The 288,358-nt window shown below is 43.1% G+C and overlaps 4 protein-coding genes, 1 long non-coding RNA gene and 1 other non-coding gene across 11 annotated transcripts; 3 read left to right on the forward strand and 3 right to left on the reverse strand.

Moving 5' to 3' along the window:
- Positions 1–30,561: 30,561 nt before the first annotated feature.
- On the reverse strand, positions 30,562–120,352 carry XRCC5 (X-ray repair cross complementing 5). 3 transcript variants are annotated; one of them, XM_060623497.3, is made up of 21 exons: positions 120,230–120,352; positions 116,299–116,412; positions 112,658–112,841; positions 111,695–111,743; positions 110,176–110,298; positions 106,989–107,180; positions 104,791–104,905; positions 103,172–103,310; positions 100,077–100,189; positions 95,445–95,507; positions 89,700–89,837; positions 88,568–88,658; positions 86,074–86,207; positions 79,958–80,154; positions 71,339–71,432; positions 69,588–69,657; positions 45,311–45,420; positions 43,282–43,378; positions 41,193–41,260; positions 31,553–31,627; positions 30,562–30,788 (listed from the first exon to the last, which is right to left on the reverse strand). In XM_060623497.3, the coding sequence occupies exons 1-21, from the start codon at positions 120,248–120,250 to the stop codon at positions 30,774–30,776; spliced, it is 2,202 nt and encodes a 733-aa protein (XP_060479480.3). In that variant the 5' UTR covers positions 120,251–120,352; the 3' UTR covers positions 30,562–30,773. The 3 variants fall into 3 exon arrangements, 2 of the variants coding, with proteins under 2 accessions (XP_060479480.3, XP_078307023.2); XR_013557187.2 differs by lacking the exons at positions 30,562–30,788; positions 43,282–43,378; XM_078450897.2 differs by lacking the exons at positions 30,562–30,788; positions 31,553–31,627; positions 41,193–41,260; positions 43,282–43,378; positions 45,311–45,420 and adding an exon at positions 53,037–53,132.
- On the reverse strand, positions 84,914–85,076 carry LOC132674131 (U1 spliceosomal RNA). The gene has a single exon (XR_009608439.1). It is a non-coding gene; the product is annotated as a U1 spliceosomal RNA (small nuclear RNA).
- LOC132671970 (uncharacterized) lies at positions 120,316–145,661 on the forward strand. Its single transcript, XR_009607323.3, has 3 exons — positions 120,316–120,479; positions 121,133–121,306; positions 145,301–145,661. It is a non-coding gene; the product is annotated as an uncharacterized LOC132671970 (long non-coding RNA).
- TMEM169 (transmembrane protein 169) lies at positions 125,336–145,660 on the reverse strand. Of its 3 annotated transcripts, XM_060623500.3 has the most exons (5): positions 145,566–145,640; positions 144,904–145,095; positions 142,764–142,820; positions 128,515–128,879; positions 125,336–126,153 (listed from the first exon to the last, which is right to left on the reverse strand). In XM_060623500.3, exons 4-5 carry the CDS (start codon positions 128,783–128,785, stop codon positions 125,531–125,533), a joined length of 894 nt encoding a protein of 297 aa, XP_060479483.2. In that variant the 5' UTR covers positions 128,786–128,879; positions 142,764–142,820; positions 144,904–145,095; positions 145,566–145,640; the 3' UTR covers positions 125,336–125,530. The 3 variants fall into 3 exon arrangements, with proteins under 3 accessions (XP_060479483.2, XP_060479484.2, XP_060479485.2); XM_060623501.3 differs by lacking the exons at positions 142,764–142,820; positions 144,904–145,095 and having other exon boundaries at positions 145,566–145,660; XM_060623502.3 differs by lacking the exons at positions 142,764–142,820; positions 144,904–145,095; positions 145,566–145,640 and adding an exon at positions 132,477–133,929.
- Positions 145,662–145,738: 77 nt separating the features above from the next.
- PECR (peroxisomal trans-2-enoyl-CoA reductase) lies at positions 145,739–174,440 on the forward strand. Its single transcript, XM_078450898.1, has 8 exons — positions 145,739–145,934; positions 149,832–149,965; positions 150,677–150,842; positions 156,206–156,287; positions 160,586–160,682; positions 162,979–163,089; positions 170,496–170,607; positions 173,807–174,440. The coding sequence occupies exons 1-8, from the start codon at positions 145,805–145,807 to the stop codon at positions 173,890–173,892; spliced, it is 918 nt and encodes a 305-aa protein (XP_078307024.1). The 5' UTR covers positions 145,739–145,804; the 3' UTR covers positions 173,893–174,440.
- Positions 174,441–188,451: 14,011 nt separating this feature from the next.
- On the forward strand, positions 188,452–250,032 carry MREG (melanoregulin). 2 transcript variants are annotated; one of them, XM_060623496.3, is made up of 5 exons: positions 188,452–188,648; positions 209,286–209,445; positions 245,239–245,329; positions 246,911–247,074; positions 248,398–250,031. In XM_060623496.3, exons 2-5 carry the CDS (start codon positions 209,353–209,355, stop codon positions 248,530–248,532), a joined length of 483 nt encoding a protein of 160 aa, XP_060479479.1. In that variant the 5' UTR covers positions 188,452–188,648; positions 209,286–209,352; the 3' UTR covers positions 248,533–250,031. The 2 variants fall into 2 exon arrangements, with proteins under 2 accessions (XP_060479479.1, XP_060479478.1); XM_060623495.3 differs by lacking the exon at positions 188,452–188,648 and adding an exon at positions 192,328–192,801 and having other exon boundaries at positions 248,398–250,032.
- The last annotated feature ends 38,326 nt before the right edge of the window (positions 250,033–288,358 follow it).

Genomic DNA, 288,358 nt, shown 5'->3' on the forward strand with positions numbered 1-288,358 from the left:
TCGTGAGTTCGAGCCCCATGTTGGGCTGTGGGCTGACAGCTCGGAGCCTGGAGCCTGCTTCCGATTCTGTGTCTTCTTCTCTCTCTGCCCCTCCCCCACTCACACTCTGTCTCACTCTCTCTCAAAAATTAAAAAAAAAAAATTACAAAATTTAAAAGAAAACAAGTGAAAACTGACAAAATGGTACAAGTAAAGGTGTCTATTTTTCTACGGGTTCTAGGAATGGGCCATTCAGTTTAATTCAGTATTTATGGAAAATGTAGATGTGTTAGATTATTTCCCAAAAATACTAGAATGCAACAAAATAGGCATATCATCAACACTATAGTGGCTGTCATATCATCCTTTTTGGGTGATTCACAGGACGCTTCAGAATCTTATGGTCATTCGGGGTCATTCAGAATCTGCTGTACTGAATAAGAGGTGATTACTGAAGTTCTAATAGCATTCTGGAGTTTGTTGGGTCTTGACAATGCAAGCCTCAAAAGAGCAAAGACCTTGTCTGTCTTGTTTACTGCCTCACATCCAGGACCTACAGTAGTACCTGGCACACAGTAGGTGTCTAATAAATATTCCGAATGAGTAAAACACTCTTGAAGGAGTATGGGAGTGTCTTCGGCATGCAGGAGACCAGCCTCCTACTCCGTCAGCTTACATGGTAGCTCTCAAGGTCGGTCACAGAGCAGAAAAGAAATCTCAACTTCTGACTTCTCTACCCAATGGGGTGGTAAATTCCCTGTGCCTTGGAATTCCCTGTGCCTGTACTTATGGGTACAAAAATGAACGAATTGGGTTTTTATTTTTCATATGCATCCTTGGGGAGTGAGGAGAAGTGCACCCTGATAACCAGTGACCATTGTCCCCTTTCCAATGTGCAAACCATCCTTCATACCACCAGACAAATGTCTAGATTTCAGAGAATTCACTTGCATATCATCGGCTAGTATGGCCCCATGCATGGGACAAGATACTAGCTAATGCCTAATGTTCTCAGTATGTGACAGGCACCAAATTAACTGCTGTGTGTGTATCAACGTACTTAGCACTCCAGCAACTGACAAAGTAGATGCCATTATTATCTTCATTTTACAGATGTGGACACTGAGGCAATGAGGTTAAGTAACTAGGCCATGATTAGACAGAATCCAGTCCCAGGCAATCCACTTTATGCTACTCCTGCAGGACAGCTGCCACCAATTTAAGGGAAATCTGGTTCAGCCCATTGCAGGGAGGTCATCATGGTGGAGATATATAAAAAATTTGGAGGTTGGGGAAACTGGGCATAAATAAATATAAACTATTTCTGTTCCCTACCAAAAGCCAACCAACCAAACAAAACCTGATAAACCTGAGTGTAAGTAACAATCGATATTTCATGTTGTCCAGATAATATCCTGGCTGCATGGAAGCCTGTGTAATAGAAAGTTGGCCATATCTGGATGCTGGGGAATTCTGAAAGGACAATGGACATAATTCAACCACAATTTTATGGACAAAGAGCCAAAAAAAGATCACAGAGTACTCTCTTTCTAGGAAAGAAAAAAAAAAAAGTAAAAAATTATCCTATCTGGGGACTAGGCTTTTGGTTCTGGTTCCAAATGGGTGGTGCAAAGTGACAGATTGGAGGCTCTAATCATACCCACAAAATTTAGAAGGACCCCACAGTTATGAGGCCTTGTCCCTGCCTGTCAAAAATCAAATCTGTCACTTTCTTAGAGCACAGAAAATCACAGAATTTTTTAGCCTCTAGGAGAGATAATTTGTTGCTATTTTGATGTTTTGCCCACTGGATCCAAGGACTCCTAGCAGAGGGTAGGGGCATGGCTTGCCTACAACAATAACCAATTCCTAAGAGTAATGATGTGCTTTATAAGCAGAATTCATTATATTGTGGATGTGAGAAGCCTAGGAGGGAGGGGAGAAACACATTTTGCATTATTCCTTGTCACCTTTTCTCAATTACCCTATTCCCTAGTAAGAAGCAATCAAGGGTGATTTTTACCTCTAAGGGTCTGATGCTATTATAGCAGTGATGCAATGGTCCTAAAACCTCCCCTCACCCCATCTCCATCTACCCTTATTGGCATAATGGCACGTGGGAACTGGGAAGTGCTTGGGGAGCCGTGGAAATTGGATGACACTCCAAGATGACTCTAAGTAATGTGGGTCCAGAGTGTGGGCTGCACTGGATTGGTGGCCAGCTGGTTAGCTAAGCACTGGTGGCACCACAGTGAATCACAGGTCCTTCTTCATGTGGCCTCTTCTTCCTCAGTATCTCCTATCTACTCCTCACCCAGCCCACCATGGGAATAAGAGTCCCCGGGGTGAAGGCTTTCTTCTTGTCCAAGCCCCAACCCAATGAGAACTGCAGCCCTCAGTACTCTCCCTGCCCCTGGCCACTGGTCACTGGGACAGGCCCTTCTCTTGAAATAGGTGACCTGTAATTAAGTACCAAAACACCTCCCCGTCACACTCAATTTTGTCCCAAAGTATCAGTAGATAATCAGGGAAGAGGAGGAGCCATGGTCAGGGAATTTCTGGAAGGAAAGAAAAGCACGTCTACCCTGTGCTCATGACGTCTTCATTTGAGAGGGGAAAGTCCTGAAAATACAGCACCATCAATGTGCTGGTCCAAGTCTGGTGCTGTGTCCACATGAGGCCCTGCTGGCAAGGAAAGGCATGGGACCTGGGACAGTTAGCAGCATGGCACCCCCAGGGTGTTCATGCTCCTTGGGGGGGGGGGGGTCCTCTCTGATGCAGAGGGAATCATCTGCTTCTGGATCTGTTAAATAAGGGAGCAGATACTTGGGTTCTGCTTATGATAATACTGTCCTTTTCCCCCAGTCACTTTGGGGAATTAGGAAAAGGAGCTAAACATGTAGTACTTTCCATATGTCAAGACTCATCTTCAACTTTTTATGTATATTAACTAATTTAATTCCTCAAAACCACCCTACACATTGAGAACTGCTATTACACCCATTTTTCAGGTGAGAAAACTGAGGCACAGAGAAGTTCAGTGCATTGCCCAAGGTCATGTAGCCATACACAGCCACACTAGAATTTATACCTCAGCAGTCTGGTGCCGTGCTTTGGGCTGCTAATCACCACATTATACTGCCTCTCAGGGATGCATTTAAAATGTTTATCTGGGGGCGCCTGGGTGGCTCAGTCGGTTAAGCATCTGACTTCAGCTCACGTCATGATCTAGCGGTTCGTGAGTTCGAGCCCCTCATCAGGCTCTGTGCTGACAGCTCAGACCTTGGAGCCTGCTTTAGATTCGGTGTCTACCCCTCCCCTGCTCACACTCTGTCTCTGTCTTTCTCTCTCTTTCAAAAATAAATAAACTTTAAAAAATTTAAAAGGTCGGGGTGCCTGGGTGGCTCAGTCGGGTGAGCGTCTGACTTTGGCTCAGGTCATGATCTCACGGTTTGTGAGTTCGAGCCCTGCATTGGGCCCTGTGCTGACAGATCAGAGCCTGGAGCCTGCTTTGGAGTCTATGTCTCCCTCTCTCTCTGCTTCTCCCCTGCTCACTCTCTGTCTGTCAAAAATAAATAAACATTAAAAAAATTAAAAGGTTTATCCTGATTTGAGTGGCATTGAAGGAAAATTAATGAGCTCTATGCCAGCTGGGTGTAGCCCAGATGCCGTCCGTGTCACGTGCCCCCCAAAGTCAGCTAATGCCAGCTCAAAGGACTCCATGCCCCAACCTATTGGAAGGTTGATGCCCTCATCAGGATTTTTAGTAACTTGGATCATAAAATTTGTTCCCGTGGCCTCCTATTCCAATTTCCAGAATCTCCTGAATTCGGAGTTTCTATTCCATCCTAGACTTCTTCACTGAAACCCTAGGTTAAGCCCAGCCCAAATATCGGACATGATTACCCCTCCTTGGTTCTTCCTCCCACCCAAGATATTACCACGTTTAGTTGTGTATATTATTCCCAGCTTTACTGGGAATTTGAAGGTAACTTGAAGATTAGTCATAGAAAAAACCTGTAGCGAGAACTTGCTATATGGAAGGTTTGTACTAGGTGGACATCTCAAATATCAATCAGATACAACTATATTTAAGGATCTCACTATCTAGTTACTAGACTCTAACTCGGCATTTCTCATCAAAAGCTTTCCTCATGAAAGAGCCTAACAAGCTTACTCTTACTAACTGTAAATAAGTAAATTAACAACATTCCATTTCCTAGGGAATTAGCATTTTTAAGAGGAGATAATTTTTTAAAGTTTACTTATTTATTCCTGAAAGAGACAGAGAGAGAGAGAGAGAGAGAGAGGGGGGGGGGGTGCCTGTCAGTATTGAGCCCGACTTCATGAACTGTGAGATCATGACCTGAGCCAAGATCAAGAGTCGAATTCTTAACCGACTGAGCCACCCAGGTGCCCTTGAGAGGAGATTGTTTTTAAGCAAGAGGAATAATTCTGTAAGTGGTGGAATTTCAGTTCTCACTGAGCAGGTAAAGGGTTGTGTTGCGTTCTTTTAGCTAAGTGGATCATAGCCATGTCTGTGCATTTGACACAAAGACACATATGCAGAAAGACAGAAATACAGAGTGTATGACAAACGCATTCTCTAAAAAGTAACACAGAGTCAAGGCCTGTTGACTGAGCCACCCTTTGGATTTCCTCAGGAGGACTGACACCCAGGTAACAGGTGGAGATGAACAGAAGAGGAAGGTCTCTATCAGGCCCTCTGAGCTCTGGTACGTCACTTGGTTTGAGCAACCTTTGTGTGTAGAGGCTGGATTTGGTATATCACCTCCCTGTTCCAGCCAGTGGCCATTCCAAGGGGTGATTTGTTGAAAATGGGACCCTCTGCACCCTCCAACACAGGCTACTGTACCTTTCCGAAAAAGGGATGTAGAAATTCTGGAGTTGCCACTTCGCTGGGCATGCTGAGAGCCTACACCAGCCTAGTGAATCATGGTGGCATTATTGGAAGGCCTAGTCCCTCCCTCAAAAGTCTCAAGGCTGAGGCATTAACCCATGTCGTCGATCACTCCTCAAATCATTTTGGTGGACACCTGTTTCTTTTGTCCATCCTGTACCCAGAAACCTCCTTTCCACATTACCATGTTGTTTTAGTAGGGCTGAACCCCTAATACCTCTCCAGCCATAGCAGTGAGACTGTGACTCAGGCTTGCATGACCAAAGTATCTTATTTCTCTAGCCATGGGGATTGGTTCAGAAATGGGCATGTGCTCAAAGCCAATCCAAGTCTTTGGGATTTTTCTATCAGAGCTAGTGGGAGATATCATTTCCCTCCACCATGGTTGTTAGGAACCTGGGAGCCTGGAAAAATGAAAAGACCCCACTTTCTGTCACAGGGAAAGCACTTAATCTTCAGAGAAAGGTCAGGCAGAGACACACAATACAAAGAGAAGGACAGAAAACATCCTGACCCCTGGATCCATGACTGCGCCTGCTCTTTGACTAGATTTCCTAGGACATTTGCTGATAAACTTGATTTTTGTTTATATTAGTCTAAGCTACATTTATGTCACTTGCAAGCAAAAAAAATCCACCACGAATACAAAGATTTCCACATATCCCATGACAAAGTTTGGGTTAAATCCATGGCACATTGATTGAGGGGCCAAAGGAACAAGAATGGGTTGCCTCCCTTTCCTGTTGATTAGCGATCCAGGTTTGCATTATGACAGCATTTGCTCCTATTATTCTCCCCTAATTACCTTTACGAGTCTGTTCAAGGTTATGCGATGATTAAATAAGAAGATAATATGCACAGACATGCTTGCAGAAAGTGTTCTCTTAAACAGTATCTTTTAAAAATTTTGTTAAGATTGTTTTGGGGGAGACAGTGAAAGGACCTAAAGAGAAAAGCAAGCAGTCCTTAATCAGAACTCTGACATAAGGGCTTAGGAATGGAAAGGGCCCAGTATGAAGCTGCAGGACAGAGCCAGGGTACCAGGATTTATTGCGGAAGGTAGGAGGCAAAGCTGGCAACAAGATCTTGACCCACTGGCCAAAGCCAAGGGGTATCCCATTATCCTTGGCATTGACCATGTAGATGCCATGGCCCTCCCGTATGTGCCTCCTTACTGCTACTGCTCTTACCGGATTAAGAACACCCTGTTTCTGGACTTTATGAATGGGGACCCACAGAAGCAACCAGAACCAGGTCAGAATCCCTTGCCTCATGGGCAAGTAACTTAGCTTTTCTGGTCTCTTGTTTCTTCGTTTTAAAAATAGAGATAATTTGTTTCTCAGGGTCTTTGTAATATCAGGGATAATGCATATAAAATTGGCAGTGAATAAATTATTGCTATCATCATTTTATTGTTCAACAGAGTAATAGGAAAGTCGTACCATTACTATAATGTATAAGAAGCAAGGTTAAATCAAAGCAAAAATGAGTACTGTCACCAACACTGCGTCTCATTTCAGTTTTCATTCAACTATAAATAACAGATACCCAATAGCAGGAGCTTAGAACAATTAGAGGTTTATTTCTCTCCTGTAATGAGATGTCCAGAGTAGGTGGCTGCTGGCATCAGCCCAGCTGCTCAGTGATGCCACAAGTGACCCAGGCTCTTTCTGCTCTGGCATCATTAGCATGTTTATTTGTCACCCATGGCTGTAACCTCACAGTCTCAAGTGGGTGACTATAGCTCAAAGCAATAAAGAAAGGAGAAGGGGTGGCCCTGGTCACATCCTTTCTTCACATCAGGAAAGCAAAAGCTTTCACAGAACCATGTTTCTACGTGTGCGTGTGTGTGTGTGTGTGTGTGTGTGTGTGTGTGTGTGTGTACTGGACAGAAATGTATCATATAGTTACTCTTAGCTGCAGGAGAAGCTGGGAAAGTGATCTGTCCCACCCTGTGGATAAGCAGATAAATTAGTGTGCTGCCTTGGGGGGCCATTTGGTAGCATTCTATTGAATTTTAAATGCACATACCCTTCAACCCAGGGATTCTATTTCTTTGGAATTCTCCTAGAGAGTAGCAGATGTTGCCTTCTCAAGGAGCTTGGGAAATGAGGATCAGAGTTATATCATTGTAATAATGAAACAAATCAGAAAAAAAACTAAGTGTCTATCAATATGGGAGTGATGGAGTGTGAGATACTCCAGCTGCATCAGAGAGAATGTCATAGACCTTGAAGGACTGACAGGGACAGAGTCCAAAGCCATGTTGTTAACCAGAAAATATAATCTGCAAGGCGACAGATACAACAATCACATATGTGTAGATGAACCAAAAAAAGAACATCACCCTTATTTCAATTTAAAAATGCCATATTCCAAAAGAGTATGGAAGGGATGCCACCAAACTGATTAGAGTCATTTGTTTGTGGGAGAGGATGAGGTTGGGGAACGTGAAGAGCAAACTTTCCCTCCATTTGTGTTGTTCCCGTCTTTATAATAGGGATGAGTTCATGTAATACTTGTGTAATTTTTTAACTTATGGTACACATTGTGAAATTTCAAGTAACCACTGAAAACAAAGATTGGAAGCTTCTAGAAAACAGGTGCCTTGTCATTGGAGGAAATTCTTGCTTGTCTTTCCTGAGAACTTTGTTTTGGAGGAGGGGCTGCCCCTGCAGGGGTGTGGGGTAGAGGAGTCCCTGGGGCTTCCAAGTTTCTGTGTTTCTATGGTTCTATGATAAGGAAAGTCTGAGAGCAAGGAAATTTGCAATTGAGAGTTTATTTATTGATCCAATGGAGGCCAAGGGAAGGAAGGAGGATCTCAAGCTGAGTTCAGGAGTGGCCTCCCCCAACCTCACTTTGGCCATGGGCCTCCAGACCAGAGGTTTTCTGGAGAGGCAGGCCTCTGCAGCTCCCAGAGGTCTTGAGCCCTTACTGCCAGCACACACGAGTGAGAAGAGCCTGCCTGGCTGAGAGGCACTGAGTGCATCTAGCCAGGCGACTTGGAGAGTGGCCTCCTGCCGGCCTAGCCAAACGAAGCTGCAGACAAAGCTGGCCAGCAGAACCAGAATCATCCAGGCTGTTGGTGGTTGGCTCTTTCCCTTTCTCTCTCCTACTTCTCTATTCCCACCTTCCAAATCCTCCCCAGCCAAGAGTTTTCAAGAAGCAGCCAAACTATGCCCTCTAATAGCACATGATGGTGGACAGAATGTATGATGCCAGAGCCCCTTCCCCATGCCCACTCCAGGTTCCAGCCCTTGGGAGCCACTGGGCTCTGTTAACAGGAGCCAGCCAGTCCTCTGCCCTGGAGACATGTCAGCTGGGGATCGTCACAGAAGGCTCCCACCTGTCCAGCCAAATGCCTAAAGCCTCCCGGGTGCCAGTCCTGGCCTCAGAGCCTGCCAGATGTGACTTGGGAAAGTCAGTCAAGGAGACTGGCAATGTGGAGAAACTGGAAACAAACCAGGTAAGGGCTGCTTCCTGGGGTCTGAGGCAGATGGAGACCCCAGGGAATCAGGCAGAAAAAACCAACAAACATCAAATAAACAAAGAGTTCTCCAGCAGCAACACCACCAAGAAGGGGAGACACAACAAATGAGGCATGTTCATTTTGTATGTAGTTGAACATTTTCATAATAAAATTATAAAATTTTCATAATTAACAAAATAGCCCTCATCATAGCACCCTTCTGTGCCCTTGATTTATACAGTCTCTCTGGCCTGGAAGGCCCTTCCTCTCATACTCTTTGGGCATGATTCCTACAGATCGCACATGGCCCAGGCCGAATGCTGCTTTCTGTAGGAAGCCTCTCCTGCTGCCTCCGCTTTCCTTTCCCATCCATGAGAATCGACCATGGCATCCTCTGGGTTCTTATTTCATTTTGTGTGTACCATTCTGATAGCAGCTACTCCATTCTTGCTTAGAAAACAGTGATCTGAATGCTAATCCTATCAGCCACCCTGAGAGTGCCTTAAAGGCAGGGATTCTGATGCATTAATCTCTCTACCCTCAGCACCTTCTGCATGCTGTAGGACAATGGGAACTGATCATTGAATAGATAGATCAATCATTTATTCATTTCATAGACCTTTATGGTGCCTCTGAACATAACAGGCATTGTACTAGGCAGTGATGTTAATAAGACAAATAAGACAGTGAACCCATTGGCCTCCTGGAGTCCCGGTCTGGGAGGAGAAGACAGCCACGTAAGAGATAATTATAGGGAAGAGTTATCGGTGCAACCACAAAAAGTGTGTACAAAATGGAGAGGAGGGTGTGAGGGAGAGAAGGCTCAATACTACCTGAGTGAGGTTAGGAAAGTCTTCAAGAAGAGAGGTGATACTAACTTGGTATGTTAGTTCAGGTCCATGCAAAAAGAGGGTTAGAGAGTCACAGGATTCATTGGTGCAGGGAGCAGAGGAAGGTCTGAGGAAGAGCCCTCAGACCACGGTGCAGGCTTAGCACCCGTGGAAAAAGGAGGAAAGGGTAGGAAGAGTCTCCTTCTGCGTAGTTCCAAGAAAGGTTTGGCCAGACCACTGGAGGAATCTCATATCTCGTTGGATGGGGCTGCTTTGGTGACCCACCGTGCCCAGCCATTGGCTGGGAGCAGCCCATAGGAATCATGGCCTTGGCATGAATGTGGTAGCAGACCCAGGAGGGCGGCTGCAGGGGGCATTTCAGTCATGCTCCCTGCCACAGGACACATGACTGACACATTTTCTTTATATTTAAGTGTCAGCAGGCATAGAGTGAGGAAATGTGGGAGAAGACAAAAGGGAAAATGCTCCAGGATGATGGATCTGCACAAGCAAAGACACCAAAGGATGAAACAGTGCGGCTCATCAGTGGTCTGTGCCAGTTGGGCATGAATGCGGCGTCAGCTGGGGTGTGGGGAGGGAGGGCTAGCAGGAGGTGAGGTCGGCTGGGTGGCAGCAGTTCCCTCATGGGGGTGCCTCATGTGAGCAATGGGGAGTCACGGAAGATCAGGGGGTATCAGAGCAGACCGGGGCTTGCGAAGAGGCTCTGGCCGCCACTTGCAGGAGAGCGCAGCAGAGGCAGGCCGGAGAGGAGGCCCTGGCGGTCGGGCGTGACGTACTAAGTGATGATGTACCAAGGACGGGTGGAAAAGGAGAGGAAAAGAGGGATGAATGAATGGAAGGGTGGATGAATGTAGGAACCAATGAGTGAACATAAGCAGTCAGGTGCAAGCCAGCTGTCCCTTTCTCACGGACAGCTCCGCTGTTTTCAAATCCCTGAATTCTGCTCTGTGTGGAGATGGAAATGGAGCGGCTACTCCAATTCCTTCCCGCTGAACGGTCTCTATTAGGTGAAAATATGCCCTGATATATTATCATGCAGAAAAAGTCTCTCCCCAGCGTCCTGCTCTGTGGAAACGCGTGAACACTTGCCCCCCACCCCAGGCTAGTCTAGGCAGGTGGGCATGCGACTCCCCTCTCGGCTGAAGCACGAATCCCCCAGGAGGCGAGTCCATCCTTCTTCGCTCCATTCATTTTCAGGGCCAGATGGCGTGCGCCTCATTGACTTTCACTGCTGATGTAGTCTTGTTTGCTGGCTTCTCACAGGTTGCTTCAGTGCATTTATTTCCATCCATTCTTCCACTTGCCCCACTTTTGCTGTCTGTGTCACGTTCATCATGATGGCAGGGAGACAACTGGAGCTCTCAGCAGGTAGACGTTTTCAGGGAGCAGGCCAAATCCAGCTTCCACAGCTGATCACCCCGCCCCCCACCTCCTGGCTCCGGGAAAACATGGTGATGGGGGTCCTGAGAACAGTAGATTCAGTTTGTTTGTTTGTTTGTTTTTTAATTTTTTTTTAACGTTTATTTATTTTTGAGACAGAGAGAGACAGAGCATGAATGGGGGGAGGGTCAGAGAGAGAGAGAGAGAGAGAGAGAGAGAGAGACACACACACACAGAATCTGAAACAGGCTCCAGGCTCTGCGCTGTCAGCACAGAGTCCGACACGGGGCTCGAACTCATGGACCGTGAGATCACGACCTGAGCCGAAGTTGGACGCTCAACTGACTGAGCCACCCAGGCGCCCCATGTTTGTTTGTTTTTAAAAACATCGCTGAGTAAGCAAGATGACAAGGCCCTCAATAACAGCCATGAGCAAAAGGATGATTTCTACTCCAATCTACCTCCATCTTTCCAACCTCTGTTACCATTTTGCATAAAACTAAGTCTAAAAAGCAACTTCAAAGACATTCCCCATCCAGGTGCTCTGTTTGGTCCCGGCAAGGACAATCAGCTGGGACGTGGGGTCTCTAGGCCTCAAGTGCCTCCCCCCAAATGAAAAGGCTCCATCTTCTTTCTAGTCAGTCAAAAAAACATCCTCTCCCACCTTGAAAACCCAGGTATACTTCCTGCTAGAAGCCACGTTTCCAGCTGTCCCTGTTACTTTCCGCCTTCTGTCCAGTTGTGATTAGTTGTTGACTTGCTTTGGTCTGAGTTCCCTTGCATATGAGGTGTTTCTGTTCTATCATTTTCACCAACTCTCACATCCTCAAGAGTGAGAAAGAAGCGCCTACCCTCCTTTCGCATCTCCAAGAGTCTGGAGAAGAGCAGGCATAGAGACCTGTGGTTCAGTTGGTGTCTGTGACTTCACAAGGCCTGGTTTCTAGTTCTCCTCTAGCTGTGCTCTGAGTTCTCAGGCCAGCATTGACCCTGTCTACTCAATGGAAAGACCAGCTTCTGGTCACCCACATGCCCTTCCAGGGCTTGAGTACATGCATGTGACTGGTGAAGAGCTCTGAGATCTTAAGAAGAAATAGGACAGAGAGACTCATGGTCATTTCAGAAACTGAGTTACACTGAAAAAAAAAAAAATCCTGCCTTACATTTTTCATTAATTTCCATCATTCTTGTATACCCTGGTCCTAATTTGGCTCTGCCACTTGCCTTTCTCGGCCTTTCTCTCTGCAAGTATTTATGACATCATAGAACCACTTCACATTTGAATTTAATTGACTCTCAGTGTATTGTTAAAAATCTTTTACTGACTAGCACATGGCTCCCTGGGCCCTGACTCTGCACTTTGGTGGTGATGGTGGTGGTGGTGGCAGTGGTGGTGCATTATGTGTGGCGTGTATGTGTGTGTGTGTATTACAAAGAAACAATCCAGCAAATGCCAACTGGCAGCCTCTCTGGATCAATAATATTAACGATTTCAGAGACTTCCAAGGAGCTATTGCCAACTTTTTTTTGGCTTTTTTCAATTCCATTATCACTATTACAAGGACACCCTAAGGCCTTTTTACTTAAAGACATGACAAAATGCCCCAAGGGAGAGTACTGTTGATTTCTGTCTTCAAGGCCTGTAAGCTCAATGCTTCTTAGAGGGGTGAATGGCTGGGGTAGGCCTGACCTTAATTTGTGGTCACGGATTCAGAGGAAGGGATGGCATGGTCTTCTGAGAGCTCATTTTTTTGATAGTATCCATGTAACCACTTATTCTGCCTCATCCTGAGAATTTCCACTTGCCTTTATGAAGACATGCTTAAAAAGACCCAGGGGTTCACTGGCCAAAAAGGTAGTGTTTAAATGCCCATTCTGGTTCCACACTGCTCTGCCATTTACTGGGTGTGTGTTCTTCTCAAGGCCTTGTTGCCTGTTGCATGGGGTGTGGGAGTGGGAGGGCCTAATGATGAATGACAGCTGAGAAATCTGCAGAAATCTTTTGTTCATTCATCCATTTGACACACATTTCTTGAGGGCCTACTCTGAGTCAGACATTTTTCTAGGCTCCAGACTGATGCTATGCAGCAGAAATTTAATGTGAGCCATATATGTAATTTTATTCTATTTTTTAAAATCTATTTATTTAAATTCAGGTTAGTTAACATACCATGTAGCATTGGTTTCAGGAGTAGAACCCAGTGATTCATCACTTCCATATAACACCTAGTGCTCATCCCAGCAAGTGCCCTCTTTAATGCCCATCGCCCATTTAGTCCATTCTCCCACCCACTCCCTCTCAGCAACCCTCAGTTTGTTCTCTGTATTTAAGAGTCTCTTGTGGTCTGCTTCCCTTTCTGTTTTCATCTTATTTTTTCCTTTCCTTCCCATTATGTTCATCTGTTTTGTTTCTTAAATTCTACAGATGAGTGAGATCATATATTTGTCTTTCTCTAACTTATTTCACCTAGCATAATACACTCTAGTTCCATCTACATTGATGCAAACGGCAAGATTTCATTCTCTTTGATTGCCGAGTAATACTCCTTTGTATATACATACCACATCTTCTTTATCTATTCATCAGTTGATGGACATTTGAGTTCTTTGCATAATTTGGCTATTGTTGATAGTGCTGCTATTAACATTGGGGTGCATGTGCCCCTTCAAATCAGCATTTTTGTATCCTTTGGATAAATATCTAGTGCAATTGTTGGGTCGTGGGGTAGTTCTACTTTTAATTTTTTGAGGAATCTCCACACTGTTTTCTAGAGTGGCTGCACCAGTTTGCATTCCCACCAACAGTGCACAAGTGTTCCCCTTCCTCCACACCCTCACCAACATCTGTTTTTTCCTGAGTTGTTAATTTTAGCCATTCTGACATGTGTGACGTGCTATCTCATTGCAGTTTTGATGTGTATTTCCCTGATGATGAGTGAGGTTGAGCATCTTTTCATGGGTCTGTTAGCCATCTGGATGTCTTCTTTGGAAAAGTCTCTATTCATGTCTTCTGCCGATTTCTTCACTGGATAATTTGTTTTTTGGGCATTGAGTTTGATAAATTCTTCATAGATTTTTGATACTAACCCTTTATCTGATATGGCATTTGCAAATATCTTTTCCCATTCCGTCAGTTGCCTTTTAGTTCTGTTGATTGTTTCCTTTGCTGTGCAAAGCTTTTCATCTTGATGAGATCCCGATCTTTCATTTTTTTGCTTTTGTTTCCCTTGGCACATAAGTAATTTTAAACTTTCTAGTAGCCATATGAAAAGAGTTAGAGGAAACAGGTAAAATTAATTTTAATGATATGTTTTAGTCAACTCACTAGAGCCAAGGTATTATCCTTTCAACATGTAATCAATATACAAAGTACTAATGAGACATTTTATGTTCTCATTTTCATCCTGACACTTGAAATCCAGTAGGCGTCTTACTCTTGTGGCACACCTCAGATGATGGCCACATAGGCTTTGACACTGAAGACCTGCACTTGGAAAGAGTTGTGGCTAACATTCATTGGGTTCTTGTTAGGAGACAGACATGGGACTAAGTACCTCCCACGCACTAAATAATTCCATCCTACAACACAGCTCATAGGTACTGCGTCACAGAGACGATGAAATGGAGGCCCAGAGACTATAAGTTGCTCCAAACCATATGGCTCCTGAGTGCTGAGCCAAGGAACCTGGTCCCTCTGACTCCATGTACTTGGGCATGTATTTACTATTTCATTTACTGTGTCCCTTGGGGACAGTTAGCCCATCTGAATCTGTTAACAGCATGTGGTTGCCTTTAGCTCTCAGGGCCATTGTGAGGGATAAAAGAAAACTATTGAAGGTGGTATGAATCGCTTGCTCTCTCTCACTCAGGATACCAAGAACAGTCAATGCCCTTTGATTCCTCCAGTTTAGATTAAAGCCACCATAAGCTAATAGGCTGCAATTCAGTGTCAGCCTTTTGGGGTCCTCTTGGTCCCTGTGACTTGCAGAGTTCTAAAAGAACATGTTCCTGGCTCCACAGCCACCCCTGTGTGCCATGCAGGGCCTGGTGGAGCACTGGGCCTCCCCCAGTGGTTGGTTCACACTGAAGCTGACCCGAGCGAACACCACAGGACACCATCCTCCACTGTGGATTTTTCAAGCCACAGCTCAGGGGCAGCATGTGAACTTAAAAATTTCAAACTTTTGAGGCCACATTTAAAAAATCACATTAAAAACTTTTCACACAAAACACAAAAAGATTTCTAGTTTGTCTCAGAAAAAAATATGACAGTCCATATTCCCACATGACGATCGCTGAGTAGCAGCTGTCCCTTTCAGAAGGGGCATGTGCCATCATTGGCCACCGTCCTCACCACTCCCTCCCACCACCAATCCCTGGCCCTGAAGAAGATTAGAGTTTTCATTTATCATCACACGTTTGCCATCGCTCTGACTGTGGAGATCTCTCCTTCTGTATCCATGTCCCTGCAAGCCAGACCACACACGGGCAGGTTGTGTGTTTCCTAAGACTCACAGCTTTACCCTTTTACCCCCCACCCCCACCCCACCCCCAGCACCTTGCAACACCTGCCTGGTCCCAGGGTCTAGCCCTTCAGCCACACACACAGCCACTCTCCTCTCCAAAGGCGATGTGCCACGGTCGATTCAAGCATCCATCCCTGCAGAACCTGCGAAACCCAAGCTTCTTGCCAGTCTTCGAAATACTGAGCATTTGCTCTGTTCTCCAGCGATGCAATTTGAGTATGTGAACACACTGCTGAGGAGGCTGACCTTAAAAACCACAGTGGCCCGTTTCTCCTTTGCTGGGAGCTGGGGAAACAGCCGCACTGCCTCATTGAGTTGTCTTCCTAAGAAGACCATGCAGTGAAGGGGCTGAGAGCACATGGTTGGGAGCCAGGCTACCCGAACCAAACCTGGCTTCCACCCCTCACTACCTGTGTGAACGTGGTGTCCCTGCGCCTCATCCTCCCATGTGGGAATACTGAAGCGTACAGGTGCTTCCATCAGTACCTGGTGCAGCTGGGGTTGGTGGGTGCCAGCATTGACAATGCAGACCAGCTTCCCAGCAGGTCACACCGCTGTACCATTTCATCTGACTGCCACACAGGAGGCATAGCAAAATCCTTATTGTCTTCTCCGTTAGCACCACCGCCACAGACGCCAACTCCGGGAAAGGCTTCTTTTATTTTTATTTATTTATTTCTCTATCTAGCTATTTATTTTTGAGTTTATTGATTTATTTTGAGAGAGAGAGAGAGAGAGAGAGAGAGAGAGAGAGAGAGAGAGATAGCATGCAAGCAGGGGAGGGGCAGAGACAGGGAGAATCCCAAACAGGCTCGGTCAGCACGAGAGCCCGATGTGGGACTTGATCCTGCCAAACTGTGAGATCATGACCTGAGCCAAAACCATGAGTCAGATGCTTAGCCAACTTAGCCACCCAGGTGCCCCAAAGACTTATTTTAGAGAGTTTGATTTCATAGCAGGGACTAAGGCACTTCATTGCCTTTCCACACCACTAAATATTCATGATAATCAGCAAGGAAACAGACCCAACAAAACAGTCCCTGTTTCCTCCCCGTAGTGCTTAACAAAGAGTGAGATGTGTACCCCAGAGTACAGAGACACCCAGACCCTTTGCACAAATGACAAGGCCCGAGCCTGTTCCCACGTGCGGACATGCGCAAGGCAGTGGCCTGGCTCCCTGCTTAACTGCACCCTCACAGTTCAGGGACATCAGGGAAAGAGGGGCTGGGCAAGGGTGTTCTCCCACACACAAACTCTGGAAGGAGAAAAGAGGGATTCTGCTCTGCAGACAAAACACAAATGCCAACACAAAGGGCAGGATAAGTGTAGTAAGTGACCAAGGTCAACTGGGCCCCAGTGAGTAGGTTGCAGAGAGTGTTCAGGAAGCCCGGGGACCTGGGTCCAGGCACACCAGTGCCACCAACTACCTGAGTGACCTCAGTCAGGCAAACCCTCCACCCTTCTCAGGCTCCTCAGCCAGGGAGGGGACAGACCAGGTGTCCTCTACTGTTCTTTCTGGCTGTGACACTCTGTGCCCATTCCTTGGCCTCGTGGCCACACTTGTGTGTTCTGTCCACCTCAGTCCTGTCAGAGGTACGCTGTTATCTCCCAAACTCGCCATGGGCTGGATCTATAAGATCCAGGCTCTGAATGAGGCACTTCTTCAAATCCCAGACCTGAATTGGGCTCAAGAGAAGCTTTTCTTCCATAGCGGTAGCTTCCATGCTGGGCTCTCCATACTTGTGTATTCATTAATCCATCCTTCCGTTAATTCAATACCATTAAACACTTGCCCCACATAACACAGCATGGGCACGAGGGAGAATGAGTAAGACAACCCAGAATGTAAAATCCAGCAAGTCGTCTACAGGACATGACCCTGGATCTCTGAGAACTGCTTTGTCAAAGCATCTTGTCATGCCCCTGCTTAAACAGACATGCCAAGGCTATCCCACGGCAAGCTAACTTCATGAGTCAGGTGGGTGGAGGGGGTACCTGAGGACCAGGCTCACCTCTCGGGCCACCTAAAGCACCATGCTCCCCAGGCCTTTTGCTCCAGCCAGAGACACAATCCCCGTCCATGCTACCCTTTTCCTTCCTTCTTAAGGGCCAGCGGATGGTCTGCAACCAAAGCATTTCCAGACATTTCCCCCCAACTGTGTCGTGGGCTCCGACGTCAAGGGCTTCTCTTCTTTTCCCAGAAGCCTGGATGGCCTCCTGCTGACGGAGCCCGATAATAAATGAGTTCATTACCCTGGCTGCTGGGGCCCATGACAGCCCATCTGGTGGCATGATTAATGAAAACTTTGACTGGGGAGGGAGGTGTCATCTCAGGGCCGGAGAGCAATGAGCTGGAGTGTCTTCCAGCCCTTCGTTTCCGACCGATGCCTGAAAGAGAGCAGGGTCTTCATGGGTCAGTCCCATCACCTTCCTCTGCTTTATGTTCCCTGCGGAGCCTCCGCCCCCAGAAGCCCACTCTAATTAAGCAGAGGCATCTGATCCTCAAATTCCCCAGGTGGGGCAGGGGGACCGTTTCCTGAGAAGTGGATTTTTCTTCTCCTCCCAGGAGCAGAGCGTGTTAGGAGTTTGAAAGAGGGTTTCACCTTCTCCTTTCTTGACCCCTGTGCTCAGGGACAGTGAACTCCCCATTTTCCATCTGCATCCAGGGATGATCTTATCACTCTCGGTTCTGCCAGCTACTGTGAAGTAAGGCCTCAAGACCAAGCACAGCTCTTCAGCCCATGGCACCAGAAGCCCTGCATTTGTGTGTGTGTGTTGGGGGGGGGCGGGTGTTGGTGCTTTCCTGGTCATAAGTGACACTGCTACTCTGGTCCCCGACTACCTGTGATAATGGTTTGCTTATCTCTATGTCAGAATCCAGACAAGGTAAGTCTCAGACTCCAAGAAGGAACCCCACTGTTTCTGGGGCAGAGACACGAAACTTCTGTCTTTTTTGTGTCCTAGAATATCAGAATGAGATCCAATTTGGGCTTCTCACTTGAAAGAAGCCATAGTAGGTACCAATTTGCATCCTCACAACATAGAGCAACCTGTTGCCTTTGGTCTGCAAAAATTCTGTGTCTGTTTCTGTATCAGTCCTTCCCCCACATCTGAGCTCCCAGTGTTCTAGAATCCCTGAAACAAAATATACTTTGGATCTTTCATTCACACCAAGGTATAAATAGCTGATAACAGTTTAAACTATTACCTTTATTAGGAGCATCTCCATTTTAACAAGGACCAAAGCCTTGAGCTAGAAGGAGATAGGTGTACTTTCAGAAAAGGCGCCAATGAATGGAGGGAGGAACGCTTGGAGTCTTTTAAACCTCCCAGGAGTGAACATTCATTCTAGAAAACACATTAGGCCCCTCTGTTTCTCTGTGCCCTCACCACTACCCTAATGGGAGTTAGCATCATTTCGCCATGATATTGTAAGGAAGAAGGGGGGTTGCAGGGTTCCTCCTCTGGATGGCCTGTCGTGTGAGACTTCTCAGGAACAAAGATGGAGATGTCCTAGAAATGCCCTTGAACTCTCTACTCAGTTGCTTCCTGTAGGTGTTTGTGCTTTTTGGTACCATGGCATGAAAAGGACATGGCTGAGAGACAAGGAGTGAGTATAGTTAAGAGGAGGGCAGGAAGATGGGGTTATCCTTGTCAGACACTTTGACTTACACCAGGAGATGGCTTCAGAGTTTCAGCTTTGCCTGCCTTACAGATTCACTGTGAGATTATAAGGAAAAGTCCCTAGCTCTCTGCATCTGTATCTTTTACATGGCCCTGTGACTTCTTATTGTATGGAAATGGGGTGACAATCAGGAAAATTTCATGTGGCAAAAATGTTGAATTTTAACAGGGGAGAATTCTGTTACTTTGTTTCAAAGCCCCAGTGGCTCTCTGAGAATGGTGGGTGTGCTTCATCTTTGATATTTGTCAGTTTTATTTCCCAATGTGCCTAGAACAGTGCCTGGCACTTGGTAAGGAATTCCCCCTAAGTATTTGTGGAAGAAAGGAATGAAATCAACCAGGAAGTATCCTTCAAGCCTTCAGGTAGTCCAGTGTTTATGAACTTTTTAAAGTCATGGAGCTCTATGATCAGACAATATCTTACATGTATCCGCAGTAAAGAAAACAGAGAGGGAGCTCCTCTGGTTCGTGTGTGTGTGTGTGTGTGTGTGTGTGTGTGTATGGAGGGCGAGTTCCCTCACCCACCTTCCATTCTGAGTTTACAGATAAGAAACGTGGGGCCAACAGGGACTGTGTGACTTGTGGAGCTACCCCCAGGCCCAGGTGCCCCTCTCCTCATCCAATGATCTCCCCACTACATGGAGGCTACCAGACTGCCCAGTGGATGGGCCTGGGGTACCCTGCCTGACCACCCATCCCCCCTCCCCCAACTCTTCTCATCCAGAACAGCCCCACCGCTACCTGTCACATGTGTGAAGCTTCTGCCTAGGCTTTCATTTGAGGGAAGGGTTATAATGCTTAAGAAAGAAAACCATTGCTGGGGGACTGGAAGAGGAAGAGAATATTGAAGTAGAGGTTGGCTTGGTGGGGGGAACCTCAACCTCCCTTTATTATATGACTCTGAATAAGTCAGAACAGACATACCCAAGGCAGGGACTTGACGTGTACTCTCCCCTCTGCTTTCTTTAGGGGCTTGTTTCATTCTCTGCGGTGGGGAGACTGCTCTTGCCTCACTGACCAGGATTTAATTCGGTGGGAGAAAGGGAAGAGAAAGGGACACGTGAGGAGGGGAAGAGCCAAAGAGTCCCTATCTCATGCCCTCCAGCTCTGAGATGCACAAGGCCAAAGACCTCCAAGCTACATAGGAAGGAGTAGCGAGACAACCTTCCTGCCAGTGTCCTTCAGGCAGGTGTTTAGAGGCAAATACCGCCAAGAGTAGGAGGGAAACACCAGGAGATGGTGCCCAAACTTGGCCACATGTGCAATCAGCTGGAGATCTTTATACACTATGATGCCTGGTTCCTGAATTTGGATTCACCCCATGGGAGTTCTTAAAGCTTGTTGGGTGTTTCTAATGTAGAGCAAAGTTTGGAAACCACTGCAGGGAGGGCAGGGATGCGTAGCCCTGCCTGAAGCCTCCCCACTGAGCAGCTGTGTGGTTCCTACCCTACTTCTCACCAAGTGTGGGCCCCAGGGGACAGGACCCCAGACAGGACAGAGTGCACAAAGGCGGGGCCAGCCCTGTGCTTATTCTGCTCCACAGACCACAGGTAAAGGTGGCTAAAGGTGACACAGACCAGAGCTTTGCAGGAGGCCGCAGAAAACAGGAGGTGGCAGGTTGTGAGCACTTTCCTGAAAGGCGGGGAAAGGTCAGAGAGGGTTGTGGCTGAGGCAGGAGGGAGAGGGACGGGTGTGTCAAGGTGGAACAGTGAGCAGCCAGGTGGCCTGCTGAGAGGAGGAGAGGGAACAGGCTGGGGGGCAAGCTAACTCAGCCTGGCAAGTGCACAGAAGGGGGCGGTTGGGTACGTGCCCTTGACACCAGGCCTCGGTTTCCCAGGAATCTCAGGAACCTAGAGGGAGGGGAGAGACGGACTTCCACCACCTAATGGCTGCTGGTGGGGTCACCTCTCGACCACTGTCCTCCCTGCTTCCTTGGGGGCTGGCTGGTTCGGACCCTCACTCTCTCCCCAGTCTTTCAGTGACTTTCCAACAGCTCTCCCTGCACCCTCTCCATCCCTGCTGCACGTGCCTGCCAGCATAACCTTGCTGAAGGGCCCATCTGGCTGCATTTCTTTTCAAAAACAGGGTTTGCCCACAGCTGCCCATCATTTTCCATCATGTGTCTCACGCTCCAGCCAGACCAAACCTCCCTGAACTTGGCCTGAATGCTGCCCCGCTCCTCCCTGTTTACTAGATTCTGTTCTATTCATGGTCTGTCTGAAATGCCACCAACTCCAGAAACTGTCCTTGCTTACCAAGACTGAAATTCATATTGACTTCAGTCCCTTCAAGCTCTTCTTGGGTCCCTTTTGGAGTCTTTCCCACCTTGCGGATTTGGGCTCTTTGTGAACTTGGAGGACTAGCAGTATGCTCTCCCACTCTGACCTTCTGGAGTGCCCAGTGGTGTTTTGGATACAGCAGGTGCCCAATGCATGTTCACTAAATGGAATTTTATGGACTAGGAACCTGGGACACAGGTCGCGAATAAGTGTGCATGTGCACCTACTTGTAGGGTAGCTGGAATATCGAGACAAGAGACCCTTCTTGCCAGACATGGTCCTGGATAAAAGATCCCATTGTCCCACATAAAGCCCATTAGAGCAAACATAAAAGGACAGGGCTGGGACTAGATGCTGAGCATGTGGTCTCTCTTGTGTAAGAATTCATGGATACAAGGACACAAAGACACAGACGTAGCAATAACAGCCAACATTTGTAGAATATTTTGCACTTTGTTTCGCATTCACATTCTCAATAAATACTTCATGATCGCAGACACTTCACAATTCCGCAGTCTGACCCTTTCCACTCACCCAAGATACATACCTGTTACCTCTCCATTGAGCGAGAACATCTAAAACGTGTGTGTGTGTGTGTGTGTGTGTACATGTGCATGCATGCACACCTTTAAAGAACTTTGTTAAGTTTATCTATTTAGAGTGCACGAGTGAGGGGAGGGTGCAGAGAGAAAGGGGGAGAGAGAGAGATAATCCTAAGCAGGTCTGCACTGTCTGCGCAGAGCCCGATGCGGGGCTCAAACGTACAAACTGCAAGATCACGACCTGAGCCAGAACCAAGAGTCAGACATTCAACTGACTGAGCCACCCAGGTGTCCCCCCCCCCCCCCATTTTGTAATATACAGAAAGGAGAGACTGAAACGATTCAGCCCCTTCCATATTTCAGGTGTCGTTCTAGGTATCTGATAAACACACAAACATACTCCCCAAAGGCCTGTTCACAGGTATGTGTCCAACTCAATCCACCTCCTCCCTGTACCACACCGCTCTTTCTTGTGACTGTACCTGTTTGCTCCCTGCAAACATGATACCCAATCTTAGTGGCTGTTATGGGTTGGTTTGGGTCTCCCACAAAAGCGAGGTTAAAGTCCAACTCTTAGTACCTCAGAAAGTGACCTTATTTGGAAATAGAGTTGCTGCTGGTGTGGTTAAGATGAGGTTCCACTGAAGTATGGTGGTCTCCTAATCCAGTGACTGGCTCCTTATAAAAAGATGTTCTCAGGAACGAATATAGTGGCCCAGCAAGGGAATGTGTGCAAGTATGTGGATACACTAGGTACAGGAATGTACCTGCATGTGCAGTGAGTGTATGTGTGTGAGTATGTATGTGTGAGTCTGTGTGCACACATATATTGTGCCTGTGAAGTCAAGGAGCTATTTTTGCCCCTCTCCCTTCATGCATGTGTGCTTGCACATGCACGCATGCACACACACACACACACACACACACACACACACAATACCTTTCAGCCCTGAAACTCTGAGTATCTTCTTGGCCTAGACTATTAATAAATGTCAGGCACTCCCCTGCCTGCCTTTGCCAGTGGGCGCATGGCAGTTTAAGAGTGTGATTAAATCCTTATTAGGACACTAATCAAAGTAGCCCATAAAAGGCATCTAACCCTGAAGCTGTTGGGAGTATGCAGGGCCCATAGAGCTAGAAGTTGGGGAGGGGAATCTTTAAGCAAAGGAGACAAGTGACACATTGCAATGTGACCAACCTGCTGAGGATCTAAGACTTGAAATGCACAACACACACACACATGCACACACACGCGCACACATGCGCACACATGCGCACACACGTCTCTGCCCATCTAGAACTCAAGCTGCCTTTTCTATTAGAGAGCTTCCTATTCCTCGTTTCCTGCTTCAACACTCAAAAGGCAGCTCTCCGTTTTGTAGGAGAAAACAGTTGCTGTGCTGGGTTATACACCCTGGATCACAGAGCAAGGTAAGGACAGAGATGGAATTGTTCCTCCGAATGTTGAGCTAATCCATGTAAGACTGGGATGTCCACTCGTAGAGGAAGAGCAGGGCATTTTAAAGCCAGACAGATGCTGGTATAGAGGAGGAATGGAAACTGGAGAAGCTGATAATGGGGAATATTTACTGTGCACTTATTATGTGCAAAGCATTTTTGTGGGTCATCCTCCTCCGTACTAGCAATGTGTGCTAGTAACACAAACCCTGTCTGACAGTTGCAGAAACCAGAGCTAGGAAGGGGCGAGTAACCTGGCCAAGGTAAGACCAGGAAATGGTAGTGGCAAATTTTGAAATGTAGGCTGTCTGATTCAGGGCTCAGGTCTGAATTATTCATGACATTCAGTGGAAATTCAATTCTAGGAAAGAGGGGTAGAAAAGGTGTGAACTCACCAAATGCCCAGACTCTGCAGGTGCATGAAGCCCTGGCTACAAAATTCAAATTCCGTGCCCAGACTCCTTCCTGGGTACCCCTCCAGCTCCCACGTGCCCTCCTGGGAACAGTGGTCGGGGCGGGCAGGACAGCTGCGCACGCTCACAGCGCTCACCCAAGTTCTGGCATAATGAGGGCCAAGGGCTGCGAGAGGCGTGACATGCCTCGTAAGCAGGCCCTGAGGATGGAGGTCCACGAGAGGCCCGGGCGTCATGGCAGACAGCAGAACCCGCTGCAGCTCTATCCAGAGGCTTCTGCAAGAATCTCTGGCGATCACATAGGATGTAGGGGGATGGGTGGGAGGCTGAAAGGGACCAGCCGGCACTGGCTTCCTCAGTAGACAGTGTTACTTCAACGAATGGATTTTAAATCTCAAAGCCACTGATTACCATACATCCCGCAGAATGGAAGTCTAGGTTTGAAGACTTAGTCTGCATTTACAGAGTTAGTAAGTGAAGGAACTGCGTGGAAGAGACTTCCGGGTGGCAAACCGGATATGCGTTCTCTGCCCCGCCTACCTGAATGGTCTCCTCCGGGTTGGCTGTAATAACATGCCCTCTGGTTCCGCCAGCCTTCCCTGCCCTGAGGGTTAGACACGTGACAGATTTCAAAATTTCTGCCCAAAGACCGTGGTCTACATCACTCCCGTTTTTCCTGATAAAGAGGCACAGCTGGTGCTGCCCTTGCCGCCTTTCAGTCTTTGTATGGGAACAGGAGGAAAAGGCGTCAAGAACTGCAGCCTCCCCCTGACGTTACTGAGCCACCAAATCCCAGACAGCTGTCGGAGCCAGACTTCTCGGTACACCGAGAAAACAAAGCCTGATTTTGTTGAAGCCAGTGTTAGCTGGTATTCCCATCATTTACAGCCCGAAGCTCTCTGGACTGTCCTGACTGAGGTTCACATCTGTACTGCGACATCAGCGAGGGCAGCGAGGGCCAGGTACTTGAGTTCATCACTTCCGGGGAAAAGACTCTGTGATATTTTAATATTGTAAAAATCGGGATACAGACTAAAAAGGCTACCGTGTTTGTTTCCCCCTTTCTTAACGTAATTACTGGTATTTTGGATTGGAAGAAATACTGTATTTGAAAAGATCCCAGGAAACGGACTGCGAGAAAGACCCATCAGGTTTCTGGGCTCTCCAAAGATCTCCTTGTTCCCATTGCCTCTTGTTTGTCCAAAGTGGAGAGTCTGGCAACCCTCCTGCTGCTTTGACAACAAGGTACATTTGAAATGAAAACTCAAGCCGCTTATGCTAAAATATTTATGCTGCTAGTGACAAAACTTTTTCTCAAATTGTCTTTGAGCCTCTGATACATCCTTTTGGATACCTGCAGTGGCCTCCAACTTTTAAGAATATATTTGATGTCTGAAAACAGTGGGAGGTCACCTCTGGCCAAACCTTGTGAATAATGATCAAAACAATGCAGATGGTTTGCTCCAAGGAGATGACTAAACCAAACGTGTCGGCTCCCAAAACTACTTTGAAGAACACCAGAACTCTAGCCCTTTTTGTCTTGTTTCTAAGTCCCATGCCCACCACCAGTGGGTTTGGACAACCAGCAAGCAGCGTTCCAAATGGCCTGAGGCCTCCTTTCACCCACCACACATGCCCCACAGCCCTGTCTACTTGTGAGATCTTGGTTTGGAATTATTTTTCCTCTTGCAGTAAAAAAAAAAAAAAAAGAAAAGAAAAGAAAAAAAAAAAGGAAAAAAAAAAGCCAGAAGTATAGAAAAAGTAAGTATAGCAAAGAAAAAGAAAAAAAAGCCAGAATTTCTGTATTATTGCTCATGCCTCAGCCTTTTGCTCCAAATAGACTCTCCTCTCCTGAGAGGTGAGTACATTCTGTTCTCCTCATCTCATCTGGCAAACATTGGGACACAGGGTTGACAAAGATGTTCTTGGGTGTTGCCAAATCTGCAGAAATGACAGGTCCCTCTCAGGGCAACTTCTGCTGGTTTTTTCCAACCCCTATCAGACATTCCCAGGCAAGGCTGGGGCTTTATACCACCTGGCATCAGAAATGCCCTACGACTCCCTTTTACCCCCGCCCTCTGCCAAATGCTGTGGATGCAAACTGGTAAGAGATGGGACATACTTTCCAGCCTTTTATTCTTGCTAGGACTAAGATAGAGCAAAGTCATGTATATAATCCCTAAGATTGTCTAGATTTTCCAGGAATTTACCGTGCCCTTCCCTCTGCCTCTGAGCAAGACTGTTTCTAATCCAAGCAGGCAGACCAGCAGAGAGGGGAAAGGAATCTCTTTCCTGTTTTCAAAATCCCTGGAGATCTTTCCATAGAGTGTAAAAAGTCTTAACACCAGAACAGACACAGCATCCTGTGAGATGAACAAAAGCCATGCGACCACAGGGAATGTGTGTATGCATCTTTGATGAGGTGTATGATCTTGCCCCTATTTCCCCCCATTTAAATCAAGTCAAACCCAACAGCTTGGAATGCGACTTTAGAATTGTGAGCAATGACAGATGTGCCACACATGCTACCCTTTCGTGTTTTCCTTGCCAAGCTGTTATCTACAGTTATTTTGAAGAACAGAGTTCATCTTTGTTCTTGCTTCTGAAAGGGGAGCTACAGATGTTTGATTTGGGCCATAAAATCAAGGCACGGGGGCCATGTTGTTACCTAAGCAGCAGCTGAGTTCACGGTCACCTACATTTGACTGATTTCAGGTTTACACTTTAAGGAATCAATGTAATCCAGAGATGACTACACTCCCCATGGTCATCGTTTCACCCTTACCATCCCTGAAGCACACAGTTCACAGCACATGTGAAACCTCTAAAATAACCAACTCCAAACACATCAGTGAGAAGTATTTCACTGAGTGTTTGGAGGGGAGACCCACACAGGATGGAACTAAGAATAAAATGCTCTGTACACACCTGTGTTTTCCTAATCCCTGAAGTTCCCCTTCCCTGCTAGATGGGCAATCTTTCTCTTCACCCACCTCTGCCTCTAAAACTCTCCCCTCACTTATAACATAACGTTCATCAAAAGAAAGGGTGGCAATTAGCAAGAACAGTACCACTATCACATCTCTTGTTCCTCAAGCTTCCTCAGTGGTGTCATCTTCCTCCTACAGGCCTCTCCCCATCCTGCCGTCCCACTATCTGCTCCTGGGTGCTCACCCTGGCCCTGTGAGGGCTACTATAATTCCCAGCATGAAATGGTTAAGAAGGCGTAGAGAAAACCAGAGACTCACCCAAGCTAAGACATGATACAAGACACATCCTCCAGGGCCTGTCAGAGCCCTTACCCATCTATGATGCTGCAGAGGTGGATGGGCCTGGGAAATGTACCATGTAAGGCTGGGAATGGGGCTTGCACCTGGGTTGCCTCGTCTCTACCCCAGGCAGCATGTGTTCCTAATATTCAAGCCATCCCTGCAAGGCCATAGATATAAATCCCCCCTATGAATGAGAGGATCTCAGTCAGGTCCTGATCTGGCTTCTCCCGGGCCACCCTTCCCACAGATGAAATACAAGTGACTTCGCTATTCTGTTGTTTACAGAGGTTAAGGGACTTGCTAAGGCCACAGAGCTGTCAAGTGTTACTGACATGAGGATTAATAAGCACTTGAGTATCGAACATCCAGGGACACTCTGAAGCACAATGCCATTATGTCTTTCTAAAGAATAGAAGGAAATCTAGTCCAGAGGTAGGTTCATATGGAGAAAAGGGGTGTTTCCTTCCTCTCCAAGGTGACCACAGAAAGCCAACAATACCTAGGTAGGGATTGTAACTGCTGATTAGGTGGACTGACCTATATGGAGGTCAAAGTATAGACTGGAAGAAGCCCCCCCTCCCTATCCCCCTCCTGATTCTCTCCTGCCTGCTAGAGGGAGGGAGGGAGGGAGGACTCACAAACGTGACTGGTGACTGAGTCATGTCTACTCAGGGTCATTTAAACCCTTAATAGCTTATATACATATACTAACCTCCACAGGTATTTCTACTTCTGCTCTATGATGCCAGACAGACAAGAAAACCAAAGCCTATTCTGAGTAGTCCCCACAAGATGCTCTTACTCTGTCCTAGGCTTGACAGCCAGTTGGTGACAAGATCTAGATGTAGGAAGCAGGCTATAAACTGAAGCCCCAAGCTGCTCTCCTTATGATGGTTTCCATTTTGCTGTTTGCTCTTTGTGTGCTTAGCTCCAGCAGGGCATTAACAGGAAAGAGGTGTTTGGCAAGGCAGGATATGGTCATTCCTTGGAATGACTTGGGTTTGATACTAACTTAGTATGGTCAAAATCTAGGGGGACAATATAATCTATAATTCCTATCAGGAAGCCATTATGCCAGGACAATAACTCCCAAGTAAACTGGGATGCGTGGTCACCTTATCAAAACCATCAACACTTCCCTGGCTCCTAACCCCCTACCTTGATCACATAGAGACCTTAATTTTCATGTAATAACTAGAAAGAAAGCCTAAGTCCAATAGCAGTAGGTAATTATGAAAGTTAGCACTGGTATACTCAGGGTTCTAAAAGAAAAAGACAAAGACAGGAAAGCAGACCTATTCAAAGGTCCTGCCCATGGCCTCTATTTTGGGTTTTCCTAATACCACGGTGCTTTATTTCTTTAAAGCATTTTGTAGTTTACAGAGTACATTCACAGGCACGTTGTTCTTAATAAGCCTGGAAGGCAGGTAATAGGTTCGCACACTGACAAAGGCCACACGGCAAGCAGCAGAGGCAGAACCTGATTTCAGGATCTGTAATGGTCTAGCGTCCTTCCCCTACCCACGCTGAGACCATGGACCAAAAAGATTATCTGTTGCTTGAATCAAATCAGCTACAAAGACAGTCATTACCACTGTACATATTCAAAACAGAAATACGTATGTGTGCATTTATTTTTAAAACCACCAGGAACTAGATTAAAAAGCTGCCTATTCCCAACATGGTTTTCTAAATAATTTCCGAAGAGTCTAACTTTATATGTAAATTAATTGGCAAAGAATCCAACTCTAACATTTAAAGGTGGTTCTTAACAGGCGGGCAGTATATACTCTTGAGGGGGCATTTGGGTTGTGACTGAGGGGTGAAGGGGAGCCCCCCCACCTTTACCTCTACTTCCTCTGCAAGTCAACAAGGCTGTCTCCCTCCACCTGTGGAGATCCTTCCACCACTCTGCAGCTTGATTTCCTGGGTGTTCCAAGGGATCTGACCTTGATACAGCTGTGTTTGAGGGACAAGGGAAATCCTGGTCCCCCTACTTTCCGGCCACCTTAACTCCTCCCTCTAGAAGTCAACAAATGTTAGTGATACTGAAGATCAAAGGTGACAAGAATGATAGTCCCTGACCGCCGATTCGCATACAAGCCTATCATTCGCGGGACCGTTAGGCATCTGAGGCTTATAGCCCCGGCTGGCAGACCATGATGCGCTGCTTGCTGCTCTTCCAGGCCACAGCTGGTGGAAAACCTGGGGGTTCTACAGACCTGCAAAACTCATTTCAGGGAAATGGGATCTTGGTGTGTTCATCCAAAACATCATGCGTGCCCTCACTCAAAAGAGTATGTTCTGACCAAGGCTACACAGCATGTATTCTGTGCCCACAGGAGGTGGATTTAGTAACCGCATGACTAATTTAGTCCTTTCCCTCCCTAGCCTGTTACATTAATTTCTTTCTTTCTTCACATATTCAGACAATTTAGGTAAAAGTGAGGTTAAGCACAAATAATCCCACCATGTACAACACAGATCAGAAAGTACCAGCAGATCTAAAGGACTAACTTGATCCGAACTTCTCCTGGTTTGACAGAAGGACTATCTCCAAGAGGAACTCCCCAAACTGCCAAAGATGAGGGATTCTTATCAGGCCCGACACCTGAACTGATTCATACCGCCAGGAGGGTCTGATGAGAATAAGGTAGAATTGAGAGTACAAAGCTTCCCCTCTGGATATGACACGTCTCAGTTATGTCCAAGTCACAGACGTGCCCCGGGCTGCAACCATCCAACTAGACAGGAAGGTACAGACGGCATCCTTCACTGGGCTTGCTTCAAATGGGTTCCTGGATGTCAAGATTAACTAAGGTGTGCAGAGTACTGAGGGGATGGCCCAGAGGCCTAGAGGAAACCACTACTCTCTCACCTCAGCTGGCTGGGAGATCCGTCTTCAAGCAATGCACAGAGGGTCTCTAATTCCCCGCTTGGCACTGAAAAATTCTTTTGCAGATAATTCACAGTGAGTGGCAAGCCACGGGAGGGGCGAGTCATTTATGCCTTCAATACCACCTTTGCAGAATGAAATGAAAACACTGACCGTTTACGGAGTGCTGAGGGTATGGGGAGACTGGGCGTCACAAGGTTTGTGACACCAAGGGAGGAGGAGTTAGAACTCAGGAAAGGAATGAGGTCTGGAAAAGTAAGGGTTTTGCTCTTTTCTCGTTTAGGGAAAGGAAACGTCACCCAGAGAGAGAGGAAAGGAGACTCTGGAAAAGAATGGGAAATTAAGGAAGTGTTTGAACACTTTGTCTCTGTGAGACCTGTAGGTGGGCAGTAATAAAACGATAAAATCCTAATTACAGGGGGTGAATTTCCCCGTTGTTTTGTTTCAGGGTTGGCGGATCTGTCAGAGGCTGGACCAGAAGAGCATTTCTTCATGAGATCACCACCGTAGCTTCGTGAGCAGGGAAGCTGTGCCCCCCTCCCACCCTACTCAAGGAAAACCACCTACACATACAGCTGACGTAATGTGGGGATGAAAGGCTTAAATAAAAACACAAAGAGTCAGCTCTTAGCCACGAGTTCCCAAACCCACCTTTTTTGGCGGTAAGGAACTACCGCCACTCTATGACCAGCATAAGCTGTTGGGGGGTCGGACAGTGGGCTGTACCTCCAGGACAGGACTCAGAAGGTCACCAATGACACGAGGTGAAGCTCCACGAGGCCTGTGATTCTTACCAGTATACCAGGTCAGGAAGAAATCGGTTTTCCAAAAACTTCAAAGCACATGCATAAATATACCGAGATCATAAAGACCACAAAAGAAATAATACACTGATCAGAAAGCAACGATTCTTTATAAACATGTATAGGCTCTAAATGACCCCTTATAGTTGTATCTACTCATTCCAGAGAATTAGGAGATTCTCTTCCGCAGAACCTACAGAGACCATCCCCAGAGCTTCCAGTTCCCTTGAATGGCCTCCTCTGGACAGAACTCCCAGCGTGAGAGCGGTGACAATTCTCGCAGATTCCCCACACGGCCACGACCTATATCAAGTCCAGCTGTGAATGAGAAGAACACTTTTAGAAAGGAGCCAGGCCAACCACGGACCGCTGCTTCCCTGGTGAGAAGGAGTTTAACGACAATGGCTCTCTTCACTGGTGGCATACATGTACTAACTCAGTGCTGTTTCAGGAGTTAAAAACCCAGTAAGTGGTCACAACACTGAAGACTTCTCCACAAACAGACTGAAAGTTTGTACTGGAATTAGCTGTCGTGTGAGGCTAAAAGGTGGGAAGTTTCCCCACATGAAGGATGGATACAAAGGCAAGACTTACACAGCCTCCCAGGCAACCAGACAAGGTGTGAGGAGGTCCAGAAATCCCCCAAATGCCTCTCAGCTGATTTTGTTTACATTAAGTTAATTGACAATATTCAAGAATTAGGCTTTTAAAAGGCTGTTTTTATTTGTCAACCCACACAAATTGCATGATGTATTGCTTATTTTGGTTGAGAGCAATTTCAGTAAATTATGACATTTTGCTACTAAAGGAATGGCCTCACCAGCTCTTTTTCAGTCCTTCACGAGAAAGGATTAAACTGAATGAACAATATAAGTGAAACCAGAGAGCACAGGAATTTCCTTATGAAATTACCTGTCTGATTAAATTTATAACGGCAATAAATAATAGTGTAGGGAGCTTCTGGTGTGTCAGCAATTAAAACTCAAATTAAGAAACAGGCCTATGATAGGTAGCACTGTGGCTGTATTTACATTCAGACCAGTCCATCTGGAGAACACCTGGAAGAGATGAAAAGCACTTACTAAATCATCCACGTCACCACCTTCTGCAAATATGGCTGCTGCGTCTTCATTTGGATTTTCTCTAGGGGCCAGAAACTGTGAATACAAAGCCAGGCATGACACCAAAATGACATTTTTGCCTCTTTGGATGGAGGGGACAGTCTGCTGGCGGTGTCACAGGCAGACCTAAGAAGGCTTGCTTAGCAAAGTCTCACTGCAGTGGCCTCAAAGCAGCATCATCTTGATGCATACTCCTTCATTTGGCCCTGGACAAGAGCACCAATTTTTAAGTTGAATAGCTCATGTTAATTAGTCACCAAGAGAAAGTTCTTGTGAAGAGGGAGAAAACGACATGGTTTGCCAAGGCAGTGACCCCACCGGAGGGCCCCGTGTCAGGCATTGCGGACATTTCCATTTCTGCTTCCCCAGGGGACTTTTGTGCTCATTAGAGGTAAGAAAAGAACCAAACCTGGGGCTCCTCGGGCCAGTTGGTTAAGTGTCCAACTCTTGATTTCAGCTCAGGTCATGATCCCAGGGTCATGGGATCAAGCTATGAGCTGAGCTTGGAGCCTGCTTAAGATTCTCTCTGTCCCTCTCTCTCTCTCTCTCACTCTCTCTCTCTGCCCCTCTCCCCTGTTCGTGCTGTCCCTCTGTCTCTCTCTAAAATAAGGAAAAGAACTAAACTCCTGGAACGATTACGTTTTGGTCTCTTTTGAAAGGAGCATAAGAATCCAGTGTGTGAACTCAACAGTTAGAATCTCATTCCTCAACTCTATGGAGGACAAAAGGAAGGACTTCCTGTAAATGATGTGAAACACAAAAATGGGTGAGCTTGAGAGGCTGTGCAATTCCTTTCCTGGAAATCCTTCAATTGGTTAGAAAACGTCTGAAAAACAAAGGTGGAGGAGAAAACTTCTAATGCATGCTTCTGTTCAGCATTAGTATTCTAGACCTGGAGCTTCTGAAAGGCAGATGCACAGAAAAGCAAGTGCCCTGAATCGAAGTCTGCAAGGATCTAGGGATGAAATTCAGATTTTAAAAAAGTGCTGGGTGCCCTTGAAAATCATCTGAACACTCCTGCTCTCTCCCCATCCCTCTAGGAGAGAGCAGTGGGGTCTCCTCTCTTCCAGGCAGGCAGTAACTGGGTCTGAGAGCTGGGGTTTGTCATCCACTTATCTAACCCCAGAGGGTGCTCCATCTCCTGGTACCCTAAGTCCCTGAAATGGCCGCAGAGCCAAACCCAGAGGAGCGTTTTTAAAGGTGGGGCCTCCCTCTCCCGCCTGCACTCCTCAGGGCCAGTGTGCATGGAGCACAAGGCCAAAGTCACCCTGAATTATTAGGCTATGTGCGGCAAGTGTCAGGAAGCCAGTGCTGCACGTCCTGCCATCCCTCGAGTGCAGAAACTCACACACACGGGTCATAACACAGCATCGGTGGACACTGTATCTGCAGAACTGGCGCCATGGCCATGACAGTTTGCTTTTGACTCAGCCTCTGTCCTGGACTTTTTTTCCTCAGTCAAAACCACTCACCACTCATTAACTTCAGTTTTGACTGAGAGACTCAGGAATTTATTCCTTCTCAGGATACTCGTGGATCCTTCCATGGCCCTTTGTTGACCTGAAACTGGACCATGTTCAGTGCTGGGCATCAATGGTATAAGAGATGGGAAATGCTAGCAAAGGGGGATACAGTCTGAAGTAGAACTATAATGCAGCTTCTGTACCATTAATTCTTTTTTATTTATTCTAGTTGATTATTAAGATACCTGAGGGCCAAGTACAGATAAATGACCACCACACGTGTATCTGCATATGGTGTATGTCTAAAGATTAAACTCTGCTCTATCCTAGATTCTAAGAGGTCTAGGATATCCTAGATACCTTAGATTATGATTCTAATTACCATCATTAAAAATGGTTTTTACTTTGTTCCTTGCCTCTCCTATGCATTACCACTTAGCTGCATGATAGTTCTTACATTAGGAATGCATGGCTAAAAGACTTGCCCAGTTTGGGTGAAGAGGGTTAAGAGCAGAGCTGTGTTTTTCCAGAAACCTCTGGGGGGGCCACACATCAGCAGCACCTGCCAGACACAGACACGCTCCCAGGGCCCAGCAGTTCCACAGTCCACCATACCCTTCATCACCCTGAGGGACCGGATATGCGGTAGGTATTTGCCAGTCTAGAAAACCCCTAACATTTTCTGGCACATAGCCTCTAAGAGCTCCAAACTCCATCCCTCCTCACCTGCACACCCCCTTTTCACGGTGCAATTACCAGATAGATGAAGGCAGGGCTGTCTGCACAGTACGACTGCAGTACATACAATTAAACACAAACGGCCCATCGCTGAGACCAGGCCGACCTCCTAGGAAGAGAGGAGAACCAGCAAGCAAACTCTCATTTCCATCACGTGCTAAGCACCTGCAAGTGATTCTCCTGACAGATCTGCTTCATACTTCTGCGCAAGCGAATGATGGCTAAAAGCCGGGCTGCCATCCATTATCTCCCCAGAGCCCCAGGCAAGGCTGATCCCTTACACATATCACTCCTCTTCATCAGAGTTTTTAACTGCAAGTAATTTGCAGGCTGTGCAGTGTGACGGGAAGCTGGAGATATAGCAGAGAACTCGATGACTGGCCTGCTTTCTCAATAAAAGCAACAGATTCTCTGAACGCAGCAGGAAGGGGCAGGAGCCAACTCTCATCTTCTCGCGTGTTCTTTCCCTCTGCAATGCTGCCAGGTTGAGAATAAATAGAAAGGATACTTGTGTGACACACTCCTCCTTCCTCAAACCACCAGGATTCACTTGGGGTTACCAAGAAAGAGTGTCCTTACTTGAAGAGCTTTGTGAAATGGACAAACTGTTGCTTTGCAAGCACACCGAAATACAATCCTGGCCACAGCAGGGAAATGGAGTCAGTAACGTCTGTATGGAAACAACCAGTCTAACCCCTCCATAAGACTAACAACTAATCATCAGCTTGTGCTCAGACCCTGACCAGTCCTGAATTAAACTCACAGGGCTTCCAGCGGGCTGACTCCAATACTATCCAGTCCACCCATAATCCAGATGTATAAAAGCATCAGGAAGAACAAGTCTGTTTGCATGTATTTTGCCTAAAAGGACATACATGTGAGTTTATACCCTGTGTATCTTACATCGTGCTACAAAGGCCATATTGCACAGCAGAGAAATCTGGCAACCCTCTGTGGGAGAACATAACCGTAACCCTAGCTAACCTCAGCCTCATGGGCAAGCCGCTTGACCTTTCTATAATTCATTTCCCCCCAAAACCAAAAGGGAATACTAGTGCTCGCTCTATCTCATGGGTTGTGGTGGGCCTCAGATGGAAAAAAGTATGCAAACCTACCTCGTCATATGTCGCTTTTATGTTCAACTCCTAGGAGTGTACCTGATATATGTCCACCAAATGACGTGTATGTACAAGAGCCATAGCATTTTTATTCATAAGTGCCAAAGTCTGGAAACAATCAAATGCCCACCATGAGGGGAATGGATAAATAAATGATGGTATAACCGTAAAAGGGAGCATAGCTATAACAAAGGATGAATCACTCTAACATCATGGATGAATCATAAAGGTTAAGGACAGGCAAAGCTATGCTCAAGGGACAGGTGTCAGAATAGTGGTTACCCCGGGGACCAGGGGTTTCTGAATGCGAAGGGTACAAAGAGGCTTCGGGGGTAATGTAAATGTTCTATATTTTGATCTGAGTGGTGGGTACCCATATATGTGAATATGTAAGAATTCATCAGGTTGCATATTTAAGCTTTGTGCACTTACTATATGTATGTTCCACTTCAATAAAAATTTTAAAACTTTATACTAAAAGTATCAAGCTCTAAACAAATATAAGATAAAACTGTAGTATTTTCCTTACTGCTTTTCTTTGAATTAGCATACGAAACAACTACACCAGAGACTTAAGGCAGAAAAGAAAAGTGGAAAAGAGCAAAGGAAAAATTGTCATGGGGCCAACAGGGGACAGCAGTTAAAGAAAACTGTTCTCAAGAAATGATTCACATATTTTATCTTATAATCCTTCACAAGTTTGGAGATCTCTCACAAACTCACACAGAAAACTGGGTGTACTCTTGCAAGGGGGGACACGAGCATCTTTCCTGTACGTAGATGTGGCTGGAGGCATGGAGCGGTGGCGCCATGGTGTGGTGGGAAGATGACCATAATGGTTTCCGGGCCTCTAGATTCTACTCAGTTCTGCTAGCCATGAACTTGCTAGGAGACACTAAGCAAGTCAATGTCACCTCTCTAGATGGAGTTTGTAAAATGACCAGATTGCTAAACTCCTATCATCTATGATGCTAAAGTGGAAAATCAGTAAATGTCAACAACAAAAGAGAAGGCTAGATTAGGCGGCTACAAGGAAAACAAGTACTAAAAAGATGATTATCCCCCCACAGAGTTCCCATCAAATGATTATTTAGACATAGCTCTCAGCCCCCTGGTATCCGTGAAAAATAATACAGCAAAGCCATGGGGAGAAATCCTCTTTCCCATCCGTGCTCCTAGTATGGAGTAAAAAGAATGAAGGACTGGGGGCCAGTCCTAGAACTAGACTCTTGGCCAGGGACCTACGAAGAGATCTCAGCCATGTTATTTTACTTCTTGGGGCCCTATGTTTCTTCATCTATGAAATAAGGAGGTTAGACTGGATCAGTATTTTTCAGGTTCTGTTCCTTGAGGTCCTGCGTGTTCTTCTGAGTCCCCCGTGCATGGGTAATCCCAAACTGCCACACTCATTGTCCACCAACTGAGAGGCACCACCCTTCTCTGTTTTATGTATCAGGTTTCCCTGTAAGTGTTACGTTTCAAAAATAAAAACTCCATTAGAAGATCATTAGAATTCTTTCCAGCTGAATGAAATTATACACAACGTAAGCCAACTTCCTCTGCCTTAGTTAAGGATCTGGCTTGTTTTAATTCTTCTAACCCAGGGCTTCCCGACATCATTATTCAACATTTTGGGCCAGAGAATTCTTTTTTTTTTTAAATTTTTTATTTGAGAGAGAGAGAGAGAGAGAGAGAGAGAGAGCGAGAGCGAGCACAGGGGAGAAGGGCAGAGGGAGAGAAGGAGAATCCTAAGCGGCCTCCACACTCAGTATGGAGCCTGATGCAGGCAGGGCTTAATCCCATGACCTTGGGATCACGACTTGAACTGAAATCAAGACTCGGCTGCTCAACCGACTGAGCCACCCAGGAGCCCTCAGATAATTATTTTATGTTAGAGGGCTGTCCTGTGAACCACAGGATGTTTCCCAGCATCCCTGGCCTCTGCTCACTAGGAGTCAGTAGCACCCATACCCACCATTGTAACCACCAAAATGACTCTAGACAATACCAAATGTCTCCTGGGGAGCAAAATCATTCCTGGTTGAGAACCACTGTTCTAACTCTAACATAGGTTAGCAAGAAGAAACTTATTTAAAAAAAAAAAAAAAAAAAAAAAAAAAAAGGAAGTCTTTGATAAAGAAGACAAACTTCAAATGAAGAGTCAGCCTATCCTAACCTTCCACAAGTCCAAGTGTGTTACTACTGGTGGTCCCAGGGCAAACAACCTCCCAATGCTCCTGGAACGTGCCGGGCGTAAGCTGCACGCCACTCCCCACAGAGCCACGCCTTGAGGGGTGGACATGAGAGCTATCTGAAGGCTCTACCAAACATCAAATGAGACTGTATGTCTGACAGTAACAAAAGGAAACAGAAAAAGTTAAGTGAAAGAACTGGCAAATTATAGTGACAATAAAAGCAAATGTTGGGGGGAAAGAGGCATCATGTTTATAGTCTAGGCTTCAAAATGAAATGAGAGCTATGAGTGAATTTAAAAGAGAGTGACTATCTAAACTTACATGGAAGAACTTTCTATTTCTGGAGCAGGACTGACTTACCTAGATTGCTCAAAGAGTCTTAAAATCTACACTTTTCGAGAATATACCAGAGGGAAATGGCTCTCCTTAAGACATGCAAGTGTAAAGTTAGGATTTAATTTTCATTTCAAACAGACATCCCATGCAAATCATCAACATTTAATAATAATTTGACAGCTTTCTAACTTTAAGTGACTTATGGAAGTAACTTGGCAGACTTGAAATGGACTGTGAGGACTGCCCTTCAACCTCTTACAGTCCAGTTTCCTTAACTGATTATTTGGGAAGTGTCCCAACTTAATACTCCCTCTGTAGGCAACATAAATCCTGCAGTGCATAGTCAGAAGAGGCTCCCCCTCCCTGCCCTGCTGCAGTAGGTCTTGGAAACCACAAAAAGCCAGTTTCCCTGAGCCAGGCCCTTCCTCAGTGATTCTCCCCAGTGTCCTCTGTATGTGCATTCTCTCTCCCACATGTCTCTCCCACAGTCAACAAGTGCCATTTAACAACATCTTTAACACAGGAGCACCTGGGGGGCTCGGTCAGTTAGACGGCTGGCTCTTGGTTTCTGCTCAGGTCATGATCTCACCGGTTCGTGAGTTCGAGCCCTACATCCGGCTCCGCACTGGCTGTGCAGAGCCTGCTTGGGATTCTCTCTCTCTTCTCAAAAAATAAATAAAAAAACGTAAAAAAAATTTTTTTTTAATACAAGGATTAAGTTTTCCCCCTGATAAACAAAATGAATGTTTTGGGAACAAAAAGATGGGAAGTTTTCAGAGTTGTCTTAACTCACAACCAACTGTAATCAGCTCTGCTGACACTGGAACCATGTTAAGGATAGACAGAGCCCCACACCTAGTCATTAACTGAAATTCCTCTCTGCACCTTAATGATCAGACATTGAGATTCCCCAAGGTTAGGCTCTGTGCCTTTAAGTTCCAAAGAAGATACTGCATTTGCAGCACAGAACAAGCCTCAGACAACTTGCAAGAAGCACACCATTCCTTCTTAGACTTCTTTCCTCCCTACTATTCTGGACTCACTTAGCCATGACACCTTTGCTTAAGATGCACTGCGGGGAGGGAAACACTCCCTTTTCAGATCTGTGCTTCTCTGCTTTCTTCACTAACAGTAATACGTACTCAACTCTCACCTGGATGACAGATTTTTTTTTTTTTTTAATGCAATGATTTGTCTTGATTTAATTTACTTGTTTAGCAAAAGCTGATTGATAAGCCTTCATGCTAAGTGATGGCTAACTTTTTGTGTCAACTGGCTAGGCCACGGTGCCCAGCTACGGTGTGCAAAACACTAGTCTAGATGTTGCTGTGAAGGTGATTAACATTTACAATCAGCTGCCTTGAAATAAAGATTACCCTTGGTAATACTGGGAGGCCTCATCCAATCAATTGAAGGAATTCTGCCTCAAGAGTGTAACACAGAAATCCTGCCTGAATTTCTAGCCTGCTGGCCTGCCTGACAAATTTCAGATTGGCCAGTCCCCACAATTTCATGAGCCAATTCTTCAAAATAAATCTTTCCCCAATCCCCCCCACTCCCCCCCCCCCACACCCATATATCCCATATATATATTCTATTGGTTTGGTCTCTCTGGAGAGCACTGAATGATACACTCTAGTTCAAGGGGGAAATATCATGCCAGTGTATAAAGTAACAAACAGAAATAAAACCAAGCAGTTAGATGACATACTCTTGAGTACGGACATAGTCACAGTATTGACTGTGGTGGAAGAGGGTACAGACCCTGTGGAGCCCCTTTAGAGACAAAAATCAGCATCTTAGGGTATGCTTCTAAAATTTCAGGATCTTACTTCCTGAAAGCAGGGACCGGATATGTTCTTTAACAAAATGTTTTTGCCAGGCAAAGTGCTTAATACAGTTTCTAACAGATTCTAACTTCTTTCCCCCCCAAAAATACTATGGTTTCTGCCAAATGCCTTTACTGAGTTGAAAATTTAAGGCATTTTTAAAATTTGGCCTGAATTTAGCCATAAGATGAAAACTTCCAGCCTTGTTCCTGCCTTTCTCTTAACAGATTCCTGTCTGCTAGCCCAGATCAAGCTCTCCCTTAGCGTGTGTTGTTAGTTTTTTGAATCTCTACTATCTTCCTCTGCAACCCTGTAACTGATGGTTTAAGGGCAGGGTGCTGTCTTATCTAGCACAGTGCCCAGCAGATGGCAGGGGCCAGGCACAGTAACTGACAGCTGCTGGGTGTTGTGCCAGCAGGGCTGGATCAGTCAGGTACTGCAACTGAAGTTAATGTTATGAAACACATACTTGTGAGAAACCCTATTTAATTTTATTAAAATATATTAAAATTTCATGGGGCACCTGGGTGGCTCAGTCAGTTAAGTATCTGACTTTTGATTTTGGCTCAGGTCATGATCCCAGGGCCGTGGGATCCACGCTCAGCATGGAGCCTGCTTAAAATTCATTCTCTCTCTCTCTCTCTCTCTCTCTCCCTCTCTCTCTCTCTCTCTCTCTCTCCCTCTCTCTCTCTCTCTCTCTCCCCCTTCCTCCCTCCTTCCCTCCCTCTGTCCCTCTCCCCGACTCGTGCTCTCTCCCACACTCAAATAAAAAAATTAAAAAAGAAAAAAAACCTTAAAAAAAAATTTCACCACAGATCTGAGGTATAATGAAAGATTACCAAACTCAACAGTCAATATATCTGATTCATGGCTGAATCAGATACAAACAGGGAGACCCTGGTCTATTTGTGTCAATACATGGGGTCTTTTATTAAAAAACACCTTTGGAATACTTTGTCTTACTCTGGAATACTAGGGTTTCTCTACTGTCTATGTACTACAATCACCTGAGGGGCTTTAAGACCTCAAACCCTGCCCAGGACCTCAATTTCAGACTAACAGAATCTTTGGGGGTGGGGCGTGGTCATTAGTTTTTGGGTTTTTTTTAAATATTTTTAAGTTTTTAATTTTTTTTGAGAGAGTGTGTGTGAGCAGTAGAGGGGGAGAGAAAGAATCTTTTTTTTTTAGTATTTATATTTGAAAGAAAGAGACAGAGACAGAGACAGAGAGAGAGAGAGAGAGAGAGAGAACACATGTGGGGGAGGGGCAGAGAGAGGACAGAGGATCCGAAGCAGGCTCTGTGCTGACAGCAGCAAGCCCAATATGGGGCTCAAACTCACGAACCATGAGATCATGACCTGAGCCAAAGTCAGATGCTCAACTGACTGAGCGACCCGGGTGCCCCAAGAGAGAGAATCTTAAGCAGCCTCCAAGCTTAGCACAGAGCCCCACAAGGGGCTCAATTTCATGACCCTGAGGTTATAACCTGAGCCAAAATCAAGAGTCAGACATTCAACCAACTACGCCACCCAGGTGCCCCCTTCAAATTTCTTAAGTAACGGTCCCCTTGGTGACTAATGTGTGGCCATGGTGGGAATCACTGGATGGCCTGGATTTCAGAGCCTTTACCAACGCCCAGAATAAGCTTGGTATGCACTAGGGACTTTAGGAGCTCTAGAGTCAATAAAGCGGCAGTTCCAAGTGAATTCTAGAAGCATCACTGCAGTCTATGGAAAACTGAACGAGTTTACAGTATCAGCCACAAAGATGGGGCAGTTGGAGGAATCTGCCGATTGGTTGTATAAAGAATGGGGACCCTAATTTAGTTACCCTTAAAATTTAAAATCTTCAAGGAAGAATGCACATCCAGAAAATATGCATTACAATAATTCATCTACAGACAGGGTATTATTCCTCAATACCTTTTTGGCTTCTTCAGCTGTGATGGAACTTCCGGGGGCTTCATCTTTGGTGATCAGAGTAATTCCATCTAAAAAGTAATTCACAGAGTGAAATCCAAGTGCAAAGAATCAATCCCAATCATACCTTCCTTTCTACCGTGCCGCTCCCATCTTTGCATGGGAGATTTTTAAAACTATACAGGGTGCACTTCTCTGTAGGAAATGCAAAACTGTTGTTCCTTGCATCCTATCCTTTCTCCTACTTTGCTTGTGGATGCCGCCTGCCTTATGATGCCTTCCTTGATTAAATCTCTCCTTGAGAATTTTCACATCGCTTTGTTTACACCTTTGAAATGGCTCCCATCACATCTTACCTTGTGTAACTATTTGTACATATTTTCTCTCTCCTAACGGACCACACTTTTCTCCAGGACAGGGACAGGGTTTTATTCACCTTTATATTCCCCTCAATGTTGTGCATGGTGTAAGTTCAGTAAATAAATAACCTAATAACTATACTTTGGCCCAAATCCATTAGGTATCCAATATGAGAATCTGCAGACATTTTGACTTCTAGTAATGTTACTGGCTACTGACGGAACGGCAAGAGGCCCAAGGTCGGGAGGAAACATGTTCTCACAATGGTCATGTCTGCCACTTAGCACGTACGTCAATTTTAGCTCAGTGAGAGCAAATCAAGAATAGAAAATCTACCCTTCGGTTCTCTCTTCTTCGTAAGATTTTATCCTGCCTCAAAGAGTTGATGCTTGACACACCTTCAGAAAAGCACATACATGGGGCGCCTGGGTGGCTCAGTCAGTTAAGTGTCTGACTTCAGCTCAGGTCCTGATCTCATGGCTCGTGAGTTCAAGCCCCACATTGGGCTCTGTGCAGACAGCTCAGAGCCTAGAGCCTGGAGCCTGGAGCCTGGAGCCAGACTTGGATTCTGTGTCTCCCTCTCTCTGTCCCTCCCCACTCGTGCTCTGACTCAATCTCTCTCTCTCTCAAAAATAAATAAACATTAAAAAATTGTTTTTAAATAAAAAAGAAAGAAAAGCCCATTTAACATCCATTTGTACCTAGGAATGGCACAGGTCATGTGTATTCTCTCAACAGGAGATAAGCTCTCAGTAAATATGTACCCTGTGTATGTCCTGTAAGTTTCTGTTCAGTAAACAATATGCTGGAGGCAATCAATAAATACCAAAAACAATCTCTTTCATCTAGCAGGTCAGCAGCAGAGACACCAAAGTGATCTGAGTAAGCCCCATTCACCACCTATTCTAATGGTTTCTGCTCCCCAGTCTAGAAGCTAAAGGGCTGAAAAATGAACTGTCAGGAAGATAGTTCCTGACTGATGAGAAGCTGCCATTTGAAGCTGGATAGATAGATCTGCAACTCCTTTTCACAGAATCTGCACAGAAACACAGGTTGAAACTCATCCAAGGGCCCTACTTCAAGTGGAAAGTTTCATAATTTTCAACACGATTGTTTTCATAACAGATATTTTTAACAGGTAATATCTTATACTACCTGAAAAGAAAATCAAGTTCTGAAAGAAAATCAAGTCAGGTTAAAAAAAAAAAAAAGGGCAAAGTGCATGAAGGAAATCAGACATCAGGCCTAACACTGGAAGAGTGTGTGCTGTCTTCTTTCTGAGATTAGTCTGCACCAGTCCAATGTGAGGGAGCGGCTGTGGTGCATGACGATGCTGGTCTGCTGGAGTAGAAAGCCCAAGAACATGTTAATGGAAGGCCACAGGAGAGCAAACTGTGGGTGAGGTCAATGAGAGTGCTGTGGATCCGGCAGGATGGACAGGACGAAAGGGTCTAAGCATCTGAGAAAGGGGGCAGTGTTTGCCCACATGGTTTCTTCCAACAAACAGCAAGGTACCATCTGAGAAATGGGCCATGCTGCACACAGCTGAAGACAGGACTTGCGTGTTGACTTATTATTTATCACTTTTTATTTATGCTTATTAACTGAGCATTTCCCAAATCCACATGGAAAGTCATCAGGTTGCCACATAACACATCAGACAATGTAATTTACACTTATATTTAGAAAAAACAGCATAAATGTTTGGAGCAAATGACAAAAGACACCTTACCCTGAACGACAATGTCCCAGAAATGCTTTAATTGTTTAATTTCCACTTTCTCTCGAAGGGCTTTCAGGAAATTGTTAAAGCACTGCTCTTCCGAAACCTGGAGGCATGGGGGGGTAGAGGGGCATCAGGTTGGAGCCAACACGGAGACAAGTCCTTCCCAGGACAAAGTGCTATATATACTGAGACCACCATTATTTATAAGAAAAATATGTCATGTTCTTCTTTGGTGAAATGGGAAATGGGGTATGGCATTTCAAATTTCAGCTTTGTTCACTGGGAACCAGGAATCTTTCCATCTGTGGACGGTAGAGAACTCCGTAGGGCCACACAGGTTTTTTGGTGGCCTGGTACTTTGCTTTTTGACCTTTCATATAGACAAATTCAAACAAAAATAGGATGATGTCATCAATGCTCATATACCCATCACCCAGCCTCAACACCTGTCGACTTAGCCAATCTTGTCCCATCTGTACTCCTACCTTCTCCTTCAACCCAGGGGTTGTTTGGAAGCAAACGTCAAGCATATTACATCATCTATAAATATTTCTGTATGCAGTATCTAAAATATAGAGAGGGACTCTTTTTTAAAAAAATACCGAAAAATTAGGAGTAAATAACCAGTCAGTAGTCACATCTTCCCATTTATAAAAACCTTTTTTCTTTTTTTTTTTTTAATTTTTTTTTTATTAACGTTTGTTCATTTTTGAGACAGAGAGAGACAAAGCATGAATGGGGGAAGGTCAGAGAGAGAGAGAGAGGCACAGAATCTGAAACAGGCTCCAGGCTCTGAGCTGTCAGCACAGAGCCCGACGCGGGGCTCGAACTCACGGACCGCGAGATCATGACCTGAGCCGAAGTCGGACGCTTAACCGACTGAGCCACCCAGGTGCCCTAAAACCTTTTTTCTTTTAGTGTGTCTGTGTGTTTTGCAGTTTTGCAGCTAAAAAAGGTCTTTACATTAAGAGTGGCTGATAGGTCTCTGAGTCTCTTTGGATGCTCCTTCATCTCTCCCTGACTTTAAAAAAACAATCTTTTATTTCTTAAGAAAGAAAGCCAGTGGCCTGGTACTTTCAAGGGTGCATAGTGACAACGGTGCTCAGAAGTGTTACTGGGTGCTCCGCATGCCTGGGGGCAGTGCCAGGAAAGCAATGTTTTCATCACCTTTTCCCACGTTACCAGACCCTCCTCCACCTGGGGCATCCTTAATCTCATATGGACTCCACTTTGCCCTAATTTTGTCTTTTATCTGTAGGGCACTGGATCACCTACTCCTGAATCTTCTAATTTTAACAATTTTCTCATTTTCGTATCATTCTTTGTTAAGTACCTAAACAATTCAGGAATTAATCTGTTCACTCACTCAGCAAATATTTAATAAGCATCCATATAAGCACTAATATACACTGCAACTACATCTATTTTAAAAATACACTTTCTAATTTGAACTTGCTCACTCTTGCCTAGAGTTTCTGTATAAAAGCCTAGAAACAATTTGGAAAACTTTTACAATGGTTTTTCAAAATTCCTAATAAAACAAACAAAAAAAAAAACCCACACAAAAAGTGGGGTGTGCTGCTAAGTGAATTAACTTTCAGTGTTTTTCATTTTTCCTGGCATTCCAGATCCCTACTCCTGTCTTCATAAAATCCTTCTCAATAATCCTACCAATATATATTTTCCATCAGTTTCTTTAAAACAGTTAACTGGTCCTTTAATGAGTGGGCCACGAGAGGTTACAGTGGAAATTTCCCTGGTTCCCTAAATAGGAATCATGCAGCATGGACTTCACCGTAATAAAAAGCTAATTCTCAGGGACTAAGCATCGCATTCACCACACCCATCTTTGTGCCCCCTCAGAAATGACGGCCAGAGTAAAATGACTCAGTCATTTCTGCATCTCTTGGCAAACACTGCTATTCTTAGTGAGGACAGTTATTTCCAAAAGCCCGTGCTTGCTTGTGGGGCGCTGTGTCCCCTGTGATGGTGGCCAACTGTTTAGGAAGAGGAAGACAGGTGAGGACAGCATTACCTGAATGGCTTCTTCCCGGAACACTGTGATGCAGTCCATGCTCTTCATAAAATACGGTGTTTCATTAGTATCCAAAAACTGCTCGATCTGATTTATTAGCTGGCGACTTGCTAAAACATAAGACAATAAATTCATTTTCCTCATTTTGAGCAATGCTTGTTAGAGAGAGTGCCTGTAAGTACGTATTATGGCTCCAGGGCCTCATGGCCAGTATGCACAAAAGCTATTCTTCGAGAGAGGGTGGATGGGATGAGGGAGAGGGGATGCAGAATGCTGATTCTGAAAGTCTGTATTTCAAAGTCTGGGTAATACTTAATGATATCTGTCAAGAAATAAAATTTAATTACTAAAATGTTTAGAATTACAGCCAAATGTTCTTATGGTACAAACACTAAATTTTTTTTAATTGTTGTTGCTTTTTATCACCCCCCACCCCCGAATTTAGGGGCCATTTGGGCAGTTCCAAGCGGTCTTTCCTGGTATGTTCACAGAACCTAGACCTTCCAGTCCCTCCCCCAATTCCACCCACGATAAATGTCAAACAGTGCCAGACAGTGAAGAGTAATGAGCCAGGGATGCCTCGTCTTCTACCAACTGCAGGTCAAATTAGAAAAGATCAGCCCTCGTCTTAATTTAATAATATCCCTTTAGAATGAGAAATCCCTACTATGTTATCTTCTGCCCTTAGCCGAACTTGAATATTCTCTCTGTTGCTCAGCACCCTACAAGCCATGAATACTTAATAAACAGTAACTGCAAGCAAACAAGTCATAAATTTTACAGAAAGAGGAAATACGTTAACAATGTTACCGTTTGTCAGATAGGCTGCAACTTGAGGCTTTCTCACAAACATTTTTTAATATGAAAAAAAACCAGAGGAAAACAGAAACAAAGTCATCAGGGGATATAAGTCGCTGAGCAGACTCAAATGGCCTCTTATGACTGGTGGCTGGCGTAGAACAAACCAAGAGGTACACAGTGATGGCACAAAGGCTCACTCTCACTCGTGCCCTGAAACCACTCACCGGCGGGCTGGGCTGGCAATTTATGCTGAACGGTCAAGGTGCTCTGAGACTGCACGCTGCCACAATCACAGCCTCACAACTGTGAGCACTCTAAGAGTTGTGAACGGCTATGTACACAAACACTAATGAGAGCGTGCTTTCAAGGCTTGCCTATGAAGGCTTGCCTATGAAGTCTTGAGGTCACTAACTGAATTACAGTGACCAGAGCACTGCTCAATGTCCTATGAAAGACATGAAACTCAGTGCCATCAACGTATTTCCTAAGGGACCTACAGCATATGGAAAGGATTAAAAAAATGGACAAAGTGTTTCCTAATACAATAATTATGCAACAAGTGACAAATATTCCCAGTAACCATTTCACCTCTTCCACCAACTAGGAGATTATGATCTCTCTTATAATAAAGTACTTAACAAACTTGAGGGATTAGAGAAACACTTCTCTGCAATTTCTGAAATCTTTACCAATGTATCCCACAGCAGTGGATTAATACCCAACAATTCAAAGGAGCAAAAGGATGTTTGGATGGGTCTTTTTGAACAAGGTAAATAATACAGCCCTGATTAATAGAGCAGAAAACCAACAAGCAGCTCAAAACAACACAAGTTATCTCCTTTTTCAGCCTGGAAAGGCAAAGTAACAGAAGTGTTTGATAGTCCCTATACCATTTACAGCAGTCTGCTTGCTCTGATAAAAATGACATAAAGTTCACTCAGAGTTACGTATCTAGGCACAAGTAAGAGCCTTCATAGGCCAGAGGTAGTAATCCTCAGAGACTCAATGTCTCTCATTTCTTCTGAAATGAGGAACAGGGGCCTTAGCGAGCTATGATGTAAATGGTTCTCTGCCTGATGTAGGAATTATTTTAATTTAACCTAATGTATATTTACTGTATAAGTGTTATAGGTAAGACTCTAGAGTGTGTTCTGTGGAAGACACAATCAAATTGAAGATAAAGTCCTTGCCTTTGAGGACTCTACAGTCTAATGGGGACACAACACTTATATAAAAATAATAATAGGAGGTAAATGTGAAGAGGACTATGACTGGTATGGAAATATATCAGCTGATGTGAATTTTTTAAAATCTTTGGTGACTGATTAAAAGAAACTTTCCTGAAGTGAGACGGCTTTTTTGCTGGGCAATGAAAAGCAGAATTTGGCCATGATACAGCAGAAAACAGAATGAGCCCAAGTATGAAGAGAGGTGGGAAAGCATAGGGTATGTCTGAAGAGAAGGAAATGGTCCAACACATGGAGTCCAGACAGGAAGAGGGGAAGAAAAAGGAGGAAGAATCAGCTAGGGGAAGGTTGGAGGGTAGGTGGTCCAAGACAAAAGTACATGTGAGGGTCCTGAGGCAGGACAGTGCTTGGCTCTGTAACAAGTGTAGGGGAGAAGAGTTCAAGACCAAGCCTTTAAGGCGCTGCAACATTTAGAGCTCGGAGAGAGGAAAGGGAGCTGACAGAGGAGGCTAAGGAGTGGTGAGGGAGACAGTGAAAACCAGGAGGGTACAGTGTCACAGATGCTAAGAGATTAAAGAGGAGAGCTGTCTGCCATGTCCAAACTTATTCTATAAAGACTGCAAGAAAAAGAGTATAAAAAGCACAAGGGATTAGGTACTGAAGCTTAGGGAGTCCTTAAACCCGGGAGTCCATGTATCAACTAAATATGGACTGAACTGCTTTGCAAAAAACACAGCTTCTTGACCCATTTTATCTTGACATAAGATGGAACACGCATACACAGAGTTGCCATCTTATAGAAAAAAGTATTCAAGAGACTGAAATAAAGCAAAAGCAAAAGCCAACAATCCATTTGCAGTAACGATACAGGAAAGAAGGGATATAAAGAAAAGGAAGTAGGAGTCTCAATACCTAGTTTCTATTTAAGAATGAAGTTCTTAATGTATTTGTGGGCCTATTTGGACTGAGTTTTCTTATTTACATGTTAGACTGTTCTGCCTTTTCCTCCAGGAACTTCAGGAACACAGGGAGATAAACATATCCAAACTTGCAATAAATCCAGTGAATACAAAGAATCAGATTTTGCCCTTCGAGGCATCATCAGTTCCATGGCCTGTGCATCTGGCCCATGATTACGAGTTCTTTCCTTCTATGCAGACCATTTTGTGGTTCACTGACTATAATGAACCATTTAACACCAGCAAATAGCTGTGCTGGATGATGCTTTAACATACTGAGTATGAGAACAGGATGGGGACATCATTGGACAAGAGATTCACTCCCCTTCCAAAGTTTGGTGGCACTTCACATTTTCCTACCATTTTTAATAGAATGCAGAAATGGCTGACAAAAATAATTCTATTTTGGCTAGATGACGCTTTTGAAGTTCCTGTGCTCCCCACACCACATAAGGAAAATGTGGATCATCAGGGTGCTCCTCTCTGCTTTTACATCAATTACAGGGTATGGAATGGCCTGTCAGTCTTCATACTCAGGAAATCAGAGCCCCAATTTAATTCACCAAAATGCTTTCCAGAATTAGTCAGAGGCTCAATAATACTCATTAGTAGCCAATATAAAGGATGGCCATTGAAAGGGCCATCCATCTTAGGCAAAGGTCGTCATTTATTTCAAGGAGTACTCAAAATCAAAATGTTCTAGATTCTGAGGTTTAAACATGGGCGTTATATATTAAGCCAGCATCTTACATAAGTACAGACTGATGATCCACAAAATTAGTCTCAATAATACTTCACTGTTATATTAAAAATGCAATCCAGATACAAAAGTGTTACATATGGGGGAAAAAAACCAGTTTTGTTTTTGTTTGTTTTTTTAAATCTGAAACGTATGTTCTCCTTCTCCAGAGAAAATATTCAACACGACCCCAAATCCCCGAAATTGAATCACCTCCCTTCTTAATGTACAGTCACATGGGCCCAAATACTCAGGGCCATGTGCTTGTCAGCCCCTGACTTGACATCTGCTTACTACCTCTGTTCTCTATAAAGATGTTTCCCACAGAGTGAAAGAAAGTCATTTATTGTGGGTTTTTTCCCCTTCACCGGACAGAGCTAAAAAAGCAGTAGAATCACTCATCTGTCACACATTATATATAAAGGACTGTAAAACCATCTCAAATGATTTTGCTCAACCTAGGCATCATTCAGGATGTTTCTCAATTCAATCCTTACTATCTCACTGCCTCATGTGAATTTTACTTATTGAAGGGGTGCACATTTTACAGAAGTCGGCAGTTAATTTATTTTTAAATGCTGAGAACAGATTTACAGTCAATGACAGTGGCATCTTTATAAAACAAATTTAAAAAGTAATACAAATTAAGCACTTAAATAAGTATATGATCAGGTCAGTAATTAAGAGAATAAAAGAATGATATCTATCAGCAAATAAAACTCCAAGCAAGTAGTCCAGTCTGTTGCCAATTAAACCCACACATAAATACGATCACCATTTTAAGCCAGAAACTTGCAAGAAACATTTGCCTGATAAGAAAGAGTCTGTGTTTTAATATAGGCAACTGAAACTGAAACAGACCACCAACAGGCTTCCTTTTGTCTCTTTACTATAGGATACAAATTGGTCATTGTGGGTAGAGTCTATGTGTCTGTCAGGATCCAACCAGAAGAAGAGACATCACTGGATACTTCACAAAGGAAATTTAAGGCCGGCAACTGTTACACAGGTGACCAGAAGCTGTAAAGCCAGCTGCGAATGGTGCTGTAACCCAGAAATCAGTAACAGCAAGGAGCCCTTAGCACCCGTGGTAGTGCTGGGTGGCAGGAAGAAAAGAGAAGACAGGGGTGTAACAAGTAAATCTCAGGAGCCTGTCCTATGGGAGGTGAAGCCAAGGACTGGCCATGCTGCCCAACACAGGGCAGGTTTCTCCCTCCCGCCTTGCTTCCCACCAATTTCCCACCAGGGTCTCCTATTGGCTGAACCCTGTAGGAAGTCAGTAGACATGGAAGCTGGGAAAGGCAACCTGTGAGGGGCTGGCTCTGTCCCCCCAACTCCCAGATCTTGTGCGCACAGGGGAAGGATGAGGAGCGGGTCTAGGGGCCATCCGACACACGGTTACTATGAACCCATAGAGGAGGATGCCCCAATTATGCACTGGCTGTTTCCTGGAGACACAAAATTAATACAGTATTCTTTAAATAATAAAGGAAGGTAAAACGTACAGGCTTTTTTTCTTTCCTTCTTTCTAGTGAGAGAGGATACAATGAAATTCAATTGAAAGTTATTGAAAAAGTTCCTAAGTATATTTAAAGCTTTTCCCAATCCATACATATATATATATGTGTGTGTGTGTGTGTGTGTGTGTGTATATGTATATGTATATGTATATGTGTATATATACATATAAAGCATATTTCTACAAAAAATTATACACACACACACAAAAACAGATTTTCACTTCTACTTGAAACATCTTTAGAGCTACATACATTTCCTTGTACTTCAGGTTTAACACGGTGGAACACAGCAAAAAGCTCCACAGAGCTGTGTGGCCCGTGACGACAAACCAGAGGAACTGATAGTGACAAACCCTCCCTTGTCCTGTCCTTTCACAGAAGTCAAAGGCACTTCTGAAAAGTACAAAAAAAGGAATCCTAAAAATTTTTCCTCTAAATGACAAAAGATACGCTGATTTATTTCTTAAATGTCCTTTCTGCCTTTATTTCTAAAAGAGATTGGATCTAAGACCCCAGGCAGAATTTGCTCGGAATGTTTATGCTCCTTGGCTTGTTAGGTCTGGCATTCCTGTTTTTAGTTTTGTGGTCTTTCTTTTTTTTCTGAGAGAGAAAGAGAGAGAGAGGTATAGAGACAAAGAGGGAGAGAATCTCAAACAGGTTCCCTGCTCAGCATAGAGCCCAACACGGGGCTCGATCCCACAACACTGGGATCATGACCATCGTTGATCTCACAATCCCAGGATCGTGACTGGAGTTGAAATCAAGAGTTGGACACTCAACTGACTGAGCCACGCCGGTGTTCTAATGAAGTATTTTTGGTGGGGAGAATGAAATCACTGAGTGGCAACAAAAGAAACTGAAAACTAGGAAAAAAGTATAAGCTTTATGAACCTGAAAATGACTTTCAAATGTCTTATTTTTTTTTTAATGTTCATTTATTTTTGAGGGGGGGAGGGGCAGAGAGAGAGAGAGAGAGAGAGAGAGAGAGAGAGAATCTCAAGCAGGCTCTGTGCTGAACAGCACCGGTTGGACTCAGGGCTCAGTCCCATGAACCGTGAGATCATAACCTGAGCCGAAATGAAGAGTCAGATGCTTAACTGACTGAGCCACCCAGGCGCCTCTCAAAGGTCTTCTTTTTAAGCAGCTAGGCTGTGGAGGAGACACAGCTCTGTACTGCTCTTTGCCTCCTCCCTGTCCTTCCCCATGTTAGAAACTGTTCTACCAGACTGTTGGCCCCAGCATTCCTCACGGAGCAGGCAGAAGAAGTTGCCTGCCTCCCTTTTAAGAGCAGAAACAGTCGGTGGACCCGACACAGAGACCACGACAGCCACAGCATTACGCATGACCAGTGGCACAAGAAATTGAATGAAGGTATATAAAATGCTGACCACCTCCACTGTATAGATACAGCCTTGGCGGATTTTTTTATTATTACTATTTTCTTACCAATAACTAAAAAACTCAATTAAAACCTCACCATTTAAGCTCTGCAAGTTCAGTCACAGCCCATTTTTTCATGCTTAACGATTTTCTCATTAAATGCAGTAATTTCTTACAAATTGCACTAATAAAAGTAATTCCTGCTGGGTTCCCTCCCCCTTTTAAATGCTGGCTTTTCATTGATGTGTTAAATTAAAACCCCAGGCACAAGGAGCAGAGTAAATGCAAAGTCTGTATTGTCAAGAATCCATTCCTGTAGACTAGGAGATCTCTCTCATTTTATTTTTGTTTTTATTTGAGCTAACTCTGAGTCCTACTTTATAGCCACAGGAAGACTAACACTGAAGGCCTCTTGGTCTTACTTAGTTCCCTCTAGAAAAAAGGTGCTGGTGTGAGCTAATGAGAAACTAGAAAGTGGTTCCAGCAAGCCCACTGGTGGTAAGCTCCCTTTATGTAAGAGAACATTATGACACATCTTTTTCATTCTGGATGAAAAATATTTCTCATCTTAAATAACTTGGGTGTAAGAGCAGGTCTATGTCCAAGTCAGCTGCAAAATTTTTAAGTTTCCTGGTCAAAAGGGAGGGGTTCCATAGCATTCTATGGTCTTTTTATTTTTTATTAACAACATTCAACTTAACCATTAAAGACTCACTGAACATATCCCACGAAACCTGAAGATTGTCAATTAATATTCACAAGTTTACAGGGCATAGAGAAGTTTGATGAAGACCAAAGAATGCCCACTTTTTAGCGTAACTCATTTCACCAACTCCAGAATGGAGCGCACTTAGAGTCCAAAACTGGGACATGATGCTAACATAGGAAAAAAGCTCATGGAAGACCTTTGCATCGACCTTTGCAGGAAGTGATGTCTTTGGCTCCCTTATGAAACATATAGGCCATATGCTTGGAAGTGCGTGTTAGGGTGGGGCTAGGAAGTGGAGAAGGCAGAGAAAGAGGGTCTCCACAACTTTCCAAAGTTCTAGAACTCTAAAACTTGGTGATGCTGACTAAAATAAAAGGGATACAGAAGAACTGATAACCTTACCATGTAGACTTGATCCCACTCCAGATGGGCAGTAGGAGGGAGGCAGAATGCAAGATGATGGTGTTTGGTACCATAGCAATTTCACAGTATCTGTCTAGCTTCATACCAGAGTGGATGTCATGACCCTAATGCAGGAAATAAGTGGAAGGAACCAAGTAGCCATAGTAACAGTGCAGCCGAGAGGAAACACTCTGGAACAGGAGACCAATCTGGCAATGGGATCCAATTAAAAGTTGGTAATTGAATGGAACTGAAATTCATGTATCAGTTGAAGAGATACAGTGAGTGGTGAGTCAGACTCCTCAGAAAGGAGAGAAGCAGGCAGTCTGCTTGAATGTGCTTTTGTGGACAATGGAGGGGGATGGCCCACAACGTTTTACGATGCCTCAAGAATTTGAGTCACTCTTAAAAGGACACACCGAGGACCAGAAATTTTAAAACAATGGTATTTCATGTGATATATCCTCCTAAAAACTGATAAATGATGATGCCCTGTGTTTATATGCTATCTTTTCTTAAGGGCCACTTAGATCCTTTTTTTTTTTTTTCATTTTTCCCCCCTCTCTTTCTGATTTTGTGAAGAAAGCTGTATAATGTTCCACACCTGAAAATACACAGATACTATTTTTCTCTACTTCTTTGATGGGGCTAAGATTTATGAATTGGTCCAAAGAACTTTGAGAATTACTTATGCTGTAATTCAAAAACTCCAAATTGTTATTATTCCCAAGCACTGCTTCATTAAAGTCAACAACGGAAACAAAAATATTACTTAGTCGGCAGCACTTAGAGAACATAAAAACAGAGGGAGGTTATCTGTTCCACTGACAGTAGACCAACAGCGGCACCTTTGATGATGTGTCATACTGTAATGAAACTATTCCTGGGTGCAGGTATCCCGGGATATATTGGCTCTTAAATCAGGAGCATCTCTTAAGAGTGGGATTTGGGGGTGACAAAAAAGAATGGACATTCTTTGTGGAAGGGGTATCATGAGCAAATATACAGAGGCAGGAAAACCAGTATCACAAGCATATTAACAGGAATACTGTTTGGTTTGAGAACAGAGTTTGCAGAGGGGACCTACAGAAGACTGGTCTGGGATGGCAGAGTGGAACCAGGTTGTGGGCAGCCTTGAGATGGGGGACTACTTTTAACGACATGAGGAATGATTAAAAAGGGCTGACACTTAATCAAATCTTGTGCTTTCATAAGAAGCTAAATCTGGGGCTGCCTGGCTGGCTCAGTCAGTGGAGCGCGTGACTCTTGATCTCAGGGTTGAAGTTTGAACTCCACGTTGGATGTAGAGATTACTTAAAAATAAATTAATATAGGATGCTATAACTGTCCAATGGTGAAGTAATGAAAGCCTGAATTATGACAGTGGTAGTTAGGATGGAAAGGAGAGACAGATCCAGAAAATAATTAGAAATTAGAAGAGAATTAGAAATGGGTACAAAGTGGTCAGAAATGCTCATCCACAGTAAACTCAAGAGGCAAAATAACAGCATCAGAAAACCCTCATTTCTGGGGAAGTCCTATTAGCACCCACAGCACCAGGATGCACTTAGGTCGCTGCATCACCTGAGATGCCTTGCTTTGGGCTCTCTCCTGTCCGGCCTTTTCTGGCTCAGGTTACGCCAAACTAGTCTATGAATTCTTCCTCAAATCGGTCACCCACCTGCATCTGTACCCACACCGTGCCTTGTGTCCTATTGCCTTGGATGAACTATTTGTGCATCAAAGTGACCCCTTCCACCTGTGCCACACCCCTCCCCCACTCAGGGAACTCATCCAGTCTCATGACTTCAGAGAACATCTCTAGTGACTTCTGCAGATTCAGGTTTACAACCCAGGCCTCTTTTCCGAAGTCCACACTCCACACCTGCATAAGCAACTTAGCATGTATTTCCCCTCTCAATAAACTGCAATTTCTTCCAGGTGCTCGGGCCAAAAGCCTGGGAGTCATCCTCGACTTGCTTCCTTCTCTCACATCCTATACTTAAACGGTCAGTAAAACCCACCAATTCTACTTTTAGAGCCTATCAGGAATTGAACTTCTTACTCCTTCTCAGTCTCAGCACTACGGCAACCTTCCACCTCCTCTGCCTACCTCCACCTTGCCGGTCTCAGCATGGCCCGGGCACTTTTAAAACAAGTCAATCAGATCCACCTCTACCTAGAACTCCTCAGTGGTTTCCTACCTCACTCAGAGTAAAAACAAAAGGTCTAGGAGGCCCTATGTGACATGTACCCCAGCGACCCCCTGATCTCATCTCCTATTTCTTCCAGCCACGCTGGCCTCCCTGGTGCTCCTAGATGAAGCCAAACAGGCTCCTACTCCCGGGGAAAGTACTGCTGCCTTGGTCTACAAAGTTCTCCTGAGAGATACCCAGCAGGCTCTGTCCTCACCTTTCTCAATTCTCTGTTCAAATGACACCCCAAAAGTGACCCGTCCTTGTTTTCTACATAAAGTCACAAGCCCATCTCACCGCAGCACTCACTATCCCACGATTCCATTTTGATTTTTTTCTATAGTGCTGTCATGAGTTGAATACCATTCTCTGAAAATCCATGTCCTTTCTGAAAGCTCAGAATATGACCTTATTTGGAAACAGGGTCCTTGTAGATGTAATCAAATTAGGATGAGGTCATAAGGATGGGTCCTAATCCAGTATGACTGATGCCCTTATAAGAAGAGGGAAATGTGGACACACATAGTGAGAGAGCTCCGTGTGAAGAGGAGGAGGCAGAGACCGGAGTGGCCCATCTACAAGCCCAGGACCACGAAGAACTGCCAGCTGTCCCATGAGGTAGGAGAGGGGCATGGAACAGATTCCCCTCAGAGCCCTCAGATGGAACCAACCTTCCCTTCCCGGCACCTCCACTTTGGATATCCAGCCTCCAGAATTATGAGAAAATAAACTTCTGTAGTTTTAAGCCAGCCAGTATGCGGTGCTTTGTCACAGAGCCCTTGGAAAGTAACACAAGTGCTTATCACCACTTGACGTGTATTTGTTTCCAGTCTGTGTTACGCCACAATGATTAGTGCACAGTGGGCCACCGGCCATTTGCTACATGGATGAACAAATGGCCTCAGCCTCACTGGTTTACTCCTCTAAATCCTCTAAAGAATAAAGATGTCTTCTTGTGTTCCTTTTTTTATTTAATTTTTTTTTTTAATGTTTATTTACTTATTTTTGAGAGACAGATCGGGAGGGGCAGACAGAGAGGGAGACAGAGAATCCCAAGCAGGCTTCACACTGTCAGCGCAGAGCCCGATGCAGAGCTCCACAAACCATGAGATTGTGACCTGAGTGGAAATCAAGAGTCGAGTGCTTAACCGACTGAGCCACCCAGGTGCCCCTTCTTGCATTCCTTCAATTTAAACCCACACACCGCATTTTTTGAACCAGTTATCACTAAGAGGAATGGACAGGCTAGAACTTTTTTTATCACCACCCTTCACTTTAATTTTAGAGACAAAAATGACTAAAATAAAGCTCTATGGAGAGGAGAAATACACAAAGAGCAACAGGCTAAGAGATGCGTGCAGGTGCGGGTGGAGAAGAGACCATTTCCCACACTGCCCTGACCATATGCATGCAGGCATCTCTGTTGTCGTCACTTACTATGACTTAACACCATCCCATTTTGCTGTGAGCTCTTTTTTTCTCCTCTTAGATCATGCTGCTTGATCTCACTAGGAATGGGCGGGGGAGGGGGGGGTGGTGTTCTCCAAAATGTACTATCTATGACTATAACCCCAATTTACCATACCCTAAAATATTAACCATCTTGACTACAACATTAACAGGGATTTGCACGGTTACTCCTTTGAGGAGAGAGTGACAAAGTAAGACAGACGTGGGTTTGGAGAGAGATTGGAAGAGAGAGGGGAAGATGGAGGAGACTTTCTTAACTTTATGTACTACTACATTACGATTTAATTTTTTCCAATTGAGCATGTACTTATTTTTTAATGAGGAGACAACTAGGGAGCAATAAACAATTGGTCCTGTTTCTAGTGGGTCCTAAATGCATAGACATTTAATCTCTTTCTTTTTTATTTTTTACAGCATCTTCTTTCTGTTTATATTCATGTACTTAGAAGGTTGTATAATAAAGAGCCTTCAAATTATTTAATTTTACCTACTGTACTCAGGAAAGACTAACCAGATTTGCTGGAGGCAATTCTTCTTTTTAATTTATTTTATTTTATTTTATTTTATTTTATTTTATTTTATTTTATTTTATTTTATTTGAGAGAGAGAGAGAGAGAGCGAGAGAGCGCGTGCACACACGAGCAGGGAAGAGGGGCAGAGGGAGAAAGGAGGGAATCTCAAGCAGGCTCTATGCTCAGTGTGGCACCCAACGTGGGGCTCAATCCCATGACCCTGGGATCATAATCTGAGCCAAAATCAAGAGTCAGACACTCAGCTCAGCTGACTGAGCCACCTAAGCCCCCATGCTGCAGGCAAATCTTACCTTTGGTGTGTATATTCAACCCTCCCTATCATCCCATACATTTAAAATTTCAATGTATAAGTCTTGTTGACTTCATTATAGTCCATCTACGAGTTATTAGAAATGGAGATAATGAGGAGATAATCCAACCTCAGTTATTCCATATATTTTATTCTCAATGTATGAAATGAATAAAGAATCAAACAAAATAAACCCATGTTTGAGAAAATGGCACCAAAAAGAAACAAATGACAGGAGGAAATAATGAACCTATAAACCTTCCAAATCTATAAATGCTGACCTAATACTTACATACTATATATACTTATATACTATAGTACCTCTTGTCACTAAAATGTAAATTGGCTTTCATTACTTAGAACTAATCGTTCCTGTGTTCTAACAAGTTCTTCAATCTACAAAATTCTTCCTGTACTGAGTAAGTCGGTCATTACTAAAGTAAATGAATTCCTTTCATGAAGCAGAGGGTTATGAAACACAAACATAATCTTGTGGTACCTGTATCTAAGCTTATTTTTAAAAAAAACTCCAATACCTGAAGACCTTTATTTAAAATAGTATTACTTGAATTGACAAGTTTTCTTCACTGGTACTCTGCAGAGATTCGCTTGGGCCTCCAGATTTTTGTTTAGCTAGGTGAGGCAAAAATTATGAAGGTCTCACTAGTCCACAAAATCTCAAGGGAAATAACTTCCAATACTCAGAACATCATGGAGAACAACTAGACAGAAAATCAACAAGGATATAGATTTGAACAAACTATCATCCAAACTAACCTACCTGACATTTACAGAACCCTTGACCTAACAACAACAGAATGTACATTAAAGGGCATACGGAACACGTGTCAGAACAGACTATAGTGTAAGCCACGAAACAAGTCTCAATAAATTTAAAGGGGTTGAAACCATTCAAAATACGTTCTACAATGGAATTAAGATAAAGATCAACAACAGAAGAAATTTGGGAGTCTCCAATGTCTGCAAATTAGACACTCTTCTAAATAATCCAAGGGTCTAAGAGGTAATCACAAAAGAAATTAGAAAGCATGTGAACTGAATGAAAATAAAAACAATACATTACAATTTAAGGTGTGCAGCTAAACAACCTGCTGAAGGAAATGCACAGCTTTCAATACCTATGTTAGAGAAGGAATGAGCTTTCAAATCAAAATTCTAAGCTTTTAAGAAACCAGAAAAAGGAGACCAAATTAAATCCAAAGTGAGCAAAAGGAAGGTAATAATAAAGACCATGAAAGAGCAAAAAAAAAAAAAAAAAAAGAAAAAAAATCAATGAAATAAAAAAATAATGGAAAAAAATCAATAAAAGCACAAGTTACGGTCTTCTATAAAAGATAAGTGAAACTCATAAATCTTTACTTAGACTGACCAAGAAAAAGAGAAGATACAAGATACCAAAATCAAGAATTAAGGAGCAGACATCACTATCAACCCACAGAACTTAAGAGAAAAATAATATGAATAATGTTAGACCAATAAATTAAACAATTTAGATGAAATTGACAAATTCTTATAAGGACACAAATTACTACATCAAACTCAAGCAGAAATGGAAAATCTGATTGAGCCTATAATATGTAAAATAATGCAGTGTTAGAAAGCTTGCCACAAAGAACCCTGGCCTAGGAGGTTTCACTGGCAAATTCTATCAAATGCTTAAAAAAGAAATAAGTACTAATCTTGACAGGGAAGAAAGAATACTTCTCAACTCATTCTATCAGGCCTGTACTTCCCTGATATCAAAGCCAAAGACATCACAAGAAAGGAAAACTATAGAAAAGTATCCCTTATGGGCATATAAATAAAAATCCTAACAAAGTATCAGCGAAATGACTTCAGAAACACACAGAAGAATTATATACCATGACTGATTGGAATTTATCCCTGCAGGCGAGCCTGGTTTAACAACGGAAAATCAATGGGGCACCTGGGTGGCTCAGTTAGTTACACGTCTGACTTTGGCTCAGGTCATGATCTTACAGTTCGTGGGTTCGAGCCCCACATCAGGCTCTGTGCAGACAGCTCGGAAGCTGAGCCTGAAGCCTGTTTCGGATTCTGTGTCTCCCTCTCTCTTTCTGTCCCTCCCTCATTTGCACTCTGTCTCTCTCTCTCTCCCTGTCTCTTAAAAATAAATAAACATTAAAAAAATTATTAAAAAAACACTGAAAATCAACTAATACTAATATAGCATATTAAGTAAAGAATCAAACCCATAGAATCATTTCTACATAGAAAATGCATGTGTCAAAAGTCAACATCCATTCATCATAAAAACTCTCAACCAACTAGGAATGAGAAAAGACTTCTTCAAGTTGATAAAAGGAATCAGAAAAATCATAACATCATACTAAGAAGACTTAAAGCTTTCCTCTTGACTTTAAGAACAAGGCTATTCACTTGCATCATTCTATTTTAACATTGTACTGCATGTTCTAGCCAGTAAAATCAAGAAAAAGAAACTTAAGGCCTACAAATCAGAAAAGAAGAAATAAAACTGCCTGTATTTGCAGACAACATCATCCTGCATGCAGAAAATCCAGAGTATATAAAAACAACTATTAGAAATTTAATAAGGTTGCAGGATATAAGATCAATATACAAAATCATTATCTCTTTATACTGGCAACAAACAAGCCAAAAAATAACTAAAAAAAAAAAAATCCATTCACAATTAGCGTTGACAAGAATTAAATACTTGCAAAAATTTAACAAAAGAAGTACAGGACTTGAACACTAAAACTATAAAACACTATGGAGAGAAAGTAAGACCTAAATAAATGGAAAAATATCCTATGTTCATGGATTTAAAAAAAATCAATATTGTTAGGATGGAAATCCTCCCTTAATTATTCTATATACTCAATGCAATCCCTGTCAACATCCCAGCAGGCTTTTTCCAGAAAATTGAAAAGCTGATTCTAAAATTTATATGGAAATGCAAAGGACCTAGATTAGTCAAAACTATTTTACAAAAAAACAAAATTAAAAGACATAGTATTTCAAAACTTACTATAAGAGTAACAATGTATCGATGAAGGACAGACAAGAATTGAGGAGTATAGAAATAAATTCTCACATGTATGGTCAGTTGCTTTTCAACAAGGTGCCAAGGCACCTGGATGGGGAAAGAATAGTCTTCCAAATAAATGGTGCTGGGATAATTGGTTACCCTATGAAAAACAATCAATCTAGATACTCATCTCATAACCATTTACAAAAATCAACTCAAAACAGATTATAGACCTAAAGCTTTCAGAAGAAAAATTTTGTGACTTGGCTAGGCAAAGATTTCTTATGTAAGACTGCGAAAGGATAGTTCCTAAAAGAAAAAAAAATGATATATTAGAAAATCGAAATTAAAAATTTTACACTTCGAACAACACCATTAAAAAGATAAACCAGACTGTAGAAAATATTTGCAAATCACTATCTGATAAACATATACAGAATTCTTTACATCTTGATAAGCTAACTGAATTAAAAAATGGGAAGAGATTTGATAGACATTTCACCAAAGAAAATGAGGTATATGAATGGCCAATGCCCATTGGAAAAAAGGACAGCATCATTAGTGTAGGAACTGCAAACTGAAACCACAGAGATGTCAACACATTGCCACTAGAATAGCGATAACTGAAAAGACAACACAAGTGTCACCAAAGATGTGGAGAACGTGGAACCCTCCTTCACTGCTGGTGAAGGGTTCAATGGTAAGCTGCTCTGAAAGGAGTTTGGCTATTTCTAAAAAGTTAAACACAAACTTCCCAGCAATTCTACTCTTGCTCAAGAAAAATGAAAAACACAAAGACTTGTCTTTCTTTTAAAGTTTACTTATTTATTTTGAGAGAGAAAGTGCGCATGTGCACGTGGGGGTAGGGCAGAGAGAGATGAGACTCCCAAGCAGGCTCCACACCAGAGCCCGACATGGGGTTCAACCTCACCAACCGTGAGATCATGACCTGAGCCAAGATCAACAGTGGGACGCTTAACCGACTGAGCCACCCAGGCACCCTGAAAAGATACAAAGACTTGTATACAAATGTCCATCGCGTTATTTATAATAGCTAAAAACTGGAAACTATCCGAATATATCCATCCATTGATGAATGGATAAACATGTGGCATATCCATAAAATGGAATATTATTCAGCAATAAGAAATCAATTGCTGATATATGCTAGTACATGAAAAACTTCAAAAACGTTATGCTGGGGTGCCTGGGTGGCTCAGCTGGTTAAGTGTCCGACTTGGGCTCAGGTCATGATCTCATGGTTTGTGGGTTTGAGCCCCACCTCCGGCTCTGCTGACAGCTCAGAGCCGAGAGCCTGCTTTGGATTCCGTGTCTCCCTCTCTCTCTGCCCCTCTCCCACTTGTACGTGCTCACTCTCACTCTCTCTCAAAAATAAACATTAAAAAAAAAAAAAGACAAAAAAAACACCCTGTTATGCTAACTAAAAGCAGCCACATGCAGAAGACTGCATATTGAGTGATTCTATTTATGTGAAATTTCCAGAAAAGGTAAATCTTTAGAAACAGAGAGTGGTTACTTGGGGTGGTGGTAGGAGAAAAGAATTGACTACAAATAGTCAAGGGGACCTTTCTGGGAGGAGGGAAAACTTTCTAACTGGTTTGTGGTGATGATCATACAACTCGAAATTTACAAAAAGATCACTGAGTTGCACTCAGAATTAGTACATCTTATGGTAGAAAATTACACTTCAATACACTATTAAAACAGCGACCAAAAGTAAGTACAATTTAGCTAGGAGATCTGTGGAGATCTACCACAGACAGAGGGGATGCTGACACTAAGTTTCCACAATAGAGTAACTGCTAAAGCTCAGAGAGATTTTATCCTCAGTGCCCCCAAGGAAACACTGCTAGATTCCAAACGCAAGGGAGCTATCGAAAAAATGGTTCTCTTGTGAGAAACGGCTCCTGACTCTAATGGCCCACAGGGGCTATCCTGTTTCAGTGCTTCTCATTACCACCGAAAGACACAAAGAGATGAAGTACCAGATTTCAGCAGTTTTATCTGACAAAGGAAATGAAAATGGGCCTGTATTAGTCAGTGCAGGCTGCCATAACAAAATACCAAGGGCTAGGCGGCTTTAACATCAGAAATTTATTTTCTCACGGTTCTTGGGGCTGATGCTAACATGGTCAGGTTCTGGTGAGGGCTCTCTTCCTGGCTTGCAGACATTCACCTTCTCACTGTATTCTCAGATGGCAGAGAGAAAAGACAGGAAGAGAAGAGAGAAGAAAAAGCACAAACTGGTGTCTCTTCTTCTAAGGGCACCAATCCCATGATGAGGGCTCCACCCGCATGACTTCATCTGAAACTAGTGGCCTCCCAAAGGCCCTGTACCCAAATCCCAGCACGTTAAAGGTTAGGGCTTTAGCATATAAATTTGGGGAGGCACAGTTCAGGCTACAAACGGGACTTTAATCAGAACTATTAACTAAAGATTTTTCTCTGTCATGTCATAAGAAACTGCAAAAAAAAAAAAAAGGAAGTTCACTTTTCTCCTTTGTCCAAAGGCATCTATGCTGATGATATTCTTAAGCCCCACTGAAACTGTGCTCCACATCTGAACCAAATTCCCCCCCTTCTCTAGCCTAAAAAACAACAAGCACGCCATTTTTAAAAGTTTTATGTAGACGCGCATAACAGACAGGACTAACTGTATCAAATTATACTTGCCACTTCTTTCTGCATCAGCATATTTTTTGCCTCGGGCTTGCAATTTGAAAGGGGAGGGCCAAAACACTTTTATTGCGTTTAAGTGGGACTCCAAGCTGTTTCTAGGCTCCTCTTAACACATTTCAGCTGATTAGTGACTATTTTAACAAAAGCCTAACATCCTTCCCTAAACATCATAATTGGTTAAGAGCTTCTGTTGTTTGCCACGAGCAGTCACTTTAAGTCATTGATTAAAGCAGTTTGCACATCAGCACAATCTGAAATCAGTTTTCTTCTTCAACCAGCTGGGCTTAGGAAGCAATCTTGAGGACGGCCCAATTCAAGGAGAAGCAAGTGCAATGCCCCGCGTGACGATCATCCACCATGCAAACGAGAAGCACGGGATTTATAGGAGGTTGAGAGAAAGAACTGAGGTGCCTTGAGTAAGTACTTCAACTGCTCTCTGCCTCACAAATCATTCCCATTAGCATTCACTGCAAGGGTGGACTCCGACGGCAAGCTTTCTCCGAAGCACCGTCACTAATTCCTCACTAATTCTGCGTCCTTCCAGCAGAGCCTGGCTACCGTGAGGACAGCCCCCGGGGTCAAATGCAGCTTCCTGCGTTAAATGCAGGCCTCAGACCAGACTCTGCTCGTCTGCTTGTTCTGACGAGGGCAAAGCGTCTATGTGGGTTCCACATTTCCAGCCAGAGGGAAAAATACCCTTTCCTTGTTTGACATAAAAAGGAGAAAAAATGCTCAGCAGGCTTAAGGCATGCACCTTCTGCCTCACAGGACAGAACAAAATGCTGAGAGTAGGGACGCTGTCGTATAGCACACGGAGACCCCCTTTAACGCCCTCAGGAAGAAGTCCCAGTGCTCACCGAGAACACACCCTCAGCAAACAGCCTGTTGTTTTTATGCTACCCACTGGCTCTCTTTCTTAATGGAGAGCCAGGCTATATTTTACAAGAACCATACCCTGTCATTAGACATCTTCTGATCCACAGATGGACAAGAACTTGGAAGAATTTAGAAAGCTGAGGAAGAATGGATAGAAGCCTTTTAGGGAGAGTCCATGAAAAGCCAAAACACTTTCCAAGTGGTTATGTGTCCACGGCAGTCTTTGCTTTGTGTGCCATGTATTTTTTTCTTTTTTCTTTTAGTCTTCAAGATTTTCGTTTTAATTATTTCGCTGATGAATTTTATATTAAATGTAAACTCCGGGGCAGAGCTTTGCCGTCTAATGAAATGTATGCAGCCAATGAAGAAGTTTAAGCCACAAGATCCAGTGTCTTCCACACACATTTGCAATCATCTGTGGAAAGTCAACTACTCTGGGCCTCAGTTGGCCCACAGGAAGATACAGGAGACACTCCCAGGTCACTGATATTATATAATTACCGTGTCAAATACCAACATACCCTTATGGCGAATCCCCTTTCCACTTCCAAATAAATGGATATTTGTTTTCAAGTAAGACTTCTTGTTATCGATAAATGGGACATAAAATAACCCCAGACAGTCTGGTTCTGGGGTTTAACAGTTTAAAACTAAACAAGTCACAAGGGAACCCAGTGAAGAACAAGTGTCCTATTGAATAAAAAATACACAGTATGGACCCCTGTAGAACCCACAATCACGTGTTTTCTCTCCTGAGTAGATGCGTCACTGTTGTTCTGGGAAAGGACTAAGAAAGTATGTCGCATTGTTAAAAAAAAAAAAAGAAAGAAAAATTTTATAGGGTTGAAGATGTTTACAATTTTAGTTACTGTTTGTATTTAGTATCCTTCTTTCGAGACATTCAGAGTATCCAACAGAAGTTATTTCCCTTAAATTTACCAGCTCTGTGTAAAACAACAAAAAAAGGCTATATTTTTATCTTCCTATGTTTATCTGGAAAGAGCTATAAGTTACATAATCCATACCCAAGATTACATAAATCAGACCCATTACAACACACACACACACACACACACACACATACACTCACACACACACCCAGGAAACTTCTAGATCTCAAGTCTTGGGAATCCAGAATTCAGGGCTTGCTTCATGATAGCTAACACACGTAAGTAACCTGCTGTGCACACAGGTGGTGCTATCCCATACAAAACTGGAATTGAAAACAACTGTCTCTTTGGCTTTTATGAATGCCGTAATTTTGCCACCAATTGTTACCACATTCTAACCAGTGTTGATAAATTTTAAGAAACACCCTTTCAAACTGAAAGGATACTATTTGCTAAAGGAGAATGAAGTAAGAACAAAGGCAAGAAAGCTTGAGGATGAAAAGTGGTTCAAACAAAGTGAGAGGAAACAGGAGAAAAACGAAAGGCCTCCACCGCCAGAGAATACAGTGATTCTAATCAATCACCTAATCAAATGGGTATGTGCACATCTACTGTACATAGATGCAATGTTAAATGTCCACCATTTCTGCTCAGAATGGCTCCTCTTGACAGGTTCGTTTTTCACAACAACCATGGCCTGTGAACTCCACCGGGTGGATCAGAGCTACACCACCCTGTCACTCCTCAGAAGCCTAATACAAAACCTATAATCGAAGGGGCAAAAACAGGGTCCACGGAACACAGTGACATTCCATCCTTTTATCTGTCTCCACAGATCCATCTTTTCTGACTCATAAGGTCCTCAGAGAACCTGTTTTTGATACACCAGGTACATTCAAGCTACTTGACATAGTAGCTCATATTCAGTAGGAACCTCTAAATTTAGACATATCTCAAGCACGAAGAAATTATTTGGAGGCCTAAGTAATGTGGTTTTTCCTCCTCTAACCTGTGGTCTATCTTTTGGCCACTTTAGCACTCTTCCTAAGTAAAAGCAGGGAAGGGACAGGGAGTTCGAAATCCATGGTGTTCCTCCAAGAGTTGGTGGAGGTGGGTGTTCACCTAAGTGGATAACCCGGATTCGAGGAGTCTCTGGGGACTCTGTGCCCTCAGGTTCTTCCACTAACCCACAATTAACAGATAAAAGACACCACGGATGAGAGCACTGATGCACCTAGGAACTGTGTGAGGGAAACTACTTTCACCTTTGAGAAACGATTATCATGTATACAATGGTGGTCAAGAAATTTTCTATTGTAAAACTGTAGTGACAGAATGGTGGGGTGGGGTGGGGTGGGGTGGGGTGGGGTGGAGAAGGAAAGGAACCAGAAAAAGAAGGGCACTTGAGAATCAGAGACAGCTTACAGAAGTATCAGCAGCCGGAAAGAACACATTCCTGGGGTTCAGTGTCATCTCTATGCCAATAAGCTTAGAACAAGAAATATCCCTCACATGGAAAGCCAGAAGATATGAAAATGTGTAGATGCCTACTGCAGACTGTTGGTGTCAAAGCGACAGGGTCACAATACTCACGCTGACCACACTATTAGGCCAGATGGAAAGAAATACCCACGTTTTAGTTTAATAGATGAACAGGTCAAGTTCTAAGGGTGAAACAACCTTACCATTTATTACTGATCAGGCTTTTGGCAACTGAATTTAAAAAGCAAATCTACTGGAGGAAAGAGAAGAGCTTCTCTCTCCCTGACCCTTGGCACAGATCCTTGGGAGGGACGGAGGAGGTCAATACCAGAAAGGTAGCTTCAAGTCTGGAGGATGACTTTCGGCTTCAAGGGAAGTGAGTCTTCACTCACAAAGGGGCTTAGTAGAGATGTGGAACAAAGGTAGACCATGTAGAACAAAGGTAGGAAAAGTAATGAACAAACAAAATGTCTGGAGAGTGAAGCAAGGACAGAAGGACAAAAGGGAAGCCAGGTTAGGACCACAAAACAGAACCGGTGCTGACAAGTGTGCAGTCCCATTTTCCCAGAGCCCTGCAGAAAGTCTGCCTTTGTGAGGTCACTGCAGAGCTCTCACTGACCAAGTCCTAGCCGGAGGAACAGAGGGATCCCACCATCACACCAGCAGCTCACCAGGACTCAGTCACATTCAACATAAAAGGAGCAAAGGTTTAAAGTACATGACCTTATTATGTCTGAACAACAACAAAAATGCATAGGAAAGGAGGGCATTAGCAATCAGGACAAAGTCAGCTAAGTAGACAAATCCACTATTTGAAAACGATAGGGATCCGAATCCCTGACTGCTCTGGAGGGAAGTTCATCTCTTCTAGTTTTATAGTTTTCAATCTGTAAAGTGGGGAGAATGATACCTATTGTAACTTGTATGTCATCTAGAGGTCACTTGCCCTTGTTATTTTCACAAGACTCCTTCGAATCCCCAATCCCATGGCCTGGGAAACATGGTTTTCCCGATATGCGAGCAAATTCTTAGGGATTTACTCTCTCCTGACCTCTTCAGGCTCTGGTCTCTAATGCCCTGAGGTCCTTTCTCTGCTCTACCTGAAGTAATTCCAGACCAAACTCCTGTCTCTTCACCAGCTTCCCCAAATAGAACAGTCAAACCACGGATTCCTGAGTTTTACTGACACTGAATATGTGGAGTCGTGAGCTGGGAACACAACGTAGAATGCTGTGTCCTTATATAAATACCCATTCCACTTCCTCTCTTACACTTTCGGATCATCCCCTCCTGTCCTGAACTAGCTCCAGTGTTTCTACTTCTATGATGTTAGTAGCTTCCCTCTCCTCTGAAGCCTGACTGGCCAACCACCAAAGCCTGGGGACAGAGACTCAGCCTCTCCCCTAAGCAGTTATCAAGATATTTTTCCCAATTAAAAAAATTATTTTTCTTAGAAAATTCTGGCACCAGCCGTTAAAGCTCTACCATCTTCTCCGTTTGCTCACATGACTGCAAGATTGCTATGGGGGTAAATGAGACAAATAATAGCTCAGCATATGCTATTATATATAGAATATGCTAGCACAATGACTTGAACACAGCAGACACTAGTGGCTGCCTTTACGATTGTGATGATGCCAGATTTAGTCCCTGAAGAGACCATGCCTATACCAGCCAGCAAGACCAGTCACTTCTAAAGGGAGGTCCTTTGACTTTGGCCAAGGTAACTGACAACCTATAATCAAAAGCTAAGAAGGCCTCCATCTTTCTGCAAAAACATAATCATGATAGACGATGGCTGACTTGTCACTGCATTCTTCCAAACACAGTCACAACATGCAGCCAAGCAGAACACAGCACTGGTAAGACGTTGTGAATGCTTCCTTTGATCGTCCCCTGTATGAAGGAGAGAAATCCCAAAAGTAGAAGTTTCCACCAAGCCTTCCACAAAGCTGCCACTTTAACTTTAATTTCCTTCTTCTATTTAGATGTAGTTCTGCTTTGTATTAAACTCAAAAGTGAATTTTCTCCTATATGGCGGTTCTTAACAGGGCAAAAAGCTCTTTCCCCATCTCAAAACACAAGACATACATAGATTATCATGATCACGAAGCTCCTCTTCCTCCGGAAATTCTCTTGAGCTGGCCTTCTGACGTTCCTGCCAACAAGACGTGGTCTAGTAGGCTGTATGCGCTGGGGCTCAGCTGGTTACGAATGCTTTTGGGCAGGAGCACAGCACATCCAGGCAGCTTGCTAGGATCCTCAGACCCTTAAGAAGTAACCTACACCTATGCTAGGCACTGCAGATGATTAAACTAGACTGTATAAAGTTTTCTAACATTTAGGAGTCATTTTGCCCCTAAAAGGCCAAGAAGTAGGAAAAGAGGTTCTGTGCACACATTAGCGTAAACACGCAGAAACGCAGCTCACAGACAGGTCTGCCTCTGAAAGGCAACAATGAATACAATGCTGTTGTAGACACAAACCAGCAGGGTTACAACTGCCAGCTGCTATTCCTTAAAGAGTTAATGAACAAGAACCTGAACACCACCAAGTGAATGAATGTTGGTCCCGGACCCTCTGTCCATCCCAGGAAACTTTTAATATTAGTCCCAGCCTAAATGGAATTCTAGGTTACAATTCATCAAAAGAAGACTGTGAGGATGTAGGCGATTTCAGAAAGATCAAATCTAGGGGTAGTAGCAAGGTGACCTGGGACTTCTATAAAGAAGCTCAAACCCTTAGGCTTCGAACAAGAACTATGGGTCACTGAAAATAGGAAGATATGACAAAACTGTTTTATTCCAAGCTCACTCACAAGACCCCAAAGAACTTCAATGAAGTGGAAACATAAGCTCTAAGGCTCTGGCCAACAGTTTTCTTAACAGAAAGACCTACAAGTTAGTTCTTTTCCTGCTGGGGCAGATGTTGCTTCAGTGTTCAGAATGTTGCTTCGGTGAGCTCCCCAGTAACGGAGAGTCACAAAGGTCCACCAGGAAAGAAAGTTGCTACATAGAAAGGATACCAACAAAGGACTACACTTCCCAATCCAGAGTATAAAGCCATTACCCTGATTATCTGTCTTAAATGCATAACCAGTGGCATATCACTCACCTTCCTCAAAGCTGGCTTTCTTCTGCCTCACTAGAACACGGAAGTTCTCAGCAGGATTCACACTTCCGACCTAGAATACAGGCACAGACAATAAACCTGAAGATCGCTTCTGTTTCTGGCAGCACCCCAGGCAACACAAGATGGCTTAATGTGGTAAGTGTGCTTTTATAAAATAAACCCAAAGACAAAGACAAGGCCCTTTCTATTCATTTCTAGTTCCAGGCTTCTGTGAAAAGCAAGCAGATTCCTGTGGCCAAAGAGCTGCTGTCTGTACTTGTACTCACCTCTCTTGAAGCAAGAGGACTTCTTTCCAGAGAGGTCGGCAGTATTACAACCCAAATCACCAGCCAACTCAGCTAGAACCTTTATGTGACACAGTGCTGGTACGTCCAGACACCCAGCCAATTAGGAAGGGGAGGATTCTGCAGTGTGGGGTCAGTTCAGAATAGATTTGCCCCGCTGCAGATGACATGAGAAACAGCAGCCGGTTGATCGGTTTGCTGACTCCTTGGCACTGAAGTTTTGGTAGAACATACAAACATGCCCAAGCTGAACGTGTCCCCCCCAAAGTAAAAGCAGATGTTGTGCAAAGATTTACTACAGTGCTATGTGGGGACGTCTCAAAGATGAAACGCTCTGCCACACTCACTTCCTGATCACATGTGGGTCTTTAACCTTCCACTGCCAACCTTAATAGGCCCGATGTTTCACTCAGTTCACAGGGGAGAAGACAACAGGGTTCTATTATGGTTGGTAAACTTTGGTACAAAATGTACTGAAGTTTCCAGTTTGCTCTGGGCTAGCAGTCAGAAAAGCTCTCAGAACAAATAAGGTCATGATTTTTTCCCTTTACTATAAAACACTGAAATAAAATCCAAGTAATTTTCAGATGTTTAGTTTTCCTGAGAGCATTTCTTTTTGAGGTTGGAAAAAGGCATGCCCTAATGCTATCTATCCTGCCTAGTATATTTGACTAGTGAGGGACAACTTTTAAGAATCACTGATTATAGGAGTGCCTGGGTGGCTCAGTCAGTTAAGCATCCGACTTCGGCTCAGGTCATGATCTTGTGGTTCGTGGGTTCCAGCCCTGCATCGGGCCCTGTGCTGACAACTCACAGCCTGGAGACTGCTTCGGGTTCTGTGTCTCCCTCTCTCTCTGCCCCTCCCCCACTCATGCTCTGTCTCTCTCCCCTCTCTCAAAAATAAACATTAAAAAAATTAAAAAAAAAAAAGAATCACTGATGAAAAATAATGCCACTTAACATAATGTATCCAAGTTCCAAAATCTTCCATTAAAAAAAGGTCTCAGTGTCAAAGGATACTTGGTTCGGGAAGTCTTAAGCTTATAAGACCTGTTCTGAAGTTGTACATTAGAAAAGAAATAGAGGAGTTACGCTCTTAAATTTTACGTATTTGGAGCCTAAGACCCATACCATCAACCTCCACTTATCCTGTCATTTTAACTAAACAGAAAACTGCAAAATAAAGCCAACCAAAATAGCTCCACAAAAAGGGCTACCACTTAAGCTGTTCCATGTGCTACATATTATACGGTGCTCTAAGTACTACATGTCATATAGAGAATTCTACAGGAAACTCCCTGACAATAAAGGAAGCAGTGTGGGAAGGGCGTGTATGGTTCACATACTGAAAGGACCAGAGAAAGTGATTTATTAAAGGACTAACAACAACTGATGCGATCTGCCCCAAGTCCCAACCTTCCCAAAAGGCCCTGGAAAAGTTCTGCTTACTCTGGTGACACTGCCTTCAGCCAGGCTGGAGACGCTAAAGCATGCTTCCCCTTCCTGAGTCTTCAGTTTTTTAGAGGCGGGTCCCTCTTCGTGGCTGGAAAAGAAATAAATGGGTTTTGTCCACCCCCCCCCCCCAAAAAAAAAAACAGAATAAACAACAGGAAACCCAGACTTGGCTGACGTGTAAAGTATACATTTATTTTTCACGTGTCAAAAATGAACAGCTGCACTTACTCCCTCTTTAAAGAAGAGCCTGCCTCCTTCTCGCGGCCCCAGGACTCCTGCCGGCCTGGCGGAAGCAGAGCAACCCTGGCTGTGCCTCACAGCGCCAGAGAAGTCATAATCCGCAGCCGCGTCACTCGGCCCCCGCCAAGGATGAACCGCAAGCACAGGGAGAGGCAATGCAGCGTTTCACGAAGAGACCCGTTTGCCCTTCAGAAAGTATTTGCTAGTTTCTGTCCCAGAATCGATAGCTATTAGCTTTCCACGGACACAGACGCCCTTTGGGTCTACTATCCCATCTTCTCCATCATGGATGTGAGAGCTTTGTAAGCTTCTACTCACAGGTGTCAAAACTTACTAGACAATCCCTAATTAAATATGTAAGACCTTATTCTTAGAGAAGTCTTAAACTATAAAAAAACACTTTCAAAAAAAGCCTTTTAATTTGTTCTTTTATAAACCTAATTCTGTTTTGGGCAATATGCTAACAGTCTACCAGCATCTGTGTGGTAAGGGAAAGAGGATTCCAAGGATTTATATCAAACATCTTGTCTCAAGTAACTGGCTGGCTTCAACAGCCTGCCTTAAAGTCAAGAGGAGGACAAATTAATTGCAAAGGAGAAGAAATCAAATTCAAAGACTCTGCCCATAATCTCCCATAAGCTGATGAACATATAGAGATATGAAGACTTTTCTCCCAGACAAATAATCAATCTGGGCCAAAAGTAGCTGTCAAGAAATGGCTGAAGGAGGAGGGACGTTAGTAACTAAGATCTAGTATTTCTAAGCGTGAGGTGTTTTCGTTCAAAAGCCCTAACTTCAGAGAATGAGTCTTGAAGAAGAGGTTATTCTAAAAACAAAGAAAAATGAGGTATGAGCTGGCTTATTCAATGATATTTCAAAAATGAGTCGTCTCTTCCAGTGGGATAAAAGGACCGAAGCAATCGTTACAGCCTCACAAACATGAACTGAAACTTTTTATTACTTGACATCTTTCCCATTGGCCACTTGCCTTTTTCCCTTTGAGAAGTAAAGAAAAGAAGACAAAAGGATGGGGACGAGGAAACATTAAAAGGGGTGAGTCATCCAGAGTTCTTTCCACCACGTAGAATAAGAAATAAACACAAAACCTTGATGGCAAAAATGGAGGAAAAATGCACAAGCCCAAGGGAGCATGAAATTCCATCAGAATTTGAGTCTGTTAAAGAAAAAGTCACAGCCATTCAGTTCACCTTTGCCAGTTCTTCCCAAGGGACAGAAAACATGGTGCTCCTGGATCCCAGTCTTACTTTTCCCACTGACTAACCCTGGACTCTTACACCTTCTTGAAGGAATTGATTTTGAAGGTATATTAATTTTTTTATACCTAGAGTTTAAAGTCTAGTAAGTGACTCCTGTCTCTGGTCTTCTGTTTGCTCCTTAGAAAAACACTATGATGAAAAGTACCATGAGCATATCAACTACTCATCTACTGTCTTCCAAAAACACAAATTAACTTAGACCATGGTGAAAAGAAGTATGAGATATCCAAAGTGCTATGCTAAGTTCTGTGAGAATGCAAGGTTGAATTGCATGAAGAATTTCTTAAACCCTCCAAAATAAGGTTCTAGGGAAGGAAGGACAAAGAGACATATATATCAATCCTCCAGGACTGGGCAGGTAAAGGCAATAAGCGGAAAGTAGTAAAAATTTGAATACGGTTAATATTCTCAAGATTGAACCATTTAATAGCATTATTAGGAATTTTACAAATATTAAACTAATCATGTCTCTCGGTGGTGGGAAAGGGCAAAGACTCTCATCCCAAAATTACCTATGAAGAAGCTGAGCTCTGGAGGACAGAAATTATCTACACAAGACTCCAGCAGACATACAAATGTCAACAGCTACTGCATGTGGATGTCGGAACCATGGATAATTTATTGTACTTTCTCATTTTCTTACTGTCTTTTGTAAATCTGTATACATTTTTTAACTCATTTTTTTGGTCATTTACCTAATACCATGTGCTGGCCGCTAAGCTCTATCGTAAATGTACAAAAATTAATATGTAATCAACACTTTAGGAAATTCAGCCAAATAAAAAAGATAAATATGTAAACAGGCAATTAACAAACTACTGTGGCGAGCAGCATATCCTCTGAGAGAATAGCCAGTTGCTGTCCTGGGCTGAGGCAGGAGGGGCAGGCTGGGAAGTAGTGAGATAGGAGGCCGGGAAATACAGTAGTCCCCCCTTATCCATGGTTTTGCTTTACAGTTTCAGTTACCCGCCATCAACTGTGGTCTGAAAGCAGATGACTTATGGTGTGAAGGTCAACAGTAGCCTAATACTATGTCGCTATAGCTACATCCTTCACCTCACTTCATCTCATCACATAGGCATTTTATCACCTCACATCATCACTAGAAAGGTGAGCGCGGTGTAACAAGACATTTTGAGAAAGAGAAGGAGAGAGACCACATTCACAGAACTTTTATTACAGTATACGGCTATAATTGTTCTAGCCGATTATTAGTTATTGTTGTTAATCTCTTACAGATATATGTGTGCACAGGAAAAGAAACATAGTATGTATAGCGTTCAGGACGACCCATGGTTTCAGGCACCTGCTGGGGGTCTTGAAACGTCCCCCCGTGGGTAAAGTGGGACCACTGTACCTAAATCATAGACACAGACACTGTGAGGAAAGAAAGGGGTTCTCTAGGGAGCTGGATTATGAATAGTTGCTTCTTTTCTGTCTGCTTACCTAGCTTTTCTCACTTGTGTAACAGAGTTTGATCTTAAGCTGATGCTAATGGAAAGCCACTAAAGCAAGTTTTTACCCAGAGGTCCAAGGATAGTGACAAGAATTTGTGAACTACCTGAAATTACATGCAAAATTTAGTTTGTTAGGGCATTTTCCTGAAGAGAGGGTTCATAGTTTTTACCAGATTACCAAGTGGGTCCATCACACACACACACACACACACACACACACACACACACAAAGATTAAGGAACATTGCATTAAAGAATTTTAAGCAAGGAAGGAATGTGATCAGATTTGTTTTTTTGAAAATCACTCAGCAAATGCAGAATGGACTGGAAACAGGTAAGACTTGAATGAGGGAGATCAGTCAAGGGGTCATCTCAGAAAGCAGGCTAAACTGAGGCCTACAGAAGAGCAGTGGCAATTTGAGATGCTAATAAGAGCTAACTTTTTTTTGTTTTAACTTTTGCCACTTGCCAGTCACTATGCTAAGCATATTTAAAATACCTCAGGGGCGCCTGGGTGGCACAGTCGGTTAATTGTCTGACTCTTGATCTCAGTTCAGGTCACGATCTCACAGTTTACGATTTTGAGCCCCATATTAGGCTCTGTGCTGATGGCGTGGAGCCTGCTTGGAATTTGGTCTCTCCTTCTCTCTGCCCCTCCCCAACTTGTGCGTGTGCATGCATGCTCTCTCCCTCTCTCTCTCAAAATAAACTTAAAAAAAATTTTTTTTAATTAAAAAAAAAGCCTCAGTTAAATGTCACAATGACACTATGAATTAGCTATTATTATTGACCTTTTACGAATGAACAAACCAAGGTTCAAAAGGGCCTGACCTTGTCTAGAAGCACACATTAGTTAAGGGGGTCCACAATTAATTCTGTACTCCCAGCCCTTCTCCTGTACAGCCTCCTGAAAGGTGGGTATTTGTTACTGCCACTCAACACTGAGCAGCTTGCCAATTTTAACCACCACTGAAAGGAAACACTTCGATTTTGATCCATCTCTACCTGACTGCAAAATCAATGCTATCAGCCACTATACTAACTTGAGGCAAAAGGAGGAGATTTGAGGTAAATCTAACATAACTTGGTAAACCAATCAGACATGGAAAGTAAAGGAAAGGTTTGACTCCCTGGAAATTAGTTGTCAGTCACCGAAACAGAGAAGAACAGCATGAACAGGGCTTTGAAGGCAGCACGGGAGGAGATGGAAGATGATGAAGTCATTTCTGGACACACTGAACTTGAGGGATCTATAGACACCTCAGAGGTCCAGAAAACAGGATGGAAACATATTAGAGTGGGCAGATATTTCGTAGTTCTTGAAGACATGTACATAAAATAATAAAAGGTCTTAGGACACGCACTGCTAAGGCGATAAGGCATAATGATTGAGAAGGCAAGCTCTGGAGTCAGGCTGTGCGCATGGAAATCCTTTCTCCAACACCTAACCCGCTGTGGTCTTGGGCAAGTGTCTTATCTTCTCTAAGCCTCGGTGTCCTCGGCTTTAAGAGGAGGTTAACAGAAGAATCTACTCCACAGGACGGTCAAGACAGCCCACACGGGTAACACATGTGGAGCACTCAGCACGTACCCGTGTCCAATACATGTCAGCTCTTTCTGAGGAGTCCTTCAGAACAGAACATTTAAGGTTGGTGGGGGGAAGAAAGCAGACCCCAGAGGAATCTGAGATGAAGCTGCAAAGGCTTAGAAAGGAAAATCTGGAGACGTGGAAGTTAAACCTTCCTGAAGGTTTCAGGGAAGTGGCGGTAGCTGGGAAAAGCAGCAGTGTGGACTATGGTTCCAATAAGCCTAGCTCACGGAAGGAAAGAAGATGGAAACAGGTAGCAGTCTGAGGGAGAAAGTTGAGGGGATGCCTGTATTTCGTTTTAGAGAAAAGAAATACGATGTTAACACGTGAGGACAAAGGAGCTGGTATGGAGGGAGAAGATAAAAATACAGAAAGAGGGAAGAAATTATTAGTGGATGAAGGTACCAGATGAGACAGAAGATGGCATCTCAGGACACAGGCAAAAGTCTGACTTTGGACAGGATGATGTACCCCATTCCACTGAGACAGGAAAGAGGAAGTGAAGGCAGATGCAAAACAGGTATATGGGAGACGGGCCAGAAAACTGAGGCATCCCCACCTGCCGGGCCTCGATCTTCCCCACGACACCATTATCACCATCTTCATCACTGCCGTAGTTGCCACAGATGTGCCCAGGACGTGATGAGCAGTTTGTAAATCGGTTCCGCACAAACACTGTACGCTTACTATGTGTTAGGCACTGTGTTGGGTTCTAGACACACAACTGCCAACGGCACGTCTTACTCAATGAACCCGCGTGACAACTCCATGAGAGCTATTCCTAGTATCCCTGGTCACCCACCGGGAAACTGGAGCTGAGGGTGGATAAGCAAGTTGGGCCTAAGGTCACACTGCAGAGTGAGGGGACCAACTCACATGTCTGACTCTAGAGTCTAAACCAGTAACCAGGTGCGGCTGGTCGAGGAGGTAAGTGGGGAGGAGTCTTAGCAGACTTGAATAGAAAAGTTTAGACTATTGAGCATAGAGACAAAAAGGCATCAGGGGCACATACGAGTTTAGTTGCACAAACAGGATTAGACCTCCAATGTCCTAACTCTCACGTTTAAGTTCCCTGTCCAAGAGATGACATTTTCATTTCAGGGGTATGCAGCAACATTAAGGGAAACAATGCTGTAGACGATAAGGGCACGAATACATTTTTGGACTGCAATGTCACAAGGTGCTCTTATCTTCTTCAAATGAAGAAATCACTCCTGATATTCGGGATTCAACAGGTCCAGCGTGAATACTAGATCTTCTCAAACAGTCCATATTTTACTGGATAATGATACTGTTATTGCTTTGGGTTCTGACTACTGCCTTCAAACTGCTTCAATATCCGTGATTTCACTGTTATAATATCTCTTGAGATGAGGCTGTTTTTAGATGGAGAAATTCTCCTAAAGGTGAGATTATTTAACCAAAATCACACCAAGAGTGACATAGCTGGAATAAAAACTGATGATTTCCAGTTCAAGACTCTTGTTTTGGCCTCTGACACTTCCTGAACAGATATTTGCCCCTCACCTCTATGACAGAAATATGTACCTGGGACATGGAGATGCTGAAAATACACAAAAACATAGCCAGTTGTTAGCAATTTTTCCCCCTTTGGGAGACCGCCTCTAAAGCTGATTGGAGCCTTGTCATTAAAATTGAGGGGTTTTAAGATCCCTGCAGAAGGGAGTCATTCCTCTTGAATACAAGAGTTCCCACCTACGGGCCTCAATAAATATTTGTTCAATGCGTCATTTCTGCAGCTCTTAAAAACCCGTAAGACTTCCGAGAAGAAAGGGTAGAGAATAGGAGTGTGAGTAGGTGTGTGTGACCGAGATAATTCCCGGGCTGGTTACTTGGCTATGTCGCAAACCACTGTGGGAGCAAAGAACAAGAAGCCCGTACACTGGGGCTTCCTGAAAGAGTGAGCATGAGGAGCAGGGATGAAGGTGTAATCACCGCAGGGATCAAAATCACAGAACAACAGTCTTTTGGGCCTATGTGGTGTGTTTTTTAACCAGCTAATTTACATTTTAATCAACGGGAGGAGGGGAAAACGGCCCATTTCTTTCCCACAACACCAGAAGGTAATCAAGATCATGAACTGGAGCTTTAATACAGAGAGAGAACAGCCACATTACTGCAGCGAGGCTACGGCAAGGCTGTCAAGGGAAGAAAAGGACTCAGAATTGTATTGAGCTGTTCTGAAATCCTAACCCAGAGGGATACAGGTGGATGAGGACAGCAGAGGGAAAGTGGATTTTTAGTGAGTCTTTCTTTGCAGAAGAAGGCATGACAGACTACAAAAACCATAAAACTCTCCAGCATGTGTTAGGAATGCATATGGTACACTATACCAATCCCATGATTCTTTTTTTTTTTTTTTTTTTTTCCAATTCTGGCAAAGCTCGGGGTATTAACCTCTAAAAGGTCACAGTACACGCAAAGCTTTCCATTCAACTTGGAAGATAATTCACTAAATTAACAATTTATAGAACCCTGTGAAGGTTTCTGAAAATTATTCCATACTTCTCCAATGGGGTATTTACAAACAATATGCTTTACTTTGTCAATATACGGCTGTGGGAAGGAAATTAAAGGAAAAAAGAATTAAGGTCTAAAACTGAACCTTAGAAGGCACTGTAAAGAAATGAATAGATCATTTTGATTTGGGGAGAAAAGTCACCAATAACCAAAGCCACACCTGGTAAAATCAATGTTATCCACCCAAATGATTCCGGATAATCAAGAACAACTTCTTACAGTTTTTGTTTTGCTTTGAATGGAAACTGATACAGATTCTGAACAGAATCTGATGAGGGAGAAAACGTACTAGCTACCTGAAAGCTTGATCATAGGAAAAGCATTCTGCAGTCCTTAAACTATAAATCCCTTCCTACTGGTGTAACCAAGTACATCCCTGATAGAGAAGCTAAAGAAGAGCCAGGTTTTCATCCTCCCTCCCACTTTTCCTCCAAAAATCTCACTGCTATTCTCTGATACCAACCTCTGACTGAAAAACTTATGACCTTCACCCTGCCCTCTCATCCCCAGCACTCTACGTGAAAAACAGTAGAAGTACCACTCTGGAAAATAGTGTGGAGGTCCCTCAAGAATTTTAAAACAGATCTACCCTATGACCCAGCAATAGCACTGCTAGGAATCTACCCAAGGAATACAGGAGTGCTGATGCAGAGGGGCACTTGTACCCCAATGTTTATAGCAGCACTTTCAACAATAGCCAAATGATGGAAAGAGCCTAAATGTCCATCAACTGATGAATGGATAGAGAAGTTGTGGTTTACATACACAATGGAATACTACTTGGCAATGAGAAAGAATGAAATCTGGCCTTTTGTAGCAATGCGGATGGAACTGGAGAGTGTTATGCTAAGTGAAATAAGTCATACAGAGAAAGACAGATACCATATGTTTTCACTCTTATGTGGATTCTGAGAAACTTAACAGAAGACCATGGGGGAGGGGAAGGGGGAAAAAAAAAAGAGAGGGAGGGAGCCAAACCATAAGAGACTCTTAAAAACTGAGAATAAACTGAGGGTTGATGGGGGGTGGGAGGGCGGGGAGGGTGGGTGATGGGCATTGAGGAGGGCACCTCTTGGGATGAGCACTGGGTGTTATATGGAAACCAATTTGACAATAAATTTCATTAAAAAAAATAATGTTAGATCCCTAAAAAAAAAAAAAAAAAAAAAAGAAAGAAACAAAGAAAAACAGTAAAAGTTAGTCTTGGATGTTCAAAAACTGTTTAGCCTTCCCATTAAACATAAACTACCAAGAATGTGAGGCCAATCAAAACATCAACAACCCAGGAGGTAGCTCTAAATTCCAGGTGAACAGTAGGGATAAAATCTATCTACAATGGAGACAAAGGAGAAACCAGTATTTTCAATGCAAGGGTCAAACATCAAAAGGTTTCTTCCTTCCACCTGTGTGGTTCCACAAACCCATATGCAAGCCTCAATTCCAGAGCTCCTCTAAGACTACCACCAGTTTTAAGTACTCCAAAGTCCAGTGCAACTGCATCGAGTACTTACTTGTCTGGGAAAATGTTCTGAGCAGGCACTTGATCCTTTTTCTTGGTGGCTTCAGTCAGAGGGAAAACGGTCTTTATTTTAGAGAGAGGAATCTGACATTTAGCTGTCACCTCAGCAGGGGGATCCAGCATATTCCAAATATGCTGCTGAATTGGGGGCAGAGGCTCTTGGGGATGTAAAGCTCTGTGCGCCAGACACTGTGGAAAAGGTAGAAGGGTTTTAAAACACAGATGCAGACACCATATACAATTTCTTTATACTTTTCTGGTCAGAGATCCTCGATCTTTGGTTTGGGAGGGCTACAGGATTCCTACCACATGTAAAAGAGAACAAAGAGGGTGGCCTCGGAACCACCTTGGTTTGCAGGACACCAGCAGTGTCTACAACCGGATCTCAGCCGAGCGGCACCATCAGCGGGAGGCCTCCTAGAACAGAGGCTCATCTTATAAACAGAGGCTGCTGCTTCCACCACCTGGACAATATGTGGGGTTCTCTAAAACACATTAATTCCAAGGGCCTCGAATCCTTTTACCTCCCTTCAGAAGACTGCTTTCCCCCTTGCATAATCTTAGAAAACGACGTGTGGTAGATGAAACGGGGCTAAAACAGAGCCACTATGCTCGGTGAGTCCCAGGAAGAAATCTGCGAGAGAGATGAGAATGCTGGTCTGTCCCAAACCTCCCCAGAGTGCTCAGTTTGGGCTCCTCTCCACCGGTCTACCCACTTCTGTCCATCTCCTCTCCCAGCACTCTCGTCTGGGGACCATCCCCCCCTTGCGTGGGCCACCAGTCACCTTCTAACTGGTCTCCCCAAATCTACTTTCAGTATTCTGTACAGCCAATGCCCTTACTGTGACCCTAAGAAGTCACGCACACCACGGCTCCTGCACGCCTCCCTCATCTGCCACCTTCCTCCTTGCTCGTCACAACCCAGCTACACTGGGCCCTGCCTGTTTCCCTCAGGTGCCAGGCTCATGCTAGCCTTTGGGTCCTGAGTTTATCGCTCTCTCTGCCTCACCGGCCTTCCCCTAGATCTCAACAGAGTTGAGCCTTTTTTTAATCCTTCTGTTCTTTGCCCAACTATGATCTCCTCAGAGAGGCCGACCTGGACACTGTGAAGGAACCCCTCCACGCCCAGCCTGCCACCCAGCGATTTTCTATCATTACCCCTGTTTTACAGTTTTCATAGCATTTGTCAGTATCTAACATGATCAGTTTTGTAGTTTACTTACTATTTAACCTTCCCTCTTAAAAGAAGAGATCTTGTTTGTCTTGTTTAGTGCTGAATTCCAGGTACTAAAAGCCGTGCCTGGCACACAATAAGCACCTAATAGGTATTGGCCGAAGGACTAAAGTACTCCTTCCCGGGACTCCACCTGTTAACACAAGTGTCGGGAAGCAGCACCAAGAGCGGGGCCAGGGTCCAGGCCAGGTTCTGCGCGGCGCACATGAGTGGAAATCCGGACAGCAAGCCTCCTCCGTTCGGTCACTCGTACCGCTTTCAGTCTGCTCAGCCCGCCTGTAGCGGTGCTGGTGTCTGCCCAGAAAAGTGAATACTCCGAAAAGGAGTACAGGAAGGTGAGCAAAATGCAACTATCACGGACCTCTCCTTTCCTTTTGCTAGAGAATCATCCCAAAGTTAGGCTGGAGAACACGAGTCCTACTATTCCCACCTTTAAACGACTTGCACACTGGTAATTTTAAAGAAAAAAATCCAGGGAGCTGAAAAGTTCTTACAGTTCAAAACACTGTTTCATATCACAAGGTATAGGATTTATAGCACCTCATGAACTGCTTTCCTACCCTGTAGGAAACGTTAGGCTGGAAGTCTCCATTCTAAAAAGACCAAACAAACAAAAACAAAAAGCTGAAACTTAGATAGTAAATATCACCTGAGTTGACGGCTTCTAGAACTCTGATGTGCTGCTCTGTCATCTCATCTCAACACAGTGACCACACTCGTCCTTCTCCACAGTATATTAATCCGTCTCAGAGTCTGTTTTCCTCTTTCCTAATCACTCCACTTTCCCCTGAGCACCAGCAACATTAGCTCATTTAATGTGAAGCAAAAGGGGAAACTGAAGTGACTCCAAACCCTGTGAATCTACCCCCAACCTTCTTGTGCACAGTTCTTAATTCACAGTGCTCTCCCTCAGGTCATTACATTATCTGCAAAGCTTAGAAAGCCCTCAGGACGTAAGCTGTAACCCAACACAGCAGACGACCTTTTACATAACTCTGGAAGACTCGCTGATACTCACTCAACATCTCCGAGACAACAACTACAACAAATGGACAAATATCCTACACAACCTCCCTGCAGAAAAACACTCCAGTAGGAACTCTAGACAGTTCTTTCAGTGTCATCACTCGCAAGTCGGTAATAATCTACAGGAGATGTGCTAAAGCATCAACCACTCCTACTTTTTCAAAGGTCGTACTTTAGATAAAACTAAGTGGGATACTTATCAAATTCATTCACTCAAAAAAATCTCAATTCATTAAAAAAACTGAGGTAATGAGAAAGTAATGCAATACTTTTTAATAGCAGAGAAGCTGACATTACACTCTTAAACCTATTAATTTGTCTTTTAAGCAACTGTTATTCCTTGATGTGATTTTTGTAATTTGAAAAAGACTAGAAAAAAACCCTGCAGGCCACATGATTAGCTCATAAGTTACGAGCATGTTGATGTTACGAGCATGTTGATTTTAACAACCCTGCATCAATGGTTTAAAAGCCAGTTGTAACTCTACACAAAAAGTGTATCTCTCAGCATTTCTTTTTTTAAAAAATGCTTATTTATTTATTTTGAGAGAAAGAGACAGAGAGAGCATGTACAAGCAGGAGAGGGGCAGAAAGAGAGGGAGAGAGACTGAAAATGCCAAGCAGGCTCCATGCTGTCAGCGCAGAAGTAGAACCTGACGCGGGGCTCGAGCTCACAAACTGTGATATCATGACCGGAGCTAAAATCAAGGTCAGATGCTCAACTGACTGAGCTACCTAGGCACCCCTTCAGCATTTCTTTGTAAAATTAGAATTAAATTAACCTCATCAACAAACTGATGGGTAACCTCTCCTTCCTTCTGCCCCCTACTCCCAGCTGAGTCACTCTCAGCTATGAATGTTTCATTTATAAAGGAGGTTAAGGAAGTCTTCCTAGGTCCCCCATCCTACTTAGCTTCCTGTATCCTCTCTCCTTCCCTCCATCAGTAGAGCTTTCTCCTGCTCCCACCCCACTATTCCACCGCCGCTGGGCCCTCAATGTAAGCAGAGACTTCATGCAGACACTAACGGCCCTTTGTCCTGCTCGCTCACCATCACTCACCAGTGAGCAGCATCAAACTTGCTTTTTCTTTCCGGACATGGATCACTCCCTGTGCCTTCCAAGGCACCAGCTTCTCCTAGTTCTTTCTACCTTTTTTTTTTTTTTTTTTTTTTTGGAGAAGGGGAGAATAAGAACGGTTCATTTGTCTTTTAACAACCCTTCTTCTTCTGGCTGTTCCTAATTATTCACTCACACGCTGGTGTGCAGGACTTTGTTTTCTTTTCTTCTCACGCAACGCTTTCCCTAGGTGATCTTGTTCACTTCTATTACCCAAGTGGGGAGGACTCCCAAATCCATGTACTTAGTCCTGACTTCTCTCCTGGGGCTCCGCATCCCTATTTCCAACTTCCTACTGGCTGTGTGTACCGGGATAGCCAACCGACGGCTCAAATTTAACACCTGCAAAAACACATGAACTACCTTTTCAGTGTGTTCATTCTATATTCCCCATCACAATTAACAGTGATGCCGTCCCTCAGGCACCCAAGCTAGGATCCTGTTATCTTTAATTCCTATTCCTCAACTACACCCAGCCCCTCCAGTCCTGTCTCCTCTGCCTTTACATTTTCCCTCTCCGCTTTCCCTGTCACTGCCTGAACTCAGGCCTTCATGGGGGCCACTGCAGGTTTCCCAACTGGTCTCTGCTGCATCTCCATGTCACTACCAGAGAGCTATTTTCTAAAAATCTGTCACCCACCTGCAGACAAAATCCTGTGATTTCCCACTGCCTACAGGCAACGTGCAAGCGACTGGCTCTTCACGACCGGCCTGCTATTGAGCTGCCCTGCCCTCTTTTCCATCGTGTCCCCATACAGCCTCTTCTCCAGCCAAATGGAACGATCTGGAGACTCCCAAATCCAGCACCCTTCTTCCTGTTTCCGTGCTTCTGCACATGCTACTTCTTTTGCCTGGTGTGTCCTCGTCACATTTCCTCAGTGAAGCCTTCCTCAAGTCACCCACGTGCAAGAATCTCTCTTTTCCCCATATGGTTTTGTGCCCACCACTGTTGTACCTATTGGTTTTACGTCTCTACTCCTCTGGGCGGGCGCGGGCGGGGGGGGGGGCGGCTTTAAGCAGTGAGCTTATTGTATCTTTAGCTCACGGCACAATGTTAGTACTTAATAAATACGTGTTAAAAAAAAGTAAATTCAATTTATAAACGCCATAGCAATAGTATTTCTTTATACAGACAAACCATATTAGAAACTCTCCCCCACAAAAGCAAGCAAGGCTGGTAAACTGTGAAAATCAAAGCTGCCAGTGTTTGCAGCTATTGTTACTTTGAAAGGTAACCATACCTGTGCTTATGGCTTGTTATCTGTTCATCAACCCAATAAACATTTACTGAAGGCAGATGGAATACACCCTAGATAAATCTGCCAAGTATTAGAAGTTTCTATTTTCCACCATGGTGATCAAATGTTTTTGCAAGCTTTCCACACCAACTGGTCTCCTCCTCCCTTCCCTGCAAATGACAGAGGGCTTCAGGTCTTGAAGTCCACTTGTCAAAAACACGAAAGAAGTTTACACAAGTAGCATGTACTTGACTGCACTTAGAATACTAGAGCATTCACTGAGTCAGCGCTTTACATGTTAAGCTTTATATTTTTTTTTTTTTTTTTTTAAACCAGGGGAAAGTGCTAACACAGTCCCCCACTACCACAAGTTACGCAGTTGAGTTTCCCACATTTGGGGAAATCACAGGGGTCAGCACATCCAAAGTGCAATAGATAAACCTCACCCTGGGAAAACCACCTTCGCGATCAGGTATCTCTCCTGCCAGGTAAGTTTTTAAGCTTTATATTCTAATTTTGAGGAAAAGATTTGTTTTCACTACTTAAGGAATTACAAGCATCAAAAAAACAGGCAGTTCCTTTTGAGTAGAAGATCCCTCAAAATTACATAAGGCCCCGATATGCACTTGAGTCAGTCACTTTGAGAAAGGAGTCAAAAGGGACAAGGAGTTGTCTCTCCCTCACCTCCCCACATGTCTACCTGCCCCTGCCCCTGCAAGAGCAGGTCCTCCACTCCTCAGTGAGGAAGACCTCGCCTGAAAAAGCTGCTTGTGATGTTTGTCAGCTCTGTGGGGTTCAGAGAGGGCTCTGTCCTACTGCCAGCAACTTCATCGGGACTGGAACATTCCTTCAGTCCATCCACTCCCTATCTCAGCACAAGTCAGCCCCACCTATCAGCCTTCCCAGCTGCCCTTAATCCAGTCGCCACCTTCCAATTCCTTTGGTCCAAGATGCAGAAATACCTATTTTACGTTTTTTTTGTGTTTCAGTCACTCTTTAATAATTTAACACTAACCCTCTTTATCCGACCTCTATGCTACCTTTAATTATGAAATTTTTGATAAATCTGGTACTGGAACACTTCTCTAATGTTATTATAAGGTCACAAAAAACTCTCCTATTTGCATATAAAAAACAAAGAAAAGTCTCTTCACATAAAATAGAGGAGAAAAGCCTAGAAAAGGCATGAAGAAGAATCTGCTCTTTATGAAAAAACTAGCCTTAAAAAAACCCAACAAACTGGCCTTCCTAAAAAAAAAAAGAATTTTTCAAGTATCTTAACTTTACTTCTTTCTCTCCAACAGCTCAAAGTATTTTTATGTTTTTCAGTAGAAGAGGAAGGTGTTACTCTTTTATTAAATAAAGCAACTGAAGCCCTCAGAGGACAAAAATGCTTGTGGCCAATTACACTCTTTTCACCCACTCATTTAAAAAATTTTTCACTCATTAAAAAAAAAAAAAAAAAAAAGACTGGTTCATCTTCCCTCTCTTACCTGATACAACCTCTGATGTTGAGGGTTTGGGATTTTGGTGGTTGGAAACAAGTCTTCAATGGTGTCTTCCTTTTCATCTTTCTTTACCAAGCTCATGGAGTCAATCAAAGCATCAACAGCACTCAACTGAGCCTCTAAAACAAGGATAAACAGAGCAGTGCCAAGGAAAAATGATTACGTCCACTGTTCTACACTAAAACAAATGCTTTCCATTCACAGATACAGAAATACTGGCAAGTTACACAGTCCAGGCCTGGCCAAAATAGTCTCTAGTCCTGCAAGTCATTTAACTAAACTGAGTCTTGGTTTTCTCTTTTGTAAAAAGAGCTATTTAGAGTAGCTGGTCTCTTAGGTCCTATCTAGCTATACCATTTGGTCAACTTTCACAGTATAATACCATATTGAAAGCAAAAGTTTGTTCCAAAGGAAGCACCACAGCCATACAAAACCCATCTTCCATACGGTGACTCAAAATATTCAGTATTCAATGAGTTAGTATGTTCAAAAAATTAGTAATTATCTGGAGAAAAACATGGAAAAGAAAATAACTTTGGTGAGAAGGCATAAGCTTTACCAGGATTTCCTAAAACTTGTATCAGACTGACTTGATAGGAAGACAGAAAAACCCAAAGGGAAGACACTGGAAGACCAGAGGGAGTAGACTCCTTCTCAATCTCCAAAAGTCAGAATGAGCTCTCTCCTCTCCCAAACCATATGGCCTGTATGCACACCTGTGCACACGTCTTACCTCACTCTATCCAAACTGTAAGACCCTTGAGAGCAGAAACATGACAACTTCTTCATTACCTCCCTCCCAATACCTAACAGAAAGCAACTGCTCTTAAATAAAAATCTACCGACTCAACAAAAATGGCAGTCCAAAGCAACGTGGATGAAAGGCAACTCTCCAAAACGCTTCTACCTAAACTACCATGTGTAACTTCCATTCTGCTGATTCACACAGCAGCTCAGCTGTTAAAAGCTGAAGTGCTATTTTTGGACCATTCACAGCCAGTCGGCAAAAGGTGGAAGAGAATAAGCAGCTCCTAAAAAGCCTACTAGGCTTCTATTCTTCACCTTCTCAAGTATCCCTTTTACTACAAAAAGAAAGAGCTTATAGATATTTATCACGATACGTTTCTATCCCAGTTTCAGACTTTCCAGGGGGAGCTTTCAGACCTTACCACCTGGCACCACCTCAAGCTGACACAGCCATCACCACCTTAAGCTGACTACTGCAGGGTCCACTGGCAATAGGGAGGAGGTTGCACCTGTGTGTGGGAACGTTCAGTGGCTGTTACTTGCTACTCCAAGCTACTATCAAGACCTCTACATAATTGGAATTGCATACCTCTACATAAACATCTACTTGGGACACGTGCCAAACAGGGTTAATGATCCATTTTGCAATGGAGAAAATGCAAATAATAATACACAAACACAAAGGAAATAAAGCAAGGCAGAAAGATACTGAATATTTTAGATCCTGAGTAAATGGTTTATATGTCTATATGATAATTTTTCAATAAAGCTCTCTTTTTTAAATGTCTATGCATTTAACATTTGAAATTATCAAAATGTAGAGAAATGATACTGTAAACACAGTGCAGGCTTCTATACATTCAAGTCCATGCCTGGCTCCGCCATGATGCACAGGGACTCATTTCTAGAAGGTAAAGACACAGTGCTAGGCCCCCTTTGGTTCGTGGCTTTTCTACTGCACACAGATCCTAACAGATCTAACCAAAAAAAACCAGAAAGAACCCACTTCTGAGACTCATCTCACAACCCCCTAATCCTACAATGTCACACAGATTTAAACTTTCAAACTAAAACATCTACTCATTTTTTTGTGTGTTCTTTTTGGTATATTCATCACATTTGGCCCACTATGATATCTTACGCAACTGCCTTAAACTGTGAGCTCTCTCAAAGACAGTATCTGTGAGCATCATTCTGTGTGGCACCCTGACATTTGTAGCCAGGTGCTTAATAAAGTCCTTTTCTGATCAAGCCCATCGTTAACTCCTAGAAACAAGGAACAAGGAGACTGGAACTGTTACTGTAAACTACAAAGAAAAGGCAAAGAGAAAAGTTAATCTCCAGCACTGTTACTTTTCAGTTCAAAGACAGTTACATCGTATTTTATGTGGGACACTGAAGTCACAGCTTTGACACTATACATCAGTTCACTTCAGCAGAGGGCAAACTGGTTCACAACCAGAGAATGTACATCCATTTCCCACAAGTTGCTCCCTAGATACAAACTCTAAGTCAGAAATGGGAAACCAGATAGTGTTTGGAGAGTCCAGGGCAAACCTATACCTACTTTCATCATGCCCCACTTTCATCATCACTGTGTACAAGCGTGACTGGAATCCAAGCAATTCCACTCTGGGAAATCCCCTGGTCCCAACCATGACTGCACACAGGGGATTTCCCAAGAACAGTGTGTGTTTAGAGGCGATTAATGAGCAAATGGAAATAAACTCACCTGTGGGAGTACATTTCTTACTATTTTTCAAGGATGAAAACATATATTGTCGCAAGTCTTCCATAAAAGGCAGCTGCACGTACATTAAACACTAATGAGAAAGAAAGGAAGTAAAAGCAGAAACAACCAAATTAATGGAAAAAATATAAAACTGGTCTCAAACACCATGAAGGTGGCACAACTGAAGTATTACAAAAGTCAGACAACTCAAGTCTGGTACATGGTAAGTAAAGTGTTTTGATTTGTTATCAGTTGTACACAACTGTAAATTAACAGTACAAAGAATATCGAACATAAGAGAAATACTTAAAAGAAAGACTATCAAAGAATATCTGCAAAATGCATGACTAATACAACAAATCAGAAGGGTGTGGTGTCTAGAAGGTTGAGCATGAACTCAGGACTTTTGCCTTCTCTTTTCCAGTTTCTCTTTTCTACCACAGAAAAGTTCTCTGAGAAACAGTATGTGGTAAAGAATCTGGGCCTATATTCTGAACAGGAGAACCCTAAATAAACGGAATTTTTCTCTTCCAATTTTTATTTAAATTCTAGTTGGTTAACATACAGGGCAATACTGGTTTTGGGAGAATTCAGCAATCCATCACTTACCATACAACAACCACATCACAACAAGTGCCCTCCTTAGTACAGACCCTCCCTTCCCCACCTCCCTCTGTCAAGCCTGTTTGTTCTCTAAGAGTCTGAACTGAGTTTTTCAAGGATCACAACAAAATCATAGCCTCGACCTTTATTCATAGTCTTCATTTGTAAAAATGAGGGTACTCTCTCTCCCCATTTGGTTCTGAAAAATCAAGAAGGGTAAGAACCGAGAGGTCACTGGACTGAGCAAACAGAAGGTTTATTGTTAACTTTCATCGATTTGATTTAATCATAAGTTCCTTACCTACTTTTACAATTTATGTTTTTTCACTGCAACTGAAGGTGTGGTTCACACACCAACAGCATCAGCATTACTTGGGAATTTGTGAGAAACGCACAGTCTCAAGCACCTCCCCAGACCTACACTATCAGATCACCAAGTAATTCCCATGCACAGTAATAGCTGAGAAGCACTGTTTGGGATAAAGGAACTGAGGGAAAATAATTAACTTGAAAGACCTGTGGGTTGTACCTCATAGGCATCCTTGATATAAGGAAAAGCCATGCCAACTTGAGGATTAGTTCTTCCGGCATAAGCATATCGAACCACGGCCACCATGTCTAATTCATCCAAAGCATGAATCAGGGAGGAAAGTGCCACTGCTGCTGCCTAGGGAGAAAGACGCTGCGTTAACCAAGCCAACGTGTGTGTACTTTCCCAGTGGAACTCAATCCAGCTGACCCTTGAACATGTGAGCAGGAATGCACGAGTCCACTTATACGCTGACCTTTTTTTTAATGTTTATTTTTGAGACAGAGAGAGAGAGAGAGACATAGCACAAGCAGGGGAGGGGCAGAAAGAGAGGGAGACACAGAATCAGAAGCAGGCTCCAGGCTCTGAGCTGTTAGCACAAAGCTCTACGTGGGGTTTGAACCCACGAACTGTGAGATCATGACCTGAGATGAAGTCGAACATTCAACCGACTGAGCCACCCAGGCGTCCCTGCACAGATTTTTATAGCATAGTACTATAAATGCATTTTCTTTTCCTTATGATTTTCCTAATAACATTTTCTTTTCCATAGCTCACTTCACTATAATACATCATATAATACACATAGCATATAAAATACATATTAACTGCTGTTATTGGTAAGACTTTCGGTAGACAGTAGGCTATTAGTAGTTCAGGGAGTCAAAAGTTACACTGGATTTTTGACTGCATGGGGTACCAGCACCCTAACTCTCCACTCCTCTCCAGTGTCCAAAGTTCAACTGTACTTGGAAGATTGCTATCCACTTAAGAAAAAGAAATTCCTGGGGCGTCTGGGTGACTCAGTAGGTTGAGCGTCCAACTTTGGCTCAGGTCATGATCTTGCGGTTTGTAACTTTGAGCCCCGCGTCGGGCTCTGTACTAACAGCTCAGAGCCTGGAGCCTGCTTTGGATTCTGTGTCTCCTTCTCTCTCTCTCTCTGCCCCACCCCCATTCATGTTCCATCTCTCTCTGTCTCAAAAAAATAAATAAACATAAAAAAAAAAAAAAAAGAAGGGTGCCTGGGTGGCTCAGTCAGTTAAGCATCTGACTTCAGCTCAGGTCATGATCTCACGGTCTGTGAGTTTGAGCCCCGCGTCGGGCTCTGTGCTGACAGCTCAGAGCCTGGAGCCTGCTTCGGATTCTGTCTCTCCCTCTCTCTCTGCCCCTCCCCCGCTCATGCTCTGTCTGTCCCTCTCTGTCAAAGATAAATACACATTAAAAAAAAATTAAAAAAAAAAAAAAGAAAGAAAGTCCTTTTGTCTTTAAATTATACATTGTTTCCACCATGCTTACAACCTATATTATTAGCTGGCAGATAGCACACCTTTATTAGCAATGTTACTAAAAATGAAATTATTTGTTGGCAGTTACAGATTATCCGACTCAGCAAACTTCTGAGCTCTAACGCTGTAACGTTTTTATTTAGTATTTGAGTTTTGATTAAGTTTTGTGCTTATAAAAATTTACTCTGGGACCCTATAGCTGATAACTAGATCAAACATATAGACTGAACAGAAAACATACGGAGTATTTTTAGTGTTTCTAAAGCCTGAGTAGGAATTACTATTATTATAATTTGGAACTGATAATATGATAGAAAACATTAACCTCTTTTTTCTGCATCCTTCTTCATGCCAGAAATTAAAAAGGTTCTGTTAACTCTTCTTGTTACCAGAATGAACATATTTAAAACAGTGGTCCTAGAACACCATTTGTGCCTGGCTCACATTGCTTTTGAGTCTCTTCAATATATATTGATCATGTATTGATTTATCCTTAATTTTTTTTCATAGTTTGGTCAGATAAATTCAGATGTATACAATGGAATACCTTTTCTTGACTGAACTACGCTATGATGTCCACAGGAATATGCAGTAAAGAAAAATAAACAACTATACTAGGTCTAAAAAAAAAAAGACTGTTATCTACTTTATTCCTATTTCAGATTTTTTAATTTAATTTTATTTTTTTCAAGAGAACAAGAGAGCGGGGAAAGGGGGAAAGGAAGAGGGAGGGGGAGGAGAGGGAGGGGGGAGGGGGAGGGAGAAAGAGAGAGAGCGCGAGCCAGTTTCAAGCAGGCTCAAGCAGGCTCCATGCCCAGTGCAACCCTGGGATCATGACCTGAGACGAAATCAAGAGTCCAACGCTTAACTTGACTGAGCCACCCAGGTGCCCCCAGATTTTTTTAAGCGCCCCTGTACCCACTTCAAGGCCACACTGTACACATCTGATTTGGTCAGACATATTGTAACCTCTTCTGAAACTTCACTTCATTATGTGGATCCTCTCTTATTGTATCTTATCTTCATCTTCCTTCTTCTCTGAATTCATACCCTTATCCTCCAAATAAACTCCCCTCTCAGCCTTCCTAAACAAAATATTTCTTTTTCTCCCCCTCTCTCCATAAATTACTATCTAGATCGTTTCCTTCACCTCTAAATGTCATGAAATAATAGTCTTGGTGTTTTCGCTGCTTACAACACAATTATTCTTCCATCTAATCCAGCTACTGACCTCACCTTCCTTACTGAAATTATTCTCCAAAGTCACTCATGACCTTCTAATTGCCAATCCTTTGTTCCCATTCTATTTGACCTTTCAGGAGCACTTAACCATCCCCTTTTCTCTGTACTTTCTCCTTCTTCGGCTTCAGAAACAATACTCTTCTCTGTGGGTCATCCCCCCCCTAACTCTTCAGTTCTTCCACTAATCGTGAAATTCTGTTCTTGGCTTTTCTCTCCTTCTCTCACTCTGAAACTCTACTTGGGGATTATTTTACCCAGTCCCATGAGTTGATGAATCAGAATCTGTATATTCAGCTTTAAAACTGAATCCAGACTTTAAAATCCAGGCTTCTATTGCCTACTAGCCGATAGATAGCTCATACGGTTAGACCACAGGTATTGCAAACTGTTCATGACCAACAATGAACTACTATCTTTCCCCCATTCTCCAGTGCTCCCTACTTCACGAGCTCCATCTCCCAATCAACCAAACAAGAAGCCTCAAAGTTTTTAGTCATACCACCTGACTCATCTCTCACCTTCACATGTTCAGCAAACTCAGCCAATTCTACTTCTGCACTGTCTCTCAAATCTATCTTCTTTTCCATCGCTGCCTCTCCAGTTCAGAGCTGATCATGTCAGGCCCTTCCCTAAGAATCTCCAAAGGTCCCACTCCTCTAGCCTCAGGGGTCTGTCCGTCACTCCTGGACTAGCCTTGCACTTTCCGTCCTCTGTGGCTTTCTGTTCTTATAGTTTCCTCCTAGCTAGAATGCCCTCTCCACATCTGTCTTCTGAGCTCCTAACCGATTTTCACAGCCCAGTAATGTGACACCCTCTCCATTTTAGATTTGCTTCACTCTCCCTCTCCATAACTCCCAAACACATTGTCTGTACTTTTCTCAATGTTAAAGTTAACCTTTATCAAAGTTAGCTATGTAGATTTTCATTTCCTCCACTAAAAACCTGTAACCTCAATACCTTTTCATCAAAATCCTCTATAGGTTTCGTGACAGATTCATTACCTTTTTAGTTCAATTCAAGGAATATTTACTTAGTGCCTACTCTTTGCTACACAATGTCTTAGGTCCTATAAAAAAACAAGGATGAGTCCCTGATCTCACTGAGCTAATACATTCTTTACTAACAGGAAGTGACATACGTACCAAATACAGAACTTTGTATAGTCTAACAAGTCCCAATAGACCGGTAAACACAATGGGAGTCTAAGGAAGAGATTACCTCTAATTTGTCTGCAAATTTCTATCTGGGTGTCTTTGACAGAACCAACTGGGATATTGAAGGAAGGATGGGGTCAGGGATGACTGTGACATTGTAAACACAACGCTACACCTGTGGGAAACTCAACTAAAGCTCCATTTCTTTCTCTTCCTCTTCCCTTTCTCCTCCACACACAGTACAAATCACGTACAAGTGTAGATTCTCCATACACAAAAATAATTATATGTTCATGACCAGAGAAAACATATTTTTAAAAGGAATTATTCACGGAATCATAGAATATTTGAGTTGGAAAACAACAGCATTCATCTAGTTTAACAACCCACATGCTGACAAAACTCCCTCCCCAAAATCTGGCTGGTGGAAATAAAGACTCTGCTGGGAAACATTCAGGAATGGAGATCCAACCATCTCACAAGAAACCAATCCACTTGGAGGTAGTAATCCTTGTTGACAAAGTAATTCTTCATTTTGAACAAAACCACCACTTGTTGGCAGGAAACCTAGTTTATTTTCCGTTCCACATAACAACCCTCTAATGCATGGAAGAAGGCTCTCATGTCTGTCATCCCTCCTACTTCCCTACCCACCTATGGAAGTTCTTTCCATACAACCTTTTATTGGAAGTCATCATGACATAATTGTATGTCCCTTCCTCCTCTGCTTATCTCAGAAGCTCCAATTAGTTAATACTCTTCTTTGACTAGGACATCAAGAACTTACACCACACAGTGGCCCTTTGCCATTAGAAGAGGATTTTTTTTTTCCTTTGAGTGACTCAAAGTAACCCAAGGATATGGGGTCTGTGTGAGGTCGGACTGGAATTATACATGACACAAGGCTGCCCTCAGCTAGCAAGTCAAGATAATCACGTAGGCCGTACCACAAAGCTGTTGTCAACAGTCTTCACTGCATACTGGTAATCACATGAAGTGATCAGAATTTTGTCTGTGTGAAGGGATGCTAAGTTGGAGTTAAAATTCAGAAGTTAAAAATGCTGTTAAGCTATGACAACAATATATTCTAGACACACATAATTCCCAAGAGGATTTGATTCAGGAAAAACCCATAAACTTGGATTCTCAAGTAAACCAGAATTGACATATGCCTACTGTGCTCTAACGACAAACCCATTCAGTGCTGATGGGAAAGCAACCAATTCTCCTAACTGAACTGTTCTGAGAATGGCATGCCTACTCACCAGGTCAACAGCCAGGTAACCCTCAGAAGTGAGGAGGACGCAGAAAAGGGCCCAAGAGGCTAGATCAAGTACTTATACCACTGCCCTCCCCATACCCCAAACAAGCCTTCTACATCCAGATTACTAACATCAAATGCAAATACTTCTGGAACTCCAATACCTGTTTAAGTAGCCTTAAATGGACACTAGACTGCAATATTCCAGTCAAGATCACACCTCCAAATGACACGTTCCAACCTGGAGGCTGAGTGGAAACCATTTACAGAGAGGGGAGAGGTGACAGTAGGATGCAAGAGTCATGAGTTGTTAGCCAGGCACAGACCAGCTTGAAAACAGAATCTCTTGGAGAGGTGGGAAAAGAGCACAAAGAAAGAGCAAAGGGTGCACAGATGAATTTCTCAGAGAGGGAGGTGGTCCAGTGAATCACGAAAGCTCAGCTCCAGAATGCTAAAGCCAGCGCTAAATGTCCAGTGTATATGACAATGAAAATGGCAACCTGACCCCAAGCCTCCTGAAGATCTGACCATGAGACTCCCATACCTAAATGCATTTGTTCAAATGTTTTTGTTCTTAATACTCACCTGGTCTCCAACTGAAGGACTATGTTCTCAGGCCTTGTGCTCATGCTATGACAAATTCATTTATCATGTCTCCATTTTCAGAGTTAAACGTCAGTGAACTTTCCTATTGCTGTTGCAAGAATTAACGTCATTTTAAACCACAAATAGCCCCACACAACTCACTCAAAATGACAATTCAATTCTGTGGCACTACCTCAAAGGCTTACTGTCAACTTACCTCATCATCTTTTGCTGCAAAGACCTTTAGGACTTGATTTCCCACAAAATATCTTCTGTGGACCTACAAGAGTTAAGTAAGGAAAACAACTGGTTTTGATCCAAAGTAAGTAACACGTATAGCCATAATGCCACAGTTATTAAGAAATTCTATTCTAAGTGCTCTTAGTAAAAAACATTCACAGGGGCTAGAACAAACTTATTGCTTGAGGTCCAACTCAACACAACAAATATGTGAATTCCAAGCATATGTCAAACACTGTTCTGAGCACTGTGAACACAGTACTGATCAGGATGTAGTCTTGTCTGAAGGAGCTCAGACAAATGTGAAATTAACTGCAACGCAGTGCTATGCTCCAGCACTACACAAGCACAAGAACACAGTACTGTAACTCAGGGCCACAAAGGCACATGAACGGAGCATCTAACTCGGTCATGAAGGGTCAGAGCAGGCTTCTGCAAATGGTGACACTGAGGTCAGGACTTAAAGGATGCGCAGGAACTCAGAGAAAAATCTAGCACAAGCATCTTGGGCAGGGATACTAGTGTGAATAAGTCTGGAATGACATAAAAATGTAACACATTTGAGGAACTGCCTCTGTAGGGCAGTGCCCCGGTGCAAGGAGAGAGGTGAAAGATTACATTAGCAAGATTAGGAAAGATCAAAGAAGTCTCTTATTTGCAGAGTTAAGTGGTTTAGACTTCATCCCAAGAACAATGATGAGGCACCTGATAAACTGCAAAGAGACCAGAGTGAAGAACTAATTAGAGAGGCAGGAGCCGCACTGGGAAGGGAAACTAGTGAAACCAAAAAGAAGTATTGCATGTCCTTTTGTCCCCCTTTAAGTTCAATTACTTCTCTGGCAGAGTATCAGATGGGTCAAAGCAGCTGTACCAATACCTGATTAGGGAACAAATACTGAAGAGTGCCTACTATCATAACCAACCACTTGTATCTACTGACCAAGATCAGTTTCTCTCTCCCCTATGTAATCTCGAGCCTGGAGCTTATCTGTAAGAACGTGCCCTGTGCCATACAAGGCAGTGCTTCTCAAATGTTCTTCTGCCCTCCTGCCTCTGAAGCCAAGAACCTGAACGCTTTTACAATAACAGCAGCTCGAGAAGATGGAGTCTCAAAGGTATGAGGGTTTTGCCCACAGAATTCAAACACCCTCCATCTCCGCTTCTAGTCTCCATTTGAAAACCATTATTTAAAGAAATAAAGGAATAATCCTATCTTAAAACTAAAAAGTTTGCTATGTTCATATAGATTTGCCCTCCTATTAGAATCTGTAATAGGGGCACCTGGGTGGCTTAGTTGGTTAAGCATCCGACTCTGGATTTTGGCTCAGTTCGTGATCTCATGGTTCATGAGTTCAAGCCCTATGTAGGGCTCTGTGCTGACAGCATGGAGCCTGCTTAGGAGTCTCTCCTTCTGTCCCTCTCTGCCCCTTCCCTGCTCGCTCACTCTCTTTCTCTCAAAGTAAATAAATAAACTTAAAAAAAAAAATCTGTAATGCTTCTTGATTAAAGAACAGTTGATGATATCTTTTCCTAAGGCACTTAAATGACTTCTCAAAGGACAACCAGACATGTGGGGGAAGTTCTCATTAAATTCTTACCCATTAAAGGGGCACCTGGGTGGCTCAGTCGGTTGAGCGAACGACTTCGGCTCAGATCACGATCTCGCGGTCCGTGAGTTCGGGCCCTGTGTCGGGCTCTGTGCTGACAGCTCAGAGCCTGGAGCCTGTTTCAGATTCTGTGTCTCCCTCTCTCTGACCCTCCCCCATTCATGCTCTGTCTGTCTCTCTCTGTCTCAAAAATAAATAAATGTTAAAAAAAAAAAAATTTTTTTTTTAATAAAAAAAAATTCTTACCCATTATATAGATACCCAGAACACTGACAATGTAGGGGAAGATAAATTGAAAATTTAAGAGAACAGTAATTTGCAGGGCACCTGGGTGGGTCAGTCAGTTAAGTACCCAACTCTTGATTTTGGCTCAGGTCATGATCTCCAGGTTGTGAGATCGAGCCCTGCATCAGGCTCTGCACTGATAGCAAGGAGCCTGCTTGGGATTCTCTCTCTCTCCCTCACTCTCTGCCTCCCCCCTACTCTCTCAAAATAAATAAATAAACTTTAAAAAAAAAGAGAGAAGAGTTAATTTGCAACTTCACAATTGCAAAGAAAAAAAAAGAACACCAAAAAATGCCAAGGCCAAAAACCTATTTTATATAATTAAAATGTTCACCTCAATTCAATCCAGAAATATTAGTTTCCCTTATGTTAAGGGAATATGGAAAAATACGTGATCTTATTAAAAATAATTATTAGTTTGTTAAAAGGTACACACTTAGTTGCTATGGAAAACACCTTGTTCTTTTTTTTTTTTAATGTTTTAATGTTTATCATTTATTTTTGAGAGACAGACACAGAGCATGAACAAGAGAGGGGCAGAGAGAGAGGGAGACACAGAATCTGAAGCAGGCTCTGAGCTGTCAGCACAGAGCCCGATGTGGGGCTCGAACTCATGAACTGTGAGATCATGACCTTAGCTGAAGTCAGATGCTTAACCAACTGAGCTACTCAGGTGCCCCAAAACATCTTGCTCTTAAGAGGGTGTGTATGCATTTGTTAAGATAATAGATGAAAGCAGGGATGAAAAATATTCAAAAAATCAGCTTGTCCATCTGGTGGTGGTCAGATTATGACTGATTAATGACATAGGCTCTGAAGTCAGAGAGACCTCATTCAAAACCAGTTTCTACCGCCTTCCAGCTGTGACCTTGGGCCAATTACACACTCAATTTTCAAATGTATAAAATATATTATCCTGACACCTATCTAGGAGGGTTGTACTAAGAATTAAATGGGAATTTACATAAAATACATAGTATATTGAATGGAATATTATAACCACTCAAATAAATGGTGGCTATTATGATTATCTTCAATGTACCATTTGAGATTGTACTTAAGACAGAAATAATTTAGGGCTTAAAAACAACACAAGTTTGATTTAGAGGACATGCCATGACTTAAAAGTTAATTTTAAGGTAGTAAGTAAGTCTTTTAAAATGGAAAAATGTACTTTTTGTTTAGCCCACTCTTTTTTGCTTTGTCATTTAACTAAATAGGCCTCCCAGTCCCACCCTGGCCCAGGTGACTTCAATTTCTTGGGTCATGAATATTGGGTTGGTGTTCTGGATAGGTCTTTTCTAGCTACCTAGAATCAGGCAGACCCACTTCCCAACAGGCCAGTTTTTACACACAGATCTGAAGGAAGGTTCCACTTCATGGAGAGACTTCGAGGCACTGCCATTAACAACCATAAATTTTAAGCTTGTAGAGCCCCCAAAGTGAATGCTTTTATTTTTAAGAAATGCATATTTAGTGTAATTTGTTAGAGAATTGTTCGTTAGAAACTCTCAACTTCCAAAAGGTATTTATTTTCACCATGAAAATCTTATCAACTTTCAGTAAGTACTCCCAATTTTCAACTTATGAAGTTTAAAAACATATCCAACAGTTCGGGTATATCATGAAAAACATCTTCCCACCCTCGCTGAATTATTCTAACACTCAGGGACTCAGAGTACTCAGAGACTCTATCCCAGGGCAACACGAAAAAGCTCAAATCCAGTACACTGGGTAATATTTATTTCCATTACAATTCTCACTTGAGTTTTTTGGGTTTTTTGTTGTTTTTTTTTTAATTTTTAATGTTTATTTTTGAGAGACAGAGACATGGCATGAGTGGGGGAGGGGCAGAGAGAGAGAGGGAGATACAGAATCTGAAGCAGGTTCCAGGCTCTGAGCTGTCTGCACAGAGCCCAACGCGGGGCTCGAACTCACGAGCTGTGAGATATGACCTGAGCCGAAGTCGGACGCTCAGCCAACTGAGCCACCCAGGCGCCCCTCAGTTGAGTTTTTCTAGAACCAACAAGCATCATTTTATCCCTACAGAGCCTAAAAGGCACACTGTAAGATACACTTCTTCATTTTCTCTGGTTGCCGACCTTAAGAACATTTAAGCTAAGAAATCCAGGGACCTTTATAAACCCTTTCTAGGACAGTATATGCTATCCCATGGCCCTCAGTGGATTACTGCATTTCCCCCTGTGTGTTCTGAGTATCTCTGCACCGTGGTCTAAAGAACATATGACTGAAGGACGGATTTCAGATCCTACACCTCTCTGCTGGATGTTGACAAGAGCGACTGGCATAAAGCAATGATACGTTAAGAGGCCCGGGGTCATCCAAAACCCGAGTAGACCTTCACTGCTCTAAAATACTCTATTATAAGTCAGTTTAGAGAAAGCAACACAATAGCAAAGAACTATGATGATTCTTTAAAGCTACTGTGAGCTATGATCCACAGCAAAGCTAAGAAGTGACTTTTAATGGAACCTACTCTGATTCATCCCAAGATTTCTCAACTTTTCTACATCTTGGTTCCTCTACTCAAAAACTGGAGATAGTTAACACTAATCCCCAGACTACATTGCAAAAACCTAAAAGTGAAATGAATACACACTGTAAATAAAAGGACCAACCAAAAGCAAACCATCTCAAACAATAGTAAGAAAAACGTTCATCTACTTTGTTTACAGTGAGTAGGATAAGTACCATACCTGAGAAGATCTACAAAATCCCAAAACAGAGAAGCACTTCCCCTCTGATTTATATTTCATTTGTTCTTCATCCACTTTAGAGAAAGGAACTATATCACTTCCATAGCGGAACCCTGGAGAACAAGAGAAGAGCATCTGTTAAGCATATGGGGCCTCATTTTCTACAAGCTGAAATTAGCCTGACGCACACATTAGCAATACAAGCATGCTCCAGATCAAGCCTCCCTATACTGTTCCCAGGAATCAAATCACTGCCCCTTGTGACCAGTGGGGGAAAGCAGCAGCAGATACACAAACACCATATATGATACAGAGACGATTAAAATCTAATTACATTCTTTAAGCAGCATCTTCTGCAATCTAGTTACCTTAATGATTATCCAGCCCAGAAGAATGTAGCAAATGTAATGTACTAGTTATCCTCCAAAGATAAACTATGGTTGACTAAAGTACAAGTATGATTTGTAAACATAATAACAAGAACACATTTATTCGGAAACCTAGAGACCTGAAGAGAAAAATGCCCAAAGGAAATTTTCAGAATAAAATGTTCTCAAAAATGCATGCTGGAGACACAAATACCTAATAGAAGAAGCCAAAATTCTTCTATTTAGGAACATTGAATTGATAAGTTGGCTATTTCTCTGTATTTAAATTTACTTCATTTCTGGGATTATATTATCTATTTTTTTCTTTTTAATTACTTTAGTTATTCATACAAATATAGGCTCTCGGTTTCTTAAAAATAACTCCCATGCTGTTCCAGGGCCTCTGTTCTAGGGAAGGTCATGCCCTTTCAATACACAGTCTCCTATGTTTGGGAGACAGAAGGATCATCAAAATGAAAGGATTCTGGCCTTGGGTAAATGGAAAGAAAAGCACATGTGTCTTTACTCCAAGAAACAAATTTGTGTGTTTGGGGTAGATTCTATGATCCTGTGTTTATCTGTTCCTGTCAATCTGCTGATGCCATGCATTTAATGAAAAAGAAACACACTTGTGTTTTCATATATGTCTTTAAAAAAAGCTGGTGATGAAAACAAAAATCCCAACAAAAAATTATCAAGGGAATGTATGGCACATGATTAAGAGTGGTGTCTAAGCCAAATGTTTTTCATAACCCTTTTCTGTCATCAGACATCTTACTTGAATTTTTTAACTTGAAAAGTCTAATTAAAACTGCCTTGTATTTTCTGGTTCATTTACTGAAAGAGCAAATCAGTATATAAATTTTGTACATGGCAAGACATATAGAATAGACTGCATCATGTAACCATGTTCCTTTGCACACATATGTATGCTAGTACCTCTGTCTACACATTAGGGGTAGAAAGGGGAGGGCAAGAAAAGGAAGTACGTGGTAACCACACAAAGGTACGAGACAAAAGCTTCACCGCGCTCTCTGCACTCAAACAATGCTTAACCCTTCCCTCTCCATTGCTCTGCCAATACATTTCCTTTTTGCCCAAACAGAGCTGGTGTTTTGCTGCATCCAAAAGAACCGGTGCTTGTCTCTGTCATATTAATCTTCCTAACACACAGCCTCAGTGACACTCTGTGCCTCAAAACTATAAACGGCCCCAGGTTGATTTCAAAATGAAGCATCAACTAGTCCGCCTGTCATTCAAAAAGCCCTTCCTAATTCAGAAGAGTACATAGAAACAGACTCTGAACTAGGACAGTCCTGGGTTCAGATTCTGCTAGTGGCTAGCCGCATGACTTTGAATACGTTAATGAATGTCTTTCAGCCTCAATTCTTTCATCTGTAAAATGGCATTAACAAGAGTGGGACGCCCGCTTCATTAGGCTGTTGTGGTGATTAAAAGAGAAAATTCAGGCTATTAGCTACCACTGCCAAGTACTAAACTGTGTATGCCCAACACATCAACCCTATTACTTGATATCACTGAGAAGTCCTCCACTTAACCATGCTTTCTTTTCAGTCATTATATGAGGATCATAAGATTAGCAAGTGAGGGGGCCATGATTCTAACTCGGGTCTGACTCCAAAACTCGACTTCTTAACCACACTACAAAACTGAATTAGTAGGGACTGCAGGATCCTAATTACATTTTCTACCCATAAGTAACCAGAAGAAAGGAATCGCAATCTCCATTACCTTAACCACTCTCCCCCACCACACATATAAATATACACAAGCATATTAGTGCTTTGCAAATTAAAACTATACTGGGCATCACAAAGCCTGGCAATTAATTTATCTAAAGACTCTAGTTTCTACCTTAACCCATCATTTGGTATCTTGCCATTTTAGCTCTTGAAAACTCAGACACTCTCAGCTAGTTCCTAAGCCCTCTGGATAGAGCTGCTGTCTAGACACGCCATACAGATCAAATGGATATAATGTATGAAGTACAACTTTAAACATCCAGCAAACATAAAGCCATATAATGAACACAAATGTTCCAGATCCCCTAAATTACCTTAAAGGAGAAAGCTGGCAAGATCCAGAATGCCTGAAACTGGCACTCAGAGGACTAATCACCATAGAAATAAAAAGTAAAATAAACAAAACAACTTGCTTCAGTCACATCAATAAAAGTATTCTCCTAGCTAGTATGTTTCCAACTTTAAAATAAAACCAAGCAGGGGTGTCTGGGTGGCTCAGTCAGTTAAGCGTCCGACTTCGGTGTAGGTCATGATCTCACGGTTTGTGAGTTCAAGCCCCACGTCAGACTCTCTGCTGTCCGTGCAGAGCCCACTTCAGATCATCTGTCCCACCAGCTCAGCTCGCATGTGTACTCACTCTCTCTCTCTCAAAAATAAATAAACCTTTAAAAAAAACTAAAAAATAAATAAATAAATAAATAAAACCAAGTATTAACTCCTGTCCCTTGAGGGCGTTTCAAACTCAGATGGAGTGCCCGGGTGCCCTCCTGGGAACGGTCCTGCCTAGGTCCTGACAGATGAGCTACATTTAGTTAGGACCTAGCATCTCACCGATCCCGCCAATAGTTGTGCCTCTAGTACTCAGAAAAATATCTCCAAAAAATAACAATAGAGATCCTCATCGGCCTCACATTGGCCTTCAAAAACCTGTTTTAGACACAAGTGAAAACTCTTGCTGGCGTACCTTGAATAGTGTCCTCTTTTGGAACCTCCGTTTCATCGTCGTCCTGTAAGCAATAAACTGTTTCTCTTTGTATATCTTCTTTTTTTAGGGTTCTTGCATCCACAACTGTCCAAGACTTTTTAACTTTCTCCTGCATAATCTTATTTCCAAAAAGAAAAATAAAGGGAAAACAAAGAAAGCCAGGATTTTAATCAATAAAAAATGAAAATCAAATCTACTCTCTACAGGAAAAAAATTCTGAACAGTTACTCTAGCTAAACTGCTTTGCTCTTGTCTATTGTGGAAATTTTAAGTTTATTTCATAACTCTCTCTACATTTCATTTTCCCCCCAAGGTAACTGCCAGATACCTATTAGTATTTGTATGTACATAAATACTTTTTATACAAAACCTGCAGGCTAATAAAATGGGACCATACAATTTGTTACTACAGTTTTCCAATAAAGAAGAAAGGGAGAGCCATCTATCAGGAGCCAGAAATCAGTAAGGAAATCTGAAAAGGAAACTCGAAAAAAGAACAGGACGAGACTGCATTCTATTCTAGGCCTTGACGGCAGCTGAAACAAAGAAGTGCATCCAAGGTTTTCACAGGTGTAGCATGTGTTTTGGGATTAAGTCTTAGAATATACAAAAACATCTGAATATATAAACATATGTTTTTGTATATTTTCTATACTTAAATCTTTTTATGTATTTAGTTTGTACATTTAAGAAAAAAAGGCAAGCAGAGTCACAGGAAAACATGGAGCACAGACTCATACTGAAACTGGAATCCCATCAAATAACTACCAAATGCACCTTATTTCTAAAAGCGTGCTCTTATGTACAAACATGCATATATAACAAAAGGCAATTTCTGAGTAACAAGTCACTATGTTTTTTAAGATTTTAAGTAATGTCCACCTAACATGGGGCTTGAACTCACAACCCCAAGATCAAGAGTTGCGTGCTCCACTGACTGAGCCAGCCTGGTGCCCCGACAAATCAGTATTTTTTGATACGTCATGGATACTGTTACTACCAGATCATTAATAACCGGATTGGGTGAGACTGAGTGTCCAAAACTCTGGACTCCTTTAGTGTATATCTATAGTTCTGCTATGATACTACGGTGACATGACTTGATGTGTTCCATTTTGTTCCCTTCAAAAAAAAAAAAAGAAAGAAACGAAAAAGAGAGACAGGAGGGAATTAACCTGGATTATAGACAATTCTTAAAACTTCCTCTCCTAATATGCCTTTTTACATAAAAGCTAAATAGAGATGGGAGGAACAAGGAGAGCAGTTAGAGAAGCAGTAATTATGGTACTGAATAACCCACACATGAATTGTCAGTTCCTTAAATAAGCATATTTGCCTGCCTGGCACATTGCTTGAAAAAACATGTATGGGGGCACCTGGGTAGCTCAGTCGGTTGAGTGTCCAACTTTGGCTCAGGTCATGATCTCACCGTTCATTCAAACCCCGCGTTGGGCTCTGTGCCGACAGCTCGGAGCCTGGAGCCTGCTTTGGATTCTGTGTCTCCTCTTCTCTCTGCCCCTTCCCGCTCACACTACCTCTCTCAAAAATAAACAAACGTTAAAAAAATAAAATTTAAAAAATGTGAATGTATCACTCACCGCTTTGTAAGCCACAATTTTTATAGCCAAATTGGAGCCAATGGTCAGTGTGCAGAGCCAAGGGACGGAATACCTCTCAGTTTTCTTAAACACACACAGTTGTCTCAGACTCTCACTTCACCAAAAAAAAAAAAAAAAAAAAAATTATACACACACACACACCAAAAGCAACAATTTTAAAACATTAACTTGCACTGGATGATGCACTCAAGTTTTCTAGAATGAGAACTGAGTTGTCGTTGATGATAAGGAGGAACAGCAGGGGACAGCAGGAAAATGACAACCCCAAGTGAGGAGACAGCCAGAATACAACTGATTTGGCTTAGGAAGAAGCTGAATTACATTACTGACAGGTAAAAAAAGAGCATCTCTTTCTTTCCCTACTCAATCTTCTCTTTCAACTTGGCCAGTGGTTAACATTTTTTTCAGGACCAAGAATATTTTGAGGATATGATAAAAGCACACCCATAAGAGTTTGCCCACAATTTAAAGGGTTCACCAACTCCCTGAAAACCATGACCCTGGGGATAAGAACCCCTGCTCCAGAATATCAAAGGATAGGTACCATCCTTTAACATCACTGTTCATAACTCTATAATTTATTAGTTAATTCCAATCACCCTTAAATAAAAAGCACATATATATGCACATAGTAGAGAGTATTAAATATTCTCCAAGGGATAAAGGAATTTAGTCCATATTTAGTCTTAAGGTAAAGCGGATAACTCTAGGCTTTTTATAGATGGGGATGGAGAATTGGGAAGTAGCAAACACAACGCAGAGTGCTACTTCATTTGAACAGAAGTCAAGATCAATTCTATTTTTATCTGGTCCCTAATCAAACACAGCAGAGAAGATTGGAGGAGATAGGTGGAATTTGTGGTATTCACTGAGAAAGGAATCAATGACCAAACACTCAAAGCACATAATCCAGACTATGATCAATCCTCCTAGTACAGATGAAAAACAGATCTACAAAAAGGTAAAGAGAATTATCTGACATCATTCAGAGTTATGGACAAAAAGGTTTCAAGAGGCTCCAACTTTCAGAAATAGTCTAAAATGAACAGTAGATATTCTACTTGCTGCCCTGTTTGCAAAGTTTATGATACTCCTTGGCTTTGGATTTGTTGGGGGATGAATGGGTCTGAACCAGGTCTAACCTGTCCATAGGACCTCACTAGTTTGAGTGACATTAAAATCACCATGAGGTCTGAATTCTGTCCCAGGGCAAGTTCTAAAGACTAGCATCTAATACATAACATCTGAGAACAAATGGAACATTTTTGCAGTAGATTTAAGTCTCCCCAAGTAGAAGTCTAGATAAGAACAAGTCTAGCCCAGTGCTCTCCCGTACAACTTTCTGCAATGATAGAAATGTTCTATTTCTAACCGTGCCAATCCAATAGGCTATGAAGCAAGCTCTTGGAAGGTGGCTAGTGTGACTGACTGAATTTTTAACTTTATTTAATTTTAATGAATTTAAATTTAAATAGCCACATGTGGATAACGGCTACTGTATCAGATGGCAAAGTTCTGGTCCACATCTTCACAGAAGAGCCAACACCAAAGTAGCTTCAAACTGTGAGTGTCATCACATACACAGACAGTAATTTCCCTCCCTGCCATGATACAGGAAAATAAACTTTTTTAACATTAATTTGTATTGGCTTACAATTTTTATTTATGATACCATGGTGAATATGTTAACTTAAGACATATTCTCGCATTAGAGCAAGCCATGTCCAAATTTGAAATAAACAATTTAGGAATATATATTTGCACATGCTACAGTAAGAATACACGTTATGACAGGAAACGTCACTTTACAGGATTCCTCACTGATTCCTTTGCCAACCCCTTGGGAAACTATCATTCAATTTCTAAAATTCTATTACCTACAATATTTCAAGGGTGTCTATATTTAGAAAATCAATATGTACTGTTTGTCAATTATATTTCACAAGAAATATTTTAAAATTGTGATTGAGGAAAACAAATTAGAGCATATATACCCTTAACTACTCAAAAAACTTAAAGGGGATCAGGGATTGGTACACCATTTCGTCCATAAAAATCAGAATATTTCTTACAGAATAACTGCTAATTCAAGAGTGGCTAATTAGGGAGCCCTCTGATCAAAAGAGAAATTTATATGGCTATGACTGAAAGTTAGAATCAATGTTTTCACTTCTTACCTGAAGGAATAAATTTCATCCAGCCCATCTTCACCTTCTAAAGACATCATCACCTTTTTCACCATCCGAATACCTTCTTTCTGCTGCTCAGTAATTCCTTTTAGAGGAAAGGAGGGTCCATGGTGGTCCAAGCAGGAGCTACCATCTCCTCTGTCCCCGGTTCCATCCTCCTTGCCAACAGGGAATGGCAAACTATCAGGAAAAGATCGGCAGTTGTTCATACGACAAGCTCTGAAGCCAAATAATAAACTGGGTTCCCCTCCTGTGACTATCACTCGCTGGCTTATGAGAAAATGGGCATGCCACTCACCTGAGCTTTCAATCCCTCCTCTCTCAAATGGCACTTATCACCCTTAGCCAATATCCTATCAGTTTCGAGTGACCGAAGCCTTTTTGGTTTGGTTAAAAGAGTGGAATTTCTTGGTTTACATAGCCAAATAATTCAAAGTGCAGGGTGGCACGTGACCTTCGGATGACTGGACGCAGTCTCACATGCCTCAAAGACCGCCCCAACCCTCTCACTGTCCATTTCATCTCCATGTGCCCCTGTGCTGCCTCCACTCTCTCACTGGCTCCCTCCGCGTCACCCATGAGCTCTTTCAAGCACACACTGCCGGTTCTGCTACCAAAGAGGAATGGACTACGTGTTTAATGCTCTACTCTCAATTCAAACAAGCCAGGGATCAGTGATAACCTGGGGACCAGACCTAGAAGATGCTCGCTCTCATTCGAGCCAGGAGGTTAAAGTGCAGGAAGGACTGCTTCCTAGAAAAAGGCAGGTGATATTCTAGGCAGCCAAAAAGAAGAGTAATAAAAAATAAAATAAATAAAATAAACACCTTTAATAATCCCTCAATGTTATTTTAAGGATTAAATGGCAGAATGTGTATAATATACTTAAATAATGTTATCTTTATTACTGTACATTTAGAATTCCCAGACAGACATCAGTGAATTGCTAGAAATAGGTAAAACCAATTCTTTCCCGTGTTTCATTCTGTTTGAAATGAGACTAAAACTACTAGATGCGGTTATCAGTCATGGAGATATTCAATAATCAATATACAAATTGAAAAATCAACCAACCAAGCACATTTTATGATAATTCTCTACATGGTACTTCATAAATGTTTTCATGTAAACAACCTCATTTAATCCTACACATTAGGTGGATACAAATTTCTCCCTCCATTTCCTAAAAAGAAGCCGAAGCTGCACGGGAAAATCCGGCCAAGCCACAGCCAGTGAGCAATGCAGCGAGGACTCGGTCACCTGAGAGGGCAAGGCTCCTGCACCCGCAGTGTGTCACAGCACTGCCCCCAGAAACCCAAAGAGCAACCTTTTCAGTTCCCTCAACATGACCTACTGGTCAACTCTGTGTGGCTGGTTATTTTAAGGTGATTTCTTTACCATTTTATCTGCTCTAATTAAAATAAAGCTTCCTGTTTAATTTTGTCTACATATATCCAGCATGACAGATACGCACATCCTGCATGACCTATCAGATAAAGAGCTTCTACAGAGCAGGGCATGGGACACAGGGTTCACATCAGGCTGTGGCTGTTTCCATTAACAACCTAGAAGAGAGATGCAGCTCTTTCTGCCCACAGGTCCTGTCCCGGTGCTATAATAAAAACACCCTTTTGCTCCAAAAAAACAAAACAAAAAAACAGACCTGGAAGATGGGAAAAGTGACATGAACATGAAGAGTCAGGAAGTAATCCTGGAAAAAGAAGTTACAGTAACAGTTCTTTCTACCCTGCTTTCGGCCAGATATAAACTTTCTCAGTAGCCAACAGAACAAACTAAAAATGAGGTCCAAGGAATGAGCCTACTCAGAACACGGTGGTTCTTAGACCTGCTGGTATTCTGTTTACTCCAATTACAACAATCATCCACGGGATACAGCAACAATAAAACCAGAAACTCTACTTTGTATGCCAGAGATCTGTAGCACAAGCACAAATACAAGAAAAAAACAGCCAAATAAGCAGGTAGTGGTAAGGCTACATTCCCTCTTCAACACGCTTTGCAGTATTACTCAGACAAAAAAGTAGCCTTTTCCAATGACATTGACAGAAGTGCAGGATGCTTCAACCCTGTAAAGGCATCCTGAAATTATGAACAGGGAACAGAAGCCAGGCAGAGCTTTTGAAGTACTTAGAAAGCTTCAATTCAATAAGACGAAAAGTGTCACTTAAAAAGCACTTAATTTCTCTGAAGTACTATCTTAACAAGTATCAGTCTGATGGGTTATTCTGAACTATTTCTCTACAGTTCTACAGAAAGGAGCTGCCCCTCAGCAGTCTTAAGAGGTACATACATGCAAGAGAGGTTCTTAATTTCCAACGGCAGGCATTTCAAAGAAGCCGAAGGCTTACCATTCTGAGCTGGAGGCTTCCTGGTATAGCTCTCAGTCTGAAAAATGAGTGTACTCAGAAGACTGGTAAGTCAACATCCTATATTATCACTCTGCTTTCACCAAAAATAAAACAAGAAAAAACAGGTTTGAAATGCAACAGGAAGGATTAGTGTGGTGAAAAAGAACTTTCTTGTTAGGGATTGAAGATAAAGAAAGTAAATGCCTGGGGAAGGAGGGACTCTGCCTTGCAACAAATTATGAGATATTTTGTGAACATTTTTGCTCAGAATCTGCATACCCCATGCCTAAATACACACAAGCAAATTGCATCTTATGTACGTGTGTGTATCCTTTAGATTTAAAAGTTAAAAAATAAGCATTCTACAGGTTTAAAAAAATTCTCAGGTTGACATTCCTCTCTACCTTAAAAACATCTGCTGCTCGCAAAACAGTACTCTGGAACTGCTGAAGAAAAGAAACCATCAATCTGGTAATTGTTTGGATAAAGTCTTCTATGTAAGCAAGAAATAAACTGAATATCCTCCAAAGATTCCTGAATTCTTTGAGTCCAAGAAGCACGAACAAACCATCTACTACTGAGCTAAATTCTGTGTCACTGTGACTTTCATCCCCTTACCATTAAAACTCAGAGTTCCTGGAATTAAGGGTACTCAGTGAATGTTTGCTGAGGTCAGTCATCTAACATATTTCAACTCTGAGCACAAACAGAAGACTCGGGGGAACCAAGAGCTTTAGAAAGGGGCCCTACTCCCTGCGTTATGAGAGCACAGGATTGGTCTTCAGACGTTATTCTCGTGATCTTACAAGAACTGCAGGGAGATGCCAGATTTCTCCAAGTTATGGATTATAATATCCAGCTGATCTTGGCTGAATGGGCTGCTGAGGTCAGTGAACACTTCAATATGCCTCTTTTCAAACTTCTTTCCTCTAAAAGAGAAAGTTATCACAATAAGAAATCATTCTTCTGAATTATCGCTTACAAACTCAAATGCACTTGGTCACTGGACTTAGAGAGAGGCTAAGAAATGAATCTCAATACAGTTAAGAAATGTGATTACATTCTAGAACCCCACTTATCACTGATGCTCAGTTAAGTTCTACTAAACATATAGTCAGCCTGGTTACAATTCATACTTTTTAGTATCGGGCAAAATTTTTGAGCATTGTGGATATTAAATCCCTGATCTCCCAACTTTAACTTCAGTTAAATATACGGTCACTGGGATTAGAAAGGATCCCTTGGGTGCCTGCGTGGCACAGTTGGTTGGACAGCTGACTTCAGCTCAGGTCATGATCTTGAGGTTCATGGGTTCGAGCCCCGCATTGGGCCCTGTGCTGAGAGCTCAGAGCCTGGAGCCTGCTTTGGATTCTGTGTCTCCCTCTCTCTCTGCTCCTCCCCTGCTTGTGCTCTGTGTCTGTCTCTCAAAAATAAACAAATGTTAAAAAAAAATTTTTTTTTTTTTAAAAGAGAAGGATCCCTTTCCAGCCTCCACTTAGGCAGAGTATAAACAAGGAACTCTCCCAGTAACTACAACTTCGGTCTCCTGAGGGTTCACTTTCCAAACATGCTGGCCCAGTTCCACTCACAGGGCTACTGGCAGGACTTTACACAAAATGTACAGAGATTGAGAAATGAAAATACAAATTGAGGACTGAGATTTTAGTACTAATGTTTTTCCTAATGTTTTAGTACTAATGTTTTTCCTAATGTTTTAGTACTAATGTTTTTCCTAATGTTTAGTACTAATGTTTTTAGTACTAATGTTTAGTACTAATGTTTTTAGTACTAATGTTTAGTACTAATGTTTTTAGTACTAATGTTTAGTACTAATGTTTTTCCAGTCAAGGAATGGGTGGGTGTAAATAGATTCAAAGACCCATATTTTAAAGGAAAATGGCTTTAGTTGGCTGGTCAGAGCTAGGCATTTTCTTTTTCTTTTTTAATACTACAATTTTATTTTTTTTAGTTATTTTAGTTAACATATGGTGCTATATTAGTTTCATGCATTTAATTTCAGTCAGATTATGAACAATACCATATAGAAGTTTTTAAAGTTCCTGGTAATTAAGTCAAATAGGAAGGAAGTTGAAATAAGCCAAACATGTATTTCTCCCAGAGAAATTCCCACAAACTATAGCTCTTGCTCTTTTTAAACTTAAAAAAGAGAGGCTGAACTGAACCATTGAATTCTATCAAATGGTTCTTTAGCCACACAAACATGCTGCTTGATTAGCAATGAATCACACATGTACAGAATACAGCAACACATACAATTTCTGCAGAATGGCTCATTTCCACCTCTCTTCAATTGAAGACACTTACACAGTTTCTTGTTGAATCACATCCATGCACACAATGAGTGCATCCAGGACTCAGCTAGTTAAGGGCAGAAAATATCACTAAACAGTCCCTTTATCCCAAGATCATGCAACTTTTTTCCAGTGAAGTCCACAGTGCTTGAAACCGTGAACTCTGGGCTGACTCTGTGAGGATTTAAAAGCACTTGCCAAAGAGTGCTTTTTCCAACATTTATTTCACTAACATATAATCACATATGCTGTAATCACATATCACAGTATATATCCTGAAACATATAATCAGGAAAAATAAAATAAGCCCAAGGTAATCTAACATATTCCCATGCATTGAAACAAAAATTATGATGTCATTTTACAATATCTAGAATCCATTTTTCATGATTAGAGTCCACTCTTAAATATGACCTGAGCCATAATGTGGCATTTGTAAGTCACTCTTAGCACAGCAGCACCTCCCAGTGATCAGGGAGAACATTACGGTTTAGAAAAGTAAGAGTAACCACTTAAAATCATAGTATACGTGGAAGAAATTGGAAATCTCAGTTTAGATATCGGTCTGATTTTGGACACAAAAATACCCTCCATCCAGGAAAGCATAGGGAATGCTAATACTACATTCTTCTACAAATATGTTCTTTACATGCAAACATTTCCAGCCATCACCACCACTAAACTTTCTGCAAATAACAATACAGAAATATACCCACTGGTATCTTTCCCTTATAGTGCCTCCGAACCACTCAGTATCACTAGTGCAGAGAAGGGGCAAGTGGCTAGAGGGTCAGGAGTGCAGATACCCAACCCAACCTGAATAAATCCCAACACACACCATCATCTCCATGTCTTCAGAGCCAAAAAATGCCCATATACTCAGAGGTGGGCTTCTAGTGAGCCTCACCAAACTGGATTATGATTCCTCAGATTAAAGGAAATTTCTGAAGAGTCTTCTCTGGCTGAAAAAGGATACAGTCAGCTTGTTGAGAACCTGGTTGGATTTTGCTTTCGATGTCCTCCAGCAGGTCAAAATCTGGTAGCATCAGGTGTCTGTGGACTGTGATGTTCTGATACTGATCCTTATCAGCAAGGGCATTCTCAGTACCATCTGTACCAAAAAGGACTAATGCAATTTCATCCTTGCTCTCAGCAAACACCTAGAGAAGAACGTTCAAAGGTTAAGAATCATAAACTACCACCTGAAAGGCAGTAGATACCTAACCTTCAAGGAGCAATACAACCATACCTCCCTATGGCATGTCCCTGGGTCCACTGTCAACAACAGAATACTGGGCTAGATGGCCCATGGGACAATGACAATTCACAGGTTCTAAGGAGACTTTTCTGTTGACTATAGGTCCCATCTCTCATTTCAACAGAATTACGGGTGGGAGAATGGGAGAGTGGTTAACTACTCTTGATGACTTCCAGCCCAATCAGACTCTAATTCTCAATGAAAACTAATTATGGATAAATTTGAAAAGCTTTTACTCTTTTTGGAAGTATTTTCCAGAGGACTAAACAAAAATTACTGGTTCATATCCTCTAACCCAGCAATTTCATTCATAGGTATATATACCATAGAGAAATTCTTGCTCATGTACTCAAGAAGACAAGGACAAGAGAGTTCACTTCAGCACTGTTTATAACAGAGAAGTAGTAGAAACTGACCATCTATCCACAGGATGCAAAAACACATTGCAGAATATTTATACAATATTATACCCCAGTAAAAAAAAAAAAAAAAAAATGAATAATTTGTGCATGTTTTTCAGTATGAATAAATCTTATAATTATGGTTGAGAAAAAATAAGTTACAGAATTATAGGTACCATATAATAACATTACATGTTTTGAAAGCTTCATACTATAGTAAATATTTATGAATATACCTATGTCCTAAAGTATTAAATATACATGGTAATGACTATGAAAATCCTGAAGTAAAGAGAGAAAGAAAAAGGAAAAAAGAGGATCGGGAAGGGATACACAGGGACTCTCAAGTTTATCAGTAATTATTATTATTTTTTTTTTTTAAGAAAAAAAGAAAAAGACGGGCATCTGGGTGGTTCAGTTGGATGAGCATCTGACTCTTGGTTTCAGCTCTGGTCATTATCTCATGGTTGTGGGATTTAACTCCACTTGGGCTTTGTGCTGAGCATGGTTGAGATCCTCTCCCTCTCCCTCTGCCCCTCCCCCGCATGTGCGCTCACTCTCTCTCTCAAAATAAACATTTAAAAGAAGAAAAAGAAATCAAATATGGTAAAACTTGAGTACTGTATAGTGCTAGACAATGGGAAAATAGCTTTGCATCACAGTATTCTCTGTATTTGCCTCCTTCCTGAAACATTTCATAATAAAATGCAAAAACAAAAAACAGGATCTAACAAAAACACAGTCTTGTTCCCACCTACTTAACCGTAGCCTTCTCCACCAGTGGGAAGAGTGCTGTGTAGACAGAGGATGGAATTGTGTCTTTCCTCATTCTGGTTTGGTCTGTTAAGTTCCCCAGTGTGTTAAGAATTGCAAATACATCCCCGGTTGCACCTGGAGAAAAAAAATCCAGCTGCTGGGCTTCAAACATGTCCAGCACACCATGGGGCAGGCCAGCTAGAACTCTATTTGCATCCTGGGCAAGCATTCATATTAAAGCCAGGTAATCCTGCTCAACAACAAAACTTTAGCCAGGAGAGGGAAGGCAATTCTGAGTGCAGCATGAGACTGGCATCAGGTATCGTCTCCTAGCCTTCCAGATCCACACTGCCACGGAATAGGCAGAGCCAAAAATAAAAACTGAAAGCACAGTTTCTTAAAAAAAAAAAATCTATCCACTGGGGTACATGGCAGCAGTACTGAACTACAACTAATACAAATTACTATAACCAGGAATGGAGTTAGAACATTCTCTTCTTGACACATTAAGGAATCCAGGTCATCAGAATTTGTTAAAATCTAGGATGACAGGAAGGGTGTCAGTGTCACAGTGAAAAGGGCAACACCCAGAGCAAACAGGTGTCCAGGAGGAATAGCGGTTGCCAGTGAATGAAGAATTTCGTGGACTTAGCAAAAGTAGCACTCGTACCAGGTAGAAGGGACAGAAATCAAGAGAGGAATGTCATTTACCACCCACCTCCCATCCCCGCCCCGCTGAATGTGAGTGGGTCTTAGTGACTTGCTAGACTAACAACAGCAGAAATGACTTTCTGGGATTTCTAAAGATAGGTCATAAAAAGCCACATAGACAGGTCACTCTTAGGAACCCTCTTGCAATGTTGGTGGGAATGAAAACTGGTGCGGCCACACTGGAGAGCTGTACAGAGTTTCTCAAAAAACTAAAAAACTGAACTACCCTATGATCCAGCAATTGTACTATAAGGTCTTTACCCAAAGGATACAAAAATACAGATTTGAAAGGGTACATGCACCCCAACATTTATAGCAGCATTATCAACAACAGCCAAACTACGAAGAGAGCCCAAATGTCTATTGACTGATGAGTGGAAAAAGAAGATGTGATATATATCTACAATGAAATATTTACTCAGCCATCAAAAAGAATCAAACCTTGCCATTTGCAATGACATGGATAGAGCCAGAATGTATTATACTAAGGGAAATAAGTCAATCAGACACAGACAAATACCACATCATTTCACTCAAATGTGGAATTTAAGAAACAAAACAGATGAACATACGGGAAGGGGAAAAAATGAGGAGGAAAAACAAATCACAAGAGACTGTCAACGACAGAAAACAAACTGAGGGCTGACAGTGATAGATGGGGGATGGGCTACATGGGTGACGGGTACTAAGGAGGGCACAGGGGATGAGCACTGGGTGTTGTATGGAAGTGATGAATCACTGAAGTCTATTCCTGTGACTAATATTGCACTGTATGTTAACTAAAATTTAAATTGAAGAAAAAAAATTTTTCCTTCTTAGGACTTTCCCTCTTAGGCCCAGCTGCCACACTGTGAGAATCCCAAGCTCCATGGAACAACCACATGTAAGAGTTCTGATGGATAGCCCCAGCTGAGTTCAAAACCACCAGAAGACGTAACTACTAGCCATGGGAGTGAGCCATGTGAGACGTCTGGCTCAGTTTAGCCCTCAAATGATTCAGCCCAGGCACCATCTGAGTGGACCTACACATGAGGCCACAGAGGCCCAGCTGAGCCACCCAGTCATCCCCAAACCATGAGAACTGATTTAAAAAAAAAAAAAAAAAAAAATCATTTAAGACATGAAGTTTTGAGATAGTATGTTACCAGCAAAAGATAACCAGAATAGGATTTGTTCAAGATTACCAGGTTAGTAAATGACACGGCAGAGCAAAGATTCAAACCCCGGCCACCTGGCTCCAGAGATTATTACATTGTCTTGTTTCTCACGAAAACTGTCATTTCTACTGTAGAGGCCAGAAGAAAGGAAGAAAAAAAATGTCAGGCTCTAGTGGTAGTTGGACTTACACATAAGTATATGTAAAAAACCTCCTCAGATTCCCACAAACACTGGGGCCAGACATCATAAGCAGGCTGGTATCTTGTGTTACTAAGTGGAGACAACAACCAGTTAAAACGTGAGTTACGAGCTCAAGGCCAGGCTGAAACCTACCTGTCGCTGCACAAACATGGTCATCAACTTCTTTGCTAGTTCAAATGGAGATTCTTCGCCGGGAAGGGAGTTACTCATGGCAGACCCCACATCCATACAGAGCACAATAGCTGCCTAGAAACAAAGTTCCAAAGAGTGAGAAAATGTTAATGGTCATAAAAAAAGAAAACAGATATGTCCTTTTCTTATTTCACCCACAGAACCTGTACTTTAGGGAACTTAGGGGACGCATGGCAAAGGAGGGGGGGTGTTCTGCCTAGTGTATGTAAGACATGTAAATGTTTACTACAGAGAAACTTTACTTTTTTTTTTTTTAATGTTTATTTTTGAGAGAGAGAGAGACAGAGCATGAGCAGAGGAGGGGGAGAGAAAGAGACGGAGATACAGAATCTGAAGTAGGATCCAGGCTCTGAGCTATTAGCACAGAGCAAGGCTTGAACTCACAGACCATGAGATCATGACCTGAGCTGAAATCAGATGCTCAACTGATGAGCTACCCAGGCTCCCCACTACAGAGAAACTTTAAAATTGCCCTAATATTTTCTAAAAGATAGAAAGCAAGTGGGGCACCTGGCTAATTCAGTCAGTAGATCACACGACTTCTAATCTAGGGGTCATGAGTTCAAGCCCCACATTGGGCATGGAGCCTATTTAGAAAGCCAGGGGGCACATGGCTGGCTCAGTTGGTTAAACGTCCAACTTTTCATCTCAGCTCAAGTCTTGACCTCAGGGTTGTGAGTTCAAGCCCCGTATTGGGCTCCACACTGGGTATGGAGCCTACTTAAAAAAAAAAAAAAAAAAAAAGATAGAAAGCCAGGATAGGAGCATGCTCCAGGAAGCTGCTGCTCCTTTGGCCTGAGCTCAAGAATAAACTCATGGGAAGCAAATCTGAAAACCCATAGGCCAGAGCTAAATCCAGCCCATCTGAGCCCAAAATACATCAGACATACTGCAGCTGATTTGTAGAACCACAAGCATGAGAACAGAGAACAGATGCTTATCCTGTAAGTTACTGATTTGGGGATAGCTTGTTATGAAGCATTTTTGTGGCAACAGGAGACTGCTACAATCTTTATGTATTAAAATGATACACCCCAGGATTTTAAATCAGTTTGGGAACTGGGGATCTAGAATGAAGACTAAGACACCAAATCTATTCTGGTAGGGGACATAGACACATAAACAAATAATACCAGCACAATATTCCATGACAGATGTGGGCAGTGGGCACTAAAAGAATACACAGGAGGATCATCTATCCAAGACTGGTAGAAGGGATAGAGGAGGAGTAAGGAGGCAGAAGAGGTTTCTGGATGTGGTTTTTGGGTGAGTCTTAAAGAATGTTTAGGAGTTAATCATGTGAATAAGGAGAGTTACAGGTAGAGGAACCACATAAATAAAGACACCTAGTCATTAGATGGCAATCACATATATAGAGGACTAAGGAAATAGGGGAAATAAACTAAAATAAAATGGTTACATGTGAAGTTCTATGTCTGACATCCAGAATTCAACTGAGTATGAGCTGAAACAGATCTGAACAAATAGCAACTCACAATTTCAGTGTGGATTATACAAATGAGTCACCAATATGACATGGCTACAGCACTACATCTCCCACACCTATCTCATTCCATCCTCCAAAATATTTTAGGTTGTATCAACAGTGTACTGAATTCAAAGAAGGAAAACAAAGTTCTTCTGGTGAAAAGACTAGATGAGCAAACCGGAGACCATCAGGTCCCACCTTCATTACAAATTAGCTCTGAGTCCTTGGGAATGTCACATAAAACCTCACTGTTAATTCAGAGGCAGGAAGCAGTTGTTGAACTAGATGAGATCCAAGGCCTTTTCCAAAGTTAACAATCTTTGGCAATGACAGCCTCACCTGTGCTTTGTACTGATCAGACCACATCTGACAAACTGTGAGCTGTCCTGAGCATCCTACCTTAGGAGAAATACTAATTACAACAGAACATGAAATAAGCAGATTAGAGAAGGATCTAGAGAAAATGTGATGTGAGGAACAGTTTGAAAAAACAAGATATCTGAGCCAGATGAGAAGATTTAGGAGAACATGATAGTTCCGCCCAAATATTTGGCACCTGTGTTATAAAAGAATTGGCCAGAGAGAATGAGCAAGAATAGGATCAACATATGGAAGTTACAGGAAGACTAGTTTAACTCTATGAAAAGAGGAAAAATAACATTAAGAAGTGATCAATAAAAGAACCACTGTTTTCTGAAGCAGTGATCTCCTGATCCTAGGAGTGTCAGAAAAATCTAGATGAGTTCCTATCAGAGAAGTTACAGATGATTTCTAAGTTTGGTTATATCTCAGGCAACACGTGGAAACTTAAGTTTTTCCCTAGTTTAAAAAGCACTGAACATAAATGCACTAATATGAAGAGATTTCTAGAGTAAAGACAGTACGTTTGAAGAAAGGTTGGTAATAAACTACAAACTTCCCTTGAGAACAACAAAATTTACACCCCATAGTTTCAATGCCCTGATTATAAGAATCTTTAAAAAATTTAAGAGTCCCAAAATATGTTGCTGCATTTATCTAATACACAATCATAAAAGCTATTTTTAAACCAGAAAACTCTAAGTTAGAGGACTAAAAGTCTTTTAGTAGGAATCAAGTATCCAAAAAAATGGCATCAAGGGGCTTCAAAATATGCAACTTCTTTCCGGAACCAAAAGAATGGTCTGTGTAACACTTCCAACTTCCTTTCTGGCAAGGAATAAGAAAACCAGGGAAGGGAAACTGAGCAACATAGTAACTCTTCATTAACACACGGAAACAATACAGACTGTGAGAATTTTGCTGCAAGTCCACCTGCCATAAACAGTTGCTCCACTAGAGCTGCAGTATTTTCAGCAGCTGAAAGGGGAGGAACAAAAAGGTAAGTGGCATCGAATGTTCATAATTGCTTTAATCCACATTTCCCAATGGGGCGTTGAGGGGACTAGGGATCGTTGTTGAAATTCCTATCTTGTTTATCTGTATACGCGATGCCTAGTAAAGGGCCTAGCCTTTGGATGGTTGGATGGATGAACAAACAATTCCCTGGAACACATCTCCCTCTAGTGATCATTCAGAGACAACCACCACTCTCTGCCTATATTGAAAAAAGTCATTTAAAAATTCCATCATAATGTCTATTATTAATGTGGGACACTGAGGGTCACAGGCTCCTAGCAACACAGATAGGGCTCTGAAACCTGACAGCCTGGGGTCACGTATGAATTCCACCTCTTACGGACTGGATAACCGTGGGCTAATCATTTCACTTTCTTTATGCCTCAGTTTTCTCAACTGTAAACTGGGAATAACAGCTCTCACCTCATGGGTTTGTTGTGGAGATTACATGGGATAAGAATAAAGCATTTACATCAGTGCCTTACAAGGTAAATTTTCGATAAATGTGAAAGATTGTTACAGAGGTAATAACATGGCGCTTTACGTTTTAAGTTACGTATTTTACTCACAGACCCTCTCTGAACTCCAAGTCTGTGGGTAGGGTAGGTGCTTATCAAACCTTTCATTCTCGTATAGATTTTATAAAAACTAAGGCTCAGAAATGGAGGAGCTGAAAGAAGTGATGGAGAAGAGGTTGGACTAAGAAAGAAAGAGGGTGGGGAAGAGGTGGGACAGGGAGGTGATGAGGAGGAAGTCAGAGGATGGGAGGGCCGAGGAGGCGGAGTGAGGGGGGAGTAGACGAGGCTCAAATTCAGGTCTTCTGACTCCAAACCCCCAGTTTTTCTCAGCGCAGCCTTCGGGCCGGCCCTCGGGATCCGGCCACGGGCCGCCGCGATCACTTCTTTCCCCCATCCTTGGCACCGCGGTGATCCCACGATTCCTGCTTCCGAACCACCCTCTCCGGATGCCCTGCACCAGGAAAACCCAAGGCCACGCTCTGTCTACCTTACTCCTGGACCGCGCCATGTTGTCCGCGCGCGGGTGCCTCAGCCGCCTCTTCCGGGCAGGAACCCCGCGCACCGCTGCAAAGGTCCGGCGGAGTCGCAGGCAGGGCGTCGTAAAAAGAGCCGCAACTCAAGGAGCCTGGAAGAGGCGGGGAAATTGTGCGCTGACGCTCAGAGCATGCGCAGATACTTTGCGTCCTTCCTTGGTGAGGCGTTTGGGGACCTGGAGTTGCTCAGGTCTTTACAATTAGGTAAAGATGAATCGCTGCTCTCAAAGATTCGCTTTCCTTTGCCGTTATTGAGAGTAATCCCTGCAGCAGTTAGTGTCAGAGTTCTGGAGTTCGAGTTCTTTGGGTAGGAGTATGAATCCAGAAAATCACCGAGCTTCTCTAAAAGCCTGTTGTGGGCGTTTTTGGTTTTGTTTTTGTTTTGTTTTGTTTTTCAAAAAGGGGCTAATGAAAGACTAAACAGATGCGATGACTTTGGAACCAACTACTGAAGGAAGATTTCCAGGCAATCAGGAGTGGGATTGATTCCTTTCTTTGCAGAGGAAATGGGACGTGCACAGGCCAGGAAGCAGGACATAGCACCCGCTAAGGATTTCCCAATAGTCTGAAGTGTTGCTGGCTTGGAAGGGAGGAGGTGAGGTTTAATTCCAAAAGCAAATCTAGGGAGGTGTTCTAGATCTGGGGGCTATCAGTCACAGTGCCTGACATGCTCACTGCCCCTTTCAAAAGAAAGTGCCCAGCTTGCTTTAGCCTTGCACAGAAACAGCGATCTTCTATACCGAATGACCAACTAGCTGAGAGGTGATTGCACGAAGGGTCCGGCAATCTGCGCAGTAGCTGCAAACTTATGTCCAAACCGGGGAATCAAATCCAACCAGATTCTCTCCCTCTTGCAGATGGGCCTGGGATAAGCAGAAACTGAAGCTGAAAAGATAAGGATACCATGAGGAAGGAGGGGCCTGGAGGGAGACAGTGTTGTGCACTGGTGCCAGTAGAGTCAGACATTTTCAGAGCGTGCTCATAGAACTGGGGAGGCTCTTCATGATGAGGAGAACAAAGGCAAAAAAGATGTAAGTAAAATTAAATTTCCTTACAACTTGCAGGCCATTAACAAATACTTGAGACAGGCAGAGGATGACATTCCTCAAGGAACTCACAACTGCCTTAATGTCAATGCTGTGATAGAGGCGAAAAGCAACTGTAGCTTGACAATAGCCAGACCTCTAAGATCCTGTAAGTCATCTTTAATATATGAAAGTCCATTTTAGAATCTTCCTTTGTCTTCACCCATCTACCCCCCAACTTAAAAGTATATAACCAATTGCTCCTCACCATCCCAAGCAAGCTTTTTCTGCCCACACGTCTGGTCCTTGTGTTTTAATAAAAACGTTTTTAATGAAAAAAAAAATTTTTTTTAATTAAGAAAATGTTGATCATGTGCTCACAGCCCATGTCACATCACTTCAAGATTTTGATTCAAACCCAAGGGGTTCTTTTAAAACTCAAATATTATTTAAAATTTTTTTTCTATGTAACAAGTAGATAGAATTACTGGAAATTCACTATGGTGAAGGAAATTTGTAACCTTCATGTTGATGAGAGAAAAACTCTCGAAAGGCCTGATAGACAAAGAAAGCCATTCTAGATTTCTTACTAAGTCAGCATGACTGTACGTAACCTGATTTATGGGCTGCCACATGTACATCATACATCTGCTTTGTGGATGACGGAACCTATCTTGTCCTTGAGTTACCCATCAATACTCATACTCCCTGCATCCCTTTGCGTTTAAGCTGGTGATTCCTGCCTTAAAGTACATAACCCGGTAAAAACTTCATTCTCCAAAGAGCATCTTTCCTGGGCAGCTGTCATCACTTGGGCTTGAATAAGTCTTACTTTTAGAGATTCTAAAAGGTTTGTTCATTTTGTGTCAACAATGTCTGTGCTTTTGTCTTGTATGTCGTTTCTAGTTCTTCTCTTTTCTCTTCCTCTTCCTCCCTCTTCCCCACTCTCTCACACCCACACCTTCTCCAGTACAGGTTCCTTTCCTGGGAGGAATAAGAGATTCTAGTACTTCTGCTTGTTTGCATCTTAAAAGGTGGGGGGGGGGGGGGGGGGATGATGTTATCCACGAAGCTTTTGCAACGGATGGCCATCAAGGGCACAAGGAAACTTTTAGGTCATCTAAACTTTTTAAAAGTTAGCATCTTGTTATATTGAAAATCCTGGAGGGGTGCCTGGGTGGCTCAGTCAGTGAAGCATGCAACTCTTGGTTTCGGCTCAGGTCATGATCTCATGGTTTGCTGAGTCTGAGCCCTGCCTCAGGCTCTGTGCTAACAGCGCAGAGCCTATGTGGGACTCTTTCTCTCCCTCACTTTCTGCCCCTCCACTACTCATTCTCTCTCTCTCTCTCAAAATGAATAAATAAATTTAAAAAAATGAAAATCCTGCAGAATAAGGGTCTTATGCCCCCTTGACTTGAACTGACATGAAAGTGTTGCTTAATGTCAATAGACAAGATGGTTTAGAAATAGCAATATCATCATGCTGGATCAATTATAGTTGACCCAGCTCAGTGTATTATGGCTGCAAAGCAGTTGGAAAGCATAGTCTTCCTTCCTGATATTCACCATGAAGACTGAATAACTATGAGCTAACAGAATGTTCCTGTATGGTGTTTATTCTCTAGGTATTTGCTGACAGCAAAGATGAGATCGCTTTAGATCTGCTTAAGTTTTCCTGCCTCTGGTCTAGGCTTTTACAAACCTTGTTAGAGCCCTTTTTGAATGATTTCAGTTTATAAGCCCATTTCCTTCACTAGGTTGTGAGCCTAACTAGGATGAAGGCCATGTCCTCTTCATCTAAGAATCCCTTGAACCTCACCTTCACCCCATCCTCCTCCATGCCACCATGGCCACTATACCCTAGTCCTAATCCTGATTATGTTTGGCCTTGGCCATTGGTTTCCCTAATCCCAGAAAAATGTGACAAATGTGGTTGCAACTTCCTAATGGAGGCCTAGGTAAATCCCCTTAAATTAGTGGAAAGATTCAAGATATAAGGATCCATATGAAGAAGGTTATACATACATAGGACAGCTACCATGCTCATCCGTTTTCTGCAGGCTGAAGCACTCAAAGCCATTTTAGAGACATTCATAGGCTATGTGAACAAATGTTAATTAGATTTTATTTTTATTTTCTTTGTCTTCATTTCAATGTTTTACATTTCTGCAAAAGCACCAGAGAGCACCAAGTTTATTTTCAAAAATGCTGGACAAAGTTTTGTTTCGTTTCATGTGAAGCTAAGTTTTTGTTGTTGTTTTCAAAAGGGGGTCTTCTGAAGGTGGCATTCGCCATACGTTAGGCAAATGTCCCGGGCCTTCGTGAGAGGGCACTACTGACTCATCTGGTTTGATTCACGGCAGGTCTTTCCACAGTTTCTTCCTGAGACATGAACAAGAAATGGTCACCAGCTGTTCTTGTGAGGATCCAAACCTCCAAAAATCTGCTTGACCTCTTGGGATTCAATTCTTTGAAATTAGAAAGACACCCTCAAGAATAAATTTAAAAAGAAAAAAAAAAGTTTGGGGCACCTGGGTGGCTCAGTTGGTTGAGCGTCCAACTCTTGATTTTGGCTCAGGTCATTATCTCAAGGTTCGTGGGTCCAAGCCCCCAGTGCTTGGGCTCTGTGCTGACAATGCAGAGCCTGCTTGGGATTCTCTCTCTCTCCCTCTGGCTCTGCCCCTCCCATGCACTCCCTCTCTCTCTCCCTCTCTCTCTCTCTCTCAAAATAAATAAATAAACTTAAAAGAAGGAAAAAAGGTTCGGATTCTATCAAACTGTATTCATCTGGCTTACATCCCCTAGTGGCCAGGAAGACACAAGCTTCACAGTGGAAAGCCACTGTCCCTTAAACTCCAGAAAGGTCTGAGTGAGTGAGGCTGTAAGTGAGGTCTTGCCAAAAGACAGAAAGCTAACTCTGTCTTCTACATGCTTAGGGCTACTGATCCCTGTTGGGGGAAGTTTTCAATCCCTCCCTACACAATCGTTAATATGTAGATTAGATTAAATATCACTGCCCAGTCCTGCCTTCACTACCAGGAGAAAAGTTATGCTACCAATTGTATTCAGCTGTTAACTCTTCCTTCCTAAAAACCCTGAAACCACATGACATTACAGACTAATTGCAAAGTACATGAGCTGCTAATATCTATTTATAGCATATACATAGTATATATAGCTAGTATCTATGTATAAATTCTCTGTGTAACATTCAGGCCTAAATAAATAATTAAATAAATAAATAAATAAATAAAACTATATTAGCACTTTGGGATCTGGATATATTTAAGTAATTACTGTGAGGCAGAGATTCTTTCATGCCTGCCGAAATAGCCATGTTTCTTTTTTTGCTTAAATTACCAGAACCCCAAAATTTAGCCTAGAATATAGTTGCCCAACCAAAAGACATTTCCCAGTCTCTTGTGCTTGTGAGGTCATGTGACTAAGGTCTGGCCAATAAGATCCAAGAACTGTTGAGTGACACTTCTGGGAAGTCTGCTTAAACAGGGAAGATAGGCACTTTGCCCTTTCCTCTGCCCTGCCAGAAAGGTGGGTGTGATGGCCGGAGCTGGAGTCAGCACAGAGGTGTTGAAGACAAGGACAAAGAGGGCTACCTCCTACTAATGGTAGGGGAATAAAGCCTGGGATTTGGATGACTTCATCAGGTCCCCTGATGGTCTGCCTCCAGACTTCTGCACAAGAAATAAAGAAACTTCCATCTTATTTGAACTACGGATATTATAGGTTTTTAATCATATGCCACTAAATCAAAATCTAAGTGATACATACAGATCTTTACTACACTATCCCTGCTACACTGTGGTAGCCCTGCTTCCTGTTTCTCTCCATCCTACTTCTTTTTGGTGAACTTGGTCTCCCTGGAGCCTCCTTTTTCACCCTGTCACCTTTAGTCACATACTCCCCTGGGTTCCAGGCACCAGTATCTTCAAGCTCCTGAACTTACACACAACTAAGCTTCCTGTCCCAGATAAATGGTCATTTTAGAGCAAGGAATGAGAAGAATTCACCCATGGCTGGATTGCTTTGGCATAAATTGCTTTTCTGTTCCCTGCTCTCCTGAAACCATCAAGATGGTAGGACAGAAGAGTGTGGGCTAGAATTTTCCAGAACTGAGAGGGGTAGGGGGCTAATGTAAAGAACAAATCTTCTGGAATTGGAAGATGATATATAGGCTATTGGGACCACAGAAGGAAATAAGTTCTTGGAAGTTTAGACAGTGGAAGTTTCTACTTCCTGGGCGGAGTCCTTGTTGGAGAGAGTGCCTGAGATATTGTCAGATTCAAGCAACTCTACGATGCTGTAGGGAGAACAGTCCTCCAGGCCCAGCTTGCTGCAGAGCCAGCCACAGAAGCCTTTCTCCATGTCCCGGGCAGCTTGCCACCATGCCCCCCAGGACCATGAGAGCTGGACCACAGCAGCATAGAGGCCCAGGGAAGAGGCCATGGCCATGATGAGCACTGGATAGAAGAGAATGAGACAGGGGCAACATGAGATCTTGTGCCAGAAGGTCCTCTCCTCGTTGTACACGAGGAAGATGTTGTACCAGGTGATCGTGCCATAGTAGAAGGAGACAACAAAAGAGAGGATAAAGACTACAGGCAGGCAGACCAGCGTCCAAAGGACCACGTGGGGCCCACGGTCAACTCCCATTTGGCAGGCCTTTCTGTCTTCAGGGGTTACTTCTCCTGATGACCCTTTTGGCTTCGTCAATTCTTGCAGCTCCTTCTCCGTCAGTGTGACGTGGATGTCCACCATCTGGCCCTTTTTCTTCCCTCGAGTAATGGTCCCGGTTAGTGTGACATAGCGGCTGTCCAAAGGCATGTTCCACATACCTGCAGGGCATTAAGGAGGTGAAGCCAAGGTCAGAAGAGTGGGCATTTCATCACAGTGTCATCCCCTGAGATGGGGGCTGGGTACAAGAGTTCCTGTTTTCATAGCACCTGGCCCAGTCCTAGAGTCAGTGATTCAGTGATGGACTGAGTGGACCTCCCTCAGAAAGGTGACCGCTGGTCTTATTACTCCCCCAGTGAACTCTCCCTCCACACGGGTGGGCCCTGAGAAAACGGCGAAGCAGGAGAGTGTTGTCTCCCTACTTCTCTGGGCCTCAATCTTGGCGCAGTCTCTGTGATGTGAAGAGGTGTGAGGGACTTTGCCACAGACACTGCTTTAGAATGATCTTATTTCTAGTGTATAAGTGCTGTGAAAATACTGCTTGGGAACGTCTACTAGCGTGTGTGAAGATGGCACCATGTGTGTATAGACTGATGGGCACCCTGCTCCCCTTCCCTTCTCAGCCTTGTCTCTGTGCTTCCATGAGAAAAGGCTTCCTCACATGCCTGGGGGCATCTCAGCCCTCATACCCAAGCTCTGTACACACACACACACACACACACACACACACACACACACACCACACATACACCACCCGTGTCACAAATGCCCCCCCTTCACATGCACACACCCACATACCACCACCACCATTAAACGGCCATCCTTCGGCCATCCATCCTGGAGTGAGGCTGGAGATACTGAAACAGGGAAGTCCGTGGTCCTTCATATGTGAAAGTAGTCTCTGAGTGGAGGTGGGGGAGAGTATGGGCAGGACTTCTCACGCCCTGACTGCAAGAGGGACCGAATGGACCCGCCTAAAGAGCAGGTCCTGGGAGAGTGGCCGGGACTCTGACTATTCAGATTGAAGAGTTGTACTGCTCCCCCAGAACCTAAGGATTTCACAATCTCCGGCATCTCAGTAAATGACACCACCACCTACTTCTCTGTGGAGTCATTGCTGACTCTTCCCTGTCTCTCGCTACCTGCGTCTGATCCGTTAACAAGTTCCACATTGCCTCTCTTCCCTGGCTGTCTCTCCCGCTATCACCTGTCCTGGCCTCTATGTTAGTGCCGTTGTGGCTGCAGTGATACGACAGTCTCTCATCAGCTTCCACTCTTACCCTTTATAATCCACTCTTTATAGAGAAGCCAGAGTGGTTGTTTAGAAATATAAATGGGATGATGTCTCTCCTCTGCTTAAAAGCCCTCCACTGACTTCCCCTTACACTTTTAACCAATCCCCAACTCTTTACTATGATTGCAAGGCCCAGCATAATCCTCTTAAACACCTCTGCCCGTCCTCCCACAGTTCCCTATACTCCCTACACAGAAATAGCTCCATTCTCTGAATAGGCCAGTGGTGCTCCCATCGTAGGGTCTTTGCCCCTGCCGCTCCCCCTCCTCTACAACCTCTGCCCAAGACCATTTCATAGCTAGCTCCTTAATATCAGCTCAAATGTCACTCTCAGAGGCCCTTGCACAGCCATGCAATCTCTCCCCCCATGCCCTCCACCATTGCCATGGTTGATTGTCTTTGCAACTCATATCACTCTCTGAAATCACCTTTTATTTACTGACTTGTTCACTGTCTGTCTTCTCTTGACTAGGAGGTAAACTGCATGAGAGCAGGGACATTGCTTGTCTTGTCCACTGTGGGCCTATGTCTTAGAGATTAGAGCATCTACACAAATAGATATACCTCATCTGTCTATTGCTGCGTGGTGATGCTTAATCCGGACAGTCCACGGCTTCATTAGCAGCAACAGACATTCTTATACATGCATCCTTATGCCTATGGGCATAAGTTTCATGGGGTAGATACTAAGAATTTCTAGACGATAAGATATGCATATTTGGAATTTAATAAATACTGACAAACTTCCCTACAAAGTGGGTAAAGCAGATTCCATTTCTCCTTGAGGTATATGAGAGTATATCCATTTTCTCAGATTGATGTTATCATATTTTACCCAACTTTTGGCCAACTTATGTGTAAAGGGATATCATAACTTCTTGCTGTTATAATTTGCATTTTCCCGATTCTTGTAAAAGTCAACTATCAGCTTCTTTATCTTACGTGTATTAAATAATTAGCATAATCTCCTTGTGTTACTAATTTCTGTGTATAAGTCAGTCTCTTCTATTACACTAGGAGTTCAGAAAGGACAGAGGTCTCCATATCACTGAGAAGAGAACATAGTAAATGCTTAATAAATACTGTCCCTTTGTTGAATGAAGACTGCAACATTGTGAGAAGAACTGTATCAACAAGAAGAAATAGGTCATTGAGGGAATCCCTGTCTATCTTCTGGAGAATCCTCATTCCTTCCTGTGGCTTTAAGTAAGTGGCCCCAGACACTTACCATCATCTGCAGGATAGTCTAGGAAATCATCCCCCTCCTCTTCTTTAGGTCGGTCTCCACCTTCTGATTCCCCAGACTCCTCATCCAGTTTCTCATTTTCTGACCGGTAGATGATGATAGATTCTGGGCGGGACTCTTTCCTCTTCTTTTTCCGGCGACCCATTGTGGATTCCCCATCCAGGGCGAAGGCAGCGGCCATGGCCTTCCTCAGAGAGCCCTGGTGGGGACTTGGGAGCTGTCCCTGGACTTCTACTGGTGCCAGCTCTTCCATCCCAGTCCTCACGTCTCGCTATTCCTTGTGAAGAGTCTGACTTGCTTGAGCAAACTCACGACCCACACATCACAGAGCTTCTTCCTGGATGGGGCTATGCAAAGATGTTCCACCAATAAGTTCCACATAAAATAGGAAAGCAAAGCCATCAACAGGAAGCAAGTAGGGTGAGATGGAAAGGGGTCTGGGAAATGATTCTCAACTTGGCAGAAGCCTTCTCCTCCCTTTGCGTCTCATAACACTGTATTTTGGGAGTGCTGCGGAAATACTCTCACGAAATTGGATTCCTGTGAATAAAATTGTATGTGTGTTGCAATAATATGTTGTCATTTACACAACCTTGTAATGTCATCCAAAACTCCTCAGTTTAGCCAGATGCTGAGTAAAAGGAAGTTGGGTGAGGAAGCCCTATAGATAAATGGGAGTTAAAAACTATTGTCACTCCCACCAAACAGGCTTCTGGATGCCGAGACCTGCATTACAACTACACTCAAATGGATGAAAGCAACTTTCAGTAAGCTCCCCAAAGACAGCACAACATCACCAACCATGTCTACCATGGTGTTATTCTATGAAGGGCACCCATCTCCTGGCTTCTTGTTGGCCAAGATCCCAGAAAATTCCTGATATCTGTCCTATCACATTCTGCGAGACCAGTAGAGAGGATGTACACTTTTCCACTTTTAAGATTCTCTCTCCTCTTTCTGTCCTCCAGGTAAAGAGAGGTAGGGACGGAGGAAAGTCTATATAACACCTTTTAAAGAAGACACTGATTGGCCTGTGTTTTGGGTACACTGAACCATTAAGAGGAGAGAAATGTTTTCAGTGCTGCTACTAAAGAGGGGGAAATTAGCAAATTCCCAGTTAGTCATATTGAGGCAGCTAGGTGCTCATATGCTTTTTGAAACAACAACAACAACAAACAAAAACAGGAACTCAAAAATATGTCATTATGAACAGTTTCAAACATATGTAAATGGAGAAACTTTTTATTCTAGAAAGAGGCAAACCTGTACAAAAGTGAGAACAATTTTAATGAAATTTCATTGTCCCTTTCACCCAGTTTCAACAGTAATCAAAATATTCATAGCCAATTTATTTAAAAGCAAATCTCAGACACCATTTTATCTAACTATTTCAGTATGTACCTCTTACATACAAGGACTCTTTTTTTAAAAAAAAGATGACCACAGGGGTACCTGGGTGGCTCAGTCGGTTGAGTGTCTGACTCTTGATTTCAGCTCAGGTCATGATCCCAGGCTCATGGGATCAAGCCCCGAGTCAGGTTCTGCACTGAGCCTGGAGCCTGCTTAATGTTCTCTCTCTGCTTCTCCTGCGTTTGCATGCATGCATGCTTTCTCTTTCTCTTAAAAAAAAAAAAAAAAGCCACAATATCATCATCACACCTCATTTCTTAAAAAGAGCTTCTTTGTAGAGTTTATTTATTTTGAGAGAGAAAGCACACACAGTGGAAAGGGCAGAGAGACAGGAGAGAAAGAATCCCAAGCAGGCTCTGCACTGACAGCCCAGAGCTTCATCCCAGATTCATGAACCTGTGGGATCATGACCTGAGCCAAAATCAAGAGTTAGACGCTTAACCAGCTGAGCCACCGAGGCACCCCATCACACCTCATTTTTTAAAAACGATTCTTGAGGCAGCTGGGTAGCTCAGTCGATTGAGCATCCAACTCTTGATTCCTGCTCAGGTCATGATCTCACAGTTAGTGGGACTGAGCCCTGCGTTAGACTCTGTGCTGACAGAGTGGAGCCTGCTTAGGATTCTTTCTCCCTCTCTCACTGTCCCTCCCCCCACTCTAAATAAATAAATAAATAAATAAATAAATAAATAAATAAATAAATATTTAAATATTTAAAAAATAAAAACAATTCTTTAATGTCATCAAATATCCAGTCACTTAAAATTTCTCTGTTTAACAATTTAAAGTCTATTTTCTAGAATTGGGATCCAAATAAGGTCTATAATTGTTTGTCTATAGCAATGCTGCCCATTAGAATTTCTGCATTGCACTAGAAATGATACTCATAGACTGGGGAATTGCTTTTTTTTTTTTTTTTAATTGAATTCTCACCAATTTAAAAATAGCCACATGTGGCTACTGACTACTCTGTTGGACAGTGCAGGTCTGTATGCTCACTCTCCAATTTTTTCCTTTTCCATTTCCTTGTTAAAGAAGGCGGGTCATTTATCCTGCAGATTGCCATGACCTAGATTTTGCTAATCTCATTCCTGTAGGGTGTTCCTCTGAACCATGTATTTCCTCTAAATTGGTAGCTAGATACGCTTGATCAGATTCATGTTAGAATGTTTCTGGCTGGTTGTTTTGGCCAGACAGTGTTATAGAGGGCATTTTGTACTACTACCATGTGAAGGCACCTAATGGCAATTTGGCCATTTCTTGTGAAATTGGTACCCATTGATGATTACTGGCTAGACCTATCAATTAATTCATCAGGAGTTACAAAATAGTGGTATTCCATTTATCTTATTTCTTCTTCCTTTACTAACCAGAATACTCATATGCACTTTCATTTTTTTAACGTTTATTTTTGAGAGAGAAAGAGGGAGACAGAGTGCAAACAGGGAGGGGCAGAGAGAGAGAGGAAGACACAGAATCCAAAGCAGGCTCCAGGCTCTGAGCTGTCAGCCCAGAGCCTGATGCGGGGCTCGAATTCACGGACCACAAGATCATGACCTGAGCCAAAGCCAGAAGCTTAACCGGCTGAGCAATCCAGGTGCCCCCCAAAATTTTTAAGTTTATTTATTTATTTTTGAGAGAGAGAGAGAGAGAGAGAGAGCGAGCAGGGGAGGAGCAGAGAGAGGAGAGAGAATCCCAAGGAAGCTCTGAACCAACAGCACAGAGCCTGATGTGGGGCTTGAATTCACCAACTGTGAGATCATGACCTGAGCCCAAATCAAGAGTCAGATGTTTAACCAACTGAGCCACCCAGGTGCCCCCCTCACATGCACTTTTAACAAACCCAGTTTTAAACTGGGTAGAGGAGGCAAACAGCCTTGTTGTTATCCAATATGATTGGTAATTATACTGGGAAAATATCTGACTACAACAACAACTTCTATTAATATGAAAATTTTCTAAACTATTTACCAAATAAATACCTGTTTATACTTGGTAAAAACTATTTAGCAAATTCCCCGGTTCACAAACAACTCATTGAGAATTGTTAGATTCTACTCATAACCCTGCCACCCCAGGATCCTGGACACTGGCCACTCTCTAGGACTCCAGGTTGCCAGTTTTCTGTTATTTTTGTTCTCATTTTCCAAGTCTTCATTTTCTTTCAGTGGTCTCTGAGTTTTTCCTCTCTTTCAATCCCACATGCACACTCCTTGGTTTTTCTTTATGCTCAGTAATAAGGCTTCTCCTCTCATTTGTATTAAATGGTCCTAACGTTTAGTGGGCTGGCTCTGCCAGGAGGGCAAAAATAACAGAACAAAAAATCTACCTAGGCTCTAAGCGCTACTCAAATTGAAGCAAAGCTCCTGTATTAAAATTATGCATCTTTGATATTATCGTGTTACAAGGCCAACTCTATATCATATTTCTTCAAATGCCAAAACACACATTTTTTTCCTCATCTTAATGTTTCTAAAATTTGGATGCATCTTAAGACCAATGGAACGACTTTTCCCCCTGAAAGGCTGAACTACCTTCCCAGCAAGTAGCTCTGGCTTATTGCCCTCTCGCCCAGGTTCTCCTTTGTCCTCCAGTTGTTAATTTTCTTCTCAGTCTCTCCACTGGATTGCAGGTACTTAGTCCTAATCACCTTGCAGGTATCTGGAACACATTGCCCAGGGACTGGGACAAAGAAGGTGCTAAGTGACAGAACTGAAGATGCCCACAGGTGTAAGTGGAACATTATGGGAAGTCCTCACAGCCTGACTTTGCCTGGGGAAGGGGAGGCTGTTTAAACAGAAAGAGCTTCATTATCTTCACAATCTTACACATGCAAGTGGTCGGACTGAAAGACATCTTAGATTACACACCTAAGAACAGAGAGATCCAGGACACAAAGGCTTCTTGAAATATATCTAGAAGACAAAGAACACAATCACTAGAATATTGACATTACCTTAAGGAGTATTTATGTTTGCCTTAATGGTATCAAGAAGCTCAAACAGTGCTCTCCTACCAAAGTAGCCCCAGTGCAGAAGAGAGTAGACATCCAGCCAGAAAGGTCTGGAAGGTTAGGCTGTAGCTTTCCCTAAGGCTAGAGGTTTGTTATTAAAAATGTTTGTGGGGGCGCTTGGGTGGCTCAGTTGGTTAAGTGTCCCACTTCAGCCCAGGTCATGATCTCACGGTTCGTGAGTTCGAGCCCCGCGTCGGGCTCTGTGCTGACAGTTCAGAGCCTGGAGCCTGCTTCGGATTCTGTGTCTCCCTCTCTCTCTACCCCTCCCTAGCTCGCTCGCTCTCTCTCTGTCAGAAATAAACTTTGAAAAAAAATAAATAAAAAATAAAAATGTTTGTGAATTTTGAATTCTACTTTCTAAGAGTCTGTATTTAATATAAAAATGTTTTCCCTGGTGCAACTCCTCTAGTAAAACTGATGCTCGGTAAGTCATGCTGATGTGTGAAACAAAGGCAGAAGGAAATGGTAGATAAAATTAAATTTCCTTATAACCTGCAGCCCATAGACAAAGACTCAGTGCAAGCAGAATATAACATTTCTTTCAAGAACTCCTAACTGTCTTAATGTTAACGCTTTGCTAGAGGGAAACACAACCTTAGCCTGACAACAGCCAGGCCTCCAGAATCCTGTGAGTCTTCTTTTGGCATATGCCCTTGCCTTTGGAAGGCCCACAGGTGTAACTTCCCTTGCCTTTATGTCCCCCAACTCCGAAGCGTATAGTCAGTCACTCCTCACAATCCTGGGGCAGCTCTTTCTGCCCACGGGTCCCGTCCTGGTGCTTTAATAAAACTACCTTTTTGCACCGAAGACGTCTCAAGAATTTTTTCTTGGTCATCAGCTTGGAACCCCAACACTTCAAACCCCATCAATACCAAGGTAATTCTAGGATGTGGGTGACCTCTGAGCACAACACTTTATATTTACCCTAACGTACAAATCTCAGAGCTTGAGAGTATAAAAATAAATAAAAGAAACTTCATTTAAAATGGAGTCCAGAAGCCCTGACGGGAGAACTGTCACGCAGGTATCACTCAACCTGTGCAACCTGTGCAAACAGCAGAGAGAGAAAATTAAGAATTATCTGGACAACTATCTTTTTTTTTTTTAATGTTCATTTATTTTGGAGAGACAGAGAGACACAGAATCCGAAGCAGGTTCCAGGCCTGAACTGTCAGCATGGAGCCCAATGTGGGGCTCGAACCCACAAACTGGGAGATCATGACCTGAGCTGAGGTCAGACACTTAACCAACTGAACCACCCAGGCGCCCTAGCTGGACAATTATCTTAAGGCCATTTTTCACTTGGAATTTTATTTCCTGCTTTTATGAAAAGGAAGGCGGATCTTTTTCTGCCCCAGCAACAATTCACTAACCACTGCTTGCAGCCAATGAGAAACTGCCACAGCCTTGAACTCTTGTTCTTCAATGAACTTGTTCAAAACAGCCCTCCCCAATTTCCTCCTAAAACCTAGTAAAAGCGGACCTTCCCTTTGTCTCTTGGGACTTGTCTATGGTTCATCATAGCTTGCTTGTCCTGAGTTGCAATTCCTTTGCCATTCCTGCATAAACTCATTCTGCTGGTAAAATAACTAGATATTCTATTTTTAAGGTTGACAGGAGACTAGTATAATCCAGTGTTTTCCAACTTAGAGCTTCTATTTTCCTCTGTAGTTTCCCAGGCAGCCTTCGAAGGGCCTTCCCTGACCCTTCTACACAGTGGGAGTTTTTAAAGTAGGGGTGGAGCCCTCAAGCACATCTCAGGCTGAGGAAAGGTATCTTCTAAGGACCAAAGCTTCCCCAGAGCGGGAAGAAGGTGCTTCGCCATTTTGGTTCACTTCTATACCCCTTTCCTCTTCTTTTAAGATGTACGAGCATGTTTAGAGGGAGATAGGAATTCCAAAGACTAGAGGAGAGAAGGCCAACTTGCAAACCCCATTTTTCTTGTTCAACTTGTTCTCTCTCATTGTTGAGAGGGTGGCACCTAGGGGGATGTGGTAGGGCAAAATAAATGCATGCTTGGAGCTTGAGAGTACTAAATGGTTCCACCAACTTAGGAAAAGATGACTTTGTAGCTGTGGTAAAAAGTAGCCATCAGAACGAGTTGTAAAGCTGTTCAATTGATCAACAACAACTTCCCTCAGTAGTGATGCTTTTGGAAACCAGCCCGTTAGAGTCAGTATCTTGTCAATGAGGTTAGTGAATCTGCCCCTGACTGGCCGACTGGGGCTTTCACTGATGGGTGGACCATGCTTTTTGGGAATATCCAAAAGCATATTCACATAGGCAGTTGTTGATCAAACAGGTTTAAAACTATTTCTGGTGATTACTTGTTATCAAGGTTTTTCCTAAATTTGTGGGAACCTTTTAATTCTATTTGCTTGCTGATCTCATTTGATCAGATGTGTCTCAGAGCAAAGTATACTAGTTATCGATCGTCATGTAACAAATTACCCCAAATTTAGAGATTTAAAAAAACAACCGTGTTATACCCTACACAGTTCTGTGTGTCGGGAATCTGGGAGTGTCTCAGCTGAGTGGTGGGTAGGCTTCTTAGTCTGCTTTCTACCTAAAGAATTTGGGGATCCAAAGGCCTTTTTTTCTTTTGGACAGTCTCTGAACCCTTTAGTATTCTGCCAATTTAATTCTCTTAATAACTTTGTGGCTCTCCCGTGAATAGCTTTTGTGGGTCAGAAATGTGAGAGTGCCTTAGGTGGATGGTTCTGTCTCAAGGTCTCTGAAGATGGCCTGGCAGCAGTCATCTGAAGGCTTGGATGGGATTAGAGGATCTGCTTCCAAGATGGCACACTCACATGGTGCTGACTCAGTTCCTCCTGGGCCTCTCCATGGGCTGTATGAGTCTCCTCACAACAGTGTCTCGTTTCCCCCAGAGTGAGTGATCTGGGAGCAGATTTTCTTCTTGACTACTTTAACTGTACTTTTTTTTTAAGTTTATTTATTTTTTCAGCAATCTCTGTACCCAATATGGGGCTCAAACTCACGACCCCAAGACCAAGAGTCACATGCTTTTCTGACTGAGCCAATCAGGCGCCCCTCAACTGTACTCTTGATCCTACCTCTTCCACATCCTTGATTTTCTCCCTCTCTAATACTTCCAACTTCTCCCCTTCACTGGTTCCGTTTTAACTACAAACAGTCCCAGAATTCCCTGCCTAGAAAAACTGGTTTCACTTTGCCACTTATTCTATATGATGTCCTGTTTCTCCCTTTCACAACTAAGCTTCTTCGTCAAATAATCTATAGTCACTCATTACCAGTTTTCCTCCCAATGTCCTGTTCCCTTTACCATCTTTTTCTCCCTACTCCCAAACTCCTTTCCAACACACACACACACACACACACAAACAGGTAAGTCATTTGGAGAGATAAGGAACAGGCCAGGAAATGAGCATTTACCAAGCCTTATGTGCCAGGCTGTAAGGTAAGTTTTTTACACGTTACTTCATTTCCACATCTCAACAAGCTCACCATTATATAAAGAAGTGTGATAACTTGAATATAAGCCTTTGCATAACTTCAAAGCCCAGAATTTCCCAACCAAGATTTAGAAGTCAAGTGTTAGTGGTGGTTGCAGTAGACAGCTGATGAGTTTGTATTTCTGCTTTCTTGGTTTGATTTGTGTTTTTCACTTTTTGCTATCTCAACCTCATTCCTCTTGCCTTTGGTGATAGAGCCACTCTCTTCTAGGTGGAATACAGCCTTGAAAGTCACCAGTGTGACCGCAGTGATCATTTTACCATCTGATTCTTCTTATTTACAAGTCATTCTTGAACCTTCCCTTACCTCCTTTGACTCTCTTTCTTTCCTTTTTTTAATGTTTATTTATTTTTGAGAGAGAGAGAGAGCACAAGTGGGAGACAGGCAGAGAGAGAGAGCTAGAGGATCTGAAGCAGGCTCTGAGCTCACAGTTCAATACGGGGCTTTAACTCATGAATCATGACCTGAGCCGAAATCAAGAGTCAGCTGCTTAGCCAACTGAGGCGCCCCCTTCCTTTGACTTTCTCCCGTCATTCTCTTGCTACTTTTCATGCCCTCAGTCTGCCTCTACTCCCTTATTTGTCTCTTTCAACTGTAATAGCCAGTGCTTTTGAGACTCAATTCTCAACTGACTGCCCTCTATTCTCAACAGCACATTTTCTTCTTCCTGTTGAAATATGCAGCCTTCCTGACTATCGATACCTCTATGCCAAGAATGCCCAAATATAGAATTAATTATATAGAATTAATATATCATCTAGATATTCTCCACTTAAATATCTTGCCATGTCTGGCTGGGCATGTTCAAACCAAACTCATCATTTTTATTTCTAGCAGACTTAACCTCTTAGATTACCAAGAGGATAGGAAAACAGAGAAGGGAAAGGAGAAAGGGATGAAGAAGGAAACGCTACAACATTTACGCTGTTCCTATCCATAAAAGATAACATTTACTGACTGTATAATTTGTTAGGTTCTGTGTTAATTGCTTATATATGCATTTTCCTATTTAATTATATTTTAATAATTTTTGGACAATACTCTGTGCCAGATATTATACAATTGTCTCAGGCACAACAATCTTATAAAAACAAATACTGTTTTACAAGTGAGGACATTTGGACTTAAAATCAGTAAAAACCAGAACTCCTTGGTGTAATCATATTGTTTAATTGTTACAGCAAACCAATAAGTACGTACTATTTTTTTTAATAGGTATGATTATTATCCCCATTTAGAGGAGTAATTTGCTCAAGGTGACATGGTGATGAGGCTGGGACTTGAACCCACCAGGTTTGCTAGTTTCAAAGCCCATGTTCTATTCATTGGGCCATGCTGCCTGCCAACATTTACCCAAGATTCTATACTTAAACCCCTAGAGTTGTCTTTGATGAGTCCATTTTGCATATTAGGGATATATTCCCACGTCTCTAATAGTAATCTGTCTCTAAGTCCTGCCAATCATTCCCAGGAAATCTCTTTGTTCATCTCTCCCTTTGAATCTCTACTCCCCCACCCCACCCCACGCTGGAGCACAGCTCTCCTACTACTTCCTCCAAGCTGGTTTTTCAGCCTCTCATTCCAGAATTCTTCATCAACCATTTTAAGTGGTAATTAACAGAACAAAACATCATTTTTATGTTGTCCAGTAATCATCACTATCTTGCCATTCTGGACTAAAATATATCTAAAGGGTCTGCTTGGTGTTTGAGGTTCTCCAATTCATGCCCCACCTTTGGATTCAGTAGCAATTTTGTCCCTTCCCCACAGCATGACTAGTTGACATATCTACTTATGTTGCTTTTAACACCATCTTCACTTTCCTCCACCCCTTTCAAGCCTGGGGCAAGACAGACTCAATCACTGGTGTCCCCTTCTGTGACTACCCCAGCACACCCGTCTCTCCCCACCCCAGTCCTGTTGTTGCAGAACAGTGGGGACAATGGACTAAGTGTTCAAGGGTCAAATGCCTAGGATGGATTGATACTTCACTAATGTTAGTTTCTAATCCCTTTCTTTTGCCTTCTCCTACTCTGTATTTCAGTAGCCTCTGCTATTGGTACTATGCTCTCTCAGTGCTTAATTATGTAGCATTTCATATCATCTTGTATTGAGTATGAATGACCTCATTAGTTTTCATTGATCTTCCCAGGGAGATTATAAAATTTTAGAAATCAGGAACTGTCTTATACTTCTTCACCTCCCATGGTAAGACCCTGTGACTGGACACGTAGTAGACACTATGTCCTTTTGATCTGATAGGACAGAGCAGAAAGGAAAATGCCTATTCAGAAATAGGATATAACTGTTAAGAAAGGAAGGTTTAGTTATCTTCCCCATTTTTGTCCACTTTATTATGTGGTTAATATCATTTTTATTCCATTAATATTTGATCTGAGAAGCAGGTTCTGAACATTTCTCCTTCCTTCTAGATTCCATAAAAGAGAGAGTGAAACACATTTCCCCTGTTTCCAAGGCTTCATAATCAATAGAATTCAGAGGAGAGACAGGGTTTTGCTCTTTTCTCTGGAAGGCAGACCTTGTATATTCTCCACTTATGGCACAGTCCAATGATTAACAGATATAGTACAGCAGGATATTAACCTCAATCAACCGCTAACTCTGGATTCTCAGTCATCCCAAGGGAAAACTAGGTTTTAAAGAGCATGCTTAGACTCGTATGCATAAAATAACTGGTTTTAAGTCACTCTTGATGGAAATTCTCCAGAGCATTCTTAAATTCATCCATCACTTTTCCCCATCTCTATTGCTACCATTCTTGTCTAAGGGGCCATCCTTTCTCATCTGTGGTTCTAAAAAATGCTTCTTGTCTTCTGGCTCCTACTCCTGCTGTTTTCCAATCAATGTCCACTCAGCAGTAAGAAATATCTTTTGAAAACAAATAAAATCATGCTGTTCTTTGCTTAAAACCTCCAGTGATTTCTCATGGGTATAAAATAAGATCCAAACTTTTTCTGGTGGCCTAAGGACTTGTGTGATGTGGCCCCTCCCCACCCTGCCATCCTATGCAATATACCACCTCCTTCATACATACCTCCTATACTACAATCACTTCGGCTGCCTATGTATTCCTCAGGAGCACCTGAGGCCTTAAATACTGTGTGCCTCGCCTGGTATCTGCTCCAATCTCGTTGTGTCCCATGGCCACCATCATTCTATCTCCCAAGTCTCAGTTCACTTGTCACCTCCTCCAAAGCTTTCCCAACACCAAACCTTCAACTAGGCTCCCATCCTGCTATTCATTATTCTTTCTCACAACAGCCTATTTCATGTACAAGACTTATCAACATCTGTAACTTTTACTTGTTATTTTACTTGTTTATTGTTTATCTCCTCTACTGGACTATAGGCTCTAGGAAATGGTATTGTATAAGTAGGCCATCGAAAGGTGTTCAATAAAAAAATTTTAAGTGACTGGATTAAGGATTTGGGTTGGGAGTGGCAGTCTGAAGTGGTAGCAATTAAAGATTAGCCTGATTTTGTCAAAAACTGAGGCTGAAGAAAAGTTTAATAAAGAGACATTAAACAGTTCCTCTGTGCTTAATAAGCCCCGTTATGGTTCAGTTGATAAGTGGTTCTCCTGTATCCACTTTCTCCTCCAATAATGGAGGTTTCAGCTGGTCGCATTACTTCCCTCCTAAAGATAACATGTCCCAGCATCCCTTGAGGCTAGGTGTGGTCGTAGGACTAGTCTCTGGCCGAAAGATGTGATTAGATGTGATGTGTGCAACTTCCCTGCGTGGCCCTCTCCTTCCTCTTTTCACCTTCTTGAGAGCTGGAATGTGAACTTGATGAGCCATTTTCAGCCATGCAGACAAAAGCAACCCCTTAAGGATGACAGTGGACTGAGATGGAAAGAATCAAAGTCGCTGGGACAGCCATAAACTCTCTTCCTCTGGGTTGTAATATGAGAGAAAAGTATTTTCCGTGTTTTAATCCAGGATTATTTTGGTCTCTTAAGGCAGCTATACAAAACTCCTACCTAATATACTAGGATTGTCCAAGAAGTTATTTTATGTCTTAATCTCTTTGCTGTGTTCTAATTTGTCAGCCCTGATGCATAGGCAGATCTTGATATACATTTCAAAGTTAGAGCATAAAATGACATCATACCTGGTAATGGCTGGTTTAAGCAGTTTTTATTTTCCCGGGTGGGCCAGAAATTCTAAAGCTTAGCTCAGTCCATTAGGTGTCCAACTCTTGATTTTGGTTCAGGTCATGATCTCATTCAGTTGTGAAATTGAACCCCACATCAGGCTCTGTGCTGGGCATGGAACCTGCTTATGATTCTCTCTCTCTCTCTCTCTCTCTCTCTCTCTCTCTCTCCCTCTCTCCCTCTCTCTCCCTCTGTCCCTACACCCCCCTCAAAAAAAAAAAAAAAAAAAAACCAACTCAGCCGTCGAGTACAAAGGATGTCACATTGATGTTGGCTCAGCCCCACCAAAAACCCACTAGAAGTCCATATACTACTATATTACTACTATATACTATTATGGACTGAATGTTTGTAGCCCTCCAAAACTCGTGTGTTGAAATCTTAACCCCCAAAGTGACAGTATGAGGAGGTGGGGGTCTTTGGGGGGTGATTAGGTTATGAGTGTAGAGCCTTCACAAATGAGATCGGTGTCCTTATACAAGAGAACTCAGAGAACTCTCTTGCTCTTTCTACTCTGTGAAGACACAGCAACAAAATGGCCATCTAGGAATCAGGCTCTTACCAGACACTGGATCTGCCAGTACCTTGATCTTGGATTTTCCAGCATCCAGAATTATGAGAAAAATATATTTGTTATTTAAACCACCCAATATATGGTATTTTTATTATAGCAGCTTGGACAGACTAAGACAGATAGTGTTCTCTGCTTTAGTAAGCTAGCCAACAGTGTCCCCAAAGCAGTTTTATTAAAAGAAAACCAACAGCTCTTAGGCATTCAGTAAAAGCCCAAAGACTCACAACACCACAAAATGAGCATCCCTATCGAGCTATAAGGCCTTTGTAGGGCTGAGTCATCACAAAGGACTCTAGTTCTTGCTTCTGCTGGCCAGTCCCCCTCCAATCACTCAGTCACTAATTGCCCCCAGCCCTGCTCAAAACACACACCTCCAGAGTGGTGTTCCACTGCTGGTTCAAGGACCTCTCACTATTAGGCATAATTTCCTGGAGTCTGCTCACAGTTCTCTGCTCCCAGATGGTCACGGGAGCAAACGTGATCCAGTGCCTTCTCCAAACCCATCCAGATACCCTGCAGAACTTGGGGGGGGGAGAAACCAGGAAGCTTTGAAGCCTCTGCCCTTATGTGCAATTAATTGCAGGAAGGAAAGTAACTCACATGGATGAATTATGGCTGGAAAAAGCTAATAAATGGCAATGACAACAAGGTTAAACATCTGGCTACAATAAGGAGTGGTGGGGGCTATGGTAAGCATAAGAGTTCAGGTCTTGTCTGAAACAGGAAGTTATCGTATCCCTCTCTTCAACCCACCAAGCCCACTATTCAACCAAGTGCTTTCACAGAGAAATGCAGGCCCATTTGGTATGGGTTGTCTGGAATTTCGTGTGAAAGTTCCTGATTTTATTGTCATGATTAGTCCAAATTTAAATAAATTACCACACAAATAACCAAAACAGAACATAAATGGTCTGCTATTCTGCCACCTTTGGTTTATACAGTTTCCAAATCAGGGTGCCCTGTGCCATTGATTTAAGAACAATCAGGAGTTTTATTTGTTTGTTTTGTTTGTTTGGTTGGTTTTCTTTTATTCCCCACCCCCCAGGAGTTGTTTTATTGTACCTTTCCCATATGGACACATCTCCCTCTTCCAAGGAACCTGAACTGGGGCTGGAAGGGTAGAGCATGATCATTTTCAAGTTAATTTCTACTATTACTGCAGTGAACTGTGCCTTGCTACAGCCTTACTGCTCTTTCAATTCTTCTCTGATTCCTGTATCTGTCACCCAAAGGGCCACTTATCACCTGTCTGGAGTCTCCATACTCTGCCAGTAGCATTGTGGTTTTACCACCGTGAGATGCAATAGGCCGGCTAGGAAAAAAAAATGTTAACTATTTTACCACTGAAAATTACCACTGGCCCCTGCCAAGACAGCCGCACCAATGTAAAGGTGGAAGGGAATTTAGCTCAGACTGATGACAAGTGATGGGAACAATGAGGCGACAGGACCTGCCAACCTCCCAACTTCTTGCCAGTTGCTGCAAACTGGCTGTGAGTTAGATTATACCCTGTTCCTTCATGGTCCTGGGAGCAGTATTTCTCTTGTCATTGCTCAACCTACCTGTCCTGAAAAGCCTTCACACTGTGGCTGGTTCATCATCCAGAGGCATCTGACTGTCTACAGAGGAAAGAGTTCCTGTTAGTGATAGTAGTGGGTTACAAGGAGCTTGCACATCTTACTGGGAAGAGCTGTAAAACTGGATTTTCACTGTCTAATCTTTTGTTTATTGTCCTACCTCCCATGACACATATACCCCTTCTACCCTTCCATTCCCACTGCCGTCACACATATTTACTAGAATAAAAACTCTACAAAGGCAAGGGGCACCTGGGTGGCTTAGTCTGTTGAGCATCCAACTCTCGGTTTTGGCTCAGGTCACAATCTCACAACTTGTGAGTTCAAGCCTCGCATCGAGCTCTGTGTTGACAGCTCAGAGCCTGCTTGGGATTCTCTGTCTCCCTCTCTCTCTGCTCCTCCCCCACTCACACTCTCTCTTGGTCTCTCTCTCTCTCTCAAATGAATAAATAAATAAACAGTAAAAAAAAAAAAAAAAAAAAAAGCTCTCCAAAGGCCAGGACACCTAACTGTACTGTCCCCCATACCGTATGATTCACACCTAAACAGTACCCAGCATGTGGCAGATACTCAATAAATATTGGCAAAATACTGGTTAAGAAAAAGCTGGTTAAGAATCTTATTTAGGTGAGTTGGTTCAGGCCTGCTCTTTCTTCTAGGTGGGAAGTGACGAGATGCCTCATTGACATTCTTTTAGCACCGAGATTCTCTGAATGCTGAGAGTCTCACAGGCCTCAGTCAGTAGGAGCCAGCAGCTGCTTTGAGGCAGGAGAAAAGGAAGTTATCAGGCAGACGGGAGGGGGGGGAGGGGCAGGGGTGGAAAGATGCGTGAGCATCTCAGAAGATGAAGGGAGTCAGTAGTCAATGCTAATAGGGTATGACAGAGGGGGAGTGTGGAAGGATCATGGCCCTGGAGATGCCTTTTTCCCTAGGACAAAGGGGGCAGTGATGCAGAGCACAGGGCAGCATTTGATTCGGCCAAAGGAATGTCAGTGGAGCCTGGCATAGATGCCCACAGAGGAGATGGCTCACACAGGAGCCAGAATTAAAATCTGGAAGCAAAGAGCCTCCAAGAGGCAGCTGTTTCTGTACTTCTAGGCCTTTTGGGGTTAATCAGACTTTCAAACCCTCAGTGAAGTGAGAGGCAGCGGCAAAGAGCACAGGCCCTTTCATTTTAACAGAGGATCTCTCAAAAGAGACCCCACATCTCTCGTAATCACTGATTCTCTTTGGACTGTGAAAATAGAGCTTTCTGACTGTTCAGACTGCAACTTCCTTGCACCCAAGGAATGGCTCCTTGTCATCCTCAAGAGGCAAAACTGGCTTAAAGCTAGTGCAGTCACCTTCTCACTGGAGGACTGCAGAATCCCTCAATTCCCCACCCCCAGCCCAACTGCCGAGCAAAGGTGCAGCACAGTCAGGCACACACTGACCCACCTGGGCAGCCAGAGCTCTGTGAATCCACAGGTCCAAACCATGTCTCAAACCACATTAAATTATATCTTTGATAAAATTATCTTTAAAAGAAATTTAAGGTGCTCTTTGCTCCCAAGAAAGAAAGCATGGAATTTTCTGGAATAGGAAAGCCCTCAGAATTGACTCACTGTTTCTCTTCCTGTTTAAGAAAAATACTTTGTCACTGGAATCAAATCACTATCTAGCAAATGGGAGGATAAAGAGATTTCTTCCCTTCTTTAATGAGTGTAGATTGGAAGCTGTCATCTGCAAAGACAGATGGGCAAGTATTTCTTAAAGGAGGTCAGAGAAGGGCAGGGGGATGGAGGGCCAGAGAGGAAGTGATATCTGATTCCACTTTCAACAAACCCCATTTCTAATTAGCTTTGTGAATAACCAGCTGATGGGTGGGCCCAACAAAAGAATGATGGCATTTGTTTGCTTTTACAACATCTCAATACCTTGCGGGGGAAAATACAGTACTCTGACTGCAGACTTAGAAATAGCATGTTGCCTGGATTGTGAAGACCACAGCACCACACACATCCCCTAGATCTGCCAAATTCTTAGGCCACGTCTCACTAGGCCAGTCCAGGTATAAGCTCACTCTGGTGGGTTGACAGCATGAAGCTAGACGATACGGAGAAGGATCTGAATAATAATAACTCACCGTTACTGGGTATCAAACCGCCGGTAAGAAATTTCCCCCATCCTCAGGATGCTCGCTTCCCTGAGGAATGAACTGGAGGATAGGATCTCACACACACATCTTGCAGGCAGCACGCAGACTCATCAATTTATGCTGCCCGGCTGAAATGGATTAGATCTCAAACCTGGTAAATGTTGCCTCTTCTGTTCATTGCTGGGCGGGGAAAGGGAGACGAGTTGGAGGTGGGTTCTAGTTTATTTTTTAAAATCATTTAGTATCTTGGTTCTGTGGATTACTGCAACGGCACCCTTCACTCCCTCCCCGCACCCCCTCCTCGGGGTCTCTTCCAAAGGGTGAAAGGATCTGGAGGCCAGATTTCTTCCCCCGCGGCTAATCCTGCCTCTTTCCTTCCCAGCAGAGGTCCACAGCCACTGGAGCCAGAGCATCCATGGACGTCGGAGGCAGGCGGGCGCAGCAGGGCTCCCGAGCTGCAGCCTCTCTTTCCCCAGATGCCCTGGAGATTTCATCTTTAATTAACCACGAGAGCTATAGCACTGAGGATTGAATTTTTCGTGAGAGAGCACACGCCCGCTTTTTGTCTGCTTCCCTTCCTCCGGTCCCCACAATGGCATCGAAATAAAAAAAAAAGAAAGAAAGAAAAAGCAACGAACAAGCAGTCTCACCTACACGTGCCGGGGACAAAGTCTGGCGGAGGACCCAGACGGAGTCAGGAAGCCGCCTCCCGGGAGCAGCCATCCGCTGGGAGGCTGGGGACCTGCCTCTGCGTGCGGGCGGGGCCACGGGGCGGGGCCACGGGGGCGGGGCCACGGGGCGGGGGCGGGGCCAGGGCTGACAAGTAACTAAAGGCCCCGCTTACCTCCCAGGCTGAGGGACCTTAGTGCTCCTGGGACTCGGACGCGCCATGGAGATGGGCGTTTCCACAAGGGGCAAGAGCTGCTTGGCGGCCGGCTTGCTGAAGGACCAATTGGCCATCGTCACCGGCGGGGCCACGGGTATCGGAAAGGCCATCACCACCGAGCTCCTGAACCTGGGTACGTGAGCAAGCCCCTGGGCCAGACAACGCAGAGATACCCTGGCATAACCTGGGGTCGGGGTGCCTGGAGCTCCTAGGCACCGCTCGGAGACCTGGACTTGCTAAGCAAAGAAGCTGGAGACGTGGGTGAACTTGAAACCAGAGCGGGGGCGGGGGAGGGGAAGAAGAGAGTCCTTCCTAAGAAACTGTGGGGAAACGTTGAGTAATGAAACCGTTGTTTGTAAGCTAAAGGGAACAGTTAGAATCAAAGATACATTGCCCGAAGTGGGGAATAAGGACACCTTTGGGAACATGCTATGGAAGTATTTGTAGATGTGTGCTTAAAATTAATCCATCTTATGTATTACCTAATGAAGAAACACGGGAAAACTTCATTTCACTTCACTTAATTGTTAAAGGTCTTAACACCCAAGAGACTCCCATCATATATAATCTGCACACAGTTGTTATAATATTTACCCGAACTTGGGGAAAGGGAGGATTTTGTAAGCACATAAACAAGTAAAGAAACCACAAAGGGGAAAATGGACAAGTTTACTTATATGAAGATGTAAATCCTCATTGAATGAAAAAACCATGTAAATAAAGTTTAAAGGCATATGAAAAGAATATGCCAAATTTTTATTTCAAATTTTTATTTTCCCTTCTGGGAATAGAGCCTACCTGGTAACAAGCTAAAAGGAAACAAGAGTTCTCCTAACAGTATAATTGATGCTGTGCTGAAAGTTACACATCCATTTTGATAAATTTAATTCTGTTTAAAAGTCTTGTTTTACCAGGAACCCATGGTGAATCTTTTCAGTGTTTGCTTTGTAAAGCTTTCAGAATGCCCATCAGAATTTCCAAAAGTTGTCTCTATTGGAGATTACTAAATTACAACGTGAACTTGAAAAATAGTTTTCTTTAAGTGCCTTCTTTAGATATGCAGAAGCTCGCTCGTCCCATATAAGTAAAATAATTGTGGTCACGTGGAGACCCTTCTTACTGTTTACCTTTATAAACTCCATTTATTCCACATGTGTATATTGAATGTGGACTTTGTGCTAGTGTAACGATTATGGTAGCAACAGGTCCCTATCCTCTGGGGGTGACAGCCAGCGTGTGGGGGAGACTCTTAAGAACAGGTCATTCCAATGTAACATGGGCTTAAATACTGTGTTAGGGTGAGGACAGGGGTATAGTAGCATGTAGAAGGGACTACCAGCCTCGGCTTGGTGAGGGAGAGAGAGGAGAGTTATCAATATAGTTGTAATTATCAGTATAGTTTAATTAAAATCTACTGTGTACCTCTGAGAAGTCCAGAGTTGGCAAGGCTTCTTGCTCTATGTGCTCTGAGGCTGCCTTGGCCAGTATTTCTGATACATTTATATATTTGTCTATGAAAAAAGGGAAGCAGTCTCTTCAGGAGGAGCTAAGACATCAGGCGACAGTGAACACTAAGGTTCATTTTCACTCAGTAAGGTGAATAGACATTCCAGTATGTCATAGCTTAGAATTTGTACTTCAGGAAAACACTGATGGCAGTGTCAGTATGCCCCTGGACGACTATTCCTCTTATAACTCCCTTTCCATTCAATTCTAATTTCACTTCCAGTGTTACCAATTTTTACTTCTTTGTTGTATTTTCATCTTTTTGGACCAGTCCTCTTTGAATCATAGGCTTATCACTGGGAGACCCGGACACAACACGACTGTATTTCTTTGCTGTCTGTGTGTGAATTGAAGAAAGCATGCATGATGCCCAATCATGGCCAGACATTGAAAGAAGTGACATGATTAGTCACTGATCATGATGTGCATCTGTTATTCAATGGTGATTTGTGGACGGAACAGCTTGTATTTTATACAATTACTCACCATTAATATGTCATGGTAACTGAAGTTTGAACCATGTTGCTGAGGGATTTATGTTGTTCAACTACGCTTACACAATTGAAAATCGTGCGTGTTAGAGCTGAGCAAAGGAAGGACTGCCTGTGCTGCTATTTCACCTTTTTTGGCCATCACACTGTTGTTCCCACACATTTATTTTTACATAGGTTATAAATCCTACAGTGCATTGTTACCATTTTTACTTTAAACAATCTCCACCTTTTAAAGAGATTTGAATAGGGGTGCCTGGGTGGCTGAGTCAGTTAAGCGTCTGGCTCTTGATTTCAGCTCAGGTCATGAGCTCACGATTCATGGGATCCAAGCCCTTCATCGGGCCCTGCACTTACAGTGCAAAGCCTGCTTGGGATACTCTCTCTCTCTGCCCCATCAAAATAAATAAATAAACATTAAAAAAATAAAAAAAAAGTAAAGAGACTTGAATAGAAAGAAGAAAAGTCTTTGTATTTACTCACATAATTGGCGTTTCTGGTAATTTAGATTTCCATCTGTATCATTGTCCTTCCATCTGAAAGACTTCCTTTACTCTTTTAAGTAATACAGGTCTGCTTTAATGCAGCTGTAACATGCTTCCAGCTGTTATATGTGTGAACAGCTCTTCATGTTGTCATCATTTCTGAAAACTGTTTTCACTGGGTCAAGATTTCTGGGTTCCCAAATGCCCACCCTCTGCCCCTCCCCAGTACTTTCGAGCCATTTCCACTGTCTTCTGGCTTGCAATATTTCTGAAAAAGAAGTCTTCTGTCTTCCTTGTCTTTTTGTTCTGTTCTTTTTCTCTGACTGCTTTTAATATTTTTCTCTTTATCACGAATTTGTTTAATTTTGTTGTCAGTGCCATTTCTGGTTCTGTTTTTATTAATTGACTTTTCTCCTCGTTATGGGTTCTATTTATCTGCTTCTTTGCATGACTGGTAAAATTTTTGCTGGATGGCAGACATTTGAATTTTACCTTGTTCAGTGCTGGCTATTTGTATATTCTTGAGTTTTGTTTTAAGATGCACCTAAGTTACTTGGAAACAGTTTGATATCTTAGGAGAGGCTTGTTGTATGTTAAGTGTTGACCTGAATGGCCTTTAACCTAGGGCTAATTTTGCTTCACTACTGAGGCCATACCCTTCTGCGTATTTTTCCCATTGGCCCTTGAAAGGTTTTGCCTGGTGGGAACACTATTCTCAGTGCTGTGTGAATGTCAGGGTCTGTTGTTTCTGCTCCTTTGGGATGGTTCTTTCCCCAGCCTCAGATAGTTTTTTTCACTCAATGCACTGTTCAGTGCTCAGCTGAATATCTGAGGGAACTCTGCAGATCTCTGGAGTTATTGCTCTGTGACTTATCTTCTCTCTCTGCCCTATGTAACCTAGTTTTGGCCTCTGGGACTCCCATCTTCATCTCTTCCTGGGCTCTGAATGGTTTCCTCCTCCTCTCTGTGCTGCACCTTGGACACTGTCTCCAGGCGGTAAGCTGGAATGATCATAGGACTCACAGTGTTTGTTTCCACTCTCCGAGATTGCCGCGTCATGGTACCCATGTCCTGTGCCTGAAAACCATTGCTATATATACTTTGTCTAGTTCTTCAGTTGTTTCGGTCTGGAGGGTAAACTTGGTTATTGATGCTCCATCATAACCAGAAGCAGAAGTCCCGACTCATCTTTTTTTTTTTTTAAATCTTTTTTTATGGGAACACGTGAAATATTTCCTAAACATTAGTATTTTTTTTTTTTTAATTTAGACAATCAATGGGGCACTTGAGTGGGTCAGTCGGTTAAGTGTCTGACTTCACCTCAGGTCATGATCTCATGGTTCGTGGGTTCGAGCCCCGCGTCGGGCTCTGTGCTGACAGCTCAGAGCCTGGAGCCTGCTTCTGATTCTGGGTCTCCCTCTCTCTCTGCTCCTCCCCCACTCGTGCTCTGTCTCTCTCTCTCAAAAATAAATAAACATTGAAAAAAAGTTAAAAAAAATTTAGACAACCAGTGAAAGCATATTTACTTGTTCTCTGTTTTCTTTTCAGGGTGTAATGTGGTCATTGCATCTCGTAACTTTGATAGATTAAAATCGACTGCAGAAGAACTGAAAGTCAGCCTGCCCCACACCAACCAGGCTCAGGTCACTCCCATAAAATGCAACATTCGCAAAGAAGAGGAGGTAATACAAATATGTCTATATCATTTATTCATTTATTTTAATTTATAGTAGTGGCTTCTAAACCTGTGCTACAGATGTTCCTATGGTAACTGTCTTAGATGAGGTTAACTAAAAGCAGAGTCTATGAAAGAGATTCTTTTGCCAATGATTTACTGAGTGAATTACGTCCAGAGAAGGAGTTGGAGAGAAACAAGATCAGGAAGCAAAGAAAGGATGTGGTCTCAGTGAGATTACCTTTTGTGCCCTTTGCCCTTTAAGTCATTTCTTTAAAAAAAAAAAAAAATTTTTTTAATTTTTTAAAGTTTTGTTTATAAGTAATCGTTAATTTCTACACCCAACATCAGGCTCGACCTCACAACTCTGAGATCAAGAGTCACATGCGCTACCAACTGAGCCATCCAGGCACCCCTTTTAAGTCATTTCTTAATGTTGCCATTAACCTATTTTAGTACTATTCATTATTCTGGGTTTACAGCTTACAAATTCAGAAGTGCTTGTATTCAGGAGGCTTGTATTCAGAAGTGATCCAGGCTCTTGGCTAAATCTTGTCATCAGAATTACCAATTTAGTTTTCTGATCTGTGGGTATTATGGTACTCAGAGTTACCATTTCCTGTTACAGACTACAAGTTCTTTCCCTCTCTAGAGCAAGCTATCGGTCCAAGTAGCAAGTGAGGTTATTAACCAGCTTACTTTTAACATTTTTCTTCAGGTGAACAGTTTGATCAAATCCACCTTAGATACTTATGGTAAGATCAATTTTTTGGTCAACAATGGAGGAGGCCAGTTCATGTCTCCTGCAGAACACATCAGTGCAAAGGGATGGCATGCTGTGGTCGAAACCAACTTGACGGGCACTTTCTACATGTGCAAAGCAGGCAAGTATGATCAATAACCCAAAAAAGTCAAAGTGTCCTTATTTAAAGATTATAGAAAATCTTGAAAGAGAATTGTTAGAGGCGCAGAAACTCCATATCATCAACATTTACTGCCCTGGTTCATTCCCATACAACACAGGGATGTAAGTTGTTCCCTTTCTGGATAGTAATTTGGCAGTATTTATAATATATGGATATGCTTTGATCTTGTAATTTTATTTCTAGGAATTTGTCATGAGAAAATTATTATGGATCTGTACAAAGATATAGCTACAAAGTTGTCCCTGAAATTTAAAACAAAAACCTAAAAACCTCTCACGCTTTGTTTTAAAGAAATGAATCTGTTATAAGGGCCTGTTCATTAACTTCATTAACTTTGGACTGAAAGTCATGTGTTGGGGTGGTGATGCTCAACTCCTGAAGTTGAGTAACTCAAGGGTTTTCTTGCAAGCTTTCCAAGACATTTTTATGATAAAACCCACAGAACAAGTATAATTCCAACCAAAAGGGTCTTTACCCCAACATGGGTTAGGCTTTATCTTCTTAATATCTCTAAGTCAAAGGCTTGCAGACATTCCCAGCCTTTTTATCTAACCAGCAATATAAAGCTTTATATCAGTTGTGACTAGCTGTTCCAGTGTAGAGACCATGGAAAAAAACAGGAGCTTAAATAAGATAGTTTGTTTCACCCTCATGTAAAAAGTTCAGGTAGGTAGTTAGGGATAACATGGTAGTTCCAGAATCACTGGGGACTGTGATGTTGTGATTTGTAATGAGTGTATGTTTTGGTCTGTCTCCAGTTCCTGGTTCATAGCTCCCATTGGCCCTTGTAATTTCCTGAGCATTAAGTCTTTTGTTAAAACACTTGGTCTTCTTGTCTTCAGTACCTGAAATGGCTTTAGGACTGTAAGGGTGAAATGAGTGTCTGTTATTCATAACAAGCCCTGTTCAACCACAACTGAGTATGTTAATGAGGTGACTTTGGGAAATTCCCTAAAGATGGGGTACGAGCTGGTTGGTAGGGAACCAACACTGATTTCTGGGCAGCAGAGAGGGGTAAGGGTCAAATCAGTGACCAGTGACCAAAGATTTAATCAGTCACAACTCTGTAATGAAAAATCAAAGGATAGGGTTGCTAAATCAGAACATGTGACACCATGCCAGTCTCAAACTCCACAGAACGGAAGCTTCTTTGTTCAGGACCTTGCCCTGTGTATTTCTTCATCTGCCTGTTGGTTCATATCCCTTAATATGCTTTGTAACAAATGGGTAATTTAGTGAGTGAACTAGTTTCCTGAGTTCAAGAGCAGATTAGTCAAATCCAAGGAAGAGCTCATAGGAACTTCTGATTTATAGCCAGTTGGTCTGAAGCACAGGTAAATAAGCTGTACTTGTGATTGGTGTCTGATTCTCTCAAATAGCGTGAAGAAATATTCCTGTAATACCCAGGAAAAGTGTCAGGGGAAAAACAATGATGTCAGAGTGCTAACAGAAGAAGAAAGTCTGTGTTAGGGTGATTTAAATAAACTTATTCCCCTTTCTTTTTTTTTTCTTAATAAGTTTTTTAGATATTCAGTATGGCACGCAGTGCTTTATTTATTTTCATTTTCAAACTTTTTCTTGGCTATTCATGACCTTTTATTCTTTCAGATGAATTTTATATTCAGGTTTTTTCCCTCAAAAATCCTGGTGGGGAATTTGGTTGGAATTGTGTTAAATTTGTCAATAATTTGAAAATAGTTACCATGTTTAAATATTGTCTTTCCATAATGGCATGTCTTCCTTTTTTTTTTTTTCTCACATTTTACAACTTTATTGAGGTAAAAATATTAAATTAACATTTAAAGTGTAATGTAATCAGCTTTGACAAATGTGTCTACCTGGGAAATTATTACCCTAAAGTAATGAATATATCATAATGGCATGTCTTTCTATTAATAGATACTTATTTTATATTTTTTGGCAAAGATTTGTGGTTTTTGTCATATAGAACTCATATATTTTTTTTAATTAAGGTTATGCTTAGGTATTTTTGATGACTCTTGCTATTTTGAATGGGCTGTTTACCAATTATTTTTCAACTGGATTATTGTTGGTTTATAGAAGAATTATTTTTTCAAGTTGAGCTTGTAACTTTATCTAGCAATTTGTAGCTTTAACAGTTTTTTTTAAATTAGTCTTTTGGGTGTTTTAGACGTACAATCATGTTGTCTAAAAATAAATACTGTATTTCATTGAATCAAAGATATAGTCAATTCAGAAATGCACCATTTTGTATATCACTAAGAAAGTACAAACAGTGCCATGTGTATCTTAAGAAGCCACCAACTGTAAGACATATCCCAGTTTGAAAAATGTGAAAATAGGGGCACCTAGCTGGCTCAGTCGGTAGAGCACATGACTCTTAATCTCAGGATTAGGAGTTCGAGCCCCATCTTGGGTGATGAGAGTACTTAAAAATAAAATCTAAAAAAATTAATAATGTGAAAATAATATGAAAGAATTGTCTTAGAATTTTAAAAGACTGTATTTTATATCTTCTTTTCTAGTGGCTTTACCTGCTTTTTCTGTCATACTCTATGAATTGGTCAGAACTCACTAGAAAGCATTAAGTAATAATTGGAAGGCACTCTTATTTTTGCCTGAACTTTTAATAGGAGGGTCTTGAATTGTTCTCTGGCCTTTACATTCTAAAAATTAGATTTCTGGGGCACTTGGGTGGCTCAGTCGGTTAAGTGTCCAACTTCAGTTCAGATCATGATCTTGGGGTTCCTAAATTCAAGCCCCGTGTCAGGGTCTGTGCTGACAGCTCAGAGCTTGGAGCCTGCTTCAGATTCTGTGTCACCCTCTCTCTCTCTCTCTCTGCCCTCCCCGCTTGTACTCTGCCTCTCTCTCTCTCCCCCTCAAAAATAAATAAACATTTAAAAAAATAAATAAATATCATTAAAAATTAGGTTTCTGTTAAAGCTAGTCTTGAGGGAACATCTCTGGCGTTGTCTTGATTTATATGAATGGACTTGATGGCTAAATATCAAATGGGGCTTCAAAAAGGTAAAATACTTAAAGAATGAAGTTAAAGGATAGAATAGAAAAGGATACGACTCGTATCTAGAAACTACAAAACGTTGCTGCCAGAAATGAAAGAAGATGAAAATAAATGGGAAAACATTTGATGTTTGTGAATTAGAAAATACAATATTGTTAAGATGGTAGTTTTTCCCAAGTTGATCTGTAGGTTCAGTGCAGTCTCTATTATTTTTGCAGAAATTGACAAACAGATCCTAAAATACACGTGGAAGTGCAAAGGACTCAGAACAGCCAGAAATAACGAAATTTTTAGAAATTTTCAAAATTTTTCAGAAATAACGGTTTTGCAACAGAAGAAAGTTAGAGGACTTCTACTTCTTGGTTTCAAGACAGTGTGGTACTAGCATAAGGCTAGATGCATAGATCATTGGGACAGATTTGACAGTCCAGAAATAAATCCTTATATTTGTGGTCAAACCGTTATATTTATGATTTTTGCCAAAGGGACCGAGGCATTTGTTTGGGGAAATGACAGTCTTTTCAACAGATGGTGCTTGGACAGTCGGATATGCACATACAAGAAAAAGACCCTTACTTCACACCATAAGTGAAAGCAAACCCCAAGTGCAAAATGGACCGTGGGCCTAAAAGCAAAAAGTAAAATTTTGTAACTTTTAGAAGCAAACAAAGGACAAAATCTTTATGACCTTGGTTTAGGCAATGAGTCCTGAGATACGCCACCCAAAATACCATGCATAAGGTGAAAAAAACTGATGAGCTGGACTTAATCAGAATTACACGTGTGTGCTTCAAAAGATAACATTAAGAAAATGAAAAGATAAGCCATAAGCTGGGAGAAGAGATTTCCAAATCACATATCTGATAAAGAACTTGTATCCAGAATGTAAAAAGAATTCTTAGAATTCAATGTTAAGAAAACAAACCAATTAAAAAATGTGCAAAAGATTTAAATAGATATTTCACCAAAGAATATATATAAATGATGAACAAGTACATCAGAAGATTCTCAACACCATTAGTCCTTAGGGAAATGCCAGTCAAAAGCTCAGTGAAGGGCACCTGGGCGGCTCCGTTGGTTAAGTGTGTTACTTCGTCTCAGGTCATGATCTCGTGGTTTATGGGTTCCAGCCCCGCATCGTGCTCGGTGCTGACAGCTCAGAGCCTGGTGCCTTCTTCAGATTCTGGGTCTCCCTCTCTCTCTCTCTCTCTGCTCCTCCTCCACTTTTGCTCTGTCTCTGTCTCTGTCTCTCTCTCTCTCTCAGAAATAAATAAAAGCATTAAAAAAAAATCTCAGTGAAATATCCCTTCATACCCATTAGAATGGCTGTAATCAGAAAGTTAGACAATAATAGTGTGCAGAAACTGGAACCCTCATGTATTTCTGGTAGGAATGTAAAATGGTGGAGACACTGGAAAATAGTCTGGCAGTTTCTTAAAAAGTTAAACCTACAGCTACCATATGATATGACCCAGCACTTCCACCCAAGAGAAATAAAAACATATGTCCACATAAAGGTTTGTATTCATAATCACCTCAAAGTGGAAACAATCCAAACGTTCATCAGCTGGTGAATGGATAAATGAAATATGGCATATCCATTCAATGGAATACTATTCGGCAAGAAAAGTTAACTCTTTTTTTTTTTTTTTTTTTAATTTTTTTTTTTTTTCAACGTTTATTTATTTTTGGGACAGAGAGAGACAGAGCATGAACAGGGGAGGGACAGAGAGAGAGGGAGACACAGAATCGGAAACAGGCTCCAGGCTCTGAGCCATCAGCCCAGAGCCTGACGCGGGGCTCAAACTCACGGACCGTGAGATCGTGACCTGGCTGAAGTCGGACGCTTAACCGACTGCGCCACCCAGGCGCCCCAAGAAAAGTTAACTCTTGACACATGTTACAGCCTGGATGAAGCTCACAAACATTATTCTAAGTGAGAGAAGCCAGACACAAAAGACCACATATTGTGTGTTTTGCTTTATACGTAATATTCAGAAAAGGCAAATTTATATAAACAGAAAGTAGATGACCGTTTGCTTGGGGATGGCTTGAACTGCAGAAAGCTACCAAGGAACTTTTGGGGGGTAATGGAAATATTCTAAAATTGGATTGTGATGGTGGTTCCATGACTCTGTATATTTATTAAAAGTCTTGAAGTTGTACACGTGAAGTGGATGAATTTTGTGATCCCTACATTATGCCCAATCAGGCTTTTTATAAAAAGGAAACAGAAATTAAAAATTTTAAAATAAAAAGCAACATGCTGGGACAGGGGATGAGAGTCACACGTTTGTCACTGGTCTTTTTCCTGCAGTTTACAGCTTGTGGATGAAAGAACATGGAGGGTCTATTGTCAATATCATTATCCTTACTAAGAATGGACTCCCGGGATTTGTGTAAGCATACACATACATATATGTATATTTTTCTATATCTTTGGGTTTTGTCTTCTGAATAGGGGGGAGTAGGGTGGAGAAAACTTCATAAGTCATGATCCTTAATCCTTTAATAAGTTTCAATCTCAATACTTAGCTATTCCCTTTATTTGAATGTTGAAAATGTACTTCCAAAAAATTTCCATCCATATGAGACTTGCCAGATTTACCAAGAAAAGAAAAACAGATGCTCCATTACATTTTTTATTATAAGTCTGTTCCAAATATTGCATGGGGCATCTTTATGCTAAAGTTTTGTTGTTGTTGTTGTTGTTGTTGTTGTTGTTATTTATCTGAAATTCAAATTTAATGGAATGTTCTATATTTTATCCAGTAACCCTTATCCAGATGTCGCTAAACTGGTCATCATTTTCTGGAGATATCTTTTTTTGTTAACGTGTGGAAATAAAACTAATCTAGGCTAATTTAGATTAGAATACTGTGAATATGCCTATTCATTTTTAGACAGAACTGCTGAATTGTTACTCCATAGTGGAATTTGACATATTTCACTCTTATTCTGATTTTGGTAAAATATTATGTTGGAAACTGATTTTTTTTTTTTAAAGTCCATCAATGAACTAATTTCCTGTACTGGCTCAGTAGATTCTTTCATAATAATCTAAAAGGACATCCACATAGAACAAAGAGAAAAACAATGTGCTAGGAAGCTACTTGAAGACCACACATTTAGCAGGTAAAAAGTCTGGTTTAGAAAAAAAATCGTTTTGCTGATTTCCTTCATATCTTTTATAAGTTCTGAATCCTTCCGTTTTTTTATGAAAAAAATTTTATTTTCCAACATAGAATGTTTTATGAAATAGGTCTATCTTAGTGTTATAAAAACATGCATGCTCGTTTTTATATATATACAAAACTGCATAAGGTACAAAGTTGAATGCTCTATCCTTTCTCATCCCGGAAAAAAACCTTTTAACTAAGTAAGACAGTGATCTGAATTCCTTTATTATTAGTCCATCATCTGTAATCTATAGGGTGATATTTTGGTATTGCGGGAATATTCTGTTTTCCATCGTGATTTTTGCAACCACTGGTGATTCTTACCTGAATCACTTATTACGTTAATGGTGGGGCAATGTTAATTTTTCTGATTTCATAATTGCTTCTATATTTATTAGCTGGTAATTCATAAAAGGACTTCTTTGCAATAGCCATTCCTTCCTTATCTGTATATTTATTACAATTATCATTATTATCATTAAATTTTTTGGTATACCACTATGGACTTATGGACTTATTTTCAAATTCCTCTTTCCAAATGCACATATTATCTCAAAGTTAATAGAAATTTATATTATTTCTACGTTTCGCTATTATAAATAATTCTGCAGTGAATAACACTGTACATATTTGTTTCATATTTGTGGAGTTATATGTTTACCATACATTCTGGAAGATGGATTGCTGGGTGAAGGTGAAAGGTAAATGCTTTTAGGTATTTCCAGGGGCTCCTGGGTGGCTCAGTCGGTTAAGCGTCTGACTTCAGCTTAGGTCATGATCTTGCTGTTCCTGGGTTCAAGCCCTGAGTTGGGCTCTGTGCTGACAGCTCAGAGCCTGGAGCCTGCTTTCGATTCTGTGTCTCCCTCTCTCTGTCCCTCCCCCATTCTCTCTCCCTCTCTCAAAAATAAAACATTTAAAAAACTTAAAAAGAAAAACAAAACTCCTAGGTATTTCCAAATTTCTTTCCAGTTTGCACTCCCACCAGCAGAATATGAGTGTGCATGTTCCCTAGAGCCTCACCCAAAACGTGTGTTAACAACTTCCGGACAACTCTGATAGGCAAGAAATGATCTTCTCAATGGAGAAGATTTGATTTATTGAAAGGCTATCTGGATATCTTGTGTGTGTGTTTGAACTGCGTTGCTCCTTGGCACATTTTTCTTAATGTTGCCTAAGACGTTACATTTTTTCTGTTACATCTATGTGGGGGAGTTTAGCCTGACCTGCTGATCTTCTGGGTGATTGTTCATGATTACAAGGGCAAAAGATTAGCCAAAAAACTAACTCCCATTTCGCATGGGTAGACAGTTTGTAGCCCAAATGCCCATCTGCGGGTGAATGAATCCGCCAATTGTAGTCAATCTATGTAACAGACTACTACTTGGAAATCAGAGCAAATGAGCTATTAGCTCAGGCAACAACATGGAGGAATCTCAAAAGAATTATTCTGAGTGAAAGAAGCCAAGTGAAAAAGAACATATACTGTATGGTTTTATGTGTGTAAGTTGCAGAAGCATTTGAAACATTTGTTAGTGCTCTATTCACTGACAGTTGTACATCCTCCTGCCTCCTCTTTATAAATGACAGGAAGAAAATGAAGCAATGTGACAGACAGCCTTCAAGGCAGTTTGTTACTTGTAATCTGTTCCCACACAGACTGCAAGAGGTTTCAGATATTACCTGATACAGAAATTGGTCATTGAAAGAGGATGTGAGCTTGTCACGGAAATGGTAAAATATAATTTCACTCAACTCCTAGTTCAGATAAATGCCAGTCCCTCTCGGTGTTTCCTTTAGCAGAAGAGTGACTGGAACAGCACTTCATGTGACATAGTCATCACTCCAAAGCTGAATTGTCCAGCATCTGTTCTGTCCTGATGGGGATTCACTAATATCTGTCTCTGATTTTCCACTTCTGTCTCTCATTCTAGCGGCTTTCTCTCTTGGGCACCTCCAGTTTCTTTCTTTCTTTTTAAAAAAATGTTTTAAATGTTTACTTATTTTTGAGAGAGAGAGAGACAGAGCATGAGCGGGGGAGGGGCAGAGAGAGAGGGAGACACAGAATCCAAAGCAGGCTCCCGGCTGTGCTGACAGCCTCAGAGCCCGACATGGGGCTTGAACTCATGACCTGTGAGATCATGACCTGAGCTGAAGTCAGATGCTTAACTGACTGAGCCACCCAGGTGCTCCGGGCACCTACCAGTTTCTGAACATCTGCCACTTGTTTCTTCAGGGGCTCACTGTAACTGCTGAGCCTTTTTCTATGAGGAGGTCACCTCACGTGGTGACCCTGGTGATCAGGGGGCTGAGTGCAAGGGGACAAACACCTCTAGTCCTCCTCAAAGGAAAGAGTCAGGACTCGGTTGTGCTTCTATAGAAGCATGTCTGTTCCTGCCCCTGTCTCTTGCTCCTGGTGTTTTCAATTTCAATTATCTGTCCCAGCTGAGTATTGCAATTGGGCCCCTCCTCGCACTGGTGGCAGTAGACGGGACACGGGAACGTGTTCTGTAGATGCACCCTGGACTGCTGGATTCAGTAGCAACAGAAGTTATGGCCCCATTGGGTAGTTGTGGGATCACTTGGGTAATTCCGACCAAGTAAGTTGGCTTCTGCATGGAGTCCCGCCAGGGTTGCTGCGGACAACACTGGAACAGAGATAGGTTTTCTTCAAGAAGGTTGGGCTCTGTAGGTCTTTAGTGAGAAGTGGATATACCCCCGGGTCTCACACACTTGGTTCTGAGGACCTGGTAAGTAGAAATTCTAAGCAACATTATATCTGTACTTTATGCATGAGATCCCATATGGATGCAGGCCTAAATATTTTGCACTTCCTTTCTGGAAATATATTAAAATTTATGTAAATTTTTGGGTGTCTAGAAAGCCTATTGATACTATTTCTAGCCCGATGTATGAATTTCTTATCCCTTATAATCTAAAATTGATTTAAAGAATAACCCCATTTGTGGGGTGCCTGGGTGGCTCAGTTGGTTGAGTGTCCAACTCTTGAATTTGGCTCAGGTCATGATCCCAGGGTCATGGGATCAAACCCTGCATCAGGCTCTGCACTGAGCCTGGAGCCTGCTTGAGAGTCTCTCTCTGTCTCCCTCTGTCCTTTTCCCCTGCTTGCGTCCACTCTCTCTCTCTCTTTCAAAAAAAAACAAAAACAAAAAACCCAAAAAAACAAAAAACAAAACCCACACATTTGTAACCCTTAAAATTACCAATTTGTTAGTTTTTCTATGTAATAAAAAGATCTTCAAAATATTTCTTTTACAGCCATGGTGTTTTGGAGGATGTTATGTGTGCCTATAATGTAAGATTTGTTTGACCATCAGATAACTGTGTTTTGGCTTTAACATTGAAGGACCCTCCTCCTTCCCCATGTTCAGAAAAAGGATCAAAAAGACAGACTCAACAAGAATATATCTGTGGGGCTCTGACAGGTCATTGGCACATCCGTCAGTTAACGAGAGAAACAGCAGAAGCTGGTTATAATTTTTATGTTTTGTCTTCTAAAGGCACAGTGGAGCTGCCAGAGAAGGTGTTTATAACCTCACCAAAACCTTAGCTGTGGAATGGGCCAGCAGTGGAATAAGGATCAACTGTGTTGCCCCTGTAGGTAAACGTTCCATATGAAAGCTATTGACAACTTGTTCTCTTCTGATTCCATTTGTGTTGTTGATAGACATATCTGTTAATACTCATGTATACTAGAAAAGATTGGTTTTTAAAAATACATAAAATCAGGGGCACCTGGGTGGCTCAGCCAGTTAAGCATCTGACTTCGGCTCGGATCAGGATCTCATGGCTGTGAGTTTGAGCCTCGCATCGGGCTCTGTCCTGACAGCTCAGAGCCTGGAGCCTGCTTCGGATTCTGGGTCTCCTGTCTCTCTCTTCCCCTTCCCAGCTCATGCTCTGTCTCTCTCTCCTTCAAAAATAAATAAACATTAAAAAAAATTTTTTTAAAAATAGATAAAATCAGAAAGAAGCATTCTTTGATCTACAACCAGATTGTCAAGAAGGTTAAATTAAGCCAATGATTCTCATTCTTGACAATATATTAGAATTATCTATGAAATGTTGAAAAACTAGCAATATGTACACTTGACTCCAAACTATGGAATCCAGGCATTGGTATTTTTAAAAGCCACCTAGGAAATTCAAATGCACAGTGAAGATTGAGAACCACTGCTTTAAAGAACAAATTTTGCCAGATTATTTTGTTATTTCTTGGTATATCATTAATTCGTCACAAGGAGAGAGAGAAAAATCTGAAGTCTAATTCAAGTTAAAGATTGTTTAGAAGTCGAGAGAAAATTTCTCAGCAACATGCTGTAAATTATAGGGGGGAAAATCACTATATGCTCAAATCACAATATGTTCAATTTCATTTTTTTGTGTGTGTAAAATAAGATATAGCTTAAGCTTCCCTGGGTATTACATACCGGCTATGTACTTTAAGAGAGATATCATGTGAAGTATCTCACTCATCTGGCAAAACTCAGCCTAAATCCACTTCTCTGTGATGTCTCTTGTTGTTTTTCTAAGATAGTAATCATCCCTATATACGAAACTATAACATCTGTGGTTATAATATCTACAGACCTGTCCATATATCTATAGATATTGTTATCCATGCTACTGGGTGGGAACTAAGCAAGAACTGACTTGAAGTGAGTAGAGAAATCTCATCTTTAACAAATTGCAGGCTCCTAGCCATAAATTTCATATCTCTTCAGTCCTTCACAGCTGACATCACCTTACCCATATTACACTCAAGTATTTGCAGGACAAAATTCATTACAGTTTCATTCTTCCTGTTGATATCTTCGAATACTGGCCCCCAGAAGTGCATTTCTTGAAAACATTTAACAGTATGTTAGTGTTACAAAGTCACATATATCTCCAGAAGATGTTTTTAGGTTAAATGTCTAAACCTTAATACTTCTAGAAGGTTTTATCCTCTTTAAATAAAAGTTCCAAATTGTTTCATTGGAAACCAGTACAGTGCCCCATTATCATTTGGAGTACTGAATACCGCCAAAACCCTTTGGTTTTCTCCCTCACTCCTGTAACCTCTGCTGTAGTGATGGATTCATAACCAATAGCTTTATTGTGTGTTATACAGTTTTTGAGTAATTTTCTTGGCTTTATAAACCCTTGAAAGCTAGTAAAGCTAAATAAAAGAATTCCAAAAAAATTAAAATTTTGGTTTATTTATACTGGATTCAAATATTTTATTTGTGATTTCACTGTAGAGAAAACCCATGAAAATACTGTATTTTCTAAGTCTCACATAACCATAGCCTAGGCTTCTGTTATAAAACAGAAGTTTAGCAGAAGATAGACTCCCCTGTCCCGCTGTTCCTAGTTAAGTGCCTGTCTGATCTATTCACACAGTTATGTTTTTAGAAAGCAAGTCTACTCAGAAAAAATCTAGGGCTTGTCTGGTAATTAAGGGAGAGGAGGTCACAAAGTGAGTATTCAGATAATCCATTTGTAACATGGTAGCTGCACTTCTTTGACAATATTGAGAAAAATTAATATTAGAGATGTTGACTTTTCTGTAAAAATTAACCCACTTACTTTTTGGCATTGGGCAATAGACTGCCTTGATGTCTTTGAGATTAAAATTTAGTTTTATGTGCTTTATTTTGTCTCATTTTATTCTTTTTTTTTTTTAACGTTTTTATTTATTTTTGAGACAGAGAGAGACAGAGCATGAATGGGGGAGGGTCAGAGAGAGGGAGACACAGAATCTGAAACAGGCTCCAGGCTCTGAGCTGTCAGCACAGAGCCCGACGCGGGGCTCGAACTCACGGACTGCGAGATCATGACCTGAGCCGAAGTCGGCCGCCCAACCGACTGAGCCACCCAGGCGCCCCTTGTCTCATTTTATTCTTAAACATAGGGCGTCATTTATTCCCCGACTGCTGTTGACAACTATGGTCCTTTGGCAGAAGACATTTTTGCTGCGTGCTTTGAGAGAATCCCAGCTAAGCGAATTGGAATTCCTGAGGAGGTAATGTATATTTCTAATAATATTGATTCTAATTACTTTTTCTTTTTAACGTTTTTATTTATTTTTGAGACAGAGAGAGACAGAGCATGAATGGGGGAGGGGCAGAGAGAGAGGGAGACACAGAATCAGAAGCAGGCTCCAGGCTCTGAGCCGTCAGCCCAGAGCCCGATGCGGGGCTCGAACTCACGGACCGTGAGATCGTGACCTGAGCTGAAGTCGGACGCTTAACCGACTGAGCCACTGAGGCGCCCCTAATTACTTTTTTTTTAAGTGATCTCTTTACCCAACAGAGGGCTCGAACTTACAACCCTAAGATCAAGAGTTGCATGATCCACTGAGCCAGCCAGCCAACCCCCAATTACTTTCTTTTATACTTTGGAAATTTGTAACATTTGGTGTCCTTTTTGCACCGTCTGGTTGGCTGATAGACATGAGTGCTCCCGTTGCTACCAGACCATTTCCCCTGTTATTTTCTGGCTCCCTGCTTTGCACGCCCACAGAATAAAGATCCTGATCTTTATTCAGGATTGAACGCAGTGTGAATTAAGAACAGCATGGTCTTAATGTTTCATTGCACTTTTCAGCTGTATTATTTTATCACATGTTCTTTGTTGGTACCCAGGACCCTAAGCAAAGCCAGATGATTATGGCTATGTGAAGTTCCATATGTGCTTTCTCTAAGGGCCATATTTAAGTATGTAGAAATCAGTAGCTTATTAAAGGCCAGCAATATCTCAAAATATAGTCTTAAAAACACAGTCTTAAAATATAGTGAAAAAAAGGATGCCTTTCCTGCAATAATAGGAAAAACAGAAATACCTGGTGTAAACTTAGCTCTAAACAAAAAGAAATGTATTACTAAAAAACAGAAAAAAATGAATAAACAGAGACATGTCCTATTCCTCAATGGAGAGAATCAATTTTATTAAAATCAGGTTTCCCTTTGTATGTTGACCGATGGTAGCTACACTTGCGGTGAACATAGCATAGCAGACTGAATTGTCAAATACAAGGTCATACGCCTGAAGCTAATGTAACATTGTGTGTCAACTCTACTTCACTTTTTTTTAAGTTTATTTATTTTGAGAGAGGGAGAGAGAGAGCACGCGAGTGGAGGAGGGGCAGAGAGAGGGAGAAAGAGAATCTCAAGCAGGCTCTGCACCGTCAGCACGGAGCCTGATGCGAGACTCAAACTTAAGAACTGTGAGATCATGACCTGAGCCAAAACCGAGAGTCGGTTGCTTAACTGACTGAGCCACCCGGGCGCTCCTGTACTTCAATTTAAAAAAATAATGGTAAAAAAATAAAAGTAAATAAAATCAAGCTTCCCTAAATTAATGTATAAGTTTAATGTAGTTTCAGAATTACACACACCGATTCTAAAGTTTGTCTAGAAAAATATTTATGCAAAAACAGCCAAAAAATGTTTTGAAAAAAATAATGGAGGGGATTTGACCTTCCCAATGTCAAAACATACTATAATGCTATACTTATATACAATATCTGGTATTGGCACGGGAACAGATTAAAGTTAGTGGAACAGAATGCACTCTTATGGGGCGCCTGGGTGGCTCAGTCGGTTAAGCGTCCGACTTCAGCTCAGGTCATGATCTCGCGGTCCGTGAGTACCAGCCCCGCGTCGGGCTCTGGGCTAATGGCTCAGATTCCGATTCTGTGTCTCCCTCTCTCTCTGCCCCTCCCCCGTTCATGCTCTGTCTCTCTCTGTCTCAAAAATAAATACACATTAAAAAAAATAATAAATAAATAAAGTTAGTGGAACAGAATGCACTCTTATATCAGTACCATGTATACACGAGGAGTTTATAAGGAGAAAGTAACATTGCACATCTGTGAGGAAAGGATTGACCATTTAGCAGAAGTTTTACAGCAATTGGCTGTTTAACTAGAAATAAATTAGGCTGGGGTGCCTGAGTGGCTCTGTCCATTAAGGGTCTGACTCTTGATTTTGGCTCAGGTCATGATCCCATGGTCGGGGGATCAAGCCCCACGTAGGGCTCTGTGCTGAGGCTGCAGCCGACTTGTGATTCTCTCTTACTGCCCCTGCTGCGCTTGCACGTGTGCATGTGTGTGTGCGCTCTCTCCCTCTCTCAAATAAATAAACATTAAAAAAAGAAATATAGTAGGCCTCCTATCTTGTATCACATACAAAATCATTTTCAGATATATTAAAACGCTAAGTATAAAAGTAAAACCATAAAACTCTTAAAAGAAAGTGTTTTCTAATTCCTAAACTAGCTTTCATTGTCGTTTTGATGTATATTTTTTCAGAAGTTTACTATGCATACACAAAAATACCTGTATTTATTGACTTTTTTTTACAAAATGGGATTCTACTGTGTGTGTTTTTCTGCAGCTTGCTAAGGATAGATCATGATATATTTAATTAGGCTCCATTGTTGCACATTTAGATTCCATTTATATTTTCAGCATTGTGGTAATTCTTCAGTGAACATCCTTAAACACACACATGCACTCTTATGTGAGAAGTAACTTTTCTAGAATTCCTGAAGTAAAATAGTTTTGCATATTCAGTTTTTGGGAGGTACTGTTAAATCAGACATTTCATGAGCCGTTGTAAACAAGGTGTTCATATTTCTATTCTGAAAACTAAGAGGGGTTTAAGGATTTTAATCAAGGAGATGATATGATTAAATTTTCATTGGCCAGGACATTTCCCTTCACTTATATGAACTATATTATCTATATTTACTGCACAGAAATCAAAATTGAGAAGTTTAAGAAATACTGATCAGTTCATTTAAAATAATAAAGGCATTACGTGTTAACATGAATGATATTTTTAATAAAAAATTGCTGTATTTTAAAAAGCAAAGGAAAACCATTTTTTGTATTTGCTTTACACTTTTACAAATTTCTTTAACGTATGGCTTCATAGAATACAACTGGACTCTTATCTGCACGTGCATTTGATATGTTGGCAATATGTTGTTTTGTTTAAAGCATATGAAGAAAATGCAACTTCATGTACATGTACAGTTGGAAAAGGAAGGAGCATTTTAATGGACCTTTCAGATAATTGTGGATATTCTTCTTTGATGTTTGACAAGTGTCTGTTTCTTAAAGATAGGTTGCAATGTGCCATCAATCTCAAACCATGTGAGTGAATCTTTTATACTCTGTTACATTAAAATCCATTAGTCTTTCTTGCACTTTGGGACTTTCAGCCACACACGATTTTTATAACATCAGTTATTGGCATCAGTTTTGGTAAAAAACTGGTTCACTGAGTTATGGAGATCTTCTGGATGTCGACACGCAATCCATTATATCAAAAAAATCCCTTACACAAAAGATCACGTTTGTTAATATCACCACTGATCTCTTCAGAAAAATCTTGAAGTGTTAGGAAATTGTCAAGCTCATGTTGACACGTGCAAGTTTTCCAAAATCCTCATTTTCACTCGAAAGCTCAGATCTTATTATTGACAACAAACATGAAAAAACAACGTTGTCTTCCTTTGAAGAGACATTCTCACTTTGTTCATTTTTGGGAGAAAAAAAAAAAGAAAAAGGCTGCCAAATACCCCAGCGGGAATTACCGTAGCGTGTTAGTCATTTATCCCAGTGAAAAATTGTATTTCATGAAGAGAGTGACTAGTTCAGATCACAACTCTTCTACTTCCACTGCAGTAGAGAAGCTTAATGAGTAATTCCCATGTTATAACGCAGGATATTAAGAAAGCGTGTACCCACTGGTTGAGATTCATATGATGAATAAATTCTGCTGCTTCATCAAAGATATTCTAAAGTGAAACAGGCCTTTCCCCCCATGTGTACTTGCCGGTGAAGAATATAATGACCACTACTAGCCTAGGGACCTGGTTCCTCTTTGTATTCCTGCCATGATTTGCTGATTTCTGAGCTGAGGCTCCAGGAGTTTTTCCCACCACTGCTTTGGCACCATTAATGCAAATGTCAACACAGTGAAAAAGACAAATGAAGAGTTAGTGTTATAACAAAAACAGTTTTGTCCTTGCAAAGCACCTGAAAAGGTCTTAGGTATGCCCAGGGTTTTGCTGACCATACTTTGACTAATGTAGGTGAAACCTTCAAATAGTTTAGATGTGAAGGGGAAGGAGAGAGGGTGGGAGCTTCCGGGAGATGCAGAACAAGGGGGTGCCTCTGCCTGATTGTCCTGGCATCCCTCGGTCAGGTCAGGTCGTGTTTCCCAGATACTCTGATCACCCCAGCGAATCCTTCCTGGGGCAGAACGTTCACAGTAGGCCATTGACTGAACTGCTTTCAATGAGTTGCTGGCTTTTAAGTGACAGTCAGGAGGGTCAGAACCTAGCTGTACTTTTAAAAGGAATGGCCTAGACTTCCTAGGGTGTCCTTCGACATTCTGGGGGAAGGAATGCAGCACTTGGCAGAGCCTTCTCATTTTATGAAATTAAGAAACTAAGGGCCAGTGAGGTGCGGTAACTTGTCTATGGTCATACATGGCTCATGGTCCTGGGATTCAACCCCCAGCTTGCATATTTAAAATCCCCGGGGTCTTTAATAAACGGAGCAGAAAGTAAAGAGGTAACTGTGCTAAAAGAGGCGTTACCCACATAGATAAAGTGGAGACAAGCTGCCAGTCTTTAATGTTTACTTTTGAGAGAGAGAGAGACAGAGACAGAGACAGAGACAGAGTGCAATGGGGAAGGGTAGAGAGAGGGAGACACAGAATCCAAAGCAGGCTCCAGGCTCTGATCTGTCAGCACAGAGCCTGATGTGGGGCTCGAACTCACAGACTCACAGACCGCGAGATCATGACCTGAACCAAAATCGGACGCTTAACCGACTGAGCCACCCAGGTGCCCTCGGCTGCTGGTTTTTAATAGTGTTTACTGATTGATAAAACTCTTGTGAATGGCTTGGTTCCTCAAACCCATCCATCAAATGGATTTTGTTAAAATCAAAGTTTAGAAGAGTCTATTGGAAGATATTACAATAGTGCCTAGTTAATTTGGTGATTATAAAAATTGTATTGGTTCAGTTTAGCTCCACGTTGAGCTCCTAAAGTAAACCATGAGCTATGAATATTTATCTATCTTTTACCTAACAGATAGCTTCAATTCAATTCAGTATCATTTAGTGGTGCCTAGTCTCTGGGCAAAACACTGTAGCAGGAGCTGGGTGATGTAACTTCCCTTCATTTTAGGCAAGGGATGCATATAGAGCTTTCATTCTGTAAACATTTATTAAGTGCTTATTTTATCCGAAACACACGAGGCCATCAGTAAATATTTCAAACAAAATTCAGCACAAAGCCACATTTATTACTAGTCGGGCACAGTCTCTCTGAACAGAGCAGACTATGGCTCTTTCTGTTTTCCTGGGGCAAGTGTGGTTTAGGGATTTGCAGACTTCTGGAGGGCATGATTACCGGGGAGAGAGGGTTTTTGTTTGGCTGGCATTCAGGAAGGAGCATACTGGAGTGGAGTCTTCCTGACTCACCGGGTGAGATGTTGTTGATTGATAACACAGGCTAATGCAAGCTCTGGTGGTTTCTTTTGATCATAGGTCAGAACTCTCTCCCCTTTCTCAGGGACCTGGAAACTTTTCAATGATTAATTCTCTATACCAGTGTTGTCCAATAGAAATACCGTAATAGTGACACGTGTAATTTTAAGCTAACCACTAGCCACATTAAGAAAAGTAAAGGGGCACCTGGGTGGCTCAATCGGATGAGTATCCGACTCTTGATTTTGGCTCAGGTCATGACCTTCAGTTTGTGAGAATTGAGCCCTGTGTTGGGCTCCTCGCTAAGTGTGGAGCCTGCTTAGGATTCTCTCCCTCTGCCTCTCTGCCCCTCTGCCACTCTCATGCATGCATGCTCTCTCTCTCAAAACAAATAAACTTAAAAAAAAAGAGTAAAAAAATATAAAATGAATATTGTTATAACCAATATATAATAGATAAGAATTTAATTAAATATTATTAATAAAATTTCATTCAACCCAATGTATCTAAAACATCATTTTACATTCTTCTATAGATTTTGCCTCTTCTCTCCAGACCAAGTCTTCAAAATCTAGAGTGTATTTTACATGTAGAGCACATCTCAGTTCAGACTAGCCATATGGAAAGTGGGCTGTGTCATGTGGCCAGTGCTTCTGGGGACACAAGGATGGAGAGAAGGCTATGCCTGCCTTCCAGGGTCTCACAGTCTCAAAGAGGCATAGCTATGTAAGAGAACACTCTAGGTACACAGCCCTGACTGGGGTGAGGCAAGCAAGGCATGGACATAAAACTTAGGGATGTGCCTCACTCTCAGGGTCACACAAGGGCAGGGTCTGCCCTGAGAGTGAGTGCCTCCTTAAATACTGCACCCTAAGCACCATTAGCCTCCCCCTTGTCTCACTTCTGCTAGGGAGCTTCATAAAGTAGCAGATTCTGAGTCTCCAACCCCAGAGCTTACAATTTAGAAGGTCTCAGGTAGGGACCCAAGGATTCTAATGCAGGTGTTTGGGATCTCCCTTTGAGAAACTCCTCCTGCACCAATAGCCTCATAGAGAGTTCCTTTATGTCCAGTGAAATAAGTCCTCTTTCTTTTTGGTTTTGGGAGTAGATGTTTCTGTATTCATCATCTACCTCTGAATTCTGTACTCAATCATCTACCTCTGAATCTACCTCTGATGCAGTGGGGTCTTGAAGTCCCCCTTGTAGGAAGCTCCTGTAGTCTGAGTTCCTGGCCTTGCAGCCTGCAAGACCATTGACTGAGCAAGCTACAATGCCAATTTATTGTTATATAGACGCATTGGCTATTTCAGGGACAAAAATATAAAAGGCATATGATGGCATTGAAAAGTGGAGTTATGGGGCATCTGGGTGGCTCAGTCGGTTGCGCATCCGACTTCGGCTCAGGTCATGATCTCGCGCTCCGTGAGTTCGAGCCCCGCGTCAGGCTCAGCGCTGACAGCTCGGAGCCTGGAGCCTGCTTCGGATTCTGTGTCTCCCTGTCTGTCTCTGCCCCTCCCCAGCTCATGCTCTGTCTCTCTCTCTCTCTCCTAAAAATAAATAAACATTAAAAGAAAAGAAGAAGAGGAAGAAAAGTGGGGTTATGGCGGGCAATGAAAGGTGTGGAAGGAACTGAGTTGTTTGGGAAAGATTAAGCACAGTGATCACTTTCAGCTTATTCACATCGTGTAGCTTGTTTGACACTGTCTAGATTCTTTCCTATCTTGCTGCACTAGTCACTTTGTTTTCAATGGTGCTCAAATAGAAAAAGGTGGTTGTCTGTTCTGTCAGAGTATGGTGCACACGGACTGTAGAATTCATGTTACAGTCATGGGTTTCGAGATATGTTTCCTTGGGTATGGAAACAGCCCCAAATGGGTTGTATCCACTTTTCTGTATGTGTGTACTTCTGTTTCCAGGTCTCCCCGATAGTCTGCTTCCTGCTGTCTCCAGCAGCTTCCTTTATCACTGGACAGTTGTTGGAGGTGGACGGGGGCCAGTCTCTATATACGCAAGCATTTGATGTACCAGGTGAGCACTCAAGAAATGAGCAGTCACTGACTTTATGCCTTTTCATGTTCAAGTTTTCAAAATTTCTTAAGCACTTACAAAAGGGATTAGGGAGGGGCGCCTGGGTGGCTCAGGTCACGATCTCACAGTTTGTGTGTTCGAGCCCCGCACTGGGCTCTGTGCTGACAGCTCAGAGCCTGGAGCTTGCCTTGGATTCTGTGTCTCCCTCTGTCTGCTCCTCCCCTGCTCATGCTCTGTCTCTCTCTCTCTCTCTCTCTCTCTCTCTCTCTCTCTCTCAAAAATAAATAAACATTAAAAAAAATTAAAAAAAAAAACAAAAGGGATTAGGGTTTTCTCTTATGGAACATCAAAAATGTACAAAATATTTATATTCCTGATGTGATCTTTAAAGGAAATGATCCCAGTCGAAGAAAATATCTAAATATTTTTATTATAGCACACAACTTTATCTATTTAAAAAGTTGCCTGTGTGTGCATAGGTTGGTGGAATTTTAGTCATGAAAACTATTCTCTATATGAGTATACATTTATAAGGAGGAGAGGGAAAAGGGGCAAGAGGTTGCCATATTTTTAAGATTTAATTTCTCTGTTCCTCTAATAAGCGGCTTGTGTATCTGAACAGAAGAATCAGACCTGGTAGGCTGGGGTTGGGGGGGGGGGGTGGTATGGTATTATTTTACATTATCTTTGGGATATAGACTGAGCAAAACCATATGAATTTGCTGTATTCAACCATTCTTAATATACAAAAGCAGTAGTTTTATACGGCTCAACCAAATATAGATGTTGCACACAAATATAAAATGCAGACATATTTGCACTGTTGCTGAAGAGTGTTGAGGAAGTGGCTACGAGCAACTACAATGTGATCAATGTAAGGACACCTGAGTGGCTCAGTCGGTTAAGTGTCCGACTTCGGCTTAGGTCGTGATCTCACGGTTCATGGGTTCCAGTCCCACATTGGGCTTCATGCTGACAGTGTGGAGCCTGCTTGGGATTCTCTCTTTCTCTCCTTCTCTCTCTGCCCCTCCCCCACTGGTTCTCTCTCTCTCCCTCTCTCTCTCTCTCTCTCAAAATAAATAAACTTAAAAAAACGTGATCGATGTAATGCATGTGTATTTCAATTTCATATCTGGGACCTGGGTTCATTCACCCTACTCTTCTGTATACTGACAGTCTAATCAAGACATAAGACCTTCTTTGCATTAATAAATGATTAATATGGGACTTCAGTCTTACTTATTATTTTCCCCTCCCCTATCTGCATTTCCTTACTAATAACATCAATGTGGTGATGTGCATAAGATACCACGGTTTTAAGGATGGATCTTGGTTGGAAAGACAGAAATGCCTACATTTTGCTGTTCTGTGTTCTGAAAATATTTAAAGTGGCCAGGGTGGGAGGGAAGCTCTCCACTTTCCTCACCAGTGGAGTTGAGGGTATTTTTCATTTTTCCTTCATAAAGGGAAAGAAATTTTGGGAGAAATCAGCCACATCTATTTTTCGAGAATATACTTGCCCCAAATAATGAATGGGAATGTTGAGCATTTGTGTCCAGTCTTTTCTTTAAGATTGTCAGCCTAGGCGCATCCGGGTGGCTTAGTCGGTTAAGTGTCAGACATCGGTCAGGTCATGATCTTATGGTTCATGAGTTTGAGCCCTGCATCAGGATCTACAGTGACAGTGTAGAACCTGCTTCAGATCCTCTGTCCTCCTCTCACTCTCTCTGCCCCTCCCCAGCTTGTGTGCTTTCTCTCTTTCAAAAATAAATAAAAATTAAAAAAATAGAAAAACAAAAAACCTACCAAGATTGCCAGCCCTGGAGTGACAAGGGCTGGGATGGAGACTTGGCTAGGCCCTTATTAGCTGTGTGACCTTGGGGAAAATTAATTTCTGTAGGCCTCCACTTTCTTTCCTGTAAAGTGGAGTCACTTATAGCATTTATTGAATAAACGGTTGGGAGCATTATATTAGATAATGCACATTGAAAGCCCTGGTTCAGGATGCTTTTAGCTGCAGCTCAAACCTAACTAGTAGAGGAATTTATTGGCCTGAATAACTGAAAAGCAAGCCGGACTTGAATCATATGCTCATAGATCTCATCAAGGACAATAAATTTCTTCTTTTCCCTTTGTTTTTGCTAATGCAGTATTGGCTTTATCTTAAGATTGACTCTCCTGGTTACAGGAAGGCTGCCTGTGACCCCTAACAGGCCATGATTCTTTGTTCACAGCCATCTGGACAGAGAGAGAGAGAGGAGGGGAATGACTTGGTTATAGCATTTCTAGCAGAGTTCTGAGACCCCCTCTGTTTTGCACCAGCTTATGGGAATGGCCGTCCTCAACCAATAACCACAGCCAGGGGAATGGAGTGCACTGTTTGACTTAGCTCAGTCAGTAACCTAAGTGGGGTCACTTCCCCAGAACCTCATGGATTCCCAAGTGGAAGTGGAGGTTACTGGAAACAGGGTGAAGGACTGGATGCTGGAAAGGCAGCTATATGTGCCCAGTGCAAAGTAAGGACATGGTTTTAAAGTCATCCTGGTTATTAAGGAAGTAGGATTTTTTGAATGTCTGCAGTATGCCAAGTGTTGTACACAGGCTGTCACATTTAATTTTCACTTTATTTATTTGTTTTTAAGTTTATTTGTTTATTTTGGGAGGGGAGGGGTGGAGAGAGAGAGAGGAGAGAGAGAGAGAGAGAGAGAGAGAGAGAGAGAGAGAGAAAATGAATCCCAAACAAGTTCCATGCTGTCAGCCGGAGCCCGACGTGGGGCTCTATCCCACGAACTGTGAGATCATGACCTGAGCCAAGATCAAGAGTTGGATGCTCCACTGACTGAGCCACCTAGGCGCCCCTAATTTTCATGACTTTAAAAAACAGATGTTGTTACACCCTCCGATAATTGATGAGGAAATAGGTTCAGGAAGAGTAACTTCTCCACATTTGGAAGAGCTAGAGAGCTAGTCCAGGGAAGACCTGGTGGGGTGCTGTGTAAATCTTGTATTTATAAATGTAATGAAGGTGTTGACTTTTCTCAGGTTTTTCTCAGGACTTTTGCCATTTGTCCTAATGATTTCTTTTTCCCGCTGAGAAGAGGGATGAACCAGGGAAAATAGGAGGGTTTATTGGAAACCAAGAGGATTAATGAGGTTCATAGATTTGTGCTGGACGTGAGGTTTTCTACTTACTTAACAGATCATGACAACTGGCCTGAGGGAGCAGGGGACATTTCTGTTGTCAAAAGGATGAAGAAATCTTTCAAGAATAAATCCAAGCTCTAAGCCAAGGAAACTAGAGGTGTCTTTTGTCCCCAGATGCCTTAACATCTCAAGAATACACTTTGGTACTTTATAAGAGCTAATAATTTGCATGGAACAATTGCTTTCTGCCTTTTTAATGTTATCAATCATGCCTGTACAAAAACTATTCCTGAAATTAAAGCATTTTTAAGTCCCAACCAATACGGTTGAGCCTGTGATTAAAGATTTTTTGAGGAATGGACTTAACACACTTTATGATTTACTTTTTATTTCTAAGAAAAAATATTTGAAAAATGCAATAATTTCAAATTAAAAATGGAGGTATCATCATCTCCCAAAAGATTTTGCTATTTAATTGGAAAGGTGGGCAATAAATTTAAATTGTGACAGTGTTGTGATTCTTAAAACGAGAGATACACAGTGACTCATTTCTTATAGCAAATATTTTTGGATCAGTAAAGCCTTATTGGTGATTATCAACATGTGATTTGTTTTGTTCATGAAGTCAAATTTGTATAAGCCTTCTTAATTCAAAAGAAAAATAAAGTTATACGTAGTATTTCTTTGCAGTACTTGATTTGTGTCTTGATTTCCTATCCAAAGTATTCCCTTTTCTTCATGTTTCTCCTTTTGTATACAACACAAACATTTTATTTTATTTTTATTTTTTTCCAATATATGAAATTTATTGTCACATTGGTTTCTATACAACACCCAGTGCTCATCCCAAAAGGTGCCCTCCTCAATACCCATCACCCACCCTGCCCTCCCTCCCACCCCCCATCAACCCTCAGTTTGTTCTCAGTTTTTAAGAGCCTCTTATGCTTTGGCTCTCTCCCACTCTAACCTCTTTTTTTTTTCCTTCCCCTCCCCCATGGGTTTCTATTAAGTTTCTCAGGATCCACATAAGGGTGAAAACATATGGTATCTGTCTTTCTCAGTATGGCTTATTTCACTTAGCATAACACTCTCCAGTTCCATCCACGTTGCTACAAAGGGCCATATTCATTCTTTCTCATTGCCACGTAGTGCTCCATTGACAACACAAACATTTTAATTAAATGTGATACAAATGTGTTAGGGTTCAGCATTCTGCCTTCACTTGATTTTTTCTGGCAAACTGATTTCGGAAATGCCACTTATAAATTATGCACATTCATTTTTTGTCTTAATTAAACCTCTTCCAATTGACTTATTCCCTCTTGAAGTCAAGTAGATATTTCCCTCTCTCAGTAATTCTCAGTTCAAAGTACAGATCCTCCTTGACTTACAAAGGGGTTACATCCTGATAAACCCACTGTTAGTTGATAATATCATTAAGTCACAAGTGCATTTAATACACCTAGCTTAACTGAACATCATAGCTTAGGCTAGTCTCCTTTAAACATGCCCAGAGCACTTACATTAGCCAACATTTGGCAAAATCATCTAACACGAGGCCTGTCTTACAATAAAGTGTTGACTATCTTATGCAGTTTATTGAGTACTGTGCTGAAAGTGAAAACCAGAAAGGGTGTGTGGGTACAGAACGGTTGTATTGGTTGGTTTCCCTCTCAATTGGCTGACTGGGAGCTATGGCTGTCTGCCACTGCCTAACATCAGAAGAGAATAGGTATTGCATATCACCAGCCCGGGATAAATTCAAAGTTCAAAGTACAGATTCTGCTGAAAGCATATCACTTTCACACTGTCATAAAGTTGAAAAATCATAAGGCAAACCATCGTTAAGTTGGCGACAGTTGTATGTAATTTACCAAACTCTGGGAAGGGGCCCCTGAATCTGCCATTTTCTTAGGCTCCCATGCAGGGTCAGGACCAGGGGGAGACCAATGAGATGCCTAGAGTGCAGCATTTAAGGAGGTGCTCACTCTTGCATTTGCTCGAGTGCAGAGCCGCCCCTGAGTGCGAGCACAGCCATACATTTTGTGTCCATGTTATTAATGTGGAAAGATCAGAAATCTTTTCCTGCTAGATAATACTTTAAAATGGCCTTCTGGACATGATAATATCATAGTTGCTAAGAATTACAAGCCAGGCTAGAGGGCAGGCTAGCCCTAACACAGGTTGGTGTGGAAGATGGAAGAGGCAGGGCTTGCTTTTCAAATTACCTCATGCTGATGCCTGCAAACAATCGCATAAAGCCCCACAGTATTGACACTTGTTTATTTCTGCTTAAGGAACGGAGGTCACCCCACATAGCATGAGACTTAGCTACAACTCCTTATTAGATCTTCTTGTTAGACCTATTATTGGGCAGCTGACCATTATCAGTATTCTAGAATCATAAGTCTATTCCCCAGGACTTTGTACACTTTGTGATAGTGTCCTGTCAATAATGTTCTTTTGCTACTACACTTAGTAAATTTTGCTGTAGACTAAATATTCCTTAGTAAGTTTCATCACTCAGTAATAATTCGCTCAATAATTTCGAGCCCCTACTATGTGCTAAGCATTACAGTAGGAATTGGGTGTGCAGTACTGGAAAAAAAAAAACCACATGGACTTTGTCTCAAGGGAGCTTACAAAGGCAAGAGAGAGAAAGAGAGAAACATTAATCAAGCCACATACAAATTTAACCCTTCCTCCCCCCCGCCCCCGCCAAGTGTTCTAAGTGCCATAAAGGGTCAGGTCATGGTGCTAAAGGCATGTAACGGGAAGAAAAAGACATCTAGTGGGGAAAAAAGCAACTCAAATTATTAATCATGTTAAAAGACTTTGTTGATTAAGATTACCCTTGTTGACATTATCTCTTCCACCCCCCCCCCGCCCCCTCCCCGCTCTTTTGTTTCATGGCTTGTGTTAGTTCGGGTCTCCTGGGAAGCAGATGCCAACACAGAATGAGATGTGCATGAGACTTGGGGAACATGCCCAGGGAGGATAAAGAGCAGGAAGACAGCAACAGCCTTCAGGCTGTAGAGCAAGTCTGACACCTTGCTTCCCCACCTTGTAAGGAGGGGACAAAGACAGTGGGCAGGAAGCATCTCAGCTTGCATCAAAGAAACTTTTTTAGGCCAGGCTTGCTGCATGTGAGCCAGGAGGTTCCAGGAGACACTCATGAGCAAGGGGGTTCCAGGAGAATTACCTGGGTTCCACATGTGAACATCCTGTCCTTACTATATATCAGTAGCTCTGCTCCTCCTGCTGGTGAGGGTGGCTCCTTTTTCACCAGCTAGTGCCTGAGCACAGGCACGCTAATGTGCCCTGGAATCAGCCTGAGTTTGTAGTTCGGGGGGACCTTACTGTGTCCCCTGGCAAGAGTCACCTCCTTTGGGACCATGACTTCCAGTGCTGCAGAGCCCAGAAATGGATGGGAAGCACAAAGTCCCACAGTGGGTCTTTGGAAGTGATAGTAAGTAGGCCCACTCCCTCTTCCACTCATTGGTCCCCAGAAACGTTCCCAACGCCTTTGGGGACATGCGTCCTGAAAGATGGTTCTCCCTCCTTTCAGAAGGTTGCTGGCACTTCAGCCGTGCATTGGTTGTTCTAGCCCTCTGTGAGGCTGGTTGCTTCTGGAAGCATGGTGTGTGATATAATCAATGGTTGCATGATCAGGGACCCACTCTCGTACATTTTACTGGGATGTGGGTCACCTGGTTGGATGCTGTTGTGTGGGATTCGATGGTTATGGATCAGGATTTGTATAAACGTCTAGAGTGGTGGTATCTCAGTCCCTGCTCACTCACAGAAAAGGCAAACTCTTAACTTGGGAGTAGGCATTTGTCACTATGAGGACCATATGGTCACTTGAGCATGGAAAATTTAATATAAAACATTATTAGCTATCACAGGGAAGGGGGGTAGTGAGAGATTGGCTAGTAGGAAGTAAGGAGAACTGTAAAGAACATGGGAATGGGGCATCTGGCTGGATCAGTTGGTAGAGTGTGCAACTCTCAATCTCAGGGTTGTGAGTTGGAGCCCCACATTGGGCGTAGAGATTACTTAAAAAAAAAAAAAAAAAAAAAAAAAATACGGCAATAGCAGATACAATGAGTAGCTAATAATCTCCTACTAGGGCTGCGATGGCAATTAACTATTTTCCCCAAGGCCTAATGGTGTATTTCATAGCTGCCACATGCCTATATCGGGGGGCTGTAAAACAGTTAGTTACCATTTGCCCCTTTAATTTTCAACACTATTCCAGGGCTTGGCTCAAAAAAGTGTCCCCTTGTGGTTAATTGTGGAACACCAGCCTGTCTGGACGGACAGTGCCTTCCCTTCTGAGGAAGCCAAGACCTGGCTGCAAAGCTTCCGCTTGCACTTTAGTTTCTTTCTTCATAAGCCTTCCGCACTCCTCGTTTACAAGGGGTTCACTTCACGGAAGCAGCTGCCTGTTGAAATTTGATCAACTGGCAGGAAGGGTTGAAACTGCATCCCAGAAAGGTGTTAGATTAAAAGCTAGGCATTATCTAGCCCTTGTTTTATGACAGTTATCCAAAAGGATAGTTAAATCTCCAGTTATCCAAAGGGATATTTTGAATCTTGCAGACAATGCTATTTATGATTTGCGTGGTAAGCAGAGCCCTCTGTTGGCCAGTGTCTACTTTCACCCAGCCGTACCACCCTTTCCTTTTCTGCTCTCCCATGGAGCCAGTGGCAAATCTACACTACGTCCCAGTGGGAGTCAGATGCTGGGGACCTGCAAGTCCTAAAGCTGTTAGTCAGTTTCAGTGCTGCGCCCCCAGGGTTTCCTTGCTCTTCCTATCTAGCGAGGTTCTCTCACTTGTTTCCATCTGTAGCCTCCAAACTTGCTGTCCTAGGGCTTGTCAGTTCCCTGAAAGGAAACCTTGAAAACCCCTTCTGACTGAGACCACTTCGCTGAGGTTACTAACAACCTTTCTGCTTACTACACTCGTGCATCCTATCCCCCTGCTTATTTTGCCCTTTTCTGTCTGTCCCTGCAGAGCTCTTGCTGGACTCTCGCCTTCCATGAGTTATGCTGTTAGAGTCCACTGGAGTCCAACGGCCTAGGTTCGATTCCCAGCTTCCACCGCTTACTCATTCCTGTCACAGCTCTGAGACAATGGAGAGATTTGAATATGGATTGGGGATGAGCAGATACTATTAAAGAATTACTGGTCATTCAATGTGATAATAGCAGGGCAGTTACTTTTTTAAAAGACATCCTTACCTAAAACGGGGAGGAAATTATATTTGGCATTTGCTTTTAAATACTCCAGTTTAAAGACGAATTGGGGAAGGGAGGGGAGCTGGTGAAACGAGATTGGAAGCATGGTAATAATTATTTAGGCCAGCGATAGATACATTATACATTAGATGGTTAATTCTACTCTTCTCTCTACCTTTGGGTAAGTTTGGAACTTCCTAAAATAAAAAAAAAAATTGCAAAATGAAAATGGTCTCATTCATAACTTGGATATAGGGTAACATGGGGAAGAATTAGTTGGCTGTAAATGAAGGTTATTTGGGAGAAACAGGAGAGAGTTTGCACTTGACATACAGTGGTTCATGGGGATACATGGATGTGGCAAAGGTAGTGAAAGACCAGGTTCCAAACAGAATATGTTTTGGTGGTACAAAGCTATTGCCTCTTAACCTGATTTCTGCCCTGTGGGCAGTAGGCATAACCTATGTGCTCCTGGCCAGCCTCCCACACTGGTTAGTTAACATTATCAGTTAGTCAGCTCCAGCACAAGCTGATTCAGTAAACATGTAGGTTTGAAAGATATGGACAATAGTCCATTTATTTCAGTGACATTGATATTCCTGAGTTCATATGCTCGAATAGGGAAATGGTATCCAGTTGGTAAATTTGGAAGAACTCAAACAAATAAGCAAAGTAAAAACAATATTCCTTGATTCTCTTGACTATTTGGACCATTAAGCTTCTGTTTTCATATGTATAGACTGAGTCACAAATTCAGTTAGAGTTTGTAGTTTTAAGTATGACTCCACAGAATTACCTTTTATTTCAAATGTAATACTTATCACAAACTTAAATAGTTTAAACTTAAATAGTTATCACAAACTCCTTTTCAAAAAAGGAGTCATTGCTATGGGTGATTCACAGTAATTGCCAATCAGAATTTCTTACCTTGTAATTTTAATCTTCTGAAGTCAAGGCTGTGGGTACCAAAGCTTATTTTGTTAGGTTTCTTTGGCTTCTTGTTTTCAGATGAACCAAAAAGAGAGGACAAGTCTATTTCTTCCTGGGGAAAGATTCACATGTGAGGCATTGAGTCTGGACTGGGGGTTGGTGAGATTGACTGTGGCAGGGAGGGACAGGGGACTAAGCAACCTTCTCTTCTATATTGTTGGGGTGGAGAGTAGGGGAATTGGGGAGGATGGGTAACTTTATTGGATTCTAATTCATTCTTACATTTTACCTAGAGGAATGAACCTGAGGAGCGTTCAGGGAGATACAGAAGAAAACATTTTGATGAGCAAGCAAAGTGTGTATGCGTGTGTGTGTGTGTTTGTAGAAATGGTCCTTGTGGTTGTCTTGAGAGTTCAAAGTGGAGAGTAGAAACATATTGCCCACAGGGCTGTAGAATCACTATATGGTAGAGAACAATAGTTATCATTTATTGAGTGATTACTATATGCCACATTCTGCCAAACGCCTTCCATGAATGATGCCATCCTAACCTTACAAAAACCACGTGGGGTAGATTTCTCCACTACCAGTATTTTTATAGCGGGGAAAATTGGCACAAACAGGCCAAGATCTCACTTAGCAAATGGCAGAAGTGGGATTTGAATGCAAGCGGTCTACCTGTAGAGCTGGTGACTAGCACGACATACTGAGAGAGACAGACTAGCACCAAGACATCAAGAGATTAAAAAAAAAACATTTAGGGGCGCCTGGGTAGCTCAATCGGTTGAGTGTCCGACTTCGGCTCAGGTCATGATCTCGAGGTTTGTGAGTTTGAGCTGACAGCTCAGAGCCTGGAGCCTGCTTCAGATTCTGTGTCTCCCCCTGTCTCTGCCCCTCCCATGCTCATGCTCTGTCTCTCTCTGTCTCTCAATAATAAATAAACGTTAAAAAAAATTTTTTTAATGGAACTATTTAAACACATGCTAAAGAGTATAATAAAACCCAATACCCAGCTTTAATAATGATCTGTATTTTCTCAAATTTATTTATCTCTCTCTCCTACTTGATTTCTAAGTACCTTAGAGTAAATTCCAAATTTCCTGTCATTTCACATCAAGAATTAATTTTGATTTGAAATATTAATGTGAGCAGAAAAACATGCAACTCTCCAAAGTGGGAGAGTGATCACCACGGCAATGTAAGAAAAGCCCATGTGGCCACCACCAACAGCTCCCACCTATCATTGGTCATAAGACACACAAGCCCCACCCACGGGCTACAAACGTGTGCTTTGCTTGGCATGTAGGGTACCTGTTTTGGAGAAAGATGCATCAGACTCTCAGAACCGAATTCATGAAACCAACTCCTTTCCCTCTGAATCCACGTCCAAAAAGAAGTCTAAAAATTGGATTTTTCTGTGCAGCTTTGCCTGAGGGGAGTTAATGGGCTGCTCTGGTCCATTGAGATGTTTGGCCACTGCGAGAGTTTTATGTAAGTCTACACCACGTACTTCAATTCCTAGTGAGTTTATGAGCGTGACTCAGCATCCTTGAATTCGAGGACTCTCAAGAGAGGAATAGTAAGTTTGAGATTTTAGACATGCCAGCCCGAATGCCAGCCTCCAGGCCGTGGGAAGTGCTGATTCTACTTCCTGCGTGGTCTTCCCCGTTTGCCTTTGCTGCCCTAACTCAGCAGCTCAATCCTCAAATCCCCATGAAGCTACCTTCGTCCTTTTATTTTAAAGGTAACTTATTTATTAAGAACATAACATGTCTTTTTGATTGTACTAGTATTTTTTTAAATGTTTCTTTTTGAGAGACACAGAGACAGAGCACGAGTGGGGAGGGGCAGAGAGAGAGAGAGAGGGAGACACAGAATCCTATGCAGGCTCCAGGCTCTGAGCTGGCAGCATAGGGCCGGACATGGGGCTCGAACCCACGAACTGCGAGATCATGACCTGAGCTGAAGTCAGACGCTTAACCGATTGAGCCACCCAGGCACCCCTGTACTAGTATTTTTATTGGAATTGCTATTTGTAAATGTCCTGATCACAGCGTTATATATTTTGAGTGGTCTACACTTAGTTCTATGTTTCTATGGGGAAAATAATCAGAAACACCTGCCTCTCTCCCTCTCTCTCTCTCTCTCTCTCTCTCTCTCTCTCTCATAGATGGGTTCTTACTTTTTTGCTTCTTTCTTTAATGTGGCAAAATATATATAATATAAAATTTCCATCGTAACTATTTTTAGGTGTATGGTCCTTATTTATTTATGATCCCTCATTCATTCATTAAGTCTACCCCAAGGCAGAATACCACTTGCTAAAACAACTGAGGATAAATTCAAACAGGCATTATGTTCATGCTATCCAAAAATTAAATTTCCAAAATCCAAGTATGCTTGAAAAACATCCACAGCATATCAAGATACAATAGAACTAAATTAATGCACAATGAATGCCTGATATTACACATTTAGACACTGTCTAGAAAGATCGAGTGGAAACTCTTCTGTTGATTTGTATATATTTTTGGATGATCTAGGGATTTTTTTGGAGACAATTTATAAAATAGATCTTTGTTTTACAAACACCACACACTTCAAATGTGGTTTATTTCCATTTAAAGTACTGTTTTAGATCGCATTTACACGAAGCTTCAGGTATTTATTTTTTGGCTCAGAAATCCAAATTCCTGTATGAAATTCGAAATGCTGGGCCTCAAATTTAAAAGTTTTTCAGTCTGAAGTAACTACTGAAGAGGGAAAAAAAGAAAATTGCATTCTTTTTTTTAATAAAGAGATTAACATTTTTTAAGGTTATTTATTTTTGAGACAGACAGAGAGAATGACTGGGGGAGGGGTAGAGAGAGAAGCAGAGAAAATCCCAAGCAGGCTCTGCACTGTCAGCACGGATCCGGATATGGGACTTGAACTCCCAAATTGTGAGGGCATGATCTGAGCCAAAACCAAGAGTCAGAGGCTTAACCAACCGAGCCACCCAGGCACCCTGAGAAAATTGCATTCTTGAAGAAAAAGGTAAACATTAAAAATTTAAATTTCATTATATAATAACTTTTAAATGTGTTTTGAAATTTAGAAGGCATTTTATACATTATTCTCAAATTTGGAATGCTTTAGAAAAAAAATGACATTTATAAATGGCTCTTTTATCAGGGGGGGGGAGGGGGATAGTGATTTAACTCCTAGTTGTCTAGAAGAGGAAGTTTTGCTCTTAGATATTTTATCTTATCTCATCTTATCTTATCTTATGATTTTTTTTTTTTTTAAGTAGGCTTCATGCCCAGTGCAGAGCCCAGCGCACATGCTGAGATCAAGACCCTGAGATCAAGACCACTGCTTAATCCCCCGGGCCACCTAGGCACGTTGCTATTAGGCATATTTTATTTTATTTTAATTTTTGTTTTTATTATTATTTTTAAAATCAAAACTGGAATTTTTTTTTCAAATTTAAATAGAACTTGATTTAAACCTAAGGACAGAATGTCTTGATAAACATCAAAAAAAAGAGTTTTTATATTTTATCTTTATATATAAGTTCTATATATATCTATATATATAAGATCTAGACAACTTATTTATTTTTGACAGAGAAAGACAGAGCATGAGTCGGGGAGGGGCAGAGAGAGAGGGGGACACAGAATCCAAAGCAGGCTCCAGGCTCCGAGCTGTCAGCACAGAGCCCGACGAAGGGCTCGAACTCACGGACCGCGAGATCATGACCTGAGCTGAAGTTGGACACTCAGCCGACTGAGCCACCCAGGCACCCTTATATTTTATCTTTAAAAACAAGAATGTAAAAGGTCTGTACACTTGAGAATTATGGTATGACACGGGAGTCTTTTGGACACACAGAATACAAAGGCATATTTTATTTTATTTTATTTTATTTTATTTTATTTTATTTATTTTTTAATCTTTGTTTATTTTTGAGAGAGAGACAGAGAGAGACAGAGTGCGAGCGGGGGAGGAACAGAGAGAGAGGGAGACACAGAACCCGAAGCAGGCCCCAGGCTCCAAGCTGTCAGCACAGAGCCCGATGCGGGGTTCAAACTCACGAACCATGAGATCATGACCTGAGCTGAAGTCGGACGCTTAACCGACTGAGCCACCCAAGTGCCCCACAAAGGCATATTTTAAACTGACTCTTTTTCTTTCCTTCTTTGAAGGTTCTGGTATCTTAACTATTTCATGGTTTTTGGACTATTCTCTTTGTTTCCAAGTTCTATTTCTCTTTGAGAACTCCAGACTATGCTGGCTAATTGTGGTGGAGAGGCGGTGGGGCCGAGAGGATCTTATTTGTTTAAGTATCCTTTAATTCACAGAAATTTTAGCTTCAAACAAATATATTTGCACTATTATTCTTTCTGTCACCAAATACCAAACACATTAAAGCAAAATATTCAGATGCAATTCTTCACATTTTAGCAATAAAAGAGGAATGGTTTTTATTAGGTGTTTTTAAATAAAAGTTTGTTTGGAGTGTCCCTTTCCAAATAGGTAATCATTTTGGAGACCCTGAAATCTCTGAGCATTATTTTTATTTCAACATACTTTTAATGGTGTGTGAATCACACAACTCTAAACTCCTTTTGAAGAAAAATACTCTTGCAAACAGAAATTATCTTCTATGTTTAAAGGAGTTGCTTATTGTTGTACACAATTTTGTACCTATTCAGCGTCTACTACTTGAACAGGAACATAGATTTTTAAATATAAATAGTTTGACTCACCTTGTAGAAAATGAATTTAGCCCAAGGACAGAGTAACAACGTTTTAATAATATCCAGGTACTCAAAAGTGAAGCCTTCTACAGTAGAGGGTTAATTTTAATATAACGGACGCATCCAGGGAAGAGGTCTTTTTTTTTTTTTAAGTTTTCTTTCTTTTATGTTTATTTATTCTGAGAGAGAGAATGAGACAGCACAAGCGGGGGAGAGGGGCAGAAGGAGAGGGAGAGAAAATCCCAAGCAGGCTCCACACTCCGCTCAGAGCCTGATGCGGGGCTCAATCTCACAACCACTGCAAGATCATGACCTGACTGAAATTGAGAGTCAGAGGCTTAACCTCCTGAGCCACCCCGGTGCCCCAGGAAAGAGGTCTTTTTAATCCATTTTAAAAAATTCAGGTGAGGGGCACCTGGGTGGCTCAGTCAATTAAGTGTCCGACTTCGGCTCAGGTCATGATCTCACAGTTCCTGAGTTTGAGCCCCACATTGGGCTCTGTGCTGACAGCTCAGAGCCTGCAGCCTGCTTTGGATTCTGTGTCTCCCTCTCTCTCTGCCCCTTCCCCCCAAAAAAATAAACACTAAAAAAATTTTTTTAAATAAAATTAGAAAATCCAGGTGAAATCGACTTACCATTAACAATTTTAAATAAACAATTCAGTGGCATTTAGTATATTCACAACCTCCACCTCTGTCCAGTTCCAAAACATTCCCCAAAGGAAACTCCATATCCATTAAGCAGTTGTTCCTCATTTCCCCTCCTCTCAGCCCTGGCGACAACCAGATGAGCTTTGGCCTCTTTGGATTTACCTATTTTGGATATGTCATGTAAATTAATCACACAATACGTGACCTTTCGTGTCTGCCTGTTTTTCACCTACCATAATGTTTTTGTAGTTCATCCACATCGTAGCTTGGAGTTTTAATATGTTTAATATGGATGGGATTGCCTCCACTGGTGAATACAGTTCTTTGAACCATATTTCTAGAATGTTCCCTTCTAAGCGTAGAAGGCTTTAGTGATGATGCCTGGGAGTCTTTATTATTTTACCACAATTAAAAAATAAATCTACATATTTTATCAAGTAATCTGATAAAAGAATTCCTGGCATGTCCAGAAGGAGGAGATTCTGAGCTTACAAAACAACCCACAGGGATGGATTTAGGTATAGGGGTTGCGAGGCAGCAGATGTTATGGTCCTCCCTCCAGAAGAAAGGTGTTATCAGACAGCTTCTGGAAATGCTGGCAGCAGACAGCCCTCAGCTGTCAGCCCCCTTCCTGGACAACCTCAACCAAAGACAGTGGCCTCAGCCGAGGTCATGTTCTCTTCCTCGGTGGCCCTCATCCAGAGGATGATCATCATGAGGGTGTAAACCACCCTCTCATACTTCCCCGTGAAGTCTCTATAGGGCTGAGGTTTGGTCCTGCTCTCTTTCTCCCCCTTCTCTTCCACAGGTGCTGATTCCATGGGTGCTCCCTGCTAAACCTTGGTGACATCTACTCATTTTACTCCCTGATGTGACTTCTCCAGAGATGGGAGGCATGTTAGCTGTCCATCCTGGGTCACTTAGGGTGACTGATAATGCTGAGGTTGGCTCGAGATACTGGCTTGTTTCAGAACTTGTCTGTTTTCTAAAAGGAAGACAGTGCCCTTCAGTTCTCTATTGCATTTCGGTAGCTCGTGAATAGGCTCTTCAGAAATTAAACATAACTTTGTGCAAACTCTGGGTTCACTAAACAGCTCTTTTTCTGTTTTCATGTATTTAGTCAACATATTTGTTAAGTGCCTACTATGTGTCTGCACTGTTCTAGATGTTGTGATACAGAATATCCTTCTATATTGAGTCCCTACCATGGATCTGCACTGTTGTAGATAGAGCAAAGAACAAAACAAAGTTCTTGTCTTCATGGATAAAACCCACATTCTAGTTCACCATTGTATGCCCAGTACCTGGCTCAATAAACACTTGTTGAACGACTATATGAACGACATCAGCTTGACCTACGTTGTTACAAGCAGATCTTTCCTGTGGGATGCACTCATGATGTGCTGTTGTAGCTTAAGTATTTTGGTTTTCTCATTTTTCCTGCCCTGCATGTGCCTTTGCCTCCAACTCTCAAGAACTGTCAATAAATTTTTAAAGTATGCTAGTTGTTTGCAAAGAAGATTCTAGAGTTTTTCCTGCCACGGAGAAATCTGACAACATGGGCCAGCAGTTCGGCCTTGAACACAAGCAGCTGATGGGTCTGTGAGTCACCATTTGCCCCAGGGGAATGCCTAGTCACCGACATCAGGTGCCCAAGAGCTCTTGGTAAATGTCAGATGCTACTGTTTGTGGTGGGTGGTGTTGGTGTCAACTTGGCGGTAGGAACAATCACCCTAAAAAAAGGAACGGCTGCTACTCTCCTGCGAATGAGGTCTGAAACAGGAAACGGGTCTGAAAGCCGAGGGTCTGGTGACACCATTATTCCTAACCAAGGCCCAGTTTACCAAAAACAGGGAAATCATACAGGTATTTAACTTCTGGGAAGAGAAGCACTACAAAAACACAGATATAACAATCCTTTAAAAATTGATAAATAGAAGAGTCACATCACTTAAAACGAATGGGGTACTATTATATGCATTAATTGGATAGACATCTAAGACCTATTATTAGGAGGAAAAAGCTGGCAGATTAATGTGTGCCTTTTCTATTAAAACAAAACACTACCAAAAATAATGACACACACAGTGATGTTATTAGACAACACAGGGGCACGTAAGTGCGTGTCTGTCCAGAAACAGGTTGGTACCATACTGATAATAAGGTTACCCTGGACAGGATGGAAAGTGAACAGGACTGTGGGTCATGGTCAGAAGGAACTTACCCTGTAATATTTCAACTTTTTTAGAGGAACGTTTCATTTATAAGTTTTAAAACTTAAAATTAATTTTAAAAGAAAAATGTTAATAATTGTTAGAGCAGGCCAACAGTATACATGATTCTTCGTAAGGCACAGAGCATTAACCTCCTGATCACGTTCGTTAAGTAGATGTGGTTCCTTGGCTTTCTAGAATATCATGTCTGAAACAGACCACGTAAAAGATGCCCACACAAGGCAGAGTTACAAACATGAAAAGAAGTATTGTCATAGGTAAGCCCACTAACATTGGAATCCACATTTGCCCAACAGGCCTATACTGGATTTAATCAATAGTGTTGTGGGTGGCTCAGTCAGGTAAGCGTCAGACTTCAGCTTAGGTCATGGTCTTGCAGTTGGTGAGTTCAAGCCCCACGTTGGGCTCTCTGCTGTCAGCAATGAGCCTGCTTTGACGAACCCCTCCCTTGCTTGTACTCTCTCTCTCTCTTTCAAAAATAAATAAGCATTAAAAAACAATAGCTGTTGGGATGATTACTGAGGATGATGAGATTATGCACAATGCTTGGCTAGCTAAAATGTAACACGGAGATCTCTGGTGGGCTGCAGTTAAGCTTGGAGGGGGTGCGGGCACCTTGGAATGCCCAGGCCTGCATAGCCCCCCTGCCTGCGGAATGCCTAGGCGGCCCTGACAAGTGTTTCTGCAGTCCTTGGGGAACTCTGTTATCTCTACATTGTATTCTCAGTTTAGCAGAACAGTAGGACACATAGGCCCTTGCTGCCCACCTCTGATTTTATTAGTCTCTTGTGCTTGTTCACCTTTAAGTCATGTGCCCTTTGTTCCTGCACGCCCGGAATGTCATACACCCTCTGTACACAAGCCCACTAAGATTTATGATTAACCTGACACCACAATAAACGAGAATACGAGTGAGGCGAACGGGGTCTTCGTCTGCAAACTTTGACCCCCAGGCCTTCTCCTGTCTCTCCTAGCAAAGTGTGGAGTAATCTTTCCTCCGTGAGCACAGGGTTTGCCGTCCATTCCTGGCAAGTGGTGCCCCGTGTGAGCGCTTGAGACCGACCCGAAGGGACGCTTGAAAATGAAAGTCTGCGCAGTAAGTTGCCGGCTTCTCTTCCGAGAACAGCCGAGTTCTGGAACTTTTCAGGCCTGGGTTTTGTTTTCCTTTTCTCTTTACTCTCGTGCGTTATTAAGACTTTCTACGTGGGGCACCCTCATGCTCTGAACAAAGGCGATATATCAAGGTCCTAAAGCAGTGACTTGAAGCCAATGGGGCAGATAGAAATGAGAAACAATTACGGCATATGCTTCGGGTTGCCTTAGATATTAACCCATGGCTTCCCAAAAACGGCACTCTGGATGTCGACGTCCGGCAACGTGTGGGTGCCAATCTGAAACGGAAGCACGAACTGGGTTATAAGTTCCCTCTTTCTGCCCTAACAACACAAGGGTCAGTGCGAGCAGCTTTGGCTCCTTCACACGTGGATGTTCTTCCCGATGCATCCCTTCCTCCAGGTAAGGGCCTCGTGGAGGCTGTTACTTTACCTCTCTGTGCTGAGAAAGAGGTGAAAAGGATTCCTCAAGCCATTGGGAATGTACGTAGCTTCCCGCTGCCTCCACCCGAATGGGGGGACCCCCCTTCTGTTCCCATGCCCCCACCAAGATCTCCGTGTTACATTTTAGCTAGCCAAGCATTGTGTATAATCTCGCCATCCTCCGTAATAACCCCAACAAATAGTGTTGAACTTTGATATTTCTAAGGTGCTTTATGGTTTTTAAACCATTTCATTTGAATCTCACAGTTGTATCTCGTTCAGTAGGGCCAGATTCATCGTCTCCATTTCACAGATTGGAAAACTGCGGTTCAGAAAAATGACTTGTCTAAGATCAAAGCCAGTAAAAGGGCAGGGCACCTACATCTTCCAAAGGCTGAAAGCCTTCTGTAATTCATCCACTCGATAAATTCAACTCCAGTAGTTAATAGTAGCTGCCAGACCCGAGAGTTCATCTTTTTGCTGGCTGGGTTCACATTTTGGCAGCCCTCTCTACCGACTTTCTGCTTGAACCTAAGTGGGTTGATGCACATTCAAAAACCAGTTTTAGAACCTAGTGCATTCACCCAAGGGGATTTCCAGCTAGTGGGAAGTTTGCTGTCCAGGGCAACACTCAGCCTCCGTCCTGCCACAGATGCAAGTGATAAATGGCCTGGTGCTGGGCTGGATACCACAGCCCCGTGCTGCCTGCCAGTAGCTGCTACTTTTGTCAGGTTAGTTTTTCATGATGGGTCCACATCCAGTCTCCCCAGCTAAGTCAGAGTCACAGGAACCTCCTTTTCTGCTTCCTATCCTTCGGTAGTCAGCCTGTCAACGAACACACACTTGATAAACTCCCTCGGCCTTCTAATGTAGCCACAACAGGACACGCTTATGTGTAGCAACATATTTAAAAAATTAATCCACTGCCCATGAGAATCGACACTTCTGAAAATAAACTCTTGGTCTTCCTCCTCACCCCTGCAAACCTGCTCCCCCTACACTCTTCTCTATCTCAATCAATGGCAATTCAACCTTTGTAGCTGGTCAGCCCTCACCTGGAGTCACTTCTTTCTTTTTTCGCACCCTATTTCCAATACTTTAGCAACTCTTGTTGGCTCTACCTTCAAATTCTGTCCATGGGGTGCCTGGGTGGCTCAGTCAGTTAAGCCTCTGGCTTCGGCTCAGGTCATGATCTCACTGTTCGTGAGTTCGAGTCCCACGTCGGGCTCTGTGCAGACAGCTCGGAGCCTGGAACCTGCTTCGGATTCTGTGTCTCCCTCTTTCTCTGTCCTCCCTGCTCGCGCTCTGTCTCTCAAAAATAAATAAAAATTAAAACAACAATAACAGCAAACAACAAATTCTATCCAGAGTCCATACGACCTCTACTGCTATCTCCATGGTACATCACCTGGATCATTAGAATGGCCTCCATTTGTGTCTCCCTAAACGGCCCTTTGCAGCCAGTTTCTTCTCAAGATAGCAGCCAAAGGATCCTGTTAACCACCCAGGCAGACCATATCACTCCCTCTACTCAAAACCCTCCAACTCGGAGCTTAGCTCGGCAAAATCCGGCATCCTTGCACAGTCCTACGTGGTCCCTGATTCCATCATTTCCTTTTACTCTTCCTACTGGCCCACACCTCTCCAGGGCCCCTAGAATTCTCTTTCTCATGCACCCTATAGTTTATTCTCTCTCCTCTGGGATTTTGCACACAGTCTCACTCTCCCTTAAATGCTCTTTCCCTGTGATACCATAGCTGGCTTGCTCATCTTCAAGTCTTGGCTTAAATGTCACCATATTAGGAGGCTTTCTGTGACCACCCTATATAAAACTATGGACAACATCCCTCTCCCCACTACACACACACACACACACACACACACACACACACACCCCTTCCTGGCACTTCTTGTGCCTTATTTTCCTCCATAGCCCACATTACCTACTAACACACTAAAGAACACACTTGTTTTGTTTGTCTAACTCGCTGCCTAGAACGTTTGCTCCAAGAGAATAGGGATTTTTGTTTCTTTTGTTTGCTGCTGTATCCCTAGCGCCTGGTACAAGTCTGGCACATAACGGATGCTTATAAAGTATTTGCTGAGTAAATCAGATTGGCAAAGATGAAAAATTAGATGGGAGCTTGACTGGTGGGGGCATACGGAAATAGGTACTTTCACATGTTGCTGTCAGAGTACAAATTGGAATTGCCTCCTTGGAGAGCAATCACAAGATCCATCAAAATTTAAAAAGGCATCTTGCCTATGACCCAACATTTAGCTGCCAAGCATTTACTCAATAGATATATGTGTTGTTGTTGTTTTTAAGTTTATTTATTTGGAGCAGAGAGAGAGAGAGAGAGCGCGCTTGGATCACAGGAACCATCCCTGAGATGGTAACCTAAGCCTAAATCAAGAGTCTTAGCTTAACAGACTGAGCCCCCCAGTGCCCTGCAGCATTATTTTAGTGACAAAAAGTTGGAATGAACTTAAACGTCCCTGAATAGGGGGTCCGATTGAATCACATATGGGCATCTGTATGACTCCACAATATATAACTGTTAAAGTGATAAAGGAAAAACACACGGCTTGATGTGGAACAGTCTACATGATGTACTGAGTGGAACAAGCCAGGGCAGAAATATGTGGAGTATGTCACGCTTTGGGTGAAAAAAGGAGGGGGGGGGGTGTAAGTACATATACTTGCAAGTTCCTACAAGCATAAATAAGAGTATAAATAGCCTGGAAAATTGCAGGGAACTAATGATAGAGGTTGCCCACACACTCCCCCCCCCCTTTTTAAGGGAGTTACTTAAGGACCAGTGACCCTGAAAACGACTTAAAAAATCATCGCGATATAGTACTTTTAAAAAACCTACTTCTGGAAGCGCCTGGCTGGCTCAGGTGGGGGACCGTGGGGCTCTTGCTCTCGGGGGTTTGAGCCCCACGTTGGGTGTGGAGATGACTTAAAAACAAAAGATCTTAAAAAAGCCCCCAGAAACCCACTTCTGTAATGTGTCAATGCGTGCTCTTCTGGTAGCTTTTACTCTGTGTGGGGCTGACGCGGTAAAAATCCGCCCTAAGCACTGCTCTGAAGGCACGGGAGTAGGAAGGAGGACCTTTTATTTCCTCCGGGAGTGAAGCCAGTAAAAAGTATGAATAGATTCAGGCCAACCTCGTGCTCGGCGACTCGGGGCCTGCCCCGCCTTCCCCCCCAGCCGGGGCTGCCCGTCGGTGCTGCCCTCCGCCTGGAGTCCCTGCTTCCTCCTTAGAGGGCAGCAGCAGAGCGTGTTGGGGACGCATGCGTCCCCATTTGCGCCTGGGGAATTAAAAGAAAAGAGGGGAGAAAAAGCCCCAGCGCAACACGCTCCCCAAACAAAACCTAAGTGCAGGAAAGCGCGCGGCCGCGCAGACCTGGGCCGTGCAGGCGTCTCGGCCTCGCCCGCGTCCCCGGCCGCGGCGTGATGCGCACGGACTGGCCCGCGACGCCCGGCCCCGCGACTGTCCCCGCACCTGGACGCCGGCCGGGTGGCCGCGCCCCAGCCGCGCTCGCTCGCCGCCGCCGCCGCCGCCGCGGCCGTCTCCCAGTGTGCCGGCGCCGTGGGGCACCTCGCTCCCCATGGGGCCGCGGGACTGGCTGAGGACCGTGTGCTGCTGCTGCCCGTGCAGCTGCCTGGAGGGGCCCGCCGTGCCCGAGAAGGAGCCCCTGGTCAGGTGGGTGCGCGGCCGGCCGCGCGGAGCCTGGTGCCTGCGCGCTGGTCCGAGCTGGGGAGGCGGGCTGGGCTTCGCGGTGCCCCCTGAGGCGCCCCTTGGTCCCTTCCTGGAGACCCTGCCCCCTGGGTGAGACTTCTGCCCGCCGCCACAGATCCCCGGAGACGCCGGAGACCCGGGTGGATGCGTGTGGAAATCCGCGCCAAGGGAGGGACCGGAGAGAAGTTTGCAAAGGGGCTCGATTTGGGTCCTTTGCTGTGACCGACTGCGTACGGATAGGCGTATTTCAGTGAAACGGACGCCTGTGAGTTTCTGTTTCACCCAGGGGGAAAAAAAAAAACAAGTTGGATACTTTGCATTCAAGTTTATTACCAAAGACAGACAATTTAAGTGACTGAGCACAGGGGATATTTTTCACATTAAAAAAAATGCCTATTTTCTGAAGGGGCATCCTGTTCACTGGGATGTGGTCTCATTACAGGTGAAGTTAGGAAGCGTGAGGAAATTGGATGCACATTTGGCGTGGCTTTGTTGAAGGGCCGTACGACACAGTTTTGTTCGGGGCTGTCATTTTAAGCAATTATTTTGTACCTCCGCTTTGATGAAACGAAGGTTCCACAAGGGCATGCCTTGGAGGTAGACGGGATAGAAACGAAAGATTTAACATGAAATTAGGGAACAGGACGTGAAGTGAAAGTCAAGGGTTTGGTAAGCAAATATTGAAGCCAGTGTTTTTTTTATGCAATGTACAGTTAACAAGATAAAGCTTTCGTTACTTTTCCAAAGCATGATTTACCTTTTCTTACTCTGTCAGGTCCAAACACTTCCCTTGACTTTTGAGGTCTTATGTATCCCCTTACTGTCTGCCCACTCTTATTTTCCAGCATATTAAATACTGCGGACTCCTTGATTTAACCAGACAGGCATCCTGGCCGCTCTAGGAACCATCCAGCCTTCTTATTCCCCTCACGATTGCCTCAAGGAGTGACCTTTATCTTTCCCACCCCTCCTAAATGCTGTTTCTCAACACCCTCCCCCACCCCCGCCCCCAAGCAGTCTTCTTGGATTGCTTTCTGCTTATTCATCTCTCACTCCTATGATTTAGGGTTTGGGATTTACCATCTGCCCCTCACTGCTTAGTGAGCGCACATGTATGTAAACATACAGGTCAAGTTCTTTTATATATAAACAATTGTACACACAATACACCATGTTTTTGTGTGCCCTTGCTGATCGTTTCCCACTTAGATTGTTAGGTCAACATGGGCAGGGAGACATCTGGTGAAGTTCCCTTGGTCCCAAATGAAGTGGGTAACAACCTAGAATTTCATGCTTGGCTTGTACATCCAACTTGTCAATATTCACTGTCACTAGAAATACAGCACTCCTTCTCAGTGCCTTGGGTCTTTCCAGTCTTCCATCCAGGATTGCTATTGGAGTTAAAAATCTTGACCTGCCCTGGTTTACTGTAAGTCAGTACATTTTGCAAGTGATTTTTAGGAGGATGGAGCCAATGGGGGACAGAACAGTATGTATAGTCCTCACGAGTCAGATTGTTTGGGGTGAAAATTCCAACTGGGTGACTGGGCACAAATTATGGAACTTATTTGTGCCTTAATTTACTCATCTATAAAATGGGGATGAGAACAGTGTGTACCTCAAAGGGTTTCCATGAGAAATGAAATGAGCTAATCCCTGTGTTTAGTAGAATGTCTGACACATAGTAAACACTCAATAAATTCTAGTTGTTGTTAATTATCATTGTTATTCTTCTGAGCATGTGAATATGAATGGACTGGTCTTTTGTGGTTTAGTGTCAATTCTGGCATCGTTTCAGGGTAGCAAGGTTTGGGAAGAGCCACTTAGTGATTGATGTGTGGGGCAGTGATAGGTGTGTGTGTGGGTACCTGTATGTTTTTTCCTACTCACGTCATCAGGAGGTCTGGTTTGAAATCCTTTTTGTTTGTTTATTTATTCTTAAAGTGAGAAGTTCAGTGTTTTTTTTTTTTTCTTTGTATATTCACAAAGTTGTGCAATCATCGCCACTCTCTAATAGAGAACATTTTCATCACTACTGAAAGAAACACCACACCCATTAAGCAGTCACTCGCCACTCTCCCTTCCTTGCCCGGCCCCTTCTCCTGCAGCGACTAATCTGCTTTCTGTCTTCATAGATTTGCTATTCTGGAAATTTGGTATAAATGGAATCATACATATGTGGCCTTGGCGTCTGGCTTCTTTGACTCAGCATCGTGTTTTTGGGGTTCATCCATGATGTAAGATTTACATACCTCTTATCCATTCATCAACCAATGGGCATTTGGGTTGTTTCTGCTTTGGGGCTGTGAACGTTTGTGTACAAGTTTTTGAGCAGATGTGTGTTTTCAGTGATCATGGGTATATGCTCAGGAGTGGAATGGCTGGGTCGTATGGTAATTCTACATTTAACTTTTTGACAGACTGCCAGATTGTTTTCCAGAGTGACTGGTTTGAAATCTTGGTGTGGTGAAATCATGTGGCCAGATGGCCTTAATTTTAATTTTATGGAGAACTTCATTCTTTACATCATCTTTTTTCTTTTTTTTCCTTTCGTTTATAAAGAAAGGTTTTGTATAGATGCCCTCCTCTCAGCTAAGTCCTTGATGGTAAAGTAATGGTTTTCAAGTTTTGCTTCATGCCCTTAGGTAACGGTACCTGGAGGAGGTATGGTTGGGGAAATTACACTTGTCTTTTGTCTGCATGGTCACCTGCAATCCTGTTCCAGAATGCACTAAGGATTCTTGTTCTTTAACGAAAACCGGCTCTTAGTCTCTCCTCCTTTGCCAGTCTGATCATGCCTTTTATGTTTCGACCTCATTCTTTTTGCCTTTTCTGGAACCGTGTACCTGAAGGGAAAAGCATGTCCCTTGTCTGGTTTGCGATCTGTATTTCTCTCTGTTCCACTGGTTCTTTCTTTCCCCTTGTTCTAGAAATATGCTGAGGCCTCCCCTGACTGAAAATTCATCCTGATATGGCCAAGCCCTTTAATTGCCATCCTTTGCTTTCCTCTGTGGCTGGCACAAATGTCTTGAAAGAGTTGTTCACTGTGCCCCCCTCCCTGTCTTCTTTAGCAGCCATCCACCGTGAAGTCCGGTTTCTGCCCCCTGGCTGACTACATGAACACTGCTCTCTTGAAGGTTACAAGAGAAAGAAGTGTGATGTTGTATTCTCAGCGTGCAGGACACAGTTCTGTGCTGACCCTCCGTGCCTTCTTTCGTGCTTCCTCTTTCCCCAGATTCTCTGATTTTGCTTTCTCTAGTTTCTGCTTGTGACAGGTGCAGTCACACTGCTTTCCCTCCTGGTGTCTTTGCCCATGTCACATTTGGTAGCTAAACATCTTTTTGTTTTTTTCTTTTTATAAACTTTTTTTAACGTTTATTTATTTTGGAGAGACAGAGACTAAGCATGGTCGGGGGACAAGCAGAGAGAGAGAGGGAGACACGGAATCTGAAGCAGGCTCCAAGCTCTGAACTGTCAGCACAGAGCCCAAAGCGGGGCTTGAAATCATGAACTGTGAGATCACGACCTGAGCCAAAGTCGGACGCTTAACCGACCGAGCCACCCAGGGGCCTCACTTTTTGTTTTTCTGTCCTACTTCTCAAGAGTCTACTCTTCTTAAGGCCCATGTCAGTTGCCAGCTTTGTGATGAAGCCTTGGAAAGTTTCCCCAGGTTGTGATGGTTTCTCTTTACTTCCTTTTCATCCCTCGGTCACTCACCTGTGCTTATTACAGTTCGAAGGTGGGTGCTGCCACCCCAGCCAGATTGCCCAACTCCTTAGCCGCCCGGGGCTGCTTCACCAGCGAATAGGTGAGCAGTCCTCTCTAATGCCAGGAAGCTTGAGAGTAGGTCTGGAGAAAGGACACGTGGCCTGACCTTGACACCAGGCTCCAGGCCCAAAGAAAAGCAGAGGTTTTGTTCAGTTTCACAGTTTTCTGCCCTTGACTCCGATTTTAGGACGGAATCCTAGAAGACTCCTGTTTTCAGTCACCGTGGAAGGTCGGAGGTTCTGCGTGCCATTCTTCCCTGCACTAATTCCTTTCCCTAATGTAAATAGTGATCAAAACCACAACGAACCAACGTGCATGGAGGACAAATGGATTCTTTTGGAATGGCGAGCTCATTGATCATTTGTCTGTAAAACAGTGAATGACTTTTTGGCTCGAGGTTTCATGTTACTAATTAAAAGGAACGTATGGGGTGCGTATCGTTAGTTTCCTAGGACTGGCGCAACAAACTACCATGAATTTGGTAGCCTAAACCAATAGAAATGTATTCGTTCACAGTTCTGGAAGCCAGAAAGACTCTAGGGAGAATTGCTTCTTGCAGGATTCAGCTTTGGGTGGCTCCTGGTGTCATTGGCTTCTGGCAGCTCAGTTGCAGACTTTGCCTCTGTCTTCTTCCCTGTGCTCTCTCCTCTGTCTCAAATGCCTATCTCTTTGCTCTTGCCAGGGCACCAGTCATTGGATGTAGGGTCCATTGTAAATCCAGGTTAATCACGTCTCAGGATCCTTAACTTAATCACACCTGCAAAGCCCCTATTTCCAAATAAGGTCACGTTCACAGGAACCGGGGGTTGGGACTTGGACGTATCTTTTTAGGGGATGCTATTCAACCCACTACGGGGTACTTTTGGGAAAATGTTTGAGCTCAGTGAGCTTAATGCATTGGTTTTTATTTCACTTTTATAGCATGGCTTTCTTCCATCGGCGATGAAAGCATACTCTTGCCATATAAAAATCCCCCATGAGCGTGAGTTGTGACCCTTGAAATGATATGATTCTAGAGGCGCAGCTGCAGTCAGCACAGCCTTTAAGCAGAGCGATGTCCAAGCCCTCTGGCACCAGAGTTTACTGCCACATGACATCCAATACAGACGGGCATGGGGGGCCTGGAAGAGCCTGCCACGGAATGACACTAAAGCATATCTCACGAGGGTCACTGAAGTTTTGCAGAGAAGTGCAATTCTTACTCTCTAAATGTTACTTACTCTAAGCTCTAATTTCTGTGGGCTGTCGATAACCAATAAGCACCACAACTGTCCACTTGTTGAAAAGCTAAGGAAGAAAGCGGGAGAATTACAACCACGGCTGAGTTTTCGTTTGTGGCTCTCCCTTCAGCCACCTACGTGAACCACGTAATGAGCTTCCACATGTCTTTGGCTCCCTGCTCTCCTCCATGCCCGTCCACAGCCTCCGCGCCAGATAGCAGAATTTACGGACGTATCTCTCAGAATTTACAGCCGTCGGGGTTTCCTTTTTCTGCAGTGCCTGGAGTCCCCAGTAGAGAAAAATAAAATAAAACCTCAGTTTGCTCTTTGATGGTTGTTCCTTGCGGTTCTGAGAAGGCCTGGAACAGGGCGTGTGAGTGTGGGCAACAGAATGGAACTTCCGGAACCATCGAGGAACGTTCCGTCTGCGGCTCCTGCTTGGGTATGCAGACGGGGGTGAGGACTGAGATGGGGACGGGAGCCTTCCCCGCTCAGCTCTCCTGACCTTTCATAGGTCGTGCTTAGCGTTCCCCGTGTACTGGGCGCTGCCTGTACGCCTGTTACTTAAATCTTTGCCGTAACCCTGTGAGGTACACCCGATTCTCGTTATTCTTTGTGGCTATGTGCTGTGGCCCCCGCAGATGGTGACTGAAAGTACTCATTGCTCCAAGGGGAAAATCCAGGGTTGTTGTCCTGCGAGTCGACTTGTCAGCTGGTCCACACGTATCTTGTTTTCTGTGTGCTTCTGCGTAAAGACACCTTAGTTTTAGTATATTGTTGATTCATTGACATTGCACTCAGGGCCAGCGGCACTGTGACTGATGCCTGAGTGAGGCTCGTCGAACACACATATTTTAGTTCTGCCGCACCATGCTGGGGGGCCATTCTAAACAGCAGAATCACCAATAAATAGCACAAAAATGCAAATGATGTGGCATTAAATACACCACGAAAAGTCCACTCGTGTACAGGATGACAGCTGACACAAAGAGACAGAGCATTGCCTTGTTGGACCTCAGCTGGGGACGTGCCCCTCCCTCGGGGGCTGCCAAAGCACCACCAGCATCGGTGATTTGATTTCGGAGGACAGAGAAATTTCAGTACGTGGGAAAAGGTACAGATATGGTAATGAGGAGCCTCAACTGTCATTGGGTCTATAATCCCCACCTGACAGTTGAAGAAACTGAGGCACAAGAGCTTCTGTAGCTAGCTCAGAGGCATAGCTGGCTGAGCTGGGAATCAACTCCTATTCTATTCTAGTGCCGTAGAAATAGCAGGGGCCACCTAGTATGCAGGGAGGGGTGTAGCTAGCGGCTTATGGGCTGTGTGCTAGAAACTGTGTTTGACGGATGAGACTTGCCCTGAATCGTTACAACCTGGGATCGAGAGCCACTGGACCCGATTTTCTGATTCAGGCTGGTGAAAGCAGGTGCCTGTGGGAAAGGAAAGTGGTGGGTTTAAGTTATTTGGAAGGCAGTCACCACCAGCTCAAGAAGGACAATAATCCTTTCTTCACATGTGTGCAGTTTTTCATTTCGCGGCGTGGGCTCCCGTGACCTCTGAGTTGAATAAATTGTCTTCTCCCCTCGGAAGGGCTTTAAAAAATGTTGGCTGAAGTGTTCGTGTCAGTGAGATCTCTCAGCCCGGGGCCCAGATGGCCTGACTCTTTTCCCATTATGTGTGGCAGGCTCGTCTGAGCTAACACAGCTCACCCATGACTTCCTGCAGAACTGGCAGGTACAAAGCCTGGAGCCCTGGGCCAGACGGTGATTCACAGGAAGCGCCTAGAGAGGCACAAAAGATTCCTGCTGCAGGAAGGGGCTGGAAGGATCTGTTGCAAAGCCTGTACATTTACCTTCTTAAAAGAGAAGAAGGGTGGAGGTCAAGGGCACAGTTCCCAGAACAGGGCCTCACGTCCAATGAGTAGGAGGTAAATGCTTTACCAAGAAGTCAGCCCCTCAAGGTTGGTTTAAGGATGACTTTTAAAGGTTTTCTTCCCAGGCCACCTCCAGTGTCCCTCTTCCCCATTCGTGAGTTGCATAAGTCAATCTCAGTGACATTGGAAGTTCCTGAGAAGATGAAATTTCTTTCCCTTAGGCATCGCATGATCTAGGTTTCCTGGAACTTTTCATTCTCTAGATCTCTTGAAGTGATCTTATCACTCCACCTTTGTTTAAAAAGTAAATTCTGCTTAAATGTTGGGTAAAATAGGTTTTTTTTTTTTTTTTTTTGTACTTAGTGATGGAAATCCTTTTTAGTCTGGTTAATAAATACTAGTTTTGTACCAACTGTATGCTGTGCACTCTGTTCTTCTGTGCTTTTTTTAGGGAATAATTTTGGTGAGACAGTGTGTATCTATCAGTCCCTTGTACTGCCTGAAAGGTGGTAAGAGTTTACTGTATTGCCTCTTATTATTTTTTTCCTAGCTTTTAAAAACTCAGGTTTATATGTATAATATTAGAAATTAAAAACATATAAAAATATGTGCAGTATAAACAACACCTATGAAGTGAATATTCTTGTAACCACCTTCCAGGGCAAGAGATAGCTGCCTTTCATCCTGTATCCCCCACTCCTGATTGTATCTAGACCTTTGTGATAGTCATTTCCTGGCTTTTCTTTATAGCTTTCCCACATATGTGTGCACCTTAAAAGTGTATTTTCATTTTTGCCTGCTTTTAAACTTTACCTAAGTGAGACCAAACTGTGTGAGAGCCATCCAAGTTGCTATGTATAGCTTGGTTTGTGATTCTCATTGGTTTATAGGGCATCCGTTTTGTTCATCTGTTCTGTTGGCAAACTTTTGGGTGGTTTCCATGTTAGGGCTATTATACAAGGTTTCGATTTTAGAGTCAGCACATAAGGTAAAACTGTTCATCCTTCAGCCATACTGGTCTCAGATACACCAAGCATGCTGCTGCCTCAGGGCCTTTGCACTTCCTGCCCTGCCCACTTAGAATGTTCTTCCTCCACTTACCTGTATGCGTAACTCCCTCACTTTATTCAAGTCAGTGCTCGAAATCATTTTGTCATAAAGTGCTTCCCTCACAACCCTTTTTAAAACAGTGTCCCCATGCCCTTTCTCTGTCCCTCATCCACCATGTGAATAAAGTGCTTCAGAGCACTGTCACCTGACATAACTGTCTGCTTCTTCCCACAAGACTGTGAGCCTACTTTTATAAGCTTAAATAGCTAAAAAATGTTAATTGGCCTGTGAGTCTGGACACAAGGATTCTAGACTCATTTCTGCCATTCAGAGCCCTGTGAACTCGGGAAACAACAATTCATCATTCAGCAAATATTTATTGAGCATCTTCCACGAGCCAGGGGGGTTCTAAGCGTTTGCAGTATATCACTGAGCAAAGTAGGTAGTGATCCTGTCCCCATGGGGCTTTTATTCTAGTGGGAGAGGAAGCAGCAAACATAATAGGTAAATTGGAAGGTAAGTAAGTGTACAGGACAAAGAAAAGGCAGAGCATGGGCAGGGGAGCATGCTTGCCATTTTAAGTAGATTATTCAGGGCAGGCTTCATTGAGGAGCTGGTGTTTATTTTATTTATTTACTTATTAAAAATTTACTCTTAATGTTTATTTGTTTTTGAGAGAGAGAGACAGAGTGCAAGCAGGGGAGGAGCAGAGAGAGAGAGAGGGAGACACAGAATCCGAAGCAGGTTCCAGGCTCCGAGCTGTCAACACAGAGCCCGATACAGGGCTCGAACTCACGAACCGTGAGATCATGACCTGACGTTGGACGCTTAACCAACCGAGCCACCCAGGCGCCCCGAGGAGCTGATGTGTAAATAAAAATTTGGAGGGGAGAGAGTGAGGTGTGTGGATACCTGGGGGAAAGCATTCTAGGTAGAAGGATCAGCCAGTGTGACTGAGGAGTTCAGGGAACAGCGAAGAGGCCAGAGTGCCTGGGGTGTCATATGGGGCCTCACAGAACACTGGATGACTTCGCCTTATATTCTAGACTGAATGGGTTTTGAGGGAGGGGTGACGCGGTCTGATTTACATAGTAAAGGGATCGCTTTGGCTGTTGTATTAGGGATGGAATTGGTGGGAGGCAATGGTAGCAAGAGGTAGATCAGCGGAAAAAATAATTGGAGGGATTCTTACATAAGAGGTACCGTCCCACCCTGGCTCACCAGATCCCAGACTCTGTGGTGTGGTGTGTTAGTGCCTATTCCTTTTATCTTTGGCTCAGGGTCGCAGGGGCAGAGGTGGACATTTTTTTTCACGTAGAGCCAATGGAACTTTCTGATGGACTGGAGGTAGGGGACAAGAGAGCCGAGGATGACATCAAAGATTTTGGCCTGAACGGTTGGAAGGATGCAGGTTCCATTATCCAAGCAGAGCCTGCTGGTGGGGAGGCCCGTGGGAGGACCAGGCTCTTGGCTTTGACCATGGTGTGCTCGAGCCCTCTATCACACATCCACAGAAATGGGGAAGAGGCAGGAGGCGTAGGAGCCTGCGGACACAGGTATAGACTTAGGAACCTTCCTCACGTAGGTGGTATTTGAACCCCTGAGACTGGGTGAGGTGACCAGGATGAGTGCGAGCAGAGGAGGGACCAAGGACTGGGTCTCGTTCTCCCGAGCCCTGGCGTCTCCTCAGCCTCCCTGCCCGCCTCACAGGGTTTCTGTCCGGGCCATCTGCAGGCCTGACGGCACCGTACAAAGGCATGAGACACAATGGCCATGGAAGGCAGGGAGCCCAGGAGCACGGGACAGGCAGCAGGGCCACAGCACAGGCCCCGCGTCGCTGCTTTTCATCCTTCACGCTGAGGCGGGTTGTGACTCTGGCATTGAAGGAAGTCATGGACTTCGGTGGTGACGTGCTGAGAAAAACTCCCAGATGTGTGGAGCCATGTTTACACTGCGGTTAAATAATGGATCTTGTAAGCTTTGAGAAAGAGCCAGAGTATCCGGCAGGAGGGAAGGAAGGAAAAAGGGAGGGAAAGTAAGGAGGGAAGAAGGGAGGCAGGGAGGGAGGAAAGACAGGAAGAAGGGAATGAGGGAGGGGGAAGGGGAGGGAGGGAGAGAGGGAGAGAGAGAGAGAGAGAAAGAGAGAGAGAGAGATGAAGGGAGAAGGGGAAAAGAAGGAGAGGGAGAGGATCTTGGATCCACCTGCCCTGTCACTGGGAGGTTTCCTTAGAGAGGAAGGGAAAGTTCTGGAAACCAGGGGCTCCATAGGCAATTCAGTTCTTGGTGAGAAATCGGTTGAGGAGTCCTTAAGTAGTCAAGGGGGTGCTACCAGACAGCCTTTGGGGTTTGCCTTTTGAGACCTTTGGTTGCTGTTTACTGGAGATTTTGTGTCTTCACTGTTTTGGGGATTTCAATCTTTTTTCTTTTTCTTTTCTTTTTTTTTTTTTAGTTTATTTTGAGAGAGAGAGAGAGGGAGAGAGAGAGAATCCCAAGCAGGCTCTGCATGATCAATGCAGAGCCCAACATGGGGCTCAAACTCACAAACCATGATCTCATGACTTGAGCTGGGATCAAGAGTTGGACACTTAGTGACTGTGCCACCCAGGCCTTCAGTCTTAAACCGGAGACCACGGACACACAGCCTGTCTGTGGGGAGAACAGTAAAGTCACTGCAGCTGTGGGCATCAGCAGCCAGCCTGGTATGCTGTGGGGACTTCCAAAATCTTTTACACATGGTTGGTAGTGAGGACTCATGGAAAGTTCTGGAAACTCTTGGTAAGCAGCCTTAATGCCCACCGGCACTTTGCACCCGCAGTCCCCAGGGGGGGAGTCCAGTGTTGCTAGGTCTTGAGTCTCCTGTGAGCTGTAGACGGGTGGAAAGGAGAGACTCTGGAGTGATTCAGTCTTGTGCTCCCCGGTGGGGTTAGGGGTAGAATCATCCTACATTTTGGGAGTGAAAGCCGCTTCTGCTTCTAATGTAACTTCAGAGCCACCTCTCAAATACCCGAGGTTAATAAAATATTTATCATCAGCAGATGGTGGCCAGGGGCAAAACAGCTGCTCTCACTTTCTTTAGAACCTTTTAGAAACATTATATGGGGGAGGGAGAGAAAATGAAGTTCCTGACTCAACCTGCCCTCCCTCCCTGCCTTCTGTCCTCCCTGGGCTACTTGGGCTCAGACCTCAGGGCCTTTGCACTGAATTCTCTTTACACAGTAAAATTCCCTTCACAGTCTCTGGCACACAGAGGTTCCCAAGCTCTCTAGTTGTTTGCTTTATACATTTCTTTCTTCTGGTATCTCCACTCCAAGGGTTTAAAATTTTAAAATAAAGTGGATTAATGCCGTGGGTGAGTAGTGGTACAGGATAAAAGGAGCAGGGACTAGCATGCCAGAGCACAGAATCCGGGATCCAGTGAGCCAGTTGGGGTGGGGTCTGATAGAACCTTCTGCATGAACACACACCCTCCTTCACCTTCACCTTGACCAGTGTTTGGTTGACCAGATGCACAGGTCAGATTCCACACTCAGGAGGACGGAGGGAGCCACAAGAAAACACCACGGGTCAGAGTTATTGCTCACCCAGAGGCAGAAGCTCTCGATTCTCTTTCCTGTTGTATGTCCCCCCCAGGTGTCAGTGACCAGGCAGTCTGACACTCATAGGATGCCGGGGCAATGCTGCTCACAATTAGGGAAGGGCGAGGCATGGAGAGAACTCTGGAGGCAGCCCCTGTCTGGAGACACGAGCCCTTCCAAACGGGCCTGGTGTTGGCTGTCCTGTAGAGCGTCCTGTAGGTGTGCAGATTAAGCAGGAGAGGCTGTGTTTTACATTGGCCGGAGCCACGCATGTTCATGTGTGAGTGTGTGTGTGTTGGGTGAAAGAGAAGAGAGAGAGACAAAGAGGGAGGGAGAGAGAGATTGGTTGTTAGAGGCAGGGGGACTTGCCAGGGAGGCACCTGTCATAATCTCAAAACATGCAAAGAAATTGTGGATTGCTAGAAAAGTGGCTAGGGTATTCATGGTCAAATGTTGTCGGTTACCGATTATGCAGGTGGATACTGGCTAATTTCTAAACCTGCTTTTGGGAAGCTTTAAAAAGGTGACCACAATGAATTATGTCTGAGATTTCCTTTAATAGGTCACTTTGCTGCTTTCAACAAGTACTTTTATTTGTTTATTTTTTATTTACTTATTTTTTTGACAAGTACTTTTGAAGCACCTTCTTTGTGCCCGACCCTGCCAGGTCATGTGGAATGTCAGAAGGTCCAGGGTACAATCTCTGCCCTAGAGGAACTCACCAGCTCATTGAAGAGTCAAGACTTACACAAATGAAACAGATTCGGGGACAAGTAAAAGAGTGGCTTCAGGAAAGTACTAGGGTTTCGTGGCCCGAGAGGGACATGTACCATGGCATCAGCAGCCATGGCTGCAGCTTCTGTGTGCCCCTGGGGTCTGGATGCCAGGAGGGGACGCCCCGGGGGAACTTGCCAGTTTGTGCAGGGAGCGCTTCACACGGGTAGCTGTTATCTGAGCCGCTCCATTCGTGAGCGTATCCCCGTCACGGCATTTGGATGTCACATCTGTGACACGTACTGCTTGGAGCCACCCCACTGGGGACCTCATGCTGGGAGGACGCTGTCAGCTGGCTGCCTAAGCAACGAAAGTCAAGCAACTCCGAAGGCTGGTCCCTGTCTGCAAAGCAGGATAGTGTTACTTACTCTTCTGACCTCAGATGGTTGTGTAACAGGAAGGATGGGACGTGGAAGCCCTGTGCAAAGCGCTGTGTGGTGCAGAGATGGTGTGTCAGTGGCCGTAAAATCTGTCAGGCGGAAAGCAAGTGATGACGGTACCCTTTGCGTCACGGGCACCTCTCCGGTGTCTGCCTGCCCTTTGGTATTCCTCTTGGCCCAGCTTTCTGTCTTCCTCGGCTCTCACCTGGTCTTTCCAATCACCCCACTATCCCTGCTTTTTAAGTCTAGCTATCCCCGTGAGACCTTTCCTTACTCCCCAGGCTGTCGAGGCGATAGAAACACAGGTGCATTTCTCCCTAGTCTACATGTCCGGCCCCGTCCTTGTTCCCAAACCCAAATCCTGACCCCTCTCTGGCTGCCCTGTGAGCTCAAGGTCAGCCTTGGCCTCCCTCCTCTGTGCCGTCCCAGTTAAAGGCATCCCTGGCCCACATCCGCTTTGACTGTCTCCTCGCACCTCCGGGCTGCGTGCCACAGTGCATTAGCACTGCTATTGCCTGCCTCAGCTGCACTGCGGCGCGGCCTCTCATGACCGTCCCTGCCCCGCTTCCCCAGCCACACCGTCGTACGTGCTCACCCCAACCAGTATTTCACATGATGGGGACACATGTTTTTATTAGCAGAACTCCACCTCCCCAAAGAAACCTTCCTTGTAACCCCAGCAAATGAGATTTAAATTGAGCGGCCGTTCTTGTTGTGGCTGGTTTGTGGGCTTCTGTCTTTCTCTGCCAGGGGAGCCCTGCCCATCCCCTGCTGCACTCCACCCCCACAGCTGCTCCCGGGCCCCTGACATAGGACCTCAAAGTTCAGGCCGTGAACACCACACCTACTGTCTCTTAAGCCTCCTAAGCTTTGTCCTTGTTCCTTCTTCTCCAGAGTTATTTCTGAAACCCGGACCCAACAAGGCTCAAAATCCCCTTCACTTTTTCACAGATCAGAGACAAAAGCCCGAGCCCCAGCACTGTCATCAGTCTGACCCCAAATGACCTTTTCTTCTTCCCACCCCTTCGTTTCCCTGTGTGCGTGCACCACGTGGTGGAACCACTCAGGGACGCTGGAAATTCCCCAGCCCCGTGGGCCCCTCAAGCCTCTGTGTGCTGCTCCTGCTGTTCCCTCTGCAAGAATTCCTTTCCCTGGGCTTCTTTTCCTGACGACAGGCTGTGCCTTCGTCAGGTCTGGGTTAGATGTCACCTTCATGAAACCTTTCTTGAACTCCTATCTACACACAGGTTGTCACTCCTTCTCTGCTCCTACGACATTCTGTTTATACTTAACTTTTTAAAATTTCACTTTCTCATTACATTATAGTTACGCTAAGGGCAGGGGCAATGTCCTCTTTGGTTTCAAGTCCCCCTGAAACACCCAGCCTAGTGCCCAGTATACAGCAGGCATCCATTCCATGTTCATCGAATAAACAACTGAAGGAAGGAAGGAAGGAAGGAAGGAAGGAAGGAAGGAAGGAAGGAATCTGACATGCTCGTTAAAGCCCGGGTGGCCAGGGCACCGAGGCCTCATTTGTGTCCTCTTTCATTGGCTCACCACTCTTAAGAAGAAGGGCTTTCTGCGTTTCAGCCTTTGCATGTCGGGCAGCCTATGTGAAGGCAGGGAGACTCTGATAACAGTGTGGCTGTGCTGTGTCTGCTTCCCCACAGGTGGAAGTGCTCTGGAGTGCTCTGACCTTTCTGGAGTGCTCTGACCTCTTCGTCCAGTCCCAGCCCCTACACTCCACCATGCAGCTTGAGGGATTTGAGGGTCCGGTGTCTCAACCCTCTGTCTGATGTAGATAGCTGGCCTCCTGATGGCCTTGGTGCGAAAACCCCATCCCCACCTTTCCTCCAGTTTTTACAAGTGGGTCCTGGCCAGCTCTCCTAAGTCTGAGTCTCTGATTGGTAGCCTGACCCCCACACCCCTGCTGCTGCTGAACCCCATTTTGCTGACTAGTACTTCGCTTCCTATTACAAGATTTCCCCAGTGCTAGCTTCTGTTTAAATCTCAATATTGACCTCCAGCCCGTCTGTCAGCTACTCCTATCCCTCCTTCCCGGGGGTCGTCTGCTTATCTGGGAGTCTTCTTCTGGTCCTCCTTTGTCATTGTCTCACGTCACATCTGCAGGTGTGTTGGCCACCCCACGATCACGGGACATTCTAGAGCTCTGCTCCAGAAAATGACAGCCCTCACCATCCAGATGAACAAGCCGGAGAGCTCGTACCTTGTCCACGTTCCCGAATAGTGTGCTTTTCTCTACACCACTGTTCTAATCCTCATACCTGTCGTGTCTCACCCGAGTTACCTCTCTTGCATGTTAATGAATTTCCCAGATCCACTCTCGGCCTTCTAAAGCGTTCTCCACACTTTCACCAGAAAGGGCTTTGAAGATGTAATTCTATGCATGTCATATCACATCCTGTTTGAAGCCCTTTTACATCTTACCTTGCTTTTAGGAATAAAGACCACATTTCTAGTCAATGTTAGAAAACACTATGGCCAAATCACTTTGTCACCAATGTTCTCTTTCTTCCAATTCCTACACCCTGCTCCCTCCCACCCCAGGGCCTTTGAATGTGTTGTTTCATTTGCCTAGAACATAGTTCTTTTAACTTAAAGCTCAAGCACCCCTTCTTTATGATGTCTACCTGATGCTTTCTCCCACTGCCTCTCAAGGCTCCCTGAACTCCCCCTTTATAGCACTTACCCGTTTTTCATTATATAGTCACCTGATCATTAATGTGTTCCCCTCCCTGGGCTGTGAGGTCCAAGGACCGGGATCATGTCTGTTTCACTCAGTTTTACTGAGCCCTGTGATTAACATGAAGTCAGTGCTTCATACATATAATTAGATGAAGGAAGTAGCCTCAGCATGACCCGCCCTGTGCGTCCCACGGAAGGTAACCAGGGCCATGTACAAGCATGTCCTGAGTATGACACTTTGCGGCTCACCTCCTCCATAAGCCCAAGCACGGATACCATCTTGTGAAGGGTAAATCATTAAGCAAACATACAAGAAGGGGGCTACTGAAATTCTTATTCAACATCCACATTGTTTACTGGAAGTATTTGGATACGCGTATTTTTATCACTTCATTTTCTGGTAAGGAGTTTGGTGGCTATTCCGTGCCATTGTGCTCTAAATTTATGGTGCTTCCTTGAATTCAGAGCCGGTGAAAGGTTCACCTCTTCTTGTGAATTGTTTTCTTCTTTTAATCTCACGAGAATTTTATTCTCCCATTGGATTTTCCTTCATGTTTTTGTTGCTGGGATATGTAGTGCTAAATTTCATGTTTAACATAGTAAAATTACCTCTGCCCAGGTGTCTGGTCTGTTCTCTGCCTTTTTCAAAGTTACTTATTTATTTTTATTTGTTTATTTATTGCATGTGTGGGGGAGGGGCAGAGAGAGAGAGAGAGAGAGAGAGAGAGAAAGAATCCCAAGCAGTCTCCGTGCTGTCAGTGAGGAGCCCAACTTGGGGCTCAAACTCATGAACCGTGATATCATGACCTGAGCTGAAGTCAAAGAGTCTGACGCTTAACCGGCTGAGCCACCCAGGCTTTGTTCTCTGCCAGTTTCAAAGTGATTTTTAAAATTGTTCTATTGTGCTCTGCTTAATTATTGGAGACAATAATTCATACCTTGTCATTAGAAATATATGTATTTATATATTATGTTTTATATTATAGGGTATATAGTGTACCTTTTATTGTTATCATATGTTACATACATGGGATGCATATGTTATATATATTACATACATTATGAAATGCTTATACCCTTTTTTTTTTAAACACCACAGTGATAGCAATCCATATTCTTCATTTGGAGCAACGCTGGTGAGAGATGATGAAAAGAATTTGTGGAGCATGCCTCACGATGCGTCCCACACAGAGGCAGACGACGACCGAATCCTGTACAATTTGATAGTTGTTCGAAATCAGCAGGCCAAGGATTCAGAGGTAAGCAAGCCCCTTTTGAGATCTTGCTGTGTGCCGATGACAATGGCCAGTAACACATAGAGGTGAGTGAGAAGGCCAGCTGGGAATAAAGAAAAGAAGGAAAGGGGAGATGTTTGGAATGAGGGCAGGTATTTTAGCAGCCTGTGGTTGCTAATTATAGCTGGTCCTGGTAGACCGGCTCGATAAACAGATAAGACTGACTTCCAGTTATTACCTCAATTATGCAAGGGTTACAGAAACAGCAAAGCAGTGTTGCCGAAGGTGGTGAAGACAGTTTATCATCTTGCATGGCTTAACCGGTGCTTCTGTAATTTTTCTGGTTGTGTAGCAAGCCACAGTTAGAAGATTCAGACTGACGCTGAAGGATATTTTGTGTTATCACTAATTGTGAATCAGTGGAGCCTGAATTCGTTTTATTTCTTTTTCCTGTTTATCGCTTGTTAAATTGTGCCTCTTGATTAAATGGCAGCGTATCATAACTTTTGTGATGAGGCATGAAATCCATCTTTTTTTTTTTTGTTAGTAGCAATTTTTAAAATTATTACTTTTTCAGAGCAGTTTTAAGGTTTTAGAGAAGTAGAGCAGAAAAGTGCAGCCACTCCTTCCAGGGGCCACAGTTTCCCTCATTATGTTAATAATGCAAGACGTTAGTCTTGCACTACGGCAGTGACTTACATTTGTTACAGCCAGGATTGATACATTATTACTAGCTAAACTCCACAGTATATCAGGGTTCACTCTTTGTAGCATATGTTCTAAGGGTTTTGATAAATGGATAATGGCAGGTGCTGGAAACACTCCTAATGAACTCTTACCCCCAAGTTACTGGTACAGGAACACTAGAATATTGAAAAGGAGAGAACTCTAGTAAGTTAAGAGGGGGGTCATGTTTTATTTTCTTATTATAGTACTATATATAAATACAATATAATATAGTATTGTGGGTGTAATTTTCCACATAATACTACCTAGGTTTTCTCTAAATTCTGCGTTCATCAGTTAGTTCTGAGTAGATATCTGTATTAACTATAGACCTGCATGTTTTACTTTGTATCTTATAGTAACTAAGAGTAGGGACATTGCAAACCCCAGGCGCTGGCTCTGAAATCAAGTACCAGAGAGGGTGTATGTGTGTTGTTGGGGGCAGGTAGCGGGAGATGGGGGGGGCGTAGTCATCTGTTCCTTATCTAGGTTTCTTTATTTTTGCTAATTAATTGCTAACTATTCCCCCCCCCCCCCAAACATGCATTAGCAGGAAGTGATAACTTTTAGAAGTTCCATATGTGCTTTATTCTGGTGCGGCTTGGATACTTTTGGGGGTTAGAAATGAGTGTGGAGGGGGGCATCGCAGGGTGGGGGCAGGGCTGAAAGTTGCCTCTGGTTTTTGACGCCCGGGGGGAGGGCGGGCTTGGAAAGTCCGCAGGGGCTGTTGATGAGAGTCCTTTCTTGGGTATGGAGTGCTGAGAGGACAGCCTCTGCTGGACATTTGTCACAGGGTTTAACTCAGGGGCCTAGCATCCTGTGAGTGGCTGTGTTCCTGGCTGTCCCCGGCATCCCCTGTCCCTGGCACAATTCGCTTCTCTCCTAGTAACACCGAAAGCACATCCTAAAGCCGCTGGGGCCGAGCACTGCCGCCTGGCCGCCCTCCTTGAGCATACGGACAGGAATGCGTCACCTTGCTTTCCCTTGGTGAGAAGAGCCAACCCCTTACTCCGCTGAACTGGGCTGACCAGCTAGGGTTTCTTTCTGCTGGTGAGAATAGACTCCATGCCCCCACCATGCCCAACGCGGGTAACAGCAACAGGGCCATTAATACACGGCACACCCCTCTCTCCAAGGCCCCAAGTAAGTGTGGAAGGGGCCGGAAGGGGTGTTTGGAGCTGAGCCCGGCAGCTCTCCCTGGAGGAGCTCCTGCCTCTCTGCTCCCGTTTGTCCTTCCTGTTGGAAAGCCAGTGCGGAAGACAATGCAAGCTGTGAAATACTGTGGAAAAGCACAGCTTCTCAAGTGGCCTGTTGAGTCATCTCTGTTCTGCTCTTGGGCCTGGGTGGAGGGCCACGCGGGAGGCCTTTTCTTCCCCTCGCCTGAGAACTGGAGTCAGGCTCAGCTTTGCAGGTACTCTGTAACTGAGACGGCAGTCAGTAAATAATACACAGATTGATGATAACCACACGTGAAGTGATTTGAAATATCTCTGCTCACGGTGCTTCCTTTTTTTACCTGTAAAATATATATATGTACACAAGGTATATGTATATTATATATATATAATGTATATATATGAAGTATACGCATATCTGTGCTCATGGTACTTTCTTAAGTGTAAAATATGTATATATACACACACAAGGCGTATATATTATATATATATAATAAATATATAAAAAATAATAAACACATATCTCTGCTCATGGTCTTTCCTTTTACTAAGTATAAAATATATATGTATATATACAAAGGTATATATTATATATATACATTATATTATATATATTGTATATATTTTGTATGTAATCCTATTATATGAGTAGGTATTATTATATATTATATATGTCTATGTAATATGTACACATGGTTAAAAAAGGTTTCTCATATTTTCTTCCAAAAATTTGAAATGTATAGAAAAGCATATATTAATATACATATTCTTTTCCCCCACATTACCTACTGTTCCTCATCTTGCTTTTTTCTACTCAGTAATATGTTCTAGACATAGATCCATTTCAGGATGCTCTAGATTTATGTCATTGCTTTGGGGGAGGGGTCCCTAGTATTCTCTTACCTGGATTTGCCATCGTTTATTCAAGCAGGCCCTACGAATGTTCATGTGGATTCGGGTGTATTGAGGCAGTGCTGCTGTGAATATCCGTATAGACTCACGTGACCTTTGGTAGATTTTTTTCGGGAGTAGAACTGCTGGGTCAAAGAGGATGCTGGAATGGCCACGGCGCCCCCACTTGGAGGAACGTAGGAGAAGGCAGTGGGGGCCGCAAAATTGAAGAGTATTGGAGGCTCACACGATGTGTAAGGGGCACAGCTGCTGGGCTCCAGAGAGCTGGTGGCCTGGCTGAAAATGTGGATCTGGAAGTCCTAGAGCTTTTGATTCTTAAGGGAAGCTGAAAATCCAGATTTACGTATAAAATGTCCAGATTTTTAGATTAAAAAACGTGTCAGCTAACAAAATGTGTGTATGGGCTGCAAATGCTTAGGGAACATTTACAACAAGGGTGACTACTACGTATTATTATTGTTATGTTGTCTAGTATGAGTGAACAATGAATCCACCATTGATTAAGTAGGTAGAAGTGGGAAGCCCGTGGGCTTGTGTTTTAAGTTTTGAATAAGTTCCTTGTTTATTACTGTTGCTCATTTTCTTTTTCACAAAGGATAAAACTAGTACAATGTTAATAAAACAGAGGATTTTAGTTCTGAAAGAAAAACAAAATTTTTTTAAGTTTATTTATTTATTTTGAGAGAGAGAATGAGAGAGAGCATGTGCAAGCAGGGGAGGGGCAGAGAGGGAGGGAGGGGGAGAGAGAGAGAGAGAGAGAGAGAGAGAGAGAATCCCAAGCAGGCTCTGTGCTGTTAGTGCAGAGCCCAATGTGGGACTCAAACTCCTGAACTGTGAGATCATGACCTGAGCCTAAATCAAGAGTCAGATGCTTCTCCCACTGAGTCACCCAGGTGCCCCTAAAGGAAAACAAATTCTTTTTTTTTTTTTTTAACGTTTATTTATTTTTGAGACAGAGAGAGACAGAGCATGAATGGGGGAGGGTCAGAGAGAGGGAGACACAGAGTCTGAAACAGGCTCCAGGCTCTGAGCTGTCAGCAGAGCCTGACGCGGGGCTCAAACTCACAGACCGTGAGATCATGACCTGAGCCGAAGCTGGCCGCTCAACCGACTGAGCCACCCAGGCGCCCCGAAAACAAATTCTACCTACTAAGGTATAAGAAACCCTAGAGATGCCTGCATGGTACCATTCAGAAGCTCAAACAAGGTATTCAAGGAAACTGAACGTTATGTTTTCCCTTGAGTAGCAGTAGCATGCCGAGAATGTCCGTATTCGGAAGTCTCTGAAAAATGAAAAATAATTTCAAAACAGTGTGTGTACTATCTCCATTCCCCTAGTTGAGGAAATGCTGCAGATAGTGAAGGCTAAATTTGCAGCCTTTTCCCAAAATGAAAAAAAAAAATCAGAAAAGAAGTATATGCAGAGTAAATCATGAAGCAAAAGCATGAACTTAGAGTGACTTGCACTGACAGAAGATGTAAAAGTAACATTTGTTGCAATCGAATAGAATGCACTTTCATTTGCAAAAGCTTCAAAAGCTCATTGGAAACAGACTTCCGGTAGAAGAAATGATCCATCTACAGACCTCCAAGCAGTGGAAAACTTACTGCTCTTGGCTTTGAATGATGCTGTGAAATACTTTCTGTTTGCGAGTAAGTACTGCCACTAACTCAGTGTCGTTAGCTTATTCTCGTTAAACTAATCGTATTTCACATAGTGCACCCAGTTCTAGGGAGCTTAATGATGGCTTATGAAATTTCAGTGCCTCTTTTTTATTTATTTGTATAAATAATTTTAATCATTGTGGTCTTGTCCTCCAAGATATTAATAATAATGAAAACAGTGCCAGGCACTGTTCAGCCACTTTACATATACTAACCGTGTCCTCTGCACAACAACTCAGTGAGGCAGGTACCGTTGCTGTTTCTTTTGGAAGCCGCCTGCCTGGGGCCACACAGCCGAAAGTGTGAAGCTGAGATTTGAGTCTTGGCTTTGTGAATCCAGAGAGGTCCTCTGTAAAGAGCACCACGATTGAAATCGCGAGAGAGGAATAGACACTGTCTGCAATTCGAGGTAGATGTCAATATGGGTGAGCCACGTCTGGCCCAAGTCTCTCTCAGTGACTTGTTGATGCCAGAGGAGTGAACAGCATTCTCAGATCAGTGGGACAAGAGCTATGTTGAGTCTGAGGATCCTGACTTACTTGGTTGTGACATAGCAGAGCTTTCAGGGGAGCGGGGGAGGTGCTAATCCATGCTGATGGCAGTAGTTAAGGCTCCTATCCCGGGCTTCTGTTTTAATGGCTCCAAGAAGGTTTCTCTTGTTCCCTTCCATCCCTTCTCCACTTTGTTTGGTGTTCTCTGACTTAGGTTATTTGGTGTCTCTTCTGATTGTTCAGTAGCAGTCAACATTTTTATTCCGCTAAAAAAGACTTTTTTATACCTGTTTCTTTATGAAAATAAATGCTAAAAACCAGATTGTTCTTCCGAACACTTTTAAGCACTATTTGGTGCAACATTGGTAATGTTTATTTGGTGTAATCAGTGATAGAAATTCTATGCCTATTTAAAAAAAATTTTTTAACATTATTCATTTTTGAGAGAGAGAGAGACAGAGAGAGAGAGAGTGCGGGGGAGGGGCAGGGAGCAGTGGAGACACCGAATCTGAGGCAGGCTCCAGGCTCCAAGCTATCAGCACACAGCCAGATGCTGGGCTCGAACTCACAAGCCACGACATCATGATCTGAGCCAAACTCAGATGCTTAACTAACTGAGCCACCCAGGTACCACTCTATGCCTATTTTAAAGCTCTTAAGTCATCATGTGCTCAGAAACGTATGTTCTTCTCATGACCAATGCCTGCCTCCCTGTCACTGAGCAAGGCAGTATTTATACACCAGCAGCAGGATCCCTGTGAACATTAGATGCTTGTGTAGCTGGAGTGATCCCATAAAAGCCCCACTTTGCTGGACCCTGGGGAGCAGCTACACACATGGTATTATGTTTTCTAAGACCACAGAAGCAAAAACATAAAATGTTCCTGGTTTACAGTTTGTTTGCTCTTCCTGTGTGTCGGGATTCTGCTTTGAAGAGTGTTGGCAGGCTTTGTAAACAGGTCCTATAAAACGTTTAAATTAGCAACAGACCTTCCCAGGGGCTGTTGGCAGTGTCTGGATGATACACTTAGCTTGTCATATCCCTGGTACTGAAGGGAAAGAAAGACAGAGCAAGAGTTGAGTGGAGTATCTGGTCGGAGGATGTGAGGCAATGAGAGGGAGGGTGGAGAGGGTCATGTACCAGCCACAGAACTTCAGAGCCCTCGAGGACCGGGATAGTCCAGCTGGGCTCTGCGTGACTGTCTGCACAGGTCCCCACACGTGGGACAGGACCTGTGCTGAAGTGGGTGAACGTTGGCTACTGTTGGAGAAGGGACTGCAAGCTTTATGCCGAGCATGGAGAGCAGAATAGGGGAACATTGAGGCAATTCTCCAGATAACTCTGGGTTCTCCCAAAGGCCTTTTTCTTTGGGAACCCAGATCATCTGGATTGTTGAATGCAGCCATTCTTTCCCTTACTTTGCTAGTGCTGGTGAATATTTGGGTTAGTGGGGGAGAGAATAAAAATGCTTATGAGGATCTGAGAATCAAGTGGTCTTACCCTCTGGTTTCTAGGTGGCAGTATTATTATGCTGTGTGCTAAGCAGCATGCAGCATACTCTACAGGCGAATACTGAATTCTCACAGTAACCCCACGAAAGAGGCATTTTGACACATAAGATTAGAGACTTTGAGTCATCTGTGCACGGTGCTGGAGGAAATGAGTGGCGAAATTGGGATCCCAGCTCAATCTGGATGACCCAGAAGCCAGTAGGGAAACACTGCTCCCATCTCTCTAGTGAGCTTAGAAAATAGCCTCAGTGGAATCTTTTTGGTCAAAGAGGAACTTACCAAACGGATGCTGACTTCCTGCCTCAAGTAGATGCTCTGGTCTTTGTGTTTGTTGATATCACACACGCTGTATCAGTGGAGTCACAGAGTGATTCCGTAGTGTTTCATGTCAACCTGTATTGGCCACTGCGTGTAACATCCTCCAGATGCTGTTGCTTTGGGACTTTTTAATACCCCAGGAACCATTCCATGTTCAGAAGTCCATTGGACCACACCAGAAGGCATTCTGTTGGTCTGTGATGTTCCTTTCTATTCTTGTCCACCCACTTTAAAAAATATATATATATAAGCAAGGGCACCTGGGTGGCTCAGTCGGTTGAGTGTTCAACTCTTGATTTCGGCTCAGGTCATGATCTTGAGGTTCGTGGGATCGAGCCTGCGTCAGACTCTGCACTCACAGTGCAGAGCCTGCTTGGGATTCTCTCTCTCCTCTGTCTCTACCCCTCTCCCCTTGCACTCTCTCTCTCTCTCTCTCAAAGTAAGCAAATAGACACAAAACATTATATGTGTGTATATATACACACACACACACACACACACACACACACACAAACACACACACACATATATATGCCCGTTTCTGGAGATTAGCATTAAGGTAATGTTTTTTATGAAGTAGGTAGCACATCAAAGGTCTATGTAAGCCAGCAGAGTTGAAATAATAAATATTAGAAAGCTTGATGTAGACAGGGAAAATCATTAGATATTGATTAGGGTGTGAGCTGGTAGAAAGCATGGGCTTTGGAGGTAGATAGATTTGGGGGTGGGAGTTATACCCATCCCATGTTTCAGCTAGAGACCCTGAATAGTGTCCATGGCCATACCACCCTGAACGTTCACCGCCCGATCTCGTCTGATCTCGGAAGCTAAGCGGGGTCGGGCCTGGTTAGCACTTGGATGGGAGACACTGAATGGTGATTTAACATTAGAGTTGTCGTGCTAGTTGCAGTCCCGTTTGGGACGGTCACAAGTCTCAAGTAAAGAGAAGGAGGTGCTAATATGAAGTATGCCAGGCCAAAGATACAAACTGGGGCTGCCCTAGACAAGCTGGGTCATAGGATCACCTTTCTTTTTTTCATTGTAAAATGTACATAACATAAAATAGAAAATGTACCATTTTCACCATTTTTAAGTGTCAGTTCAGTGGCCTGAGTACCTTCCCTTTGATGCATCTTCAGGACATTTTTATCTTCCCAGTCGAAACTCTATACCTGTTAAACAAGAAGTCTCCATTACTCCTCCCCACTAGCTCCTGGTAACTACCATTCTCCTTTGTGTCTTTAGTAATCCGACTAGGTAGCTCATACCAGTGGAATTGTACAAGACTGGACGTTTGGTGGCTGGCTCACTTCACTTAGCATAATGTCCTCAAGGTTCATTCACGTCGTAGCAGGTGTCAGCATTTCCTTCCTTTTTAAAGCTGAATAATATTCCACTATGTGTACAAACCACAGTTTGTTTACCCATTTATTCGTTGACGGGCACTTGACCTGCTTCCTGAGGAATACTGCCGCGAACACAGGTGTACAAATATTTATGTAAGTTCTTTCTTTTAATTCTTTTGGGTATTTGCCCCGAAGTACAATTGCTTTATCATATGGAATGTCTGTATTTAATATTTTAGGGGAACCACCATACTGTTTTCCACAGAGGCTGCACCATTTTGGATCCTCATTTAAATCATTGCCGAAGGGTTCCAGTTTCTCCATATCCTTGCTAACAGTTGTTATTTCGGTCACCTTTCTTAACCTCCAGATTGATCGACAGAACAGCTGATGGCTCCAGATTGATCAGTTTCCCCATCCACATAGAGTGGGTTCAGTTGTGGCCGGTCATTGCTGCTAAGTGTCCGCATTAGGGCCGTAAACTCAGAAGAGGTTGATGTCTGGTGGACCCTCCCTCTGAGCTGCTTGGTTGTGGAAAGGAAGTAGACAGGACAGAAGACTGGGGCGGGGTGGGGGAGCTTTCTTGTCGTGCCTAAATTCTGCTCTATTTTTCTGGGTATCCCTATACTACACTGGAATAGCCAGGCCTCTTTCTTTCGCCGTCCCTTAGACTCTGTCCTCCTGGGCCTCTTTCCTCTAGGCCCCGGAGAGATACATGCAAGCCAGTAGATAATGCACCTTGAGAGCACTGACGAGTCAATGAAACAGAGGAGGGACGTGGACTTGGGGATCTCCAGGAAAATGCAGTAGGGGGATGGGCAGGAAGCAGTCCAGCTTCCTCCACATCCAGAACTTCACTGTTCCGGTAACCGGTGGCTGCATGTCCGTGTTTCCGGAGTTAGTGTGCTCGTGAGGTGGAAATTTCCAGAAGGAAGGCCACATATTTATTGCCAAGCAGGTGCAGGATGCTTCATTGATAGCAATTGTATTTTTCCATTAGTTTTCTTTTTTTTTACAACTCACACAAACCAATTGAGTCTGAGAAGAAGCTGAAAACATGAAAGTGCCTCAACGTTGTAATGTTTACAAATTACAGTTGACCGCTTATAAATTTGAAACACCCGGGATTAATACCAGGTTAAGCCTCCAGTAACTTTGTTTTTTGCTAGGACAAATGAGATCATCAGAGGTGCCTGCTGGTCATACAGTCGCGGTGCCCTCTCATGCATTACCTGCCTTCTCACCACAGTCTGTTGATGTGGACAGGGTATTTATTAAAACGAGGTTCAGTGACTTTTCTTGATGGTGTCCAAACAGAAATGAGTTTCTGACTCAGCATTCACTACCCTTGACTGTGGAGTGGAGAATGATTTTCTTTGCCATTTATTTATTTATTTATGTATGTATGTATGTATGTATGTATGTATTTATTTATTTAATGTTTTATTTATTTTGAGAGAGACAGAGAACAAGCATGAGCAGAGGAGGGGCAGAGAGAGGGGAGAGATTTAGGAGCTGAAATAAAGGGTTGGACACACTCAACTGACTGAACCACCCAGGTGCCCCATTCTTTATCTTTTATTTTAAATGTGATTAGGTGTGCCTGGGTGGCTCAGTCGGTTAAGTGTCCGGCTTTGGCTCAGGTCATGATCTCATAGTTGTGAGTTCGAGCCCTGCATCGGGCTCTGTGCTGACAGCTCAGAGCCCGGAGCCTGTTCAGGATTCTGTGTCTCCCTCTCTCTCTGCCCCTCCCCTGCTCATGCTCTGTCTCTTTCTCTCAAAAAACAAATAATAAACATTTTAAAAAATTAAAAAATAAATGTGACCAGTAATAAACAGGTGTTCAAATAAATGGGTAGGTATAGAACTTTGGAGAAAAAGTATAAGACACTGTCCAGCTTATTTCCCTCTTAAGGAAACTCCAATGTGTGATTATTTTTTCAAAGTTGATATACATGATTTGTTTCAACAGAGGCTCAAATTCTGCCTGTTGTGTTTATTCATTGGTTAATTTTGTTAAAAATGATGTGTTTAGAGGTGCCTGGGTAGCTCAGTTGGTTAAGCATCCCACTCTTGATTTCAGTCAGCTCATGATCTCATCGTTCATGGGTTTGAGCCCCACGTCCAGTTCTGTGCTGACAGCATGGAGCCTGCTTGGGATTTTCTCTCTACCTCTTTCTCTGCCCGTCCTTCCCTCTCTCATTCTGTCTGTCTGTCGGTCTCTCTAAAAATGAACACTTAAAAAATTACATGTCTAACGATGAATCAAGTAGGTTTGATTTAGAGTTAAAGTCTTGTCTGTTTTTTCACATACCTGAAAGGCTAATTGTTTTTTAGTCTTGATGTTAATTTAGTGTCAACAATGTAGGAAAGTTCTTTTCTGTCCTTCCTATATCCCCACCTCTCAACTCAGTATGAGAACTAACTGGTTGATCGATACTTCTATTAAGTTCTACTTTCTACTTTCCTCATAAAAAGACCCACTTCCAGGTTCATGGCTATTCTTAGGTCAGTGTGATGGGTGTGTATGTGAGGGAAGCTGGTCGGTTGTTCATGCGAAGCTCACAGGCTTTCAGTACTGCATGTGGTGTCATTTCTGCCCAACATCTGGTGATCAGCTTTGCAAATTTTGAACTTGAATTTTTCAGGGCACATAGAGCTATACGAACACAGAGAGGGTGTTAGAGTTCTTTGGAGAAAAAAAAACAACAGGATCTGTCTATCTATCTATCTATCTATCTATCTATCTATCGTCTATCTATCTACCTATCTACCATATATCTATCATCTATCATCTATCTATCTATCTATCTATCTATCTATCTATCTATCTATCTATCATCTGTCTACCTACCTACCATGGATCTATTATCTATCTATAGATATTGAAAGATATTTATTTTAAGGAAATGGCTCACAGTTGTGAAGGCTTGGTGAATCCAAAATCTGATGAGGGAGGCTGGCAGGCTGGAGAATCAGGGAAGAATTGCAGTTCAAGTCCAAAGGCAGTTTGCCTTCTTGCATGAAGATTACCCTTCGTTCTATTAAAGCCTTCAAGTGTTTGGTTAGGGTCCATCCATATTATGAAGGGTAATCTGCTTTACTCAGAGGATACCAATTAAAATATTAATCTCATCCCCAAAATACCTTCCCAGAAACATCCACAATAATGTTTGGCCAAATACCTGGGTACTGTGGCCCAGACAAGTTGACATCTAATTAACCATCCCAGGGGGTTTTACTCACGGTAACCAAATTCACGAGAGACTGTTGTATAAACCCACATATATATAACTGTTTAGTGGGCCATAAACTTGATTGGTCAGTGCAGTCTCTCCTCCATAATGAAATCTGTAAGGGAAATCAGTGACCAGACCAGAAGGTAGCTTGGTGAAAAGGAATCATGGCAAGTGACATTTATGGAGCACTTACTGTGTACCAGGTGCTGCTCTAAGTATGTTTCATATACTAGGCTCACTACCATTGTCCTCCAGATGTGATAATGATAACCTGATGCTTTCATCTCCAGTATAAAGTTATTCATGTAATTTGGTTAGACACCTTGCCCCTTGATGGTAGTAGATAGATATTTCTGAACATCACCCCTAGGTGAACAGTAGCCTCAGGCACTGGACACAGGCATGGATTTAGGAGGGCAGGCAGCAGAATGTGGAATCAAGAGAAATCTGGACTAATGTAATAGTGGATGAATCTGGGGCTGAGAGCAAGAGAAGTATTTCAAATAAAGGCTCAACTTGGTGAAGAGTCTAGGCAAATACCCACACAGAGTCAGCAGATTAAGAATAGAAAGGAGGGATCTCTAGACATTGTAGTCCAAGTGAAGCACACAGATGATTACAAATAGAACTTAAGGCACCACCAAGGCTCCACGAGTCCTACTGTAGCTCGTTTTCTCCCAGGAGACCTCTTGACTGTTTTCTCAACCAAGTACTGATACCGTCCCTGCTGCCCATAGTTAGTCACACTCTGCAATGGAAGTCTTAACTCATTTTCTTGGTTTATTATTTAATACATAAAGCCGGCCTGAGGGCACAGAAAGCAATGGGACTGTTGAGCTTTGAGGAATCTTTGCCCAAGCAGCCTGCGGCAGCATTCAGTAAAGACCTACATTTTTCTCTTGGCTGAGAAACGAGAGAGCCCATGGGAAGCTGTTGCCCCAGAATGGTATCCCTTGTGATCAAAATAGCGCCTCTGCTTCCTCATTTGTCATTTTGGCTACATTTCACCAGTTTGAAAGTCTTTTTAAGGTGGAGTAGCCTAAATATTGAATCTAAATGAAATCAGTGTGCTCGGCAGCTTTTCTGTTGGCAATCCATCCTATGGATATTCTCACGCGGTTAAACAGATACATGTTCTTTGCAGGATTGTTGTGGAAAAAAAAAGTAAAAAGCTGGAAATAAAATATCCAATGAAGTGCTAGTTAAAAAAAATCATGAGATAGGATTTATAGGTACTGACTTGGAAAGGTAGTTAGGATCTATTGCTAAGTGGATATGCATAATGTCATCCTGTTTGTATAAAAGCTAAATGCTAATACATAGTAGTGAAATTTCTGGAATATTACCTGTAAGCTTGTTAGTCATGGTGACCCCTGGGGAGGAGGAGTGGGTTCAGGGAGGGGGACTTCTACTTTCCTTTAACTTCAGGGAAACATGTACTGCCTGAAAACAGTTTTAGATCATATGCATGTATTACTTCATGTATATATATATATATGTGTATATATATATATATATATATGTGTATATATATATATATATATATATATATACCTCATGTACAGTAATTACAGTAATTATTTCATAGCACCCTTTATGGTGGCTGTTTCGCTGGGTCTTTCCAAACTGTTTTGTGTGTTGTACTGAGGGTGTGCTGGAAAAAGGGGAAGGGGAGGGTGGTGGTGGTGGGGAGACAGAATGAGAGTTAATTTACGAGGAGCTGGAGCAAACTTTGAGGAACTCTGCTGAAATGGACTGAAGCAGACAGTGCGTGAAGCAATCAGTATTTATCTTTTCAACATTGTCAGATTCTTCTGCTAAATTGGGCTGTTTCTCTGAAGCTCCTTCCCCTCCAACTGCCTGGTGCAGTTGGTAATTAACAGGGCTTTATTTTTGGCTTCTTCACCTCCCGCTTCCCCCTCAACCCCCCCCCCCCACCCCCACCCCTTCCTTTGGTTGGTTTCATTCATGGTAGAATAACCGAAAATGGCTCTTAACTGCACAGCGCCTGTGCGAGTCCTGGATCCTGGCATGCGGGGACTTCATGATGTGAATGTGCTCGGCTGGGGAATTTCGGGAGGCTCCCGAAGAGTTCTCTGTAAGAACAGCTTGGCTTGCTTTCTGGTTTTGATTGAACTCGACGGCGTTCTGGTGGGGGCCCAGATCTGCTGCTTCTCAGACTTAAAACCCCTGAAGTGTTCTGGAAGGAAACATCTTTTTCTTGTTATAAAACCGCTCTTCCATTTGGGTGCCCTAGCCCTGGCTACCTGGTTCCACAGGATCGTGCTGCTTACAGTGCAGGAGTGAGCTGTGTGCATGGTTTTGCAATAAGAGGCAGGCCACATGGCTCATGAAGAGAAACTGGGTATACACCCTCTTGAAATACTTGTCATGTTTAATTACAAATTAGGTGAGGTGAAGCCATGCCCAAGCTCTTACATCACATTGTTGTTGTCTTTGTTATTATTCCAAAACTTAACTTGGAGCAAATTTCAATAGACCTGAGTCAAAATTAACCTCGTTCCTTCTTCCGCAAATAATATTTTGCAGTAGGAGGGAGGCCGCCAGCAGGTGGGAAATGTATTTTGGGGCCACAGTGTTGCCATTCTTGGCTGTGGAATCAAGTTTTTCAAACCAAGAACCAGAAGATCAGGTGCTCTTGCTGATTAACCAGGCCCAGATACTGAGCAAGTGATGAGGGAGTCGTTTGAAGCACAACCAGAATATTTTTGTTCAGTTTTACAGCTGAACGCACTCCAGTCTGTCTGAGCTGATTTTTCTCTTCTTCTCTTTTTTGTCAGCTTTGGTGAATTTACCAGAAAGTTTTGAAACCAAGTATAAAGTGGTGGTGATAAAAATCCATTGCAGTTGAGGTGTTACTAAACATAGACCATGCTTCATGACTATGACCTCTTACCCATTAGCCCTGGCCCCTTTCCCAACTATTACTTATAGTCTGCGGGTGCTCTCAGGGAGGTAGAAGCAGGAATGGCAACAGCTTGTAAGGAGAGAGAGACCTTCGAACCAAGGGATGCTCGAGCGGGGTTGCCCGTGGGTCCTTTCAACCCAACCATGGCAGTCTCCAAAAATTAATTCTAAAATGCCCTCTTCTTATATCATGGATGCTGTGACCTGTCTAAAGGCAGTAAGGTTTCAGGTTTTTTTCTAATGGGAAATGACTAAAGTACATACCTTTAAGCTGTTAAACCCTTTGCTTCTCCAGGCTGAAGTCTGGAGGGGATGGGTAATGTGTCAGGATGAAGTGGACCATAGGAAGTGGGACGAAAATGTCCAGGGGTGGATTTGTTTTTATTTATTTATTTGATATAGCTCAGCATCAAGTTTTATTTGTTTATTAAAAAAAATTTTTTTTAATTTTTAAATTTACATCCAAGTTGGTTAGCATCTAGTGCAACAATGATTTCAGGAGTAGGTTCCTTAATGTCCCTTACCCATGTAGCCCATCTCCCCTCCCACAACCCCTCCAGTAACCCTCAGTTTGTTCTCCATATTTATGAGTCTCTTCTATTCTGTCCCCCTCCCTGTTTTTATATTATTTTTGCTTCCCTTCCCTTAGGTTCATCTGTTTTGTATCTTAAATTCCTCGTATGATATTTGTCCTTCTCTTACTAATTTTGCTTAGCATAATACCCTCTAGTTCCATCCATGTAGTTACAAATGGCAAGATTTCATTGTTTTTGATTGCCAAGTAATACTCTATTGCATACATATACCACCTCTTCTTTATCCATTCATCCGTTGATGGACATTTGGGCTCTTTCCATACTTTGGCTATTGTTGTATGTTTCCATACTTTGGCTGCTAGAAACATTGGGGTGCATGAGCCCCTTCGAAACAGCATACTTGTATCCCTTAGATAAATACCTAGTAGTGCAATTGCTGGGTCGTAGGGTAGATCTGTTTTTAATTCTTTGAGGAACCTCCATACTCTTTTCCAGAGTGGCTGCACCAGATTGCATTCCCACCAGCAATGCAAAAGAGATCCTCTTTCTCCACATCCTCGCAAACATCTGTTGTTGCCTCAGTTGTTAATTTTAGCCATTCTGACAAGTGTGAGGTGGTATCTCATTGTGGTTTTGATTTGTATTTCCCTGATGATGAGTGATGTTGAGCATTTTTTCATGTGTCTGTTTGGCATCTGGATGTCTTCTTTGGAAAAGTGTCTATTCATGTTTTTTGCCCATTTCTTCACTGGATTATTTGCTTTTTGGGTGTTGAGTTTGATAAGTTCTTTATAGACTTTGGATACTAACACTTTATCTAACCCGGAACTGGGGTTGGAACAGCCTCGCCACGTTGGCAGTGCTGCTCTGCGCCTTGAGATGCAGGATCTCTGGGGTAGGGACAGGTCCTGCATGAGGACCCCAGGGATGGAGGCCAAGGCACCAGAGGAGCCAGATGGCTTCACGTCCCAAGGATTTTGTGGGGCCCAGGGGCCGACTTGTTAGAGGGGTGACCCTGGCGTGAGCTGGCAGGCAGCATGGAACACATCTGTGAGTTGCACAAGAATGTTGGGTAACTACCTGGGGGTGCCGGGGTGTCCTTGCTGTCCCATTGGTGTTGGGTAAGGCAGGGACATCTGAGAAACAATCTCCCGTCTAGCTGGCAGATCCTTGGCTGGTGTTGAAACACTAACTGCCCTTCATACCACTCGCTCCACCTGTTCCTCCGCCCTAGTTTTGGAAGGTGTTTTCTTCTCTTGTTTCTCCTGCTTCCCATCCCCTCCGACTCTGTTTCCGGCCACCCGAAGGCGAGAGCAGGCAGGTCTATGCAAAACCACTGGGAAGGGAAAGAAGCAGACCGCTGTGGGTCTCATCCATCCCTCTATTCCTTTTGCTTGCCGGCTGTGGCTTGTTGTTATGTAAATATGTCAGCTGATCCAGGTGAGGTTCTGGGCCTTGAGAGGAACTGGCTCAGCCCCTGGTGGATCCAGGCTTTTGATGGCTGCGCATCCAGAAACATGTAGCATTTCGTGGAGGCCTCCATTCTCACCTTAACGTTTCATTTTATTTTTTATCTTTAAATTTTTTAAAAGTTTACTTATTTATTTCTGGGTAGAGGGGTAGAGAGAAGGGGAGATAGAGAATCCTAAACAGGCTCTGAGCTGTCAGTGCAGAGTCCCACGCAGGCTGGAACTCATGAACCGTGAGATCATGACCTGAGGCGAAATCAAGAGTCGGACGCTTAACCGACTCAGCCACCTAGGTGCCCGTTCACCTTAACATTTTAATCCATGACATAGTATTTATCTTTTTCCCTGTTTTAAAGTGACATTCAGGGAACAGAAAGCACCTTTGGGTATGTAGAAACTAGAAAGGGCACACACCGACGTGTTTTCAGAGCGATGATTTTGTACTGAATTCCTCCCTCCAAGGGTGGATAGCAGTTGACGTTTTTTAACCAATCACGGCAAATGTCCCCTTCTTAGGAGGACACCAGTTGTACTGGATTAGGGCCCACCCTAATGACCTCATTTTAACTTGATTACCTCTCTAAAGACACGATCTCCAAATAGGGTCACCGTCTGAGGTACTGGGGGTGAGGACTCCAATATAGGAATTTGCAATTCAACCCATAACGGTAGGTATGCCATTGATAGGATTACGAATAGTTGTTTCTTTTGCTGGTCAGATGTAGCGTCTGTGGGCATAGTAGTGAACAAAGGGTCTGCCCTCAGGGGGAGCTCGTGTTGTACTGAGGGGAGACTGACAACAGATACATAAAAAGTAGGTTGTGATGAGCACTTTGAAGAAAGATAAGACAATCTGAGGAGACAGAAAGTGACTCTGGGTGGGGCAGGGGAGGCCTGAGTGTGGTGAGAGAGTGAGCCTCATGGAGAATATTCCAGGCAGAGGGAATCGCAGACTCTAAGGCTCGGAGGCAGGAAGGAGCGTGGTGTGTGCCAGGAACAGCAAGACCCGTGTGGCTGCAGCAGAGGGACACAGGGAAGGGGCTCTGTGGTGTGGCACTGGGAAGCCAGCAAGGGCCAGACCAGGATTGCCCGCTGGGGTATGGCGAGGATTTTGAATTTTATTCTAAGAGGAATGGGGAGCATTTTCTAAACTAAACAAGTAAAAAAATGCTCATTTGCCCTGTGCAAGATTTGTTCTTTTCCTATGGACCTGTTATTCCCAATCCGGGAAGCTCACATTCCTTGGGAGTCTAAGCAGGCCTGGCCTTGAACGTTGGGAGAGAATTCTCCGAGGGTCTCTTGATTTCTGCATGCGTTGTGACAGGAGGCACTGCCTGCCTTTCGTTCCGGACTGTCTTTTCAAGGGTGTTTACATAGTGAACAGCGTGGGAGATGTAGGTAGCCGTCTCTCTGGAGCAAAGGGCAGGCAGGCTTACTGTTCATTATGAAAGATTCAGGGGGCGCTCAGGTCGTGATCTTGCAGTTCGTGAGAGCGAACCCCACGTAGGGCTCTGTGCTGACAGCTCGGAGCCTGGAGCCTGCTTCTGATTCTGTGTCTCCCTCTCTCTCTGCCCCTCCCCCACTCATGCTCTGTCTCTCTCTCTCTCTCTCTCTCTCAAAGATAAAAAAAAAAACATTAAAAAAAAATAAAACAAAGTAATTCAGGTTCCCTCAGTTTAGGGTTCCTTTCCTATAAAACAGCCTACTGTGTGTGCATGGATTATTTGACCCCCTTCCCATTCCTGCTTTGGAATTGGAGCTCGGAGAAACGACCATAAAAAGTGCCGACCCGCTCTTGCTGGGTCCTTTGTCTCTTACCAGGAATCTCTTGGGGTTTTTTCTTGCCGTATCTCATGAAACTGTGGCAGGAGAACTTGTTACCTTGTAAGGGAGTCAAATCTCAGATGCCTCGCAGTTCTTGACGCCCTTAGAATAGCTTCTGTGTTGGCATCAAGGCTGAGAACTTGACCGTGGGCCAATGCTTTGGTGTCTTGTCTGTGGTTTCTAAACTTCTTAAAATAGAGTTGGAACTCTTCCCCACCCGCCAATGAAATCTACCAGAAAACTGATGAAGTTAAGACCTTTCTGGGGGAAGATTTCCTTACCTCAGGCAGCCTCCCCGGCTCCTGCCCAGGCATCTTTGGAAGAGTCACCCCACATAATATCAAAAACACTGTGTTGTGCTATTGCAAAAGCCCTTTAAAACTCAAATCTGGGGGTGCCTGAGTGGCTCAGTCGGTTGAGTGTCCAACCTTGGCTCAGGTCATGATCTCATGGTTCGTGGGTTCGAGCCCTGCGTCAGGCTCTGCTCTGACAGCGTGGAGCCTGCTTTGGGATTCTTGTTCTCTCCTCTCTCTCTGACCCTCCCCCACTCGTGCTTTCTCTCTCTCTCAAAATAAATAAATAAACTTTAAAAAACCCCTCAAATCTGATCTCTGGAAGCAATAATACATTAATTCTTGTCAGAGACTGATTGCTTTATGTCTCAGCAAAAATTAATTTACGTGTCATTAGTATCATTAAAGGGTCAGCCCAAATTACTTTTTCAAAGGAATGGAACCCAGGACTAACAATTGCGGGATACGGAGGGGGAGGTTGAGAGAGAGGGGCACTACCGTGGTTGGCCCTGGGCATCCGGGCAGGACTGAAAAGTAGCAGAGAGAGTGCTGGAAACTGGAAGTATGGAGAGGGCAGCAGGCGATAAATAAAATCACATTTGAACTGCCCTTGCTGACACTCGCCCTTTTGCCATCCCTCCGTCCTAGTGTGGAAAGGATTTTCCTTCTTTGCTTGGTCTTTACTTGGTTTCCTTGATCCTCACAATGCCTTCAGGGTGCCCCACGAGCTCTGACCAGGCAGAGCATGTGTTTTATACTGGGGTTCTATGTGAGCTATCATTTGGAAAAAGACTCTCCTGCCGGCACAAATTTGAGAGCTCATCCACTTGACCCTGTCACCCCGGGGCTTTGGCAACGGTTGTGAAAAAGGAAAGCAGATGTTTATTTCATAGGGCAGGAAGAGGAGGGTGGTGCCACAGAAAAGATTCCTGGGATTCAGGCCCAACTCTGTCTCCTGACTGAACTGCTCATTTGCTGTGCGACCTTTGGCAGACCACACAACCTCTCTGGGCCTGTTTGTTTGTTTGTTTGTTTGTTTTTCCGTCTATTAGAGGGAGGTATGAAGGACAGGACCTCAAAGTCCCCATATTTAAAGGCCTGTGAACTATGGATCAGTGACTTGGCTTTTAGCCCAAGAAACATTAAGTGTTGCATTCCCTTACTCCTGTGTCTTACGGAGCTAGACTTCATTTATGTCCTTTGAGCAAGATACATGCACTGTGCTTGCAATGGGCTTTGGGCTTTTCTTTTTTCTTTTTTCTTTTCTTTTCTTTTCTTTTCTTTTCTTTCCTTTCCTTTCCTTTCCTTTCCTTTCCTTTCCTTTTCTTTATTTTTTTTTAGTTTCTTTATTTTTAGGAGTGGGGAGGCACAGATTAAGAGAAAGAGGGAGAGAAAAAATCCCAAGCAGTCTCCATGCTGCCAGCACAGAGCCCAACGCGGGGCTTGAACCCACGAACCATGAGATCATGACCTGAGGGGGTTGGACATTTCGGAGAGTAAAACTGGGCGATTTGATTCTCCGTGCCACATTTTTCTCTACATTTCAGGCAAACTGTGGCTCACAGGCCAAATCCAGGTTTTTTTGTTTTGTTTTGCCAAATCCAGGCTTATCAGAACACAAACATGTCCATTTGTTTGCATATTGTCTTTGGCTGCTTTAGTGCTACGTTGACCAAGTTGAGTTAGTTGTGGCAGAGGCCTCATGTCTTGTAAACACTAAAACATTTACCCCCTGTCCTGAGATCATGCAAGCTTTGCCGTTGGTTTGAGCACTCAGTAGACTTTGGTCAAATGATTGTGTGAATTTACTTTTTCTTTTTTTAAAAGTTTATTTATTTTTGAGAGAGATTGAGAGAACAGGGGAGAGGGAGAGAGAGGGAGAGAGAGAGAATCCCAACACGGGGCTGGGACTCATGAACCGTGAGATCATGACCTGAGCCAAAGTCAGATGCTTCACTGACTGAGCCACTCAGGCACCCCTGTGTGGATTTAATTTTTCATACATGAAGGGCACACAACCAACTGCTTTGAGGAAGACTTCCTGTGACATCCCCGACCCTGCCCTGCTTTGTGATACTTTGCAAGAGATCCTCTTTAGAAACGGAAGGACTCTTCTAGCCTTTTCATTTATGGGTGCAAGACATTTTTCATTTACCGATGATTTTCTTTTCCTTTTGAAAATGACTATACAATGACCTGTCTGTAAGATTAGTAACAATTTAAAAAAATACACTGTAATTTCCAAACACATTGAATGTGTAGTAGATTAATGGCACACCGCCGTTTTCCCTTCCCATGCTGGGATTTCCACTGCACAGGAGTTGTGTCAGGGGCTTTGCTTGAGTTAACTAACGCCTGCCATGTTGATGACGAACCAAGCAGATATTGAGAAGGCAAGGTCTTGACAACTGGAAATGGCTGCCGAGTTGAGGATTCACGAGGCAGCTTCCTAATTGGCTTGGCACAGGGTCATCCCTGTGTCTGTAATAGCCAGGAAAGACTGGGATAATTATAAACAAAAGTGTTAGCCAGTTTGTTTCCAGGCAATTACAGGACTGCTTCTGCCTGAGCGATTATTTTGCCTTCAGGCTGTAGCATCACATCATGCATGAGGCTTTGTCAGAGTAGCCCCCAAACGCTTGAGTTGGGGAGCCAGCCCTGGAGACAAAGCTGAAGGTTAGAGAGGTATAAGAAGAGGGCAGTGAATGGTGAATGGGAGTCTGGAATTATAAGGAAAAAAGTTGTGTAGGGCTTGGACTGGCATAACAATTCCTAGGTGTTGCTGGGGCTGTGTTGTCACTGACAGGTGACAAAGGGAGTAAGCATCTTTTTCCTCTTGTGAAAGGGTCGGTAGGACTCGGGTTGTGTTCATGGGGCTGTAATATACTGGAGACCTGCTTGGTGTGATTAGGGCAGTAGTTTAGTTTGCAGTTCCAGGTCTTAAAAAGGATATCAATAACTTAGAGGTCTAGAGTATACAAGGAACATATGGAGAAATTAGAACTTCCGAGTCAAGTGATGGGGGAGGGGTGGGGTGAGCAAATCATAGATTGTCAAATCAGAGTCACGTGGATCATAGATCTTACCCAGCCAGTATTGAGGTTTGCTAATACTTTCAAAGACATAGGCAATCCAGAGGTTCAGATGAAGCAGAGAGCATTCTGGTTCATTGAGAAGGTCACCCTAGGATGCCCTTCCCCCACAGGACATGCACCTCTGACTCAGTCCTAGATGTGTGTAAATGAGGTTCACTGGGTTACCTCACATCGTGGAAAGCATTTAAGTTGCGAAAGGGCTCCATTTTATACCCCTTCATTATTTTGTAGCTTATGGCTCCAGGGAGCAATACCCCAAAGATGTTGGGTGTCTTGAGTGTAAGAAATGCTTTGGCCAGAGATATACTGCTAAGGGCATTCTATAGATACAGTTTCTTCCTCCTAGCAGATATCATACCTCTAGTTACCAGGAAATTCGGTTGATAAGGAAATTAGGGACATCTGCCAGGGTCACTAGTCTTCTTTTCTTTTTTTGGGGGGCGTACCTCTCCTCCAAAACACACACACACGCACACACACACACCCCCAAATGAGTGAACGGATCACTGGCCAGCTGCTTTAAACCCTTCCTTCTGCGGGGGGCGGTTGGGGGGGGGGCGGAGATGGAAAGGACTGATAAGTTTCAGTGCCAAGGAGAACTAAAACCCTTCCTTCTGGGGGTGGCGAAGATGGAAAGGACTGGTAAGTTTCAGTGCCAGGGAGAAATAAACAAGCTGACAGCTTTCAAATAAATAAAGAACAATTATTAGTAGGGTCCCTTGTGATAAGGTATGCAGGAAGAATAATTATAAAAAGTTACCCCTACAATAAGAAACGTTTGGGTTAAAAAAATAATGAGAAACATTTGGATTTGCTTTTGCTTTTTAAAAAAGAATTATAACTTCCTGATTTCTCTCTTCCCTTCCTTTCTCTTCCTTGTGTTTCTACCTGGCTCCTCTGACTGCCTGCCACCCCCAGGTAATCTCAACTCTGCTGGGGCTTCTTTGTCAACACACCTGCCCTTGTCCTCACTCTGTTCCCCTGCTTTCTGTCTCCCTCCTCCTCTTGAAAGCTGGCAGAGATCCTGCAACCCAGAGTCAATGCCCCACAGGAGCAAGTGTTTTCACCTAAGTATCACAACACGCACATACACACAGGAACTTGCAAATTTATCCACAGGATTTTCAATTTGACAGCATTCATTTGAAGTCATATGAGTTGTGTAGGGTCTGTCAGTTGTCATCCGGAACATAGTAAATACTTCTCTAAATAAATTCAAATGAGAATAGTACCCATAACTAGACTTTTTCATTTTGGGAGGTAAGTAGAATGAGATGGGGTGAACAAAGGAAACTGTAAAAATAGTCTTCCTTAGGTATTTTAAAGTCTCTGTTCTGATTATAAAAGAAGTATGTAACCATTGTGGAAAATTTGGAAAACATAGGAGAAAAAAATCACCTATACATAATTCTACCCCGAGATAAATATTAGTATACTATTTTATTGCATTTTTCTTCTTTTTTTTTGAGACAACAATGTATGTGTGTGTGTGTGTGTATGTGTGTGTGTGTATACACACACATATACACACACACACTATATGTATATGTATACATACATATATTTATACAACACACATATATGTGCATGTATATACAAATGTACAACATACATTATGTATATAATTGTCTTGAAAATGTATATTATAATAAATAAATTTTCTGCCTTAACACTGATGACTCATGTATCTTAGGTCTTTTGTCTTCTCCTTTTTGCATTTCCAGTTAGTGCTTTCATGGACATTATTTGCACTGATATTTTTTGTATTTGAGATTATTTCCTCAGGACAGACTCTTGTAACTGCAATTCTTAGATTAAATATTTTACCCATTTTTATGTATATTGAAACATATTGCCAAATAGTTGTCACTGTTTGTGAAAAAAATAAAATGACACCAATTTTATAACTTTCAATTAAAAAAACCTTTTTTTTAATGTTTATTTATTTTTGAGAGAGAGAGACAGAGAGCGAGCAGGGGAGGGGCAGAGAGAGCGAGGGAGACACAGAATCCGAAGCAAGTTTCAGGCTGTGAACTGTCAGCGCAGAGCCCGATGCAGGGCTGGAACTCATGAACCGCGAGATCATGACCTGAGCCGAGGTTGGAAGCTCAACCTGAGCCCCCCAGGTGCCCCTGTAACTCTCAATTTAATGAAAGAGCCCCTTTCTTCACACCCTTCCCAGCCTTGGACATTCTTGTTTTATATTTAATGGATAATTTAGCTAGACAACAGCAGCAACACCAAACTCATTATTGTACTGAGAATTCTTAAAGTGCAGGTGTTATTCCCCAATTGATCCTCTGTGAATTCTCTCTTGATGACTCTTTCTTCACTAGTGTGATTTTTCTTCTTATGTTAACCCCTAGCTATTATTTGTATCAAACACTTCCCCAGCATGTTGCTTACCTCTGTGTTATTATTTTCTTTCCTTGCTGTGTAAAAGTTTTGGGGTCTTATTTAGTCAAATGATATACTTTTCTGTTGTTTTGGAGGTACTTAAGAAGTAATAGGACATTTGTGTAGGTGTCGGTATCAGTTAGCTGAGATTGTAGGTGGAAAGCACTTTGTTAAACTGAAAGACACTCTAGCAATAAAAGGAACAGACTAGCCACTCGATTCGGACCAGCCGCTCTCAGAGTGCTTACTAGCCATGAGGGGCAGCTGGCTGCCGAATTGGACAGCACAGGGCTGGATGCTGAAGGTAGCTGGATCGCGCGTATCTTCTAGACTCTGGATTCAAACAACCCATCCTTAAATCTAACCTTGCCTCCGTACTTGGAAGACGCAGCCTTCCTCAAGGGTACACTGCTTAATGTCATTGAATGATTTAGTTATTTCTGCCTTGCCAGAAATTTAAGTCCTCCTTTCCTCTCCATGAACAGGAATTTAGACTTATTATTCTTTGCTTTTGGTGACGGCAACTAATGGTCCCCCCCTGCAGTGATGAGAGCAGCAGAACGCTGAGCTGGTTCCAGCTAGTTGATTAGGAATAACAATGTCACATGCAAACTCCATGCTCTGATTCTTCCCACCAGCAGCATCAGCCAAATCACATCCGGAGTTTGGCCCTTCTCCTAACTCTGAAGCCGGAAGTGGGCTGGAACCCCCCAAATTAGACAAAACTGACTTGCAATCTCATTGCTCAGAAGTCCAGTTCGTTTCATGGCTTTGCTGGCAGACTTTGGCAGCAGGAGCTGTGAGCTAGCCTTTGGCTTAATCTGGTTAAAACCAGATAAAGAATTAGGTCAGGGGCTTCTGGCTGCAAAGCAGTCTGATTCCAGAACTCCAGTGGAGCTGTGGCATAAAAATAAAAAGGGAGAGTTGGAAAGGCATTGCTTGGCATTTACGTGTGACTTGTTCTAGGTCAAAATTCTAGTTTTAGTTCTGGGTCAAAACACATGAGCATTGCAGTTGGACAGCATTAGCAACCAGGGTAAGGATGTCCCTTTCCAAGGTGCTCCAAGCAGTAACTCCAGGATGGGTGTTAGGGGTTTGAGACTCTGAGTGGTATATAGAGTCAGGCTGCCCAAACTGCCAGACCTTAGAAAAGGTTTGCTTTACTATCTTTTAAGTATCAGAGCATCTGGGGTGTGGCCTCAGGGCCTAGTGGTCAGCCCAGCAGGCTGGTCCTAGACTGGGGTATTGTGAACCCCACTGTGGCCCAGCTTTCCCTGGGATTCAGAAGAAGGGCAAGTAGATAGCTCTGGAAGGTCAGTAGGGAGGAGAGCTAGATGCAAATCTGTAACAAACCAAGAGTTTTGTTCTTATGTCACTAAAGAGGTGGGTCTGATCAAACGTGGAGAGAGATAATAGCACGGGACCCTGACCTCCCCAGCTGAAAAGGCTCATTTCTGTACACTCTAGGTACAAATAGACCTTTCCTGGAGTGAGTGCTCCAGACTGTTGAGATGTCCAGGCTGAAGCGATAAAGCCAGCCACTGTTGGGAGCCATTGGAGGCCCCTCCAGGCCCTGGAGCCCCCAAGGCCCTAAGTGCCAGGTCCCTGCGCCCTCCTTGGCCACCACTCCTTACTACCCCATCCTCCAAGGTTCATCTCATCTGTTGTTTATCCTCTATTATGCTGAGTTTCTCTGCTCTGTCATTTGATCCTGTGCCATTTGGGCCGAGGTGGAGGCAGAGGGCTAATGAGCGGCCTGGATGTCTAGGAACAGTGAAATACAATCCTATCTTTCTCACTTACACACCATATCTGGTGGGTGGAGAAAATAGGCTTTTATAGTCCTGAAAGAGGATGCCCCTCCTGGGTGGGTGGCCTTGACACTGTCCAGAACCAGCTGTGTTTAAAGGAAGCTCCTCTGTATAATCGACCATGGCCTCCCTTCCTGCCCAGGTCTCCTGAGCCTGACCCTTGCCCTGGGATCTGGTCGCATGATCTTTCCTCTGGCTGCAGGGCATCGAGGAGTGTGTCGACAAGGGGTAGACTGAGACAGAGGAGGTGGCCTCTGGTGTATCCTGGACTTGGGCGGCCGTGCCGAAAGCCATGTTTGGAATGGAAGTCTCTGCATGTTATGTTCCATTTCTTTCTTTGGGTCCCAGTTGCCATACTGGTGACCGGAAAGGACAACGTAGCTGGCTAAACTTGGGCCTAATTGAGTGGCAGCATAGGATACCAGGAGGAGCATGGGTTATAGAGTCAGACAGACTTGAGTTTAAATGTTAGGTTCTCCTCCTAAGAGCTGTGGGATCTCAACTGAGTTACTTAAACTCCCAGAGCCTCTCTTAACATGTGGCTAGAAAGGGCCCCATAAAACTGTCACTGGACTTGATGATGACAGAACAACACCTGGAGAGTCCCTGGGAGGGAGCCTGACATCAGGGCAGCCTTAACAGCTGTTATCATGTAAAGAGACATACGTGAAAACAACTTTTCAAATATCAAATGCTTGATCAGGCACAGAATGGAAGAGGTGACTGGATTATTTTGTTTAATTCCACCTTTCTCGAATTTATCATTTCCCGAAAAGAGGGAAATCAACATATCTTGGTTATATAATCCAGCCTTGTCCACAAAAGGCATGGATGACAACCCAAGTGACTTTTTCTGATAAGATTTAGTGTCGGTTTCTAGATTAAAATAGGCACTGAGTCACTGGCAGAATTTAGTTTTGACGTGATTTGTCATCTTTCTTTGAATTCAGAAGCCCCATGGGGCACTGCTGTGTACAGAAAATTGTGTAAGATAGGGATGAATCCAGGTTCCTGTACCCAAGGACCCTACAATCTAGTAGCAAAGGGGACATTGCAAATACCTTTATACCAATGTCTATACCATAAATATCTCTACAACAGTTTTCATAAAGGGGCTGAGGAATTTCAAAAGATGAAACAATTACTTTCGATTGGTAAGAAAGGCAAAGGCTTCTGAAGGTGGTGATATTGGAGCCAAACCTTGAAGAGTAAATAGGATTTAGATGGCTTGGTGAGCAGGTGAGTGAACGTGGTCAAAGGCACACAGGTCCAAGGTGTGCTCAAGAATAGACGGGTGGTCCCGTGTGGCAGGGGCTCACACGTGTGGCAGGATGTGGCCAAAGGAGACTGGATAGTCAGAGCATGGCGAGCCTGATCTGGATTGCAGCTTTATTCAGTAAGAGGTGGGGCACCACCAAAGCTTTTGAGCAGAGCGCTTGAAGACGGCTGGTTGGGAGACATTAGCTTCTGGAAGCAGAGGGCCCAGTGAGTTTGCAGCTATGCAGGCCAGTTAAAGCTGACGCAGTGGGAATCGTGTGGCAGAGGGCAAATCAGCAGGAGCAGATGACTGGTTTGGATTGGGAGGGCTGGCCTGAAGGGGAGCAGGCAGCAGAGAACCAGGCTTGGCGCCTGGGAGGGAGGGCGCTGCCTCGGGGAGGCTGGCAGGGAGTCTCGTGGGTTCTGTAGACAGACAGCCCGAGGAGGGGCCAGGAGAGACTTGAAGCTGAGGCTTGGGGTCAGGAAAAAGTAGGAGACTGGGAGTAACCTACAGGGCTGAGGTGCTGGGGGAAATCATCCGGGCAGATGGAGATGAGAAGAAGGCCCAAGACAGAGCCTTGGTGCAGAATGGCAAGGGAGGAAGAGGCAAAGGGAGAAGAGGAGGCTGCCAAGGAAAGGGAGGGGGGCGGGGGGAGGGAGATCAGCTGGGGGGTGCACTCTAGAGGCAGCAGACCCCAAATCTCGGACCTGCTGCTACAGACTCCAGGGAGATACCGGACCTTTGATAATATCAGGATGGAGGCTGGTGGATGAGTCCATTCCTCCTGTTCTGAGTGGGCACTTCTCAGAGGTGCGTTCCTTCTTCCCTTTCTCCGGAGAGGCATGTTACAAGGGGATGGCCATCAGGAATCCATGCTTTAGGTAGGGCGAAGGCCACGGGAGGGGACAAGAGCCACCCCTGACTGGTCACTAGTGAGATGAGAAGGTGGGGAAAACACCTTAGCGCTTTCTGTGGGTAATGGAATTGACGGGGGCCGACTGCCCGGGGCTGGTGAGTGGGTGGGGGATGAGGAAGTGACCACAGCAAGTGGAAGCTCCCTGGGCCGAGCCATCTGGCAGTGAGGGAGGGGCCTGGGGAATGGGATGGAGTTTGAGGAAGCCAGCGGGGTACAGAGGCTGCTTGCGTCAGTGACCCAGCTGTCCTTTTAAGAAGAGTGAGCCAGTTCCTTCTAAAATCCTTTTTCCTGGCTGTGGCACATGAGGCCAAGCTTTTGGGTGTCTGTTTAAAGCTGCCTGCTGGTTAACTCTGGGAGGAGGAAGCCCGTCACATGAGTGCGTTGAACCAGCCGTCTGTCATGTGAGCTCTGGGGAGGACGTGGCTGGGATTCTGAATCAGGCACCCTTGTAACCCTGTAATCCTGCAAGTGTGGCAGAAGAGGGCTGCATGCTCTCCAGGGACTTTTCCAAGGAAGGGGGGATAATGTGGCTGGCTTCCTTTCAGACTGAGAGGTGGGGCAGCAAGGGAGAGGAGCAGGGGAAGTACCTCTGGTCAGTCTGAGACACTTAGGGTTTTCCTCAGTCTTGGAGCCTGAAGCATAGTTTCAGAAAAGTATGGGGAGTTTCACGGCTCTCTGTTGCAGACAGACACCGTTCAGGCCAAAATATTGACCTTTTCTCCTTGGTCCTCAGAATCTCAAACCTTTGCAGCTTGGGCTACCCCTCACCACTCGCCTCCACGCGCCTTGGAGGGGACGATTTTGTCTTTGTCTCCCTCCTCAGAGAGGACATGGGAACGAGGGGGACAGGAGGGAGTGTGGGGAAGAAAGGGTGGGGGGAAGTGGGAGGGGGTTGAGCTCCTTTCCTCTTGTTCTCCGGACAGGAGACAGAACTGAAGTCCCCAAAGGAAAGACCAGAGCATTAAGTCCCAGGAAGCCAACCCTTGGAAAAGATGTTCTTGGGTTTGGTAGCCTTCTTGGCTAGAACCTGGGAAAACTTTGTCGAAAAGTTCTCTCCCAAGACTTCGATCATGTTTTCTTGGTTCCTCCTCAGGCACAGCTGCTGTGGCTTCAGGTTGGTTTCTTCTCTAATCAGCTGTTCTTTTGTCCTCTTCCTCTACTTCCTTCTCTCCCTTCCCACCTGGCCACCCAGCCCTCCCTTCCTGGTTTGGAGGGTAATGTGGACAGTGGCTAAGTGCATTGGCCCCACAGCCACAAGCCGGGATGTGAAGTCCCAGGTTTCACTTACTAGTATGCACTCGGGCAAGTTACCTCAGTTTCCTCATTCTTGAGATGTATAATAATATGCATTGCCCAGAGTAACACATGTTATGAGAATTACCTGAATAAACCATGTAAAGAGCTTAGAGTAATGCCTGGGAAGAAGTAAGTGCTCTATAAACATTCTATCTATCTACTTATCTATCTATCTATCTATCTATCTATCTCTGTTTTTTTATAAATGCCTTCAAATCCTTTTGGATTTTGTCAGTTGATATAGGAAAAAATATTACATCAAACGAGCCTATAGAAATTCTATTTCTAGAAATTTAAAATTATATACAGTTGGCCCAGGGACAACATGAGTTTGAATTGCACAGGTCCACTTATCTAAGGGATTTTTTCAATAAATGCAGTGCAGTACTGTAAATGTATTTTCTTCTATTTTAATAATGTTTTCTTTTCTCTGGCTTACTTTATTATAAGAATACACTACATAATACATATAACATGCCAAGTTTGTGGTAATCGATGGTTTATCTTATCAGTAAGGCTTCTAGTCAGTAGGAAGCTATTAGTAGGTCAGTTTTGGGGGAATCAAAGTGATCCATGGATTTTTGACTGCTGAGGAGGTTGGCACTCCTAATCCCTGAGCTGTTCAAGTGTCACCGGTGGTCTATTTCTTATAGAAATTATCCCTTAGAGGTCCCATGATGAAGGGCTCATTATCTTACAAAGACTTCATTCTGAATAGAAAGTTTCTTCTTACTTTGATCTTCCTTCTTGGGGCTTCTACCTGTTAGTCTTAGTCCTGCATTTTGAGTGTATATAGAGAAAAGAAAAGGAATCTTTCTACCTTACAGCAACTGCTTAAGCTTGAAGGATGCTATCACATACTCCCAAAGCCCCCTAGTTTGCAGATCCGTCAGCCAGGCCACCACGACTTGGTTTCCAAGCACCTCACCTCATCTCATCTTGGTTACTCTCCTGGCTGTGCCGCCGTTTGACAAAATGCCTCTTTGGGCATTTCCCCAGTAGTTCTGTACAGAGGACAGAGATTATCACTTCTTTTTGATCAGTATTTGGATTAATGCAATACAGCATTACAAAATATTGTAAATCTTTAGGGGCCCATTTTCTGTAAAACAAATATATATATACCTATTATAATTTTGTGTTTGTCTATACCAGATGGTCAAAAAGTCAAGTTAGAGAATGATCTGGAAGGAAAGAGAGAGAGAGAGAGAGAGAGAGAGAGAGAGAGACGGAGAAACTAAATTACTCATTGTCTATAGCAGACAGTACAAAGAAAGTTTAAAGGTTATACATGAGAAATTGAAAATGTAAGCCTAATATTTGGAGTTATGGAGGTAGCTACCAGAGTAGGAGATGAAGAGGAGGAGTAGGAAGAGGAAGGAGAACAAGAAGGGGGAGGGGAAGGAGGAGGAAGAAGTGGTTACTGAGGAATAGACAAGAAACAGGATGGGAAAGAAAACTTTTAGTTTTCATTTTAGACCGTTATGTCCTCTTTGAGTTTTTGTTTCTTTCTTTTTTTTTTTTTTTAATGCTTATTTATTTTTGAGAGAGAGATAGAGCATGGGTAGGGGAGGGGCAGAAAGAGAGGGAGACACAGAATCAGAAGCAGGCTCCGGGCTCTCAGCTGGCAGCACAGAGCCTGATGCGGGGCTTGAACTCACGAACCGCGAGATCATGACCTGAGCCAAAGTCGGACGCTTAACTGACTGAGCCACCAAGGTGCCCCTCTTTGAGTTTTTACTTCTATGTGATTCTGTTCTTTTTATAACTAAATATAAGCTGGAGTGCTTGAATGGCTCAGTCAGTTGAGTGTCTGACTTTTGATCTCAGCTCAGGTCATTATCTCATGGTTCATGGGATCCAGCCCTTACACTGGGCTCTGTGCTGACAGCGTGGAGCCTGCTTGGGATTCTCCCTCTCCCCTCTCTCTGCCTCTCTCCCATTCACACATGCTCTTGCTTCTCTCTCTCTTTCTCAAAATAAATAAATAAACATTAAAAAAATAAGTTGATACTTTTGAAATTGTGCCTGAGTTTAAGATGACTTAAAATATATGTAGCCTCTTATTAGAGTACATTTCTCTACATGTATAAATCACCTTTTTTTAGAAAGAACTGTGAAATACTTTTAAACTGTCCCATTCGTCCACAACCTCACAGTAATATGGTACGGATGAGAATGAACGGTTTTTGTTTTGTGCATGAGGAAATGACCCTGAGAGCTTCTGTCAGAACTCAAGGTCAGGCCGAGCTCACGGGAGTGAAATCTGGAGGTGTGCTGGCTGTTGATGGCTGCAGGAGACTGACCTTTGTTCTGCCTCAGCCTTCTTATCTGGCTCGAATCTGATGGGCCAACAACCAGAGAGGAGAGACTCATCAAGAATCTGCTTTGAGCACCTTCAGTTACTCGCTTCAATCACATGTCTTTCACTTGGACTTGGCTCCCAAGTGTCTTATGAAATCCATTTTGTGCTATTTCTCTTATTACGCCTTTGCTAATTTACTTATTGTTAAAGTTTCTGACCACCGACGAGCACAACATATTACATCCGATTTTATGAGAAGACAAACAAAAGACTATTTTAGAAAATAAGACTTCAACTTTTGATGTCGAGTGGATTTGAATTTCAGCTCACTTGTGAAGAAGATTTAATTGATCTTTGTTAATTTTGAGTTATTTATCTGAAAACACATTGTGACGAGTTAAAATTGTAGACGGACACCATGAGACTTGCTTATCTCTAGTACCAGGGAGTTGGTGAGTTTTTTTTAGTTGTGAGTAAGATTTTGTGTATCACCATTTGTAGCATTTAGATTTAGATTCGTTTTTTGGAGTCATATTTTTTTTTTCAAGTTTGTTTATTTTGAGAGAGAGAGAGAGATTGTGAGTGGGGCAGGGACAGAGTGAGAGGGAGAGAGAGAATCCCAAGCAGGCAGCCTCTGAGCTGCCATCAGGGAGCCCCAAGCGGGGCTCAATCTCATGAATTTTGAGATAATGAATTGAGCTGAAATCAAGAGTCAGATGCTTAACAGACTGAGCCACCCAGGCGCCCCTGGGTTCATATGTTAAAGACAAATTCAAATTCCTCTCTTATCATCTATTTTATCAAAAGCCAATTCTTAGATAAAACCCTACCCATGCTTCTACTGGTTTTAGAACTTTAAATTTTGCACAGAACTTCCAGATACTTTCGTATGTGATTATCCATGACTCTTCTGTCAAAAGAAGGCAGTAATAATACATATATATGAAATGTAGGGTTTCATTCCATTAATCTTAACAAGCACCTACCATGTGTAAGTTAGTTGATGCATCGTGCATGGATCCGTCCTTAGCAGATATTTCAATGTCACAGTGTTGCTTCTCCGTCAAACACTTATCAGAGTAACAGACGCTGAAACAGAATGAATTCGGGTGACATTAAGTATTGGCATTTAGGAATAGCAAAATAGTTGACAGATGGACAGCAAGAAGAGAAAAGTTAAAAAAAAAAAGTCTGGGGCGCCTGGGTGGCTCAGTCGGTTAAGCGTCCGACTTCAGCTCAGGTCATGACCTCAGTCTGTGAGTTCGAGCCCCGCGTCGGGCTCTGTGCTGACAGCTCAGAACCTGGAGCCTGCTTCGGATTCTGTGTCTCCCTCTCTCTCTGCCCCTCCCCTGCTCATGCTCTGTCTCTGTCTCAAAAATAAATAAAAATATTAAAAAAAAAAAAAAGTCTGAAGCTTGGATGACCCCGTGATGCTGGGTCTCTGAAAACAAAGATCTGGCCACATTGAGTTGAGGAAATAAGTTCTAAGGCATCAGCCTAGGATGAGAAAATGCCTCTGAGACCTTGAATCACAAGTTAATGAAGCCACCTAGTGGTCTGATTCATAATTTGAGGTCTGAGGATCCATCATGTAGGGTCTCGCCAATCAAGTGTGACTGAGAATCTCATCACTTTCCGTTGAAGGAGGGTCCGTTTTCTTGAGAATCAGTGCGACGCTGCTCTGTATAATAGTTTATTTATTTACGGTCTTCTTTCCATCAAAAAGGACCTAAGCAACTCACATGAAAAGACAGTGAGAGAGTGCAGACCAGAAAATGAGGGATAAAACCAAAACATGAATAAAGACATAAAGAGTAGCTCGAAATTTCGGTCATTGAAAAATGCATATGAAATCCTATCAATTTTCCATGAAAGGACTCTGTATTTTCACCCATTGGAGACTGATGAGTTATAAAATTCACAATGTCCAGAATGATGCAACAGTTTTCAGGAAAAGTAAAGCTGTACCTGCTGCTAAGAGCAGAGAAATTTTACTTCTGGAGGTCCTCGCAAATGAGATACCGTACAATAGAATGTGTGTATCCTCGATCCGCACAAAAGAAGTCATCCTGCGTCCTGGAGGATTGTTTCTTAATTGTGATTTGGAGGAGAATGGGCACCAAACTCCACCTTTAGGGCTTGCATTTAACACATTGGATCCTCAGAATAAGCCTATGAGGTAGGTAGCATTATTATCCCTCTATGCATACAAGGCCATTAGACGTGGTTTTGAATTTGCCCAAAGTCGGCCTGTTAATAAATAATGGAGCTGGGACCCAAACCTGGGCAGTATGGCTCCAGCACCCATGTTCTTTTCCAAGATGCTATATACTGAATGGCCACTTTGGTACATTGAGGCCCATCTAATGAAAATGACAATACTTGAGTTCCCCCCCCCCCCCCCCAATTTATACACTCTACTCTGTAGGGATTATGTATATCATGGGATTTAACATGATGCTAAAGGTGAGGTGAGGGTTTCATATTTCTGAGATGACCCAGTTAACCTTGCTTTCTTCCAGGGTCACAGACTTTATCCCTGACCCCAGTTGCCACAGAGTCTTGCCCACATATGTACATACACTCCTTCAGTCAAAAAAAAAAAAAAAAAAAAATAGAAGGGGGCCAGGAAAAAGTACTCAAATTCACCCCTTACTGTTTCCAGTAGGGGATAGCTGAAATCCTATGCCCTTTTGTTGGCATATCCCTAGCTACAAGATCTAAGATGCAGTCATCACAAAACACTCTTTATTTTGCTGGCTTTTCGTTTTCAAAGTGGGATCTATAAATATTTGGGAATGGCAGCTAAATCAATTTATCTTAACCAGTCAAGAAAGTTGATTAGCAATGAGCAAGGCCAGCCTTGAAGGGAACGTGATAGGGAAATAGTGGCATCATTGAAATGTGCAGTTAGGGGCGCCTGGGTGGCGCAGTCGGTTAAGCGTCCGACTTCAGCCAGGTCACGATCTCGCGGTCCGTGAGTTCGAGCCCCGCGTCAGGCTCTGGGCTGATGGCTCGGAGCCTGGAGCCTGTTTCCGATTCTGTGTCTCCCTCTCTCTCTGCCCCTCCCCCATTCATGCTCTGTCTCTCTCTGTCCCAAAAATAAATTAAAAACGAAAAAAAAAAAAAAAAGAAATGTGCAGTTAGACGAGTCAGAATATCACATACTTGAGTCTTAAATTGAACATTAAGAATGATGTTCTTTTAAGCTGTGGTTAGAATAGCTGTGTGGTGAATGTTTTTGCTAAAAGGAAAAGGTATACGCTATAAGATGACTGTTCTGTATCGATAAGGCTCCTTAAAAATAAATTTCCATGATATTTAAAAGAAACACTTAGCTTAATAAAGATTCTAATACTCCTGAAAGACTCAAGTTCTCTTTTGGGACCAACATGCTGGCCCACTGCCCATAAGATGGAAGTTTTCAGAATGAGAGCTTTTTAATCATTCTGCTGAATGCTGGAAAGATCCACCCTGTCATGGAATGTAAGGGAAAGAGAGCAATGCTGAGATACGGTGAAATCAAGATGCCTGGGATTCCCGGGTCTACTTTATTCTGATAATAAAGGAAGAAATAAATTCTTTGTATGTGTCATTTTTCTCATGAACTGTGGAGTCAGACCTGGATTCAAGTACCAACTCGTGGGCCTTAGTTTGTTCATGTACAAAATGGCTCTAGTCATACAGAGATTTTATTGGGTGCTCACTGTGTGCAGACATTGTGCTTTTACATACCTTTAATCTTATAAGTGTTGAATGAAATCATCACTATTGTTATCCCCACTTTACAGGCAAGATCACTGCAACTGAGAGACCAGGCAATGTGAGGAATTTAATTAGGATCATTTATGTATACAGTGTCATATCACCCACTACAGCACATTCCCCAGAATTGGTAGCTGACAGATTCCTCTTGACTCTCTTCTCACCCATGTCCTTTTCTCCTTTTAGAACGGTTTTGAAGGAGCACCTTTCTCCTTTTAGAAAGGGTGGCTCAGTCCGTTAAGCGTCCGATTCTTGGTTTTGGTTCAGGTCATGATCTCTCGGTTTGTGAATTCGAGCCCCGTGTGGGGCTCCATGCTGTCAGCCTGCTTGGGATTCTCTCTCTCTGCCCCTCCCCTTATTGCTTTCTCTGTCTCTCTCTCTCAAAATAAGTAAATACACTTAAAAAATTAAAGAAAAATAAGAAAGGTTTTGATGCTTAGTGAAGAGGAGAGCCACACATGTCTCTAGCGTATGTTTGAGACTTAGATAGCAGCGTAGGCCAAAGGGTAAAAATAAAACTGAATTTTTATTTTCCTACAGGAGTGGCAAAAACTCAACTATGATATCTACACCCTGCGACAGATTCGAAGGGAAGTGAGGAATAGGTGGAAACGCATTTTAGAAGATTTAGGTGAGTCCGGAAGTGATTATGACATGGTAGAAATACCTAGTGGTGATCATTCCTCTTCCCTTTCTTCTGCATGGTTTTTATAAAAGTCATATTGATAACTGGCTGGTTAAAGCTACTGTGTACTAATTATTTTCCCAATCCTATCCACCTTGTATCCTCAAGCATAAACATCTGATGTTTCGGTTACACCAACCGATGTCCTGAGGACATAGTTTGCCATGCGTTATGCCATCTGTCCTCAGAATGGAGTATCATAGGACAGGGGAGTCGTGTGGGCACTACCACTGAATGTTTTTGGCATTAGATTAGGATCATGATTAGATTAGATTGTGTCATTGAATTAGAAGTCATTGTATGTTTTTGGCATTAGATTATGATTATGATTAGATTAGATTATGTCATTGAATTAGATGAGCGTGGTTGGGCGATTAGCAGTAGCTTTGTAAGACGAGGCAGGTGGGAAGAAATATTGTTTGCAGGAGAGACAGCAAAACTCAGTGTAGACTTACAGAAGGACTAAAAGGTAGAAAATCTTCAGAGTTCAGATAAATACCTGTGGCATCAGAGCAGATGTTGAGTATTGATTTTGTTAATTCTGCCAGGGTCATGATCCTGTAAACATGTATCTCTCTCTGCCTCCCCTCCCCCCAAAATAAATAAACTGTAAAAAATAAAAAGTGAATTTATCAGTTTTGAAGTCCCTAATCCTTCTGCCTTGAAAGAGACCATGACACTCACTTTGGCGTCATAACTTTTCAAGCATGGTGTACCCAGTTGCTTACCCTATTGCTTTATTGGGATATAGTGGGATGGGCTGGACCTCTAGCCTCTTAATTGACCCAATATTATTGGGAGTTAATTGTCTCCTTTTTAGTTACTCCAGGAGGGTATAAATTGCTAAGTCTTTCATATTTTGGGTAAGTAATTTTAACCAGGCAACCCTATTTCCCCGGGGAAGGGAATCAGGACTTGGGGAAGAGGAGGCCTGGAGGTGGGGGCCACTTTGTAGCTCTCAAACTGTGAAGGCAGGTAGGTGCAGAGCAGGGACTGGGAGGGAGGATTTCAATCACAAAATAATAATTTAAAAAAAGGCAGCCAGCAAACTGAGGCTTACCTCTGAGGCAAAAGTTAAGGAAGAAAATTAAACAAGAAGAAACCTCAAATGAGCTTTAATTAAAGACCCTGCTGATTGGGGTGCCTGGGTGGCTTGGTCAGTTAAGCGTCCGACTTCAGCTCAGGTCATGATCTCATGGTCCATGAGTTCGAGCCCCGCATCGGGCTCTGTGCTGACAGCTCAGAGCCTGGAGCCTGTTTCCGATTCTGTGTCTCCCTCTCTCTCTGCCCCTCCCCTGTTCATGCTCTGTCTCTCTCTGTCTCAAAAATAAATAAACGTTAAAAAAAAAATTAAAAAAAAAAAAAAGACCCCGCTGATCATACTGACCTGGAAAGTAGCACATGGAGAGGTGCCTTGGCTTCCGCTGTGTGTTTGGAACCCACATTTGGGTGCCTTCTTAATCTCCTGCAGGACCACCGTGTCCTGTGACTGCTTTTACACGAGGGATAAGTTTTTTTTCCCCACAGGTTTTCAAAAGGAAGCAGACTCTTTGTTGTCAGTGACGAAACTCAGCACCATCAGTGATTCCAAAAACACAAGGAAAGCTCGGGAGATATTGTTAAGATTGGCCGAGGAAACCAATATTTTTCCAGCAAGTTGGGAGCTCTCGGAGAGATACCTCTTTGTTGTGGTAAGTGGAGATATATATATATATATATATATATATATATATATATATATATATTAAAGTTTATTTATTTTGAGAGAGAGAATGTGAGCAGGGAAGGGGCAGAGAGAGAGGCAGAGAGAAAGAATCTTAAGAAGGGATTCAACTGTCAGCACGGAGCCTGACTTGGGGCTCCATCCTAGGAACTGAACCTTGAGATCATGACCTGAGCCAAAATGAAGAGTCGGACACTCAACCAAGTGAGCCACCCAGGCATCCCAAGTGGATGTGATTTAAAAAAAAAAAAATTAATGTTTATTTTTGAGAGAGATAGAGTGTGAGTGGGGAAGGGGCAGAGAGAGAGAGGGAGACACAGAATCCGAAACAGGCTCCAGGCTCTGAGCTGTCAGCACAGAACCCGACGCGGGGCTCGAACTCGGGAAGGGTGAGATCATGTCTTTGGCTGAAGTCGGACGCTTAACCAACTTAGCTGCCCAGGCGCCCCAAGTGGGTATGATTTTTTTATGTGTATTTTTTAATTTTAATTTTATTTTTATGCATTTTATCTTGTTTTATTTTATTTTTTATTTTCATTTTGTTATTTTATGTGTTTTTTTAAATTTTTTATTCCAGCACTGCCGGCAATACCCAGTTTGAGCTGGCAGATGAGGCTGGCATGTCGTGAACGGGTTTCCAGGGTCTAGCTACATCAGAACCACAGGAAGGGCTTTACACGTGCAGATTTCTGGATTGCACTCAGACGTATTAAGGCTCCGTCGTGGCTCAAAGAATCTGTACTTTATAGGGGCACCTGGGTGGCTCAGTCAGTTGAGCGTCTGACTTTGGCTCAGGTCGTGATCTCACGGTTTGTGGGTTTGGTCCCCAGGTCGGACTCTGTGCTGACCGCTCAGAGCCTGGAGCCTGCTTCCAATTCTGTGTGTGTGTGTCTCTCTCTCTGCCTCTACCCTGCTCAGGTTCTGTCTCTCTCTAAAATGAGTAAACGTTAAAAAATTTAAAAAAAAAAAAAGAATCTGTACTTTCCAGCTAATTCTGCTATGTAGTCAGCTTTTTGAATCACTTGTAGGTCAAAGAGATTCAAGAAACATTGTTTACATAACCTAAGATTAACAAAGGGTTTGAAAGGGCGCTAAGAATGTAGAGTGTTTCTTGAATAATGTAAGCAAAGGGTGAAGGGATATCTCTAAATTTGTTGAGAAAAATTTAAGATGTGTTTTGCTTGCCCATGATTATTTCTAGGCTGGGTGTATGGTCGTGTTTAGGTTGTTTTCCCATTGACGTGGCTTCGTTCCCATCTTGACAACATTTGTATTTTTAAATCTTTGGCAGGACCGTCTTATTGCTCTTGATGCAGCAGAAGAGTTCTTTAAAATTGCCAGTCGAACTTATCCCAAGAAACCTGGGGTCCTAAACCTGGCAGATGGCCAGAAAGAACTGCACTACCTTCCATTTCCAAGTCCCTAAAGGAGAGGCTGGGAGGCAGAGCTGGGATTCCCCCACGGGGACACAACAGCCAGCCCAAGTGGGACAAATGCATACAGGAGACCGTAAGCACGTGGAGGGCCAGTTAAGTGAAAAATGATTCTAAATCCTATAAAAAACTAGGGGTTTGGATATCTGGTCTTCGTGAGGATGCCACTGTAGGAAAAATTCAGGTTGCACTGAAACAGCCTGGTGATCTTGCATCAGGGAGTTAGGGTGATATTTCCTCATGGGGGATTGGATTTCAAGAGCCCATTGTCCCCATTTGGGTTTTGGTTGTACAATAAACTCTTGTCACCAAGCCTATTGGGGGAATGGGGTGCTCTAGTTAGGAAAACAATAAGATTGATAGAGCTATTGTTGAGCCCAAATATGGATTACTGAATTTTAAATAATTATTATATAATATAGGCTAATGCCAAAATAACGCCGGGCATTATGTGACCTTTCTTGGATTTGGAAGATCCTCCAGGACCTTGGAGGTGTCAGAGGCATCATTTTGAATATGAGTTATGTATTCAGAGGTTTAGATACGGTAGATGATGGGAATATCTAAGAGTGCTGCTCAGAAGGGAGTTCCAAATAGATCGATCCCAGGCAGAGCTTCCTTCAGCTCTGTCTTCAGTTGTGGGACACGCGTCTTAAATTCTAAATATTAGCAATACCTGGTTACCTCATTTTTGCATACTATCCATTTCTAGACCCCAAGCCCTTGATATTTTATCTGGAATAGCATCTGTACACTGGAATGTTTGACCTCCACTTCCTTCTCTTCTCTTTAATCTGTTTCTGGCGTCTTGGCTGAGAGTTGTACCTGCCCAGTGACCTTTAGCACAGACTTGTGTCTCTGCGTCTGCAGGCAATATTGCACGGAAGAAGGTCATTGCTGTACTTTCTTCCATTCAGAAGAGGATTTCCAAGATGGAGCAGTGCTGAATTACAGCTTGCTTCTAGCCACAGACTGAGAAGTCCAGCCTCAAAAGTTACTTGCCACTTAAGCAAGGAGGTTGCCAGGAAATCATGGTTCATGTTATTGAAAAGACTTTCAGAACCTGTAGGATTTACCCATAGATTGCTGAGAACAATGGCGATATTTTTACTTTTACAGACTTTGCTCTTCTAACTTCAGGTGAAAAGGAACTTGAATTAGTCTGTCCAGGGGATCATGACTTGAAAACTTTCTGATTAGCTCTTTCGGTAGTGCACACAATGTTTGAAGTATCTGTTAGAGGAGACACACGTTCTCCATTTATTAATGCATTGTAGACCAGATTAACTGACATGTTTCAGGAAGATTCTTTCTAGTTTAGCAACTAAGCTAAAAGTTTTATTTTTTATATCTAATGCTTAATCTCTCTCTTGTGTTGTTTAAAATTAGCCTGCAGATAATTTCCCTCACTTCTGTAGGCTCTCGCAAGATAAACATATAAACAGTGAAATAAACAAATAAAAACAAAAATGAACAAAAATCTTTGAAAATTGTATTGTTTTCATTTCTGTCCTCATAATTTGTGTTTTGCCCTTCTGCCTTTTTTGATGAGATGTTTGCATCTATGAAGAATAAATTGTCATCATTGTCTTTGTTTTTGGTAATGAACGAGTAAGGAAGGATGAGAATGTACCTATGATTATAAAAAACATGGAGTTATCCAGGACATTTTCCTTGGAAGGAATTAAAAAGTTTTTCCGTTTACTTTTCAGTTGGATGTGTGTTATAGTTCCAAGAAATAAGGAACACATAATTCTTTCCATAATCCCTTTAAATTAAAGGGTAAAGAAACTGATAGGCAAATGGATTTAAGGACCTTCCCTCATCCTAAAGTCATTCAAGGGGGCAAATCTGTGCTCAAGTCTAGGGGACATCGAAGTACATGACAGGCTCAAGGGTGACTGGGGTAGCGTTCCAGAACTGACACGGTGTTCAGCAGGACCCAGATCCACAGATGTGCAGGTGGCCGGAGGGTTTTCCTACTGTTGAAATGTCTCCCTGGTGGCCAGCGTAGTACTTCTCAAATGTTCATCTGTGTGTGTACAGTGATTTAAGGTGGTAGATGAATGGGAATTTCCACATTAAAAGTTATTTATTTTAATGTGCACCAGAGGGAAATCTCTGTAATTTGCACATCAGGAATTGATGGATATCCTGGTTAACGGATATTCTTGCAGTAAACAATAAAGTATTTATGCTTCCTTAAACGTGGAAGGCCACCCAGGAAACCACCGTGGACATACTGACCATGGTGAGGGGGCACCAGCATCACTGAGAAGCTCAGTGGTAGGCCCGTAGTCCAGATGCTTTTCCAGAAGTGGGCTCACTGATAGCAACGGGGATGGATGAAGAGGGGCCCGGTGGCACAGAAGCGAAGTGCGCACCATTACCATAATGAGGGGCCAGGTCGGAGAGGTACCTGTGGAGAGGGTTGGAGATGGTTAATAGAACATAATGTCCCTACGGGCAGAATAGATGGGTAGCCAATAAGAATATTGCTCAACCTATGCCATCAAAAGAGCTCAAGGATGGATGACCCGGAGATAGGTAGGGCACAGCTAACCCCAACAAAAAGTTATGATCTCTTGCCACGTTTCCAGACCTTGGCTATCTTCCAGACCAAAAACTACTGACTGAAGGAAAGTCTGGATCCCCAAGAAGGGGGACTTTGCAACACCACTCCAAGTATATATGGCAATGTTTCCCCTAGTCCTTCCTCAAAGGGACCGGTGGTTATTTACCTAGATTTACTGTACACTGGGGAAGGAAGTGTACAAAAACACTCTGAGGATGTGGGACACAACGTGCAAGATGACACTGATGCTCAGGGACTAGAGTATCATAATAGTGTGCTTTTTAGAATGGGAGAATATGGGATTTATAGAGTCCTGTCTTAGGTCTAGCCCACAGTAGGTCCATTGATTCCATGGATCTATCTCTCCACTTCCAGAATAAGTTATTGGGTTGAATGTATTTGGGACTTGGCAAGACCACCATTAATTTCTTGGTCTGTGGGTTAAAAACTAACGTCTTAGTAGGAAAGCTTAGTAGAGGCCTCTGAAACTACTCCATCCCCTGGCCAAAATAGTAAACCCAAATCAATATTGCATCCCTGGGAAATGGCAGAGATTAGTACTACCCGTAAAGACCTAAAGGTTTCTAGAGTGTTGGTCTTGACCACAACTCCATTTAATTTACCATACTAGCCCTTATGAAAACTAGATGGATTCCAGAGAATGAAAGTGGAGTATTGAAGACTCAATCACGTGGTTGCCCTAATTGTAGCTGCTGAGCTGGATGTGGAATCTTTGTAAGAACAAATTAACAGACTCAGCTACCTGGAATGTGTCCATTGATCTGGCAAATATGCTCTTTCCACACCCATCAGAAAGGCAGATCAGAAAGAGTTTGCATTCATTTGAGATGGACAACAGTATACATTTATGGACTTGCTCTAGAGCTAGAGTGTCCCACCCTCTGTTATAATATAATCCAAAGGGACAGGTACCATGTGGACATTCTGCAGAATATCACATTGGTCATCTATCTCAATGACATCAGACCTGAGGAGTATGAAGTGGCAAATGCATGGAGGCTTTGGCAAAAGACACGCACTTCAGAGGATGGGAGGTAAATCTTACGAAGTCTCAGGGACCTATCACTTCAGTGAAGGTTTTAGGGGTCCAGTGGTCAGGGGCATTGTTGGAATATCTTCCCCAAAGGAAAGGTCAGTTTATTTCATCTTTCACCTCCCCCTGCTAAGAAGGCAGCAGAATGCCTAGTAGGCCTTTTTATGTTCTCACCTGGAAACACTGTTCCACCCCGTACAGCTGGGTGATGTGAAAAACTTAGACCTCTGAGGGAGGTTTAGGGCAGGAAGAGGCTCCAAAACAGGTCCACGCTACAACCCTGTAGACATCTTTGGTGTTAACAGTCTTGGGGATAAGAAAAGATGCCCTGTGGAATTTATGGAAAACTCAATAGGAGAATGACAACACAGACCTCTAAGTTTCTGGGGCATGGCCATACCATTTGCAGGTGAGAATTACACATCATTTGAAAAACTCATCATGAGCTGGGTTTTTATCAGACCCACCAAGGTATAAGGTCAAGGTCTAGCAGTAGTCCAATTCTTTCCTTATTATTATTATTATTGAGAGAGAGAGAGAATGAGAGGGGGAGGGGTAGAGAGAATCCCAATGAGGGGGCTCGATCTCACGAAACATGAGATAATGACCTGAGCTGAAATCGAGAGTCAGAAGCTTAACTGACTGAGCCACCCGGGCACCCCTTCCTTGTCATTTTTAAAAATAAACTTAGTTTTAGGATACTGTTAGATTTACAGAAAAGTCGCAAAGATTGTACAATGGCGCTATGTGCCTCACACCAAGGTTCCCCTACTGTTAACATATTACCTTAATGTAGTACATTTGTCACATCTAATGAGCCAATGTTAATACATTCTTATGATTAATTACATAGTTTATTCAGATATAGTTTTTGCCCAGTGTCTTCTCCTGTCAGGATCCCATGCAGGACGCCATATTGCATTGAGTCATTATGTCCCTGAGGTTCCTTTTGCCTAAGATAGTTTCTCAGACTTCCCTTCCTTTTGATGGCCTTGGCAGTTTTGAGTTCAGGAAATCTAGAAGAGAGAGATGATGAGAAGTAGCAGTGTGGCCTTGAGACCAGCTTCAGCAGTGGGGCTGTGAGTTGTCCAGTTAGCCTTCTTCATTTGATTTTCCCCAGCAAGAGAAATGCAGCAGGCTCATGGAGGAGCCTTTCCCAGAACTTGCCATAAAGAACACGTGGATCTGAGCATCACAGGGGTGGACTGTGGCAGAGGATGTGAGCCACTGCTCAGGCCTTGCCCTTTGGGGGCTGAAATACTCCCTCAGCGGCTGACAGTACTGGTGCTTAAGCTCTCAGATGAGTCTGTCTCTGGGAATTGCCATAAACTGGTGAGAGCTACCTCTCCCACGGTTCCCCACCCCCTTCTGGGAGCACCCTTTGTCTATCGACTGATTAGTTGGTACAGGTGTATGAAGGGTAATCCCAGCTCCGGAGATCCCAATTAGATTGGCTGAAGCCTTTGTTGTGACTCCATTTCAATAATATTTTACCCAATATTTTCTCCGTAGGGATTTGCTAATAACTTCTTGCCTGGCAATCTCCATTTCAAAATCTTTTTTCCAGGGAACTCGATTGTGACACTATCTGAGTCAACAATACAATACCCAAGTCTGCACTTGTATATGACACATACATAGTGATTTATTGTTACTAAACCAAGCCAGAGCATTTATCTACTGAAATACATATTATTTAGTTGCAAATTATTTAAAAAATGTATTTATCTTTGAAATTAGGACATTATTTTAAAAAATTTTTATCTTGGGTGGATATCACGATCTGTCAATTCATTTGACATAAGTGGTTAAATGTTTTTTTTAAAAAAAAACTTTTAATGTTTATTTTTGAGAGAGAGACAGAGCATGAGCAGGGGAGGGGCAGAGAGCAAGGGAGGCAGAGAATCCAAAGCAGGCTTGAGGCTCTGAGCTGCCAGCACAGAGCCTGACCTGGGGTCTTGAACTCAAACCGTGAGATCATAACCTGAGCCCAAGTCAGATGCTTTACCCACTTAGCCACCCAGACACCCTTGGTTAAGTGGTTTTTAAAGACTGTCATAAAAGTGATTTTTCTTTAGCTAAGACATTACATTTAAGTTTCACTAGGGGTTATCAGTTTAAAATCAGTAGCTCCTGGAAGAGGTCGGCATTGACAGCTGCAGAAACTAGTTTATCTGATTAGTCTTCAGTGATCACAGAGGCATCATGGCATCATGGCACAGCTTCTTTTCCATTGGATTAATGCATTTATTCATTTTTTTCAGACAACTTTCTATCACTAATAACACAAGAAATATGTTTAAATTTGATTAAGTTGCACTGAAAGGAGTATTCTCAATTTCTGAGTCACTACCATGCACAGAGTTAAAATGGCCAGCCACTTTGAACTTTCAGTTTACAGTTTCAAGAAGTGTTACTATTTGCTTCCAGAGTACTATGCCATGTTCTGTTTTGACACCCTACAAAAGGATACTTGGCATCTCAATTTTCAAATCCCTTAATGCATGGGTTTAAGAGAGTGGAATGTTGGGGCGCCTGGGTGGCTCAGTCGGTTAAGCGTCCGACTTCGGCTCAGGTCATGATTTCACGGTCCGTGAGTTTGAGCCCCGCATTGGGCTCTGGGCTGACAGCTCAGAGCCTGGAGCCTGTTTCGGATTCTGTGTCTCCCTCTCTCTCTGACCCTCCCCTGTTCATGCTCTGTCTCTCTCTGTCTCAAAAATAAATAAACGTTAAAAAAAAAAAAATTAAGAGAGTGGAATGTGGAAAACTGAGGGAGCCAAGTCTTAGCTTAAGTCTCATCGTTTAATCATTTAGTATCTAAATGGAGTTAATTTGATTTTGTACTGATTTATATTCTAATTATTTGGTGAGATTAAATTTAAGTAAACTCTGCACCCAACATGGGGCTTGAACTCATGCCCCCAAGATCAAGAGTTGCATGCTCTACTGACTGAGCCAGCCAGGGGTCCCAAGTGAGATTAAATTTAGAAAGAACAGTATTGTAAATACAAAATTAAATTATGACATTTATAATAGATAAAGCACAGACCTGTAGACCCATTCCTTTTTCAAAAGCTAAGAGTTGTAGTTTTTAGGTAGCAATTTACTTTACAAATTGTTCAGCATTAGCAGTGTGAAATATGTTAAGTGAGTTTCATCATAAATCTAGAGACGTGTGGTTAGCATGTGAAGTATTCTAATTAGGAATCCACTTCCCAAAGATGGTTGTTCAATCATTTCAATGATCTTTATCAAAAATACACTAAAAGGTTCATTAAGTTGCATAAAGCATGTTCAGAATGATTTTCCACTTATGAAATGAGTAGTGGTCTAGACAAGTGGTTAGCTAGAAAGGCTGTCTGGCTCCATCACCTTAGCAGGAAGACGGTGTTAAGAACCTGTTAAACCCAGCACTGCTCAAGGCCGAGAGCTCTAAATGTCCTTTGTCTGCCTGCTGACAACACTGTGTTGTCTGATGTGGTTATTGGGTATTGTTGTGTCGACCTAAGAATGAAACTTTTACTCAAGTTTCTTTCAAACTTTCATTTCAATATTGAGGGTCTTGAGAAAAGAAAGGGGGAATTCTCTGGCATTATAGGAAACCAATGTGTAGTTCCTGGCTCGTAAGTGCCGTATGTTTGGAAGAATTTGGACTAAGATTCACTTTCATACCATCTGGTTGCAAGCTCTTGTGGGAGGAGACCTATGTTCTTCACCTTCCTCTTGTAATTGCTGGAGAACACTGATATTTACTAAAAGACTGGACATTTGATGAAAAGTTACACTGATGGGTCAATTTCTAACCCATTAAAATTTTTTTTTCATAGTTTATTTATTTCTGAGAGAGAGACAGAGCGTGAGCAGGGGTGGGGCAGAGAGAGGGAGACACAGAATCCGAAGCAGGCTGCAGGCTCCAACCTGTCAGCACAGAGCCCAACGTGGGCTTAAACTCATGAACTGTGAGATCATGACCTGAGTCAAAGTTGGATGCTTAACCAACTAAGCCATCCAGGTGCTCCTCAAGCCCATTTTTAAAATTTGAAAGTGAGGCAGAAAATTTTAAAATAGAAAGAAAACAAAACAAACGTAATACTATATTCAAATACAGTCATTCATAACATTTTGGAAGATTTCATTGTTTTTCATGTGCATATTTGAAATTTATATGTACAACTTTATATCCTGATTATTAAATTTCAGTGGGTCATGAACTTCAATGCTCCAAGGCTCACTGAGTGGGCACTGTGGATCAAAGGGGTTCATATGTTTCTTTTCTAAAGGAAACAGTTAGGGGCACCTGGGTGGCTCAGTCGGTTGAGCGCCCAACTTCGCTCAGGTCATGATATCACAGTTTGTGAGTTCGAGCTCCACGTCGGGCTCTGTGCTGACAGCTCAGAGCCTGGAGCCTGATTCGGGTTCTGTGTCTCCCCCTCTCTGCCCCTCACCGGCTCACATTCTGTCTCTCTCTGTCTCTGTCTCTCAAAAATAAATAAACATTAAAAAAAAAAGTAAAGGAAACATCACTCCTCAGCTCCAAATGATTGTTGTTTTGCAAATAGACTCAGTTCTGTCAGTTATTCTGATGTTTTTTAGAAGAACTGAATTTTATGTAAATTTATGTAAGTTTTATCAATTTAAAAATGTTGGTTACCAAATTAAAAATTTTAAAACATTGTGTAAGCCAAAGATATATACATGAGCTGACATTTTACCACATTTCACAGGTCATAAACATCAACATTTTTCATCACTAAGTAGCCTCTGAGAGCATGATTTTTACAAAGCTGTGCAACAGTAAATTGAGTAGATGTAACACATTTTACAACCTTTAATGTATTTTTGGACATTTAGAGGTGTTTTTACTTTTTCTCCGCAATGAACATCTTTATGCGCGTTGCTTTGTTCTGTGGTATTGGTGGGATTACAGAATCAAAGGGCATGGTTATTTAAATCATTCTTTACGGACCTCATCAAATATTTTCCAAAAGATTTGTAACAGTTTCTGCTCTATCGAGCAGTGATGTATGAAAATATAATTTCACCCTATCTTTGTTTCCATTGGAACATACACCAGGAAAAAAAAAACTGGCAAAGAAAAAAAAAAAAAGGTACCTTCTTGTTAACTTAATTGGAACGTCTGTTTATTAGTTAGGGTGAACAGTACTCCATGTGTTTGTTTACCACACTTTTCTTTCTTTTGTGACTTGTCTGTTTCCTTTGTCCTTTGTGGGGAGGACTCCTACTTTGAAGTCTCAACAATGTGAATCTAGGCAGCAGCCAGGTATCAATAAATATCAACAACTGCTTCTTCATGTTTAAAACATCTGTTTCATGGGGATTTTTTGTTCTCTATTAGTTGTCAGCTTTCATCCTTCGGTCTCTCACTGTCCCACACGGCAGCATCCGAAACAGAGGCCAAATAGAATACTGGCTGTGTCTCCTTGGTTCATTTGGTGGGTTATAATTCTCAAGGATTAAGACTGCTTAAGGTTTATACCTCTATTTTAGGATTAGGTACTAAATGGTTAGTTATGAATTATTTTGAGTTTACAAATACAGGTCTTAATATTGGGATATTAGGTACAAGACTAATTCCCGGCTTTAAGGTCTCAGATTCAAAATTCCAGAGGGCAGAGGGACCTTATACAAGTGATTTATGCCTAACTGCTCATTTTCCTGATGCAGAGATCGAGTTCGGGTTACTTCTCCAAAAGGGCACAGCTAGCAAGTAACCGTGACATGGCTTACTATCTGGGTCTCTGGTCTCTAGGTTAATTTTCTTCCTTTTTTTGCCTTGCTGCCTTCCTCTGGTGCTGCATGCGTTGCTACATTTTGCAATATAATTTGGTTCTGATATATCTGAATGCAGCTAATGAATTGCTGCGTTTCTGGATATCCCTGTCAGAAATCCATTACAAAAAATAATGATTTCTTTCTTTCAAGCCTGGTGAAAAATTTTCATAGAGCCTTGGAAAACGTTCATAAATATTGGTTTTGTTTCTCTCTTATTCCAAGATACAGTGGCAACAGTGGGAGCCAGGAAGTAAGAAAAATCAAATCATCAAATGTTTGCTTTATCAATCACAGAGGTACAAAAATGCAGCCCAGATACTTTATTAGAAATAAAAATTAGCATTATTACTGCAGAGGTTCAAACCCAGTTTGGGGACAAAGAATGGGACTGGTGACTTCTATCCATTATGGTGTCAATAAAATACACACAATAAAGGAACTGCCTGCTTTGTTCTAGAAGCTGAACAGTAACTATAGATATCCTGGACATCCCTCTCTGTTAAAAGGTCTGCATTTTACTCTGTGGCAGCTGAGCAGATGACCTGAAGGGTCTTGCCTTTCAAGTGCAGCAGGGATCCCAGATTAGGCTCAAACTAGTAGTTTTCAAACTTGAGGTTCTTGTAGATATGCAGGTGCCCAGGTTCCACTCAAAGATAGTATGATTCTGTAACAGTAGCATGGAGACTGGGACATTTTGTTATTTTACTATTTGATTTTATTTTGAGAGAGATAGAGATAGGATGAGTGGGGGAGGGGAAGACAGAGAGGGAGATAGAGAATCCCAAGCACTGCCAGCACAGAGCCTGATGCAGGGCTCAAGCCCATGAAACTGTGAGATCATGACCTGAGTCGAAACCAAGAGTCGGACGCTCAACCGACTGGGCCACCCAGGCGCCCCTGGGAATATCATTTTAATAGAATTTTAATGTTAGCATAGTTTTAGATGTGCAGTAAAATTGTAAAGATAGTATAGCAGGTCTCTATACACCCCACTTAAAGTTTACCGTGTGATTAACATCTTCCATGAGTCTGGTGCACTTCTCACATCTAGTGAACTAATATGGATACATTATTATTGACTAAAGTTTATACTTTTTCACATTTCCTTAGTTTTTGCCTAATGCCCTCCTTCTATTCCAGGATTCCATCCAGGATGCCACATTACATTTAATGGTTGTGTCTTAGGCTCCTCTCGGGCATGGCAGTTTCTCAGACTTCCTTGTTTTTGAGGATAATGGTCAAGTGTTTTGCAGAACGTACTTCAGTTGGGGTTTGTCTGATATTTTTTCTTGTGATTAGATGGGGAGGAAGACCACAGAGGTGAAGTGCCATTTTCACCCTGTCATACGGAAGGTACACATATCCACGTGACTTAGCACGCCAACGCCACCCTTGCTTACTTGGCAGAGAGGCTGCGGTTTGAACTCCTCCCCCTTCAGGGACCTCCATGCAGGTGACATCTGGAGCACGTTTGGAGAACGATCAGAGGCTGTGTTCGCTCTGGAAGGCAGGCAAGTGTGAGGATGTTTGAGGGATCAGCGGGTGAGGCAATGATCGGGCTCAGCTGTGAATAGTAGCGAACCCTCCGCAATAGGGCCTTCTTTGTCTAATGCAACAAGAATTCTGGGATTGGGCAGTCCCTGCATCGACTGTGTAGTTTGTGGCTTGCTTCCTGCTCCTCAACGTGTGACTTTAATTCTCATGGCCATAAGAGGGTGGCTACCTCCAGTCTTAGCTTCTATATTCAGGGAAGGAGAAGGCCGAGGGCCTGTGAGCTGTGCCTGCCTAAAAGAGTTCCACCTATGGGGCGGGCGCCCGGGTGGTTCAGCCGGTTGAGCGTCCGACCTTAGCTCAGGTCATGGTCTTGCAGTTCGTGAGTTCGAGCCCCGTGTCGTGCTCTGTGCTAACAAACAGCTCAGAGCCTGGAACCTGCTTCGGATTCTGTATCTCTCTCTCTCCCCCTCCCCTGCTCATGCTCTGTCTCTGTCTCTCAAAAATAAATAAATTAATTAAAAAGAGTTCCACTTATAAAATAGAAGCTAAAACTGAGTCACTGGGCTAGCCATGACTAAAGGGAGTCTGAGGAGGTGCACCATTTTAACTGAGCCCATAACCACCTTGCACTCAACCAGAATCCTGGGAGTATGCTGATTGGGCATGCAGTCAGCAGTATCTGCTTCGGGGGGGCTACAGCCTGTGGTGCATTTATATTCTGCAAATAGTCCATGCCTTCTCTGCATCCTTCCATTCATTCTTTCATAGTGAAGTGATCTTCTAAAAATGCAAATGGGTTCATGTCCCCTCCTGCCAAAAGCAATATTCTTAAGAAAAAACCCCAAATTCCTACACACGCCCATAAGGTTCTGCAGTTTTGGAAGCTATGACAGGTCCCTGTCGTGGCGGAGACACGCTGTGCTCCTTTTTCCCACTTCACAGCCTGCGCACCTGCTGTTCTCTCTGGAACATTCTCTCTGGTCCCCTCTACTCCATCTCCTTCCCTTAGCTGATTACTGCTCTTACCTCCTATTTGTTCTTCAGATCTTTATGTTTCGGCTCAACATATGTTCATCAACAAAGCCTTCCCCAATCCTACAGACTAGCTTGGGTCCCACTGTGCATCATGCACTTTTCCTCGATGGTCCTTAACACAGCTGTCATCTTGACTCTATTCGTGTAGTGATTAGATTAATGATTGTCTACTCCATAAACCGCAAGCTCCATGAAGCAGGCAAGTACCACATCTATCTTTGCCCATGATTCTATCCCCAGTGCCTCCTGGAGTGGCTGGCATACGGAAGAGATCAACGAAATATTGACTGAGAGGGTGAATGAGGAAAGATCAGATCCCGAGAGAAGAGAGAGTCAAGAGGCAGAGTTGAATTCAAGAACAAAGGATCAGTGATAGAGGGGAGGCTTGGTTTGTCACTCACGTCTTCCTTCTCCTTTGACACTATGTGCTTACAGCTGACTTGTAGAGTGAGGAGACACAAAAAGAAGAAAACAAAATAAGCTATTTCTTATGTCTCCACCACCCTCCCCCAAATTGGAACACTGGGAAATGCTTGTGGTTTGGCACCAGTGGTACCGAGAGGAGCCTAAGAGTGAGCCGTTGGCGTGACACGAGTGCCTTCTACAGCAAAGGCCGCGGTCTTAGCATGTTGTTTGCTGCTTCAGGTGTGGGCAGCCACAATTTCACCACAAAGGCCGGTGACACCATAGCTGGCCAAGGGGACAGTTTATCTTAGTAGTTAAAAGCACAGATTTTTACACTTAGATTTCAGCTTTGTCACCAACAAGGTGGATGGTCTTACTAACCTTCAGTTTCCTCTGGAGCAGAATGGGAAAGACATTTGTTATGACGTTCAAGTGAGCTACTGCAGGGAACTTGATCAACACAGACAGTACCCGCTAAGATCCCGCTTTGTGGTGGCTCAAGCTGTGGTCCCACAAGGAATCAGGAACCCAACGATTTTGGAAGGAATTTCAAGGTGGGGGATGGAGCTCCACCATGAGTGGAGCTAGGGAAATTTTGTCTTGTGACGGCTCTTGAAACTTTACGGCAACCTCTAAGCTCACATGGCCTGAGAAATGGTTTCCCATAGAAGGGTAAACCTCAAAGGGATCTAACTCAACTTTTGTCTTTCTTTTCGCAGCATGGCCCTCTGGGAGAGGTGGCAGGTTCTCACAAGACTGTGGCCGTGCCAGGCAAATTACTGGCTCTTCTGAGAGTTTTGTTGGTCCTGGGCAATAAGCGGGCTAGGAATTGAGAGGAGGGTATAGCAGAGTGGTTGAGGGCAGGTGCTCTGGAGATGGATTACTGGGCTCTAAACTGAGTTCGGTTTTGTAGAATTGGGGCATTTATCTCAACTCTGGTCTCTTTACCTATAAAATAGGAGAAATAAAGCTATCTAATTTATAGGGATTTTTGTAAGAATTAAATTATTAACTCACAGAAGGCAGTGGTTCTCTCTGGGGAAGGAGGTAATTCTGTTCCCCAGGAATTGTTTGGCTATGTCTGGAGATGTTTTTTGGTTGTCCTGACGGGGGGGATGTGCTATTGCATCTAGTGGATAGACGCCAGGGATGCTACTAAATATCCTACAGTGTGCAGGACAGACCCCACCCCTCCCCTCGAAGAACGATCCCAAATGTCAATAGTCCTGAGGTTGAGAAATCCTAAAATGAGGTACTGAGAAGAAATCCTGTCTGTCTGTAGGAATCACTCAGGGTCAACTCTCAGGAATAAACTTTCTGTAGGGATGACAAGAAATTTGTCATATGGAGCTTACCAAAGGCTCATGCCTCTCTCTCGACTGAGTAAAAGGGACCAAAGGGATTTTTTTCTTATTTTATTTTCTGATAAAACCACACAAATGACATTTTAGCTATAAGGTATGGCTGTTGGTTCCTGGATTCGAGGACGATATTAATTTCCTAATTAAGAGAAATAAGTAGCTTTCGGCCATAAAAATGCTGATCTTGTTGTTGGGATAGTTTGGAAGGCACTCCATGATGCTTTCTTAGGGAATAAAGACATGAATGAATGGATAACTATAGGGAAAGCTCCAAGGTACAAAATTTTAGGAATATGTCACATGGACTGTTAGGGAGATTTTGCCCCTAGAAAACTGACCTTGAGACACTGACCGTTGACTCTCCTTCCAGTAATCTTCAGAATTTTGCTTGCATGGACACTTGTTCATTATACCTATGGGAAGACAGGTGGACAGTCCTGGGGAGAGGAGCAGGAGCGTATAGAATCTCCCGGAAGAACGGCAAACAGCTTCTCAATGATCTGATAGCATTCTCGTCCAAAAATGTGATGTCATTAGCAAGGGGGTGAGGATGAGGGTGGGGCGTCTTCCTGGATACAGAAAGAAAGGAAAGCTTGTCTTTCCAACTAGGGAAATGCTGTCCAGCCTACTGCTTGCTGTAGCTTTGTGTGTTAAGTTACACCTTTTACCTATATTATATTACCTTGTATCCTTTGCACAGTTGTGCAGGTGCTTTTGTGTTGACGGTCACCTTGAGAAAATAGATCTGTGTTTAATGGGTTTATGGGGTGCATGGGTGGCTCGGTCAGTTAAGCTTCCAACTCTTGATTTCAGCTCAGGTCATGATCTCACAATTTGGGAGATCAAGCCCTGTGTTGGGCTCTGTGCTGACAGTGCAGAGCCTGCTTGGGATTCTCTCTCTCCCTCTCTTTCTGCCACTCACCTGTGCACGTGCGTGCTCTCTCTCTCAAAATAAATAAATAAACATTAAAAAAAATAAAGGGCTTGTGTTGGGAGGAAGTAGGGCTCTGCAGAAAAGCCTCAGAACCTGGGATCAGGTGGGGCTGAGGTAATGGGATACAAGGGGGAGTGGCTGAAGGGGAGTGGGTGGGGATAGGAGAGAGAAAGGGTGGGGTTCTCGAAGACTGAGTGACTGAGGATCCTATTCTTCCACCCACCCCTGCTTAAAATAGAGCAGCTATATCTCACCTATTTTGTCTGAATTTATCTGTTTTGTAACATTACCATTCCAAATATTTCACTTTTTCTACTAAAGGGTTCCACTTCTAGTGAAAAAAATAAATGTTGAAAACATCTGGCATCTATAGAGAAAATATAGCCCCTCTTTTATACAAGGTAATAGGTCAAATGGTTTCCCCCAGAATTTCTTATTCATTGAGGAGTTCAGCATCTCAGGAAAAAGTTAATGCAAAACCAAGATTCTTTCCCAAAGTTGACAAGATCTGTTCGATTTACTCCAAGAGAAGGCTCTTAAGCAATCACCCAGGGTTCTTGTCCTCCAGGAACTCTCAAGGCTTATTATCCTGTCTTTGAACTTGGGATGGAGGAGAGGCTGAGGCAGAGGGGATGGAACCAACTCCTTAACTCGAGGTATGCTCCAAGTCCGAGAGATGTTGGGTGTCTCTGGAATTAGGACAACCTATGAATTCCTATAGGAATAGCACCATAAATGCTCAGGTGCATGCGCCTCAGTGATCTCAGAGAGTTGATTAAATGTCACAGATTTATACCACATTAACACAGGAAGCCTTGTCTCTGTCCAGAGGCTTTGCAGAAAGGTTCTGGTTGAACACTAGATGCCACTGTTGACTCACTCTGCTGTCTATTAGACACTAGAATTTCCCCTGGTCTCAGCAAGGATGATGCAGTTAAAAAAAAAAAAAAAAGCTTAAGTAAATACACAAAGTTTTGTTAATTTTCCTCTCATTTAATGATTGATTTAGAGGGTTTTTAAAAAGTAAAGTTCAGAGGTTGTCATTTTCGAGAGAACACTTGACAATTGGCAGGTAATAGAACGATAAAGAGGCATGAATATTTCTTAAAGGAGAAAGATCAACCAGCTCACACTAGAGGTTTGTAGATAAGATCATTTTTGTACCTATCAGTTTCCACCCAAAAAAGACTCAAGTTACCCACAAGCCTACTTGTTTCTCTAGTTCTGTGGCATATCAGACTGTTTTCAACCTTTGGCATTTACTTGAATATTGTAATGGAATTTATGCCTAAGAGTTGTCTTTACTTCTCAATAGGCCAGGTTGTTGGCATCATTACAGAATTTTTTTCTTTTTATAGCCTTTATTTTTTAGAGCAGTTTTAGGTTCATGGCAAAACTGAACAGAAAGTACAGAGATTTTCCATACAGCCCCCGGCACCAATGCTTGCACAGCCTCCCCCATTGTCGACAGCTCCCACCAGAGTGGTACGTTTGCGACAATCAATGAACCTATATTGACATGTCATTATCACCCCAAGTCCATAGTTTACGTTAGGGTTCACTCTCGGTGTTGTACATTCTACGGGTTTGGACAAATGTATAACGACATGTATCCATCATTATGGTATCATACAGGGTACTTTCCCAGCCCTAAAAATCCTCTGCACTCTACCTATTTGTCCTTCCCTCCTCCTTAACCCCTGGCAACCACTGATCTTTCTATTGTCTCCAGAGCTTTTTTTTCTCCATTACTAGTTGTTAATTTTTTTTTAAACTTTCCACTTTAAACAGTTTTAAACAATAGTAGAAAAGCTAATATAGCAAACCCCATGAACCTATCCCATCACTTTAAAAACCACCAAATTTTACATAATCATCTATTTAACGTTCCTTCCAGGCAGGTTTTATATCATCTCCATTTTATAATAGTGAAATTGAGGCTCAGAGGGTCTAAGCAGCTGCCCAGATTGTTACAGCTAATTGATGGTACAGTCTGATTCAAGCCCAGTTTTTTTTTTCCCCAAAAAGTGTTTCTTTTTTTTTTTTTTTCTTTTTCAATGTTTTTTATTTATTTTTGGGACAGAGAGAGACAGAGCATGAACGGGGGAGGGGCAGAGAGAGAGGGAGACACAGAATCGGAAGCAGGCTCCAGGCTCCGAGCCATCAGCCCAGAGCCTGACGCGGGGCTCGAACTCACAGACCGCGAGATCGTGACCTGGCTGAAGTCGGACGCTTAACCGACTGCGCCACCCAGGCGCCCCCCCAAAAAGTGTTTCTATCACACTATTCTTCAGCTTGATTTCTACCAGATATGTGTGCATATCTGAATATGCTGTGTTCTCCCTTGAAGACCAGTCCTACACATTCATTTTCAAAAGCTTTTAAAATACGTTTGCAGGAATCTTCTAAGGAGAGAAAAATTTATCGTTACATTTAGTGATAGCTAGATTTACGATAGCTGTGTATATTGTGAATGCGTGTATTTTTAGGTGTTTTATTCTCCAAAGGAATTGAGAACTATCAGAATATATTTGCCATCCCTTGAAAGCTGTAAAATTGGCAGACCATTGGGTGTTGCCAGGGTTGAAGACAGCACAAGGTCCTCTCCAGCTTGCATTTCCAACATGGAAACACCCCTGTGAGAATTCCCCTAGACATCGGGCCATTCACAGAACCCAAATATTTTTAAATGCAAGCTGTGTTAACTCTTACTCTTTATAGTCGGTCATCTTCCATCTTCAGAACTAACTTTAAATCCCTTTAAATCTTTGACCCCTCCTGTAGCCACTCCAGGCAAACCCCTAATCCAACAATGGTACCTTGGTTTCCCTTCACTCAGGGTGTGGGCTGGGATGCCCTTTTACAAACATTATCAGGTCCTTTTAGCTTCCTTTCATCACCACCACCATTATTATTATTATTATTATTATTATTATGTTATTTTAGCAAACTGAGCACTAAAGATACACAGGCCTGTTAAGACCACATCACACTATGATATGTTGATGGGTGGTAAAGACAATACCTCTCTCACAAAGCAGATCACTAAAAGTTATTTGGAAACACAAAATTGCAAAGAACAATAGAGAGCCCTCGCTCCATATGAGCCCTCAAAATTCCCTCATCTTTCCAGAACCAATATGACGGACTCAGAGACAGCTCTCTCTGTACTTCCCTCATAATGCGCACAGAACATTAGTCATAGTGCACTGAAATACACATTTCTGACTGTCACCTCAGACAAGTCCTCCTCTTGGGGAGCACCAAATCCTGGTAATCTTAGTACCAATGTGACCTGATCTTTTCACAGTGCCTGGACTGTGTTTTTCGACATTGACTTCATGTTCGAATACCTTTGGGGTTGCAAATGTACTGATCTTTAGCCCTCCCTTCAGGCCTCCTGAGTCACAAGCGGGACTCAGGTTCAGCATGGTGGAGGGATGAAAAACAGGGACAAAGTTCTCCAGGATATCTGCCCAATTACCTCATTTCCTCATCATCCATTCCCTGCCCCTTATTTGATTGAAACTTTCTTATTGATATCCCCAAACAACTATTCTAAAATATGCTGTGCTATTCTTCTGTAACAATAAGAATTTTGGAACAACATGCATAAATTGTTACCCCTTGAGAAAAGTAACTCAAAGTCTCAAATGTTCAATTTTAGAAAACCATCCAACTTTTGGATTGAGAACCCCACCCAGAAGAAAAAAGCCTCTTTAATTCATATTATCCATACATAAATCAGAGCAAATTTATAAGCATCTCTTCAGAATTATTTATGAGGGAAATCCCAAAATGTTGAATTCAAACTAGGATAATAAGTGAGGAAATTAATTATTCTCCAACCCATATTACAAATTTCTGTTCAATAAAATGTTGCAGATATTCCCCTTGTCTTGTATTCTATTGGTATTGTTTGAGTTCTGTAAATATAAAATCATTGTAATATCTTTTGTAGTCTCACTAGGATCTTATAATCCTGTTTTTCCCATGATTGTGAATTTAAGTTTTCAGGGACATAGCTCCTTTTTTGACTCCTTCACTGGACCCCCCTTCTAACCAATCTCAAAATGTAGGAATTTCTGTGGGCTTCCATTTATTCTTTCATTAAAAAAGATGTCTATATTAATTATAAGTATAATATAAAGAAAACATTAAACCTAGGTTCTAATGGGCAAGGCAAGGTAATATTCTGTTGTATGGATATACCACAATTTATTTATCCATTGGTTGGCTGATGGGCTTTGGGTTGTTTCCATTTTTTTCGCTGCTATAAATAATGCTGCTGTGAACATTTGTGTATAAGTTCTTGTGTGTATATCCAAGAAATTTTAAAATATTTTTTACTCTATGTAAGAGACTCTATTCCACTGTAAACCAACCAACCTGATTCCTTAGATTGCCACCTCAGGACTCTTTCTACTCTGTCCTCAGGCTGCTAAGTCTTTCAGGGGGAAGTAACTTGTAGCTAGTCGGTAGGTGGGCCTTCCATGCTGGAGTTGACTCACACTGTTCTCATCGGTGACTTCCTGGGGGAAGGAGTACAGCCTAACATACAGCCCAAGAGGCAAGATGTGTGGGGAGAAAGAGCTGCATCAGTGAGGCAGTCCTGAGTTCGAAGCCCAGCAAATTGCTTAAACTCTGATCCTCATCTGTAAAATGGCAATATTCAGTAATATTGATCTCACTGAACTGTTGTTAAGAGTAAGTTAAGTAATGCTGAGCACCATCGTGGTGCAAAGTAATTTTTTTCAACAACTGGTTTTTATAATATTATTATGCAGCCTCTCTGTGGGCTACTGGTAACATAACACAAATTTCCTCTGGTCAGTCTGGCCACTCTCATGTGTGCTTAATAGCAATTTCTGCATCAATAATACATAGATAGGGGCATCTGGTTGGCTCAGTCTGTTAAGCGTCTGACTTCGGCTCAGGTCATGATTTCATGGTTTGTGAGTTCCAGCCCCATATCGAGCTCCACACTGAGTGTGCAGAGCCTGCTTGGGATTCTCTCTCTCTCCCTCTCTCTGCCCCTCCCCTACTCGTGTGCATGTGCACACACACTCTCTCTCTCTCAAAATAAATAAACAAGCTTTAAAAATAATAATACATGGATAATAATACATACCTCACAGGTTACTATAAAGATTAAATGAGATAAGAAATGTAAAGGACTTGACATAAGATATATTGTCAGTAATCGACAGCTTTGAGTGTTTCTTTGGTAAGCATGTATCTCTTGAGCACCTACTATGAGCCACTATTTTAGCGGGAATACAGTAGTGAATGGAATTGAGTCCCTGCCCCTGGGGATCTGCACAGCTACCACCATCGTTATTATTGCAAATCTGGCCTGGGTTTCCATACACAGAGAAGAAAGAAGTAGGCATGCCTTAGATGAAACCTAAGAAGGGTTATTGACTGTATTTCTACTTTACCTGGAAAAGCAGGCCCCTTTTTTCCTTCCTGAGGGCGAACAAAAACCTCTAAAGAACTTAAGCTGTTATTACCAGAGCCTTTTGACTCTCTCCCTTAGCCCTTCCCCGCAGTCTTTGTACGGGTCCCGGAAGAGTCCCCTGCCCAGTCAAGGCTATCTGCTCACGGACCACGGTGTTGAATTCTGCTCCGTGTGTACGGTTTTAAGTGAAATTGCCTGCAAACTTGGAAATTATTATTGATGTTCTCAACTGTTTACTAATGTGGCAGCGGCTGTGATTTGTGCTTTAATATTTTTTTCAAAGCCCATTGACTTTGTAAGTGCAGTTCTAACGTGAGCAGGGGGAATCCCAATTGGCAGATGGTAGCGGCCGTGTGTGCAGGATGGTTCACCAGCAGATGGCAGCAGAGACACATGACGTTAGTTTCCAACAAAGGGACCTGGACCTTTCAGGCAGGGTTTCTCATACTTATCCAATTTGTTGTTCCTCTTATGGTTTTCTCCTGCAAGCATCACAGATTATCTCACAAGTAGGACATTTTAAGGAATGCATTTGGAAACTTGAGCAAGATCTCTGTGAACAGGGTGTTACATCCCTTCACGATTGCTCACAAAATAGCTGCTGATGGACCCGTGGTAGTATGTTGAAGGTGACTGGCAAGCAAAAAGTGATGGTAGGCAACTTGCTGCGTTTTTCATAGGGCATTGTAAGCATATTACAGGTTTGTTAACAATGGAGAACATCATGTGAAGAAAGACTTGCAAAAAGAGGATAGAGGTGAGAGCTGATTTCATTTGATTTCAGGTACTAAGATGCTTGCCCTGTGTTATTTTTGTCATTCCTGCAAGTCCTATCTCAGGACTCTGCAGGAAGGATACTGTCCATGGTCAGTGCCTTCCAGCTCCTTTCCAGGGTCTGTTTATGTCACGTGTAACATAATGCAGCCTGCCCTTTGATGCCTTCTGTGGGTGTCCTGGACAGTCTGATGGGGAAGGAGGGAGGAGTCTGCAGACCCTTTGAAATCTGTGATATGGATATGTTTTCTGCCTTCAGCTCTGCCATACCCCAGGAAAGGGGGTTCGAAACAGAACAAGAACATCCACTGCTATGATGAAGGGCAATGCTGGGGCAAAGGGTGCACTGGAGGAGTCACGGTCCTGCCCCAGCAAAGGGCCAAGTCTTCGATGTGCATGCATTTGCACCCAGTAGTAGCTGCGTAGTTTATGGGCCCAGGGCAAAATGAAAATGTGGGATCTCTTGTTCAAAATTGTTAATTTCCAGACAGTGACAGAAGAGGATATCTCAAATCCAGGGACTCTGAGTGTGTTGCCTTAGGCAACATCATGGAGTTTCATACTCATGAAGCCAGCTGTGTGTGTGTGTGTGTGTGTGTGTGTGTGTGTGTGTGTTTGTGTGTGTGTGAGAGAGAGAGAGAGAGAGAGGAGCTTTAAAAAGTTTTCTCTGCTTGGTCTCTTTAAGGCAGGGTTTCTCATCCTCAGCACTATTGACATGTAGACCAGATCATTCTTTGTAGTGGGGGCTGAGCTGTGCAGGTAGGGAGTTTACCCGCATTTGTTGTCTATCCATTAGACGCCAGTAACGTCTCCCACCCCCAGCGGTGACAATCAAAAATATCTGGAGATGTTGCCAAATATTTCCCTTTGGGGCAAGATCACCTGGGTTGAGAATAAATGCTTTAAGGTAAGGTTTTTATAACACTCCCAAAGAGCTTAATGGCTTACCTTTCTTCTTCTTTTTCTCCCCCCCCCCCCTTTTTTTTCCTATCCAAGCATGAAGGAAAATATGAAATGCACTTTTGGGCCTGTGCCCAGGGGTGCAGAATACCAAACATCCAGGCCAGGCTCATCTGGCTTCGGAGACTCCTGCAGGGTTTAGAGCACACCGTGGTTCTGCACATGCGTAATTTGCCCTGGTCGCCTTGGGTGGATATACATTTCACAGAGTGTCTGTTCTCTGAGCCCTGGAAATGTATCCTTTAATCTCTGACTCAGAAAACCCCTTGACTCTGGGAGGAGACACCAAAGGCCTTCTCCTGACAGGCAGGGAGAGGGCTGTTTGGATTGCTAATTTGTTTTCACTCTTTAGTCTGTTTTTCCTTCATGCTGATGTTCCTCTTTAGACCTTGAGTATGAATAATTCCACGTAGCCTGAGGGAAGAAGCAGGAGGCCTGCTTGTAGAGTTGTTTGTACTGTAATGAAATAGAAAGTTTAAAAGCCCAGTGAAGCCTGAACAGTTGGAAAAGGAGGGAGGTCTAGAATGTACTTTAAAAATCACTCATAAAACATGGCAAACTCTGGAAGCCTCTTGGAGGTCAGGGGAATAAATTGCCCATTCACTTTAGAAAGACACCCAGAGGTAGAACAGGACCCCCTGCCCCCAAATGTTGAGTCTCAGTGCAGTGGCCCAATCACTTGAATGCTCTTCAAGATATTTTTGTTAATCCTGTATATTGGGATGGTCATTTGGAAAGCCAAACTAAGCATTGACATTTTCTGGATTGTGAGTAGTAATTTGATAGCTAGCCATCTGAAAGATCTGATCTCTACTGTTTTGTGTTCCAGTAGGTCCTAGTAATGGAGGTGGTTGGGTTTATTCAAATTTAATGGCAAAGGGGCGCCTGGGTGGCTCAGTCGGTTGGGCGGCCGACTTCGGCTCAGGTCATGATCTTGCGGTCTGTGAGTTCGAGCCCCGCGTCGGGCTCTGTGCTGACAGCTCAGAGCCTGGAGCCTGTTTCGGATCCTGTGCCTCCCTCTCTCTGACCCTCCCCCATTCATGCTCTGTCTCTATCTCAAAAATAAATAAACGTTAAAAAAAAAAAAATTAAAAAAAAAAAAAATTTAATGGCAAAGAAGTCAAAGACCCTAGGCCTGAGTGCTTTAGTTGTATATAATTAGCCATATACTGGACATATTCTGAATTGTGTTAATTAGCCAAAAACTGGACATCTTTACGATGGTCATTCTGAAAATGTATAGATTTATTAAGGGTTATGTGGCTACATATTATTATAACTATGTACTTATGTGGAGATGATTCCTCAAAACTGTGAGCTCTTTGAGTTCTATGAATCTCCAGCAAATAGAACAATACGTATTATGCAGCAAATGCTCAGTTGATGTTGAGAACTGGTTGAGAGCCATGATAGAAACTGGATGAATGTGTAGAGTGGAACAGTAGAAGCCCTCTTCATTCACGGAAAGACAAATTATCATCATGCCTTTTGTGAGGAATAAGCCCACTGACCCAATCAAAGGAGAGTCGGAGAGACTCAGAGCACAGTGAAGCGAGGCTTTAATCAACATTCTTGCGAGAGCAGGTGTCTGATGGACAGGCACACTGGGGGCAGTTACAGCAGGAAATTTATCTCCTAGCGCGAAGTTCCTTCCCTGATTCCTCATTGACTGAATACTGTAGAGGTTATAGCCTTAACCAGAAGTCACTTGTGCCCATGTAAGGCAAAAGTAGTCTGATTGGAACAAATGTACATTCCTTGAGATGACACAGAGACTTCAGGTCTTTGGCAAATGCTCATTGCAAAGCCCACGAAAAATAAGCCTGCCAAATGGAGAGGGGGAAGGAGAACCAGGAAGTGAAATGTCTAAGGGTCTGGTATTTCTGAAAATGAATCATCTCACTTACTTCTCATACCTTTTTAGTAGGAAAAGAAAGGTAGTATAGGGTGGCAGGATGGAATTTTAAGGCCTTCCCTCCTACCCTCTTTGTTGGAGGAGATCTTTGACAATTGGAATTAGTACAGCACACTAGAAGAATTGCTAGAATTGGCTAGAAGTTTGGTCTGATGGGTCATCAAAACTAGCAATAAAAAGGTTTGTATTTTCTGTTGCTGCTATCTATCTACTGAGGGAAAGGAGGAATCTGAATATTCTTCTCTCCTCTCTTCTGATGGGACGGACTGGCTGAAAGCCTGCCATGGGGGGGTAAATGACTAAAAAGACAGAGAAGACTTTAAGGGTGGGGATGGGAAGAGAACAAAGATGGAGACCAGAGAGGAGGAGCTTTCAATGCCCACCTGGAGGGAACTCCACAGATTCCTCAGTGAGAAAAGAACAGTTTTGTACTGTCTACTGGATTTCTTGTGTCAAAGGGTGATTTTTCAGTAAAATATAACCATGGATCTCAGGTATAAAGTTAACATGTTAGTGATGTTATTTAAATCATTAATTAATGAGGGAACCAGTAAGATGTTGCAAGTGGTTCAAAGGAGAATTCAAAGCAATAATGCTTCAATATACCTACAAATAGATGCAGGACTGGGCTCATTCCACAGCAGGGGAGGGGAAATCAATGGTATTTTCAGGGAACAAAATGCATTTGCATGTCTATTGACAAGAATCATTTTCATTACCGTCAGTTAGGTACAATTTACAGAGTTGTAAAATAGTTCAAAGTCAATGAAAGGCACAGAGGCCTTGTAGAGTCAAATAGCTCAAAAGATTATACTTCGGCAATACCTAGTTTTCTACCGAGGACAGCTAGTTCTCTTTTTGGTCCATCTCAGTCTTCTGTAATTTTTCCCTACACGTCTACATGTTTAATTGTCTAATAGTAAACATTTTCTTTTGGGAGACGTACTGTATTTTCAGGAAAAGAATCTGATCTGTAACTTCCTCTTCAAACAGCTTCAACAAGCTGGGATGAAACGTGTGTGGGTAGCATTTAGGATGAGTGAAGGGTGAGAAGGACAGAGTGTAGGTCAGGACACCTCCTCAGAGAGAGCAGTTACAGCCAAGCTTTAGACTAAGGGTTATCATCCTAAGTTTCATCTTATTTAGTTTCTTTTTGAGGGAGAGAGAGAAAGAGAGAGAGAGCGAAGGGGAGGGGCAGAGGGAGAGAGAGACAGAGAGCAGGCTAGAATCTCAAAGCAGGTCCGTGTTTAGCACAGAACCTGACCTGGGGCTCGATCCCACGACTCTGAGATCATGACCTGAACCGAAACCAGGAGTCAGATGCTTGACTGATTAAGCCACCAAGTTTCATCTTATTTAGCCTCTGCCCTCCCCCGAGCTGTATACTGTGGGCACATGAAGGTCTTGAAGTTATAACCTTCAACTTACAACTTGAAGAGCATAGCGTCACCCTTCCACAATTCTTTGGGTGCTCACATGGGGCTGGCTCTCTGTGGGTCGAAGGGGAAGGAGTGTCATTAGAACAGTCCTTAATGTGACTTGAAGGGTAGGAAGGACTTGGGTATTTGGAGGGGAAAGGAGGACCTTCTAAGTGGAAAGATCTCTATCAGACGAGGATGCTAACCGAAGTAACGATTTGCTTTCATCAGAGCATTCTCATGAAAATGGGGGGTGGGGGAGAATGCAACTTCTGAAAAGCCAGTTCTCACTGGTTTGTGTTGACCTCATAGCTCAGACAGAAAGAAACCATTTGAAGTTGAGTGGTAAAAGTAGGAAAGAGATCTGTGCTTTAAAAAGAAGGAGACATAAATATTGGTGGGGAAAAGCAATGTGCCTGACATGGCCTGGTATCTGAATCATGGAATCATGGATCCCACTAGAGGCCATGTACAAAATCAACCTCCAAACTTGGGGTTGAAAGGTGACCCTCACAAATTTACCTTGTTTTTTTTTTTTTTTTTTTAATTTTTGAGAGAAAGAGAGCATGCATACGTGCATGAATGGGGGAGGGGCAGAGAGAAGGACAGAGAATCAGAAGCAGGCTCTGCACTGACAGCAGTGAGCCTGGTAGAAGGCTCGAATATACAAACTGCGAGATCATGACCTGAGCCTAAGTTGGATGCTCAACTGACTGAGCCACCCAAGCACCCTGCAAATTTACCTTTTTATGAGGAATTTGGCACAAGCCATTGCTTTGAATCATGAAACTCTATCTGCTTACTCATTTCCCCCCTTCTTCCTCCAACAGACAAACACTGGTGGGGAGCTTTTTAGTCCCTCCTTGCACTTGAATTTTGAATTTTAAAAAATCCATTATGAATAATAGTAGTTTACATTAACTCCACACCTTAGTGCCATAGAACTTGAACAAGTTAGTCTAAAGAAGAGGAAAGAAGACACAGAACTTCTTTTAAAACCATTAAAAACTCTTTTAACACAAAGTGTGGCTAAACTGCATCTGTGCATTAGAGATAGTTTAAAAGCCAGACACCATTCCTGGGTCTAGCTCGTTTTTATAATTTTAGCTTTAATTCAGAATAGCTGGGGTTTTCGGATTGGTTTAGAGTCATCCTCTTACTGTTAATGCAAAATATGAAAATGAAACTGTAGACTTGATCTTTCTGAGTAAACACACAGACACAAATATGTCTGTGAAGTTTGAAAACATTTGAGGATTTTGTTTTTCTTATGTGAGCAGTTAGAACAATGCCAAAGTCAAGCCAGAATGGAGAATTGACTTCGCGCTGCATTGTATTTATATCAAGTCCAACATCTCAAAAAGAAGTTGGCTCTGAACCATTCATTTAAAATAGGTCACTGGTGAATTAACAGAACGTAACACCCCAAATCCAATCAGAGCCCAGGGTAGGTACACGTCTGCTTTATTTCTCCCAAGTTCCTAGGAGACTGACGACTGGATCAAGGGAAAAGGGCAGAGTATGACACATAGAATGATTTATAAGTCCCTCCTCTGTGGAAAAATCAGTCTAAAATCAATTCAGGTTTTCCCTGCATTATACTCTCTTTCAAACTGCATGAGGCTTTAGGAACAGCCAGTATATTAGGTGTGTAAAGATATATGTGCACATCGTGTGCCTGGGAGAACTTCTGTCCCCTAGGTGAGTCTTGATGGTACATGAGCAAGGCTGCAGAGTGTAAACGAGAGGCAGTCTCCTTTTCCTGATCAAAGACGGAAGCTGACGCTGAGAAAGTAGACGGCCTTATTGAAGGCATCTTAGCATTCTGAGGGTGGTTGGCTCCCAGAGAAAGTGTGAGTTACGGTTTCTGAGAAGTATGCATTCGGACTTACCACACCTACAGGAAAGCTGGAAAGAAAGACAAGTGAGAACAGCAGAGACACAGACATGGGCCTCAGTTCTTTGGTGGTCACTCCTTCGCAGGCAACCTGGGAGCGGCCAGGTCCTCAGCTGTCGTTGGTTCTCAGGCCCTCTGCTGCTAGTAAAAGAGATTAAGGGCTAAAGTGTTCCCCGGTGGGGTGGAAACATCAACTTTTGCTTGAATTGATAGAATTTTAAGGCCGGAATGTCCCTGGATGGCTGTTCTGGAAGAGCCAAAGTATCAATCTGCTGCTGTTATTCTTATTAAAAGTTTATTTCCACTTGACAACAGGGGCTGCTGTAATGTTGCCTCTCCAGTAACAGTGGTTACAAGGACCAGAACTGCCTGGAGTCCCAGCCTGTCTGTGAATGTCTTCTAGGTGCTTGGGGGATCCCGGTCTCCAGAATTTCCTATTCTCTCCTGGGGTGTGAGGTTGATGGTTGAGAAGATGCCAGATTAGGGGGCTCCTGAGGGAAGATCGCAAAGTTATTCTGAGCCAGAAATGGAGGGTCTGGACTTGTCGTGGTGCCACAAACTCCCATTTGGGTGTTGAGGATAGAGAGCTTGAGGAATAGTTGATTTAGTGTTACGGACCTTCAGATGCTTCCTTCTACCTTGTACAGGAGAGACTGGATGGTGGCTGGTGAACGGAGCTGCTTACACTCTGTCCAAACATAAGTTCCAGAATCTGTGGGACAGAAAAATACTTTACAGAATAGTGAGATTGTCCCTTGAAACATCTCCTGGGGATTAGCCCGTGACCATTGTGTGATGTGAGCTAATGGGACTGACTTTTGGGCATGGATTAAGTGTGCCTTCTTTATAGAAACGCTTCATTTAAAGTTCTGAAAACCAGTGGGAGGCAACAGAAGACCCTTCCATCGCCAATCAGTGGCTGAAACATTTCAATTCAGAGTTGGCCCACCCAGGCCTCTCAAATCTTCTAGCAACTCTTCATACTTCGATGGAAAAGAAATGTCTAAATTACAGCAATTCTTTACATGTATCTGGGCAAAAAGATGTTCAAGGTAAACCAAGCTGTTACAAAATTCTTTTTGTTTAAAAATTAAATAAAACATTTTTTAAATACTTGCACAAGGCAAAATTCCTAGTTAGCATGTAAAAATGTAGAGGGAAAGTAAGTTTCCTTCCTACCCCAGAGCCTCAGTTCCTCACTCCTCTCCCCAAAGACAGCAGCTAAAAGAATTTCCTGGTATAAGACTTCCAGAGACAGTCTTTTTGAATCCAAATGTGTATGTGTGTGTTTATGGGTCTATAGTCTTTTCAGACGCATGTGTGTGTGTGCGTGCGCGTGTGTGTGTGTATTAGCACAAAAATATTAGCACATTGTACATATTGTTCTGCATTTTGCTTTTTCATGTATCTTCTTTTGTAGATGATTTCATATAATACTGTGCCACCTCATTTTTAAAATGCTGCAAGGAATATTGCGACATACATTTCTCTGTGCAGGGATATGAGTAAATCTGTGGGATTAGTTCTATAAGAGTGGAATTGCTGGGTCAAACAGTAAATGCATTTTTTATTTTTATGTATTTTGACAAATCTTCCTCCAAAAAGGTGTGACCAATTTACACTCATACCAGCAATGTATCAGAATGTTTTTTTCCCTTACACTGCTACTAACACAGCCCAAGTTTTTGACAGAGCTAACAATTTCTTTTTTCTATCTCTCTTACATCTATGGAAACTGGGGCTTCTGTGTAATATTAGTTAACTTTCAAAAAAGAAATTGTTGTTTCCTAGATAATATGGCTCTTCATACTTCTGTTCTCTGAAGTTATGGGATTCTACTATTTAGAGAATGGGTGTAGTTGATTCCATTTGGTGGAATGGTTTAGATTCTGTTTCTTACTGGATTCTAATCTGATTTCATGTATGTCCTAAGGCCACTACTAAAAACAAGAGGACATAGTTCTTACTTCCAGGTGGCTTGAAATGTTTAACAATTAAAAGGAATACAAAAACCCTGGAAAAATATTTAGTAAGTTGCTTTGAAAAATTTAGGGAGAAAAATGTGTATCTGGATATATATTTCCTCTTGGCATACAGATCAGCATATGCTTGTTTGCTTGAGACCTGGATGGAATCAGAACCTTGTAAAAATAAAGGATTAGACTAGCTGTGAATTGAAGCTGTCCTTTGGTGGGCAACCTCAAGAAGGTGAGCGGCAGGTACGAGCTAAGCAATGGGAAGAGTGTGGTTGAGTTTTTGGGAACTTGGCTGTGACAGGAAAGGAGGAAGAGGGAGTCAGTGGAAAGGAGAAAACACAGGATGCAGGGAAGATAGGTCTGAAAGGAGCCCAGAAAGGCTGGATTATTCCCAAGCATGGATGGAAAGGAAAGCAGACACTTCTTGCAAAGAGGGGTCTTGGGGGCTAGGGATGCCAACTGAGATAGCTCAGAGCAGGGGCAAGAGAAGTTTGAAGGAGTTCATTTAATATGGAGAGTACGGGACTTGGAGAAGACCCCACTGTATACTCTGGATCAATCTCTACAAGGTTTGTGACCCTCTGCCTGTCTGGGTTTCCTGTTTATGGAATGGGGGCATTTTGCTTTTTTAAAAAAATCCTGGGGATCAAATGGGGTAGTGTATGTGAAAGTGTCTAACATGGTACCTGGAACAATCCTCTAGTAAATGTGGTGGATCTGAACCTAAAGGTTAAAGGATTGAGGCACAGAAGGATGTCTGGGCCTGTGGGCTGGGAACAGAGCATGGTAGTGAAAAGTCAGTGATGGGGAAACTGAGTGGCATTGGGACATGTGGAGAGGGACAGGTGATATTTGAAAATAAATTTTTTAATGTTTATCTTATTTTTGAGAGAGACAGAGACAGAGACAGAGACAGAGTGTGAGCAGGGGAGGGGCGGAGAGAGGGAGACACAGAATCTGAAGCAGGCTCTAGGCTCTGAGCTGTCAGCACAGAGACCAACGTGGGGCTCGCACCCATGGACCACGAGATCATGACCTGAGCTGAAGTCAGATGCTTAACCAGCTAAGTCACCCAGGTGCCCCATGGGACAGGTAATATTTTTAAGCCAATTTAAAAAGTATACTTTAAAAAATATTTATTTTTTTAAATAAAACAGGGGCAGAGAGAGAGGGAGAGAGAGAACCCCAGCAGGCTCTGTGCCACCAGCACAGAACCCCACGTGATGCTTGAACTCAGAAACTATGAGATCATGACCTGGGTTGAAATCAAGAGTCGGGCGCTTAACCGACTGAGGGCCCCTAAAAATTATACTATTTAATATGTCTCTGCAATAATGGAATGATTGAAGGGAAAAATCCCAAGCGGTTAAATGAACATCGTTATTTACAGTCAACCAGGACCATTTTTAAGAAGTGATCTGTTTTTGTTGGATAGGCAAAGGACATGGCTTAGGAAAACCGTGGACATGGCCCCACTATAAAGCATGGAGGTGTGTCACAGACAGTATCCTGTGTGCAAATCCATTCGTGTTTTGTTTTGTTTTGTTTTTTTTTTTAAATTTTTTTTTCAACGTTTTTTATTTATTTTTGGGACAGAGAGAGACAGAGCATGAACGGGGGAGGGGCAGAGAGAGAGGGAGACACAGAATCAGAAACAGGCTCCAGGCTCCGAGCCATCAGCCCAGAGCCTGACGCGGGGCTCGAACTCACGGACCGCGAGATCGTGACCTGGCTGAAGTCGGACGCTTAACCGACTGCGCCACCCAGGCGCCCCCCATTCGTGTTTTGAATGATTTCTTTTTTCCGCTCGGTCTTCAAAATATAGTCCGCATTGATTCAGGAAGATAGTTGCTTTCTTTCCATGATAGGAGGCTTTGGTTTGGCTGATAGAGACACAGAGACAAACCATGAGGGACTTAGGAGATGTTTCCTCTGTATTTATCTTGCCTTTTTTTCACATTGATCAGTTACCAGGTGAAGTTCTCGCTTATACTGACACGTGTTTTTCCGGGGGGAAAATGGGCACAGGACTCAAATCCTTTGATATTGAAGGGTTGTTGGGACCAGGTAGGAGACCTCAAAAGGCATCTGTATATCAGTGTTTCACTAATTCATTACAGAGGACTGCTCCTGCAAGGGTATCAAAATGCCCCGTGTGCACTACATTATTTATTCTTATTAATGAGGAGGAGCAAAAAGGAACAGATTAGATTCTTGCCCACACTTACAGGCTCAGTTTAGAAAAGGCATTACTCCCAGGGTAAGGACTCAAGGAATTTTTAAGTAGAAGGAGCTCCCCAAAAAGGCAAAACCAAAGTTCCTGCTTTAAGGTTTATATTCATATCCGTCTTTCCAGATGGCTACAGCTCCAAGCTGACTGAAAATTTGAGAATGCAACTTTTGGCCCTGCCTGCCACCTTAAAAAAAAAAATGTCGTGGCTGTTGATTGAGGGTAAGCAAACCCAGCTGCAGTGTTTTTCTTACCACCAGCTCTTTCGGGGGTGGAAATGGGGCTATAAACCCAGACCCCTCTTGAGGCATAGAGGGAAGAGAATGTATGGGTCCTCGCTTGGCACCTGGGCCTCACCATGGTGCAAAGCAAGACTCATCAACTCAGGTGGCCGAGAAAAGCAGATGTTTAACACGGCTAAGTGTAAAGTGTGGGGGAAATGGCTTTATGGGCCTTTGGCTGAGCTGCTGCCATTTGAATGTTCTACACAGGAAGTCGTCAGGGAGTGAAGCAATGCAGACAGACCTTACTTCACCAAGTGGTCTATTTTGGATCGGCAGCAACACCAAAACCTCTAACACAAAGGAACGTGAGGATCTCCCTTTTACGCGAAAGATTTTTCCACCAGGAAGTGCTGCTTGTCATGAAAAAGGAGGGGCACCGTTTCCTTTATTTTAAACATTAATTCATCATCAGAGGGGATAGTGTTGACCTGCAGAAATAACATTCCCCAAAGCACTTTCAGTGGTATCAGAGGTATGATTTTCTCCCGCCTATGAGAGAAGTAGGGATTATTGCCTCTAGTCAAGCTGGGGGGGGGGGGGGGTGGGTAAATGGAAGCTTATGCTGGAAGGCCACGCAGCCAGCGGGAGTGGGAAAGGAATCGAAATGCGGGCTTCTTCCCTAAGTCCGGAGGCCTTGCCATCCAGCTGGTGTTTCTCAGGGTGTGGCTTGTACCACTGGTGATGCACGAGATGATTTGACGTGGTACATCAACTAAAATGGAAACAATTTAATAGCTGGGCTGTTATTTCATTCTGTATTAAAAATGCAGAATAGCATCGTGGTTAACTCAGGTGAAACTCAAGATCTGGAGCGTTCCTGCCTGGATTTCAGTCCCAATTCTACTACTTACTGTGTGATTCCTTCCTCATTCAATCCAAGCCTCAATTTCCTAATCCATAAAATGGGAATCAAGCAGCCCCCACCTCACAGGATTGTGGTGAGGACTGCCTGAGCTAATAGCAGGGCTGGACATGCCATGAGAGCTCTGTATTTATTGAGGGAATATTAACAACAGCACGTTAAACTTATGATTGCATGGATACTTTGAGTTTGGGGAGGGTAAGTAGAATTGATGTTAAAAAAAGAGATGGGAATAATTTTGAGATGAAATAGGTACCTAATAGCACAGGTGGCAGTGATATACTAAGCAAATGACTGGCACTTAGGAAGCACTAGTCCATCCCACAAAGAAGTCTGAGCCCAGTGGGTGGCACAGTGGCTGTGACTGGCTGACTTTCTTTTGAAAGGAAAGATGGCTGTGGAGTCTCAGCTTGTATCGAGACACTTGCTAGTTTTCTGTATCCACTTGTCCTCTCACCTTTTCTAATTAAGTCATTTTCTGGGCACTGTCGCTTGGACCCAGAGAGCAGGCAGGAAAGCACACTTAGGAAGAAGGACAGTTACGGTCACCCTAACCAGACCCAGGACAGGAAAGCGGCCTTGGTTCTCGCTCTGCTGGTTTCAGTCGGAGTGCCGGAAACAGGAAGGTGGAAGCCACATCTGCGGGGTGTTGGACGTAGGGGACTGGGGGAAGCTGGGACAAGGGGAGGAATTATCAATTCAAAAAACCAGACACCATGGCCATAAAGAGGAGACGGGAGAACTGCCTTCGGATGAGTCATCCTGCCTCGCCCCAGACAGTTACCTCAGTGACACGGAGGGGCACAGATCGGCTGATACCATCACTCCTAGTCACTGAACGGCGGGAGAAAGAAATGAATATGCCATTTGTGGTGAACCTCCTTTAGGGACAGATTTACTGTCTCCTGCCCCCGCTCCCCCGACCTGGACTGAGGTCTGTGCTCTGGCCAAGGGTCACAGAGGGGAAGCGTCCTGGCCGTGTTTACCTGGGTTTTCACTCCCCATTCCCTAATGAGCTGCTTTAACAACTTACTCTCTCTGAGACAACTCTCTGCTTAGACCCATGTGCTCTGACCACGTTCTTCCCTCAAGTCACGAGCCAGTGCAGCAACCTCAAATCACAGCGTGAGGTAAGCAGAGTAACATGGCTGCTTCTTTTTGCATCCTTGACAAAGTCACTTTGGGCTCTGGGCTGGAAGCCACATCAGCTTCAGCCTCTGTATCACTCTTGGATCAGCAGGATGTTGAAAGTTTCAGGCTCTCCTTTGGCACCTAGAAATCTGGTACTCACGGGAGGTCCTGGGAGTGGGGTCAGGAAGAAAACCTGGTGCCGACAGGCTCCTTCTCTTCTGAATATTCTGGGGTACTTGGAATCGATATGTAGGATGGTGTTCTGCTCCCGTTAAGCAGAAGTTTGATTTACTGGAAGGACTACTGGTAGCTCAGGGAAGAAAAAACTGGATAATTCGATTTTGGAAAAGAGGGAAAACACAAGCACCTCCAAAATCTACAGTAACTGTAGGTAGCATTTATTGAATGCTAACTATGTTCGTTCCAGCCCTTGTTCTAAACCCTTGACACGCACTAATTAATCTGACCCTCAAAACAATGCTTTGAGGTGGGTGCCATTATTAGCCTGTGGGTGAAAGGGTTAGCAAGACCCAAGTCCCCTGCAGCATGACAATCTGACCTTTAACCCACTGCCTGACTGTTCTCCGGAAACCAGATATGATGGTATGTGTGAACTGTGACGCTAGGCAACATTGCGTTTGGCAAAAGTGCCCCCTGATTGGTAAAAGACTCCTAGACTGGGAAGAGTATAAACACCTGTTAGGAAGCTATCATTCTGGGCGTCTCTGACTCTTGCAACTGGCATATCCCTATGTGGGAACATACAAGCTATGTCTATGGGATGGTCATAAGAACTACTAGCTCTTAGAGGGGGTGAAGAAGGGGAGCTCATGACGTTTTAAGCCAGAGCAGTCCCCACTTGATGTGGATCTTGGCATCTTGTACTTGAATCCTACTGTGTGAATTATTATAAGGACTTCTGTGCTGAACAACATCTGATATGCTTCTGAGTATACTGATGCCAAAAGCAGAGCCCTTTGCTGTCTTGTGAGTCTGAATCTTTATTTGAACCTACGAAGACCTCCGACGGGCATTGCATATCGCTTTTATACAGAAAAGGAAGCTGAGGCAGCAAGGAGCTAGGTAATCCAAAGACACGGGAAATAAGTGGTACATCCCTGTTTAGTGCTGGGCAAGCTGGTTCTAGTACCCACATGGTATCATTCTGCCATTAAACAGTCAACCAGTCTCTGTAAGGCATGGCCTTCTGGAGGAATCTGCTCTGATTATTTCCATTCTCAGGTCACTCAACTCAAGATACAAATCCTTGGTGGAGAGAGGCCTGGATGGCCTAACTAGACCATTGGCTTGTCTCTTGCTCACTGTGCCTTGATTGACAATCCCCAAGGAAGATCAGAAGAAAGGGAATGGATGCTGATTGGAGAAAAGAATGTATGTACACAGTTACTGGGGTCAGATAGGGCTCCAAGGACAGATGCATGTTGGGCCTTAACCTCATAATATATTTGGTGTTGATATTGTTGAACAACTTCTGTCACTCAAGGGACACTCTATTTAGTAGTTTTCTTAACATCCCTCACCAGATCACATAAAACATTCCTTCCTTCTTTCCTTCCTTCCTTCCTTCCTTCCTTCCTTCCTTCTTTCCTTCCTTCCTTCCTTCTTTACTTCCTTCCTTCCTTCCTTCCTTCCTTCCTTCCTTCCTTCAACAACGTTTAGAGAGCCCTGAGGATGAAAGGGTTCAGCAGTGTGGCTTTGTGATGTCCAGCAGGGAAGGGGCACATGGCTAAAACTATTAACTAGAGTCATCAGAGGCAGGTGACACCAGATGTAGCTTATGATTAGCAGTTAGAGACAGAGGAGAGAAGAAGACGGCTGGAGCTCCCGGGTCATGGACACAGACTGGGCTGGGTCAGGAGGTGAAAAGGGTAGTGGGTGGGCAGACTTGGAGAGGGTGGCACTGGGAACAGGAGACAGAACAAGGATCACAGGATGGGTGGGGTAGTTGGAACCAGGTGATGAGGCCACAAGGGGTTGGGCAGTTAGAGAGGAAGAGAGAAGAATTAGTGAGTTAACTGGGTCAGGAGCAGATGCTGAGGACGTCTGGATCCACAGTGTCGACTAACGATGGCAGCTCAAGTCTTCTTGGACTGTTAAGTCTGGTGGTGCCAGCCGGTTACTCCGGGGCTGGGGGCTCGGCAGTAGGTCTCTAACACGTGGTCTGTCTTGGGGGTCTGCCCTTTCCTGCTGCTTCAGGCTTCCCCACTTTGCTGTGTGTCTTCTCTGGGCCTCCTAGTCGCCTCATACTTTGTTTTTCTTCTTCACTCCTAACCCCAAATCTCAAGGTATCACTAGTTGTCTGGCTAGCTAATTTGCAAAATGAATTCAAGTGACCAAAAGGGTTACATGTTTTAGAGACTGTGTTTATATTTAACCAGTCCTTGGGAAGTCCATGTGGGAACTTCAGACATTGAGACATTTCTGCTGGTTGATGGAGAGAAGTATTTTTAAGCAGAAGGACCTTCAACCAGACCTCAAATCCTGTCAAAAATCTGGCTAAGGAAGAACTTTCACAAATGAAAGCTGGCCCCAAATCATGCATATTGATTTGTGAAGTAATGAGCCCCTTGTTACTGAATGTATAGAGGCAGAATGATTACCAGTTAGAATTTTCTCAGACATTCCATTTTGAATGGACTGGACCAATGGCATCCTTTTAAAAATGAGTTTTTCTGTGGCAACTCAACACAACAAGGAATAAGAAAAAAAAACACTGTACCAGAATTCACAGTCTTTCTCCATGTTCCTTACTTTGTGAGGAAGAAGGATTCTTGTTCGCTACACCAGGGTCTGGGTTTTCCTGCATGGGGTAAGGGGGGAAAAGCCCAAAACCCAACCAATGAAGCCAGAGGCTAAGCTGAGCTACACAGTGGAGAAGTGAGCCAGAGAAGGGTGAGGAGGGATTAGCCATACAGCCATACTGGATGTCATGGAAAGTTTTTCATCTGGCTTTGAAAGTCGGGAGGAGAGTAAGATTTCAGGAAGCAGCTGCCATCTGTTTAGAGGATATTGAGAGTGGCAGATTGGGAGTAATGGATTTTAAAGATCTCTTAGTGTGCATTAAGAATGTACTCCACCCCTTTAGCTCTTTTTTTGTTTTAGTGGCTGAGAATAGATTAGAACTTGCTTCAGATTAAATCTTTTTTTTTTTTTTTTTTTTTTAAGGACAGCTGTTTCTTTGAACACGAGTTCATGCTGAGGTTGGACCACAAGGCTGTCTGGTATCCACAGGGAAGAAGCCAGATACAAAATAGATAAATGGTAAACCATTCTTGATGAATCTGGAATGGGCAACTCAGAGCCCCCTTTGGCCTCACCCTTGTCCCATGAGACGCCTGCTCTGACCCCTGGGGCTCTGTGAAACCCAGTTTGAAATCACCCTCTGAATATACCCTATAGTCCCTTCCAACTCTGAAAGTCATTGTGCAATGTCAGTCTTACCTCAAGCTCAGTCGCAGATACCAACCACAGGGAAATGTAGACGCTTTCTGGTTACACGTCTGTGTTGCCACATTCTGGAAAAGGTGCCCTCAGCACGCCCCAGAGCCTCTCCAGGCTCTGGGCTGTGGGGTGTGGTTTTGTGAATGGGGCTTACTGTGGTTCTAAGGAGCCCAGATAGAATGAGCCAGCTCCTGCCTTGCCTCACAGCGGATGTCTAGTTACATACCACAGCCAGCCTCTGGACAAAGCTATTCTCATTACCCAGTATTTTCCTCTTGCCTTCAGACATGACTTCTCATAAAACCCTTTGCTGTTTCCCATTGGAACAGGGCTCAAGGGTTTAGACCAGTTTGTTGAGCAGGACTCTGGGTGTCCTGCAAATGGGGAATCATTTGGCACAGACTGGGATAACCTGGTCTTGGGCAGGACGCTGCAGACTGCCTTCAGGGGCAGAGCCTTTCGAGGCGTGGACACGTACATGTGGTCCATGGAGGCTAAAAGCACATCAGAGGATCCTGGGAGTGGAGTGCCACTTGAGAGACAAAACTAGCCCCTGGGATGACATGGCATTGGTGTCCGCTGGCGGATGAGACGCATGTTTTTCCACACTTCCCACTGGAGCTAGCTGGAATTGCATTTCACTGAGAATTTCCATACAGTCATGGCACGCCTGTCTGAGAAGCCTACTTTTATCCTCTGGTATAGAACTCTTTTTCAAAAAGACTCGTGATTGATTTTTTAAATTACAAGAGCAATGCGTGCTTGTTTTGACCAATTTATAAAATTCAGAAGTGAATAGATTTAAATGCCTCCCCTTCTCTTCTACTGTGACCTGTTCTCCCAGAGGTAACTTCTGTTAACTTTCAGTGTATGCCCTTCCAATTTTTTCCACGTGAGGCCTGTCTTCCATTTTGGAAGACAGGAGGATACGAAGGGCTGATGCTACTGTTTTAGGTTTTAGAAGACAAATAGAATTTGTGTGATTGGGGCTGATTCAGGGCTGGTGAGATGCAGGGTTCAAACCCAGTCCCTTGTTCTGAGCCAATGATTTTCCCAGCAACCCTGCTCCTGTCTCCTGGGCTCCGTTGGCTCATATATATTGTTTTTAATGCACTTTTAATAGCCTAGGCCTACGTTTGATTTATCTACTCATACGGTAGGTGGTGACAGACTCATGAGTGCATCTGGGCCTGCTGGACTGTCTGAGGTGAGCAGTTGGCCAGCTCTCCAGGGGCTTCCTGATGAAGAGCTACTTTTAGTTTCTAAAAACCGCTAAGATTTTCCTGATGATCTGGGGATGAAGTGGTGGGGGGATGCACATGAGGTATAAGTCCAGGACCGGGCCAGTATTTCCTTTTCCCTGCCGGAATTTCCAGGAGTCTTGGGGAAAAGGTATGCTAGAGTTTTCCTTCGCGTTGCCCCCTTCCAGGCCAGGCCTTAGCACTGAGGGTTAGGTTGGGACTTGTCAGTTAAAGGTCCTAGTTCTAGAAGCTCTGTGGGGAATGGGGAGCATCGTATTAATTAGCATGAGTGCCTGTGCAGTGCCCAGCCCAGAGTAGGCCCCCCCTAGCTTTTTGTCTCTCTACTTCAGTTAACAACTGTGCTTTTTCAATATACTTCTTAGCCATCAATAGCATACAAAAATTATTATCATCAACAAAAATCCTAGCATTAATCACATCAATTTATTGTTAATTTAGTTAATTAATGCAATCTATCTTATTAATAGTGTTATTATTAACAGCAATTATTTATGGAGTGCCTATGATATGTTAGGCACACTCTTAAGCACTAGTATATTGATGAACAAAGAAAAATTGTCGCCCTCATGAAGCTTATAATAACTGGGAGAAGGCAGACGTGAATAATAGGCAGAATCAGCAAGTAGATTTTAGGATATCTTGAATGTTGACAAATGTTGTGGCAAAAAGAATAGGGAAATTGGGAGTCTGGACACTGGGTGGGGAGTAGATGTGGCTTTCAATAGGGTTGCTCAGGGCAGACGCCATGAGAAGATGAGATTTGAACAAAGCCTTGAAAGAGGTGAGGAAATTAGGGAAATTTCAGGAGGAAAGAGACTTTGGTCTCTTTGAGTCCTCAACAAGGACTTAAATTCTCAGCTCTTCCCTTAGCTGCGTCAGGCCCAATCCATTATGATATCCTTAATAATTTTACAAAACCAAAGTGGTTCATCAGGAAATGACTAGGGGGTAAAGATTGGGGCCTTCAGGGAAGATGGTGAGTTTTGGCCCTCCCTGAAGAAAGAAGTGACTAGGTGTCCACCATGACAGAGGACATGGCTGCCTAGCATGGGGGTGACTAAGTGCAAAGCATGGCCAGGGAGTGAGACTTGAACAGCGTGGCTCTTTGGTCTGGGGTTGCTCACCGATGTCATTGGGGGACCCCAAACATCTCTCCCCTACCTCCTGGAAATTTCCTCCTGGAATTCTGTCCTTTGGAATGCATTCTTTTGGCTTCCTCTTTAAAATTACACACTACACTATTAGGAGTAAAATATCAAACAATACCAAAATCATGCTAGTGCTTGGATCAGTTTTCTCCCTTTGCTAGGAGAGACTGACGATAAAGGACTCCTGGGGAGGGGAGAGAGAGGGTGGGAAAGGATATGGAAAGGGGAGACCCGGGCACTGAAGCAAACCAAGCTGGCATCTCTGAGTCCACCCAGCTCAGTTATATTCACTTGCTGACGGAGAGCAAGAGGGAAATCACATCACCAACACTGATTGATTCTTGGTAAACAGAAGTACACAGCAGTCAGTTTTTGAAAAGTCAAGAAA

The sequence above is a fragment of the Panthera onca genome, chromosome C1, assembly GCF_046562875.1.
Source record: "Panthera onca isolate mPanOnc1 chromosome C1, mPanOnc1 haplotype 2, whole genome shotgun sequence".
NCBI lineage: Eukaryota > Metazoa > Chordata > Mammalia > Carnivora > Felidae > Panthera > Panthera onca.

Excerpts from the sequence above, each read along its gene's own strand:
- XRCC5 (XM_060623497.3), bottom strand. The coding sequence starts at position 120,250 with ATGGCGCGGTCCAGGAGTAAG. Across the intron at positions 95,508-100,076 it reads GATTTTGTAGATCTTCTCAG|GTCCACAGAAGATATTTTGT; the intron begins GTATGGTACTTA and ends TAACTCTTGTAG. Across the intron at positions 86,208-88,567 it reads TAAGAAATGTACTCCCACAG|AGGCTCAGTTGAGTGCTGTT; the intron begins GTGAGTTTATTT and ends TCCTTGTTTTAG.
- TMEM169 (XM_060623501.3), bottom strand. The coding sequence starts at position 128,785 with ATGGAAGAGCTGGCACCAGTAGAAGTCCAGGGACAGCTCCCAAGTCCC. Across the intron at positions 126,154-128,514 it reads AGACTATCCTGCAGATGATG|GTATGTGGAACATGCCTTTG; the intron begins GTAAGTGTCTGG and ends AATGCCCTGCAG.
- PECR (XM_078450898.1), top strand. The coding sequence starts at position 145,805 with ATGGAGATGGGCGTTTCCACAAGGGGCAAGAGCTGCTTGGCGGCCGGC. Across the intron at positions 149,966-150,676 it reads ACATTCGCAAAGAAGAGGAG|GTGAACAGTTTGATCAAATC; the intron begins GTAATACAAATA and ends ATTTTTCTTCAG. Across the intron at positions 163,090-170,495 it reads GAATTGGAATTCCTGAGGAG|GTCTCCCCGATAGTCTGCTT; the intron begins GTAATGTATATT and ends TTCTGTTTCCAG.
- MREG (XM_060623495.3), top strand. The coding sequence starts at position 192,707 with ATGGGGCCGCGGGACTGGCTGAGGACCGTGTGCTGCTGCTGCCCGTGC. Across the intron at positions 209,446-245,238 it reads AGCAGGCCAAGGATTCAGAG|GAGTGGCAAAAACTCAACTA; the intron begins GTAAGCAAGCCC and ends ATTTTCCTACAG. Across the intron at positions 245,330-246,910 it reads ACGCATTTTAGAAGATTTAG|GTTTTCAAAAGGAAGCAGAC; the intron begins GTGAGTCCGGAA and ends TTTTCCCCACAG.